At 41.1% G+C, this 223,664-nt stretch overlaps 1 protein-coding gene across 6 annotated transcripts; it reads right to left on the bottom strand.

Moving 5' to 3' along the window:
• Positions 1-71,637: 71,637 nt before the first annotated feature.
• NRIP1 (nuclear receptor interacting protein 1) lies at positions 71,638-195,878 on the bottom strand. Of its 6 annotated transcripts, XM_064726777.1 has the most exons (7): positions 195,833-195,878; positions 176,624-176,779; positions 176,208-176,308; positions 165,618-165,743; positions 137,933-138,017; positions 94,585-94,633; positions 71,638-80,420 (listed from the first exon to the last, which is right to left on the bottom strand). In XM_064726777.1, the coding sequence occupies exon 7, from the start codon at positions 80,058-80,060 to the stop codon at positions 76,572-76,574; it is 3,489 nt and encodes a 1,162-aa protein (XP_064582847.1). In that variant the 5' UTR covers positions 80,061-80,420; positions 94,585-94,633; positions 137,933-138,017; positions 165,618-165,743; positions 176,208-176,308; positions 176,624-176,779; positions 195,833-195,878; the 3' UTR covers positions 71,638-76,571. The 6 variants fall into 6 exon arrangements, with proteins under 6 accessions (XP_064582847.1, XP_064582839.1, XP_064582857.1 ...); XM_064726769.1 differs by lacking the exons at positions 165,618-165,743; positions 176,208-176,308; positions 176,624-176,779; positions 195,833-195,878 and adding an exon at positions 144,726-144,803; XM_064726787.1 differs by lacking the exons at positions 165,618-165,743; positions 176,208-176,308; positions 176,624-176,779; positions 195,833-195,878 and adding an exon at positions 144,454-144,500.
• Between the last annotated feature and the right edge of the window lie 27,786 nt (positions 195,879-223,664).

Genomic DNA, 223,664 nt, shown 5'->3' with positions numbered 1-223,664 from the left:
GAGCACAAGACCCTTGTGCCTTTGATTTTGACCCATGGAAAAATTACCAACCGTTTATGAGGATTTACAAGCCACTAAAGTTTAAGTAGAATGATAGTTAGCTTGTCACAGGGTGAAAAGTAGAAATTTGGAGTTTTTAGAACGGGGGCTCAGAGTCCAAAGATGGAGGGATTTGGGCGTGCCTTATCCTTCTTTCTCCTCCTTCTTGTCCTCCATCTTCTGCTGTGATGGTGGCACTTTTGGATTGGTTTAGAGATGGACTGTCTAACATAGGTGATAGGTATTGGAAAATAATTGTAAATAAAGTACATGTAGTTTTTAGTATAAAAAGACAAAACCGCCCTTAGGGTGGGCAGTGTGCCACTGACTGACCTGCTGGACAGACCTCAGCAAGCCAGGGAAAGAATGTTGTAGATAACAGAAAATAACCTTGAAAACCAGAACAGAAGAATCCTGACTCCTTCTTTCGTGGGAAAAGAGACTCTCTGGCACATCTCGGGGTCATCCTGACCACAGAGACCCCCGAGAGGCACCGGGCCAGGACAGCGGGACAGGGACGGGGCCCGCTCGGGGCCGCCCAGGGCCGGGCAGGGCCGGGAAGGAGCTGCTGCCCCCGACCCGCACCAGGACTCCTCCACGGCCCAGCAGAGCGGCTGAAATGCAATTTATGTATCTGATGCTGGCCGTGGTGTCCCGGAGAGCCCGAGCTGTGCCCCTGCTTTGAGCGCTGCCTCCCTCTGCTGTCCTGCCGCAGCTCTGCGCTGGGGACACGCCAGGCCGCCTCCGGGAACAGCCCAAGTACGAGACTGGACAAACGCCTCGAATAAAAATTTTTGCTTGACGCTATTTAGTTTCACAAGGAACATTTTAATGTCTGGAAGTGTCAGTCCCAAGCGCTGGAGTGTTCACAGTGGAAAATAAATAAAGAACAGCTGGGAAATGCATTTTCTCCTTACGGAGCTGCCCAAGCAGGTTTCCATTGCTAGTAAGAAGTAAACACCAGTAAGAGCTTCTTCTCTGAGAGAGAAGTAACGTGAATTTCTATGCAGCAGAGATTCTCTGAAAAGAATGGCATATGAAAATAGTTCACAGCTTTTATTTTTGACAGGAGTAAAACATGGACCTAACACCGGACTGAGGCAGTGGAAGTTCTTCCACATCCCTGTATCCACATGCAAGATATCAGGATTTAGAAGACCAGGATTCTGAAGACAGCCCATGAGGTGTGTGGGACTGGATAGCACCTCTGAGAAACCTGAAAATTTGAATAAAAGCACTCATTTTCATTGGCGTGGATGACTTGGGCTTGGTGATTTTTATCCCTTTCAGATAGAATATGATCAGCCTCTCAAACAGCCTCCGGGCTCCTCTTCATTTGCAGATCAGCAGAATTTCTAAGCCAGTCTCAGCTCTGAAAGGTAAAGTGCCAGTGCACTTAGGATTTTGGTTTAATTGGTATTCTTCCAATGTTTTCATAAGCAAATCCAAAAGTTCTTTTCCTTCTGTAAACTCTTAATAAGCATAATATTCTTGAAGCAGTAAGGTGAGCTCGCAGTATGTTTGCAGTGTCAAAGGCTATTTTTATGTTCTCCATGCATGAGCCATGACAATACTGTCCTGTGTGATAAAACATGTCTTAAATCATGGATTGCAAGTGTGATCCTACAGTCTTGACAGTTTGCTTTCCAAACACAAGATAATAATTTGCTACGTGAGCTGCTTTGGATTCTTGTAGGCACTGTATTGAGTTCTATTGGGATTTAACAGGGGCTAAAATTTGCTCTTATTTGGTTGTGAGTCTTTCAGCAGTCAGTGTATGCACATGAGGGCACATTCTGCCTCCCTCTATTTAATGTGCATGTTGCAGTTCAAATCCTTCTCTTAAATGTACTTAGTGGGAGACACACTGAATGATATTTTATTTACACTAGCAGTGGAGAGGTGTTGAAATTTTCATTATTCCAGTTTTTAATAGTGTTGAAAAAGGAATGTCATGTCTTCCTTTTTTTTTTTTTTCTGTGACCTCTAAGTAGAAGTAATTTGCTCCATACAAATTAGGACAGAGACTGGAGGAGAAGTTCAGCATCATTCTGTAGCTCTATGCAGTACCTTGTGCATCCAATTAACTAATGAAATCTAAATTAAGGCAGGGGGGGAAATAAAAATCCTTTTTTTCTTTGAAATATTCCCAGTTTGGAACACACAAGAGCCTGACACTGCCCTGCTGGAGTTATAGTGCAAGGTAATAAACCAGGGTGCAGAGTCAGACTAGAGAGAAACCTGACCCCCACACAATAATCTGGGTGTATGGGTCCAGGAGAACAAGGAGTTTTGAAAATCCTTTGTGTTGTTATGGATCCCCATGGCTCCTTGGCAGAAGTCCAGACCCATGCATTAGCCATTTCAGAACAGCTTCCTCAGGTTTCTAGTGCCCAAATAACCTGATAATATTGTGCTCTTTCTGGCACTAAAAAGCCTTCCCTAAAATTATATCTTTTAATTCAGGTATTGGTTGACTGGTTTAGCAATTCTACTTTTACCTCAGCACGTAATTCCAGAAAACTATAAACCAAGAACAGAAGGGCAACAATTACACTGTGTCCCTGATATACACAGACCCAACATCCACACGCTCCCAAATTAGTATACTAATGATGTTACTGCTTTAATTAACCATGCTACTGTGCCTGTACTGGACTCTTTCCCAAGAACTGTTCAGGTTACTGCGTAAGGCAAGGACACTGATTTTCCTTTAATGCTGTTTTTTTTTTTTTTTTTCCCCCTTTATTGACAAGACTGCCAAGTTCACAGAAGAATCAATAGCCAAGGATATTCACATAGGATAAGATTTACAAAGCATGTTTCACAGGCAGTAACAACTGGGACCTCGGAGCACTTACTGGAACCAACAAAATGACAACTGATATGTCCTCCAGTGAATCTATGTTAAGACATTCTGTCTGCAGTAATTAAAAACTAGGTAATGTCACCTGTGTGAAAAGCCCACCATAAAATCAGCTCCACTTAGGAGTGTAACTTGACATGTTGACTTTTTCCATCAGCAGCTCTGTCCTCTAAGCCAGCCTCTGGCCCTGCTATGCTGAGCAGCACCTTCCTCATATCAACCAAAGCAATACACCCTTGTGATCCCTCTTATTTTTTCTACCATCTCTTTCCTTCAGTATTATGTGTGGTATGGTCTGCTAACTCATTAATTACAACTGAGAAAATTCCCCCTCAGTGAACACACAAAATATTTTTTCACACAGTTCTTTGTGGCATACTTATAATTCAGAGTAATTACATCTCTCTTTCAATTATTTGAGCTTATTTAAGCAAAGTGATCTTGTCCCAGTAAAATACTCATGTTTTCTGTTGTGTACTTTGACCTGAGCAGGACCTAGATATCACTAAGCACAAGGGTTTCTTGAGTATTCATAATGTACAGTAGAATTAAATTGATTCTACTTCTTCCTGTACTCCAGAAACACCTAAACTTCTACCAAAATCAGAACACACACATGCACACACTGAACCTGAAACAAGTCTTTTTCATGCTTTTTCATACACACACTTGTACTGACTTCATGCAGAAACTTTTGTGCAGAGAAATAAGGAAGGAAAAAAAAAGGAACTAACCTTATCATAGGTTATTGCATGTAGGAAGTATTATAAATATTATTAATTGCTTGGCTCTCTTCCTTCTCTGTCATATTTCCCTCAGGTCTCTGTTCCATGCTCAAGGCCACTGTTTGATGGGGGAGGTATAAAGTCATAACAGGCTGATGTAAATTTCCTTTGAGGTGCCTTATATATCACAGATTCCACGAGGGAGATGAAACAGCAATTTTGTCCCTGCTCATAAGTAAGGGGTGGAAGAAATGCTTCTTGTGAAGAGAACTAGACTCATGCCTATTCTCTAATTGAGGCCAGTATAGTATATTATTCTTCAGGTAAATCTTTGATAACACTTATTGCCTTTTCCAACACCCCTTCTCTAAGGAGGGCTTGTAATTCTGAGGAGGAAATGAACAACTCCAAAACCGAGGGAGATAAAGAAAGTGTCAGTGTCAAGGGTCTTAGATGTGGCCTGTCAGCTGAATTTTATGTTTCTGCTAAATTAAAATCAGAAACTCATTACAGAAAATGAAACAAGAAGGTAGTTCAGGCAGTCAGTTTTTAAGATCACCATCAGCCTCTGACCAGTTGAGAAGCCTTTGTCTACCTACTGTAGATACCTGGGTTGCTGGCTTGAAAAGATGCAGATCTACTACTCTGACAGGGTTGCCATCAGGGCTTTCCTGAGCATGCCAAGAAAGCCACTTATTGACCTTAAAAAGCTTAATTAAGTTGGGCAAATGATGATAAAAACCTAGGGAGAATACTCATCTCAGAAATATTTTAATGGATCCACCCAGGGAAATAAGATAACACTTAGGTGTGCACGTTCCATGTCCAGTATCCCTTTCATCTCCACATACTGCCTTTAGAAATCACCTGTTATTTAAGATGCCAGATGACCTTTTAATAAAACAACAGTGAAGTGACATTTTAAAATATTTCCAGCTTAACTGCAGTCCCCAGCTCTTGCCCAGCAGCACATTTGTGCAGTTCAACTGGTAACTTGTTTTAATCCTCCCAAAAAATTCACCATCCACATGAGCAACAAAACAGAACGTGTGCAGATGCCAGTCTTTGCAAGTCTATTGTAGACTAGGGAGGCACAGTGGCTTTTTTTACACCACTTGAGGTCCTATTCCACAAAGGATTTAGGCTTTTATTCCCTTGCAATTGTCACAAGTATATTCTCAGGTGAGCCAGTTCAGTGAAATAAACTGGAAGGTGTAAATGACACTGCTTTTCCTACAGCTGTCTTCAGTACTGGGTGAAGAATGACACTTTTGCTACATTAATAAATGGCATTAAAATATAAAGCACAGCTCAAGAGGAAAAGAATTTGCTGAAATCCACCTCTTGATCACATGTGGACAAGAAGGTGCTTTTACACACAGGTTTTGAACACAGCAGTTTAATCAGTAAGGCAACAACATCTTTGCTGCACTGAAGCTATCTTACTTCTGATGGGAAAGATTGTTACCTATTCAACACATATCGAAATAATCACAGTATTTTGCCATCAAAATCAGTGGCAACATTTCATAAGCAGAATAAAACTAAGGATGAGATTGGGTGTCAAAATCTAAGTGGGTAGTATCAGCTGAAAAGTAGGAGGGAGAGGAGCTACACAGTCATTTAAAATAGAGAGCATCAAGGATTGATGAGGAATGAGTTGAAGAGCCAGGAAAGTGTCTCTAGCAGAAGTTGGCAAAGCTGATAATTGAAGTCAAGAAGATAAAATATAGATGTATATTTCCTGGAGAATGGGTTTCCCAGAATTTTGTGTGCAATTGATTTTTTGTTCGCTTACATGACATATTTGGTTTTCAAAACTGCTTTGACTGAGACTCTGTAGTGGTAAAACCAAAACTGGCTTAAAAAATAAAAGAGAAAGAGAGAAGAGAGAGAAGAGAGAGAAGAGAGAGAAGAGAGAGAAGAGAGAGAAGAGAGAGAAGAGAGAGAAAGATAGGGAGAGAGAAAGAGAGAAAGAGAGAGAGAATGAGAGAGAGAGAGAGAGAGAAAGAGAGAAAGAGAGAAAGAGAGATAAAGAAAGCAGTGATGCACTCAAATATGACAGTGAAATGGACCTGCACAGACAGAAACGGGTTAGGTTGTAGATATTCTTAAAATTTCAAGGGTCAGGTATGGCAACACATTTAATCCTATTAATTTCAGTGGAAGTCTTCACTGATAAAGATACTAATCAGTAAAACTATGGAGAACAGCATCCAACCCTTAAAGAGAATGGCATCACTGTAAGAGTTCTATCCTATCCTTCTGGGTCTGTTGCAGGGTCATTGTAACAGTTCTAACACATTTATCTTTCTCTGAATATAACATTTTTAAAATTACTTTACCTTCCATTATCGAGGTCTCAACCCTATATATTTGGAATCTCAAATTTTATCTTTCATGCTAAACATGTTTTGCTGCCTGGTGCTGAACTGTGGAGGACTATTGTATCTCTGTCGTCGAGACATACTTTCAAAATGCTGATAATACTGTATGATAAGACTGTCATATTTAATTACCAGGCTAGCAGTTATGAGGACATTGGTATCTGATTCCCTTAGGTCTACAAATATATGACCATAACTTTGCAAACAGCTGTCCATCAACAGCTCTGCTTATCAACACCAATGTGGAAGGGTTTAAATGTCTTCTCCCAGTGCTTCTGAGCTAATATTCTCTGCTGCATTTTCTGCAGCACACGAGGCTGGTCTATCTGCCAATCCATGCTCTAATCTCAGTGAGACCAGAGGGGAAAAAAGCCAACAAAACTTACTGCACTGTCTTCAGAAAGATAGTGAAGGTCAGACTAATCAATCTCAAATAAAAATGACACTACATGAAAATTCCCATTTTACCTGAGTCCATATTAATTCCTCCTATCAGAACACTGATGTCCTGCTTCACAAAGCAACTTCCATCACTGTTTGTAGGACAGTACTTGCAGCTCTTCTATAATCAGCTGCTGAAATTTCCCCCTAATTTATTCAGTGCCTGTACTCATTCATCCCATTCCATACAAAATGCTGCATTCCTTGCAGTGTCACACAGCATCATCTATTTCAGTCACATTGCTAACAACATTTTCTCCTGTTTTGGAATCTATGTAAGTACAAAGTCATGCAGGAATATGATCCTGTTGGTGTATAGCAGCCAGGCAGCCCACAGCTCCTCATACTTTTAGTAAAATAGTTACTCAGAACAGTAACAAGATCAATTCATTTAAACATGCACTTTAAAAACTGTTACATTTTTACAGCTAACTCTTAGCTGGTGTGAATTAGCGAGGATTGATTGACTTTGTGTTAATTCAACCCTCACTGCCCTTAATAGAATGATGCTAACTGGGGGCTGACCCTGAGCAGCTGATCCTCTGGAAGCTACAGAACCACACTAGAAAAAAGGATGGCTCTCAGAAAGACTTAAAGTTTAAAAAAAACCACAAAGGCACAGCAGCAGGCTGGAGAGAGGGCTGCTCAGTAGGATGGCTAAAACAGAATTTAGGGTGTTAGGGTGCAGCAGTGTTCCCATCAGAAACAGTAAAAGATGCACCCCAGAGCAAGGCTTTCATTAAAGACCTGCTTAGGTTCAAGTGAACCCAACCACCAGGAACCAAACCCATGAGAATCAAGTTCTGTGAGTTTTACCTCCTGCAGATTTGCCTCTTATGTTACCTTTTCATTATTTATCTTGATCAATAAAATGTAGCTCATGTTAGCTACCAAGAAAAACAGCCTTCCATTTGGGTTTTCCTTTGGGTTCTTTGAAACATTGTCCCTTCTGGGTGTAACACAACTTCTACCCGTTAGTGTTGCTTACAAAACTCTTTCCCATTTTCAGCATTTTTAGTGCGTTTTGAAATCTATTTCTGAAATAACACTGAAGACCTGGCTTGGCAATTTATGAAGCGCTTCCTTAAAATTCAGATAAATTATGAGCTGTCAGTGTCAATCTTGAGTGTAATCTTATCAAAAAACTTGAGGTTAATTAGGAGGGATCTCATCCTTCTAAATCCATATAAGCTTAACATAATAATTGAGAGTTGAGATCAATTACTCATGGTATGTCAAGGGTAGGAACTTATATGGTAATGATTGAGTGCTTGGCCTGAATGCTCAAAAGTCAAGGTCAGAAAGCACATCAAATGCACATTTAAAATTTTTTGAAGTCACAAGTGGGGAAAGGAAAGGATTGAAAATCTTATGTGTACATAAGTTAGGGTGCATGCTGATGTGAAACCATGAGGCCAAATTCAAAAAGCATTGAAATAGTAAATACAGAGAGAGGCTGGGAATGACTGCATCTGAAAATGGGATTCCCAATAGTTTTGGGGCACTTTCATGGAGCAATTCAGAACCTCCATTTCATGAACAAACACCAAGTTTTCTCAGTGGGCTAGCAAATTTAACTGAAGTAAAAATAAGGCCCTCTGTCCCATGCAGTGCATGAGACATTCATTGTGTCACAGACTCACCTTAATGTGACACTGACAGTCCCTTGCAAGCACAATCTTCATAACTTTCTCCAGTCCTCTGGAAACACACTGGCACTCCACCTTAATCACTTCAAGACAAGGAGAAAACAAGAGTCCTGGAGCTGTCCAGCTCACCCTGGGAGGCAACAATGAAAAATCCTCAAAGAAGATTAGCCTTGTTTCACTTTTTTTTCATTATTATTTTCTCTTTAAGAAAACCCAAAGCTGAAAAAATACTCTTGAAGGAGCTGCCTTCCAAGTGAACCACTGAAACAGAGAGTAGGCTGGATGTGCATGAGTCTATCTCTCTCATTGCACTAGAAGCCCAGAATGAAATCTTCAAGAAGAAGGTGAAAAATTACAGTAAATTACTTACAGCCTTGGATATGGCACTAGATTGCAGCTGCCTAAAGTAGGTTTACTCTGTATGTCAGAGGAGGTATGGAATTGCAGAGAGCTCATCCCAAACCTCTCAGACACTGTGGCATTCGTAGTTTGTGAATAAATCCCTCAGTGCTGAAAACAGGAGGGTCTCACAATGAGACTAAACACACTGAGAGGATCTCCCCACTGATAGAAGGCAGTGTAGTGTGAAAGATTAAAATCAGGCCTGAGCAAGCCAGGTCGGTTTCCAGGAGCAATATAAATGTGTCAGCGCAGCGTTCCACCGGGCCGGTTTGCACAGTCGGCAAATCCCCATTCTGCAGAGCACTGCCAGGCAGGGCTGAGCATTCCTGGCACCAGGCTGGCCCAGAGAGGAGCACCATCCCTCCAAGGTGGCTGTGCAATGCTGGCACAGGCCTTAAAGAGTGTGGAGCTCTGTTCTGCAGCATGTGGGTGCTGTATGGCAGCATGAGTGCACGTTAACATTTCAAACATTTCTGCAATCATACCCAACACTTCTGCCCAAGGAGCACTCCCTGGGAGATGGGGCTTCTCCCTTAGTATGCTTACAAAACCTGTGCCACTGAGGCCACCACCTTAGACAGTGTCATAGCTACAGCCAGTCCAGCACCTCCTATTGTGTGTGGGCTACAACAGCTACAGCTTTTTGTTGGCTAAGCTGACTTCCACACTGCAGTGTGTGAGCTAAGCCTGCCATACAGCAACCCAGGACTCCAGACTTTTGACTTCATTGCAGCTGTGCTGATGCCACTCCTGGTTCTGTGTTCCCACGTGTGGCAGAGGTTTACCTTTGTGTTTGCCATCAGCCAGGAAGGCACAGTGGTGGCACAGCTGGTGCCATGTAATTTGTCAAGCGCTGTAACTCCGTCATGTGTTTGCACTGTGGGGAGCGCGGAGAACAGAGGAAAACTGCAGTGGAAGGAAAGTGGTACAAGCTTGAGAACAGGAATCAGGGGTGAATGAGGAAAGGTAAGAAATGAAGAACACCATGTCAGATAAGTGATGGAGGTAAGAGATATAAACTACCTGGCAAGTGCACATGAGCCCACTCTGAAGCAATATCCAAGGAGTTCTCCATCACTAGAGATATGCTTTCTGTTTCTTTTTGTCCTACAAGTTTAATCACAGCATTCAATTCCTGTCTTCATTTCCAAATCCATCACTTCAAACCGTGTGAACACTTAAATTCTTCCAACAATGCAAACTCAAATGAGGCAAAGCTCTAAAATCCTTTTCGGAAATTCAGACAATAAATTTATCAGGCTGCTGTGTGAAGGCCTTTTTGAGAGTCTATATCCTGCTGGTATCATTACAAATCCTTAGTCTCTAGCTTGGCTTGCTGAAGATCTCAAGCAGGTATTTATTGATACACTACCCAGAGACCCAGATTACTCTGCAGAGTAACTGAATTTCCTGAGCAGTCAGCTACTGCATATAACATTGTTATGCATATCCTTTGCAATTAGGCTGAATCTTGAGTGATCACCTGTGGCTCAGTGTCCTTTTTGTCAGTTCCTCAAAGTCAGAAGGTGTATTTTTATCATGTACTAGCTCCACAGTTGCCAGCCTGCAGCTTGATAAGTTATTTAAAGCCTGCAAATGGTTTTTGAATGCTGTCCCATGCTAATGTTTGATAACTACAGTTGTCATGACTACTCAGCCCCTATGTGGGGGCTGTGTTGGGCAGCTATTGCAATGGCTCCCTGGCATTTTCCCTAAACATTAGTGTCCCCTTCTCAAAGGCACAGCACAAGGTCCCTGGGCCCCACAGCTGCTCCAGCCAGTCCCACCTGCCACGTGTGGCACACAGAAAAGGGGAACCAGAGGGGGGTCATGGCACATCTCTGCCAACTACATTCACACTAGAGGAATGTGCCACTATGTGCAAGTGAGTCAAGTTAGAAGCCTGCAGTGTGAGGGTTGCCCCTCTTATTTCTTGAAATAAGGTCAGTTACAAAATGGTCACAACCCTTCCCCATGTTCATTCCCCAGTTTTTATTCCCATCATTTCAGAAACTAAGCCATGTAACTCACCCCACAAATCCTTTCTGGCTCCCAGAGACAGAGCACAGTAAAAATAACCTAGAGCCTCAAGTTCAAGATGAATATTTTGATGCTAGAAGTAACAGAAGAACTGCGTTCCATTTTGTTGCCTCCAGAGAGGGTTTTGACACTAACTTAATAGTGGTTGACTCACAAATCAAAGACTGTCTTTGAGAAAACTTTCTGTGAGCTTGATAGACAGCTAGCATACTCTAAGGCATTTTCTTCTGCATTACTTGGCAGGAAGCCTGAGACAATTTGAACAACACTGTGCAGAACGTGCCCAGCTCAGCCAAAACTCATTAAGGGCCTTGTCTTCTCTTGTGCGCTTTGTGAAGCACATTACTGCACCCCTGATGGGCAGCAGTTATGCTAAGACTAAAGATCACCAAATACCTTTAATGTACCAGTCAAATTGCATTTCTCAGCTGTGTATACACTGGTAAATGTTCTGCTGCTTCACCAGATGAAGGATGAAGATGTAATGGCTGCTCCTCAGCTTGGTTAAGGAATTGCTCAGAAAGAGGTTCCGTGGGATGATAACCTCAGCAAAATGTGAGACAGTTACTGAAAGATGCTCAAGTTCATGACTGCATTAACTCTGGTTTCTATTGAAAGACTCCTCCCTGGTGAACAATGTAAGACACATGCATCTTTGATCACTTTGAAATATATTTTTAAAGAGTTGCTCTGGATTTTGCCCTGGGAGCCTTGCTGATTTGTGAGGCAATCACTTTATTTAAAACTCCATTCACAGTGAATGTGAGAGCACGGCTGACTCACAGCATTACAGATTGAAGGAAGAATGCACTGCTGCATTTCTGCTAAACTGGGTATTACAAATACCCTCTTTCCCTTTTCATGTGCTTTCCTTCCTCTCTTTTTCAGTTGGCAGGAGTGTTCAGCCAGTGTCATATTTGCTATCTGGTTTCCTTGGTTTAACATTGCCAAACAACCCCCACACCTCCCTACTTTCAGATGTTTACAGAAGTAAACTTCCCTATGGCAGCCAGTTCATGACAGAGGCCTTTAGCAGAAACAGCCTTCTTGATAAAGGGTAGATGCCAGATCTTGGCATGATAACTTGATCTCTTTCTAACTGCAAGACATAAAGGAAAAAACACTTTTTGAACTGAAAGTTTGTGCTACCTTCCTCCATTTGACTTATATTAATATAAAACCTAGGTAAAGGTAGTGAACACTCAGCTCAGCAGGTGTTAGTAGGGATAATAGGTCACAGTATGAATCAGATGAGTTTCAGAAACAGAAGTGGCTGGATTTGCCTCTTATAAACTCTGCGCATGCTAATACACAGGACAAAAGAGCAGATGAACTGGAGGAGTGCCGCAGAGGGAATACATTCTGCCAAAGGGATTTGCTTTATCATCCTTACTTTTCCTATTTTCACTACTGTGAATTCCCTTTTCTCCTGCCTCCCATCTACAGCTCAGCTGGGGTAAGCAGCACCTACAGGAACTTGACACAGTTGTCACCTTGACAACTCCAAATTCCCACTTTTTATTAGGAGAACAACATAGGCCTGGTCCTTCACTCAGTGAATCCATCCTGATTAACATTGATCATAACATTCCATAAGCACCATTCACATACAGTGGTAAATAAGGAGAATAATTCAATGAGTGCTCAAATACTATGAAAATGACACATGAAAGCAGCCTCTGCTTGAGGTAGCAAAGGAAATATTTTTGCCTTGACTGGCTAAATCATGAAACAGAGATACGAAAAACATCTACAAGACATCTAAAGCAAAACTTGCCAAGAGGTGGACAAGATTCAAGGCAAGTCAAGGGTATGTACAACACAAAAAGGATTTTGGCCAAATAAGGGTAGCTCAAGAAGAGCCAGAAATTATGACAGAGAGCTTTAAGAACAGATTTGACAAGGATCTTCAATGCACACTGCCTTCATCAGTGGCTGATAAGAGTCCTGCCAAAGCCAAGTAGTGACAGGATTTCCTCACCATGCAACCCAAAGGCACCTCTCTCCAACAGAAGTAGGCTGAGACAAAGTGCCTATAAGCTTATCAGGTTAATCAACCACTTCCAAAATGAGTCAGGTTTGAAGGAAAATCAGCTAGAGAATGTCCTATTCTAAAATTGTTCTAAATTAACCACACTAGGGAAGGAAAGGAGGGAAGGAAAGCATCATTGTTTAAATTGTATAAGCATTTAGCAGGGCTTTAGACTTAAGAGACTTTCCCTGCATTAGAGTAATCAATTAACAACAGAAGGTAAAAAGAATTAGTTGGGATTAGTATCTGCACTCACCAGTCATTTTGGAGCTGTGCACTAAAGCAACAACAGAGATGCAGTTTAAAAACTGCACACAAGATGGCATGAGGCTGCTCCACCAGAATTAACCGAGCCTTTGGTCCACCAACCCCAATGCCCTCACATGACTCTTCTCTTGGAAACACACGAGGACAGGAGCTTAAAGAATAAGCTGTTTACCCAGAGCTGTACCCTGGTTAACAAACACACATACAGCAACATCCTGAAGCTACCTTGACCTTTAGCCAAGATGCTCCCTTGTGTTTGAGAGCTCATCCAAGCTCATCTTTTGCAAGCACACCTGACCTCAGTTTGTGTTTTGGCTACAGGTTGTAAGAATGTCCTGCTGAACTCAAAACCATGAGCTACATTAAGCAAAATCTTGGATGTGAAAACCCTTAATTTTTACATTGCACAATTAATGGTCTCAGGAAATAATTTTGCAAATTAAGTAGAGCAAAGAGAACATAGAAATAATTGACTCCTACAATAGGATTAAACTTGGAAAATAAAACAATGAGCATCTGGAAGCACAAATAAGTTTGCTGGAACAAGGAAAAATGCATTAATAGAGTCAGCTTTGAGAACAGACAGAGCTTCTGCCCCCATGAATCCAGGTTATCATGAAGATGTGAAATGGTATTGGACCAGAACTGACCCATGGACTACACCACTAAGGACTGACCTGCAGCTGGACTTTGCACCACTGATTACATGAAAGAAGAATGCACCAGTAAACAAGGACAGGTATCATAGTCAGAATTGGAAAACTGCTGATACTTAGGAAGTAAATCTGAAAGACTCTTGGTTTTCCCAGTCATTATTTCTGCAAAAGACCTGAATGTAATGCCCTCAAATATCACTTAAATCAGGTGTGTTAAAGGTAAACAACAATGTCAGAATTTGTTAGGAAAAAAATAAAGGAAAAGACACAAATGAATTGTGTGAAAAATACTGAATACAAGCACATGGACATGTCTTTTTTATCTCAGCAAATGCTAAGCTTTCAACAGAAACCAGTATGTCCTCTGTAGTTTTAGGCAGTAATAAATTTCTTGGTTATTCACCAAGTAGCTTTTACCCAAAACCGATTATCGCCACAGTCAGATTAAATGGCAAGACTTGGAGACCTCAGGAAACATATGGATTTTATAATCAGAGCAAAAACATCAAGTGACTTACTCACATTTAATTCCCAGTAAGGGTTATAAATTTAATAGAAAAAAATAAGGTTATTAACTACAGCAACATAATTTTCCATGTGCATCAGTGAACTGTGTAAAACATCTGAAGGGAAACTTGCTACAGAGGAGATTGCAGGATAGATACATGGAGAAATTTTGTGCTGTCCTTGCCTACCTATCCTTCAATCAGCTCTGCCTCATATCACTAAAACATATAATAGAAGTATGGTGATTTAATTAATTTGGAAATATTTGTAATTGGAGATAGAGGAAAGGAAAATTTGTGGAAAGATATGTGCACCAGAAGAGTCAAGAAAGGAAATATGAAAATGAAACCATGAAGGAAAAACACCTTTATCCACACCAATTTTTTTTTAATTTTTATGTTACCCTGCACTTAAAAGTGTGGTTTTGTGAAATTTGGACACCCCTGACATTTGGACATGAGTATCAATGAGAGTTTATTGACCTGCCACTCTCTCCACCCTTTCCACCACCTCTGTTCTCATCTCCACTTTCTAGGCATTCCTTGGTTACCTAAATGTGCTGATACACAGGCATGTTTTGATCACCCTTCTGACCCAGGACAGAACAAGGCATTTCACATGGTCCTGAGGAAATTCAGCATTATTCCCAGCTGCACTGAGGGGTCAGTAATAAGGCAGAGCCAGGGAAAGGCAGGAACTTGTTGAGCTCAGACTGCATCTGTGAAGATACATCATAAGCATCAACAGGCCAATGTTGGTACAACAGCATGGAAAACAAAGGACTACCAGCTAACCGATGTCAGCTCAGATTTAAGACGCAACTAAAATAAGATTCAATCTAAAACCTGAACCTTGCAGATGTTGGCAGTAGGCTCTTAGGCACATTGAAGCAGGAAATATTCCTGAAAACATGCAGGGACACAAGCATCCTGCCCTGCTTCTTTTCAGGAACATTTCCACTCCTGCATGTTCTGCCAGGAAGAGCAGGAATTAATCCTTATTTCTCTTTCCTCAGTTAGTTTTACTGGAATACATCTCTGCAGTGTGGGAAAGCCCTGTTCAAATGTTGTCTTTGTCTGGAGCAGGGATTGTAACCTCAATGATCTCGATGACAATGACATCACCACTGACCTTCGCTTATTTTTAGACAGATTGTTGTCAGTCTCACTTGTCCATTTTGTACAGAATACTCAGAGATTTCCTGAGCCAAGGACAGGGCTAGGTTAACACAGTACTGGGTAGCTCTGGATACTGATCTCTGCCCAGTGTTTGGCTCAGACAGGAAAGTCCCTCTGTAAGTCAATCCTGACATGACACAGGCTATTACTTAACTGTTTCTGTAGCTCGAAGCATGTTTTGGTATCAACCACAAACTCCTACACTGGGAAGATTTCCTGGACTGAGATTATCATTGATTAATCTATTAATCTGTACTTTGATTTCATACTTAGGTGAAGATTAGATATTATTTCCCAATTATGATGTTGAGAAAGGTAGCAATCCAAAACTTATAGAAATTTCTGTATCATACCCTTACCAATCAAAACAGAATGACAAGAACTGGAACAAACTTATCTTCAGAGTCACACGTAAGATTTGAATAAAGCTGTACTTTAGCACTTACAAAAAAGTGATGTAGATAAGTGGGACCTGTTCCATTTTTGTTGGTAAAAAAGTTATCAATTGTAGTTGTTAGGAGCCCAAGAACACTTGTCTTGAATCAGAATTACCTACCTACAATTGCTCTTGAACTTGCTGTATCTCCAGAGAATATCAGCAAGAAGGAATGGGCTTCAGGGCCCTGACTTCAGTTCATAACACCTGACTACATATGTGAGCCCAGAAAAAGTACAATGCAACTGGTTAAAGATACAGGTAAACAGCACCACAGAAACAGGAGGGGAAAAAGTGACATGGAAAGAATCATACCTTAGAGCCAGCTCCCAGCAACCACTACTCTCCAACACTACTCCTGAGGAAGGATGATTTATGGAACTCAGGCTTCAGGACACAGGTACTATTTTAGGCTGTTTCCACTTCTGTAGCATAGCTTCAATTTTCTTCCAACTATCCAGGTAATTTCCAAACTTTCAGCTGAACCTGAATCAATTAGCCCTCCATCTCTAGCACAGAGTTCCCGTCTCTTCTCTCACACTTTGCAGCCACTTAAGCACAAACTCAAGAGTCTTCCATTCCTCCCTAATAAGAACAAAGAACACCGTGTATATACCTCATTTGCAAACTCTGTTCCAGTTCTTCCTCTCTAGCAGCTGTCAATACCCTGAAGTCAGTAGAATTTCAGAGGAAATCCCTACTTACTCCTCTTTATTCTTGCATACTCTTCTTTATGACTTCTCTGCCTGAGGAACTTGGTAAAACAGGAACAGTTTTCTGATTGTCTTTCCAGTAGTCTTTCCTAAACATCTGGCTTCTCTCCTGCTGTGTCCACCAAAGCTGTTTCTCAAGCCTTCCTTTATTCTGCTGTCCTTCCCTGAAGAGTCTTTGAAGGTCTCCCTTATTCATCTTTGCTTCTCTTGCTCCCTTTCTCTCTGGAAAGAGGCAGTACAATTGCCCTGTCCTGAACTGTGCTTCACCCATGGCAGACTTCCCCTTGGAGCCATGCCAGTGTCAGATCTTCCACTGCTGAGCACTGGAGCCACACAGCTCAACTCCCAGTGACTGCTCATCATCTTGTCAGTGCTTTCTTTTGAAGAGGCCACAACATGGACTTTCTGCCCTAGATAACAGAGGATCCAAATAAAATCCCATTAAGGGACATGGTTGGCAACTTAGGCAGAGTCTACTCATTTGAATTAGTCACCTAGACTCAGTTAAATTTAATGGAGTGGAAAAAAGTGGTTCAGCAGCAATTCATTTCATGCAGAAATAGATATCTAAACATGATTAGGTGATTTGAACTCTAAAAGCTCTTATTTACTACTCAGAAAGGCACTGTACACTGGCTAGCTTAGATGAATACCTCAATATTGCAGAGGAATGAAATTAATGGCAAAACAACCCAGAGAAGTTCTACCACTGTCATCAGTATTTTGTCTTCTAGATGAGTGATCTTATTTCATACTCTTTCCTCATTCAGCTCTGCAAGTTCTAGCATAGATGGCAGAAACATTTAAATTCTCTTAATTGCCCAAGGAGAATAGGGACACTTGTTTTTTGTGATTGTTTTTGGCCTTGTTTTCAAATAACTCTGTGTACTACCATATCTGCAGCACTTGGAAACACATTCCCAGATTTATTTTCTGTCCTTATAACAATCTTTATTCACCAGCAGATGTTATGTCACGTGTGTATTCCAGACACCCATCTGTCCCATGCACATTTCTGAAGCACCCAAGTCAAAGGCTGAGTGCTCCCACCAGTGTGGATGCACAAGGTCGTGGCTGAGATGTACCACTGCTTCTTTCAAGCAAACATATTTAGACTTGGACATGGATTACAAGGCATTTATGTAAAAATGACTGGTTTAAGTCTAGATGCTTTGCAAATACAAGGTTTTTACAGTGCAAACATAACTCAGTTCCCAAAGCCAGTGGAAGTTTCACTTCTTGAATAATCAGAATTCTGGCAAACATGACCCTTAGGAGAGTCCAGAAAGAACCAGGTTTGTTTATCCTAGAGGTGACATGATAACAGCTTCCCCTTATATCAAAAGTTGCTATGAAAAAAGAGGGAAATAAACTGTTCTTATCCATTTTGGAGAGGACAAAAATAATGGGCTTAAATTGCACCAAGTCAATTTTAGCTCACAGGGAAAGCTTTTTTCCCCAAGTATAAAGGCACATTCTCTGGATGGGCCACTAAGTCCTCATGCTGGCAGTTTTTAAGAACAGACCCGACAAAGCATTTCTCAGGGTGCTTTAAGCAGGACTGACCCAGGCTCAGGACAGAGGGAATGACCCTTCAAGGTCCTTTCCAGCTCTGTTTTTTATTAATTCATAAATCATTGAGAACTAACATTAAGTAAAATCTTCTTGGGAAATGTTACTATACTATTTATTAATCTACCAACACTGTTGTGTTTCATTAGTTAGCATGTTTCATCAGGCAAGTATAAACCTGACTGCAGTACAAAACAAAAATAGTGGCCACAAAGGAGTCACCTGCCTGATGAACTTGCAGCAATCCATGTCCATGGAGTTCAGCAGCTCTCAGTCCACTTTTCTCCTTGCTGGGGATGCTCAGAGAGCACAACCAGGCTGTTAGATAAGAGATGCTGTCCCCAAGAAGGTATACACTTCTCAAATACTATTACGAGATCCACTCCTATAAAATCCTCATGATGCTCCTCTTGCTTCTTTATGAACTCCAAGCATCCTTTTTAATTTCCATAGCAAATTTCCCTCAAACGGAAGGCCAATACAACACACAAACCAGACTATTTACACTCACATGAATATTAGTTTCTTGTGTTTGTTTCTTGGACATCCTTGGGTTTGCAACAAGGAATCTGAAGCACAGAATAAAAACTCCTAATGCCAGGCACAGCAAAGAGCTCTGAATTTAGATTTGAATTATTCAACTGTGTCTTTTCTTAAGAAATGGATCACATGGAATTCAGTGACAGAAATACTGTCTCTTAACCTAATTTTATAATGCAAGCAGACTGACCTCTCCTACACACAGTAATTGGGAAAAAAAGGAAGAGACTCCAACAGACTAAACAGAAGCTACCCTAGTTTTTAATCAATAGGCCTATTCCCACTGGCTATGTATTTCAGTTCAGAACATTGTAATTAAATATAGTGATGAGCTGCATTTCTTTATGAATGAAATAATTTGCTATCATTTATTTATATGTATGTAGATATATGTAAAACAGACTATAAAGTATTTACAGAAAAAAATCTAATAATGTTGAGTCTAAACAAAATAAAAAATGTGAGAAGTGTTAATTTTGAAGGAGAAAATCCCTTTAATTTACCCATGTCATGGGGTCATCAGAATACTGGAAGGATATTAGAAGTTTTGTTCAGACATAACCTTACATATTATAAAATAGTAATTTTAAAATGCCACTTAAAATTAGATTCAGGACCCTGAGGATAATTGATATCATCATATTCCACCTAGTGCTCCCACTGACTCCCTGTCATCTATTTACAAGATTAAGGTGAATGGGGTCCAGTCCTACATTGATATTTTGAACTTATTTTACTTTGAAACACAAAGGTTTAAAAGAATTTCCAATCCTAAAAGTAATACTGGAAAGTTCACATATAATCTACCATTTTGCCCATGGGCAGTTTATGATGCCATAATTGGAGCTACCATTGCTTAGCAATCACACACACAGAAGTACTAAAAGACTTAAGAAACAACTTCATTTCTAATGAAGTTTCACCACTTTATGCTGATAGATTAAACTATGATTTCTCCTCAGAAAAAGGAGAATCAAATCCTTGTAATTTTGCTATTAAAGATAAATAAAGCTGAAAAGCCATGTGAAGGTTCTCTGAAGGCAGGAATACCTTCATCCTAATCCTCAGTGATTAGTAGCACACCTACAGTGATTCTGCTTTGCATAAGAATATCCTTTTGCCCTTGACTTTATGGCAGGCTGAAGTTAATGGGCCAAATGCATCCATTGACTAAAATGGTCTTACTCCAAGAATAAGTTTGGCTTACCCCACAGAAACACGGTGCAGAGCAGACTAGAGAATGTCATATAAGAAACAAACCTACATCCTGCCACCTCCTCTTAAGAACGTTGCTTGACCTAGAGGCATATTCAAGGTCAAATGTGCAGATTAGAAGGAACAAATGCTGTTTTCAAACTATTACTCCTTGTTTTAGCTAGTGATTTACTTGGTTTTTCAGCTCTAGGCCACTTGGAGCCAAATATTTCATACCAAGAGATCAATTCTGTGAGGATGACATGCACAGAAGCATCCTGTGCACCTGCACTGACCAATTGCATTAAGGAAATTAAAGGGGTAGCTTTTCCTCAAATTAGCTATATTATGTGCTGTTTTCTGACACACCTAGTATGACTTTAATAACACTGTGAATTAGATTGCACCTTCTACCAGATATGTGTCCCATGAGACAATTCATTCAGCCAAATCTGTCTCAATCTGTGCTGCAGGTACCTCCACTGAAAACTTCAATTGTCTGTCATTGTGGAAAGTTAAAAATACTCAAAGTGATGCCAGCAACAGCCACTTTATAAAACAGAAGGAAGCGTAAAGAATGCATTTTTCTCCAGTCTAACACAGGAACCAATGGATATTGGACTATTTATTAAAGGATAAAGCAGCACTTAAATGGATACCTTAGTTAGAACACTGAAGCCTCTCCCCGTTACTTGTGAGTCAGCTTAAGATTTTGTGTGAAAGCTGGGATGTTCAGGAGTTATTTTCCTATTTAAAAGGAAAAGAAGAAGCTTCTGGAAAGAGTTTGCAGAAGAAAACATTCCAGGGTAAAAGCATCATCATGCAAAACTTTTAGTGCCATGGCTAAGGGCATTCCTTTGCTCAAAACACAAAGCACTGCTGGTTCAGCTGGAAAACAAAATGTGCTGCACATCTCAGAGGGCAAGCTGACACAGAGGATCACCTCATGGAAGAATCCACTTAGATGAGTGAACAACCAGCAGACACTTCTAGGGCTGGCTGAGATCTGCCAAATCAAACCACCAGAGTCTGTGCCGTGCCATAATAATAATAACAATAACAATAGTAATAATAATTCCATCTATAACTCTGAAAAAAATCAGGTTTACATCAAGCAACAGCAACCAAAGCTCTTAAAACATACCACATGGTCATTGTTTTTGATAAATATATATTTATAGTAGTTTTACTATAAAAAATAGGTTTCTTTAACCACTTTAACATTTTGTAGCAATTATTGAATTTCTTGAGTAAGAGGATCAAGAAATAAAAGTCACATATGGCTCCTAGAATTGCTACAACAGGGTTGTATCTCTGTTAAATATTTTCTATCACAGTGAAGAGCAGTTCAGCCTAATGTCCTGGGGGAAAATCCCCCACTTATTCCATTTTTGGACGCACCTAAGGTCAATCAGCAGGAGCAAGTCTGATGAATATACTCTGGTGATCAGATGGAGGAGATCTGTTCCAGGTTGCTATATAAAGACCTAATACTTACACTCTAAAGAACACACATACACACAAAAAAAAAAAAAAAGAAAAGAGAAGATGCCTTCCACTAAGAGACAATTTTATCTCTCTTTTGGACAAGATAAAGAGCAGATCTGAATACAGTTTAAACCACTTTACTGGAAAGAAGGTACTTGTAGCATAGGAGTTCACCAATTTAGCAAGGAAAGTTATAAAGAAAAATCCAAAAAACCAAAGGCTGAGATCTTAATACTATCTAATACCAGTTAGGAATAAAGAACATAGTGTTGAAAGTGAAACCAGTCAGTACTCTGAGCAGGTCTGTGGTAGATTCTCCTCCTTCTGATGCCTTTCAGAATGCGTTCATTGCCCACATGAAAGCTAGTCTTCATTTAATACAAACTACTGGGCTTGTACCAAAAAGTACTGTGTGGCCCAAGCTCGACAGCAGCATTGAGGTCAATGTGCCTAGACCAATTCAGGTACTCTAAAACCTAAAAGTTCTCAACTCCTCCAGATGTTATTAAAACAGAACCATTCACTTTTTAGATAGAAAATAATCTCATTTACCAAATTTGCCAAGTGCTCCCTCTTCTACCTGTGCCAACCTTAAAGGCAGGGCCGGCTTTCAGTCATGATTTCAGGTACTCAGTGATTTTTTTAGCACTGCAAATTCCTGCTCTTGCATGGAATAATTTTATTCCTCTGAAGAGAGCTTTGTGGATACTTCCTCTCCAGCCTCTCCCTGGGACTGTGCACCCCTGGGCAGACTCAGCTGCTCATACCACCTAAAACAAACATACCCTTTCTCCCAGGATTTCAGTCCAGGCAATTAAAGGAACATAAGTCACCTTTGAACAAAGTAAAATACATACAGATATGCTTCCACTCCCACACAGACACACATATATATGATATAAGACTACTTGTAGAGCTCATACACTACTTTGTATATGAGTGTATGTATGTAGACATACATGTCAGCATACACACCTCTGATCACCAACAGATAATCTCAAACATGTTATTCAAGCCCTCAAAACCTTGTGGAAATCATTGCAGCTTGAGTGAGGAAATAAATATTTTTTTCTATTACAAAGCTTAAAATTTAAAAAAGCCACTTGTGCAAACCTCTTTTCCTTAAACCAAGGACTGCAGTTGTGATAGCATATTGTTACATGAGACTGCCATGGCAGAACTACCAATATTTCAGTATATAGTTCCCATGTCACCAGACACTGCTCAAAGCATGAAGAGGCTTCGCCATGCCTTCTTACCATGGATTTTAAATACCAAAATAAACACAGAGAGTCTCTGGATCAGAAGTACCAGTTCCCAGAGGCAGATCATCTGAACACTGCTGCTTGTGGAGGGAATTGAGACCCCTCCATGAGCAAGCAGCAGGAGTGTGCAGTCATTCCTCAGTGGAACAACCACCAAAGGGAAGCACTGTGCTCACTTAGCAGGGCTGTTATCATAATAATATATCTGGACCTGTATACACCTAACTGCTGTGGAACCCTGAACTATTTTTGTTCCTTTGTCTGATCAGAGCACGCTGCCTGTTCTGCTTACTTCCCCATCGGAAGATGGCATTTCCACTGAACCATGAACCTGCTTTGGCACAACAAATTTTCCTGGATGTTTCTCAAAATGTGTCACAAAGTGAACATCCTTTGTCTACTCCAATTATATCAGCATTGTCCCCTTCTTCCAGCTGTCATTTGAATATCTTCTGTTTGCAACCTTTCTTCTGAGATTCTTCCTGCATCGCCACGTTTGTGTCTGATCACAGAAAAGAGTCACCACGCTGTGTGATGAAACAAGGGGAGGGTGCCACTTCCTCACCCTTTGTTATATCCTTTCCATGGAGAAGGATCTGATCCTGCATTACTAATGGATCAAAGGTCTCCCAGTGACTTCACTCAGATTTTCTAAGTCTAAGAATGAATTCAGACAGAGACCATAAATCTGCCTATTCATTTGAGCCAGCCAAGCAGAGTTAGATACTTGAGATATTTGTCAGAAGAATATTTTCCCCTAAGAGAAGAACTTGTACAAACAAGAATGGACTTGAAATAATGCAATATTTCTGTGCAACAATGGAGTCATATTTACACATCCATTTTAGTCTCATTTATACTGAATTAGTTCACTTAGCTCTATTGCAAGAAGAAAAATGTTTAAATCAAAGCTCAGGCCTTGTTGTCAGAGCGCTGCTCGGGAAAGGCTTTGCAACTGCATTGCCATGACTACTTCATAATATTGTGGACCCACCAAAATCATTGACCAAGGGCCAGGGAACAGAAAGAGGAGGTGGTCTGGACACCACAGCAATCCTGTGGAAGGGATATGGAGGCTAATAGCAATTTTTCTTTTCTCCCCCTCTACACACCTGCATTTGTACAACAGCTCTGAGAAAACTCAAGACTGCTATTATGTTTTTCATTGTGACATTTTGCTAGCACACACCACTTCAGTGAACTGACCCCAGCCCCTGGAATTCCCTGCTGTGGGAATAACCACAACCCTCCCAGCAGAATGCTGTACCCTACAGGCTCACAAAGCTCTGCAGAACCATATCACAAAGAAGTACAGGAGAAAGCAGGAATAACTCTTCCACACATTGCCATAAACCATATCCCTAAGATGAGGCAGGCTGAAGGGCACACAGAGTTCTGGGGTTGTCCTGCTCAGCTGAGTCCAGCAGCCCAGAACCTGCTGTTCCACACATTCCACTGTCCCCTGTACCCTCACACTCTGCAGTGAAAGATTTTCCTGCACCAGCCATGAGCAATGCCCCAGACCTCAGCATGTGGCAATCCGAGCTTCAGAGCATCTGCACAAATCTTCCAGAGCCCCTCAGTACAGAGAACAGCGCCCCCCACTCCTCCTCTGCCCTCTGAACCCACAAATCTTCCAGAGCCCCTCAGCACACCCAGAACAGGGCCCCCCATCCCTCCTCTGCCCCTGACCCCTCCAGCTGCAGGCTCAGGCCCTCGGCTTAGTCCCGGTGCACCTTGACACAAGACAGACCCATAGCAAAACAATAGGAAGGTTTATTTAACCTGGTCTCAAGCCAAGGTTCAGAGGTATTCATGAAAGGGTTGGGAAAAAAAAATAGGCTACAAGAAAGCCATAATAAAACTTTGCTCGCAATGCTTTCTACTTATTAAGGATATTTGCCCAAAATGTATTCTCTAGGCTGCTGATCACTAATTTCTCTATGCTTCCCATATTCTCATCTCATTGTCTAGATTATTTCCTCCAGTGCCTTTTCTGAGAGCTTTTCCTGGAGACTTACACTTCAGAGACCCCTTCACATCCTTTTCCTTTTTGCTTTTTTTCAGATTAAGTGCCCTCCCACAGGCTCTCATGACTAATATGCACCCATACAAACCTTTGAGCTCAAAAGCATCACACACCATAGTACCATAACGACTGTATGTGTTGTCCCTGCATTTTGTCAAACAATTCCAGACATAAAAATGAGACTCTTGATGAGACATACCTCAATAAGACAGCTCCCTGTGGCTCTAATTTCCTGTTAGACTTTGGAGATTTCTGGAGAAACCAGTTAGGTAATAGATGTTGCCTAAAAAATCAGTTGTTTCTTTTTGAAATAAAACTATCTGATTTATGCCATTATTTAATAATATTTCAAGCTTTAAATGCTTCAACTGTTAATTTATCTCATTTGCAATTCCTGTATTCAGCTTCCCTTCATAGCTATGGGTTTATTTCCTTGTTTTCTAGAACACCTGAAGCATATGTTATAATTAATTAAAACAGAATGAATATGTTAACAGCTCCTCTGTGTGACATATTTCTCTAACATCCTGCTTTCAAACCAAAGAGGAATGGCACACACATAACAAAAGATCCTTCATGACTGGGTTCTGTGCTGTAAACTCTATCAAACCTTTTTGCAAAAAAAACCAGGAGAAAGTGAAATTTCCAGAATGTTCAAGGCTTTCTAGAAAAGGAGTGATTTCCTGAAGCTGCAGGCTTGTAAAAAGGCCCTTCTCACCAAAAGGTTCAGACGTCAGCAGAGGCAGCCCTGCGTCACATTTCCTGTGCTGCAAAGATTGTGATAGGGCAGCTAGAATCAACACAGAGGCAAACTGCAAATTAGATTATAGAGCTGAAAATAATTAAGCAATAATGATAGAGGGACAGGGTATTTCCTGGGGCTTAATGACCTGCTGGGAGGAGCTGAGGTCTTTAATGTTACTAAACATCAGGAAGAAAAGTGCTATGGTATATTTTTTACTGGCCCTTGTGTGTGCAAAGGGCAATGCCAAGCTGTTGCTACTCCCAGAGAATTATTGTGCACAGCACCAGTCAATCAGATTTATTTATTTGCCACCAGACACAGTCTGGGGCACTGCAGGTCCCTGTCTATGGCAAAGTAATTGGAGCCAAGACAATGGGAAGATGACTATCTTGGCCAGTTTCTCTCATGCAGAGGCAGAGTGATTAAATCAGTTCTCCACTGAAAGTCTTCCTGCTGCACTGGATGGGTGGCTCCAGTCATCTCTTCTAATCTCTGTACAAAAGCAGTTCCACTGCCTCATCCTCAGGCACCTCAGACCTTTCTCTCAATCCCATAATCTCTAGAAAGTCTCTAATTCATATTTGTATTCCCAGTTAGCTCTACCCCTCTCCTTCCTGCCTTTCTCTACTACCCTCCCTCACTGAAAATCACCAGTTCCCTGCCTGTGTCCCACTATGGAAGGCAGAAAAAGCTTTCTGGTGCCCTCAGCCTCTCCCAGAGGCTGCTCAAAGCCACACCAGGGTCCCTTGGTGCCTCCTCTGTGGGGTGCTCAGGTGCGCATGTCCCTTCCCATTGCCAATCCTCACCCAGTGCTCCCAGCTCAGCTCACAAGGAGCAAGCCAAAGGAACCCAATTCCTTTCCCGTGTTTGTGGCAGAATTGTATTTGTCTTTTAAGCATGGAATGATATTACAGAGGAAGGCATTTTATCTTCTGATTTTGCTGTCATTTACGGTGTTGTGTTTACTGTACAATGCCTAGAAAGCAGATGAAATAGATTTTTTCCATTTTTTCACCTAAATTATGTCTATTCCAGCTCCAGTTAGTGTCAATGGGGAAAAAAACAAAAAAGGAAAAGGAAAAGAAGAAGAAGAAGAAGAAGAAGAAGAAAGAAGAAGAAGAAGAAGAAAGAAAAAGAAGAAGAAGAAAAAAGAAGAAAAAGAAGAAAAAGAAGAAGAAGAAAAAGAAGAAGAAGAAATAGAGGAAGAAGAAAAAGAGGAAGAAGAAAAAGAAGAAGAAAAATAAAGGAAGAAAAAGAAAAAGAAAAAGAAAAAGAAAAAGAAAAAGAAAAAGAGGCAAGATTAAGACTCCACCCAAATACTAACTTTTATCTCTAATCAAAATAGAGTTATTCTGCAGAATTATGAACTACAGTCATCTCTTGTGCAACCCTGCTGGAGTCAAAGGAGTCACCCTGGGAACAGTTTTGGCCCATTCTGTGGAAAACAACTCAAAGGGCAGGGTGACCTGTTTTGCAGCAAGAATGTAAATACAAGTAATAGAGTATATATTTTTTTATTTTAATGACTAAGCTGCAGAATAGGAATCTAATTTCTAGACCTGGAGTTTTGTTCAATGAGGCTCAGTAACATGAGCCTGAGATTTTCTTCATATTGTGTAAGAAATCAGTAACGAACTGCACATCAAAACATACATCATGATCTTTTTTTTATCAAACTGTTATTACTAAAATTGTAAGATAAATGCTCTTGAGTACTATTTTACACACCTGGATCTACAGAGTGCTGCACAAACTGGCTGAACAAACAGTACAGCAGAAATCTCACCGCCTATTCCTAAAATGCAGCCACTTGTGTAACAAAAACCAGCAGCTGCTAATACTACACAGCTGTACCAGACAAAACCTTGGGGCATAGAATGAACATGATGGCTCTACTTATCCAAAATTGCAAGTGAAGTGTAAGTAGGTAGAAAGCATGGTAATAATCCAAGTACAGAGAGTGATACACTGCCACTCTCTTGCCAGAAGCAGGAGATTGTACTTACAAGGACATCAGTCTTATCCAAAACCCCTGCAGATCTTCGCCCACTGCTGTCAAAGGCAGTAGTTTTCTTTTTCCTTTTCCAGCTGTAAACAGAAGGTCACAGTACCCAGCCTGCCAACTGCATCCTCCTTGCAGAGCATCTCCAGCTTTCCCCAACAGGGCTGCCTAAAACTGGTCCCTTTAAACCAGGAGTTCTCACAGGTGCTGCAGCAGGACACAAAAAACCAGATTTCTCATGAACAAAATGTGTTTCCCATTTCCCTCTTACAACAAGCCTCTCCCTTTGTTGGTTAATTTGGATTTTTAAAGGACATGGGGCTGATAAAGACTCCTTTTTATATTTTCCAAGCTCTTTCCCTCTGGAGGAAGAATTATTCACTCAAAAGAGTTGACAGCATAAGGGGCAGAATCTGCCATCTTTCCTCTTCATCGAATCACTTACCTTATAGTAATATAGCAAGAGATTGTGTGAAACATTGCCATGCATTTTTACATGTATGTACTCTAAATGCCCCATAAATACAGAGTGCTTCATCTTCCAGCCAGTCTGCAGGCCCTGCTTCTGATATCTGTTGTGTCACAACAGAAAAGAAGATTCTCCAGTAATTTCAATGCCTTTATACTATTTTTTTTTACTGAAAAAGTATTTTTCAGCCTCATTTGTAATAGCAGAGTGTTCTATAATCACCCAAAGTTCACATTAGCATGTGCCATCTCCATTTGCACATTACATAACATGGTATTTTTTTCTGGCTCTCTTCAGATTGTGGCTGTCATGAATAACTGTCAACTGGCTCACAAGAGGAGAAAAATACAAAAGCCCCATAATATTTTCATCATCAGAGACTCAAGCTTTCTAGATGTTCCTGTAACATACAATATTCCCCTAAATTCCCTCTTCTCTCCCCAGTGGCCTTGCAGCCTCTGGAGAGACCCTCTCTTCTCTCTGTCTCACTGATGGATATCCCCACAGTGGGGGACATATCACCATTAAGCAGACTATTAAAAATCTGCCTGCCATGATAACAACAAGAAGAAAGGGAAGATTTGCCTAAGATCCAAGCAACGGATGAAAATGTCCTTGGATTGTCAGGTTGCAGTGATGAAAATGCCTCACAGCCAGAAAGAGGAAAGGGAGAGGCAAGGATGCCACGCCAGCAGGTGAGAGCAAAGGCTTTTTACTTCATGTCTCCCAGGAACTGGAGAGAAAGATATACATTTCTCAACGGGTTTTGTTCCCTTCTCCCTTGTTTATGCACCTCCAGCTGACCTAATTATGTCAATGCCTCCTGAAACTCGTTATAACAAGTTCTCCCCACTGCAGTGACACTCGTGATGAAAGCAGCGCTGAGCTGACCCGGGAGTGGCAGCAGATTCCTGGAACTGGCTGCAGCTCCTGTGCCACCCTGAACTCCACAGATCAGGGCTCCCTACCCTAAAAGGAGAGGATGGCAGCACATCAGGGAGGGTGCAGGGCTGGGCCCATCACCCCTGGGAGAAAAGGCAGGCTTGGGGTGACCCTAACACAGTTTTCACACAGTGCTTTCTGTATTCTTCCTTTTCCCCTTTCTTCCTTGGGAAAGGCTGCTCTCATTAGGTGTATCAGTGCTTAGAAACAAAACATGAACTCCCTTATAACACTGAAATTACCATTCTTCAGTGGACAGGGTGCTTGTTTACAAAAACACCTTCTGGCCCAACAGGAATGCACTTTGTTAAATGCTAAATGTGGTGTGTATACGCCAGCAAAGCAAGCATGTCAAATTTACAACTGTGACCAGCAGAGATGAGAGGATTTTTTTGCTTAGGTGGTAATGTGCTTTAAAAGGAGAGTGAATCTGCATTTCTTGAGAGGGAAAGCTGGGATAGAGCCAGAATTCCAGCCAAATGATGACTCCGGATGTTCTTTCACTGGCTCAGACTCACAGCTCCTCTTTTTGGTTTTGTTGAACTTTCCCTTTTACTACCATTTACCTTAATTTCCTTAAATAGTGAGAACTTACAATACACCAATTATTTAATTTGTTTCTTCTCTGACTTTGACAAAGTGTGATGCTGGAAAAATATTAATTCATTATAAATATGTATTTCCAGAATATAATAAGAGTCCTTTAATAATAGGAAATTTCTTTAATAAGAGGAAATAAAGCAGGAAATATATAAAATATATATAAATAATATATATATAAATATATAAATAAAAATATAAAATATAATAATTTTTAAAATACACATATCTAAATATAATATATAAAAAATAAAGGAAATAAATATTTCTGAGTACTATCAGAAATTTTACAGCAGCATAGAATTGATACAATCTTTTCTGTACTACTTGTGGCCTTTAATTTTGTGGTATCTTCACCATGGTCACAGACAACTGTTTTGGGCTTTGATTTGACTCTTGTGGCAGGTCAAAAATGAAACCTTGGGAATAGTAATAAAAAGCAAAAATCCCACACATACAAACAAGTATTCCTTTAGTACAATATCCTGCAGTCCTGATGATCCTATGGCCAGTAAGGTAGATTTTAGGCTCAGATTTTAGCATTTTATCATATGAATTAGGCTATGCACTTATGCCTTAAAATGCTTTAAAAAAATTATGAGTTTGTGAAACAAATCCATTTTTTTATAAGAACAAAAATCTGATCAGTTGTGATTTGTTAATTTTCTACTCAAAATATCTTCCTTTGAAGCCTGAACATTTCTTTTGCTATTTGTTTTCCCGTTCACTAGCATCTCTGATTTAACCACTATATTCTAAAATAAAGCCACGTGTATTTTGGCCCCAGCTAAGGAACTTCACCAAAGAACACAGAAGTAATACATTTCATTATCTGGCTTTGGTTAGGCAAAAGGCATGATACAAAAGCATGCTTTCATCTTTATTCTGTGTAAGAAGTCCCACTGCTGTGAGAATAAAGAATAAGCAAATTATGAGAAATTTGGATATGAAGACAAAAAAGCCCATTAATGGGTCCCTCCTCTGGATGGTTCTATAGTTTATGCAGTGGAGTGTAATATGCTCTCCTTTCCTGGCAAGAAAATACCATTCAGGGGAGGGAGATTCCTCTGCCAGAAGGCAGCTTAGCCAACAAGGTCTGAAATGTAGTTGGTAACCTGACTGGAATGCTCTTCTGTTAAACTGCTGGGGACATAACCATGGCAGAGAAGAGAAGGAGAAACAGGAGAGAAATTTTTTTTAATGTGGTGTTGGCTTATGAGAAGTTCAGCTTTGTAGGATGACCTTCAATCTTAAATCTTAAAAATATCAAAGTTTCCTTTGATTTGTACACCACTATCTGCTTGGCTACTTCACAAACTTAAGGCACATCATTTTTAATGCCTGTAGCAATGGATCAACCCCACAGACCTACTTACATGGGAACAAACCCCAATCAAACAGAAACCTTTTTCCAACCCACCGTAAAGAAAAAAGGCTTTAATAAGCATGCAGTCTGTTTTTCTAATAAAACTCCTACTCAGCCTACATCTATTCACCAGTGTGTCCTGTCATCCTTCATGATCAATTCCCAAATTTGATTGCAAGCAGTTTTCATCAGGGATCATGTCTTCTTCATCCCTGTGGACATTCAGATGTCTTCTCTGCAGAGTCATAAACTAATAAAAACAGACACACACATCCATCAGCTAACCTGGCATAAGTAGTAGTCACTACAGACAAATCTTTGCATGTTATTGGACTTACATGTAATCTAAGACAGCAACAGCTGAGGAATAAAAATGAGCCAAGGTGAGATTTTCTAAGCTTTTCTTTCAGAAACACAATGAGGAGATGGAACGCACACCTTCAGAAGAGCCTGATTTCTGGGTGCCAAGGAATCACTTCCTCAATTTCCTGTAGGGCTCCTTTTTATTGCCAAAGCTTTCTCCTTTCAACTCCTTCTTGAAATCACTCCTCCTGTTGGGCACTGTAAACCAGGGTCTTCCCAAGGCAGCATGATCATTGGTGTGAGGGGTAAAGCAGGTACTACAGGCCACCAGTGAAAGAATCTTTAGGAGAAAGTTTTAATAGGATCAAATTCTATTACAGACTTGAGGTTTGGCCCTCAACTCATCAGCCAGCCCCTTTGAGCCGTGCTTGTGATGCCATGGGCTTTAGCTTTTTTTCGTTCAGAGTCTGTGCTGCTTTGGTGTGTGGGTCTGGGCCTCATATTAGGGGACAGTAAGCTCTCTCCACAGAGCAGGGAGACAAAATAATTCCTTCCCTAGCTGAGGACCCAAGCACAGATCCAGATCTCAGGCCCAAGAGTATAAACAACATGGACTAAAGAGAGCAAAACAAGAAGGATGGGACTTCATGGACTGGTGCTGTAATTGGACAATTAGCTCCAATATGCTAATGGACCAAAACTTATAAAAGTGTAAGATCTTGTGACCAAGCTCTCTTTTGCTAACATCTTGGAGCCATCCAGGCTGAGCCATGACTGTGGCTCCAGTACTGCCAGGGTGTGGCCTTTGAAGGCTCTTCAATAAAAATCCTCCTTATTCCCCTTAACTTTGTCTAGCCTCTGTTACAGCTCCTTAAGGCATCACTTGAAGCAGCCAAGGGCAGCTGCAGGTGGGCAGAGCTGTGCCAGGAAAGGACAGAAGTGGCACTGCCAGTTGTCACTGCTGTTTCTCTCACCCTGACTAACACGCCTAGGGCTAGGGGTGGCCTTGCCATTTGGCTCTAGTAAGTAGGGTGCTAATCCCCCCTGAATGCCTAACCAGGGTTTATAATTCAGTTACATCTCCTTTCTGTCCTTCACCTTGACCAGAATTAGGTTGTAAGAATCCCTTTGCAAGGTGGAGCAGGTTTTTTAATTCCTCTTCCTTCCTTCCACGCAATACATTTGAGCCTTGGACATTTGGCTTTGAAGGACTCAAGGGCAGAGTGTGTGGGATGTGACATTTGCCAGGATTCCTCTTTCATTCTTGTTTCAACGAGCAGGGCCAGGTGAGAATTTTGCTTTCCAATTTTTATAAACTCTGTCCATCACACACCCATGCAGAAAGCAGTGAAAAGAAAAGCTACATTCACCATGGGATAGAGGTACTGACCTATGGGTTGAGTGCAGGACTGACAACAACACGTCTGCTTTGAAAAGTTTATGCTAACATGGTTTCATACTGAAACCACCTAACTTCTGCTCTCCAATTAAATAAAGATGATAATAATTATTTGGCTTATATTTTATCTCTTTCCATAATATCTGTATTTCCATTCAGGAAAATAAAAACCTGTCACTATAGGACACGAAACAACATGAGCGCACACACCGCTGCTCTCAAGGTGAAGAAAAGGGAGGTTTAATTTATGACTCCAACATTTATAGTTTTCCAAAAGTGACAGTGAATTGGAGGGTGACAGTGCCACCTCTCCAATGACACTGGACAAACCAGCAGTCCATCAAATTTCTCCTCCTCCATAAAAGAATGCAAAACAATGAGTTATTTACAGAAAGTGTGTGAGAAAGTTCGTTACAAGAATGTAAACATCAGAAGGCTTAGAAAATCTTAAAAAATCAGGGAGACAAAACCAAAAAAAAACCCAGTGTAATTTTGTCCCAATGATATCTTCCTGTATCATACAATTACCTCATGAAGAGCTCTCTATGTGCAGTGCACACAAGCTCATGTGCACGTGGACACCTCCCATCCATCCCCACTCTCACATGCAAACACACTCACGCTGATTTTCCGTGTTCTGTCTCCATGTGGGAGCTGTGAGATTGCAGGAGGGGCTGCTAGCAAGGTTTCCCAATGTTTGCTGTGATGAACACCCTGCTATCAATTGCCTGTAACTTTGCCAAACTTCTCCTGTCTAGCTGCAGCTGAAATTTCCTGTGCCAGCCACATACTGCAAGCTGAATGCTTTTGGGAAAAACTGCACTGAAGCAGTTCAGTGATCTGGAGCAGGGAAAAACACACTGTTGTGTCTGTGCTGAAAAACAAATAAGATCTGGGCGACCTGCTAGAATACATGCTCTTACTAACCTCATAATTTTTAGCATGGATTTAAGCTTGTCTGGAGGACTTGAGACTTTGTTCCAAGAGTGATTTTTGCAATCCACATGAAAAAAATACCACTTTGACCAGACTTTGAAGCTTCCTACCTTGCAGCTGAAAGTCTGGAAAACCTTCAGAGATAAAAGTTGCAAAGGGAGCAGGGAAATACTGCACAGCCTGAGGATTGCTGATGCTGCTGGTGCAGCAGGGTATGGACCAGCCCAGCCAAGCACGAGACTTTGCCATGGTTTCCATGCTCTCCTCTGAGGCCAAGGCACAAGGAAAGGATTCACTCCACTCTGCAAGTGGAACAGAAGAAAACTGGATTTTATAAGCAGGTCCCTATCTCACTTCCACTGTGCCCTGAAGAGGTGGCCATGTCCCCATCCAGGACATGAGAAAATTTATGTTTAAATCTACATTAGAGAAAAAATAAATTAATTTTCTTATATGCAGTAACTCAAGTATTTTTCCCTTCACTATGGTTTTTGACTAATACAGCAAAAAACACTGGGTTCCAGCCCATTCACAGTTTCACTTCACATTCCTGTTTGAACTGTGGCACACTACCTGGTAATGTAGACAATATTTTTAAACAGTAAAAAAGCAATGCAAAAGAACAGAAAACCAGGCTAATTAGTGCCTTTCCAAGTAAAAACACATTTTTGCCAAAATTTTCAAGATATATTTTTCTCTGGGACATACAGGATGATCCCCTGAACAGTCTGATTTGTGTATTTTTTTTTTTCAGTGTTTGGCTGACTTTAAACAAGAGGTTTAAAACATCTTCCAAATTCAACACTTTCAAGGTGCATGCATCAATACTTGCCACAACATCTAGCCAGCCTCAAGATTTTTCTGCTAATCTAATATTCTTAATAAAGCAATTTCATGCTCTGGCACATCTGCTTCCACAAGACATTTTGCATTATTTTTCTGATTGTGTTTTTGCAGCTAAAGAAAACGGAAATGAATGCTACAATTTACACTGAACACTGTTGAGTTCCTAGTGGAGATGACAAAAAAAGGTTATGATTGGACACACCATAATATGCAACAAATGTTTAGGGAACCATAAGACATAAACTCACTTGTGTTCTTCCTTTCTCGTGGTTAAAAATTGAGAGGATATTGACATTTTGTTCCAGAAACTTACAGCTTTCTCTGTCAGGAAATATTTTCATCCAATATTCTTTGTAGTTTCTTTCAGCTAAGTTCTTTTACCTCTGACTACATGGATTCACAATAATTCTATTTTACACCCCAATAGCATTAATGCTAGGAATTTTAAGTGAAAATTTTACAACTTCCTACATTTCCCCCCAGACTAATTCATAGTAAATAGTATCTAGGACAAAAAACTGATCACAGATAATCTCCATCTTGATAAGACAAGAAGAAACTTTTTTTCTTTTATTTGTCTTGCAGCCACAAGGAAGAAAAATTTATGTTCTTAAATACAGAATTCACAATGCTACTTATTTGATTATTTCCTAGTCAATAAATCCATAATCTTCTGGGCTGCTGAGTATCACTGCTTTTAATGCTTGAGGAAGCAAAGCCCAGTTGGAGAGAGAGATGAAGCATCTTACAGAGTGTAAGGAGAATTTTGCTGAGGGGCAACACTGAAACACCAGCGTATGTCCTAAAGGTAAAACCCAGCAGAGTCTGAATTACAAACCCTGCTGCAGTGCCCGACAGATTCAGGGCTGCTTCTCCCTCTGCTTGTCCACTGTACTTGCCAGTTCCTGGAAAAGAGTTGTCTCTGTCACTTTTTGTATCCAAACAATATCCCCCCAGAGTTTTAACTGCTGCACAAATAGAAATATGACATAAAGGACAAAGGATAATTTTGGCCTGCTGACAGTTTTCGTGTCCGTGGGTTAAAGAAAGTTAATAAGAGAGTTTACTGTGTGTACCACTTGAACACTAAAAACGTTCCTCAAGAGGTTAAAAGTTCAAAGTTGAGTCAAAGTCTGCACTGCCTCCACTCTTCCCTTTTAATTATCTGAGGTCAGGAAGTTAATAATACCAGAAATCCCCAGTAGAGACCTCTTGCTCAGTGTATGAACTTTAAACTTGTTCAGCTTTTTTCAAAGGGTAAAAAGTTCAGTGGAAACACAGTGGATTTTCCCTCTGGTCTCCACCAATTCAACCTCAAGGGTTAAAAGTTTAACTGTAAAAGAGGAACCTTTGTTCTCTGAGCTACATTTACAGAGTTCACTTATTAAAAGGTAAAGATTTCAAACGGCAGCTAAAGTCCAAAGTGATTCTTTTCCATAATGATGAAAATATCGCAATAAAAGCAAGTCCTTTGATCTGTTATCACTTCCCTCAGAAGTGACTGTCAAAACTTATTTTCCTCTTTATTTTGAACTTTGGACGAGTAATGGAGCCACATGGGTCCCCAAGGCCACGTATATCTGTTAAACAGCAACATGCTGCATTTGTGAATTTGTTCTACATTTTTCAGCCAGGCAGGATCTTCTCCCTGCTGAAACATTTGTGGCAGATGTTTCTCCAGCAGGACTTTTTGCACAGTTTATTTCACACAAACTCAGGTTCACAGCTCTGACAATGGGGAATGTGTCAAGTATAGGTGTTCTCACTATCTTCTCTCTCTAAAGACAAAGATCCCCCTGCTGACCCTTTGGAAACTGTGCTGCTAGAAAATCTAAAAAACAGCTAATGAAATATATCTGGTTTTCTACAACACAGTTGAGATTTGAGTTATGGGATTTCCCTGGAGGGTATTCAATAGGTGCAAAGCATCTGATATTAATTGGTGTGGGTTGAAGTTTTCCGAAAAGAGGAAAAGCCAACAAAAAGGTTACTTTTGTTTTTAGTATTTGTCCCGTGTCTAATGGCCAGGATAAGTATTTATGCAACTGAAATAGGAAATGCCCTTGGCTTGGAAGATAATAGATTGCTATACATGGATTTGAAAATCTTGAAAAACAACACATTCTAATTTGGGCCTCCCTTAGGGAATCTCTTATAATGTGAGTTTTGGATTGCAATGGTGTGAGTGGCCTTTTTTATTAAAGATCAGCTTATTAAAGTTGAAATATTCCCAGAACAGCTCATTTCCCAGTCCTGCTTCGTTTATGAAGAAGTTGAAGCTCAGTATTTCAGCTGTACCCACAAGAAAAAGCCCTTGCTGTGTACCTGAAAGTGTTGCTCTGACCAATACCTGTGACTCTGTTCTTTGATACAAACCTCACCAAATCAATGCAAGCTCTCACTTTGGAAAGCTTTAGGTCTGCCAATCTCACTCACAACAGAACATTCAAGATTATTCTACTCCACCTGACCCATGCTTGCAAGGACTACTCAGTTCTGAAAAATTAGGTTTTAAAATTAGGTCCATTCTAAAATTTCTCTAACTGGGGCGTACCTCACACTTTGCATTCCCAGACCTTTCTCAGAGATCAGTATTCACCACTGTGTCCATAAAATGCACTTTGCAATGAACCTGCACGTTTCTCAACTACTCTTTCAATTTTTAATTTTCTACAGACTTTGCATGACCTGATATTCCATTTAACCTATCATTCATCAAGTGCTAATACAAGCATCTCTTTATCATTTTGCTCCCTTGTTTACCCAGTCAGATGAAGACTAGAGCAAAGATAAGCTTTTCTTGATTATTCTGATAAACATTTTCTCTCCCCTTTACGTGACCAACTCTTGAGCTCTCTCAAGTTCAGTTCAGCAGGAAATATTTGCTATTCTGGCAGAACTACTTTACTGGGTCCAAAGGTTCCAAAGTTCAGCTGAAGATGCTGACCTTAGGCCAGGGTCTAGTTGGGCCAGCCCTGCTGTGTTTTCACCAAGGTCTCTGAAGAGGGAGCTTGGCATTAACTCTGCATGACCCTCTCAGCAAGCTACACTCAGACCACAAACCCACAAATTAACAACAGATTCTGTAGGTTACAGGCCGTCCAGATAGAGGAAAGGATGACTGAATCTGATTATGGAGCCACTTATGAGAGTTGCAATAGGTAGCATTGCATAATTTTTTTATTGGAAGAGGTCCCTTTTGGACATAATTGCCATTTTACTCAACTAATTATAATTATGCTTAATACAAAAATAAAAAAAGCACAGACTGTTCAATAAAGCTGACACTGACAATATTTGTGCAAAGCATGACTGTTTCACAAATATAATCTGAGTTCAAGTGATTCCAGGACCAAATTGAATACCTGGCAATCAGACACCCATAAATTATCATTTTAAATGGAGCAGACACTTTCAAGCTCAGTGAGATATGAACTATTCCAGTTCACTTTTGCTTCTCTATCAGTCTCCACATATGCCCTGTTGTTTTAACTCTAGCTAATCCATGTTTCTATGGACTAACCTAAACAGGCTTTTTGCTGTGTCGTAACCTTCAGGCTAAAACATTGTTTTTCTTTACAGCAAAAGAAACTTCCCATGCAAAACTGCTAACACATCCTGTACTCTTTTGAAACTGTGTTGTTGGGGGTTTTTTTGATAGTGCATTTGCAGCCACAGAGTGCAAAAGCAGTACTTCAGAGTATTTCTTTACTTATTCCTGCCTACGTCACCCCGTTCACAGTCATGCATCTGTACAAAAGCAGATGGCAGATTGCAGGAGCCACTTGGTATTGTCAAACCAGTCTGAGATGGCACTGGTGCCAGCTTGGGTCTGGGAACCATCCTGTTTATCGTGGAATTTCAGGAGCCAGACGGTCACTCCAAGCCACGTGCTCCCGAACACAAACCTCGGCCCTTTTCCCTGGCAAACACAACTCAGAGTATTTCTTTACTTATTCCTGCCATCATGTCATCCCCTTCACAGTCATGCATCTGTACAAAAGCACTCCTGAATGCAAAATTCACCCTCTGACAACCAGGGTAGGAGAAGTGCTTCCTAGAATGAGAAGTTCTGACCTGAGAGTACCACCAAATTGCACTGGGAAGATTGGAGAATTACACTTCCCTCCTGGCTGGCAATCCAGCCCAGCGTTTCCACCTTCCTGCTCTCTCATTCTCCTGCTCTGTTTTAAATTAAAACAAACCAGCCACAATCTGTGGTAGCTTGTACACAGTCACACATTCAGATGTGTTGCCTTTGCAACAGGGTGGTGACCTCCCCACTGAGGAATGGGGAAAGGTGCTAACTTTGGAAGTTTCTCCAAAATGAGTCACTGGCACTGGTGAGAAGAGCCCTGAATGACACTCTGTACTCAGGGTGGGGCACGGGGCAGGGACTGGATGTTTTCATCATCTCTCCACTTTGTCATGACTCTACTATGGCTTGTTTCATTTGCATTTCCTCCTCTCCATTCTCTGCTAAGTCATTCTGCACCACTTGTGCCCTTTTACTGTAAGCCCAAGTGACAAAGCTCTGTCCCTTGCCCTGCAGGAACATACTGCAATGACAGATACCAGGAAAAATCAAAGTAATTTGAACATCTTTCCAGCAGAGAAAGCTCTTCTGGATTTGCTGCTCCTCATGACATATTCAGTATGAGAAGAGAAGGAGAGAACATAGATTCAATCACCATATGCTACAAGAAAGCCACCCACAGATAGCACATAATCTGATGCTATAGCCCCTAAGTTTAGACCTAATGGGTCCTTTAGAACAAATGGATCTTGCCTCATAATGCAGCTCCTGCTCATCTAAAATGGAAAGAGCCAAGAAAAATAGCTGGATGCCAGCTGCCCACAGTACATTTCACACAAAACTTGTGAAAAAACTCAGTCACAGTGAAGAGCAAACCATCTACAGACAGCTCTAACAAGCACTTTGGGCTCCTACTGTTCTTGTATTGTAGCATTGTCATGTCTATTATTTTACTGGAATGGACCCACTTAATAAAATGATGATGTGTCTTGTAAGGAGATGATCAGATTATCTCTCTGATAGCTGCAGACAAAGGTGATGTGAAAAAGGAAAGAGCCTTCTCTTCTGCACCCAAATCCTTCTGCAGGTGATTCATTTGCAATCCCTGCAGCCACAAACAACAAATCTCATGTGAATGGTAGGATTCATTTTAATTTGGTGATTTACTAATTCAGAGGAGAGAAAACCCCTTCTGCCCTTATGAGGACAGAACCACCTGAGCTCAGAATCTGGTGTGCTGGCCACCATTAGGCTCACAGTTCCATGCCAAAATTATGTCCTATGACACCAAGAGAAAAGAAAGGCCATAAAACTCACAGTTTTCAAGTAATCCATCAAGACCCAGGCCCCTGAAGTACTGAGCCTTTTTGTCCTTTCAAGAACAGCAACAAACAGAAATTCTTCAGTGTGTGAAAAAGTCTGGAGCAAGCTCTGCAAATGAAAACACACGGCAGGACTCTCATCCCTCATGCAGGGAGCACACATGGAGGGAACAACTTGGTCCAGCTTGGAATGTACTGGCCACTGAAACACAGCTTCTTCTAAAGACACATCTGACCTAAAGAGAAGAATGAGCACAGAGCAAGGGAAGGATGAGGACAGAACAACATAAAAATGGCTACATACTCTCATCAGAAACAACTGTGGGATGAGCAGTCCTAAAACTGGGGTCTTTCAAAACCTACCAAAAATTAACTTAACCCCCTAAAACTGGGGTCTTTCAAAACCCCCCACAAATTAACTTAAACATACTTCTTTTGAAACCAGTTTGTGTGCTATCCCTTCTCTTTCCTTTTACAAAGAACATTGAAGGTCATTATAGCAAAGAGCTCCAGGCAAATTTCTCCAAGTTTACAACACCTCATGAAGACAATTCACTTCCATAAATAAAGGGTGATAACTAATATGAATTCTGATAAGATTTGGGAGTGCCCAATGGAAAAAAAATTCTGCTTTGAATTACCCAAAAATATGAGTAAGCCATGTAGAAATAATTAATCATATACAACCCATTATAATTAAAAATGTATTCTTAAATAGCTTCTTGATTGAGAACAAATGCCTCATTAATCTGGGGCATACTGACTTAGGAACATAAGAAACGTCAAGCAGAGAATGATGACCAAAATGACACAGGACTCCACATGCTGCATGTGCCCCATCTCAGAGGCTCACAGGGAACACTCACTGCAAAGGTCAGTGAATGTGGTGACTTGCGAAAAACTCCACTGACATCCGATTTTTTTTTTTTTGGAGTCAAATTATTTCATTGTAGACCACTAAACTTTACAGGAATTCAAAGTGGCTGTGTTGCCATCCCATCTTCCATTCTTTGCAGTCATACCTTCTACTCCAGTGTTTCTCTGGGAACATTTCTAGTGCTACTACTTTTACTTAAACAAAAGTACATTGCTGCAGCTGCATCTCACTCTATGTCCACATTCCACTTTTTAGACAAAGATGAGGTTCCTCTGCCCATGATACAGGTGAATTAGGAGAGACACAAACCACAGTGGCATAACCCAAAACCTGATCCAATCTATCCTCCTTCACAGCAGGGTTTGCTGTCTTGGGCTTGGTACCCTGCTATTCAGCTATCCCAACACAAACCAAGCTCTTTGAAAGCTCCTTTCTGGACTGAAACTTGATTTTAAAAGGCTTTACCCTTCAATTTAGTAAAATTTCATTGCTGATTTTCAAAGACTATAGTCTCTAAAAAAAACCCTCTCATTGTTACAACATTCTAACTTAGAGAAGAAATTTCATTACATGAATATTTCACAGTAGAACCTCTGGTGCAAATATCATAAATGATTCTTTTACCTTAAAGAATTGATTTTGTTGGTAGATTTCACCCAGGGAGCCAGAACTGGCTCAAGTGGCAAAGCCAAGCTTTATAGATCTTTACACCATCAGCAGACTACTTTCAGCTGCAAATATGCTGAGACAATTAGGCCATTTGGGTTCAACACCAGTTTGAAATGAAGAAGGATTTTATAGAGCAGCTTTGAAAACCCAGTTAACACCTCTTTTTTTCCCTGTAGTCTATTAAGGAAGGCCCTGTCACCATGACCATGAAGGTCACCGTGACCATGACGCCAATTTCCTTCCATGGGAAGACATCACCTTTGATAAAAATGCAGATGCAAGCCACGCTGTTTTGAGTTTCTCAAAAGAAAGGAAACTTCTTGAAGAAAACAAAATTGTGTAGAGAAAATTTGGATTTTGCTGAAAAGTTGTTTGCTGGTTCAGAAATAGCTCCACTGCATTAACATTGACAACTGGCTGAACTGCAGCAATGGGTCACAGGAGTTATCCTGTGAGCTGTTTATGAGAGCTCATAATGATCTCTCTCATATCTTGCCTCTCCTCTGTGCCCCAGATTGTATTTCCTATTATACAGAGTGAAGTTTAGGAGATTGGTTGGTCAGGGGTTAAACCTGCAACTATTTTAATATTTTAAAAAAAAATTTCTTCCAATTTAATTTCTGTGAAGTGTAAACTGTACATATTAAATTTCCTTTAAATAGCCTGAAAAGCAGTCTTACAAATTAAAAAAAAAAATTATAATCACAGGGGAGTGCCTTTCCTGCAACAGCTGATCAGAGGATAATTGAATATAGCATAGTTTACCTTTCACATTTAAGCAACAGGACTTCAGAAAAAAGCATTAAAAAATCTCATTGAAAGCTTAATTTAAATGAGAAACACTGAAGTTATGCTTTGTCAAATAATTCTGAGCAAAGAATGCTTTAAATGACATCACAGATTTCACTGAGCTATTCCACAGACAGAGAAGATTTACATCCATTAAATAAAGTACCCATTGCATGTTAAGTTCTACTGTCTCTGGACATTCACCTTCATTTTCCAGTAACACAGTTAAAAATGTTTAAGTGCATGTTCCTAGAATAGGACTATAATTGGATCATGGTGTTTATTTTACTGCAGTTCATCCAGTTGCCCCTTATGCTTTCCCAGCCTGGCAGCTCCCTGTGGGGAGAGGCTTTGCTCCCAACACTCATCACAACAGAGGCTGCTAAGTTTTCACTGGTGATTAGAAAAATGGGAAAAATTCCAAGAACGGATGGTGTAGGTGAAGAGATTCCCAGAAAAAAATTTTGCAATTCCACACTGTCACACAAAATGTGGAACTCAAAAGGGTAGCTATGAGTTTATGGATCACAGATCCACACTCTGATCAATTTGAAGAGCCCAAATAACCACGCAGAGGATGGCAGGGAAAAAGTGGAGGATTGGGTCAGTGCCCAGGCAGGACATAACAGGGCTCAACCTATAGAATCTTTCCTTTAGCAGCAGATCCCATACGATCTTTCCTTTAGAAACAGATCCCATACGATCTTTCCTTTAGCAGCTGATCCCATAGGACTTGCTTTAGCGCATCTCCACATCTTTTACAAGATCCCAACAAACTGTCCTTAACACATCTCCATACCATCTTCTTAGCAGATCCCTAGGATCTTTCCCTTAGCACAATCCAGAATCTTCCTTTAGAGCAGATCCATTCATCTTCTTTAAGCAGATCCAGGATCTTTGCCTTTAGCAGCAGATCCCACAGAATCTTTCCCTTTAGGAGCAGATCCCATTCAATCTTTCCTTTAGCAGCAGATCCCATAGGATCTTTCCCTTAGCAGCACACCCCGTACATCTTGCCCGGGTGGCTGCAGAGCAAGCAGAGCAGCGTGGCAGTAAATAGAGGCTGGGGTCAGGGTGACCTGGGGATCAGCAGTGGCAGGATGCTCACTCTGAACTGGGATGAGATAGCAAATGCTGAGCCAAGCCTTGACTCTGAGCCAGCCTCCCTTCCCCCAGGGCTGGGTGCCACTGCAGAGGATGTGTTTGCAGATGCAGGGCAGGAAAAGGGACTCACATTCCGTGGCCTCTTCCATATCTCTGTACCTGTAACAATCCCCTCAGTGCGCTGGATCAAAACCTCCTGCATCCCTGCTCTTCTCTATTTGCAAATAACAAACATCCAAGCATCTCTTAGAGCACCACATGATGCCCAGTGGATGTGCCTGGTTTGTGGTAGCTCCACCAGTTCATTGTCACCATTGATCAACCAATCAATTATCTGCCACGTGACTCCACCAAATCCTAACAACATCTGTCAGGAATTTAAATATGCGATGGTATTTTCAAAACACACCTCATTTTCACACAAAAAAACTTTCCTAGGTTATGGTTTGAAACAAATCCTCAGATAATCTCTTATTCCAATTAAATTTAATCCTCTAAATAAACTGCAGCAAATTAGAGGCAAAGGTGAGAAGGCTATTGAGGTAAAAGGAAGTCTATGGGGGGATGATACACAAAGAAACTTGTAAGAAAAACTTTCTCATGTACTGCCCACACGTGCCATCTGCACAGTTATTGATTCAAGGTCTGGACTGGGTGGTTTTTTCTGTTATTTGAGTAATAAGGAAACCATATTTGGCAGAATTTAGAAATGCATTCCTTGTATATAACCATGCTGCCAGTGGTCCCTGGGTGGATCCAAATTTGGTCCTGCTGGATGCAGAGTCCAGCTCCCACCTCTGTCCATGCCAACTGCCCCTGGAACAGCAAAAACATGTGTTCCACTCTCACCATATTTTTTTTTTTAATCTGTAAGACTGCTTTTCAGGCTATTTAAATGAAATTTCATATGTATCTGTACACTCTTCTAGGAGCAGGCTGCAGCATATTTAAGAGAACAGTCTGGGCTTTTCAGTTTCAGTCATATCCTTCTAGTCTTTCTAATATGAATTTTAATCTGACACAGATTTTTTTCATACTGAAAATCATCTTTTTGTACTGAATTGTCATCTTTTTGCTGACACTCAGATTTGGTCTAAACTTTATTAATAATTTTGGTGTTCATCATATAGCATTAATAATGAAGGACTCATTTGGTATTAATCTAGATGCCATATACATGTTTGTAGAAATTCCATTGCAATCCAGCACTAGTTTGCTGTTCCTGCCAATCCTGATTGAATATTTCAGCACTACAGCACAAAAATAATTCTGAGAATTTTTGAAGACTTTGGTACACTCTGCATACTTGGTAAGAAGTTTAATGACGATTGTTATTGCTTTTATTGATTTGCTTAAAATGTGTTTCAGCTGTCTAATAAACATTAAACTGTCTCCCATGACTTGCATCACAGTAACATAAGCACAATTATCTAATGCCTTAGCTGCCTTTAACAGCAGTTTAAGCCAATCCAGCTAGCTTTATACCCAGGCCATTTAGGAGAATTCATCCCCCTTCTGAGGTAGTTCTGTTCTCCCATTCAGCTTGGGAGCAGTGGGCAGCAGCATCTCAAACATGCATGGTGATGTTTGCAGCCCCTGGCTAAGCACAGCCTCAGGCTCATTTCAAATCTAAAATCTTAAAAATCTGGTTTAAAAACTGAGACTTCAAGTAACATTACAGATGTCTTTCAGCAAATCAAGGTCTTAAGAGCTGAGTGGCCTAAAATGATATTGATAATTTCTCTTTTTCATCTCAAATCTACTTAATAGAATTCCTCAATACATCCAGGAATAAAATGTATTTTAAAAACTTAGGGTATAGGTGTTACAGTGCCTCTCACTACCTTTCATTTAAATTTCCAACAGGTTCAAAGGGAGGATTTCCATTTTCTAATTGGATTTCTTCCATAATAGCATTGTCTCAATAAGAAAGCCTACATGGCACATTATGACAGCATGACAGTGGAGTAAGGGAAGACATGGCCATGGAGTAGGAGTCAGGAAAAATAGATCTAAGTTAGAGACTTCCCATGGTCATGAGTCATTCAACCATGCAGCCCTTTCCTGTGCCACATATTTTGCCAACTAAAATGAAGAAGAAATTATGTGGAAAAACCTGTGGAGTTTCCATACAGCTGTCAGAGTGGATGATCAAGCTTCTGCACCCAACAGTCCATAAAATTCAAGTGTGAGCTCATGTGGCACCCTGAGAGAAGCACAGTCAGTGTTCTACCAATGCTTCAGAGGAGCCAGCCAGGCTTAAACAAGCCATGGTATTTCAGATATAGCCCCACTCAGGGTAATAAAACCCAGCACTGCATAGAGATCACATCCAGCTTTTGCCTTATGACATTAGAAATTAACCCTGATCCTAAACTGCACCACATTCTAGCCTAGAGACACCAACAAACAGAACACAGCTCACTTTTTGACCTTTTGCCACCTGATGCCCTTAAAATTAACTCACCACAACTCAAACTTAGAGCAAAAAAAGCTAAAATCTTAGAGCTAAAAGCTTTTACATCTCAGAAAATCCATCCAAACAAAACTACCCAGCATTCTCTCCAGGTCTGTGAATAAATGCCACTGAATTTTCAGTTGTTTGTAGCTATGAAGTGGGGCAGGAATAATTGTCTCTTGGCTAGCCATACTCTTGTTTCCAACAAAATGAAATCACAAAAACAAAGAATTCTATGCTCTAGCCCTCCCTTACAATACTACTTGTGATGAATTATTTCTACTACCTCTAAAACCACTTATGCTTTTTAATTACAGAAACTTGTACACACAGATTAAAAAAATATTAAAATCACAACCCTGCCATAGAAAGAAAACTCATTCTTGTTTCATATGTGAAAAACACAAATTATGTTAGATCACTGAAAGTGTTTCTATATCGGACTCAAAAAGCATAACTAGACTATGAGGAAGACTGACAGCTGATTTCAATACTCACAAGAAAACTTTTAGCCGCACAATTAAGTTTGACTGGACAGCAAATTTTTAGATAGCCAAATAAAAAGAAAATTAATTCCACCCTAACATTCTTCTCTTTTATTCCAGATTGTATCCACCTGAGCCTGCCAAGAAAAGCATGCTCAGAAAAAAATCCATTCTCTCTCCTTCGGTTCAGCAGTGGTGGAAAGTCCCCACCATAAAGACAGTTATGTCAGTAAAATCATACTGTGTTGTAAAAAAAATGAAAACACCCATATTTTAAGAGAGAAAAGGCTAATGAATGATTCAACGGAATAACAATAAGATTTTTTAGGAAGTCTTGCATGAAAACATACATTAAAAAGAACAGTGTTATCATACTAATAATGTATAATTATCCCTTCACATTTATCTCGCCTCAAATAGACTTACTAAAGAAGGCAAGAACTAATACTCTCATTTTACAGCTAGCATATCACAGAGCAAAATATCCCTCTCAAAGTTGTGTAGGAGAGCACATAGTGGATTCAGGCATCCTGCATAACTTTGCTTTGCTATATAACTCTATTTCAGTTAAAAAAACAAAAGCAAACAAACCACCAATCAAAACAAAACCCCACAAAAAACCTACCAAACAAACAAAACAAAAAACCCTAAACAAATAAATAAACAAACCTAAAAAATCCATATGAGATTCTTTGCAGAAGAAAATATAGTGTTTTATGGATCTCTGACTGCATGATGAATCAAAGCTTACTACACCATTCTGCAACCTAAAGTATTTGCTTGCCAGGCTTCAGAGTCCAAGGAAAAGTAACAATTTAAAAATTAAGAGATGAAAAAAGCATTTTATTAAATTTCTAAAGTTGTTTCAGTACTAAAAGAATTTATAAAACATCACCTATCTACCTCAGTACATGCACATGAACCTGGAGTTTACATGTACAGCTGTTCAGGGACCCCATTCTCAGTGCATCCTAAAATAATCCCATATATCAACCTGCTTGCTGTATTTCCAGAAACATTATACAAAGATTTATACTTCCCATATTTACTGAAAATGCTGAGAATTTCCCAGCTAGATAAACATGAACACATGCACAACTTTCCTGAGGAAAACAAGGTGAATAACCAGCTGCATTTTAGGGCTGGAGGACTGCAAAATGCAACTTGTTTTGCTTATTGTCTTGCAATTTTGGGGGCCAAAAATGAGGCACAGCCTTATTTTGAAGGTTGTATCCTAGCTGAGGGATTTGGTAATGTGCCATCCATGGCAGCTGAGGGCACATTCAGGTGCCTCCCAGCAACCTGCAGACTTGTGGGAAGTCCAGTAAGGACTCAGATCATCCTAAAAAAACAGGCCAAGGGGTTACAGGCCTGAGGCAGGGATTTGGGACATGTCACAGCTCACAAGGAAGGGCTTGAATTACAAGGAGCAAGAAAGTGCTAAGACTGAACTATATTTTAAGCATGTAATCTCCCATCATGTGGCATTATTGAGGAAGCTGCTTGAGCTTGGGGGTGGCAGGGCTTATTCTCTTAGTGAGAGCTGGTGTGTTAGCAGGAGATTATGGCAGGGCAGGAACAGAAAAGGAAAAGGATTGCAGTGCCTGTGACGTGGGAGGGAAAGGAGGTTACGCAGCGAGAGCCAGAGAGGGGAAAAGATCCACAAAGGGAGGGGGCATGTGGCTGATGATGAATGGGCTGACAGCCTCTCTGGAATAAAAATCAGCTGTTTAAAGTTAGAGCCTGAATCCCAAAGCAAGAAGTCACTGAACATCCATTTTGAAGGAGGGGAAAAATAAAAAAAAAATGTTAAGTGTGAAATATATATTAGATTAGCAGCCATGGGATTAAGCTAAGCATTGCTGTACAGTTTGCAGTACAGGAATTATTCATCCAGATATGCAAAACCTGCTCACTTGATAGATGGCTCAAGTCCTCAAAAGCAAGCTGGATAAGCTGACTCTGTTGCTTTCACTGGGGCTGAAGCTGTGCCAACCTTTTCCAGAATCAATACCTGGAGATGCTTCCAAGGCATCACAATAAAGCCTTGGCATTGTTACAAATGAGAAAGCACCCTCTCCAGATCTGCATGTGCCTGCTGCCTTTTGGACAGGTTTGAGCTCCTAAATCTTTCATCCCTCTTGCAGCAACACAAAAGAGCCACTGTGCACTTAAGGCAGCCAGTGGGGATAGGGAAGGTATTTAACAAGGTTCACTGCAGTTTCAACACCCAATTTAAACTTTTCCAAAAGAGATAAAAAGTAATAAGGCTGCAAATCCCTCTAGTTAAGATTATCACATCTCTGTATGCACATAAGAGTAAGCAGCTGCTAATTCAAGTCACTGATTTACATTTACCAGACACAGGAAAGGCTAGACATTTTTTTTCCCCTAAAAAAATCAATACATGAATTAGTAAGGGTTTGGGGCACACAGGCTCTTGTCACAGTCATTCCAAGTGCTCCTTTGTCATCTTGTCAGGTGGAAATCAAGTAAAAAATGGTTATTACTCTTTTTTATTGGAAAAGGCAGCAACAGAAGCAGTATGCCTGTTCCTTCTCTGGGGATTTTTTCCACATATTTTCTATCTTTGATTTTCAGTATTTCATTTTTGCACTGATCTTCCCTTGTAATTCTTCTTCATTCTCTGCTTTATGTTTTTTGGGGCAAAGTAATTATCATGGCACCCAGTCCCTCTTTTTTAAGGACCTGCAGAGTTTTTGGTATACAGGTGGGTCCCAAAACCTCATCAGTGCTTCCTGACCACACCAGGCTTGAAAACCCAGATCCCAGAAGCTACATGTAAATAAATCTATTGTCAAAAACTGTTTGAAAAAACAGTTAAAAAAAAAAAAAACCTTTGCAAAAACTGAGGCTGCTCTTGATAATTCCTCCCCACACCTTAGCTGTTATTGTTCTAGATATTAAATAGGACCATAATGGCCCTTATTGGGCTTTCTTGGGCACCATATCTAACCAGCCCACTCAGGTGCTGTTTTGGAGGGTGGAAAGATAAAGGCAGAAGTGCAGGACAGCACAAGCATAAGTAGGAGAAAGCACAGAAGAGATCCCTAACAGAGGGAACTTCAGCCACTATAATTACCAGAGACCAAATTTAACTGTGTTACACTGATTTTTGCAAGAAAGAGCTTCTTATCTATTAAAGATGAAGCTGAGAGCTTCAGTTTGATGGCCTAGTTCCTTTCTGAGGGTATCTCCAGAGAAGCAGCCTTCCTGGTGACTTTAACAGCACCATTCCATCAGTTTCTTTAAATCTTGGATATTTCACTTCACATTTCCTCCATTATCAAGTTGCTTTGTTCAGCAGCTTTGAAATATTATATAACACCAATCCTCCTTGTCCCCTTGAATACAAAATATTACTATTAATCCTTTTGTAACTGTGAATCTAGGTTATATAATTTCTTCTGAAGACTTTTTCTGAAGTTGACAGAAAATGCAGAAGAGGTCTTTTCCTGATTTAAATTTTAGAACTTGTCTCAAATAAAAAACTACTCTATTGGCCTTTAGGCAGAATATCAACAGAGACAGAAATATTTAAGCAAAACCTAGGATGCACTGAAAGACAGAAGGTGCTGATAAAGTCTTCTAGGCATTTTCAAATGTAGACTGAAATCATTATAAAAATTAGACATGTATCAAAAATATAAGGTTGAACTTCTTCATAACAAGGAACTTGGCTCTTTTATGCCATGGTATTTTACAGATCCTAACTTCAATGTTTATCACTTCTTACAAATTACTCAGGTAAAAAAAAATTAAAAATCAGTCTAGGTGACTCTGGCACATGGAATACATACTAAATTTTGTTAAATACTGTGAGAATGTTAACAACTAGACTCTCTACATTCACATTCAGAAGCATCGTAAGCTAAGTAATTTAACCAGTGATGATAAAATAAATCATGTTCTTTTTAAGGCTATGCACCTAAAAGCTGGTGAATGAAAAGTGACTTTTACCCAGTGGGCAAAGCTGCTAGATGAATTTCAAGTCCTGTAGATTGAAAAAAACAAAAAGTTATCTTTCTCTGTGCATTGAATTCAATTCAGATTCCCATTCAGATCTAAGTAAACTCAGTAGGCATTTTCCATTTATCTTCAGTGAGCCACAGATCAAGCTCAGGAATCATGTTACAGCCTGAGAGGAGATCCCATTGTACTGCCATTGTCTCTGCTGATGTAACAGACCTGCAGCTGAATGATCTTCAATTCTGAAATTTCATAGACTGAGAGATAAACCAATTATAATACTTTTAATTTAATAACTGAGAAAAATTAAAATCAGAAAAGTCCATTCTAGAAATGCAAAAAAAAGGGGGGGAAAGCTATATTTATTTTATTTGGGAAAACAACCCCAAATTTCCAAAATTTAACAATAAAAGGGCTGTAAACAGTAAGTCTGTCTAGAGCAATGCCTTCAAACTGAAGGAGGATGAATTTAGATTTAGATATTATGAAGAAATTTTTCCCCGTGAGGGTGGTGGGGCACAGGTTGCCCAGAGCAGCTGTGGATTCCCCATCCCTGGGATTATCCAAGGTCAGGGTTGGATGGGCCTCTGAACAACTTGGGATAGTGCAAGGTGTCCCTGCCCTTGGCAACCAGGTGATCCCTAAAGTCCTTTCCAACCTAAATAATTTAATGATTCATCAGAAGAACAAGAAACAATGAACAAAGTGTTCACTCATGATTGTGCAAATTACCCACTATGGCTCCACTGCCTCTTCCAATTAATCTGCTCCTTGACACACAGGTAACCCTGGGAAAAAAGGAACACCCTTCCAGGAAAAGCTTCATAATTTACTTTGTCTCATGCTGAATAGCCTTGAAAGCCCAACAAAAACCATGAGGCAGCATGAGAAAACATCAGCCACAGCTAAACTACACATTCTGCTGGAACAGAAAAACCTGAAGCTGTGGGTTTAGGAGCAGATTGGAGTGTGCTCACACTGCACAGCAAACAGGGAAGAGGGATTTGGGTATTTGCCCCTCTCACTAATCCACTGGCCTTTTGCTGATGACTCTATTAAAATCCTCCATTTTCTAAGCTTTTCACCTGTAATCTTGATAAATGAGATCTTACTGTGTATGTTCAATGAGTTCACTAAGATATATGGCTAATCAGAGCAGAAGTAACCTGTAAACACTAAAAATGTCATTTTTTAAGGAAAAAAATTTAAAGAGAGAATGCATTTTCCCCTGGTATACACCTAACCATTTCATGTTGCTGCTATGGTCTTACTTCTGACAGAATTTTTTAAATAAGGGCAAAATTTTTTTCCCTCCAAACCACCCTATTTTTTTGTTTGTTTTTTTGGGCTTTGTTTGTTTGTTTGTTTTTGGTGGTTTTGGTTTTGGTTTGATGTTGTTTGGATTTTTTTTGTCTAAAGAACCACAGCAAATGCCAATGCTTGTAGAGATCTAGAAGAAGCATATTTGTGATTAAATTATTAACCAGGACTTTCTATACCAGGAAGGTGTGACTGGAAGTATCAAGGCTGAGACAGACATTCCTCTGCTTAAAATTCAGTGTGAAACATATGGAAAGTGATACACCAGGATGAGTTCTGAAATCCTTATGCAGAAGAATGTGGGAGCCAACCAGCTGCTGTTTGATTTAGATTGTGCCGTGAATAAGCAGTGTCACCTGGCTACAAAAGGGAAATAAAAGGTTAATAAAACTACCTAGGTTAATAAAATACAGCCAGTATTACAAGAAGGAAACTTTCCTGCATTCCTCTGTCAATGTAAATATTGGTTATTTCAGCCCTTCTGCTTAATGGGAGATTTCAGTACTAGATACATCAAAATATGTAGGCTTGAACCAGTTCTAGAAATGAAATGCTAACACAATGTGAACTGAAATAAAGAGTATTCTGGTTCAAAAACAGTTACAGGAACTTGCCCACAATGGCAATGCATTTCAGGAGACTGCCTGAATACATAAAGGTAATTTCAACTTAAGCAGTTTTTCAGTTATGTGAAGATTTTGGAGAAATGTGTGAACACATGTTAGAATTCCTCACTGTTCATTGAATCACTGGGCTGCAATTAAAAGCCTGGACCCTGAAAAACAGCTATAAAACATGGTGTGCAATATTTTTTACATTAATTTTTGGAAAAAGTTATGTTTTTCAAGATCCCCACAGAAATTAATTTTCTGGCATGCACAACCATCAGACATCATATCTCTTTGCTTATGGGGCATTTTCACACCAAGCTTTCACATTTGCTGTGGTTGACTGCATTCCATCCAGAGCTTCCCATTGAATTCTAAGGGCTCTGGAGAATGCCATCAGCAACCTAATGTTTTCTACCTTTCAATTTAAGTTTCTTTGAAGCTAAAAATAGATTTTTTCAGTAGAACATCTTTCCTCCTTATACTTTAATTATATTATTCTAAGCCAATAATATTTTACATTGAAAATATGTACAGCTGTGATACTTCCAGAAGATGTGACACCTTCAATTTTATTAAAGACCTTATTAAAACTTATCCTGATTTCTCAATGTTAGATGCAAAGCTGTGGCTACAAGGCTGAGTTCTCAGTTTTAGCTCAGAAAATGTGCTTCTGTAAGTGGAATATGAGTGGTTATTTTGCAGATGTTCTGTAACTTAAAACACAGCACTACTAATTTTTGCAAAACAACAAACTCAACAAATTTGAGTACTTTTTTAAGGAGCCTGTGTGGCCCACAGCAGGATAACTAAGAAAAAGGTTTGGTGATCTCTGGTTTAAATGTCTACTGAATGACAACAAAGATCATGGCGTTGTGCTTGCAAACCACCGATAATCTGAGCTAAAGCAGACCAGCATTAGAGAGCACTTGACCAGTGAATTCATATGACACATGCCATGATGCTCCCTACATAAACTGAGCTGATATGCTCTGAGGATACAATTACACTTCTGATCCTAAAATACATAACCTTGGAGAGAGTTCCTAGGAAGGAAAACAAGAAAAATGAGTAATCAACATTTCCACTGGGAAAACAATCTCACTTTAGTCTGTGGTCTCTGCCAAATATTCCCACAACCAACTTTAGCCTGCTTTGGAGTTCACAAACAAGCCTATAATGTACTCTTAAAAAGCCCAAACAAATAAATAAACCATAACCAAACCAAAACCAAACAAAACAGATCACATATTTGTTTTACCACCTAATGACAAGCACTGGTACTATATTACTTGGCAAAACTAGAATGCATTTATGAATCTGTGAAGCACAAGTTTCTCTCTGAGATCTCAGGACTTGAATTTTATTTTTAACTGCTTCTGACTCCGTCTCAAGTTTGTATTCAGACTGGATGGAACTGGAGAATTAATTTTTACCTGGTATGTAAAGTTGTACTTTGAACCAGCCACAAGAAAAGAGACCATATGAATGGCCAGGACAAGTGGTATGAAATTATACCAAAATTACTGCCCCACACAGAATTATCACACAGGCAACAATTAATGGGAGATACCACTCAAGTCCAGTTTATGCTTCAGTAAGTTTTAGAGTTCAGAAAGTTTCCATCTCAGTTTCCAGCACATTTCTCTCTTAATATTTGCACAGCAATATTTTCTTTTCCATCCATGACCTGTCTTAGAATTTTTCTGCTTGTTCACACTTTTCTATTGAGAAGTACATCTAAAATACTTAATCCAGATTTGACCCTTCTCAAATTTAAATCTCAGCTTCCAACTGGCGACAAATTTTAAAATGCTGATTTTTTTTTCTTGTACTAAGAGCAAATAAATAATTCCTCTAGCATAGCTGTGCAGACCCAAAGTGCTTCTCAAAAACCTGAGGCAGTCTTTAGAAGGATTAAAAAACTATAATAGGATAGCCCCTCAGAAATCAATAAACAAACATCTAATAATGTAATGCACACCACTCAATTTTCTATATCAGGTGAAACATTTCTCAGTAATTGAATTTACCTCAGATCCTTTAGGAATGTTGATGATCCACAGAGCTGCCCGAAATTAAAAATTGGAATATGATTCTAAGTAATTTTATTTAACACACAATAGAAATTTATCACTGAAAGACTTGTGTCAAGGGTCCTACAGCATCTTCTCTAAAAGGATTGTGATGAGTTTTCACTTGATTCAGCAGCTGCCCATGTTTTTATTACTGAAGCCTCCAAACACCTGGCAAAAGCAGCACTGCCATGATGAAATATTTCAGTGTGAGTGGCGCTGCACACTCAGGGAAACTCAGACTGGGGTTTGTCTCCAGTGCAGAACTCTGGGGCAGAACTTCTGCTGACTGCCCCTGCTCTCTCTGCACTTCAGCATGGCACTGCAGACCCTGCCCTCTAATTCCTGGCCTTACAGCTGAATTGGAGGTGAAAAGAAAGTTAAATGTTGTATTTTGGTTTTTCCTACTTCAAAGAATTTTTTTTTTTTCCTATGGAGCTACTACTTGGAGATAGGAAAGCAAGGAATGACCTGGTAACATTGCACTATGAACTATTGGAATAAGTCTGCCTTTTTTCCACAGAAAATGCAGTTTTACAAAAGCTGTTGTTTTCCACAGCACTGGCTTTTTCTTGCTGCTGTACACAATGTATTTTCAGAAACAATATTTTAGAAAAAGGTGTGTTATTGTAATTACTCTGCTAATGAAAAGAGGGACACCAGAGGCATCAATCAGCTGATGTGAACCAAAGGAGAGATCCTGGTGCCAGCCTGTAAGCCAAGACCTCCATCCCAGTGATGTTCCATGCCCTGTGTACCTCTGGCACACACAGAACGAGCTGTTTGAAAGAGCTGCCCTGCGAAATTCGCAATGATTTTTGCTCAGGGCAAGAGGGATAACAGAGAGCCACCCCCTCAGCAGCCAGCAAAGGCAGGGTGGGCACTGCAAACCCTGATTTCTGGCAAGACACAGCCTCAGGCGCAGCCGCTTCCCCTGGATGGACGTGGCCACTGCACCTCAGCACAGGGGCTGAGCAAAACTAACAAGGAACAAACCCAATCTGATGCTTTCAGAAATGAAGTCATGGCCTACTTTTACTTCCTGACCCCAGGCAAATGATTGACATTGGAGCAGACTGTGACCTGTTTAGACTGGTTTAGTGTGTCAACTGCCACCTGGTTTTATGTCATTGAACATGTAATGAGGCTCACTAAATAAGGCAGACCTAACCTAGAAAACTGCATCAGTCCTCACTTATATTTTTAGGGTGATTTCTTCTCAAATAAATTTAAATACCAACCTGAGTCATTCACTGTGAAAGTCTGTACAAGCTTTCCTGTACTATCAAGAGACATTAAGGATTCTAGCCAGTTACTTGGTGTCACTTTGTTCTGGCTTGGGTGATTTTTCTGTCTTTTTTATTTATTTGTATTTATCTTTGTGTTTGTTTTTTTTAAATGAGCTCTCATATTATGTGTTGAAAACACTGTAGAGCAATGGCATGCCAGAACCAGAAACTCTCTGTTTTCAGGAGAGAGGAAATACCAACACAAAAAGTGAGAAGTCACGTGCCGGCCCCAATAACTGGCTGATGCTGCTGCTCTTCCCCAGTAACAAATTAACATTAACTATTTTAATTACTAACATTGGACCTGGGTGAGGAAACAGGAATCCTGCTGCACATTATCCTAAAGGTGACAACACAGTTGTTTCCGATGGGACTGTCCCAGCCTGCTGCATTTCTGGGTGCCCTGCTGAGAGAGCCATTTTCACCCTGGAGCTAAGCTACACTGCCCAGAGGATGCTCAACACTTGCTGCCCTCTCTTCTCCACACTCCAACAGGGAATCAGCCCTGACAAAGGGCAGGTTTGAGGTAGCTCTGCTGGTGGGCAGGACTGGGCTGGGAGAAGCCTTGTGGCCCCACACAAACCCCAGGATGGGCCATAACAGCATGGCCAAAACCAAGCTCCATGACTGGCTTGCTCTCACAGAGATTCATTCCTGCTGCTGCTCTCCTAGTAAGCTCACATGAGAAGTAGGGCATGTGTCAGCTGAAGCTTAACCCTTTTAAATTTTTTCCCCTGACTGAACACTTCTTAAAAACGGATGATGATTTAGTCTCATTTTCAATGTTATTGCAGCATTGGAAGGTCCTGGATTAGGCTTTTGGATGTTCAGTCGACTTCTGGATCTGCTGCAAAGCAATGGCTTTAGGCAGTGCCTCTGTTTTGAAAAATATGCAGATACTTTCTGTGAGTTGTTCAAACTGCAGTGCTGGGTCTAAACTCCCTGACCTACTTTAACTTGGTTTTTGAGTGGCTGAGTTTCAGACTTATCTTCAGTTTATCTGGATGCCAAATATTGCTCAGTTTTCAGAATTATTGTGCACAGCTCTGTCTGCAGTTGATCTCTTCTCTGGGTAGATGGTTTCCTGCCCTAAATTTCCATTGCTAATTGTAGTCATTCCTGATGCACACAAAAAACACTGTTCCAGGCTACAACATCACCAGTGCGTGCTCTCATCCCCAAGAGGCCTTCAGACATCTGGGGCATTATGCAGTTAAGTACTTTCACATCTGAACATACTGAAACGAGCACATGTAAAAAAAAAATAATTCTTGCAACGTGCTTGTTGCCTTAAAATCCAACAGCTGGCAGGCTCTCAGAGCACCCAGTCCATTTGCAGGGATGGAAAAACCAAGTGTTTGAGGAAGGATCAGCCACCAGGAGTCACACACGATTGCGCTGTCAAACTGCAGGAGCGAGATGAGCATCTTTGAAGGCTCCCCATTCGCAGAGGCAGCTGCCTAAACTGTGTCATTTGTTGGAAAGCACGACCCCAGCTCCTGGCGGGCAGATGCTGCTGCTCCTGGGTGTGCTCCCGTCCCCTTCCCAGGAGCCGTCTGTTATGACGGTGTTCACAGGGGTTCTTGGATGAGGGAAGAGATAAGGATCTGACTCCATGTTTCAGAAGGCTTGATCTATTATTTTATGACATATATTACATTAAAACTATACTATAAGAATAAAGAAAAGCTCTAATCAGAAGGTTAGCTAAGAATAGAATAAGAAAGAATGATAACAAAGGTTTGTGGCTTGGGTTCTCTGTCCCAGCCAGCTGACTGTGATTGGCCATTAATTACAAACATCCAACATGGGGACCAATCAAAGATCCACCTGTTGCATTCCACAGCAGCAGATAGCCATTGTTTAAATTTTGTTCCTGAGGCCTCTCAGCTTCTCAGGAGGAAAAATCCAAAGGAAAGGATTTTTCATAAAAGATGTCTGCGACAGTCTGTCGGCATCCCTGCTCCACGCCACACTCCAACTGTTACCATGAGTTTTCCTTACAAGGAATGTTTGTGCTTCTCTGCAGGCACAGTGGTGCAGACTGAGGTTTCACCAGTGTGAAAAAAGAGCAGCAGTTTCAGATGTTCAGAAAGCTCCTCTGCCCTCGCTGGGTGCATTTCAGTCTCTGTCGCGCGCTTGGTTTGTGGAGCGACTGAGATTCCCCCCAGAGGGTGACACTGATGGCTGTGCTGACATTTCTTCACATCTCAAAACCCAGGACATTGCTCTGACCACCCTGGAGGACTTGAGATCCTGGCAGGGGGCTCAGGGACCTTGGCACAGAGTCAAAGACACCTGTGCCTTCGATTCTAACCCATGGAGACAATTACTAACTTTGTGCAAGGAGTTACAAGCCACAAAGGTTTGAATAGAATGCTAGTGAATTTATCACTGGGTGAAAAAGTAGAATTTTGGGGTTTTTAGAATGGGGGTTCAAGAGGCAAGCTGGAGGAACTTGGGCATGTCTTGTCCTCCATCTTCTGCTGTGATGGTTGACACTTTTGGATTGGCTTAGGATAGAGATGGACTGTCTAACATAGGTGATAGGTATTGGAAAATTATTGTAAATAAAGTACACGTAGGTTTTAGTATAAAAAGATAACACTGCCCCAAGGGCAGTCAGTGTGCCACAAACTGACCTGCTGGACAGACCTCAGCAGGTCAGAGAAAGAATGTAATAGATAAGAGAAAATTAACAACCTTGAGAACCAGAGCCAAGGAATCCCAACTTCTTCGTGAGTGGGGCTGGGAAAAAGAGACTTTTTAACAACTCAGGAGCCATTTCAGCAACACAAACCCAACATCCACACATGGCATACATTGCTGAAAGGGCTGTGGAACCCTTAGCTAGAAGCCAGCATCAGTTTATGCACTGCCTCCTGTATTGTGCAAGCATCTTACTCCAAATTCCTCCACGACAGCTCCAGCAGGTTCACATTTCCTCAGACTACCTAGACTCCGAGTAGCTCGTAGATGTGGCACAGTGTAGATGCCACACCAGCTCACAGTATTTTTACTTTGTCCCAGCAACACCCCAAGACACTGTGTTGGTGGGGATCCAGCTGGCTGCCAGATTTTATTGAGTCACTGGCGGAGGAGAGCTGCCATCAGCAGAAGCGCTCTCCTCACACCCCATCTCCTCCTTCCTGAGCAAAGCCCAAGTGCCCCTGAGAGTCCTGGCTCCCAGAGCCCTCTCCTGTGACATGGCACAGCCCTTCTGCTCAGCCAGGACAAACAGGGGCTGCCCACACCCAGCACCTGTTTGGTTTTAGTGAGTGCATCATACCTGACCAGGTCAGGGCAGTGCGCACCCCAGCCAGAGCAGCACATCAGTGGCACCAGGGCAAGAGGGTGCAAAAGGCTTTGACATGATCCAGGCAGGCCCAAAATAACCCCAGCTCTTGGCAGAGCTGACACAATTTGTGTGAGGAGACTTCAGGGTAGTCAGAACTCATCAGGAGACACAGTAGATCTGTCACAGACATCTTTTATGAAAAATCCTTTCCTTAGCATTTTTTCCTCCTGAGAAGCTAAGAGGCCTCAGGAACAACATGTAAACAATGGTTATCTGCTGCTGTGGAATGCAACAGGTGGATCTGTGATTGGTTCATGTTGATTGTTTCTAATTAATGGCCAATCACAGCCCAGCTGGCTCGGACAGAGTCTGGGACAGCTGCCTTTGTTATCATTCTTTCTCTTTCTATTCTTAGCTTAGCTAGCCTTCTGAGATAAAACCTTTTCTTTATTCTTTTAGAATAGTTTTAATGTAATATATATCATAAAATAATAAATCAAGCCTTCTGAAATATGGAGTCAGATCCTCAGCTCTTCCTTCAACATAAGACCCCTGCAAACAGTGTCACGTAGATCTGCTTTTAAAAAACGCATTTGAAACATTTGGAAAGTTCCTCTTCTTCAGCTTGGGGTTGTTCCCCTCACTCCCCTCCATTTTTGGATTTACAGAGTTATTGTCAGTGGATAGTGCACATCTTGCATGAAAATTCCATATATTTTCCAGCTGTTTGGAATATACATGGCTCTCAGATGCCACCATCCAATGCCCTGCCTGGGCCCCTACCCTGTGCCCCTCCTGAACAAGGAGAATTGTCTCATCTGAGTGCACAGCAGACATTACTTTCCCTACTCCCATCAGGACATAGGAGCACCATAGCAGGGCATGGCAGGGCCTCAGGGCCAGTCCTGTCCCATCACCACATCCACGGGGCAGAGGAGGCCCTGGAGCAGCACCAGCTCTGCCATCAGGGAGGGAAGGGACAGTGACAGTCTGCCGTGGTGCCAGCGCCCTGACACACACTCCAACAGCCCTGGTTATAAGTATTTCTAAACAAACAACCTCACAGAAGGAAACACTGGATATTTAGCACCAGCAAGGACTCATCCTGACCCACAACCTGATGGTCAACACAAAAATGGTACAGAAACAGAGTCTGCTCCTCTGCTCCAAGCTACACCTGTGGGCTGGCAGTAGGAGTTAATGAGTTTACTTAAAATCCCCCTCCTGGTAAAATCCTTGCTCCCTACAATGCAGCTGTTCACCATGCCAGGTGCAAACCCTTGCTGCACAGAAATCCTCTTTTTTTACTTTTTTTTACTTTTTTTAAATAGGAGCATAAACAGAAGCTTCTTCAGCAAACCACAAAGCTTTGAAAATATCCATGCTAGGAATGCTTGCCCACTGCTCCTGCAGACACCTGGTTTCCCAAAAGGAGGAAACATTCCCTACATGAGGCATGGGGCTGGGCAGCCACAGGCTCTAGAGACAGACCATGGTGCTGTGCCTGCCGCTGGATCACTGTCTGCTGTCCTGGAACTAATTGTTTGTCCACAAAAACAGATGATGGCCTGATTAAAACAAAGAAGGAGAAGATAAATTACTCCTCCTTTTCAAAGCTTGCATGCTCTCTACGTACCACAGTGCAGGTGCTTCTAACTTGGCTCTAAAAAAAGATCTTCTCTCAAGTGGTAAATGATGCAGATTCATTGGGAATACACTGGATTTAGATTCAAAAGCCCACAGGTTATTTTGCAAGAGATCTCTGGTTTCCCTGGAACAGAGACACAGGCTCAGGCCCTGCTCTGGCAAAGCCACATGCAAGAACCAGGAGCTAACCACAGATTTCTCAGAAAAATTTCATGGGCTCCATACCAGCAGCATGGCCACATGCTGGACTTCTTTTAAGCAGATAAGGCTAAATCACAACACAGTTTATCAAATAATTTCTTGTTCACAGAGCCATAATTTACTTTGATATAAAAACATAAGCCCCAGAAGTGTTCACAAATTTAATGTTGTGTTCTCTTCTTTGTTTAAGCTGGGACAATAACAACTTGCATTAAAAATCTTAGGAACAGTTCAGAGTGACACTGTACCATTATAGAAAAAGCCCAAACAAACCACCAAGAAAGGCACCATGGGAATTATAAAAGATGGGGCTGGCACTGGAGATGAAATTCACAGGCACGGCTGAGTTTGAAGTTGTCATGGCACCACTGCTACTACGTGTGAATCACAGCACCATCAGACCACCCTCTGAAAAGCAGCAGCTTCTCCTGCATACAAAGCAAGCAAAACCTCAGAACAAACTGTTCTGTACCTCCCAGGAACTCAGGGTTCACTCTGATCTAGTTGTCTGGATCCAAAGTTGAAAAAATGGTGAGATTTTGGAAAAACTAGAAATTTTTTCCAAGCTAGGCTGGACTCCACCTTGCCATGACATTATGGAGCTGCAATTCTACAACCTGGGGATTAAGTCAAAAGCACCAGAAACAAGGAAAAAATGAAAATTAGCAGAATCCCTGGCAGTAATCAATGCTTTTATTGCTATTATCCCTTTTGTGCTCTGCTACACATTGTAGCGTGGATAATTCATCACTATCTTGTTAAACTTATTTTGCAAATTTTCCCTTGAATATGTGGGCTAAGGTTTGTTCCCTTTATTGCTGCGCTCCTAATAATAGTGTGCAGCCAAGTGTAAAAGATCTTCTGTCTTCTCAATTAACAGACTATTAAGCTTTCCCCTAAGAGTAATAAACTCCTGAAAACTGGCAGGGGCAGCAGTCCACAGATACATCTTTTTTCCCCAAACTGCAGGTTTCTCTTTCCAGATCTGTGTGGAATGTTCCAAACCAGAATTTGCTGAGGAGACACACAGAAGGTATATTCACAGTATTTACCATACTAAACAGGTGAAAGGTCAGCTGGCATACAAGTAAATATTTTAAAAAATTTCTTTCAACAAGTATTTGCTCATGGTACACAAATAATCTTTAGAGATTCTTTCTCAATAACATATTTTTTCAAGTAGGGCCACAGGGTCTCTGAGCATCCCTAGAAGAGACAGCTGGAAAAAGCAAATATGTTGTCAGGATGGTTGAATTCACTGGCTTGGAAGCATCTGCACTGATATGAAATAAATGTAGGAGGCTATAAATTCCAGAAGCCTTGCTCTGAACTGAGGAGTTGGGGAATGCAGAAACTGAAGACAATGGCAAACTCCCCCTCCCTGCTCCCAAGTAGCACATTCAGATATCTAGGAAAGGGTATGTAGTTTACCATTTGTAACTAAATGCCCTGTTTTTCAGCCCAAGCCTGGGTGTCCCCCACACAGGAGGTGAGCAGGGTCAGGCTGCAGAGGTGAGGAGTTTCCACATTTATTATGTTACACCACAGGAGAGCCAAAGGTCTCACCCAAAAGCAACAGGGCTGCTCTGTTTGCCCAGTGCCAGAGGTAGGGCTGGGCACCCACAGCTTAACAGGTCCAGGGGCAGGAGACGTTCTTGCATAATTCTTGAAAAGGATAAAGAATTCCTCCCTGAAATTTATGATCTGGGAATAAAAACTGTCTGCCCCTTCTCTCCCTAGTTAGAGAGTAGCCAGGATCATCTGCTACCCAAAACTTGGCTCCTCTGTGAGTGTGCAGCCCCACTGAGAAGACAATAATAATATGGGAAATGAGAAGGTGCATGGAGGTTCTTTTACAATTTATAGAGGGGGTAAGAGCTGTCTTATATATCAAGAGTTCTATTACCATTAAAGTGCAAGGATTCCATATCGCTAGAGTTTTATACCTGCTCAATGTTTCTTGTAGGCAGCTCCTCGGGCACTGACTGTTCCTTGTCCTCACAGCAGCCAACTGACTCCAGTTCCCACCAATCCACTCTTTTATAACACTCTGCTTATTGGCTACAGGTATGGCCTGTTAACATCAGGCCTGCTCCTGATCTTTAGTAATTGGCTCAGCTGCAACTCTTTAGGGGATAAGACTACATTCTATACCACCTTCATTTACCCATACTGTATCCCCCCTACAGGTAAGGTCTTCCACTTATCAGACTCTGTTTAAAATCATGGCTGGTTTGAAACCTGCCCAAGAGCCATGCTAAACCAGCCAAAATTTGTTATTTTCTTGTCCCTTGTAACCAGAAACCAGGAAGATTCCCGAAAATTCACTGCAAGGAAGTGCCATTGCATTCTTTTCCAGCTTGCTGTGATAAGATGGTACTGTCAGCACTAACCTTTAGCTAAGCAAAGCCTAGCCTTGGGTTCTGTGTGGGGACCACCCCCACAGCAGGATATACTTCTCTGTTAGTTAAAACCAGCTAAGTTTAAACAAACGGAGGCACCTGGCCACCCAGAGTCAGCTCCCTCCACATGGCTTTTCCTGCTTTTACCTCACTACTGCTCATTTTCCAAATCCAGATGACACTTTTTTTTTCTCTAGGCTATTTAATAAGCAACTTTTTTTTCATCCCACCTTTGATCTTTCCTTTTCTTCCTTCATATTTATTGGGTTCATAGATTTATTTTTTTAAGGTATCACTGGACAACCCCAGAGCAATGGGTCCCCTTCTGTTTTCTGATCACCTCCATGACATGGGCCATAGATAATAATTTTTGTTTTAAATTAAGAAACAACACACACCTGAAATAAGGATAGGCAGTGCCCAGGCAAGGAATTAATTAAATGCAGCTTTGCCCTCCTCTACTCTTGTTTTATTTACAATTTTTCTACATTTCCTATGGTATTGAATGCTCTGGATTGAATCAGCTCCCAAAAACCATCTCAGTACCATCTGTAAACAATGTTCCTTGACTAGCTCCAAATCAAGCTCAGTTGTCACTGTAGTTCCATACATCCAAATTATTTCCCCTTTCCTTCTTATCTTTCCCTCTTGATCTTCAAAAGCTCCCTCAATTCCCACCATAAAACCTTTCCTTCCAGTCCAACCTGCCTCACTTTTCTCCTGTTTCCCCCAACTCCCTCTCCAAGTGGGAAGTCATCTTCCCCCAGCATCAAGGATAAAATTCAGAGGAGAGCAGAGGAGCTGGTGTCAGGTCCACTTAAGTCTTCCAAAGAATTTCACCTCAGATGACTTTCCCCTCTCCTGCTCCTCCTCCTCCAGACTCATTCCTTTCACAATGCTTTTCAACAATGACCTCAGCCAGATTCCTTCACTACTGCTAACTTGTACCAGCACTTAATGTACTTTATGTGCCCGCAGTGGTTTTTTCTGAGTTTGTAATAGGCTGCAAATTCCTTGAAGCATGTCTCATTATATTTTTGTATAGCTCAACTCACTCTGCCTCTACTTAATAAATAATGGCTACTCTACAGGAATGCTCACTACACACCCCTCCTGCTTTAAATATCAGCCCTTGCATTGTCAGCTTTCTTAATTTTTTTTTGTCTGCATGAGTCATTGTACCATCTTCTGTGTGTGTGTGTGTGCTTACACATTCATGCTCATTGACATTTCTCTCCACAGAAAGAAATGCTAAAGTAACCCTCTGCACCAAAATTTCTGACTTTGCACATAAATCTAAACTGTTTGATTTAGCTGCAGAGTGTCAGCTTCAAAGATTTTCCACTTTTTTATTCTTTTATTTTATTCTACACTTATTTTTTATAAAAGTTCCCCCCCTCAAAAAAGCCTAACCAGAGAGTATAAAAGCACTGTGTTCTCCAAGAAAAGCTATTTTAGACATGAGACCCCATGTTTAACTTGCCCTGCTGTTGCTATAAGAAATATATGGCAGATGATAAACAAACAACATGCTAAAAATACACAGAAATCTTGACTACTGGAACTAAGCCTAAGTGAAAGAGCTTTATCTTGAGGGGCACACAGTGAAGTGGAGCCTGGCTGAGAAAAACACTGGCTCCCACAACCCCAGTCACAATCAGGCACTTTCACTGCTGCAAGGTCTTATTTACCTGTCCAAGCCTATTAGGGGTTAGACCTGCTCTGCAATTGCCAGCCTGGGGTCAGCTTTCACAGGTCTCAGGTACAAATTACAGCCAGTGTCCTGTTTCTGCTTTGGTTACTCACTGGCTTCAGAAACCTTTCTTTCATTTTCTTCACTCACACTGGCTTTTAAATTGCTCATTTAATGCACTGCAAGTGAGTTACATTTCCAAAATGTTTGTCTTCAAGTACATTTTAACCTAGTTTTACTCAAAGGTCTCAGGTGAGATAGCCCAAGCAGGGGCAGGGTTAGGGAGTGTGATTTAAATAACCAATGCAGGCAGGAAGCTGCATCAGGGTAGTGGAGTTCACTGTCTGCTCTGTGATCTGTCGCTTGTCCAAATGTTTCTGACCACATCATAGCAGTCCCATCACTCCCAGGGGTGTTGCCATCTGATGGGAATCCTCACATTCAGGTGCTTTAAACTCAAAGGCCAGTCCACATTCTATGCATTTTAACACACCCAAACTTGAAATACTGCAAATTACATTCTCTTGTCTATGTCACATTCATGTGCAGCTGATATTCCACTAGCACTGAAGTCTATCTAAAACAAGAACTCTTTTTTCAGCTATGTAGCAGAGAAATCCTGACATACCGTATGACCATAAGCCCCACCTGAAATTTCACCAAACTCCAGAGTCACCTGCAATGCAATCTGGGGTTCCTCAGTTATAATTTGCAGACCATCCCTATTCTCTGTGAGGATCATGGTAGGAAATCCAACCAGTCACAACAGGTTACAGACAACCCCTGAAAACAACACAGATTTGTTTCACATAAATGCTGTGGAAAGAGCCACCCTTGCTCATGGCAGGAAAACTGCAGCAATTGCTGCATAGCCCAAGTAAGCAGAGATGAGATAGCAGCTGGAACTTCTACTGTGGAAAAAGAAAATAGAGTAAACAGAATTCCTGCTGTCACAGGAGTCTTACCATTTTGGCTTCATGACCTGACCTTGTTTGCTCAGATGCTGAAGCAAGGCATCCTGGAACCACAGCACTCCTCTGGAGGTGCTTTTCTGCATCTCAGTGAACTCAACACAGCCTGGGGATGGAGCATCTGCCCAGCTGGCCACTGTGCATGCCCCAGCCCCACTGAGCACCAGCAGCAGCCCCTGTGGCCAGCAGGGCTCCCTTACACTTCCCCTTTTATAGCAGCACCTCTTTTAATCCCTGTCAGGTGTCAGGAATTTGAATATCAGATCAAAAAGAGCATCTCTCTGAGCACTCCTTTGACCAGTATAGTGCTGCAGCTGTGCCCTGGCCTTAAGGCATTTCTGAACAGAGGTTTCTGTGCTTCACCACCCTCAGATTTGATCCTGAGGGTGATGAAACACAGAATTTTGCCCCACAAAGGCTGCTCTCATCCATCTGCCCCTTCCCCTCCTGGTTCCCCCTCCAGAGTAACACTTGGATTGAGTAGAAGAGTGAGCCCTGAGCATCTGGAGTGAACCTGCAAAAACAAGAAGCTGTGTCCTACCCTACAGATGTTTCCACACTTGTCAAGAACTTGATCTCCTCTGCTTCTCTGAACTCTCTGCTTTCCCTGCAAGGCACAGCATTCCCTGCCACAGGCAGCCACGTTCCACATCAAAGGGGACAGCACCGTCCTGGCTCCTGTGGAACCGAGTTTGCTTCAGGCCAGCTGGGCACAGGCTCAAAGGGTGACACTGGCACAGCTGCACCATTGATGCAGGCTAACAGGAACACAGGAGATGACTGGAAACCAGCTGCTGCTCCTGCAGCCCATAATGTGCTGCCAAAAATCTCCATATCCCCTTGATCCCAACTCGGAGACAGAAAAACTGAATGAGGCAGGAATTTCTACAGGATCACACATGACCAAAATTACCATTTACTGCTCCAGGCACCCCAGGAGCAAGGCACAGCACTTAGCCTGGGTCAGAGGAGACTCCTGTTCCATGCAGGAGCTTCCTGGGACTGTCAGGAGACATTTTGCAGCAGCATTGTGCAGTGTTACAGGCATAATTTGATATTATAAACAAGTGATACCAAGCCATATTGTTCTACTAGAAGCACAACAAAAACGGTTAAAAGAAAAAGAGATAAAGATGGCAGGAAAACTGGAATATTACCTTTCTGACTAAAGAGAACTAAGCTTTCAAGTGCTAGGCAGATGTTGGAAGACAATGGAAAAATCTGTTAAAAAGACTGAATACATAAAATTTTGGGGTTTTTCTTATGCAACTAGTTTTATTCCCAGACCTTTTAAGTTTTAAAGAGTGAGATGTATTCAATAGGATAGCTACTGTCAGTTTCTAGACAATTATTCCTTCCACTTCTAAATTAACAACTGCAGATCTATGACATGCAAAAATGCAAGATGATTCTTTGGGCTGGGAACGTTTTCAGCAGGGGATTTCAGTGCTTTTCCTTCTTCTATCAGGAGCTGCCACAGTTTTGTCTGTGTTGAGACCAGTTCTTTGAATCAGATCTCATTCTAATGGCAAAATTTGGCCCCCCTGGGAAACAACCACTACTTGCACCACCATAGTGGGAAACAGGTGGTGGGAGCAGGCAACAGGCTGCCAGCTAGACCATGCTGAGGAGAACGCTTAAAAAAAAAAAATCAAATTCCCCTCTCATTTTCTTTTTCTGACCTTGAACCTGCAGATTTCATTCTGTGCCATTTTCAAAATTCGAATTTTTAGGGGGGGAAAAAAGCTTTGTGTCATACACTTTGCTTCTTTCTGCCACAGTAAGCAGCACTCTAAAATAAAGGGGGTGCTGGGGGTAGCTGCTGTTAGCTGCCATCACCTCTCTGCTCAGTGTGCAGGCACTATGCAATGCCTTGGGTGAATACTTTCAGAGGAGAGACCAAGACACAGAATTCAATGCAGAAAATGCATAACACACAGTACCTTAGGCAAACACTTATTCCAAAGGAGTTGTCTAAAAATACACACTTCTTTTGTCTCCTCTGCCCTTCATGGGTGATGACTGGGCTCCTGTGTAGTTTAAAGATGAGATGAAAGGATTCAAAATAATAGGTAAGAGGAAAGGGGAAAATAGCATGAGAGTTAACAGTTCCTTACACAAGAAACAGACATTGCTGTATGCAAGGATTACCTAAACCGTTCTTTTCTGATTTTAAACATATTTATGTGCTGACCAACCTGGTACTTGTTATCTCCTGGTACTTGTTCATAATGAAATTTAAACCTTTAGATTTTGGACCAGGAGTGGGCAAACCTGCATCAGTGATACTGCATGATTCAAGTGGTGGTACTGATCTCTGTTCACTCAGCCAAACTTTGGATGTGCTGGGCTCACCCACAGCCCCGTGGGCAGCAGGGCAGGGAGGAGATTCTGCCCCTCTGCTGAGACCCCACCTGCAGGGCTGCATCCAGCTGCCCCATCCTTGGAAGTGTCCAAGGCCAGGTTGGATGGTGCCCTGAACAACCTGGTCCAGTGGAAGGTGTCCATGCCCATGGGAGGGGGTTGGAATGAAATTATCTTTAAGCTCCTTCCCAAACCAAGCCAATCTACAATCTATGACATAAATAGCTACCCAAGATGTTTATTTCCTGAATCTATCAAATTCTTGCTGCAAATGCCAATGAGGATTTTTTCACTATGGCCATGTTAAATAGCACAAAATTAAGCAGGATTAGAAAGTAAAAGGCACTTGGGAATAACATCTTGTAGCTTGCCATCTTAAGATTCCCCTTCAGTTTGTTTCTTCCATCTCCACTTTAAATGACTGGGCACAAAAGCCAAGACCCCCAAGTCACTGCACACACAGAGGACAGCACACATCCCTTGAAGGGACACAGCTCCCTTGGCTGTCCAAAGGTGAACCACTGAGCCATTTGTGAGGCATGTGAGTCAATGAGGCTTCTTGAAAGAAACCCAACACCAGACCAAAGGATTCTTTCAGACTAAAATGTGAATTCAGGAAAAAAAAGAAATGTGCAATTTTATCAGCCACTGGAGGAACTTCCCACTTCCACAGAAACTCCAGCAAAGGATTTTCCAAGGCACAGCATACAAGAGACTGAGCACTGGGGCATCCAGCTCCAAATCATCCTTGAATTTCATCACTTATTCTCTCTCAGTACCTGAGATTTGGACATGGAATCTAGTGAGGCAGAACATGAAAAGATGTAACACTTTGCTGGAGTTCCAGAGGTGCAGACAGGCAAATGTAGAGAGGCAACCTCAGACTCCATGTACCTGTCTCAGTGCCCACCCACGCTCATCTGCACAAGTTACCTTTGTGCTGAAGTTTTGAAGGACTTTGAGCACACAAAAGGGTCTGTCTCTCCAAGTCAGCAGCAGCTTCAGTGAAGACTGGGGTCAAAGAGCCCCCACTAAAATAAGGAGTAGCCCACTTTACCACCTCCTTTTTAGTGAGAAATGTTCATCACCTTCCCAAACTAGCCTGAAGACAATCCAGATCATCTGTACTGAGGATGAGGACAGCTGTCTCTCCATCTCTCCCCAACCCATCACAATGCACTGAAGGCACAGGCTGACTTTAACTGTGGAAGCAGGCATCAGGTTTATCTAACTGGCATATTCACAAGTCAATTATGTTTGTTCTGCACTCAGCTAAGTTCTGAGTAATTTAACCAGAAAAGTTATCTGGAAACAGTGACAAATCTCTTTATTCATTAAGAGCAAGCATTCCTTAGAAAGCCAAATCAAAGAGGGCTGCTGTGAGCTCGGATCAGCATATGCTCCTTCATTAGCAGCACTGATAGCTACCAGCAGAGAGGATTTTTATGCCTCAAGTTTGTGCCATGGTCCCTTTGAGTCACTCTGACAATCAAAAGGAAATAAAAATATTATCAGCAATTACTGCCTGCACATCCTAGCCTCTGCTCCAGGCTCATATCAAGTCCCTACAGACATTCCCAGGGGTGTATTCCAGAGCCCTAATGTGCCAAGCTGTGCCATACAACAAAACATTGCCATTGTATTCTTTAGCTTAAAACCCACATTTTTTTCCTTGGCAAGTTTACAGTCAGTGAAGAATAATTTGCTTTACTTATTTAAAAAACATGTCTGTACTACTGCAGTAAGTTTCTCTATTCTTACGAAGGCTTCCACAGTGCATATTTCCTGCAAATGATCTATCAGAGTCCACAGCTCTCCTTGTGACCGTGTTCCCAGAGGTCTCAGGTTGAGGGAAGAGACGAGGATCTGACTCCATGTTTCAGAAGGCTTGATTTATTATTTTATGATATATATTATATTAAACTATACTAAAAGAATAGAAGAAAGGACTTAATCAGAAGACTAGCTAAGAATAGAATAGAATAGAATAGAATAGAATAGAATAGAATAGAATAGAATAGAATAGAATAGAATAGAATAGAATAGAATAGAATAGAATAGAATGATAAAAGTTTGTGGCTCAGGATCTGTGTCCGAGCCAGCTGACTGTGATTGGCCATTAATTACAAACATCCAACATGGGCCAATCAAAGATCCACCTGTTGCATTCCACAGCAGCAGATAACCATTGTTTCCATTTTGTTCCTGAGGCCTCTCAGCTTCTCAGGAGGAAAAATCCAAAGGAAAGGATTTTTCATAAAAGATGTCTGTGACAAAGTGCCATAAACACTACTGCTGTCCCCTACCTCCCTCCAGTTTGGAAATCTCTGAAGCAGAAATGAAAATTCCCTCATCCAGCAGCTGTTTTGTGAAAAAAATAAAAAAATCACCACCACATGCAATTTTCATTCTGTGAGGAACAAACTGGGGACCAAGACAATTCCATGTGATCACAGGTCTGTCTGTGAAGAGCTCACTGGCAGTGTGAAGCACTTCTGAGTGAGTTCATCCTGAATCACCAAGCAAATGCTGTTCACACTCCCTCAAAGGGGAATGGTTTTTGGGATATCACACCCATTCCACATCCTCATCACCCCACAGGCTGTCCAGCACACCACACACTCAGCTCCACAGCCCTGCCTGTTCTGGCAGGTGCTGTGCAAGTTTTACTTGGTGTTACAGCACAACTGAATAAATGCAGTGAGTTTACAAGTGCCTGAAACCCCCACCAAGTAAAAACAGCAAAGTCAGAGATACTCAGGTGCTCCATGGAACGGTCCTGGGGCATCACCACTGGAGAAACAGAGGCAGAGTGCTGGCTTTGCCTGGTGGGCAGACTCAAAACTGAAAGAAACACAGCACTGATGAAACCACGTATTTCAAGAAATTATTTCCAAGCTGCACTGCCATTAGAAGGTGAGACTGGCTCCTTAGGGATATTGCTTTTCCAGGTGATATTGCTTTTCCTTTTGGCTCAGCCCTTGATCCCTCACATCAAGGCTACTTACAGAGAGGAGTCTGGGCAGAGCTGGGTCAGGTCCTTTCCCTCTGAAGCACAGCTGGGCATCACTGGTGGCACCACATCCATACTGATGTACCCAAAGTGAGACAGCATCCCCATGCTGCTCCATTTTGGATACTGGACAATTAAAATGCTCAGTTATACACAGTTCAGGAAGCCCCAGCTGAGAACTATGGAGTTGGAATTACTGTTTTAAAACTACCTTCAAGTATTTTCTGCTTTCCAGAATGCTCCCAAAGAACCTCAGGCACACAATTTATTGCTGAGACCAGGAAGCAGAGGATGATTCATGAAAATAGGTGTTACTGTTACCCAAGACAGTCATGACCTGTCCTATGTGCTTGCTTGCAACTGTGCAGATCCAGACACTGTCTGGACACCCTGGAGCAAAAATTTTCTGGAGAAACAGCACTTGCACAAATGCTGCAATCCATCATTTGCACTATGCCATAAGCTGACTTTAATCCAAAATACGATGAAGTGCACTGCTAAATCTTTGTGTGGGCTTCATGGGCACGCTGCGTTCACTTATTATTCTATTTATGTTCTTAAGCAAACATGTGGAAACTGAGAAGTCTTCTTTGTGGTATGAACCAAAGTAGATTTTAGTGGGAAACACATCTTTCCACCCTGCACAAGGGACCTGAACAACGCTTTAACATTCAAAATTATTTTCACATGAGAATTCCCACTTAGAGGTTTCCAGTTTATGGTCACTGATTTCAAGTTAATAAGCAGAAGGGTATTTAAATAAAACATAATACAGAGCTTTGTGAAGTAAAGCTGCTAATCTCATTTAGATTGCTTCATTTCCAGCTCCACAACACTCAGCTTCCAATCAGTAGCCTTGCTGAAGGCTGTGTGTGCCTAAGTTTTTTGTTGTCAGAAATCTGCATCAACAGCACTGATGAAAAGAGCCCACTAACACTCCAAAAAGGCAAAGTACACATGAAATAAAGCAGATTTAAAAACCATCAAGACAATGCATTTTTCTCATTTATTCAAATCTTCTGCAGGAAGTAAACACTGAAAGATTTAAAAAAACTTCACACTGCAGTATGTACAGTTTTGTGACATCACATGAGGAAATTAATTTCTAATAAAAAAAATGAGACCAGTTAAATTACTGAAGACACATCACAATAAAACTGGTTGTGGTAAAATCCCAAATTCTTATGTATGGCAATGAAAACCAATACTCCTTTGTTTTACAGGGATGGAATAGTCCAGGTACAATATTTCAGTTATGCAAAATGGAGTCCTGAACTTACATGACTTGTTATAGTTGTATGAGCACTTCATGTTTTAAAAGTAGGTTTGCATTTTTTTTTCCCAGACCCTTTTGAATTGAAGCACATTCTTTCACAAAGCTAAAATACCACAGCAGAAGTCATGTCCAGAAGTGGAATACTGTTGTGTTTTGAACTGACCTGACTTGTTAAGACTTTTTTTTTTTTTTGCCAACGCACAGATGCACAGGGTCCCCCATGCACTTTTCATGCAGCAGTTAATCACAACTTTAAATAAAAGAATTTTTTCTATACATTCTTCCAGACTTGCAACTGTATACATACATGCAAAAGTTTTTAAACCTATGTGATCATATTTACACTTATACATGGAATATACATAACAAAAAAGATTAAAAGGTTTTTTTTTCCTTTGCATTAGAACAATACAAAATATGTATTTTTCATTAAGGAAACCACTATTTACATCACCTTTTAAAAACCAATTTCAACATATTATAGGCGTAACAAGTCAACATATTTACATTATATATAAATATATATATAATATATACTTACCAGTTTACTCCTCTGTAAGATGTGGCAGAGAACAAACTGGTAATATCATGTCACTGACGTCAATGAGAGCTGTAATACTTTCACCAACATTGAACAGGGAAAATTTAAACCAGTCGCTTCTTTCTTTTAAAAACATTTGTAAATTAAAAATTTAAAAACTTCACTAAGAGTAAATGGCTACGAAAAGTAAAAGTTATGGCTGAATTCCCTTTTGATCTCATATAAACTTCTCCAACTGAGCTGCCCAGCTCTGTGGTATCAGCAGAGAAGCCCTCCAGCTCTCCACTTTTGATTCTGTGGTCAAGCCTTACCCACCACCTTTCCCTCAAGCTTGGGCAGAGGAGACACTAGGACCTGGATATCTGAGTGCCAGACACTTCCCTCTGGAAAGAAAAGGCAAATCTGTGTGGCAGCTCCGAGTCCATCCCCAAATGCAGGCGCTGCTGACGCCCCTCCAGCAAGGCACCGGGGTCTCACAACTCCAGCTGCAGCCCCAGCCCTCCCCAGCTAGGGGGGCCAGAGTTAATTCAGGTTAAAGCTCCAAGGGGCTGCAGTGGCACTCTCAGTGTGGTACAGAGACAATTCCCTAACTCACTTCCTACTGCTCTGAGAGCTGGAGGCAGCTGTCCCCAGTCTGTGCTGGCTGTACCTGGGATGTGCCCTCCCTTCCCGCCCTGCTCCTTGGATGGGGAGATGCCACACCAACACCCCCCGATCCTGCACTGCACAGCTGCTGCTGCCAGCATCTGCCAAGACCCCATTTTGCTCCAAATCTGTACTCTAAACACCTAGAGGGAACAGGAGTTGCTGAGAGTACCGAGGGCTACTCAGGAGATGACCTTGGTTTGCAATTCATCTGCAGAGACTGCTGGAAATCAGGGATCTTGGAGCTGCTTGGGAAAACGTGGCCAGCCCTACCAACAAACCCAGCTCCCATACCACTAAAAGTCCCCAAGGAAAGAAATAGCAACTCCTTTTTACTCACCCATGCTATACAAGACAAAAAACAGTTAAAGAGCCTTTGGTCCTAAGGTGTCAATGCTGTAAGTGTGGATGGGGTAGATCCAAAGAAGACCTCTCTTCCCTAGGGAGGGGTAACACCAGGGATACTGCAGAATTCCACACAGGAGGAGATTGCTGCCCTCTCAGCAGCTGACTGAGCATTCCCTTGGCATGTCCTGCCCTCTCCCAAGGGCCCCATTCTTGTTACCTGCTGTTTGAGAGGCCAATGCCTACAGGAGATAAGATTCTTCCATGAACACCATGTCCCAAACTTAAATTCTTGTATATCAGGGTTTACTGACGTCTGTGAGGATGGCAATACCCTTTTGTTAACATCAACTCAAAAGAAAGCTAAATCCTTAACTGGTCAAACTGTTAACATTTTAACTGTTTTACAAAACTTTCAAAATTAAATGTTCAAAAGTATATATTATAACAATAGACTACCCTAGAATAAATACAAAGGTCAGCACATTGCTCAATTCCAGTATTATTTTTTGTTAGGGTCAGAATCTCTTCCCCACTCTTCATCTCAACTTAGCTTTGCACAAGTTTTTTCCACCAGGTAATTCCACATCCTCTCACGCTGCATTTTTCTGTGAAGTTCTTCAAGCAAATTATAGCCCTGTATTTAGTCTGGGGACCATCTATTATTCTATATTGTATATATTTCCTACCTATATACACATTGTTTCAAGAAAAATAATCAATTAAGACTTTAAAAGACATTTAATGGATGGAACAAATACCATCTTTTTAATATTTCTGCTGGGTTGACTCATATAAAAAGAATTCAGTTCCACTGTCAATCCAAAATATACTTTATCTCATTAATGATTATTCTATGAGACATCTGAATTGTCATTGGGCTACTTATAAATGCAATATTAAAGACAAACAAAATTTTATTTTTATATTATACTTCAGACAATGACATTTAAAATGATATTAGATTTGTGTGAAGGTTTTAAAATATAAATCTTCTTTGTACAGCCCATTAATATATTATGCTTCACCGAAGTAACATAAAAATATATCTTTAAATTGCTCTGTTATTTCTCATAAAAACCAGGGGGAATGTTTTATACCAGATACTGCCAAATATTTGTGTTCCCTAAAAGAAGGTATCCCCCAGAGGGGGGCAAAACAGAATAGTGGTGCATTTTCCAGCTGTCAGACAGAAGAAGTCCCTTTCAGTAGGAACTGCACTGGAAAGAGGAGGAACTGATCTCGGGCTGGGGACAGGGACAAGAGGGGGACAACAGCCTGCTCTGTCTCAGCAAGCCAGGAGTCTGGGAAAAGCATCTCAGAAACCAAACCAGATGGAAAAGAGCAAAATGCCCCGTCACTCATGTCTGCTATGCAGGCACGGGATGCACAGAAACAGCAGTTTTGTCATGTCACTGGCCTGCAAGGGTGAAAACAGACAAAATTAAACCAGAGAGCAGCTCTCATTATTTGTGCAAGCCAACTGCTTAGCTGCTTGCTGATGGCAGAGAGGATTATCTGTGAAATCGGGAAGCCACAGAGAACTTCTTTTTTTTTAAAGGGAGTAAAAAGTTCAGCAAAACTTCTGCTTGCCAATAATTCATATAATTCAGAGGAGCTGGATTTTGTCCTCTTCCTGCCCCCAGAGAAATAAGGGCTGCAAATGGAGTTAACACTGACAGTGCTAACGGGAAAGCAGAGCCACACGACTCTTCCCCAGCCAGCAATTCTTCTAAGATGTCTCAGCTCTGACTGCAATTTTCAGTTCCTCCCATCTCAGGCTGATACTGCCAGATGTTACAAATCACAGCACAGGTGGGGATTGAGGAAAAGGGCAGGGAAGGATTTCTCAGATATATCCCACTATCCATTACAGAACATGACAAAACCACAGTTTTATCCTCAGTGCTACCTGGGAAATTATTCTAAAGCTAGATTTTCTGCAGTGAAAGGGTAGTGCATTAAACCATGTATCAGCTGCTCAGAGAGTAATAAATATTGGCAGATTATAGATTCTTTTCCCTGGTTGTAGGAAGAGGCCAACACATTTTTCATTAAAATCCTATTCCATCTTAGAGTGGAAGTCTGATGTGCTGCTCTAGTGCAGTTGGTATTCTTCCGCAGGGAAGCAGGATGGTGCTGAACACACAATTCTTGTTCATCCCCTTCACAAGCTTTCCAGCATTTTCCTTACTGAATACATGTACTAAGCCTTCTCAATCACACTGCTCCAAGAGGCATTTTGGCTTTCCCCTTTTAGGCAGGAAAGTGACAGGAATGTGCCGACAAAAGGACTCATGCAGTACTTGCATGGCCTATGAAAATCTGCCTTTTTTTATAAAAACCTAGAAAAAACCCTTAATTCTAACTAGTAACTCATAACTATGGCTAAGAATTCTGAGGAAGGCATTTGTTGAGAGCAGGGCAAGGAAGAAAAATAGATTTTACACCACTATTCTGGCAGGACCACAAACAAGATTTAAAAATAACAATACAAATTTTGGAAGCACTAAAAAATACATTTCAGTGCACTTCAATTATTAACACTGACGCAGGTTTTCCAATATGACGAGCTAACACCTTGGACGGACTGCTCCACTTCTTAAAAGTTATTCTTAAAATTTCACAAAACATATTAAAACATTCAAAAAAAAAAAAAAAAGAAAAAAGTACACTGTCTCTATGCTCAGGCTTCAAAAAAATAAGGATTATTTTACAGGGAGGGAGGAAACGCAGCATTACCACCACCTAGGCTGTACGCTTACACTTTATGTTATACCAAAAGCTTGCAGATCCAAATAAGACTCTGATCAAAGAGTACTCATAACTTAATCTGATACATACAGAAACGTCTTGTACAAATTACAACCCTTCTAGTTTCCTTGTGACAATCTACTGTAAAGCAAATTTTATCTACATGTATTTTAAATAACACCACCAGAAAAATAAAAAGTTTATCAAATGAAAACATTTCAATTAGATCATGCTTTTGTTTTTTAAAATCATGCTCAATTTATACAGTAGTGAAGTTCATACTCATTTTTCTTTTTTCTTTTTTTTTTTTTTTTTTAACAAAGATTCAAAACCGCTGATTGTAAACTCACTGAGGAGGCTGCAGTTTATTCTGGCTCTTTTTTGATTGTTCGCACTTTTTCCAGAAGTCCATGCACTTCTCCATTCACACCACCGTGCTGATGAGAGGTGTTACTCCCCATATGGCTGTTGTAAGGGCTTCTTAAGTTACTAAAAGGAGTTTTGAGCTCTGGCTCAGATGTCAACTCCTCTTTGATTGTAACGCGAGTCGAGCTCTCGGTAAATGAAGGCTCATTCCAAATTTCTTTGTCGTGTGCTTCTTGGCTGCTGACGGAGCTGCCACCTTTCTGTAACATGTAGTACAATATCGGGTTGGTTTTGGTCAGTCTCGGGGAGTCTTTCTCGTAATCATTCTTGTCCATGCCCGTGATCACCCATCTGATGGGGCCCTTCTCACTGGGCACCGAGCACATGCTCAGCTGGTCGGGCTCCAGCCTGGACACCGCGCTCCCCAGGTGTTCAGGGAAGGGGGAGCTGGCCGGACTTTTGACTGCTACGGGGTACTGAAATGTTCTGTGATCCACACAATTGTTCTGCTGCACAGGGCTTCCCACCAACGATCTTACTGAAGAAATGGTGAATTCAGGTTTATTGACTGTTGCACTGGTTTTGCTTCCTTTTTTCTTGCCCTCTGTTAGTATGTTATTCCTATGTTGTGACAGATCTCTCTCACAGTTTTCTGAGAGAAGCAGCTGTTTCAACACATTAAAGCCTTTACTATCTCTAGACCAACTCCTATTTTCAGTTTCACTATTTGAACCATGACTTACACCGTATTTAAATTCAGCATCACTTCTGCTGAATTTCAGTTCTTGCTGGTTAAGCAAAGGCCCGTACAGCGCCTCGGTAGGAGAAGCGTGATTGTTTCCAGCATCAGACATATTACTTTTCATCTTTTTTAATGGGCTTTCCAAAGGCTCAGCATGAAGCTTCCTCTTCTTCGGTACTGTGCAAAGACTCTTGGATTCAAGGTGTGTCAGCTCGTTGTTTCGGTGACTCCTGTCAGGCTCATCTGCAGGGTAATTGTCTTGATTCTGTCTCAGCAACCTACTTAGCAGGCCATTTTTGGAAAAAGAGAAATCTTGAGGTGAAAGAGGCTCAGATTTCACCTCCTCGGATGCTGGAGAAGCAGCTGTGTTTCTCTGCAGTGAATGAGCAAACCCTTGGAATTTGTTACCCTTGCATTCTCTGACTTGTTGTGCATTTGAATTATAAGGAACATTTGATTCGTCAGATGGTTCAGTTTTTATTTTCACCGTCAATATTTGCTCATTCAATGCCTTGTCTGTCTGTTCTTGAGAACTTTCATCTCTTAAAAGCATCCTCTCTTTCTTTTCACTTTTACCTTTATTGGGAGTTCCCAGAAGCAGCTGAAGGACAGTGCGCCTTTCAAGGAGATTTTCTATTTCCGAACCTGGAAGTCCTTGTTCAGCGGGTGCAGGCTGACAACTGAATATTTTGTTATTTTCTTCATGCATACTCAATTTATTCGTAAGCAGAGGGCTGTTCAATCTATCAATCAAGCCCACAGGTTTGTCCATGTTCCCTGCCAGCAGCTGTTTGCTAGCTCTCTGTTCCTCACTCGACATGGAACTCTGCATGCCGCACTGAGCCAGGTTCTGCAGCAGCTTGCTGGCGCTGAACGCCGACGAGTTCTGGGGACTATCAGTCCTGCTCAGCTTAGCTCCTTGAATTTCCTTGCTTTTGGACAGGTCTATCAAGTGCTTAGATGCAGAATTCATCAGTCTGTCTGGCTGGATGCTGCAGGCATAGGGTGGCGAGCTGCGCTTGACAGCCATTGACTGGTGAGAGAGGTTTATAGGAGAGTCTGCTTTTGTGGAAGCCAGCAAGGGTGGAGTGCTTAACGGAGTCATGCGGTTGGCACTGGGACTGTCAGCAACAGGAGTCCTTTTCCCAGTCTGTACAGTGAATTTTGCCACATCAGCTGTACTGTGTGGTCCCTGAGGATCGTTACTCTTGTCTACCTGTTCTTCACTCTTATGCCCAAGTAACAGCTGCAATAGTGTTACTTTCTGGTGGGGATTCAGCTTAGAAGCTTTCGGAGTGTCTTTCTCTTCCTTGCTCTCAGGACAGGAAATTTTTGGATCCCAGTTACGAAGCAAGGACTGAGTCAGGTTATCCAGCGATGCAGGTGGACCTGCATCTGGCTTATCTGTCCTCTGTTTAAAGGATAGGTCTATAGGAAGACAGTTAGAATGGGAGCTTTCATCATCACTGCTGTCTTCTGTAAAACTGGGATTGTTGTCTGAGTACTCATCAACAGTTGTTGGTGTGCTGCTGTCTTCAAAAATGCTGGCTCTCTCGCTCTGCTCACGCCCTTTCACGTGCTTGGTGGTGTTCTGGCTTTTCAGCAGATGTAAGAGCAAGCTGTTGCTGGGAGAGGTTTTCAGGTTACTCCTTTCCACAGTACTTTTGTATCCCACAGTTTTGGGAGGCGAGTGCATGATTCCCACCGAACTCTGAAATGGTGCCACACTGCCTTTGCTAGGGACTGCTTTGGGGGACGATCCTGCCTGACCATTGAGATGGCTTGTCATTCCTTTGGCCAAACCAAACTGGCCCATGTCCTTCTGAGCGCTCTCCTGCAGCCTGGCCATGGCCGCAAGCCTCTCGCTTGCAATCTGGTTGGCATTTTGTGCTTTTAGAGCGTGTTCCCTGGAGTACTGCTGCAAGTGGGCTTCGCTGGAGAGCAGCAGGGCCAGCTGGCTGCACGCCACGCTGGGCTTGGGCGAGGCAGCAGGGCTGGACCGTTTCTCCACCATGCTTGCAACAGCTTGTAACCTCGCAGCACACGACAGGGGCTCGTTCACCACCTTGGGGCTGCTCTGCACCGCATGAGGAGATTCTATAAACCTCTCTTTGGGCAGGTTCTTGGTGATGTCAGGCAGGCTGTTGTCCAGCTTCTGATCTTTTGCTTTGCTCTTCTTCAGCAGAGTCTTCAGGTGGCTGGATGCAACACCATAGCACCTTAAATCTTTTTCCACTTGTAAAGAATCATGGCTAAGAGAATAGCCCTGCTCCTTAAGACTCTGTCTAATCTGCTGTGACAGAGCAACACTCTGCAGCCTAGAGCTGAATGACTGAAGCAAAGAGGCAAGTAATGTGCTATCCTGTTTGCCTTTAGGCACATTTTCAACCATGCCAGCCAACAAAGCTTCCTTTTTTCCATCTAAATCCACAATGGAATCAGACAACCGCCTTCTCTTTGCTGCATTCCAGTCTTCTGAAGACTGCAACAGTCTTGCTTTTTTGAGGTGCAGCATGCCAGATCCCCGATACGTACTCGTGTTGAGAACTGGACCATTACTCTGACAGCTGGGAAATATATTTCCTGAAATCTTAAAGTTTTGATCCTCCCCACTGTGCCCAGTGGACTTTTTGTCAACTGCAGTACCTGAGCCTCCTGCTGCTTGATGCATTAGTAATCCCTCTAGGTAAGTTAGAACAACAGAATCCTGGTGCATCTCAGAGCCAAGCTCTTCTCCATGAGTCATGTTCAATAAAAGTTTCCAAAAAGGCTCTGTTTCTGTTCACTTCAAAGGCTAGTTTTGCTCAATCAAGATGCAGGGTTAATAACAGGTAGATGTCTACAGTGTTTTCTTAGAGACCTTCAGAAACAACAGAAAATGTATTATCCTAGGCAGGCTTCTCCCAGTGTACACTGTTTGATGAGCCAGGTTTCCAATCATAGCAATCCTCAGCTGAGATCTAGGATATTTATGGACGATGTCTAGGAGAACACTCAAAACATGGTTTCACAGAAAAACAGTTCCATCAAATATTTGCTGCCTTCTTGCTTCTGGAGGCCAGTTTGCTTTTCTTCCTTTTCCATCTCCACCAAGCACATAAAATTCCTAAGTCAGAAACACAAAACAGAAAGAAAACATTTCGGATTAAGATATGATTGCATAAAACATTTTTTCCTTAAAAAAAAATCCAAACCCAACCCCCCATGCATTGTCTTAGGCAGAGATTGAGGATAAATAAACAACACATATTCAAGAAGAAACTAAAAATCAGATAAATGACAAAACACATGGTATCCAATAAAGAACATCATGAAAACAATTCTGCGTTGAAGTTTTACACAAAAATTAAGCTTACTTATCATCACCACAGCTACTACAAGCCTTCACTGAACTTCACTATTCTGCAGCTAAAAATAAGAAATGGCAAACCTGACAGGAAAATCTGAAGTCACTCTAAACACAGTTTGAAAAAAAAATCCATAGAATTTTACTTCACAGTTGCATGAAATTTTCTTCTGTAAATGTAAATACATAGGACATGCAGCCTTATCACTCTTAAACTGAACTAATAGGAAAAGGCAGGCCTAAAGTCAATGTTTAATTTCAGGTTGCATATGACCTGAAATAACAGACTAGACAGCACCATATATATGATACATTTCTGTTTGGCAGGTGATGGTATTGCTGAAAGTAGAAACAAAGTTGTTAGTGCTGCCCAAGACTGTGCACCAGTGCAAAATCCAGTATGGTAACACAACGGGGTGAAATCTGTTGTTCTTACAACACCCAAACACCACAAGTTATTAGAACAATCATGTGATAAGAGTGGGGAAGAGGTTGCTTATGGTCCTGATGCAACATAAATCCTGGCATCAAAATCCTCCCTTCCCTGGAGGATTTTCACCTTTGCATTCTTTCTCTACGTGAAACACACGGTGGCAAAACCAAACCAAACCAGCTCTTCCCTGAAGTCTTGTTATTCCTCCAGAGCATGTAATATCTCTGCTAAACACCTCCTTGGGTGGGTCAGTGTGGAATAAAAAGCCGTTTTACAATGCACAGCAATGCCACTTGTGCTGGATGCATCTCTGCAGTTTCACTTACAGGGCTGCTCAATGGCAGCAGGAACATTTCAGTCACCACACCTCAATAATGAGACCATTACACCACATGCATTTTTTTTTACATGCATTTCATTCATGCATTACATGCATCCCCCTTCACTCACTCACTACTAAACTGGCTAAATAAATATTCAACATGAGCAAAGGTAAGTGTCCTTCTGCATACTGAACTCTGTAATTTGCTTTCATGGGCTAAAACTCCATTGAAAATTTGTATTTACAAGTTTAAAAGTGATGTACACAGATGAAATCCTTGCCTCCTCAAAGTGAATGAATATTTTATGATTGATTTCCCAGAAGCAAGTTTTTAATTCAAAACCTACAGGCAACTAGAAGTCAGAAAATAATCAGATCTTAAAAATGTAAAGAATAAGAACTACTAAATAGCTGTAATATTAACTGTCCTTTATCTCCCTGGGCAAATATTCCCTTACTTGGTTTTAGGTCATCTAGAAAAACTCTAAAAATGGAGCTATCTTAAAAAAATAAGCCAAAACCAAACACAAACAAAAAATCTAACCAGTAATGCATTGTAAACGTGTGTATCTATGCATTTAAATATCAAATGCAAAGCTGTTAGCTATTATTGAGGTCTCAGTACTTCTCTCAGAAATACATGACCAGCATTTTCAGAATTACCTGTGGAAGACACAGTGCTCCTTCAAACATGAAACAACTTAAATGTGGATTCAGCTAACTGAAAATGACTGATCATCTTACTGCTCCTTCAAAAACCTGTGCACCTCTGAGTGGGCTTTAACACAGTTTCAACCCCCCAAAAAAAGAATAAAAATCACAAATAACAAATCCCTAAAAAAAAAAAAACCACACCAAAATAACCAAGATTTCCTAAGAAACTATTAAATATTCAGCAATGGTAACAGCAATACAAATAGACTAATTTCTTCAAATAGCTGGGAATACATTTTATCTAGAGAATATATTTTTCCAGCTTCACAAAGTATTGCATTGAAGACAATAAAATTGAAATTCTGTCAGGATTTCTGACAATCTGGTAAAAGCAAGGCTTACAGGACACCTTTAAGATACAAACAAATGCACCATTAGGCCAATGTTCAGTCCAACTTTACTCACTACACCTTTAGGTAACTCAAAAGAGACAATGCATTTATGCAAATCCCTCAGGTACTCCAAAAGCCTCTTGCAGGAGATGACACTTGTAGCCAGTACAGTTTATATACAACAACTATTCTAAGAAGTGTTCTGTAACCTTTTTCATTTTTTTTTATTTTAATTACCCAGAGCTAGGGAAATACTGATAAATTTAATGAAATTGGGTTGCTGCAAAGAAGCTTCTTTAAAGATAATGAAATCTGGAAAGCACTTAACACATTAGAACAGGACATCAGCAATCCTTTTAAAAAGCCTCTTTTGATTTAGTGCTGTAACAGATATTACAGTGCTAAAATCTCACATGGCAATGTCCATCTGAGGAGTAGTCATGACAAATCCAAAGCAGCTTTGGAAATTAATGCTCAGCAGGACACTAAGGCAACCATTCAGTTACCTTCTAAATACATACAAACTGTACAAAAGAACTTCCCAGGACCCACTGAAATGTTAATATTTTTTCTTTAAATTAAATATTTAAGAAACTACCAGAGCAGTGCTAAGGAAAAAGAAAAGAAAGTTAAAAGAAAAGACAGAAGAGAGAGAAAGGAGAAGTCACCCAGCAACAAATTTTGTATTTCCCAGCAAGGGCTGAAGCAACTGCTAAGATCTACAACTCTCTACACCTAAATATTATATTTAATTACTATGAAAAAATAAATTGCTAAGTTCATGTGCTTTCCTGACCACAACTACTTTAAATGCACTCATTTTTGTCACTTCTACTATTTCCTCCCAGACTTCTGTACAATAAACCAGATTGTTGTGCAGAACCTCCAGGAGCACCAACCCATTACAGCTCATTAAGCCTCATATTTACCTAGACAAAACTAAAGCAGCAGCAGAATCCAGAGCACAAATGCTGTAACCTGGTGAGACACTCCCCAAGTGAAGCACACCATGAGAAATCAGCTCTTCAGCCTTTTAAAGTGTGCCTAAGGAGAAGCTGTAGGCAGTATAGGAAAAATACGGGAATATTAAAATGTTCACTGAACTGCATACGTCCAGAAAATTCATTCCACTTTTGCAGTTGTTGAAGTTTTTCTTTGTTTATTTGCAAACTACAAATATATTTATCCACCACAAAGGATATTATTGATATATGTTGTTATTATTTTAAAGGAATAATAAAAACAAACTTTAAGATCCTTTGCTTACCATATATTACTGCTGCAAAAGATAATGAAATCTGAGAACACAGCTTCTAATATGCTAAAGCACAACAGAACCAATTGCTTTTTGCTCCTGAATATTTGTTTTTGATTTTTAACAAATTCTTTGAATGAATGAAAACCTCAACTGAAAACCTAACTGATACTCTACACAAACAGCAGACTTTTAGTTCACCCAATAGATATTTCCGGCTATTTTAGAAATTCTGGACAGTTCACCATTTAACTAGCAAAACCACATTCATGAGACATTTTTCCAATATCTCAAACTAGCATTTGCAGTTAAATCCTTTTGCTAAATGGAACAACACTAGACTAACATTATTTGAGTACGAGGGTTACATAATCTATTAGGTAATTCAAAAAACTTGGTATTATCAAGGTGTCTTCTTCTGCAGTTTCAAATCAAGATCATAGGAAAGAATCTTACAGAAACCATTAAGGTATTCATTTGGGAAACTGGCAATGGCTAGCAGATTGCCCACATGAACATTTATTAGAAGACACATTACCCAAACTCATGCACATTGTTACAATGATTAATAGAGGTGGAGATTACTATATGTTCACACAGATAAAACATTTTTATTAACTACATTTCAGAGTTCTTTCATGACTATTAAACTCCTGTAGCAATTTTATGTTCCATTTTTAAGTTGGGATGAATCAAAACATGCATTTGTAAAGCTAAAATCAAACTGGTCTGAGAAATAAAAATCTTCAGTTATTTAATAAATTTGGTGTTGGAATGCTTAGCTACTACTGGAAGAGCCAGAAAAAGCCTCTTACCAGCCTCACTGACTTCCTATTCTCATATTCCCAAGTGCAAAGGCTCCAGCCCACCACATCAGCCAATGGCCCAGACTGTCATTTTAATTATTACAGATTTGAGGAATGCAGTACAGTGATTACAGTGGCAGCTTGGGATCCAGGGGTCCAATTACTCACTGTGCTGCAGACAGGCTGTCTGACTTCTGGTTTTACTTTTCTGGACCCTGTTTTCCCAGATGGAGTAATAATAGATGGGAACTTCAGAAAGACAATTGAGGATAAATACATTAAAGGCTGTGCGTTACTCAGCAGCTCCAGTACCAGCACTGAGTAAGTACCTAAAACACAGGATTTTAAGTGATTCCTCATCCTTATGGCTGCCTGCAGTGAAATGTTGAAAAGCACAATGAAATTAGGATCTCAAAAAAAAAAAAATCCTGGATGCACTGGGAATTGCAGCAGCATCTTGCAGTGAACTAAGAATGAGTGGGGGTAATGAGACTTGCTGTCCCAGAATTATTTTGTTATTAAGCTCAATTTGCACACCTTTGATTCCAGCAGGAAGGATGCTTTCAGAGTGCTGGTAAAAAGCACTTCAGTCTTCAGTTGGCTCTTTTTGCAAAGGTTCTGAGCAGGGAAACAGCCCTGATCAACAACCCCGGCACCAAATGCACAGAGCTGCACAAGAGAAGGTACTTCAATGGCACTTGAGCACGTGCTCTAAGAGAATCAAGTGTTTAAGTGCTTTGCTTTCCAAAATCCACGCTTTATTTGTGTCAGAAATCTGTTCAGATGAATGGAGCAGCTGAGACCTCTTCACAGTTTTGATTCAGGCAGCCAAGACATTTTGAAGGTTCCCTTTGCAAATGTAATTTGGAAAAAGACAAAAAGAAAAAAAAAAAGAAAGAAAGAAAGAAAAAAAGAAAGAAAGGCAGAAATGATCAGATGGAGGAGCAAAACTCAGCAGTAAGTGGGTGAATTCTCCCACAGCTGCACTCCAAAGAACTTGGGAATCCAGAAGCTTTTTTTTTTTTACAACTAATTCATTTAAATGAAATGAATCAGGCTGCTCTCCTACAACTGCAGGGTATCGGTTTGAGAAAGCAAAAATAAGCTTCTTCCCAGGAGCCTGGCACATTATTCACTGCTCCTAGGCCTGCTGATTGACTCCAAAAGACATTTTAAACATGGGAAGGACAACCTATCCCTTTCAGACAGCTCAGGCAGGAGAGGGCACATGAGGAATCGTGTTGCTGGCAGGAGCTCCTGCTGCTGCCAGGAATTCTGAAGAGGCTCCCGAGACTGTGACCCCACCAGGGCTGGCATTCCCCATCCCTGGCTGGGGCTGTTCCCTCCAGGCTGGCACGGAGCACACGGCAGCGCCGCTCCCTCTGTCAAACACCCCTTGGATAAGGCAGGATTAGCAGCAGCCACGGCTTCACGGCCAAATTCTGCACGAGCAAGGCAGTGGAAAAGCCTTTCTCCTGTGTTTTGTTAAGCTGAGGGCTGCCAAACCCAGCCCCGACCTGAGTTTAGGGTTTAGACAGCAGAAAAGGTGTTTTCTTCACTATGGGGATGGGGCAGCAGCAGGAGGGGGTGTGTAGAAGGAATCAGACCCAAACCAGCCTGATCAAACCTTCTGATTATTTTAGCAGTTTCAGTTATGGCATTTTGCAAAACACTAGAGCAAACCAATCCCGTAACAGATGATGAAACAGTTCAAAAGGATGCAATATCTACCGTTTTACAAAAATTCTAAGTAAATGAATTGCAGTTTACCCACAAATCCTCAGTAACTGAATCTTTAAGTCACACAAAATCGACAGAAACACAGAACCAAGAGCACAGCAGGCACAAGACACAGTTTTTACTCTGAGAACAAGACCTGACAGTCCACTGGACTGAAATGTTAGAAAAATAACAACTGAGTTGGGAAGAAAATACCCCAACAGTTCTCGTGGTAGAGACCATTTAAATTTACTCGAGCTTTTAAGAAACCACTAAAATGTAAATGCTGATTATTCTTGTTAATAGCAGAGCCAGAGGCACAGAAGGAAAGGGAGGCTGCTCCTACACATTCCATTTGGGGTGTGGAAAGGGGGATTCAGCCACCTCATCTCAAGTGTCCCTCCACTCCTCAGATTTCACATGGGATTCTCCAGTGCGGGAATCTGTGACTCACTCCGACCATGGAACACCGCCCCATGACAACACCGAGGAGCTTTGGGATAGTATGTAATGTATATCAAGGGGGAACACGACATTTCCAGCGTGTGCTGGGAGGAGGTGTGGAAATGTCAGGGAGATTTCCATACCCACACAGAGGGGGCTGCCTGGGGAGGCAGGGCTGTGTACCCTGCCAGGACAGACACGCAAGGAGGAACACCTCAAACGCTGTGAAAAAGCTTTGCCTCGTGGAAAACAGGCAAAGCTTTTCTGAGCACTGCTGGCTACAGTTCAAAGTTCTGAGCACTGCTGGCTACACTGAGACTCATCCAATGCTGGCTCTCAAGCGTCTTCTAGATCGTGGTGCACAGCTTGGAGAAGGCCACAGGCAGACATTTCTCCCGAAGTTACACTGGTTTTATATCTTACTTCATAAAGCTACCAGTGAGGAGCAGGAAAGAAATTGATAATGAAAATAAAAAGCCCCAACAAAAAGCCAAACCAACCAACCAAAATCCTACCTGAGAAATAAAAAAATCCCCCATCCAACATCACCCCAAACCGAATGAACCCACAAAAAAAGTGTACATGGGAAGGAGGAAATGGGGGGCAGACAATTGCCATGAAAGCTGAGTTTGTGAAAGCCTTAGGTTCACCTCTCCAAGGTTTACAAGCACACTTAAGCACCATACACAGCTTAATCCAAATGTGGCCTGCTCGTCAAAGCCTCCTGCAAAGTTCAGAGACGAAACACGTGTGGCCATTTTTCATGCTGTGACACTCTTCCAACAATAGCTCAGCCTACCTTAAGTAATTCTTATTCTAACAAGTACAAGAACAGAGCATCACAGAAATGATCACTCCTAGATACAGAATACCCCACGCTGTTCATATAATTTGCTGTTCATCTGTTGTTTCACAAACATTTCAGTCAATTCCTTACTCAGACTCACGTATGTATATTTCTTCCTATAAGTACTACTGGAGGAATATTTCTATTTTGCTCTCTAATGGCACTGTAAAGGACATCTTCAAGCTCACCTGTTGATTATGGCCTGCTAACACTCTAGGCATGAACTCAGAAACACACTCTCTGCCAAGTCTTTGCTAATCGTAAGGAATGAAGAAGAACAGACATTCAACTTAGGGACACCACCTGTGAAGGAATCAAGTAATTGACACCTAAGCCTGCCCCATGAGTCAGTGCTCAATGGTCTTCTGCTGCTGAAAACAAAAAGGACAGAAACTAAAAGATAATGCAGAGAAGTTACACCCCCATCACACATCCATTAAGGACAGGGATCCAGAAATAGCACGTATCACTGAATCTCAACTAACGTGGGAAAGGGTGTTGATCCAAGCTCAGAAATAGTGAGCAGAAAGGCTACTGGCTAATTGAGTCTTCTAATTCAAGAGACCAAGAGCAAAAAACATACAAAAATCTACACAAAGACTTGTTTTCAGAACAGAGGAGGACAATATACAACATATACAACAATATATATGCCCCTTCCCGGGTTTGGTAAACCACTTGCCTATAAATAAGCAATTAAAAGCAAACTCAAACAGATTTCCATTCCCTCTGACACCTACAAAACCAAGTCACTGATTATGCATTTAACTCTACATCAACTCCCTAGGAATGAAGTGTGATTAATATACACTAAAGAAATCAATGTCCTCTCCCGGGTAAAGCTTTTGAGTTATGATCAATGCATGCAGATAATGCATTTCCACCCAACTCTGACCTCCTGCTTGTTGGAGGGATCTAAAGATACAGGCATTTACTGATAGCAGTGACCTAAAATGGTGTATTTCTTGGAACAACTATGTCAGGTGGTTTGGCATATGTTAAGTCACTTTATGTTATTTTAACCAAGAATAGGTTTCAGATGTCAGAGTGCAACAAAGGACTAAAAAGTAATGCACGGTATTTTATTGACAGTAATAGCTGTGTTTCACTTGGGACCAAGCATTTCATGGCTATGAATGAAAGCCACTTTGTAGAGTTCTCAACAGAATAGGTTTCAGCTAGCTGAACACAAATACACAGGAATTCCAGGCAAGGTGAAATACAGGATCACAGTCACATAGCATTCAACTATATGTAAAACCCCCATAAAGCCATGTTAGAGACCCAGATGATTTGTGGTTTGGGTTTGTTTTTAAAGTGAGTGGAGGGGACACGACAGCTTCTGTTTTAATAGGAGGTTTCAGCTAATTGTGGATGATGTTTACAATGGTTGTTGTGGACATAGAAAAGGTTCATATATCTACATTTAAGTGTGAACGTAAGAACCAGCTTTAGTGAAACCTTGGGAGAAGAGGCTCACAACATCCTGTAAAGACAAAAGGACAAAGAGTCCTTATCAGGATGCCAGAGTTAATCTAAAAACATTCACAGCATAAATCCCTAAATAAAATGTTAAAAGGACTTGGTCTTATAAATGTATAGACGATCATCTGACCCTCACACATGAAGAACAGGACCTCACCTCTAGCCATGAGTCAAATGAGAACAATTAAAATACCAACTTAACTCAAAACCAGTGAAAATAACATTTACTGCCACAAAGGCATAGCAAAAAAAAATGGATAGCTGGTAAGGGGAAGTGTTTAACTATCCCTCACTGTAAGGACATACACTTTGAAATAATTTCCCAAAGTTTACGCTGATAACGGTGCCATGCATTTTAAGAAGATAATATGCCATCATCACAAATTTGTGGAAAGGAAACATTTTATACCTGTTTTTAATGAGTTGTTCATGGAGAAAACAATTGCAATAGCAAAAAAATAAAGCTACTTATTATTATTGCTTGTTCCATTACTGTCAAGAGAGTTAAAACAGATACTTATGCCAAATAAAAAAGCATAAAACAAAGTAAAATAGATGTGTGACTGATTTTAGAAGAAAGCATGTGATTTTCTACATAAAATAACATTAGCCCAGAAATAAAAGACCTGTTAAAAATAAATCTATTACTCCATACTTGCACACAAGTATTAGCTAATTTGGGACCCTATTTCACAATGCCCCTGAAACCAACAACCTCACTAAGGCTCTATGAACCCGTATGCCCAAAGTGCCAGCGTTACACCAACCAACTCTGCTGCCCTGTTTGCTTGTGTTCGAAATAAGGGCTGTGCTCAGCAATCTGCTGAGTGCACGTGGCACAAAGCTCCTGCAAGGCTCCAGGCTGAGGAGCTCATCGCAGCCCAGAGAAACCCCACAGATCCTGCCAAGGCTCTGTTTTTGCAGTTCTCCCCGTGGGAACACGGGATTACAAGGGGCACGAGGCAGGACAAAGAGCAGGGACTGCTTTCAGCGCTGAACCTCACTCAATGCCAAACAAAAGCACAGCCACTGGTGAGATGCTTGAAGAAAAAAACCCACCTCCAGGCAGAAGGCCCATGCTGCATTTAGAAGAGTTTATTGGTGAGCTAAAGATGTCTTTGTAAGAATCATTTCCACAAGAACAACAAAGTCAATGTCTTCAAACCCACTGAAATTTTAAAAGATGACTGAAAATTTTACTGACCCAAATATTTTAATTTTTATATTTTACCAAGGTATCCTGTGAAGCTGGAGTTTAAATCCTATTAAAGTGAACTTAGGTTGTCCATCCCTAAAATAGATTTGACATACAAACACAAACACAAGGTCAAGGTCACAGATCAGCACGAAAGATTACAAAGAGGACTGATGTAAGAGCTGGCATTTGATCAAAGCTCCTGGATGCATCTTTTTTTTTAGTAGACTTACCAAAAATATCACTACACTTCGTTTTCTTCACATTGCTACATTGCATGTTTTAAGCATTCCTTACACTTAAGAGCAGCTGCTCTGTCCTTATTTATTTTGATAAGAGCTATTAGGCAGCACAGCAAATAAACTAAGGAAAAGCTCTTATGTTAAATGAAAAGGAAGTGAAAGATACTTTTTGCCATCCTTTTCCCTCTATTCAACCATTGCTAATACACATTACATTACAAATTTAATTGTAAAACCCACTCAAACACATAGCAAGACCAGTGCTAAAGAATCAGGACCTCAGGTTTTAACCTGCAGCAGTTCAAGACATTTATCATATATAACAATTGTATATTTGGGTGCGCACTTCCAAGCACAACGCTTGATTATTTATCCTAATTATCTGTGTGCACAGCATATATTTCTCAATTAACAAAAAAAACCTCAAGGTCTGTGCAGAACACAATCAAACTAACCTCTTCTGTAATCAGGACAACATTTACCTCCTAGAAAGCCTCTCTAATGCTGAAGGCTGAGTAAGTGAGCAGATTAAACACAGTAGCAACAGTTGAAAGACTCATTAAAACTCAGTTGCTGAAAATAGTCAGCAATGAAAGTCATTTACTGATCTATCCATCCATCCATCCACGCACTGATACATTCTCAAGCTTTAAACACATGCAGGAGATATTCAGCTTACAGGTCACGTCTGCCACACGCACCCTCCTGATGCCTGAGCAAGAGGTGCCTTGGGTGACACCATGGCATTCAAAACGCACTGCTGCCACAAAGTTTACATGCTCATTGTAATAGGCAGCAATTTAAAAAATAGTGAGGCTTGTACTCTTAATTCTTAACCCTCACTTTCAACACCAGCACTGCTCTGATGTTAGTCTAGACACGAGTGGGAGCAATTTATATTTAGACAGAGAGATGTCTATAACTACGACTGCCTGTGTTAATATTAAATCTTTTACTGGAACCCATTTGCAGTGACCTAGCTCACTAGTATGTGGGCATCTTGGACATTGCCAGTAAAACCTTCACACCATCACATACCCTTCTGCACCTTGTTTCAGCTATTGAACTTTTGTTTACTGATTTTCCTCCATTTTTGCAGAGCTAGTACATTTGCAGTTCTCTACCTGTATAACTGGGTTGTCTCAGCTACTAATGAAAAGGCCTCAAATGAAAAAAAGATAGAAAAAAAAGGTTTAAAAACTTGTCTCCTTTTTGAAAATATCCTTCACAAGAATTAGGTTGTCACCCTTTTAAGGTATAGCACTGCCTGAGCTACTAGGGCCAGATACAAATCACTCCTGGAGCCTGGGATGCCAGCTTCTCAGCACTGTGGTATAGGTGCTTTTAACTCTGATAGTGATTCATCAGACCCTAAAACAGTCACTGGCTTAAGATCAAATTGATTTAAGTTGTAGACCTCAGGGCAGTACAATTCTGCTCTTCCTTAGTCCCCCTTTTGCAAGCGCTTTCAGCAAAATGTGAGAAAAGGGGAAGTTGGTTATTTTCTTTTTCCAAGCAGAATTTCTATCCTTCCTAGTTTGTGAAAAGCTGATAAAGCTTCTCACTGCATTGAAGAGTTAGAAAGGGAAAAATAAAAGAAAGTAAATCAGACAATGATTACAACAAACCAGCAGAAGATCCTTCCACATCCACAAATCAGCAGCTTAGTCTGACAACCAAGCACACATGAAAATGTGTATAGAGGATATTTCACAACTAAGAACATTTCTAGGAAACACATCATTATTAGCAGTACAACTGCCCAAAATGTGAAACCCTACAGCAAGTTTATTTGGAGTCACATAGCTTTTTTTTTTTTAAGTTTACAAACACATGAAAAAGCCTTTGCTTTAACTGAGCTGCATTACAGTGAGTAACTGTTCATTCAGTGTCATGGCAAGTCTTCTCTCAAGCTTATACTATAAAAACCCTCTTTAATCTTCACAACCAAACCCTTGATAAAACAAGCCAGCAGCCATTGTGGGTTCGGGTTTTTTCCTTTTAAATACAAGCTCACACTCTTTACACACAAAACCTGCAGAAGCAAGAGGTTTCTGCTTGTTCTGAACTTTGGATCAAATCCCCCATTTATTGAGCAGCAGGGATGTGCAGGCTGCTGTTAGCAGCCAGTGGTGCTTTTGGCTGTGACACCATGTAGAAAATATCTGCAAGCCAGCTCTTATCCATTCCTCTTTGGAGAGCTGGAACAGGCATCTTTCCACACAGTGATCCAAATGGAAAGCACTTCAAGGGTGCTGTCTTTTAAAAGGGGGTAATGACAAACAGGAGCAAACAACCAGCCAATACAGCAACAACAATAAATACCACAGCTAGCAAAAGTACTTCTGGGCAATTTAGTAGACAACAAGAGTCCACAACAATAGATTATGCTGAAAGACTGCATGTCTATCAATCCTCAATTCTGTAAAGGTACGATTTTTACTAATTTTTTAGAAAAATTATTGTCCATAGTTATATTTACATGTGTGAAATGTCAAATAAGTTTCTAAAAATCTTAAAACACCCTATTGATGAAAGGTGTAGTAATAAGTTCTTCACCTTTGTACTTCCTTTTTACGTATTTTCCCTGATGTAAGTACACCTATGAATTTTAACGGGGCAATAAAATAATGGCAAGGTTATGCACACATGCAGATCTGTGCATGAGAGAGGCAGCTAAATGAATAAAAACATATTAAAAGCTACAGACATATGCATAGGACAGAGGGGTATCTACCATGCTAAAACCGAGTAACACATCACTAGTTTAAGCATCATGACTACTAAAAGCAAATTAGTTCACATTAAAATTTCAATATTCTTTTATCATTCAGGACACAGCATAGGATTTCCAAGATGTGCAACACCAGTTACCCCAGAGTTGCTATTCCTTCAAGTCGTTCAACACACAGCAACCATTGCTGGTGATTTGGTTTCTTACATGCTGGTATTGATTCATCATCAAATAAAATTTGTAACAATGAAAGGCAGTGGGAGGTAGGCGGTGAATTTCTCTCTGCAAATCTTGTCTCAGCCTTGGGGGAAATAGCTCAAAATTACAGTTTTAATTTATTCACTTGATGAGTACTGAAGGAATGCAGTGAGAGTGAGGGAAGTTGTCATAACAAAAGGCCTAAAAGTCAAGAATCTAGCAAATAAACAGGTGAAACTGCACCAAAGCAGCTGAAGCCATGTATGATGTAGTATAAAGGCATTATCTGATAGTTATTATCTATAACCACAACTCTATGGATTCAGCTGATCAGTTATCCATTATTTCCAGTGTACCCTGCCAGAACAGAGATTTGGACATGGCTGACAGGTCACAACCCATGTTCTCTGTGTTATATAAAGCCATCTTTCCTAGATGTAACTGGAAGAGTCATTTCCCAGCTCAATGTAACATCAATAACTCCAGTGTTTTCTAAATCAATATATAGTAAGGCCTGTCAATAACCTGAAGGCAAGTTTCACTGACTGCCTGCATTAGTACAAAAGCACATTTTTTGTTTCTTTTCATTTTCAGTCTATACATAATCTTGCTAAAGAAGGATAGTTTAGTTCAAATTCTGTTGCTCAATTTCATCAGTGAGACCAAAAGAACTCAAATGAACACGACTGTGATTTCATTCAGTAGCAGTTAAGACTTGTGAGTACCTGCAGAATCTCACAGAACCACAAACAACTCCCAAATACCAAATAAATGCTGAACAAAATCATATTGGAAAGGGAGGTACAAGCCAAAGAGGGCAACAAAGGAATACCAGAGGAGAAAAAGCCCCATAAAAAACCACAACCCCATACACTTTGTCAAAGGGACTTAATGCTATTAAAAGCATACAATTTAAAATCCTTTTGTTGAGAAAAAGCCAGAAGTTCTGGTAGGCAGGTGAGCATGTCTTCAGCCTCTCAGGAAACTCAGCAGATTGTTACCTTGGCACCCTAGTTAGCAACATCAGGAGAATGAGATCAGGACTATACAGGGATGTGAAATGAGCCATCTGACTGGGAACTCCTGAGAGGGATAAGGACCAAAGCAAGTGTGAATGAGATAAAGTTACCACTCCATGTCCAGGGTGAGAAAAAATACAGGTTAATAAACTTTTCAAGTTCAGGGACAAAACTCATACCTTTCAAATGTCAATGCAGGATCTTTGTCAATCTGGTTTTCACTCCTCCCTGCCAAAAATAAATACATTATAATCAGGATGTAGAAACTTATGGTGGAAAATAATTATATTTCTACAGTAACAGGAAAGTAATTTTGTTAATTCAGTATCAGCTCACAAAAGGGAGCCGGTCTTACTTCTTAACAGGGTATAAATAGATGAACATAAAGTTTTCCCCAAAAGCTGGTTATACTTGTGGTTGATTTGTGAGAGTATCAGAACTTGACCAATTAAACTGAGCTGAGCAAGCTGGTAAAGGTAACCTGCCAGGAGAGAGGGAACAGCCCTCCTTGCCTGGTTAATACTACCCACTTTGTAAAAAAAGCTGTCATCAGGGGATTATCTTTATTATAACACTATCCATTTACCCACCATGACAAAAAAGAGCCTCAAACAAACAACCAAAATGAAATCAGGAACACACAACACACCCTTGGTACTGCATTCACCTTCTCTAGAATCTTACTCATTGTCTCCTGCTCTCATCATTACCCTCACTCAATCTTCCCTCAGCTCCCCACTTCCACAATCCACACTTGTGTAGCATTAACAACATCCAAAGGCCATTCCACACTACAGAAAACACAGCTGTTATTGTAATCTTTCCCCTGAAGACACTCTGTTCATATAACCCTTTATTTTAACTTTTTCAATTGTTTTTCTCTTGCTCTAGATTAAGTTTAGAATTTCTCATCTGAATTCTACGAACATTAATAACTTTCATTTCTGTCCACATAACCGAACCACTTATTGTGTTCCTTTTCCTTACCCTTTTGTTTCCACAAACACTCATTTCTACTGTAATACCCAGGCACCTCTCACACAGGAAATTCCATTACAATTCTGCACTGCTCCCCAGGGGAAGATCATCTACACTCTGGAGGCTCTTTCTTCCTCTCTTTCAGCAGTAAATTACCAGAGCAAAAATTAATCCAAATCCACCAAAATACCTCCTGCAAGACCACAAGCCGAAACACAAATGATGTATGTTGCTTGCCCTTCCTCACAGACTTGTTTGTTCCCTTTTCCTCATCATAGTCTATACAAAGTTTAAAATAAATACATCTGCACCTGTGAGATGCTGACAAGTTCAGCTGGACAGCAATTAAATGAAGCCCTAGAGCAATACTAGCCTCCAAAATAAGTGTTTTCTCTTCCTCTTACAGAAGAAAAAATGCATTTATTGGTTTTGCAGTACAACAATACGTGCTACTGTAATAACAGTTTGCACCCAATACCTTTCTTTTACTACATATGATTGGAAGGGAAGTAAAGAATGATATACCCTAAAAGATCAACAGAACACAAAGACTAATGATAGGAAGAAAAGGGTACAAAAGGCCTAAAATATAATGTAGAAGGGCTAAAATATAGCATCAAAGGGCTCCCCTTCCCCTGAGCTGCTACTTTTAAAAAGTCTAGTGAGAGCTCTTTCACTTCTCCAGCTGGTACAATGACAATATCCCTACCCTGATGCAATCTGCTCTCACTTCAGAGGGCACAGAGGCAAGAAAGAGCAGAGTGAAAAAATACTGCTCCTGGGAAAGAAAGGAGATACTTCTTTTCAGAGAGACCAAAACTTACTTACTTTTAATCATGACAACAAACAATGATATGGATGAGGAAACTTTTGAGGAGCAAGGTGAAGGCTGAGGGAGCACCTAAGCATAAACCCAGACCTCCTCCACTGAAACCAAGGAAGCTTTCTGGGTCCCAGCTGCCTTCACCAAATAACCTCCCCAGCCCAAACAGCAGACTTAATGCTGCAAGTTTCCATTCTTTGGAACATAATTTCTTCACCTCAAACCAGAGTGGTTGGATTTACTGGGTCTACGTCTGAATTCTGTTTTACTGCAAATAAAACGTAACCCTTGCTTCCAAAGTCACCTCAGTATCTCTCTATTAAATCATGTACACCAGAGCTTGCTCATTGCACTTTGGAAGGTGAACAGTTTGACTGACCAAGAATAACCTACCAGGATGCAAAATCCACTTGCCTGCTTTATATGCTGCCAGGTTTCTGAGAGCAGGTCTGTCTGTGCTTGACATTTGGCATAATTACTATTGTAAAATCTTTTATATTCCTGTAAATTCAGACTACCACCCCAAAGTGCTTACAAACTGAGAGGAGATGCAGAGATAATGAAACAGAAAGGAAAGATGTAGGGGAAAAGTAGGTACAAAGAGGAAGAAAGCATCAATGCCAGGAAAGACTGTAAGACTGTTCAACCTGCCTGACCAGCATGGAGTTCTAAACTATAAAAAATGACAAGCAGAAACATGTTAAGGTAGGATACTGCACACTATAAAACATTATAATCAATTTGCCTCACTAGAGGTGAAATTCTAGGTAGCATGGTCCCTACAACACCAGCTGTATTTCTCTACCATGTTGTAGGAAGCATTTCCACTGAACTGCAGTAAACTTTGTCACAATGCATATGAATGGAAAGTCCAAAATTTTCAGCAGTTAACACAATTTTTACAGTGATTTTGACCAAAGGAACAAGAGGAAGGACTGGAAGCTCTAAAACATCTTGACTCTAATCTGTTGCTGAAAAACAGGTGGGAGGGTAAAAAGGAGAAAAAACAGTAAATAACTGCGTATCCATCACCACTCAAGACCAAAAAGCTCCACTTATATGGGGGCATGGGGGGTAAGATTGCAAAGCAAAAGATTAACAGACTTTAAACCATTCTTGCAATTCACTTCCACATGTAAGAGATAAAGTATGCAATGAATGCAACTTATTTTTGCCAGCTGCTCAGTAAAACCTGAATGATTCAAGAACATGGAGTAACAAGCAGCTCCTTTTTGCTAATATATCTGAAAAAAATCTTTCTAGTGTTTCCCGCAAATTCTTGTATTTCACTTCAGTGTCTTTACTTCAAGCAAGGGTATATTTTTCAAGAGCAAGCATGATCCACGTTCCTCACAAATAATAACCAAAGGAAAGACAACAGTATTTATGAAGTCTTTCTAATGCACGTCTAGAAAATCCAATTACTTGATAGGGATTTGTATGCACAATCTTTGCCACTTCAGGTACTAAAACCTCCCTTGTTTAACATTTCTTTTTTGTATAATTGGCAAATTTGATTATGAGCTTAATTTTTGCACAGTGAAGTTCATCCAGCCAGTTTTAATTTCAAACTGGCTTGAACTCCATCATGACTACAAAAACCTTTGACATCCCAACCTCATCAATCTTGGAGAACAGAAGAAATTTTTGTAGGAGTGGGAAACTGTTGGTAAGATACTTCTTCCACTGCCGACTGTACTCGGTCAGCTGTAACTATGTGCAAGTGTCCACACTTGCCAATTACAAAAAACATGCATCTGAACTACCCTTCCATGAAATTATATTCTCTGCTAAAATGACAGTCACAGGTAGAAAAGCTGAGAAGAAGAAAATGTTTGAAGTTGACCAAGCATCAGGGGCTTTTTTGATGAAATATACAACCACAATTTAAAAACTTAATAAGAATATCAATAAAAAAAATCATGTACTCCACCACCAAGCTGCAGAGCAAAAGCAACATCCTAAGTACAGAAAGGACTTCCATGGACTTATCCATCCACTACATGAATCTGGAATTAAAATCCCAAACTATTTTGGATTTGCATGAACTACAGAATTAAATTACATATTGCTTATACATAAACTGAGGTCATTAAAAAACCCCACTCACATTGGGGCAAGCCAGAGGCATTTCAGCTACCAAAGACCTGTTTCAATCTGACATCTAAATATCTGATGTTAGATGGCTGCTGCTATTTACAGACTGATCACAGTAATTTCACTCCTCCATTGTTCACCAGGACCTCTCATTACATGCACTGTGTGGGTCTAAACCATGTTGGAGGCTACTGGGAACTGTCAGAATTGCAAAAAAAGAGAGATTCCATCTTGGAACAAAACAGAACATTTTAGCAACATCCATGAACATATCACAGCAGTGCTTTGGAATATTGCTACTCTATGCAAGAGGAACAGCAAGAACAGGGGAAGATTAAGCAGCTTGCTCAGTAGCACATTAACTCCATATCCACAATAAATAAAGAAAGATTTTCTGAATTTCAGCTGAATTACAAGATATTCTCTCCACAGTTTATGGGTGGTTTGGTTTTTGGGGGTTTTTCCCCTACTAGTGAAACCAAACAACAGTTGGGTACCATAAACTTGAGGAAACAATGGTGCTTACTACTAAAGGAGTATGAATTGCACACTACAGTAAATGCCTTTCTCTTCCAAAATAAGACAAATTACTGGCATTCCCATCACCCTCAGGTGGGCATGTATGTCAGTCAAATGCAGTAATATGGGTTTTCCACTCTATGTGCTGAAACAACGTTCTCTCCAACAAAACACCACATCAGTACTGAACTAAAGTATCAGTACTGAAGAAAACACAAATGATGGCATTATGATCAAAAATATAATTCCACCAACTTTCCCTATTTCTCAGGGATCTAAAATGAGGAAGCAGTCCTAATAACGGGGCAAGAACTATTACATTGACTGGAGATGCAAACGCCACTGCACAGCAGCTCTTCTGATCCACTGACCACTTTCAGTCTCTCCTAACCAAGTACAATAAAGTCCTTTCTATCCTGAAGCAAGGGTCTCTCACAGCCAAGTATGTCTGTACACATATTTAAGCACTTCCTGCCCAAACAGGTCCATTTTTACTTTTTTGCTTTAGAAAGCTGTTAAAACCTGTCTTTTACCAGTGTAACTCAGCTGCAATACACTCACAGCTCAGATGGGCCAGAACACGGGGTGTGCATTCATCCCTGGTTCCCCCAGTGCAGAGGCAGAACTGCAGCAGCCTGTGCCAGCAGCAGTGAAGGAACTGATGCTGCAGCTGCAAGTGAATCCAGACACACAGATTTTTTTTGCATGTGCTGAACTGCTCAGTGGTGCCCAGCCTCTGGAATGCTGAATTACTCCAAGCCTGAACCTCCTCTGCAAGTCTCCTGAATAACAACAACTAAGCCTGCAAAAACAAGTGTGCCCCCCTCAGTAATCAATATTAGCGTTTTTCCTGATGAAGTTACACAAACTCAAATTCTAGCTTCAAAAGCTGGAAGATTCCAAATTGACCAAAGTCAGTCAGTACCTTGGCTCCTATATCTATTAATCTGTTGAACTCTCAGACACCTGCCACACTCTTCTCTTTGCCAGAGTGAGAGAAAATGGATCAAGCAGGGGCCAGTGGCTTAAACATCGAAGTCTGGGAGGAGGGGAGGCATCCCCACCTTCTAATTGCTAATAGTCAGTGCCACCTATGGTTGAGGTTGCAGAAACCGAGATCCAAAGAAGAAAAAAAAAAAGGTTTCTGGAACTTAGAACAAGGTTTTATAAATGGCTTCAGAAGAACAGAAAACAACAAATAATTTTCATCTATTCTAGATCATTTACCACTGTTGCGCTAAGTAAGATGCTAGTATCAAAACCAGGTCCAAATTCTTTATATGATTTCACAACAAAAATATCTTAAAAATACACTGAAAGTTTCAAGTGCAGCTTTCTATTTTCTTATCTTACCACACTTGCCTCCTCAAGTAAAACTCATCTCGTTTTTATTAACAACTCCATTTCAACCAGGCTCTGTTGCTGCAGATGCTTCGTCCAGTGGTCAGGAAAAAGATGCCAGGGAATATTTCATCACGCCTTACAAAATCCTCCCCCATCACCCCAACAAACTACCAGCAACAGACTGTATTTTCTGGGAAAGTTAACCAACACAATAGACACAACAATTCCCTCCAGAGGTTTCGCAGCAGTCTCAGCTCAGCACACAAGGCCATTAATTACACAACTGCCTTTAGCATTAGCAGGATTCTGGTCGTGACAGCACTGGTGGAGTTAAGGCTGCCTTCAGTATCTGCACCAAAAATCTATTTACTTCAAGTTATGCAACACCTCCACTTCCTCTCTTCTTTATTATGGTAGACCATGGTAACAGAAAGAAAAGGGGTGGAGATGGGGAACAAGCATTTTGTAATCTCAAGCAGGGCACAGCCACCCTTCAAAAACAGATCTAATCTGGAATTCACCTCTAAAATCTGCCTAAACTGATAGTAACACTCAAGCACCAACTCTTACTTAAAACTTAGATTAAGTATTTCCAGAGGAAAAGCTGTGTAATACAGGTAACCAATCCTGGAATCAACTGCATACTCCCATTATAAGCAAGAATCGGTTTTAAAATCTGATTTATTTGGTTGGGGTTGTGTTTAGTTTTGGGTTTTCTTCCTCATTTGGTGTCTTCTCCATTGCCCCACCCACAATAGAGCAGTCTACCCCAGGCCAAATTGTACTTCAAAATTCTCATCAAGACTCTAATGTCATCAGTCATACTCAATCAGTAAGGCTGGCAGCAAAAGTTTCAATTCAGCAAAAAAATCCTTCTACTTTCCATAAAAAACCACAAACAAACAAAATCCCACCAAAAACCTAGGAAAACCAAAGGCTACTCAAGCTGATATATTCCACGTTTCTAAGAAAATCAAGACAAAATTATAAAAAACACATCATCAGTCTCTCTTTTAACTATGATCTGAAGAGTCTAACTCATATCTCTAATGATAAGCTGAGAATTGACAATAAACAAAATGAAACAAAATCCCCACAACTCTAAGAACTGGCTCTTCTCAACAGAGGAATTACAAGTCCCAAAGCAGTCACGGCAATCTTGACTGGTAAAATGTTTTCAAGGACTTGGATTCAATCACATGTCATTTTATTTTCCTCTGATCATTTATTTAAAGTCATAGGTTGAATTATTTATGAACAAAAGTTAATTGCATTGAAATGCAGTACTGCCCAGTATTTATCTAACACCTTTTTCACAACTCAACCTCCTGTCACCAACTGGTTAATATCTACAGAAAATGAATACAGAATGTGAGATAAGAATTAACCATTTCTATAGCATTACTGAAATTCTCTTAAATATGGATAAATATGTTCAAGTCCCTGGATCCTCCCATCTGCTGTGTAAATTGTGCAACTGTTCTTACCAACTTTTCCTTACAACATGTGTTTATGTTAATAAAAAAAGAAGTAATTCAGGGAAAGAAGAGGTTATTCACAAAATATTTGGTTTGAATAAGCAAGTTTTGACTGATTAGTTGCAACTAAAGTTATCATATTTTGAGTCCAAACAGTCACATCACAGACCCTCCCAAATCGGGGTTCTTCAGAAATTTTCTCAGCCGTCAAGAGATCTCAAAGATCAACAATTTGCACGTATAAGGCTGTATTGACACTCTCTGCAAGGTGTAAAATGGAAGCTCAAGGGTACACTCATATAAACATACCCCACATCCATAAAGTGTTAATCTTAAGTCAGCAAGGCTGTATGACAGAAGTAACTACTACAGTGCATGACTGCTGCTCGGGACATGGAGCATTTTCCAAGTCCCTCATTTCCTTAAAGCGACTCATTTACTTGGCACCTGCCAGGACAAAGAGTAGACAGAGGATTTCACAAATACCTCTGTGGCTTGTGCGTGGTGATAACACACCAGGAAAGATAGATTTTCATTTTCTCATCAAGTTATTAGATTAGGTTTACACAGAGATTTAAATGCCCAGGAGGAGTCTGCCACCTGTCCTAAACTTAATTAGTCAGGAATGTCTGCATGACAAGAGCAGATACTTCAGATGTTTTGGAGTGACCACAAGCAAACATCCAAATAATCAGCAATAAAATTTCAGTGATGCCAAGAACGAGCCACTAAGCACAGCCCTCTGTGAAACAGCCTGAATTTTATTAATGGAGTGCTTCATACTTCCCACACAACTGACATCAGCTGAGCATCTGTAAAACCAGAGAATCAACTATGTAAAGTCTACAGCTGGGTCAAGGTAACAAAGAGCCCTAGATTTCCCATTAAAATAGGGGTGTATATTCACACATTACTAAAGGGGGGGGTGGTGTGTGTGTGAGATATGAAGACTCAAATCCTCTCAGACTTTTTCTCAGCTTTGTTCTTGTGCTGTTTATCATAGCAGCACATCTAAGATTTGCAGGTTTTTGTACCTCCCCTAACCCCCTCACATACGCCTCCCCCCCATATAGGACCATCACAGCAGATTAATAACTAGGAAAAAACAACACATTTTCATTTAAAGCGGCAAACACACCCATGTTCAAGTATACTTCACATTAATCATCTTGCAAAAACCTAAACCCAAACCCCCTTAAAACATTAATTAGAATTTTATCTGTGTAGGTACGTAGCAACTACTGACACTGTGAGGATGTGAGGAACTGAACAGAAGACAGAGAATTCAGTTAATCATCTCCTTACGTTGCCATTGGCACATAAATTTGTCTCATTAGCAAGGGCTACTTAGTTCTCTGTAGTAAACAAAGCTGCCGATACGACAGCCCCGCACACTTTTCATTCATTCACATATTTTCTTTTCCTCACACTTCTAGCATGTGCCACAGAAGAGCCGAATGTTAAACATTCCTGGAGTGTCACAATATGTAATACAATAAAACAGATTACAACCATACCTTTCTTTCACAGCTGTGGTGCCAAGCACAGGTACACTGTAGCAATCAATTTGTTCTGCAGACAGTAAGGCTTTCATAGAATACTAATGCAAAATCTCTTTTCTTTCTCCTTCGACTTGACTCCCCAATGCCTGGGTCCCGACCAATACAAGGAGGAGGGCAGAATGTCTTCTGCTGAGATAACCACAACTACTAATCAAGTATACGTGTACAAGGGCACAGGATTAAACCTCCACCGGGCTTGACTCGGGCACGGAGAGCAGCTCAACACATGCACAGCAAGGTCAGAATTAAACACACACACACACGCACGCACGCGCGTCTACTTGAGTGAACTAATTTATCACACTTTGCCACTGACGGCTTTTTACCTCGGGGGAGTAAAATTACATCCTGGTGAACTGACGAGGCTCAGACACAACAGTTTCCCACAACAAATCAGATCTCTTGGAGAAGGGAACGGGGCTCAGAGGTGAATGCTCCTCTCCTTTCCCAGCTTCTCACAAACTCCACGCCGAGTATTTGTGCATGTGTCCCTGTGTGTGTGTGAGTGCACACACAGGTGTGACACACACCGCCAGGCACTGGCTAAACCACAACCACAGCGGCAAAGTTCAAAAACAGGCACTAACTCCCTTCGAGAGAGTTCTCTTTCTGATTATATTTATCTTTACCTCTTAACATAATCAATCTATCAAGTCTAATTACTCCAGAAGAAAGCATTTTATTATTGTCTAACATAGCAAATGTCAAACAAGCTGTTCATTTACCTTGAAGTTTATTAGCATAGAAATGCAACATGAAGATGCTCTCAAAACATTGTCACTTGTATTCACAACATTTTCGAAAAACCACTTAGCAGGTTTTTATTGCCTGGCATAGTTGGATACTGTTCTAGTTCTTAAAATAGGAAGGGCATTATCTTAACTGTATCGCCCTTGAGCTGATATAAATAAGACTTTTCCTTTAAACACCAAATTTATATTTAACTTTTCTCTTTGGTTCTCTTTAAATAAAGACTTTTCCCACTTTCCAGTCAGCTGGAATATATATAATAAATATGTGGATACATGTGCTTTCATAGAGGTTCATATATGTACCTTTCAATGAGTAAAAAGTGAGACACTGAAATTTCAAAGCATGGGATTTTTTTTCTCCCTTAAGTTCTGCCCTGTCATGCATCCTTCCTGGCATTTTCCTCCCAGTACAACCAGATGTACATTTCACCAAAAACATCAAGATGAACCCTACAAATTATCATCGGCAGGGTTTTAACAACACTGCTTTTGCACACGACCTGAATTGAGAAAACACTGCACAAATGCTCCCCAAAAATAATGCCCGGCACTTTACCTAGGACAAATTAGCAAAATATTTTTGAAATATCAGTGGCTTTGCAGAAACACCGGCAAAAAAAAAAAAAAAAAAAAAAGCAAAGCGGCGTTAATCAATACTGATGAGTTTGTCCTTGACACGGTGACCGTGTCATCGGGCTATTGTCATGTGATATCATGTCATTTCCCCACCTGGCTCATGACCTTGTCCTTTAAATGACCCAAAGCTTCCCTCAAGTAGCAGGAGGCCCCTCCCCGCTGCCTCAGCAAGGTCGAACGGGTCAGCGTGTCCTCATCTATAATCCAGCACCATTTGTCAGCAGGGAGGCTGGAGGAGGCAGGCTCGCTACAAGGGGAGAATGCCCAATTAGGCAGCTGTCACACAAAGCATAGGCTGCAAAATTATCCCCTGTCAAAAGAAAGAGCAGCTGCGGGTGCCAATTACAGCAACCTTTCAACCCTTTAGGTACTGGAAACTACACAGAAGTAAATGAAGTACAATTAGTGATAACAAATCGATGAATTAGGACAGTAAATTAGAAATTACTAGCAGGTGAGCTTAGGTCTCCCATAATATTAAGGGCACAGCACACCCCAGGCAAGGGCAGGAATATACAGATTTCACAGAGCACATCAGTTTTGTCTTATCCGTGTGTGGAGCCTGTTTCCCTCTGTCCTTTTCTTCTCACAAGCCTCGCCTGAGCCAGATGGTGCAGGGAAAGGAAAAAAGAAGTTGTAGCACCCTATCTTCCCTCTTTATCCTGGCAAATGCAGTTTCCTCCTTTCTCAGGAGGTCCTCAGAGCCAGCACCATCTCTTTCTAGTAAGCTCACTCTGTCTGACATTTACTGCACTGCAAGTTCCAGCCGAACAAGGTTTACCCCGGAAAAATACTGAAAAAACCCCAACAAAACAGGAATGAAAACGACTAGAAAAAAACAAATCCCCTGGTAAATTTTATGTCAGTTACTCTTGAAACACTTAAATCTGAGTTAACTGCTAGACTTTTGATGACAGGAGAAGACTAATTTCTGCACATTTCAGTTCTCAGACAAATCACACAGTGACATCTCTAAGCATATACAGAGCCCAAACTCCGCAAGCAAAGTTTCTACTCCATGATTTTTTTTTGCCTTTTCCCCCTTAGTGAACAACTCACAAGTGGGTTTTTTTTTCTCACTGTTTTATTAAGCATACAAGCTGGAAAGTTACTGTGTGCTGGCACCAAAAGGCAGGTCCTACAGTAAATCCAGCTTCTCCTCTGGTGCATCAGGTCAATCCTTTTAACAGGGGAGTGCTACCCGTGGATACCTGGGGCTCTACGTGCCCAAGGCAACCACAGAAGGGTGGTCACCTTACCAGCCCCTGGCATTTACAGAATAAGAAGCTTAGAAAACATAATAAGGAAAAGAAAAATAGGAGGATAGGACTAAAGGTATGAATAATGAACATACAGCCACACAAAACCATGGTTGAGACAGTGGTACCAACACCTTTGTATTTAGGTGCTTTGACTCAAAGTGACAAGCAAATTCAAAGAACAAAATTCAAATGCATCTCCTCTTCCCAGCCAGCTCACAGTCTGTTCAAACTAAGTGAAATTGCTATTTCTTGTCAATTCTGTCTTTTCATTTCTCATTCCCTAATCCCAAAATCCACCTTTAATATGTTCTTATGCCTTGCAACCATGCTGAGCACTGAGGACAGGAGTCTAGATTCCTCCCAGAGGCAGCTCTGAATAATACCTGTATACTTGCACTATATTTCATACATGTACTCACACATGCATACATATATTAATGCTAATACATTCATCAAAATATGAGACAGAGCAGAAATTAAGCCACTGATCTCCAACAAGCAATTTCCTATAGTTATCTCTTGATTTCTAGCCAGTGAGTATTCCACTGTTTAATAAGAAAAAAAAAAAATCTTTCTGTCATAACTCTGATAAGAGACAGGATAATAAAACACTAACTATAGAGAATGTAAAAAATGCTCATTTAACAGCAGTTGCAATAATGGTCATCAAGTTTGACATTTCCTTTTGAGTAGCATATGGAAACCATAGAGTACTGAAAGAGTTAATGTGTTTAGAATTCAGTTTCCATCATACTTGGGTGACTATCTCTTTAAATAATTTAAATCCTCTCCATCAACTACAAAGCTGTTTTGAAGCCATTTAGCTTTGTTCTTTACATGTGTTCTAATTAAGAAATGACCTTGTCATCACACACACCAGAAATCCTGGATTATTTCCTGCAGCAAAAAAATCTACGAAGCCAAAAAAAAAAACGACAAAAAAAGAGAAAAAAAAATATACTTCTTCCTTTAGTGAGGAACTGAGGAAGTTGTTGGTTGGCTGAATGCTGAAGCAGTTTCACCGCATAATTTTTGTGTGTGTGTGTGTTGTTGAATGTCACAGGGCGGGTTAGTGTGACCTTGAGCTGCATCAGCAGCACAGCAAGGGTCGAGATGCCTGCAGGCGCCCTTGTACTGGATTTGCAAGACAAAAACCTTCAAACTGGCTGAAGGACATCTTAAATCTCTTCAAAGGTTTTCCCGAACTAATCTGGGCTGCTCTTAGCCGGATCTGTGCCAGTGTGAGAGGCAAAATTAAAAACAAGGTCTTTGACAGGATGTTGTCTCCTCTTAACCCTTCCCGCGCAGGCGGCAGCGGGAGGGACGCTCTGCAAGGCGCCGAGGGAGGCTCAACCCGCAGCAATTCTTTCATAACCAAATTATATAAGGCACCATTTACTGGGAGCGGGGCTCCTGCTCCCCCCCAGCCCCCAGAGGGCTCCCCCTCACCGCCAGCCCTCCCCTGCCGCTGGGAATGCCATTTCCCGGCTCTGCGGGGACAGACAGACACAGCCCGACGGATGCAGAGGGGAGCTCGGCGCCTCCGCTCCCTCCACAAACATCCCGGGAATATGATGGGTGGTAGCACCCATCATGGCATGTTGTGCATGCTAAAGCCAGGTAAGGAGGAGGAGCAAGGTCAGGAAGATGCTGTGGCAGGCATCAGACATGTTTTATGAGCAGGAATTAAAAAGTGACCACTTCTCGTCCTAACCTGTGATTTCCTTCCCAGTCATTCCCGAACCAAGCAGGAAGCGGAGCAGAGGGCATTACCATGCCATGGGCCTACCAAGGCTTGGAGAGCATGACTGTACACACAGGGGGAACAAAAACAAATAAAGCAACTGCCCAGCCTGCCTGGGACTGCTCATCGTCCCACAGAGTGACACAGAGGCAGAGATAACCTCTAGGAACACATGATTACTCCATGAAACCACAAGTTTACCCAGTGGATTTAGCAGTTTTATTCAAGTACAGCTATGGGCACACGGAAGGGATGGGGGCTTCCTTCAGAAGTGTATTTGCACACAGAATCGCCAACTCCACCTCCAGTAAAATTCTGCCAAGTTGGAGAATGAGCAGTTAGAAAGCAACATGGATCCCCAGATCTGAATGGGAAGAGAAAGGCATCACCACGTTCCCCCATCTGTTTGAGTGGTGTATGTTAATGGTCAGATTACACTGTCAATTTCTGCAAGGGAAAACAAAATAAATACAAATGGATTAAAATAACCTCAGTGTGAGCTAGCATCACACTTCAGAACTATCTTTTACTGTTTCTAGGATATCCACCAGGCAAGTCCTTGAGGAGAAAAGGAAGGAGTCACTCGCACCAGCAGAGGGTGTTGTGATTCTTCTCTGCTTGAGCACGGAAGGCTCTGTTTAGTCTGGTTTTGTACAGTCATTTTCCAGGCACTACAGTCTGTTACACGGTAACAAAACGCATCTAAGTTTACTGAAGAAGGACACAGCTTTGGCAGTTATGTCACAACTGCTATAACACCAGCCTTCACCCACCACTGAAATAGATTCACTGCCTCCCTCCCAAGAACCACAGCTCTCCTCACAAAACACCCTCCTCCTTAGAAGGCTTTAACCATTTTAAGCATTAGTTTTCAGCAGCATCAGTGACGGTGCCTTCTGCATCAGCAGAGGAGGAACCTGCACCATACAGATGCTTTTCCACAGGCCTAATACACCTGGACAGAATGCCACAGTGTTCCCACAGTGCCTGGTTGTCAGAAAAAACCCCATGACTACTCAGAGACCCTCTCATCTCTGCTCTGCAGCCCCAGGGAAGCAGGAGCCTGGGGCAGGCACACACCTCATGTGCCTTCTCCAACCCATCACAGACCCTGGAAATGGAGACCGACCAGACCCACAGATGATCTTCCTGCACAAAGGTGTTCTTTTTGCAGCCTTTCCATGATGGGATGCCATGCAGGCAGCCAACTGTGGTGGGTTTAAAAAAATTTAAAAAAAGAACATAAAGTTTAGCCACTTAGTCTACAAAACAATTACTGCAGTACTGCATTTTGTGCTGTGCTTCCTAGAAAAGTTCCCAGTTCACCCCAATTACCAGGAAGAGAGATTGAAGTAACTCCCATGTTACATGTTAGCCAAGTACAATACACTAAAATGAATTTTCATGGTATGGCCATGCAACATCCCTGATTTCTAAAGCTTCTCCAAGGTGTAACAAGACAAAAATATATTATGTTTTTTCCAAGCACCAAGTGTTGTGAAAATCCCCAAAACAAAAACAAAGAACTCCTATTGCAGTGTTCCAGCTGAGGAGGGTGACTGAAAGATGCAACAAAAGCTTTCAAGCCACACAGTCGCTGCTGCCAAGTATGGGACACATTGTGTGGCCCTGCCAAAACTAGAAGCCAAAAGCCAAAAATACAAATTAGCAGTTTTCTTCCAGGGCCACAACAGTTCAGTAGAAACTTCCAAATCAGGCTGTGCCTAGGAGGTTCAGACAGAAGCAGTGAGTGCAGTTACAGAGCACACCCACCCACCCAAACCACAGCCACCGTGACAATGCCACATCTGTGGAGCTGCAGTGTCACTCACTTCTACCCTTCCCTTCAAAGTGGGCTTTGTGGCTATTTCAAACAATTTCTCATGCATGGCAAGCTGCAGAGGATAAGGCTGCTCCCTGCCTGCTCCTGCCACAGGGATACTCACAGGAGTACACACAAGCTCTGTCTCTACAGGACAGGACGAGCATTTTACCGACCACCCAAATACAGGTTGCCCACTTAATCTTAATTCTGCCATTTTCTAGCTGTTGATTCTGAGTACACAACATTAATATTCTTTAAACCTAGGACTTCTTTTGTACACAGTCTACCTCAGGGCAGCAGAAAAAAAGAAGGGAATAAGGTGGCAGAAGTTAATATAATGTATTCTCTTTCCATTTGAACACCATTATTAAATAAAAAATATCTGCTAAGGATGCTACTGACAAAACCAATCTCTTGGAACCATACATCCCACAAGGATTTGCAGAAATGGTTGAAAAATCATTTTGTGACTTACCGCATCTCCCAATATTTCTGGCCTAACTTACAACCAGCACCCAAAGAAGCCCTTGGTCTACCAGGAAAATGAAAATTAATACTACTGTAAAACATTAGGTGTATCTACTTTGTAAGAAGCTTTATCAGTAGTGTATTATTTTAAATAAGATATAACATAAAGTATAAGAAGGCCAGCTATAAGTATATTTTTAAGTAAGATATAGCTGGCCTTCTTATGCTAGCATAAGTCAGTTATTGCATACTATACTAGTATATATATACTATACTAGTATGCAATAACTGACTTATGCTAGTATAAAATAAATTAATATTGTAATTAGTACCTGACAGTAACAGGTAAGGCCAAGAAGTACTGAATAATGTATATTAAAGTGATCAAATATTGTCATCCTTTCCGTATTCTCCATATGGAGAGCATCTACAGGACGGCCACAAGGATGGTAAAGGGCCTGGAGGGGATGCCATATGGGAATTGGTTGAGGACACTTGGTCTGTTCAGCCTGGAGAAGAAGAGACTGAGGGGAGACCTCATTTAGGTCCTCAACATCCACAAGGGGAAGTGGAGAGGCAGACATTGATCTTGTCCCTCTGGGGGACAAGACCCGAGGAAAAGGCCTGAAATTGTGACTGTGTCAGGGGAGTTTTAGGTTGGATGTTGGGAAAAGGTTTTTCACCCAGAGGGTGGTTGGGCACTGGAACAGGCTCCCCAGGGAAATGGTCACAGCATCAAACCTGACAGAGCTCAAGAAGCTTTTGGACAACACTCTCAGGAAATGGAGAGCTGCATCCAGCTCTGGGCTCCCAGCACAGCAAGGACAGGCACCTGCTGGAGCCAGCCCAGAGGAGGCACCAAGGGCATCAGAGGGATGGAGCAGCTCTGCTGGGAGGAAAGGCTGGGAGAGCTGGGATTGTTCAGCCTGGAACAGAGAAGGTTTTGGGGTGAGCTAACCATGGCCTTGCAGTGCCTGAGGGGAGCCCACAGGAGAGACGGAGAGAGACTATTTACAAGTGTCTGGAGTGACAGGACAAGGGGGAATGTATTCAAACTGACAGAAAACACGTTTACACAAAATATTTGGAATAATTTCTTTACTGTTGAGGATGGTGAGGCACTGGAACAGATTTCCCTGAAGAGTTCTGGATGCCCCATCCCTAGATTGTTCAAAGCCAGCTTGGATGGGGCTCTGGGCAACCTGGTCTAGTGGAAGGTATCCCTGACTCATGGCAAGGGGCTGGAATGAGATGATCTTTGGGGTCCCTTCCAGCCCAGGCCATTCCATGATCCTATGGTACAAATGAAATAAGCTTTTTCTGCTGAGATCTTAACAAACACCCAGGCAACTTCCACAACTTGCTAGTACAGCCCAGTGTTTAATTTCGGTCTCCCACTGGGTCTCAAGTTCTCACTGCAGCAACCTTCTCCAGATGTTTTGTCAAAACCAGTAACTCCCAAACGTGGCACACCTTTTCAAAAAGTCGATCTCAAAAAAATAAGGCTGATGACCCACCCAGATAGCACCATTCACTTTTGGGGGGGTTCATTTCCTGCTTCAATCATCTCAGATACTCACTTAGGGACATTATCAACACTTCATTCTACTACACTCACAAATACATTTTATTATAATATTTAACTTGTGTCCTGATTGTGAATTACATGAGCATTTGCAGAAGAATAAGGACTGTATCAATGTTTAAGACTGTATTTTGCTGAATCAGGACCCTGAACTTTAATGCAGGTTTTTCTCATTGCTGTGCCAGTTTATTTTATTCAGTACAAAGCCACCAACAACCTTTGAGTTCTTCTGCTCAAGGTCATTTTTAACATTCACAAGCACAGCTTTTTGGCTGTCTGCAGAGCACAGAATTTTTTTAAAGTGGTTTTCAGAGCAAAGTGATGTCTGGAAACATCTTTAAATAGTGGAAAAAACACCCTTTAAAGTTGCCTTAATCAGTTGCCTGTTAATAATTCTACTTGGCTACCTTTAATACCATAGGCTCTAATTTTGTCTCCATCTCTGCACCCACCCATATCTGGAAGGTATAAACATGATACAAAATCAGTTTCAACTCCTGCAATCTCAACGTCTAAGCTACACCTCCCACTCTTAGCCTTTGAAGGCATCCAGTACACAGTCAGGTCCTTGAGCTCCTTCCCCTGTTCTGCCAGACACAACATTTTCTAAATTTGCACTTAAAAGGGGGGCAAGGGTGGGGAGCTACCTACATTCAACAATAATTTGCAATATTAAAAAAAAAAAAATCCAGAAGTTTGTTTATATTATGTTTTATAAAGTTGAACATAATTTCTTATTCCTCAGTCATCTTTCATCACCCCAACTAACCTTCTTAAGCTTCTGTATCACTTCCTCCTGCTTATAATTAAGGATGTGGGATTGAAGGGGGTAATAAAAGGAAGCACTTATTTTATTTACACTTCTGATTGTGCTGTATTAAATATTATTAGTATTTTATCAGCACCTGACTGATAAAGAAACATCACAAGCCTATGAAATGAAGACAACAGTATGTTTTGGGGTTTTTTGCTGTTTTTAACATACAGATCAGTCTCTGCATCATCACTGAAACACTACATTGCCATTCACCTTCAAATACTCTTGTTTAAATACTCCTTGTTTTGTCTGTGCAAATCTCAGTACAAAGCAAAAAGCAGCATACTGATTACAGAAAATACAGCTAGCCATGAAAATTGGAAAGATGCAAGTGTCTGGCAGGCGGGCATGTTTTGTATACACTGTCCTTCCACATGTGTGCATCTAGGTTAGGCATGCACACTTCATGCTGGTACTCCAGGCCACTGAGAAGAGAAGCTGACAACCAGAGAAGCCCAACAGAAGAGTGAATTACACTTGTGGGGTTCCAGCAATGACCAAGCTGTAATACTGTTTCCATGTGTCCAGCAAAATAGAGGCAGCCAACAGCAGTCAGCAGCGATTCCTGGGTGAGTGTATTTATGTGCTCAGCTGCCAACAGCACTTCCCTCTCCAAAACAGGCTCCATTAATTCCTAGGTCGGGCAGTGGCTCACACTGCCTGGCTCTCCAGGGTGTCAGAAACCCACCCACCACAAGTGTTCTCTTGCTATTTTGTTATTTCACTTTACAACAGGCTCAATTTAGAATTACAGGTGTTTTGTATTGTACTCAAGCCAGAGATTCCCACTTTACTGCACACATCTAAATTTGCAATCTATTAGGCTCTTTTTTTTTAGCCTTAGAAATCCAAATGGTCGTGAATCTCTAATACTTTTGTAAGATTCAGACCTCTTGACTATTTCTTAACATAGAACACAAAAGCGCTATCAAATCTCACATTAAACTTAATAGAAACTTAAGCAGAGGAAAGTGAGATTTATCTTGTTCCTAGTCAAGCCATAAGCTTAAGTAAGGACCACTTCTTCATTTACTTAAGAACCAATAGTTTTAAAATACATTACAATAGAAATCACAAGAAAGGGAGGAGAGCAGTTTAGGATAATTGCCTAGAAACTTTCTCAGATGGATCCTTTTAGAAACAAAGTCCCTGATCTGTCTTGTAGCAAACACAACCCCTGGGCCCAAACACAATGCCTCTATAAAACAAATACACAACAGCTCCATACTCTCAGCAATTTTCCCAACTACAGCAGGTCTTGCCAAACTACAGGCTTAGGAAAGCAGAGAGACACTAAAATTGTTCTGTTTTTTCAGAAGGCACATTACAATTCCATTTAGTGCATACCACAAAAATTAAGTCCAGTTTCTCAAGGTGTGCAATGGTTCATTCAAGTTTGTCTAATTTTTAGTATTTTGCCAATAGTACAGTTGTTACCACCACCTCCCCCCAGGCTGGCTGATTTAAAGAATCAGAAATATGAAGCTTTCACAACTTTTTTAAATGCACCCAAAGATTTCAAAACATTTACAAAACCCCTGTCACTTTTCAATTATTTTCATTTACGGATGACTAACAGTATGTCTGTGCCAAACACAGACATAAAAAGCATTCTTCAAGAGACATGAATGTACATAAAAACACAGATTTGCCAAATTAAAATACTGGAAGAACAACTATTTACCTCAAACAAAAACAAAAAACAACTTTAAATTAATTTGTCAACTTTCCAAACTTTCATGAACATCACAAAAATGGCTTTGTATTAGCAAATTAAGCAAAACAGCTTAATATCAGCAATGTACATAATGTATATAATTATAAAAAAACAGGATTATTCCATTGTTTCATCTTTCCTGATGTACAAGTGAACCACTGTTGAGAAACCACAGATAAGCAGAAATGCAGCATTGGGAGAAGGCAAACTGAGTACTAATTTGAAAAAGATGAAGATAGAATGTTACTACTCTAAATATAACTCACATAATTTATAAAATAGTTGTATAGATAAATATCAAATTTATCTATGTCCTCCTAGAGGCTGTCTTAACTTTCTGTGGTTAATGGATCAGCCATAGTAGGGAGAGAATTGACAAAACTCTCAACCTTTTCTCCTTGCTATGTTTATGTGTTGGTACTAACAAACATCAAACAAAGCATCAACAACAAATTACTGCCCACAGAAAAATAAAAGGACCCAGTTCATTTGCTCACAAAAGCAAAACAAACATTATAGTACTCTCCAAAAGCATAAGATGACCAACAAAAACAACTGTACATACAGTTCACCTACACACATGGCTCTACACATCATCCAACTGATCTCCCATGCCCATGAGCCACCCTTTTCCTTTCATCTGTCACACTGACAACTGGCATCCAAAGAACAGAAAAGAAATGTATATGGGACAAAACCCATGGAAAATGTCCTTCCCTTAATTCTCTTATGTATGAATTCCACAGCAGGAACATTTTGGCTGTGGAATATTCATGCTCACTACCACCTGACATCAAGGTTCATTTCTCTGTGAAAGAGCCTCCAAAGGATAATAAAGTAAAAGCCTGAACACTTGCAAGAAGCATGTAATAATGCAGAGAAGCAGTAAAGATTACTCCTGCCCTAAGCAAAGGGAATAAATAGATAATCACGGAAAAGAAACTACTAAGATCTTTCAAAAGCCTGCTGCTTAAGAACACAGGAAGAGCCTGTGTTTTTCAACGTAACAACCATCAAGATCTAATGCATGTCTTTGAAGGCAAGCTGGAGTCATATAAATTCATATAAACTTTTTATTTTTTGCAATCCAAACCAGAATACCCAAGCTGCAGCCTGCTGGCCAGATCCAATCCACTGCAACAACTCATCTGGCCAGCTGCCCACTCCTTACTGTCCTCCTCCCCAATGGCTAATTAGATATAGGAAGGAAGCAGGCAAGGGCTTGGGGAATTACCCTCACATCTGATTTCCCACTGCTATGTTTTATAAGGGCCTGCAACCCCTGCTCTATCAAACAACAGGGCGGAAATGACCACGTATGGTGATGGTGCTCATGTAACTCCACATGCCTGTTAATAAATATGAATTTTGCTCCATGTCTGCTAGCACTGCCAGCCCTGTGTCAGCACAAATGTGTATTGCCCACACCTTTCTGTTACAGCACACCATGCCCACACCCTACCCCAGTTATCACACCATCACCTGCAGTCCTGACCCTCTGCCACCAATGCAGCTCCCTGGGAAAGCTGGACACTAGCACTCCAAACCAACAGGTTTTACACCAATCCAGGCAAAAAATGTCTTGAACTGGGGTGAGTTTCTTCCAAAACAGGCCCAGCTCATGGAGGAAGGCTCTCCATGCTCCCTGAGTAACATTTAGCTCTAAGTTGAGAGTGACTGCTAGCTGCCACAACTCCATCAGGGCATGCATACTAATGCTCTTGGCCTGCTGCCATATCATCCATATATGCTTTATTACAGCTCATCTCCTGAATGTGCAAGACATTTATCTTTGATTCTTTCAAAATGAGAAAGAAAAAAAAAAAACTGACACTGTAGAACCGGTTTTAGTGCTGCTCAGACCATTTAAACTGGGTCACTGCAAGCTCTTCAAGCAGATGTTTCTTTGTCACAACATACAAGTACAAGCACTAAGTTATTTCTGCCATATTAAAAAACTCTTCTGGATTATAAGGGCTAGAATTCTTAAACAATGATCAGGTAAGCCTCTAGCCACAGTTTTTGCATTTATCAGCAGAAAGTTTAAACACTAAAAATGCAGAAAGAGCAGGTTAATCACACAAATCAACCTACCAGCCTCAACACTAGTCAGTCATGGGCAGCGGGGATGACAGATGGGTGATGGGACAAACACAAAACTTGCAAATTTGAGTCTACAAATTCAAAGGCAGATCAATGGCCATGACTGACAGAATAAGTAGATTTCAGAGACACCAACCAACCATCCTCAGAAATATTAATCTCTTCCCATTCCTTAGGTACGCAGTGAGATCAAGGAATGCAACTGAGAAACACCATCATTTCAACAGCAATGCAAGTCCATTGGTATGTGCTCATTGGAATAAAGTTACTGGACTAGAATGCATTATTTTAAAGTAGTGAAGCCCTTGGCCAATGTGCTTTTTTTTTTTTAAATAAATTGCATGAAATGTCCTGCAAAAACACAACCTGTCCTAGAAACCTGAGAATTAGTGGTATGGAAGAAGAAGAAAACAAGTAAAACCACCAGAGTTGAAAGGCATACTTCAATTAACTTGACCAATTATTCATAAAAATTTACCAACCCACATAAAAACAGGATTTGCTAGTTTTTCATAATGATAAAGAATATTCTCTGTTCCTGCTCACTCCATGCCCAGTTTGTTGCCAAAAAATGTACAGCACAAAACATCCTCACAATCCCTTTTAAAAAATTTAGAGGTTTAACAAGCAATTATTAAAACTCAGTAATGTCCCTGTAAAAGATTTTACCCTTTGAGTCAGATGTAACACATCTTAACTCTACTTTTGTGGACGTAAACAAAAACACTCAGTAGACAGTCTTCTACCGTGAAAACAGGGTTCATTTAAGAAAGAAAGTGTTCTTGGCAGTTGTTCCCTTGAGAGGGAAGCAATGCCAGATGGTGAAGCTGCTTCCCATGGAGGCTGGCAGGTAAGAGGTGAGCCCTGGGATCTGCTGGTCCCCTTTGCAGAGCAGCCACTAGTGCAGCTCAGCACCTGGGCTACTCCTTTCTCTCTGAACAGCAGAAACCAAATTGCAGAGTTATTCAGTTTGCCATCAAGTTTTGCAATAGGCACACACAGTTGCAAAACCCCCAAAGAAACTCTGTCATGCCAAACTTGGCTTTTCATCACCGAATTTTTACTACTTTTTTCTTCCACAAGTTTATGGAAAAAAACTTACTCTAGGAAAAAGTAAGAGGGGGAGTATATTTTAAATAATCCACACTAAGTTTAAAAGAAAAGTGGATGGGTACAGCTGTTGAGAGCAAACAGGAAAAATTATTGGTTCTCCTTTAAGGTCTAAAGAAGGATGAAACGTCAACAAAACACAAAAAAGGTGTTAGTGACCACAGATGTTTGTAATGAAGAGGGTAAAAAATCCAGATTGATTTCTCATCAAAAAAGAAGACATTCTGAAATAACAGATTTTCAAAGCATTGATTGAAAACACACTAAATAGATCAGTTCTGCAGAAGTACCAAATGCTGAGGGTGGCAGAATGAATTACTGGAGGTGGTGGCTGAAACAGAGCACTTATACAAGCTCAAGGAAAACCAAAATTAGTTTCTAAGTTAATGATGGAGCAGCAGCTTCAAATACAGTCACTTTGCTTTTTGTTCACACAAGGTAAATCTTATTATTACATTCCATCATTTTAGTACACCTTCTAGGTCTTTAATGTTGTACACCATTTGCCTTTTTTAATAAAGTAGGTTGTACATCCATTTCATTAAGATGTAACAGTGATTAATCTCAAGTAGGAAACACTGACACCATACCAAATGTGCAGCACTCATACATGGATCAGACTGGCATTCCCAAAAATCGTATTTTACATGGATTCAGGCCCCCCCAGAGCTCAGATCTGAGTGAAAGGCATTCTGGAAAGGATGAGCCCCGGTAGTACAGCTCCCCAAGCTGAATCCCACATACCAGCCAAGGCTGAGGTCCTTCCCACCTCCTTTTCCCTCCCTGTGTTACACAAGAGGAATCATTACACAGTCCAAGGCTGTGCAACAATTTCAGCATTAATCTGTGCCTGCAAGACAACATGAGCACAGACATCCAGGGCTATGCTGAGCCTGGGCACTGTCAGAAGTTTGTCCTAAACTCTCAAAACATTTGATGTTGCTTCTATCATTTTCAAGACCTGACTGAAGAGTAAATCTCTTTGAATATGCCATGAAAGAGACACGGAAGATATACAGCAAAGTAAACACTGCTTAGGGATAAGGCATAAATAAAAAAAAATTTAAAAGAAACAAGAAACACATCAAAAAGTACCCAACCCAGATTTAAAAGGAAAAAAGGCAAGGATCCAGAAAAAAACCCCCAAAAAACCAACCCAGACAAAATACATTAAGAGAGCATATCATCCCAAACAAACAAAATAAGCGATAATACAATGAAAAGCAAAGAGATTAAGAACAAAAAAATGTGTATCAGATTTAAGCCAGATCCTTTTGGTCAGAGATGCCACATTATTTCCTACATTTCCGTCAGCATGCACGCACTCACCCAAACATCTGTATCTTAATCCACACCAGCTTGGTTGCGCTACTCAGCTCCAGATGACATCCTTGTCCTTCCCAGAACTGAGAGACTTTGCTGGGGTTTGGTTATACAGCCTGCCTCATCACCCAGGGCACTTTTTGGATCACCAGAGACACCTTCTCTGAGACCTCTCCAACCTCCCCAGCAGCATCTTCCTCAAGCCCTTCAGAGCCAGTGCCTGGGTCGCTCACAGCCCCAGCACAAGAGCAATTCCTCCATGGCCAAAGGTCAGAACACACACATGAGGACAGGGGGAGGACTTGTGGAGGGCTGGGGAGCACGAAACAGGGAAAAAATACTGGAAGAACAAAAGGAGGGGGAAAAAAGAAAGTAGTATTTCCAAATAAGAAGTGCCAATTAGAGGGAAAAAAGTGAGAACCATATCTTTAAAAACAAAACTTTAGGCTTTAAAATACATTAAAGGTGAAGAATCAGCCCTAGTAGTCAATTAGCTATAGCTTTGCTGGGTATGAATTCAGCTGCTACTATTGCCTGAGCTTTCTCCACCCCCCACCCTCCCCCCAATCACTGTTTCATTGTGAAAGAATTTAATTATTATTTTCATTACCAGATGCATACATTATAAAATGAGCCTGCACAGACACAATGAGCACTTTATGAAAATAGGTGTAATAATGAGAATGATATGTTTACATTTTTCTGCAATAAAAATGAAGACATTCTCAACTAGGCTACTTTTTAAAATATACTTGAATAAAATCATTTGTAATAGTCATAACACTAAATGTGACACTCCTCCTTTTCTTAAAAAAGGATTAGTCCCGCGCCTTAATTTTAATACAACTTGAAATCAAATTAAAATGGGGGTGTTATTAACTTCTCTATCAAAACCTTCCACAAAAATTTAACTTGAACACATTTCACAGTGATAGAATAGTAAAGCTTTTCTGTTTTGTTCTTAAAAAAAATTAAAAAAATAAAATAAAAGCTCTTCCAGAGACGTAAAGTATACTGCAAACCCAAGGAAAGAATACTGGAGCCAGCATATAAAATGCTAGTATTCCAAATAAACCACCAAAAAATTAAAGAGAAAAAAAAAACCCAGATTTTTTTTCAGATACATGTGCATATTTATTTGGGAGTTCTCCAGCATAAACAAAAATCTGAAAGCCATGAAGAAATAAAAACACATTTGTATGGATATAATAGAAACAGCACAATGGTAACTTCTTAGTTATAGTCCAAAACTACTGACTTAGTAACAACAAAACCAGAGTTCTAGTGCTTTATGGTACAGGGCAACACTGATTCCACCCAGGAGCCAGGTTCAATCCATCATGAGCTGCCCATGGCCCACCAGGCACGCCTGGGGTGATTTACAGGCAGCACCAGGGCTGTCACCAGCACAGCCCCTGCTCTCAGTGGCAGTGTCCCCGTGGAGCTCACCTGTCACCCCCGCACACGCTCACCTGTATATCACTCACTGCCATGGGGACACCTCACAGCCACTGCTCCCAGCTCTTGGAAGGTTCTTCCTGCTCCAGAGCTGGAGGAACTGCCCAGGTTCACTCCCATCTCACCAGGACTGTGCCTCCAGAGCTGGGATCCACCCCTGGTGTCCATGGGCGCCAACCCCACAGGAGCAAGGAGTCACCACAGGCTGGCTCCTGCTGCCCGTGCAGAGGTGGCACAAGGGCCATGCCCTCGCAATGCCTCACCATGAACTGCTGGCCCTACCTGGGCAGACCTCTGGAGGCCCTGGAATGCCAGCTTCCATTGTGGAGAGGTGTTGAGTCTTTACTCAAATAGGATGGAGGGCATTTGACACCTAACCACAAGCCATAATAACAGAGCAACCTTCTCTCCCCATTCTTAGATGTGGATGCCAAGCCAGGATTCACTCGACCAAATGAAGATGTTTACAGGGCAGGTGTCTGTATCTGAACAGGTCATGTTGGCCTCCCTGTACAGCCCACGGGAAGAACTCAGCTCTTGGACTGAACTCCTCCTACAGAACATGTTAAAAGGAGGTCAAATGAATCACATACTGCAAGCGCCTGCTCCTGCTCCCCACCTGACAGGAGTTCTCCAGGACTCCTGTTTCTCTTTGCTGGGTACATTCAGGGTTTTCCCTCCAAAAGTTAGACCTTAATAACACAGGTGAGACAAAACCCACACTGTATAACATCAGCTTATTCCTCTCAGTTTAAAAATGAGTAACAAAGCACTGTTTGTGTAAGTTCCCAGCATTTCCCACTCAATAAAGTGGGTGCCTGATCCCAGGTAACACCGTCCTTCATGTAACTGCTTTCAGTTACATGACACCTATTAGTGTGTTTATTTCAACATTATTTGTCAGCTTGCACTTAGTCCTTCAGTACTTTTCCTCTCAGATGTCACAAGAATTGCCTGACTCTGGATAGCAATTCTTCTCATCAGCACAGACTCTTTTTGTTGCCAGCCTTCAAAAAAGACTTACCAAAAGATCTCTCTCTTTAGGTGTGACCTATATATTTTCTTCTACCTTATTTCCTTAAGTTCTCAATTTCCTAAACCTTTTTCCTTTTGTCCTACACTTAAAAATACTACCCAGTATCTGCTGAAACCTGTGAATCTTCATTTGACTTCAAAACAAGCCACCTCCTCAGGTTTGTCACTCCTATTATCTACAAGCAAAAGTAAGAGTCCTCATTTTTACCAGACAGACAAGAAGTAAAGCAATGAATATTCTCAAGTTCCCTAATTCTACTTCTGTTTTATTTCCTCACCTTTCCCAGAAACAAGTAACTGTTTTTTACTTACTTCTAACATCCAATTCCTCTTCTTTCTCCTCCTAAACCATATTCCCAAAGCTCTCCAGAATCCAGACTGACAGGAAAAGGGTTAAAATGTGTTCAGGAAACGGAGGTAGGTGATTTTTTTTCTATCCTGTCCAAAGCAGACATGGCAAGCTGAACTCCCTCATCCTGTAGGGCCAGGCAGCGTATCACCTGAACAAAGAGAGATGTAATATTGATGTACTGCTAGAAATTGGTTCCACACTGAACTAACAAGTCTTAGCTGTCTGAGATGAAATTTATCTCCCCTCTTCCTTCCTCGTATCCTTCCATAACCAGAATCATCTCCGTTGGCTGTTGGGCATTTGCCAACAAACCCTCAGACATCTCCCAGCAGTTGTAGAACAGAGCTTTTCCAGGCCAAAGTTGTGACTGTATTTATATTCCAACAGTTATTCCAAAGCTCCAGCTTTGGCATGCAGCTGCCATGTAGCACTCCAGACAAAATCCCTCCTCCTCAAAACTGCTTTTGATGCTGAACATTTTGCTTCAACAACTGATCAACGAATGGCACAGCTAAGAAAAACTCACCAAACACCTTCCCCTGGGGCAAAGTGGGCCCTATTACAGCCTGCTCAGCTGTGAAACCTGGAGATGCTGCTTTAAGCTTAAAGCACTCGGTGATGGCTTTAGTGGTTTGACAAATCTCTCCCAGCAGGAAGGAAACTTTCCATGCCTGGCTGTAGAGTCTTTCACAAAGCTGAAAGAAAATAGCACTTATCTAAATTTAACTTGCCATACTTTTAAACTGGTCTGTGTGAGGAAACGTCTTTTGCTTTCACTTCATGCAAAACATTCAATTAAATTCTCTCAGGAAAAAAAATCCTTCCATACTAAGGCATGTATGCTATTTTTTCTTTCACATATATTTCACTTATCTTCCCACATGGCTCCAAATGGAAAAACCTTGGTGCAGTGATTATAAACCCACATTAACCTGCTTTCCTTCAGGGGCAAAGGAGATAGGAGAAGCACTGAGCCATTCCTCATCTCCATAGGCAAAGAAACAAGATAGGCCTGGCACGAAGCCCGCCCAGTGAGCCAACCCCAGCAGCCCAGGTTGGGAGCACATTCCACAGGCAGCAGTGCTTCTCGAAGAACTTCCTGCCAATGGCTGCTTGACATTAAAAACCAGCATGATCTAGGTCAAGTATCCCAGTTGACATTAATTGCTATGTTGGATAAAAAAAAAAAAAAAAAAAAGAGAGAGAAGCCGGAGCTCAAGTCACATTAGGCATAAAGTAACCGAGGCCAAAACCTTGAATTGTACCCAGAAGCCAAAAGGAAGGCAGGCAGCTGTTGAAGAACTGCCCCAGCGTGTTCTTGCTGCTCCTCCCCGGCCTGAGCAGGGGAGCACTGACCAAGGAACAGCAATTCATGGCCTCACAGAGTCACAGACAGCCCCTGGGACAGCCACCTCTGACAGCATTCCTCTGTGTCCTCATGGGGGCCTGCTGGCTGTGCCTACCTCAGAAAACCAGCAAGTTACAAAACACTCAGATAAAAAGACAGGTGAAATGCTCCAGAGGCTGGTAAACTATTGTAGCACCTGCCTTTACTGCTTTATCTCTGTTGGCTGCTTGTTTTATCTCTACACACTCTGAAGGTAAAGCATGTGCCATGTCCAGCTGGAAAGATTACCTGGAAAAGCAAGTCATCTTTAGCTTGACCAGAGCACAGGACCAGGTGACTCTCAGTTACCCAGAAAATCCAATGCCAAGGAGGTCAGATCCTGGAATAACTGCTACCATGTGAAGGGTATGTCCTTCCACATATTCTTCCAGTTGTTTCTGAAAATGTCTTACAGTAGATGAAGACCATTTTCAGGTACATAATGAATTCATTACAAGAAGAAACAACTCCATGAACTCTTAAAATTAACATAGCTGAAACAGAAAACAAACATGTCCTTCCACATAGTCTTCCAAATATTTCTGAAAATGTCTTGCAGTAGATGAAGACCATTTTCAGGTACATAATGAGTTCATGACAAGAAGGAACAACTGCATGAACCCTCACAATTCATACAGCTGAAACAGAAAACAACTATGGGCTCATCTTACTTACCCACACACCTTGAACACACAGCCTTTTATACAACGGGTATAAAAGGAACAAATTAATTTTTAAAGAGCAAAAGATGAAAATATATAGCTGTGCTCCATAACTCATAGCAGGTTTCCAAATTGTAATCAATATTTTCTTTTGCATTTAAGAACTGCTGAATCTTAATGCTTTTTAGATGTCCAAGTGCCAGAAATAATAATTTTAGTACAGATAACTGTATGTGATTAGAGTCTGACTGTAGTTTTTGAAGTTCTCTGCAAAGCCAATATGGGTTAAGTGCCCATTTGTATTGTTATAAAACTTCTTTACAGCACTGTAATACAATACTCAGGCAGCAGACTCTGAGCTAATATTTAGCACACGACCTGATAACCTCATATAGACCCAAACACAGCTGGAAAACCTAAAGTCTACAGAAAGTTCAACAGTATTTGTATTATTTTATTCAAAAGTTTAAAAATACAGGTGTCAAAATAACTCCTCAAAGCAGTAACAATATTTGAGAAAAGGAACTTATCAGTCAATGGAACTATTCAACAGTTCCAGCAGGTGCAGTACCATGGACCACTGACAGCTTATTTAGTCCAATGAAAACACAAAAAGGCTTTCTTTCCCCCACATACAAGCTCTGTAGCCAGTAAAAATAACTAGCACTTTGTCCAGAATTTTACAAATAACAGTCTGGGGCCAAGTACAAAGCTATGTCAAGGATAATTTTCTAAACACTTCGCCAGCGCCATTTAAAAATAAATAATCAAAATCAAATCAACAACAACACAACCGAAATACAAAACATACAACTAAAACATTTTTACTTAAGAAGCTGGGGTGGTTTTTCTACTTTACTGAAAAGATGCAGGTAAGGCATAAAATGTTCAAATATTATGACAATTAAAATTAACCCTAAAAGCACTTGTAGGAAGAAGTGCATAGCATTTCTCCATGTATGCCAAGAGGAAGCACCACAGTCTGCTTGTGTTACTGGGAGAAAGTCTGGTGATCCTCCCAGCAATTATGGACTGGAGAGATCTTTCCAATGCCCATTTCGACACTAGGAAAAGGTTGCTCACTGAGAGGACACTCACTGGAACAGGCTCCCCAGGGAAGGAAGGGGTCACAGCACCAAGGCTGCCAGAGTTCAAGGAGCCTCCGGATAACACTCTCATCATGTGGTTTAGGTAATCCTGTGATGAGCAGGGACTCACACTCAGCAAACTCTATGGATCCCTTCCAAATCAAGACATTCCGTGACTTTATACAAATATTTTCAGTCACCAAAACGTTGATAACCTATTAAGACTTTTCAAATGGTTTTTCTGATTTGGAAATATCCAATTGTGGATTTTCTACTCCTTCACTCACAGAAATGCATCAATACTTTGTGATAGGTCCCCTGCAGTCTTCAGAGCAAAGCTCTTGAACACCAGGGGTTGCCTACAGAAATTCCTAATGCAGACAGCTAATCAGTTGCACAGATTAAAGATAGAAATGAGTGGTCTTTGTAAATTCTTTTTTGTTTTTGTGAGTTGGTTTTGTTTGTTTGAATTAGTTTTGATTACCAGATGCATTCAAAAGTTACTGTAGCAATATCTGCCTTTTCATACAATAGTAAGCTAGAATAGTAATGTATTAACCATGGCAGAGTTCTATTTTATAATGAAAGAATGTAAAACTGATGAGTCAGGGCTTGTGTTTTAAAATTTCCTTCAGCAAAACTGGAGCAGAGTATCTCATAAACCTGATTCAGAAACATCCTCTACTTGTGTTTTCTTTATTTTGGAGAAGTGCTAAAAATAAATAAAACTGGAAAATGAAGACAAAATAAAGAGGGCTCAGAAAGCTTCAAACACTGACACAGTCTCTCAGAAGCAACAGTCACCTTTTGGTTCAGAGTATCACCTAACATATGTTACTCATTTAATTTATTAACTTTTACTTAACCCAACTCTTGCTGCTGTTCTTGATTACCTGCAAGGAGGCTCAGGTGAGCCTACTGACGAGGAAAGCAGCAATAAAATGTGTTAAATAATAATAATTTTCAGTCTCCCCACTTCCACTTATGTTCTCATGCAAAGCTTTCCTTAGATATTCTCCAGCTCTCCAACTCTGATCAGTAGCACCACTATTTTCTCATCCTGCAGTGGGCTCAGGAAATGAAGATGGCACAAACATTTATGCTTTTAATATGACAAATAACTGCATGTCTCTAAAACTGCTCCCATGAGGGCAATACCACAGCCCTGCCTGTACCAGTGAAGTGGCAGGACTGAAACTGAGCTTAGTATCAATATGAGTACTTTGTCTTTATCTGTAAGGAGTCACTCTTGCTATTCTCTTGTATTTCCATATCTAATTAAGTGAATATGCCCAAACTTTCCCTCACATGTGCAAGGCCAGCAAAATCTCTCGTTATTTGACAGTGGTATAAAATGAAAATTCTCTACTGAGTGCTAGACCAGTGCCACTGGTAACATTGAATTCTGACTGCACCATTCATTCACACAGGTACAGTTGCTTTCCCATGATGAATCAAGTAAGAGACGTACTTAATTTCTCAGGACTAAGCACAGGTGCCTCAATCTCCAAGTTAGCAAGAAGAGACACAATCAAAAAAAAATAATGGCTATTTGCTCTATTTTTTTCTAAATATAGAAAAAATATTTTTTTCCTGTCTGGTCAGAGGGTTACCTGCTGTCATACCCAGCTTTAGTGTTGTCTCTGTTTCCTCCACAGGCTAATCTCATACAATGCACTGCCATGAGTGCATTGCATTGTCCTGCTAGTCCTATGCAAGCATCTTTTTCCACTTTTACTGTTATATACTGTTAAATATTCTATTGTAAAACAAAATACTAAGTTACTATTAAGTTATAATATTAAGTTATATTAAGTAATGTTAAGTATTCTATTGTCTCCATGCAACTAAAACCAGGTGTTTGTCAGTGCTAAACTGAAGTAATGCTGGCATAAGCTTGAGGGACCCTGGGATGGCTCTCTTGTCACAGACTTCCCTTCTGGATGCTCTGGCCAACTGGATGCTCTGGCCAACCCCACACATTTTAGCCTGTCAAATTTTAACACTCCCATTCTTACCCTGTTTTAGTGGATGCATGTAGCTTTCTGCTCCAAAACACAACTGAGTGCTATTTCCTGCCACTATTTCTGTGCTCCTGTGTTACAAAACACTCATTAGCATAGGAAGTGAAAACCACAGCCAGAATTGGGGGTGGAATCACCAACCTTGTCCCCTAAGTCCTTCTAGCAAAAGGAAAGAACAATACCCAAACCACCAACTCACAGAAGACCCTACATTTTCACCAATTTTCATGTAAGCTCCCCCTGAAATCAGTGCCTGGTATGGGGTTAAGGGAGTGACGACTCCTTGGAAAAGGCACATTTACTGCAATGTAGCTACTAAAAGGAACAATTAAAACAAATGTTAGCATATTAGAAACAGTGTGAATTGGTCACAAGCTCAACCTTTACCTCTAAAAAAGAGCTCACTTTGTGCAGGCAGTAGGGCTATTTCCCCTAAATTTAGGTGTGCCCCATTTAAGCCTGATGCTCTCTCACACTCAGTGTCAAAGCTTATGAGAGCAGAAAGCACTGAAAGCAAACCAGGAGAGGCTTCCCTTAAAAACAAAATAAATATTTTTAAGGACCATAAACATGAAATTTGGTATGTTGAAAGAGATACAAACAGCTATCCCTTTAAAAAGCCTCTTTTAGGACCAAAATATTTCACGTTCCCTCTCTCACAGCTATATGTTCACATGCTCCAACCTATTTTTAGAATGTCCTTCCTAGATTAATTTTTAAACTGAGTCTGGACACTTCTCACCCTCTCTCTGCCCAGATATCCCTGTTGAGTCTGTTCCACCACTGAAGGCTGCAAGGACATGGAAGTCAGCCTGCCACAGGTTTGCATCCCACCCTTTCCCACTAAAAGCAGAAAAAAATACACAAAGATAGAGAGCCTGTAGAGAGGAACAGGGCACAGCACTTACAGGGCAAGAGCCATAACTTCCTACAGCAGGCATGCTATTACTGCACTTTCTGTCACAGTAGATGATGACTTAAAGCCATCTCATTAAATGCTGCAAGGCTTAAAAAGGAGGGAAAAAACAGCTGTCCCCCAACTTTCAAGGAAAAGAGTATAAATAAGCATACCTGCCTTCCTCCATAAAGTAACCAGCCCAGACTTAGGCTTGACAGTATCTCTCTAAGAAAATAAACCCACCAGAGACTTCACAGGATAAATACATAACTACACCTTCTGGCAGGTCTCTTCACCAGAAATAATTCTACAGCTTAAGCTATGTTAGCTCACAAATGTGACAATTTTAACCCAAGCCTGTTTATATGCTTTTATTTAGAAGGGTCTTGTACCTGCAAAGTCTGTATACATCACAAATCTTTGAAAGGAAACAGATTTCAGACAACCACTGATGTCAGTGTGAACTATTTAAGGAGTAGTAAGTTGCTTTAGACTAAGCCAGCTCTTCCCATTCCACTTCAAAACAGCTGGGGAAAAAAACCCAAAACAATGTAATGGTGATTAAAAGGTAGGGGGGGAGGGATTTAACCAGAAACTTTTCATAAGATGCTCAATGAGCAATTTCTGTGGACTAAAATTTAATCTGACGTTAGTTCAGACTTCTGTTATTTACGTGTGTAGTCCCAAGGAGTGGTAAACAGCACTTGTAAACTGAGAGGAAGCTGTGCCCACAGACCACAGCGTATCAAAATACCCAGTGCAGGTCAAATCCAGACAGGTCTCCCAGCCATAGCATGGCCTCTGAACTCCTCAAATAAACTTCTGCATTTCCAGACAAAAGCGTGATCTCCACATTACCCACGAGCAATCTGCAAAGACTGAAGAGCACACACGAGGTAGCCAAGGAGAGTTAATAAAAGCACAGATATTACACCTTCTTCTTCTCTCCTGTGACCTCACTTTGGTAATTACCAGCTATTCCTACCTATCTTAAGAGATTCACTTGTAAATAACAAATATAGAAACACACCAGCACATGTACAGGGAGTCAGAACTCAGGAAAGTGAGTTTACGAATTATGTTTACACATTTTTAATGTAGTCTAATGATTAAATCAAAAAGGAAACTAGGAAGGGTATTTGCCCTTATCTTAATTAGCAAGGCTGTTTATGCAGGCTGAAAGGTAAGCATGTGTTTGTTTCTCCATCTCATTTCTATGTACTACAACTGAAGAGCGTTGCATTATTTGAACTCTCAAAATCCTAAGTAGCTTCCAAACAATTTTTCCACAAATGATACTTAAAAAAATTCACATTTGATCCATACAAGCAAGACCTATTTTACTCAGAAAGAATGTCTCTCTTTTACCAGAAAGATTCAAAAGCATGCAAAATAAACACAATTCCCTTCCCAAACTTTTATCAATACATTCTTCTCCCTAAAATTTCTACAAGTAAATTGCATCACTACAAGTTCAATTATGCCATAAAGTGGCTTTTTGCCCTAATTCTTCCAAACAAGAATGTATGAGGTCATTTGATTGATATCTTAACTTCAGAATCTAAACTGGGATTGAAAACTAGCCAACAAAAGACAACCCCAAAACTGAAAACACCTAAAAAGCTGAGCACAGTAGGTGCTTCATCTCAGACAAATGGAAGTGGTTCAGGAACCCTAAAACTGGTTCCCATCCATTACTTCCCTCTCTCTTAGAAGTATTTGCTGTTCCCAGTATCACCAGCTCTACTATACCTTTTTTTATTATCTCCTTTCACATAGTCTTTCTCCTACCTATGTGATATCTGCAATATTCAGAAATACTGCAGTATCTTAAGTTATTTTCCTGAATTATTTAAACAACCACTGCTATTTCTACAATGCAGGACATCCTGCTAGAGTTTTCTGAATCCTGAAGACGATGTCCATGGGATATGGGGAAGTCTTTAGATTGAAAAAAATAAAAAATAAAAAATCACCCATGGGACAGCTGCACCTGCAAGCAACTCTCTCTGCTCAGCGAGGTCCAGAAGGGAGTGAGGAGATGACACACCCTGGTTTGTGCCATCCCCCTGCAGGGAAGGGACCTTCTGCTCAGGAATGGTGCAGGTCACCAGGGTCAGCAGCACCACCACGGATAAACCTGACAAAGTCCACCTGCCACAGCACCAAGCAATAAGCTAACAAAAATTAGATCAGATAGCAGACCTCCAAGTGTTTATAGCCCATGACTCAACTTTCCCTCCTGTACAGTGACCTTTACAGAGGACAGGAAAGGGAGGTGAGCATGCTTATATGTTAAATTCATACAATCCATTATCCAAAAGAGTAACTGGTATCAGAGGCTCCAAATCTACTTAAGAAGCAGAGCAGCAGTGGCCTATGATATCCCCAGAAGGCCAGAACAGAGGAAATTTGATTGTTTGTGTGCTCCTGGTATCTTGTGAAGCATGCACAATTTTTTCTCAAAAAGTAACAACAAAGTCATAAGGTAGAAGACACAGAAGTGGTGTGATCATCAGCACAAAGAGGATATTTTAAGACCTGCCTTAATGCTCAGGTTCAGTTCTGCAGAGACAGAATACAGCTGACATTTGCCTGGACAAGACAGAGTTAGAGGAACACAGCACTGCAACCCAAAATACTCAGCATTACCCCAGAAATAGTGTCCAAATACTGTTCACTTCCTCCATCAAGTGTTAGAATACTCTGAAAACAAAAGCAGAGCAGGGTAAGGCAAAAGTGAAATTGCCTGGAAAGCCTGAAGGGCACACTGAACAGATCGTTTTTTCCATGTAGGAAATTCACAGTAGAGTATCACTAATGGTAAAACTTGAGGTCCAGAAGATAAAGTTCAGCAAAGTGACCTTTTATGCATTTCAGATCAAAAACCAGTTGGGTCATATGCATGCTCAGACAGCCTTGGGCATATGACAAACAAGCTTTAAAAAAAAAGGTTTGTGAGCAAGCACTCCAGACAGCTGTGCTCAAGAGCTGTATCCACCAGACATGCTCAAACTTTCATGTTTGATATTGTAATCGAAAGACGAGCCAGAGTTCAGTAAACAGCAAATGTGATTCTGCACAACCTTGTTATCTTTTCATCTCAACAGTTAAATCTATGTGAGGGAGTGCAAAGAGGTTACAAAATACTATCAGCACAGTTTATTAAATGGTCTTTTTGCATTTATTTTGCAGCAGGATAAAATTTAAGTCAGCAGAGATCTAAACATCGGTAAGTCAGAGGACCAGGGCGGATTGCTGAAAAAATCCTTTGGAGTTCCAGAGGCAAGAGGAAATTTTTTCTCAAGAAATTCTGCATTCTTACACGGCCACTGTTTACCAGATTGGAGCAGTTTTGCTTTTAGTATGTTAGCTAAGCTAAAGTGAATGGCAAAGATGTATAGATTCTTCTCTTATTTTTCATAAACAGAATCCAAAGTAACAATTACAGGGATTTTTCTGCTGGTTTTGCCTTTCTTCCCCATAGCCATGTACCTCTAGAGAACCATTATTCTGGGAGTTCTAGGACTTTAACATATGACCTTGAAATTTGGTGAAATTTCAAGATCATATGGAGACGGACTTGGAGCACTCAACAGCACCACTCCTGATCTCAAAACTGAAGGATTTCGCACTTATCTGTGGTGTTCCACCTCCCAAACGCCCCCAATCCCTTTGGTTCATTATATTCTGGTTTTGAACTTTAGCTTATCTTTCTCACATCTCACCCAAAGAGATTTTGCTATCCACCTTCTGAAAGCACCTTCAGATCAGTTCAATTTATGGTTGTTAATATAAATTCAAGAGAAAACAAGCTACTGTCCTATCTTCACACTTTGGAAGAAGAGAACAGAACCCGAAACCTTCAGCTTTTGCAAAAACTAGGAGGGCAAGGGGTGCTTTTGAGTTTGAGTTAGAGTATCTCCACAATCTAGAAATAATCAAATAAGACTACCTATTGAATTAATGAGCATTTGAAGGATATTCTCATTTGCATAATTACTTTAGCATATAAAATTCAAGTAACCAGAAGAAAGTTAGCTACCTCAACAGTGAGGAGCCCACATGCTTCACTTGTTAGATGAGAGAAATGACAAAAACCAAGTGTTCTGCAAAATAAGGCAAACACAACCAGTAGTCCTTGTTGCCCAAATGGATCCAGAAATCTGAGCAGACAGTTGTGTCCACGTTTCACATAGGTTTGTCCACTGTAGGACTGGCAGAACACCCTTGGCTTGGACCCCCCCAACCCAGCAGGGATGTCTGCTTCTCCATCAGGAAGCCGCAATCCTAGGAAAACACCATGAGACAAAAAAGGTGTGGGAAAAAGCTTTTTGAGGTCTTTTTCTTCTGTTTAGTATGACACTGGTCACGTACTCATCTCTTTGCCAACTACAAAAACTCCTGAGTGGAGGGGGAAAAAAAACAACAACCCACTCAGGCAAGCAACTTTTTCCATAAATGATAAGCAAAACAACTACAGTCAAACAAAGTTGAAGGCTACTGGCAAGAAAATAGAGGCCTAGGCCCAGCTCTTCCTATTGCCTGAGCAATGAAGGCAGAAACCAGTATCTTGATGTTCTTCCCTGCTGTTTCATGCTGCTTTCTCACTGTGTTTCTGCAGCAGTGGGAATAAAGACAAAAGGAGCACCAAAGAACAAAGCCTGAATCTCATTCTGGCAAGAACAGGGAGGGGAACAAAAGACAGGGTGGAAGTGGATGGACTACTTATAGCAATTATTGTCAAACATTTTTGCACTTCCTTCCTTAATGTAGCTCCTTTTGTACACAAAGGCCTCCAAATAGTTCTGAGAGGTTCCCTTTGTAAAACAAGGAGAAAGGAAAACTGTAATAAGACTATGCAATGAAGATAAATCTTCCCAATAATGCAAGCTCCAGGAAACACATGGAGGTCAAATAAAACTATTATTTGCCTTTTCAAACACTATTTTCTTCAGCTGCTAAATAAAAACATTATGAAGCCATTTTACACAGTAAAATTTAACCTTCTATTAACCTTCCATATTAAGTAAACAAACCTTTCTAGCCAATAAGCATCATTGTGAACTCTCTGGGATGATAAGCAATACCTTAATTACATTCATTTACATGACTTTGAAATTGTTCCAGACCAAAGTCAACAACTACAAGGTCAAAGAGTATGGAAATCTAAAATAAGGAGAAATCCATAGTCGGCCAGTTCACAAGGATTGTGCAGCATCTTTCTAACCCACTTTGCAAAGGGTCAGGGATACCAATCAAGTACTCACGTTTCATCAATTAGATCAAAAAAGACAGAGTCCATCTCTTCTTTTTTCTTTTTGAGGACTATTCAAAGTTGAAAGCAATGGACACTTCAGAATTGTTTCTAATGCCTAATCCAGCTGTAGGAACACCTTATGCAAATGTTTTATAATATTCTAAATGAAAGTCACAACATAAAATATACTTTAAAAAATACATCCATATCACTGAGAACTATTGAATATTTGGTATAGTGCCTTCATACTAGAGAATGCTAAATTGACAAGTTTGCAACTTTTAGAATGCTGCATGAACACCTCCATTGCTTCATCCATGCTACACTTAGAGTGGGAAATGCCAACAATGCTCAAACAGCAATTAGAAAAAACTTTTTTAACCATGACTGGTGCAAGAAACTTCATTAAGTATGACATGCCCTGAAACAGCAGAAAAGTATAGACACAGTCCATCCATTCCTAAGATATTAGATAATGGCTCAGATATGATCAATAGCAATCAAATTAGCCAGAATGGAGCACACACACACGCTGCACTGATGGATCATTTCAGGACTACATTTTGTGTATTATAACCATGAAATTATTACAAATATACATATACAAAAATCTAAAGTATAGCTTTTGGATTTAGGCAGTCCAATATTGATACACTGCAGCTGACAACATTTTCTTAGTATTAAATTAGATAAATCTCCCTGCACCCTGCTTTACTAGCAAAGCACTTTTTATACAACTCTCAAGCCAGCAACCTTCTGCAATTTAAGTATGATTTAGTGCAAGAGAAGCAATGAGTACTATAAAATTTATGCTTGTTCACCTTCTCTCCCCACAGAGAAGGGCAAGACGTTTTTTCATGTAAATATGTATTAGATCCAAATCATTTAAATAGATATTATTCCATAGAGAACATGATGCTGCATATGCCCATTTCAGCTCCATGTTACTAAATAAACTGGAAGATAATGATGTTGCCTTGCTCATCCTAGAGGACACTGCAAATATTTCTAGGCATTTCAAACAGAAGTAAAAAGAAGAGACATTCACAAGAAAAAAAGAAAAACTAGGGTGGCTCTTACAGAGCTTCCTAAAGTGAAGACAAGTTAGTGGCAAATTAGGAAATCTCTTTAGGAACAGGTCACAGCTGCCACAGAAAAAATATAGCTCAGGTACATGGAATCTTTACAGTATGAATAGCATATCATTGCTACCATCCAATTTCATTTTCCTTTAAATGAAGAAGGCAAAGATAATCACATTTGCAAGGAGAAAACCAAGAAACTTTAGACAGGTGACTACTTCTAAAAATTAACATAGAAATGCTAAATGCAGGGTGCCAAATGCTAATTTGTCTCTAATACGTCTCAGTTATATTTAGCTACAAGTGTCGCTGCTTGAATGGAAAAGAGACAGAACAGGGAATCCTTAAACAGTGCCTTAAAAATGAGAGCTTTAGGCATGACTTTTAGGTCAATGCATATATCTCCCTGCTTTTCACAAAATGAAACTGAAGTTAATCAGCATCTTATATACAATGCAATATAAGTTAACAATTTATTTCTAAGCCATGTATATATATATATATATAAAGTGAGGAGGACTGTCATTTGACTTGAAGCCATCACATACCATTTGGGCCACAGTCAGTTATCTTACAATACAGTCTGACCTCTACTTGATTTTAAAATAGGATAATCACCTTCAACTGTGTATGAACCTTGAACATTATCAAAAACAGTTTTATTGCATCAACGATTTATTAATAGTCTTATATTAATAGTAATGTAGCTTTGACTTTACAAAGTCACAAAGATGACGAGAAACACAGTCAAGACTTATTGTGCTACCTATTTTATTTTAGGCTTCTAAGGCAACCTCATGACACAATCAGAAAAACTATCCTGAAAGCAAGAGCTACAAAGGAAAAAACAACAGAATACGCATGTATCATCCCAGTTCAACAGCAGAGCAGGAAGGATACAGACAGCATAATGAGTTCAGACAAATGCTGGAACCTTTCAAGTACCAAACTGTCCTGCAGCCAGCTGTGCTTGGACCTGCAGGAGTGCTCGTGCTGAGACAGGTGAGCTCTGGACAGCAGCAAGGGAAAGGTGTGGCAATGTGCTAAACCAGATTCCCCTTCCAAGGAAAGCGCTGCGGAACGCCCAAAGCCTCTCATTCAAAACAGCCCTGAGCAAGGAGGAACAAGGAGGAAACGTTCCTCCCCGAGTGTTTCTGGTTCCCAGCTCTCACCCTGCCGTGTGCACGGTCACTTGTGGAGCTGCTGGCCCCATTGCACCACAGTTCAAACAAAGAGCGGCAAAGAAAGTACAATATTCTATAACTGGCATTTACAGCATCGGCCTTGGACTCCTAATCTTTACCAGACGGGCACACAAATCAATCTATCAGCTCATAAAGGTATGCTTTTTAACCTCCAAAACAGATGGGATTGGCCAGAAACGTCTGGCATGTCAAACTGCTAATCGAGGCTGCCCTTTGCACAAAATAACCCACTTAAGTTGAGGCATGGTTGCACTGTAACAGACATTAGTCTGTGGGAAACCCATTTAACTGTCACATACTCCCGCCACTCTTGCTCTCCCTTAATTAAGCCTAATGCCTTATGCTTTGACCTTTTGTTCTAGCCTATTAACCCTATCTAGTACAAGTTCAAATATGTTAAACCTAAAAGTTTGCTTTTAATATTAAATGCCGAGCTGCAGAAAGAGTGAGGGATGCTTCTCTACCTTGCAAGTTACCAACCCCGGTGTTAGTCCCCAAAGACAAAATTTGTTCAAACACTGATCAGTTTCACAACAAAAAAAGTGGAGTTTCTTCCACTGGCATAGTGGAACATGCCAGATATTTTTCCTCTTCAGAGGAGGGTGAGGGAAAAAAAAAAAAAGTGAAACTTCTGCAAGCAACTTCATATCCTCAGGCTTTTGGGTTTTTATCCAACAAGAAAAGCACATGCTATCAGCCAAGATCATACTGCACTCATTTGCTATTCTCTGAAACCCATCATTAAAAATAAGACATAATTGGTTTACAGTGACCAATTTCTCCTCAATTAAAGGCTGCCTCTGCCAACCTTCCTCACACTGAGTCACCATCTTGTTCCTTTGACAAGACACTCACAGTTACTATTAGTATGTAATTCTCATATGTATCTCCAGGTGAGTTGCATCCTTTGAAGTTTCTCAGACTTGCACAGACTTAAACAAAGACATAATTTATTCATTCTAGCTACACACTTTTCCTCTTACGCAAGCTCAACTAAAGCATGGCTGCCTTCTGCTCCACTATCTCTTTATTCACAAAGGTTACACAGCACCAACAAGGCCAGCAGATATGTCTTTAAAGCAGTACTCTTTTGGAGAAAGTCTGCCCTAAGGGTCCAGAGCTCTGACTTAAACAAGAACTCTAATCCCAGTGACAATAACAAACCCCTGATCAAGACACTACTGGACTCCACAACAAAGCTATTTATGCATGCAAGTAAGCTTGGTATACCAACAGAGGTATTCCACAATTAATGCTCATAACTACTAAACAAACCTATTCCCCACCCCAAAAAAAACCAACAACGACTTCCCATAACTGCTTTATAATATAGGTTAGAAACAGAAAACAGAATGCCAGCTGTGTGAAGATTACCAGCCATGTGTACACTGACAAACGTTCTCAAATCTTTAACTTGACCACCTTACTGACAAGTTGAACATCCTTCTTTAGAGTTCATGCTTCTGGAACTCTGACTAAATAGAACTCCTTTTACAAACAGGAAACAATCTTGAACCAAAGCTCTGAATTACTCTGAAGATGTGAAAGATTTCAAAGGGCTTGTTCCCACAAAAGCCACTGTCTAATAAGTTCTATTAAAGCCGTATAAGAGACCATCTCCTGCTGATCACAACAATTCTCCAGTTTTAAATTGCTGATTAATTAATTATGTTTTAATTCCAAAGTGCCTGTCTTACTGATTCTGAGACCAGCAAGTAACAGAATTAACTTTTCTGTAAATACAATTGCTCAGACAACTATAAGATGCACTATAGCAACATTCAACTTTTTTGTAAAGGCAAATAGAAAAACCATTGTGGGGGAAAAAATTGATTTCTAATCTCAATTTCTGGTTATTTCCAAAGCATTGATTCTGGTTAAATCCAGATCCCTACAATTTAAAAAGTGCATTTATTTTTCTAGTTATTTCACTTGGCCATATTCTATTGTGTTGGAGATGCTCAAACAGCACTACACAGACCAATGTTGTATTTGAGTAAAGTCAGGCAATGCATGGAATTATTTAAAATAAGAGAAAAACACATCCTTGCATCTGCAATCTGTGTCATTACAACGGATATGGGAAAGCTCTGCAGGCTGGGATTTGGTATGACTGCCTCCAGCTTCTAGACCTTCCCTACTAATGCTCACAAAAGTTGCCACTGGAGGCAATGCAAATGAGTCCTAAGAGAGACAAGAAACAAAACAACAACTGCTTGTCAACCATTACATGCCCAAATTGTATTCTTTATGCTCATCAGCATTCTCAAGTTCTTAGGCACGCATGCAGGCCCACCGAGGACAGTGGGGCTACTCAAGTGAATAAAATGACTCACAAACCAAAGTGCATATACATAAGCAATCACTGGACAACACTCGGGGAATTATTCCCTGGTATCAAAGAGAAATAGGATTTAGGAAATGGGAACCAAGGGAGCAGATCTGAACCAAATGACAGCAATGTTAAATGTCTACAAGCCATTGTAATGTAATATCTAATAATGATTTTACTGTGACGGTCCCTTGCCACACAAGCTCAATTTGGATCTGTTTTATTTAAAAAATAAGAGAGATGGTAACACAGTGTTATTTAATCTTCTCTTTCACTCTGAAATTACATGTAAATCAAGTTCTTCACTATCTAGCTACTTCCCAAACAGGTGGGCTAAATCTTCAGAACTTAACAGCAAATTACACACAGAAAGTTCAGACATTACAAAAATACTTATTTTTCTTTCATCAGCACACATATTAAAAAGAAACGCAACTCTTACAGTAAAAGAGAGGGATTAACTTGAACATTTATCACTTCAAAACATATTATAATCCTAAAAGGCTTATACATGACACACAGCTGTCTGACAGCTTTGGCAAGACAAAGAACAAACCCCAAACCAAAGACACAAGGTAAACAACCCAAACAAATTATTTACCTTGAATGTGGTTCCATTAGGAAAGCTCTTCCTTCAGGAGTCCAAGGATGCAGTAATTGTCTTCCTCAAAAATTTCATGCTTGATCTGAAAAGAACAGCAGAAATTGCCCTATGAAATTCTGCAAATTATTCTTTCCTACCTAATATGCCTTGATCTACTTTCTTACTGTTGGTGTAACAGAGAGCAATGCTTTATTTTGTTTAATACAAACAGCAAATAACATTTTCATATCAGAAGAAAAACGTAGTTCCAAATTTCAGAAATCAAGATCTTCCAGACAGAACCATGAGTAAAACTAGTAGAAGCAACTCATGGTGTCTAGACTTGTACTAAGGGACATTATTCTGCAAGAACAAAATCCACATTCAACTCTAAGCCAGAATCCTCTTTTCCTTCCTTTCATTCAAAAAACAGCTGTGACATGAAAGCCCTCCTTCCTATGTAGTGGTTACTGCTTAACACTTCAAACTTGCACCTATGAACATCAAAATCAGTTTTTAAAGAGCCTCTTTTAATGTACATATACATAAGGAAAAGACAAGAGTATAGTATAACAGGTGAGCTAAATGCAACAAAATTTGTTCAAAAAGAAAATAAATGAGCAGAAATTGTAATATTTGCTTTTGAGAGATTTAAGAATAGTATATAACACTATTTTGGTTTAGTTAGAGAATGTTATTCATTACAATCCCAACCTTAAAAGCTCTTCTCAGCACTTGTCCATTATTCTTAAGTGAAATTTTGTTAAAGGTTGTAAACTTAGAGCTAGCCCAGATCATTCCTATTTCTACTATTTCAGCCTTGTTGTTGTGACAAGCCTCACTATTAAAGGTCTTTTTTTGGCTATCACCAAAGCAGCAAGCTTATTATGCATGGAGTCAACTTTAGATACAATAAAATACACTTTAAAAAATTAAAAAGCAGATACTTTCCCCACCACTAAGCTGAACTTTCCCCTCCCTCCTTCTGCTTGGCAATACAAAAGTTCCTCTCCTTATTTCAACACCTTTAGCCTCTGTTCCCACAAAAAAATGCTTACAGAAGCTTTTTAAACACAGAATTTCTCTAGCATGGAGGAACCTGCAGGTGGATCCAGGTGGGTAGGATAGAGGGGAAGAGTGGGAAGTGTGTGTGCTGGGGGCACATCTGAGCATTTTCCCCTCCAAAAAATCACTTGGGTCCAAGCCAGATTAGAGAAAACATCTAACTCTGACCACTGCAATGTGCTTGCTAACTAGAAAAAGAGATACAGGTGTTGATCAATGGGTCACCATCCAAAAAACACCTATTCAAAGCTTGCAGGGACATGAAATAACAGCAGCATGCTGGACTACGGCCAGCACCAAGACCCAACAAAAGATGCCCAACAATGGAGGCAATTAAGCTGAAAAATAAGTAAATACCCTGGAATACTACATGCAGACACTATTTTAAATCCTTCTTCCACATAGATAACAAAATGAAAAGGTAAGTTGCACCACAGAAGGGGCACAGTCCTCAAAATTTGTATTTAGTAAGGAGGGGAAGAAAGATCTACCATCACAGTAGAAATTAACAGAGAAATGACAGGTACGGTGACAAAGGTGCTAACAAAGAAACACAGTTCAAAGCCTTCTCAACTCCATTTTACTGAATGGGTAAATAAGCTGGGTCTGGAATCTTTTATAGACAATGAAAAACAGGACAAGAGGTCCCAAAAAGCAGAAGAAAGCAGCACTATTAAAATAACAAGCCACCTGAATTTGAGAAAAATAGTTAAAAATTTTCCAGTAACTGGCCTGGAAATAGTTAATAGAAAATCCCAGTATTACTGCTCTGTACTATAGATGTAGACAAAATGTTTTGAACTTAGTCATTCTTACTTCCAGGAGAAGAGAGATTGCTATGCAGTAGGGAAAAACACAGAACACAAAAACACACTCCATACAGTACTGCCATCAAGGTGAAATGTATAGATGGGATTTCCTTGAGGTCAGCATTCAACAGTCTTTTTTGTATTATTCGAAGTGACTACAAAAGGTTTATGAGAGTTCACTGAAAAGACAACAACAGAATTTGTTATTTCTGGGAAAAATTCCATATTCCTTCAGTATGCTTTAAAAATTGAGGAAGAAAAATGAAACTTTTCTAGAGTAATATTTTATTCCCAAACTCTCTGCATCTGAGCCACTCACTTTACACACCTTACAGTTTTTGGAATGTTGATCTGTGTTGTTTCATGGACTACCAAATGCAGGATATGTGATAACACAAACACCACCACCAAGGCCATCTCCTGGGGCAAGAACCATCATAATTTCTTTTTACATCTGAGGCAAGCTCTGCTTTTGACATCACTGAAAAGCCTTTTCAGTTCACCTTCCCTCTCTCTTTTCACAGTGATGGGGCACAGAGAAGAAGCAGAAAGCAGGTAGATATGAATCTTAAAAGTTTGCTGTGGAAAAATAATCAGAACAACAATACCAATTCTAGGACCAATGAGAACAAAAATATGGTTCATCTGTGAGCAAGACGTAAGATCTGTAAGCAAGACTTACTTGCTTGGATACATTTCAAAACAGAACTTCATGGACTACTTTTTGGGGCAAGTAAATACTCCCTTATTTGTTTTCAAATAATAGTTTCATCCAAGACTGGAACACATTTTACATCTAGCACCTGATCTCTCTGCAAGGACTCCCTCACAACTTCCTTTCTTGAGAGGAGAAAGATGATCCTCTCAGAAGTCTTTCCCAACACCCAGTTTCTCTCCTACATTAAACTCACAGTCTTAGAAACCAGTGACTAAAACAGAAGATCTGTAGCTTCTGCTTTTAATCTGATTTTGTCTACAAGCAACATTGGTTTTCCTCTGCTGAAGGCAATTTGGAAATAAGTGGTATGAAAACAAAATTTCACTCAAGACAGGCAATTAAACAAGAGCAATGAGCTCCAATAACAATTTAAGTATGAGAAGACTATGCCAGGAGGGGTTTGACCCAAGCTAAGATGTCTAGCAACTGCTTCTTCCCCTTTCTACACATGAATATTTATTTACATGAGTTTTAGTTTCTGTTCTCCTTCTTCAACCATCAAGCCAAGTGACCTGCAACAGACAGCCAAATAAATTACCAAATTAATTCTTTCAAGTGCTAAATAGGTCTGTGAGCATTTCCAAGTATTTGAAATAAATAATCCAGAAACCCTAAAGAGCAGGCATTTCTCTTTACCAAAAGTCTCTCTGCCCACTTTTCCCAAGGAATATCTTCCCACTGGGAAGCACATGAGTTTTCACATGATCCCAGATGTTCACCACAAGTACTGGGTGCCAACCCTTGTATGCTGCTCTCGAATTCTGTCTTTTCCAATGCAACTAGCGAATCTCTAACACCAAAACGTGGAAAAGCAATGCCACAACCCTGCTAAACACTTCCCCCCGTTTGCTGCAGGCAGGCCAGCACAGCTCAGAGTTACTGCTCTTATCATTTTGGGCTGCTGGCAGGAAGAAAGAGCAAACCACAAATGCTGTTACCATTAACCTTTTTGTCTTTAGTTCAAGGCTGTTTAGACAGACTGTCAAATTTATGCTTTCTATCTTTTTTGCACATTTATGCATATTCTTTCACACCTTCTCCTCTTGCTCAGGCTTCACTCCTTACCTACCTTTCTCCTTGTTTGTCATTGCCTGCCCTCCTGAGCAGAAATGATTTATACTTCAAACTTTGCACTTCTTGTCCCAAAAGGGTATTTAAGCTTTTTAATCCATAGGATAGCTATCCTATTAACCCTGCCTCCAGCTCATCACCCAGCCCATCACTCAGCAGGTGGGAGATGATGCAAGCACCATGCAAGGGAAGGGTAGCCACCAAAGCTCCCCATGGAAAAGGGGTTGTGCCCCCAAACCAGGCACCCAGCTGGGATCCCCACACTTTCCCCAGGCTGTCTTCTGGATCCCCTCCACTCCTTGTACATTCACATACAGGAAAAAGAAACACAACCAACAAGACTTGTGGGGTTGGAGGCACATGCAAGCTCTGAAGAACTATTCTAAAATAATTCAAAAGTCTTATGGTCTTCATGTCTCCTCTGACAGCTCTGCAAGGAGGTGTCAAGCACAGCCCCGGAGCAGGACAGCTGACTGGGGGAAATGCAACTCCCTGGCTTTGCCTTGGGCAAGTTTATACATGTGCTTGGCACGGTGCAGAACAGGGTTTATCTTTTACTGTAGCCATGGCCTGAACTGTCCCTGGTAAAGTTAACAGAGCTCTCACTGCTAGTGATAATAAAGCTGGCACTACAGAAACTTTTTGCCAATGCTCAAAGCCTGAAAAATAAAGTTTGCTCTGAAGAGACAAAATAAGCTTTAAGCAAGCAAGACTTTGTCAATTCTTTTAAGCAAAACCTGCAATAAGCAAAACCACAGGCAAATACAAGCACCATAAAGTTAATTCATGTTTGGATTAACTGAATCACTTTAGTTTTTCTTGATGCCTTTTACAGGACAAATTTACCCCAAACACTGCAGGTGATACAGCCAGTGATTAGATCACCCTTTTAAGTTTACAATATAAAAACATTATTTACTTTTACTTCTTTATCAACATAGTTTTTATGACTATAATAAATTTTGGTTAGCACATCTTTCACTTCAGAAGAAACAAGCATGGGAAGCAGAGAGGAAGAGCATGTTTTTATCTGCAATTTTCTGCCAAAAGACTAAAAGGGAAAAAACCCCAAAAACCTCAATCCAGCATGGTTTGGCATTTGACTGCATGCTGTGTTCTGTGCACGCATGGCCTACAAAACCTGAAAGCCATTGATAGCTCCTGCTCATTAGATAACCCAGAAGCACAGGCCAGTCTAGCAGCAGGTCAGATTTCACCCCTGCCCAAAACAAGCAGTCACTACTCCCTGCCTCCTCCATGGCACACTCAGAACACAAACACCCTTACATACACATTTCACTCATGACTAACTCGCTGCCTTGCTCTGGAGGCCATGTCAACTCTATCTCAGGAGACCACTGACAGAACAAGTCAAACTTCTCCACCACAAGTTTGGGAACACAGCAGCAAAAACCCCAAAGCTGCCTGAGCACCGTTCTCGATGAGAATTTCTGCCTTCCAAGATGTTAGCTACTCATGCCCATAGAGCAGAATTACTCAGATGCCATTAAATCTGATCCCAACCACAAGATATCCTCAGCTCAGAGAGCTTTTGTCATCTGGCATCTTAATGTGTCACTCTCTCATGTGTTCAGTCAGCCCTGGAAGCAGCAAATCGCATTTGTGTATTAAAGAAAACGTTCCCTGCTCGCTCAGGAATACACATCCCCCCTTCCACAAGTGACTGCTTCCTCCCCACAGCTCCTCGCAGATTGGATTCGCACTCTTTGTTAAATAAAGCTTTACGGTATCTCTGAACATTTATAGTGCCATGACTCAGTTAAATTCTAATCAGCCTGTGAGCTGTCTGACACTGCAGCAGGTCCCCTCAAAATAAAACGAGGAATAATATAGTCTCCAGATTCCAGAGAGATGAGGCAAAAGAGGACAACTTCCACTTCAGCCTGCTTAACAACAACATAACCCCAAAGCTGGGAATCCCACTGGCTTTTTCCAACACTTTCAACATGTGTCAAGCATTTTATCTGAATCCTTCTTTAAATTAAAAGCCCAGTAAATCAGCAGGATACACAAGACCGAAGAAGAAAGGTGCAGCACAGACACAAGGCTGTCTGCTCGCTACAACGCTGCCCCCGTTTTGCCTCTAGTACGTTTCCTTATGTTTCACTACCTTCCAACTTAATCACCCACTGACACTTCGAAAGAAGAGCCTCAAACAACACGTTCTTTAGGGAAAAACCAAGGGTGGAAGTGAGGGGAAGAAAAAATTTTAAAATTCACCTTTAGAGGGCTTCGGGGACACACCAAAAAAAAAAAAAAAAAAAAAAAAAAAAAAAAACAAACCACACCACGTCTGGAAAAGTAACCTTTAGTCTAGAAGGGAAACAGCGACGTCCCTAAGGAGCCCGGAGCGATGAGAAGGCATCTTTGGGGGGCGCAGGGAGCCGAGCCCGAGCCGCGGCCGAGCGGGGCCGGCGGCGGCAGCCCCGGGCTGGCTGCGGGCCCGCAGGTGGCGGCGGGCGGGCAGCGCCAGGGCCGGCAGGAGGCGGCGGGGGCGGCGTGGCCTTGCCCGCAGCCCCGGCAGCGAGGCCGCGCCGCCGCAGCCGCTGCGCACCGGGGAGCGCCCGGCCCCGGGGAGCGCTGGCACCAGCCCACCCAAAGGGGGGCCCGGCCGTGCGCTCGGCGCTCGGCGAAACACCGGCGGGTCCCGGGGGGACGGAGTAGTAACTTTTCCGTGCCGGCGGCTCCCCCAAACCCACCGCGGCCGGGCAAACTTTCCGCCCGCGCCGGGGGTGCCGCGGGGCGGCCGCCGGGCTCACCCCGGCATTGTTCCCCGGTGCCGCCGCCCGGCAGCGCGGCCCCGGCCCGGCCCGCCCCGCTCGGCCATTTCCCCGGCGGAACAGCGCCGCACTCACCCCGCAGCCGCCGCGGCTCCTCCCGGGCGGGCTGCCCGAGCCCCCCGCAGCCGCTCCGGCCGCACGCCGCCCCGCTGCCGCGGCCGGTCCCGGCGCTGAGCTCCGGGGGAGCGGCGGCCGGCGGAGCCGAAGCGGACGGACAGACGGACGGACGGACGGGTCCCCGCGGCTGGAGGACAGGACAGGGCTGGACAGGGCAGGACGCGCCGCCTCCCTCCCGCCACCGCCGAGCCCGCGCGTCCCCCCCGCCCCGCGCATCCCCGCGCACATACAGGGCGAGCCGAGCTCCGCTGCGCTGCTCTCCGCGGCTCGGGGCTCTGCTGCAATGCCTGCGAGGCTGACTTTCAAAGCCTAACCCGCAGCCGCGATCCTCCCTCTCCGCCTTCCACCTCGCCCGCCGCGGCGCAGCCCGGCCCCTCCCCGCGCCGCGCCATTCATCTCTCCAGCCAAGTTTCTTAACCCTTTGGTGCCCTCCCGGCAGGAGGCAGCGCGGGATGCGGGAAGCAGGGATGAGCCCCCCGCCCCGCCCCGCCCGGCCAGGGCAGGGCAGGGCGGCCGCGCCGCACGTACGCGCATCCCATCCCCTCCTGCCCTCTCCAATTAATCTCACTGAAGTCGCGGAGCCCCCGGGAAACAAACTTGAGAGCGACAGCACCGGAGGACCCGTATCTAATGAAAGCGGCAGTGGCTTAAAAATAACACTTTTTTTTTGGTTGTGGTTCTTTTTTTCCTTTTCCTTTCCCCCTTTGGCTGCTTTGGAATAATAGGGGGGGGGGGGGAAGATGGGTGCTGCTAGTGTTACTGGTACTTATCGGTTTAGAGCTTATGTTTTCAGCATTTCCTCCTAAAAACACTCGCTAGAAACTCCAGTGCTATTATTACTATTGTTATTGTTATTATTATTGTTATTGTTAGTACCGCTATTTTGAAGGAAAAGCCGGGATGCTCCCGGCACGGGAGGGCAGCGGCCCCGGCACCTGCGGCTGCTCCCGTGCGGCGCTGCCCCGGCCGCGGCCCTGCCGGCTCCCGGCACGGCTCCTTATCCCTGCCCCAGCCTCCCAGAGCACCGGGAGCAGGGAGCATCCCTGCCGGCTCCCGGCACGGCTCCTTATCCCTGCCCCAGCCTCCCAGGGCACCTGGAGCAGGGAGCATCCCTGCCGGCTCCCGGCACGGCTCCTCATCCCCTGCCCCAGCCTCCCAGGGCACCGGGAGCGGGGAGCATCCCTGCCCGCTCTGCCAGGGCGCCCGGCGCTCCCTGTGCCGCGGGGGAAGGAGGACAGGCGGGGGAAGCGCTTTCAGCATCGGGGCAGACCGATCAAAGTCATGCTGTCTGCCCACATCGCAAATAAATACAGTTTGGGAGGGGGAAAATAAAAATAAGACAGCGAGGAGTTGGGCTTCCCAAGAAGAGTCAGCCCTACGCTTTGGTAGGCGACGTCCCCAAACCTCTGCTGTCAGAAATTGCACTGAATGTCAAGTTGTTCTTTAGGCTTTGCTGCCACCAAAGAGAGTACGCAGCGATACAGGCTGAACTTGGCTGTATAACGAAGCTACAAAGTGCATGCGACCTTCATCGCACCTCCTGTGTGCCCGTGTTTAACAAACGTCTCGACGTGTCGCACACTGTCTGCCAAACCTCTGCAGAGTGCTCCATGATACTTCACTTCTGCGAGTCAAAGACTGACGGAAGAGAAACAAATTTGTTTGCAAGTCACATATAAACTGCATGGTAATTACTGCATTAACACACGCCAACCTTTTAGTTTTAAAGCTCAGGTAAAATAAATGATCTGCTCAAGCGTCTTTTTAGTAAGAGATTAATATTAAAGGAATGTCCACTTTAAAGAAATCAAAAGGGAGTTACGTTTATGAAAAGCTAAACATTTTAACTGAGTGATAACATGAATGAAAGTAGATGTAGGAATGTTAAGCAAAACCTCTTTCACTTTGGAATGTACGGATTGTGTACAGGCTTAGAGTGGAGCTAGTAATGTATTACTTGACCTATTTTTTTAAGCCAATGAAAGATTTAGGTTAACTTCATCATGTGTTTTTAACCACTTTCTTCCAGACATGCAGCAGCGTTTTCTAAAGCCATTGCATGTCACAGTGTTTATACAAGCCTCTTTTTGAGAACATGTCTCATAATATAGCCTGATCCTACTTCCATTAAAAGAATGGGTTTGCTCTTCATTTCCATTATAGGCTCATTAGCAAATTTTGATCGTAAAGAAATTATCCTTAATTTTTTTATTTCACAAAGAATCTTCATCTCAAATTTTTTTCAATGCTAAGCAGCTGAGTTATCTAGGGAAAAGGAAATTTTCTCATTACTGCAGCAATTTATCTGCTATTTCAATCAAGAGTGTCTGTAGTAGAGACGTCTTTCATTCTTAACCTTAGGGAATGTATTGCGTAGATGAGAGACCTACAAAATGAGGAATCTTGGACAAGCAACAGAAAAAAACGTGTGTGTGGAGTATTTGTTAAAATTATTGTTGTCAGGTAACACATAGTTGCTTGAGGACACAAGTTTAGAAGATACAATCAACTGAGACTGTATTAAATAATAAAACATAAAGATTTAGTAGGTTATTTCCACTACTTAATAGCTGTATCACAGTGAATGGTACCACTAGTCCACGTTTACTTAACTATGAGAAATCAAACAACCTACCGAATAAATATCCTGTGCAAGTAAAGGAAAAAATCCACCACACAGTAAAATCCACCTCTCAAGAGGTATGGAAGTACTGATGTGTATTTGTTGGTCCTTTCTGAACCTTCTTCAACCAAACCTAAACACAAACATAAAATGTGAGCATCCCTGGCTGTACCCACCTACCATCTGTGGGTGGTGTCTCTACCTTCACTTTCCTATTGATATCACAAAACAGGACACTTTGTTTGATTTTTTTTTTTTTAAGGGAATTCATCACTATAAGATGCTGTTAAATGGAAGGCCAATTGTGACAGGGAAGCATAAACTACCTTTGCATCAGTCTTGGAAGGGAAAAGCTTCCAAGTATTTTTAGAGCTTACATTAGAACTCACTCCCAGAACTGCAAGCACTTACTGGAGAGCTCTTGGTTTCATACTTTGGTGATATCAGCAAACCATTTATTTTTTACATTTATAAAAGTACATCATAATGCACCCCCTCCTTTACAAGACAGAGGGATATATTTTTGACCTGGGAAAACTTCTATCAAAACCAAAATATAACTATGATTGTGACATTCTTGAAGAACAAAATTAATCTGTCTGACCATTTAAAAAATGGTTAAATAAATAGTTGATGCACCTAAAACTTCTCTTTGATAATTTTGATGATAACGATACTGCATTTAAAAAGACAAGAAAAGATGCATCTTCAGTAGCAAACTTTGTCTTTAACTTGCTGAAGCAAAATACCCTGTGTTTTGGTCTGTGCCATATGGTTAAAAGACACATATTATTATCAAAAAATGTTGTTTTATTATTCCCAAACCTTTTTAAGCTAATGCTAGCTTATTTTTAAATCACATAAGGTGCTTTGAAGAGCTTGGGAGAACTACAGTTGCTTTTATTTTGATTTTTATTTAAGGTTATCTCAGCGTCTCAAAAAGCTAACCACTCTGAAACTACCTTTTTCAATCACAATAATTAAGGCTTTGCTTTATGGCATCCAATCATGATATGAGAGGCTTAGGATGTGGTCGAGAAGCTAGCTGGCTTTACAGAAATGTATTTCCAGACTAAATCTTCCTCTAAAATAGTTTGTCAGCCTTACATAGACAAATAATGAAATTCTGTCCTTGACTCAGCCTAGTTCAATTCACATAATATGTCAGATTAGCCACCATTTCAAAGGTGCCTTCACAGAGGATTAAATCACCTAGTTGTTACAGAATTTAGGGAGGCACACACACACATAAACCAAAAAATAGGACATAAAAATAAAAAAGGAATAATTATGAATCCTGTTTATTCAATATAGGACTTCAGAGGAGGTTTGCTTTAATTAATGATCATCATGTAATGGGGTTCATCCATAAATGTGAAGTAGCAAGGTGCAAAAGTCTGCTGTTCTTCAGGAGTACTGTCTGAGAATACCTGAAATCAGTGGGAACCTTACAAGGGTTATCAGAAGAAAAACTGGTCCAGGGAAGGGCTCCTGCAGGGGCATCTCCTGTTTTCCTCATGGCAGCAGCAACTCTGCAACTGCTGGTGGTGGAGTTGAATTACACAATAAAGTGTCAAAGGAACAGTAATACACTCTACCAGCTGAAAGTTATAAAAACTACACACCACTGCTTTTTCTTCTACCTGCATTTAAAATTATAAAAGTATTTGTATGCATAAGTCTGTCATTCCCTACTGGAGCTGTTTTCCACTTCCTTTTTTCTTTTTTTTTTTTTTTAATTACAGAGTCTACTTCCATTTTTACAAGTACTTCCAAGCAGGTCATCTGAGAGGAATGTACCCTTAGCAGCTCAAATTAATTTTTTTTCCCTGCATTATTTAAAAGTAGACTTCAGACCGTGACTATTTATTCTAAGAGTAATAAGCAAAGGACCAGATGCTAGATTCTTTTCAATTACAGAAACATTTAAAGACAGCTGTACCATATAAACTCTCATGGAGGAATCATATGCTTGCAGCATCTGGTGGGTTTTGGCCATGCCCCCAGCACGCCGTATCTGTTCTGAGGCACAAGCTAGGGCGAGGTTTACTTCACCATGTGGGTTTTTGGGGTAGGGGTGTGCCATTTTTTGACCCGAAACGAGGACTAATGTGACCCACAGGGGTCCAAGGATGAGGGAAGAGACGAGGATCTGACTCCATGTTTCAGAAGGCTTGATTTATTATTTTATGATATATATTATATTAAAACTATACTAAAAGAATAGAAGAAAGGATTTCATCAGAAGGCTAGCTAAGAATAGAATAGGAAGGAATGATAGCAAAGGCTCTGTCTCCAACTCTCTGTCCGAGCCAGCTGGACTGTGATTGGCCATTAATTAGTAACATCCAACATGGGCCAATCACAGATGCACCTGTTGCATTGCACAGCAGCAGATAATCAATGTTTACATTTTGTCCCTGAGGCCTCTCAGCTTCTCAGGAGGAAAAATCCTAAGGAAAGGATTTTTCATAAAAGATGTCTATGACAAACTAACACTTCAGGTCTTGCATTTAGTGGCAGGAAATAAACACTGCTTTACGCCTTTTATAGAAGAGTCAAAAGGGCTGGTGCTAAATTGACATGACTACCTGACATTAATTATTTTACAAGAATAAAACACCAGGATATTTTATCCAGAAGAGAGCATCCTGTACTCTTGAATTTCCTTCAATTTCATCCCACTTGCACAAACATGAAGATTGTATTTCTGAGAACAGTGTTCTGATGAGTCACGTTCCTGGTAGTGTGAAAACACATCCAGAAAATAACCAGGCTGGAGTCCCTGTTCCTAAACTGGCATGAGAAACTACCAGCAGAGCATTCCATTGTGTGTTGATGCCCATGCAAAGATAGCATTTGAGAAGGTTATGGGCATCTATCTGGAACAGTTCAGAACGTTCATTTCCCCTCCAGAATTTGTATTTTCCTCTTTTGTCTGACAAAGGAGTTCCCCATGTCAGCAGTAACAGATTGAGAGAGGACTGAGGAATCGTGCCCTCTCTCACACTCTGCTTTCAGAAGTCACTCTCAGTAACAATTTTGTTTCACAGCCCCATTTTTCTGGCTGGCTAGCATGAGCTCTGGGTAACCCTTTGTCTGGATCTCATGGTGACACAAGGCATGTTGTTGAAACAGCATGTTCTAAAATGAAATGAACAGTGCGTACGGATTATACACACACGGTCTGGCAGCCAATACCACACTGCAAATGAATAAAGTTCTGGAGAGGACCATTAAGAAGCACCTAAAAAAGCAAAGCTCAAGTGTCCTGTGTTTGCCCTTCAAAATAACACAGGTGCTGGACAAACATTTTAAGATAAATGAACATTTTAATTACGTATTAAAATTGCAATAACATTCTTCAGTACAAATGATACTAGGTGCTCTGACTCAAGTACAGGAAACTGCTGTGTTAAGCTAAACTGTGCATCTCATGTATTTTTATTAAATCTATTTCCCTCCCCATATATTATTTTATGTACAACTAAGAAATTCTGAGGAAAATCTGGCTTCTTTGTCCAGGGACCTAAAAGGAGACTGTTTTGAAAACATGCTTCCAGTACTGAGAATGAAATATTCTCCAAAAAATTGTTGCTTAACTACCTAACATCACAAATTTAGTCACAAGTGATTAATTAGTGTTTCTGTTTACATACAGATGCCTAATGAGAAAATCCATTTAAATTGTGTATCAAAAAACTTAAAGAACTCAAACCACCGGGCCATGTAAAGTTAGATAAGTTTCTGCTTGATTGTATTTTACTTCAAGAGTTTATCAGAATCACATTAGCTGTGCTTTTACAACTGATCCAACTATATATCTTTGCATATTTTTATTAGCATACAAATATCTGGGTTTTATTAGGCGATATTAGCTCCACTGAATGTTAGGTGTATAACAAATCCAGCTTTGATGCTGTTGATCATTACGCCAGCAGTTTACATCTGACATAAAACTGTCAGAGGCATAGGAGTGACTCAAGTCACCATAAACCACAACGCAACTGCTCTGTTCACATAAGTTGCACCCCCTTGCAGAGGTGGGGAACTTCCCTTGCCACTTTTTGCATATATTTTGGAGATCTGCCTGGCCAAGACTGCCCTGGCTTTAAAAGGAGTGGGAATGTGAGGATACTGCCATATATAAACAGCAGATACTATGCCCTGTTTCTATATATGTAATTCTAATTTTGGAATAATTGCATCTCTTTTTTCTTCTTTGATATATGGTTAAAAATAAAAAGGTGGAAGTATTTTCTGTGGAGAAGAAAATTCATTCTGGGTTTTGATGACTTAGCACAGAGAAATCTGGATTACGTTCTTAATTTGAACAACATCCATTTTGCTGCATTACAGTGGCCAAAACAACCACTCAAAAATAAAAGCTTGACTAAAGAAAATAATTGCATTTTGTTAATAATTTGAAAATTTTGTTTCATGTTTATTTGGTTTGGAAAAATAAAAAACTTTAAGTATAACTTGCTGAATTTTGTCTAACCTTCTGTTCTCAGTTTTTCCTTTGCTTTGTTATTTTAAATAGGCAGAATACTGTCATCTTATACAACATGCAAATGGATCCATGTTTTTCTGAAAAACTCCTTTCAAAATTATTCCATCCCCTAAAATAACTTATTTAATGTAAAGCATACTGAAACTCTTAGTACATCATACTATTATTAACTTTCTTAATGTAGGGGTAAGGACTCGCATTGCTTCTTACAGTAAGCCCCTAAAATATGTTTTATTCCACATCCCGAATAACTCTTAAATATTTCAATGGCCTGGCCCATTGTCCACCAGCAGAAACATACAAAAACAGTTGCTTGAAAAAATGGAAAAAACGTATTCGATAAAAAAAAGAGAATTGTCTGTGTGGCTTGTCTAAAGCAGATTTAAACTCTTGAAAAGGTGATCCCTAGTCCCAATTATTTAACAAATAATAATTAAGCAGTTAAATTGGCCAGGTTAAGTACATAAACATTTTTTCACCTCTCCCAAGCCACTTTATATACCAGTTATTTGTAATTTTCTACTCATGCTGTCTGATTAATATCGCTTATATGGATGCTTATATGGATGAAGAAAGTTAATAAATGACACAACAAATCAGATAAATTCTTGGATTTTTGAAAGAAATATTTTCATGTTCTTTCCAGAGTTATTACTTCAGTGGTAAATAGATTTTGTTCATGTCCTTTCTATAAAGAAAAAGAAAAGATACCAACAATTTACTCTGTTATGATTCTCACTGTTCTCTACTGAAATTCTTTCCCAGTATCAGAGATATACTGCAATTCCAGTAATAAGCTGTACTTGGATTTATGAGCAAAACACAGCGTAAATCATGACATGAAGACATGTAATTCTGTTTTCTGTGACTCATCAGCTTTTTTCCCAGTTCCCACCTTGATATCCAAAAAACCCAGCTTTTTGAAAAAAAAAAAAAAAATTAAAAATTGGGATAAATTGTATGGCCCAGACACTCCAAAGAAGAATACTTTTCCTCTGGTCGCACACTGTTCTCTTCTGAATTTTCATTCTTTCTTTTCACTATCTCTTCTCTGAGAGCTGAAATATCACTGAACATTTTCACTGATAATTCTGATCCTGCCAGAATGCTTCTGGTAGAAAGAAAATCTGTACCAGAAAATAAAAAGTAAACTACTGACTTTTTTCCTAAATTCTCAAAAAATTGGTTAAAAAAATCATGATTTGCAGAACCTGTCATCCTATAATTAGGTTAATTGTCTTTTTATTGCCCCTTCTGAGCTTAAAAGAAAAAAGAGTAGCAATAGCATTATTCAGTTGCTCAAATCTAGAAGAAAACAAGAAGTGCCACACCATGCAATAATTCTGTTTGTTATAAGTTGATACACAACATGAAGCATAAAATCCCTCCATGAATTTCTGTGTTAAAACAGAAAACAGCATCACCAAAAGACATAAAGGATTTGCTTTTGACTTCAGTGAGTATGGAAACAGATTCTATATTTTGGGTGGGGCTTCCACTACTTAAAATTTTCAGCAGGACAGCAGAGATGTAACCTTCTCCTAAAGGCAGGCTCTCATACACCAGCTACTCTCATTCTGCTAGATCTTAATGTTCTTCTTGAATGCCTGAAGAGCTTTATCTTCCTATTTGGCACCGTTCTAAATTGGCTTAAATCATATTTATCCAACATTTACCTACATTATATTTTCAAGGGTAATTTGTGTCCTTCTCCCAGAGCATTTTTTTTTTTTTTTTGTGCTCTGTAGGGTTCCACTCTGGCCCTGTTCTTACTCAGCAATCTGAAGCTGCCTGTGAGCAGTGCTGGTCATTGGCATCGCTCTGGATATCATTTCCATGCTGACAAGACACAGATATTGTCAACCAAACCAGCAATTTCAGATGATGCTATTACCATATTAACAAGCTGGTAAGCATAAAAGCCTCTACAAGCATCAATTTTCTTCAGTTAAAATCAGAGAAAAACCCTGAGCTGTTCATGGCTGGCTCTTGCCATCAACCCACACCCACTTGAACTTCTAACCCAGCTTGAAAATTCAATGTAGGTTCATTGGCTAAAAACCTTGTATGTTTTATGATTGCAAGCTCTTCTTTCAGTGTTGCAGTCAAAAGATTAAGGCTTCTTATGATTAGTTGAACTAAATGTGCTTGGTTATTGCTCACTCATGCTTTTATGTTCCCTGGGCTAGATTATTTTAATGCCCAGCTTGTTGATCTGTCAAGGAGGCCGATTATCAAATTTCATCTTGTGTAGCAAGTGCTGTTTCCAGAGCAAGTATTGTACACACTAATGCAGGTTTCATACCTGCTGTTCCCTCACAGCGGTCACTACTACTACACCACAAAATCTATTTAAGCTATTACTGCTCTTATACTACCAAGTGTTTTCATGAACTTTGGCTTATTATAAGAGATATTTGTCAGGGGGCTGATTCTACCAGGGTAAGGTAACAGAAGCTTTATCACTGACTTCAGACTAAAAAAAAACAACTAAATTTCTGACAGTTGCTGTAAAATGCTTAATAAGTGTTTAATATCTAATATCTAAGCTGTTTAATTTTCTTTTGATCTTTCCTGTGAAAAAGAAAATTTTAAGAGTTTTATTCCCAGGACTTGGCTTTTAAACAACCTGAAGTTAAACTTTCCAGAATAGTGTCAGTAGGACCTTTTTAGAGAACACAGAACTTCAAGAGTCAGTGGTGGGGAGTAAGAGGATTTAGAACCCTCTAGCACTAACAACAGAGGTAATTTCACAACACACTGCATAACTTACTTGCTTATAGGAAGTCCTCACAAGAGCAAGAATTTCTGCACAAAAAATTTCTGTCACCATTTAAAAGGAAAGGAGCAGTTGTAGAACCACTACAGTTGTAGCTAAGAATATGGGCCTACACAGATTGCACTGAAGATTAAAATATTTTGGCTCAAGTGTCTGCTGTAATGAGAATATGTATAAACTGACAGAGCTGAAAAGCATTTAATTTAGATGGCAGACTACAAAAATTAATGTGAAAATGAGAATTGCTTAGGGGTAATAGATTGAGGATACAAGACTCATTTTTTAAGTGTTAACCTTTTACATGACAGTGTGATACTGTAATTAAAAAGACAACATTCTTTGTTTGGGGAATTTATTTTACATTCTTAATTGTTTTGTAGTTCCTATGTTATGATTTTTTTTCCGGCAACTTCTGACTGACAGAAGTTGAGGATTTTTCATATCAATACAATGGAATGAGTGAGCTTCATTGTACTGAGCAAAAGATTAAACAGCAACTTGTTTTAATTGCTGTAAATTATTAAATTAAACTATTCCTGAATATTAATATTTGTTCTGGTCTATCGTGCATGTGAACATGGGAAATCAATTGATTTCTTTCTAGTAACTGGATCCTTAAGAACTTACCCCAAACTTTGAGCCACTTTGATGTTCAAAGGCTGAGATCAGAGATGAGAAGAAAAAGAATGGAGACCTCTTCACAATATTTTTACCTTTGAAGTCTCAGGTTAAAAGTACTATTTCTGTGTGCTTAAACAAGCAAGAGAATGAAGGATAAGATCATGAATTATGATAACAGACAAGTGACAAATGTTTTGCATGAAGTACTTTTCCTTGTCGGGAGAGAGAATGTTCTTCTAAGAGATTTCCAAAGAGATTGGCAATTTCTAGAGTCAATTATCGGGAAGGAAGAGATATATACTGTATTTGGGTTTAACTGTTTAAGTGGGAATAAAAGATTCATTTGGAGCTTTTCCCCTTGTTTCCCTCTACATTTCACACAAGTGGTAGCAAACATGCACATTATCCAACTGTCAACAAATCCCCTAGACTCAAGCCTGGAACAGCACATCCCACGTTTCCCCCATGAAAACCCTTCATGAAAGCTCCTCTGTCATTCAAGATCATACTATTCCCTCCTCTATTTATCTCTAAGTGTCACTCAGCTCCATTCCACCAGCTTGGAAAAACGTCAAGAACTTTTATCTTCAGAGTCAGTTGCCAGTTCTGTTTAGTGAACAAGCCAGCAGGGACCTCTGGTGCCATCAGTGCCCCTCTCTTCAGGGATGGAGTATATCATTATCCCGATGGCTGGACAGAAAAAAAAGCTGCAGTTTTAGAATAGTTCTCAGGGAGCAGTTACTGGAAATCTCCTCCCTTGAGACAGACTATTGGCAACAAGTTTTGCTGCTGTGACATGAGGTATTGCATCAAGGCCCAATCCTGCCACTAATAAAGTTAGTGGGAAACGTGCCATTCTTTTCAAGCGAAGTCAACAGGATTAGTGTAGCAAATCAGGGCTAAAAAATGTACCTTGCATCTACAAATGCAAATGGAGAGCCAGGTCCCAAGTGAGAATGTCATTTTATGTCTGGTTTCAGAATCTGGCGATGTGTCAAATCAGAATAAGTCCCTTCCCCAAATTTCAAACTGACTTTATAGAAAAGGGAAGTTTCATTTTCATGTTGCAACACTTCCATTTTTGGTTTTAGGGGTGTTTGTTTAAGTTTGCGTCTAAAATAAGCCAAGAACAGACTGTTTCAGTGTTGGATTTCTTTTTCCTCTTAAAAAAAATTGTTTCCTCTAATACACGGCACATGCATTGTACAGATTTTAATTCTTTACAAAACTATTTTCTGATAGAAAATGATTCACTTTATGCTTTTTCTTAACCAGCTCTAGCAGACTCTTTTAATTACCAACAGACACATTACACAGCTGTGCTAGGAAATACAACTTAACCTGCTCAGCCTGAATGGGGAATTTTTGTGGATGTCAGCTGTCAGACCCACAGGCTCTGGACTGCACTAACAGGTAACAGTCCCCTTCTCCTGGCAAGGGTCCCTTTCCTATAAAGAAATAACATGGTGCTGGGTTATTTTAATTTTTATATATGTATGTGTGTCTGTTGGTTCATTTTTTTTTCATAAGATATTCTCATACTTGGCTACACTGGCTTTAATTCTACTTAAAATGACAGAACTGGATTGTCATCATTTTTAATGGGTAAAATCTATGCAGTTCGTCAGAGGTGCTGTAAAAATCTAATCAGAAATTAGACTGTAAAATTAATAGGGCTATATTCCCTATAATGCTGTTTTATAAATCTGGAACTGCAGCAGATTTGGAGTTCCACACACGGTGCAATTCAGCAGTGGTGAAGTCTTCAATTTAAACAAACAACATGTGCAGTAACTGGTAGCTGCAGTAACTGGTACCCCATGCCAAAGAGCTGCTGGCTGTGTTTTAATTTGAGTATTTGGGTACCAAATCCTTTCATTCCATGCCTTTCATTTGAGTGTATTTCTACACCACAGCTCTAGGCCATGGGATAACTTCCCCCTGGTTTGTTTTTATGCAGCAAAGGGTAAGAATGGCTGTGAGACACTGATTTTGACAACCCAGTCCTTGAGCGCGAATATCCCAATAAATCTCCCATTAGTTGGAGAGGAACGACGGGGGGAAATGGACAGAAGAGACACGGGGCAAGCTGAGGGAGGTGAACAGGGCTGTGGAGAAGAGCCAGCATCCCCCAGCAGTACCCAGGAGCCGGGTGAGGATGGTGTGATGCTTCCAGCATCCCCATCCCTGTGCTTGGCAGCACGAAGCCGCAGAGCCTGGTCCCCAGGCTCCCATCCCCAGCAGCCCGATGGGAAAATCCCAAACGGGACCCCACAGGAAAATCCCAAGCGGGATCCGCAGGATTTTCCTCCCCGTGAGAGCAGCAGAGCCTCCCCTGCCCCCGGCAGACCGGGCAATCTGGCGGCACATATGTGACATATGTGACATTATGTAAGGAGCGGCTGCTGCCGACCGGGAGCCGTGGCAGGGCGGCAAGAAGAGAAGGCAAAGCCTCTTCCCCCGCGCTGGAATGAGTCACTTCCAATGGAGATTTGCACCATTTTAACACCGGGTACCTCCCTGTAATGATTGTGCAGAGTTACTATAAAACCTCAGGGTTCATCTGCAGAAACGTCCCTTATGCCGGAGCTCTCTGTGGAGACATACTTGTAAAAATTGGTGTGAGGGGAAGATTAAATAGATAAGAGCATAAAACAGATTGTAGAATAAATACAGTCTTTTATTTATTCTGATTCTCCGTCTGAATTCTGTAATGCTGGGCAGATTCCTTCACCACGTTTCCCACCTCAGTTTCCCAGATGTGAAAGGCCTATTTCAACTTTCTCTACCTTATCTAAATGCTGTAATACAACAGAAATACATTCACTGCTGTCTAGCCTATGGAACCTGTATCTCAGTTTAATCTTCAAATTTGCAACAAACAATTATCAACATATAAATATGCTTTCTTATGGTTTTGGATTGTGTTCCTTTTCTTGTAGGTCCTGCTATTCATGCCATTCCAAGAAAAAAAGTGTTTGCCAAAGGTAAAAGAGCAAAATATTTTTTAACAACCTGACAGAGAATACAACACAATGAAAAAAAAAGTTTTTAAAAATCCAGTTTAAAAAAATCTTTGAGTAATATTTCTTTATATTAGTAAAGCCATTGCCTGAAGTAATCATGCACCATTAGTGCACAGCAGCATAAAACAAGGTGAAAACTTTTGAGAAAGAACTTAGAGGAATGAATTTGTAACAAGGAATACACTTTCTCTCTGCCATAATTGCACATTTAAGAGGCCTCTGCTTTACCAGCGGCAACTCAAAGTGACAATGCCTGGCTTAGTGCTGTTGTCTTTTAGCTACTATTATAGAAATTGTAGCTGCAGAATTTTCAAAGTGAACAATTTTATGCAGTTAATTGTGTAACATTGTTTACGAATTTAAACCCCACAATGAATGCATTATTCACAGACACACATAATGGACTCTTTGTATTGAATGATGGTTTAAGAAAAAATGTAACTGATTTTGGAGCTACAATGATTGATTTATGAGGTAAAATTAAAAGTTCTAAGTATGTATTATTTGTCTACTCACCAGCTAAGTGGATGGGGGTGGTATGAAAAATATCTATATATAACTAATTGCAACACATGGATATCAAGGAATCAGAGGAATTATTTCAAGCAAAGCAAAAGGATTACCCTAGAAGTAAATGGTGAAGATTTAAGAAAGGCAATTGGCTATCAAGGGAAACCAGACAAGAATTAGATGTTCTTGCCTATAAAAATCTTGTCTAATATGTAATGGAAGCTTTATTCTTAGAAATTTTAAAACAGCAGGATCGAACAATATCAAATTAAAAGACAGCACTCCAGTAACATCTCTCATTAATATCTTGCTTTTAAAGTAATGGTGGGACTTTAAATTGAATGGTACCAAATATGAATAATGGAAACTACCTGCCTTTAATGAAGAAAGGACTTCTGTGGTACCAAGGGATGTGACTTCTTGGTACTTACCAAGAAGTACTGGAAGTACTTTCCATTTTTAATTCATTTGGAAGGAAAAAAAATTATCATTATACATGGTGAATATCATAGGGATTCACAAGCAGTTCCATTAAAGAGCCTTAAACCAAGTAAAAAGCTTAGTTAGTTTAGATAAGAACTATGCCCTGCTGCTCTGCTGTAGCTTTTTACAGTAACAGATTTTAACTGAAAAACAAATTTAAGGAGGTACTTGTTTGATTTCATTTTCTCAACTGATACTTTAACAAAAGGATATAAAATCATATTAATGCATGGGGCCAATTTGGAAGAAACACACCAAAGCAATGCACTAAACTTGCTGCATCCACCATCCACTTCTACTAAGAAAAACGCTTAAATTCACTGTTAGCTAAATCCCATGAACATCTTGCTATCCCTTATTCGAGCTAGCCTGCTTCAGGGTAAAAATTCCATCTACAGGAAAACTGCTTTAGTAAAGGATAGATCCTCTTGTCAAAGGGCTGAAGGAGATGGGTTTAGTAGGGCAGTTTTTATAATTTAATAAAAAAGTTAATCCAAGTGTTTCCATATTGATTTGTCTTGATTTAAGTTCTAAAATAAGGGAAGGTTCACATTTCTATGAAACAGCCATGAACAGCACAATATATTATAATTTACCTTTAAGCTGGAGCAAAATAGCCCATTTTTCCTAGATTGGCAACTGTCACACATTTTCACATAGAAACAGGACAGATTACTCATTACTTTGATTTTAGATACCTAATTCCATCAAAATATTACAAAGCAAAACCATTGCATCAGCATGGAATATTTTATCCCTGAATTTTTGATGGGCAAAATAAAATAAAATTTTTCCAGATCTATCTGTAAATTCCTATATTACAGCATTTTGTGTATAAACAATGTAACATGTCTAGCATATATAAAAGCAGTTTTCACTCAGATTCACATTATTATCTATACCATATGACTTGTAACTTGTTAAGTATCAACTTCAGTTCATTATACCACTCAGCTTTGCACTCCTTATCCATTTATTCTCCTGCCAAAGCAACCTGACCCTTCTTCCACCCGAACATTAACACACATTATAAGTTTCAATTCTTCCTCTTTCTGGAAATTTATCTTCATACTTTGTGAACTTTGTAACTCATATTTTCATCAAGTTTCAGTCAGGACACTCTTATGGGTCTGAGTGACCACATTTTGAGTGTGTTTACACTCTTATGTCATGTGTGCTAGAATGACATTTTGAACTCCCACCAAAAAAAAGCAGAACATGCATTCAGTACATCAATAATGTTTATAACATGTCCCATAGAAATTAAATGGAAGTTCTGACACTGTTGCCTTTTCTAGTGTAATTTATTGAACTTGTGGCCACCAATTTGAAATGTTTATACATGCTAACATGTATAAACCCCCTCCACTGGCAATATTCTCCGTAAGAAAGAATGGCCATTAGGCACAATAAGATAACTTATGGAAAGTAGAAGCTCACATTTCACAATCTAGCAAAATACTAGTAGAAGACTAGCAAAAGACAAGTAGAAGTTTACAAATAAATAGCTGCAGTTATCATAAATTAAAAAAAAAAAAAAAACAAAACACCCAAATTTATCTGCTAGATTTCATTTGTTATTGAGTAAATGATAGTACTCTCTACTACAGATGACCTGGTGGCTGTCTAGGATTACAGATTGGAGCAGGGGTGATCCAGCCCAAAGGTTAGGGCCTGTGTCCAGAACTGGAAACGAGGCAAACGTTCATGGCCAAAAACCAGGAACCAGAAAGTCAAACCAAGGGTCAGCAGCCAGAGATAGGAATAAGCATCTGCCCAGGAATCACGACCTGAAATCAGAAACCCACAAGGAGAAACTGCAACCACAGGACACAGTGCAGAGGTGGTTCTGAAATATACACTGTGATGTGTGAGAGGATGCACCAGGGCTCCACCTTGGACCTGCTCCTGAGCCATGGCTGATGGGTCCAAACTGCAGAGACCCTGATTTACTACTCCAGGAGAAGATCTTACCACAGATTAGCAAATTTTACCTGAAAACATGGCAAATAAACCAGCCTTCTACCCTCCAAAACTCTCTGGATGTTGAGAAAGGTGAAAATTCTTTTCTCAGTATCACACTTGTTTAGGTAGATCCGTAGAAGGCTTACAGCTCTGCTGCAGACAATCCAGCAAGGTCCAGAGGAATTACATCCACTTAACCTTTCTGTATTTTTTTCTAAGATGCAACTTTCAAATCCATTACAAGCAGGCATGAATTAAAACAAAGATACAGAGTTTGGCTCCTTAGAATTCTGATAATCTTGTTGTATTCCTAAGCGTTTTTTGTACTATCTTTGGAGAGAGGGGTGCCAAGTGGTCAGACTAGATTTCTACCTGTAATTGTGTATGCATGAAGCAGCAGTGGAGGGAGGTTGTGTGCAACAGGGCCTGGTGTGACAAATCAACTCAAATGAAAAGTAGAATGGTTTGGGTTGGAGGTCATCTGGTCCAACTCCCTGCAGTGAGCAGGGACATCTTCAGCTAGACCAGGTTGCTCAGAGCTCCATCCAATCTGACCTGGATCAGCTTCCAGGACTGGGGCATCTACCACCTCTCTGGGCAATCTGTATCAGTGTTTCACCACCCTCATCATACAGAATTTCTCTTATCTCTAGTTTCAATTTACCGTCTTTCAGTTTAAAACCATTACATCTTGTCCAATCACAACAAACCCTGCTAAAAAGTCCCCATCTTCCTCAGAAGTCACCTTTTTGTGCTCAAAGGCCACTAAAAGGTCTCCCCAGATTCCTCTCTTCTCCAGAGACCCCAATTCTCTCAGCCCATCTTCACCACCTTGCTCAGGGATACCTTAGGCACATTAAGAATTTAAATATGCAAATATAGTTAAGTGGGTCAGAGCTCCCACATATTTCTTAGAAAAAAAATCATGTTGAGGATTTTGCTATGACCTCACCCTATTTTTCTGTGGGAAAGAAAAATATTGTCTGACTTCCCTCACAGCATATTCTACATCTTATTGACAAATCACTTATGACACTAATTTATTAGCATAGAAATATTACTACACTCAAGACAGCCTGCTTTGATTTACTACATCAGGGTTTTTCATATGCCAAGGTCCTATCATCTCTGCTGGATCATTAAAAGTCCCTTGGCTTTTTCTTTTTTTTTTTTTTTTATTTTGTGCAATGTAAGAGTTTTGCCCTGTGGCCCTGGCTAAAATCCTGAGTATTGGAATGGATTTGCTGCTCAAAGGAAGATTCACTGACCTGCTGCTTAAGATATACAGGATTTGGTTATCAAAACCATCTTTACATTAGCTCCTTGCTGAAAAAGTCAATGGCAAAGAAGGGGAAAAGGGGGCATAAACACAGAAATGTAAAATCCAACCATTAGAGACAAGCTGCTTAAATTGCAACACTGTCTTATCCTCCTTGTTTGAAAACTACATTTATGACATTCAAAGAGAAGGAATGCAACTAAACCCATCTATCCCTTTTCAAGCAGTTAGTGCTCCAGGGCTTGATATCTGCTTAGTTTTGTGAGAACATCAACACCACAGTAAAGAAGCTAGGTGTAATGACTGCATCCAGAAGCACCTCCTGAATTCCACAGAGATGTGAAGCACTGTAAGAGTCAAGAGTCTTTTTGCCATCACCATTATATTAAAAGGAAGCTGGGTGGCCAATTTCATAAGCTATTGTTCCAAGTATTTTTTCTCTCTTGCATGGCTTCATTTCACTTTGTGCACAAGCAGTGACTGACTACTGGTCCTAATCAAAGTAAGCAAGCCCTGCATCACCAATATTCCAGACTACAGAGGCCCATTCAGAAAACACATTCAGAAAAATAGAAAACTTGACACTGAAATAAAAACTTAAGCTCTGTCCCTCACATAAATTGATTTGGTATTTTGAAAAAGAAATCAAATCAATTGACCTAAAGCTCGTGGCTCAGATGAAATCCGTAGAAAATCAACCAGCTTATTTTTAATTTAAGGATCTTTCCTGGACAAACTAAAAAGTACATCTCAACATCTAACAGAAGATAACCAATTATTTTATCTTGTCTCCACTTCTTCTGAAACTAAATAAGCCCAAACAATTTCACTGTTACTTAAAAATGAGCTGTTGAAATGGGACGTGAATAAAAAAAGTGGACACATTTTCAAGTCCTTCTTGCATTCTCTGGGTTCTTAATGTATATTTCAGCAAATGCTATTTTAGCTGTAGCAATAAATTTGAGCACCTGTTGTTTGTGTACCTACCGGTCTCTCAAATAACATGAACTGGTTTATAATACAATTTCAAAGAGTATGTTCGTGTTTTGTCTGAAAAGTAAACAATTCATCTCCTCACAAGGAAACAAGTCTGCTTGTCAGCACAGAAAATGAATGCATGGTGATGCTATATATCCAGCATGAAAAAAAAAAAAAACCAGCACAGAGTTTTGAAATAAAAATAAATATATCCAAACAGCCTATGTGTATAAGTTCAATTAGTGTAAACAAACAAAAGCTAATTAGTGAGCATTCCAGCAGCATTATGGAAAATGGGCGGCACGCTCAGGCACACACACCTTGGGGTCTGTGAGGAGCACACCTGCTCCTCTTTGGAGGAGCTCAGCAGCCAGCAGCAGGGCTGGTAAGGCACTGCAATGCCCCGCAGTGCTCCCCTCCCTCTCGCTCCCCAGCAGACACGGCAGCACCCTGAGATACCCGGCTGCGTCAAGCCGCGGCTGGGGAGGCGAAAACTTCAGCAGGAACTTTGCACCCGCATATATCTAAAAGTCAACACGGCTCATTGTCGCATTAGGGAGCTGCTGCTGTCCCAGGATTGCTGAGATACTTGGCAAGACAGACAGGCAGCCTCTCTGTCTCCCCGATGGCGTCTGCCCTGCTGCGGATTTGTCACGCGATTCATCGAGTTGAACCGAGCACATAAATTTTCAGTTATGACTGGAAAGTTAGAAAATTCTCCACGGATGAAAACTACGTATCTGTGCTGATAGTCAGGCAGGGAGCACCTTGGGGAACAAGAGCAGGAACAAAGGATCACTCCCAGAGTGTCACAGTCACTTAGAGAGAGGAAGAACAAGCTAAAAGTAACACTGGTGAGAAATTAATTCAATGTTAACTCTAGAAGTCCTTCTACATTCATTCATTTTCCAGTCAAAACATCATTAAATATTTAAATCACTCCCACCATAGGTGATATTTTATTGAGATTTATTTTTAAGAACTGAGAGTTCAGCAAATCAAAAGCTTCTACCACAATCTCAAGTCTGAATTTAAAACCAGCATCTTCACAATAAACCACCCATCTCCACCCATAACTGTGGCAAACCAGCAGCCAGACACACAACGGGAAAATCATGCAGAACCCTCCACTTAACACAGAAGCAATATAGATCTGAATTTTTATATAAAATCTCATGTCAGACTGGAGGGCCATAAAAAACAAGGTCCTTTCATAAAGGCTCAAACCTTTCTCATATGTTAGATGACATCTATCATAATTCATATGGTGTAAGCAAATTTGGTTATTTTACTCTTTTTTCCTTTCTTAGAAAAGCTTATTTTCAATCAATACTTTCCACAGCACAGGCCATGCTCTAAAACTGAATGCAAAAACCTGAGCTTCTTGCCAGGGAAAGACTTAAACCTGAATATGAGGAAATAAACATTACTTTTTGAGCAACTCTTTTGAAGAAGTTTGTGAAAGTCCTTACACAGCAAATCTATGTAGACCTATAAAAATGACTTCATTTTAGTCCACTCTTTCCTTCTAATTTTGTAATAATGTGTGTAACTCACCTAATGTTCCCTTGTTTCCTTATTACCAACATGTAAAGTAGTGAGCTACTCAGAATTCTCTTCTAATTTTAACATTTACCCAGGGTATTTAATATTTTATTTCAAATTTGATTTTTTTAAAAAAATTGGCAAAGTCCTAGTGCACAGTTTTACTGAGTATGACACCAAATGATCAATGTCAATTTGGTTTAGAGAGCACTCTAAGTATCTCTACAAGCACCTTCTCGCTGATGTAAGACAATCTACATTAGGAATAAGAAATGGGAGGTGGAAAGTTTGGCTTAACTACCCCACGCAAATAAAGCAGTAAAGCAGTAGCTGCAGACAAACCTCTTACTCTACCCAGCCAGTGTGGTCAAGACTAAATAAAGAAAGCACTTGGAAAAGAAAGTTCTGAAGAGGAGTGCAAAACCAAAGCAATAATGAGAAACAAATAACTTTTGGACTATTCTGGTTTGGCATTTTTCAATATTCCTGCCAAAGGAAATCCCCCTGCATTTTCTTAAGACACCTGTATTTGCATGAGAAGGAGGAAGCTAGAGGGGAGGGCTTTTTTGATAGTCTTATCTTAGGAGGGGTTTGAAACAAGGAGTGTGTAAACCGAGAATAAAACATTTCACAGGCACAGATTCTTAGTGGGAAGATATTCATTCCCATATTATAAAATATCCTGGAGGTCATATTTACATGCATACACCATTTTCTGGCCACTTTTTTTTCAGAAGAGCAGTAACAGTTTCCTCTTTTAAGAGTCTTGGTACCTTGAATAAATTCCAGTTTTTACTTACCTGTTAGATCTCTCCCAATGTAAGGATCCTAGTAGATCTGTAACCAACTGGTATGGCACAGTCCTTCTCTGGGATCTGGTTCTTGGTCCAGGCAGGCAACAGGTGGGATGGTTCTCAAACTCTCCGCTGAGAAAGAAAGCAGGCAGCTTTAAACAAAAGCAGGTACACCCAGGCAAAAATTTAAAATAAAACAAAAAGGGGTGGAAAAAGAGAAAAAAAGTGAAGAAGCAGAAAACTGAAAATAAGAATTGACCTGCAAGTAATTTTCCTGTTTATTCTTGTATTTCTAACTGAAGCCAGGTGACGCAGGAACACACAACTGATGAAAATGGTTTGAGGGGAAGGCAAGAGGGAGATGCAAACACTCACCTATCTACTTCAGTGGAGCCAACAACCAGCACAGTTGCTACCTGGCAAACCCAGTCCTAGCTCCTGTTTTGCTTGATTTGGACTATGCACCTGAACTTCAGCCTGCTGCCCTGGCCCATGAAACCTCACCAACCATGGGGCTATAGGCACTCTCCTCCTTCCTCCCATTATACCTTCCCCTGCAAATATATTATTATTAATAAGTGGTCAATGCCAACAGAAAGGAATGAAGGAATTCCATTCTGTACAGTAGTAATGGCCTGACAGGGTTCATCTTTTCAGATGAGGCAAGCCAAGGCTCAGATCTGTAGCCACCACCCAGAAGAGCTCTATCACCTGAAGGACTTTTATCAGTGCAGCAAGCAATGTACACATTTTATAGCTGTTAACTTCATCATCTTCTCCCCACCTTCTGTGTATTTTCAGTTGCCAGAAGTGCTGGGGAGGGTAATAACAGCCAGAGTTTCACAGGAAACAAAGATTCCAAGGCCAGGGATAATCAGCCTAGCAAAGAGAGGCCAGAGACTCGGGTGGAACTTCAGCAGTGGAAGCCACATAAAATGTTACTCACCATTGCTGCTGTGTCAGGGATTTGCATCAGTGCAGATCCTTGACACCCACAGACCAAATGAACTGATTTTAGATCTGCTCTGCCACAGTCACCACTTCCAACAATGGCTCAATGACTTGGCCTGCTCACAGCAGTGGTTGCATGCAGACAACAAAGAGTAGCAGGAAAAAAAATTCCCTAATATTCCTGAGTTTCCATAGTCCAGGACAGAAATAGAACATCACAGGTGCAGTTCCTCTTATTTCTATTTCTCAGCATTCTCCCAGGAAGGGCTCAGCTATTATAACACATTATTTTGGATCTGTGGACCTCAGCTGACCTTTTTTTCCCCCCACTTCTTTTTAAGCACTGAGTACCTCATGCTCTCTTCCAAGTCCTCACAGCTGTGGCCTGGAGTGTTCGCTGTAGGGTCCTTGTTAGTTTCTTAAATATATTGCTTAGAAGGGGAAGGTCAGACCTGAAGTAATAAGAAAAGCACAGAACTAATCCACCGGAGGAAAGCTCCTCTGCTTTTTGGTGGGCTCACGAATGTTTGCAGGAAGGAAAAAACCATAACTTCTAAGCACACAAACCTTTTGGTCCAGAACTCACGTTTTTGGCTACTACAGTCCTTCCATGAATGCTGGTTTTAATTGTGGCTCTCTATAATTAAATTCATTCAACCCAGATATAGAGCAGCCATGATACAACAGGGGCAGACTTCTGATGTCTGAGAAAGCTTTCTGAACATGCATGTTCCTTTCAGTGAGGTGAGATGACAGCAGCCTGCTCAGACCTGCAGCATGCTGTGGGCACTGAGCACTGATGACTTGGTTTACCACCCATGGTTTATCATCCTTTCCATGATAAAGGATGTGGCAACAGATAGAAAACTTTTCCTCTATCTGTGATACAGCTAGAGCACTGCCTGAAATATAAATTCCTCCAAGGGTGTTTGTACCAGCCTTTGCTCTCAGCTGTCAGTCTCCGTTCTCACTCAGGGTCTGTGCTTGGGTACAGCAGCCTTTGATATGACCACAGCTAATCAAAAAAGCTGCACAGGTGGGTTTTCAGCCCTTATGAATAAGAAAGTTGGGGTTAGCTTCGAAAAAGCCTCTGAAGGAGGTGAAAAAGGAGGATTTGAAAGCAGGATATCCAGACGCATTAAGTTCTCCTCACCCCTGTGGTGTGGAACACCGTTACTGTGGCACAAAGGGAACACAGGGACTGGCTTTTTTTTCTTTCTTGTTTCCTTTTTTAAAAGAGCTGTTTCATCTCTCTGGATATATGGCATTAGCTGTTCATTTTCCCTCATTTAAATACATCTCAGGAGGAAGGAGAGCGCACACGGGCACCACTTCCCACACGCATCATTTTCCAGTCCTGCTCCTTTGCAGGGGTTTGGTGAGGTCACCCCATTATGCAGCACATTATTTTTAAACACTCCAGCGACTCCTTCCAAAAAGTTCCCTCTTTAATGAAATCTGACACGACAGAGAAGGCAAGGGGAAGTTTTTGCTGGTTGTAGTTATAATCTTAAATTGCTTATCCTGAGTGTGTCAGACAGCAGGGCCACGGGGCCAGCAAGGCTGCAGCCACTGACCTCTGCACCTCGGCTGGACCTTGCCCCGGTCAGCTCCATGGCAGGAGAGCTGGCAGACTTTGAGCCCAGCTCTGGGGCTGTGAGCAGGGCAACAGCTGCACTTTGCAACACGAACTTTGTACTTCGACACATGGACATTTCATCTCCATAAAAGAGCCTTTGTTTCATTACTTATTAACGTCTCCTCCTTGAGTAAAGTTCTTTGTTAATGAGGTTTTAGAGCGTGGTGTGAGGGTTTTTTCCCCACTTTCCTGTGCTCAGAAAATAAAACTCACCACCCACCTTGAGAGGATTACATGAAATGTTAAAGAGTTTAAAAAAAATCAATTTCAGACTTTATACACCTTCTGAATACTGTGGATATTTGCTGCGTGCTCTGTTCTGAGTGATCAGTTCTAATAACCAGAGCTAAATACAGAAATCAGGCAATGTTCTGAGGCCTGTCTTTGCAGAGATCACTTTCTGAGATTATTCCTACAGTAATTCAGCCCACAGCGACATTCAACCTTACTTAATAAATCAGTTAAAAAGATGAAATAGTAGAAAAGTGTCAGCCCATCCGCACTAAAAAGCCATACTTTATGACAGTGTCATGAGTTTTATAGTTGCACAGCTTTTTGCTACCAGTTTTACTTTGGAGCGGTGTCAGTGCTTGGGCTTCTGTGTATTTCATCATAAAATATGTTAACACACACAGCCCAGCAAATTTGAAGAGAAGACATTTGTGCCCTGTCCTTCACTAAAATAAATCTTTGATCAGAAACAGAAGCCTACCTAAACATCAAATGGAAACCTCGAGAAGGAGGCCTCCTAAGATGCTTCTATCATTTCTGTACCAACAGTAAAAGCTCAAGATGCCTGTATGCATTTACTGTAACAAAACTAAGTGACAGAAAAGTACTGAAAGATCCTGGTAATGTTCCATTATATCTGTGTTGTCATAAAAATATGGAGCAGCAGCAGCAGAAGAATAAGAAAGTAAAGGTGTACTGAACAATTCTTCATCTGCAACTAGAATAAAACAAATAGTTGGAAGTATAATATTTGTTACATCTTGTTAGACATAAATTATCCACACTTTTTTTTTTCATTACTACCATCTTTTTAACATGAATTTCCTTCCATGCCTCTTTGGTGAGCTTTTTTCTCTTCCTTTTTTGTTTCTCTTCCATGTGATGGGGGAGACACCCTCACACACACCTGACCCAGTTTTCTTTCATTTTCATTAACAGTATGATAAAAATGAAAAGGAAATTTCCAACTAGTCTAGCAAGTCAGGTGGGTAAGGAATAAAGGATGTGAAATGATATCAAAGCACTCCCTTGCATGAGCTGGGCTAGCTGGACTCAGAAGGGATTGGATGAGGATGGTCAGCTCCTGCTGTTCCATAAGACAGTCTCATGACTTTTCTCATTTGGATGTATTTTTTACCCCCCATACACACACCTTCAGGGCACTTCTTTGTTAGCATAATCATTCATCCAATCCCAGAATTTGACTTGGATACTTTGCAGAGAGCAGGCTGACAGAAAACGACACCATTACTTTTATTCTGTCACTACATTTTGGGTAAGACTGCTTTTGCCCACCTATGACCTGCAGAGCAGCTGGCACAGCTACAACTGCATTACACCTTATTATCTCCCTCTGTGTACCCAGCAAGCTGTGGCTCTCTCCTCCTTGAGGAGCCCCCCCAAGATGAGGCAGGCATTATGCATTCCTCCTCACCTCCGCCCTGGAACTCGGCCCTCTAGTCACACGGGCCCACCATCATGATCATAAGATTGAGCTGCTGCTAAGAATAGGCACAATCTTTGGAAGAGATCCTGCTTTATTCCTGGGTGCAGCCTCTGAATGGTGTTAGACAATAAAACCCTTTAGGCTGGATCCTGGATGGCACCTGCCTGCCCTTTCCATCAGCCCAGGGGTGTCAGAGCTCTCCCCACAAGGGCAGGCACGGAGGTCTGTGCCATTTGCTTAGCTAGGGACAGCTGCAGACGTGCACAGGAAACTATAATGTCCCTGGGAATAAAGCAGGAAAGCCTCTGGGAAGCTACAATACCTTTAATTTAAATAAATAAATAAAAATAAATAAGCTTGGAAAGAAAGCTGAGAAGAGCGACAAGAATGATTTTGTTCCAGGAAAGAAAAAAAAAAAAAAAAAGACTCCTTCCAGTGAGACACTGAACTGAATGTATTTTGCTTCAAAGAGAAGATTATAATCTTTAAGGGACTAGACAAGAAGAAGATATTTCATAAGACTCTAAATTAGTGGGCAGACACACAACAGAATCCAATATTTGCAAATTCAATCTGAAGATAAAAAGCACGTTTTAAGTATAATTAGCTACTGAGATGAATTGTCAAAAGATGCAGTAAATTCTCCATCACTAAGAAGCTATTTTAATTATTATATGCTTAGTTTCCACTAGAGCCCAGAAGTCTCAGACAACACAAACCCAGTAATCTCTAACTTTATCTAGCATCTAGCACAAGCCACCCCCTCCGTCTGAAAATTGTTCCTGTTGCTAATTCCAATGAGATTATTCTTTTCCCAAGAAATTCAAGGTGGTACAATTATGACAAGTGGATAATTAGGGCATACAACATCAGGTCACGTAGACATTATTTATATAATAGAAGCATTCCTCAGTCCAGTGCTCCCAGAGAAAAAAATAAAAGGCATTCCCTAATGTCCCTAATTCAGGTTAGAAAACCAAAACAACAACAAACCCCCAACCAAACAAAAAAGGACTATTGCATTATATATAAACTTTAAAATATACAATATTTTGTATAGCAGTGTTATGTGATTTTATCAGTTCCAGAATTCACCACAGAATGACCTAAGTTGGAAGGGACCTTAAAGATCATCTCATTCCAGCCCCCATGCCATGGGCAGGGACACCTTCCACTATCCCAGGTTGCTCAGAGCTCCATCCAACCTGGCCTTGGACATTTCCAGGGATGGGGAATCCTGACCTTCTCTGGGAAATCTGTTCCAGGACCTCAGCACCTTCACAGAAAAGATTTTTCCCTAATATCTAATTTATTCTAAACCTTCTCTTTCAATTTGAACCCGTTCCCCCTTGTTCTGTCCCTAAATGCTCCTGTATTTAGGAATATTTACAGTATTTATGTAAAGAGAGGAAAGGTTTCATACTGGCACTATCAGGCACTCTACCAATTCCCTCCTGGAACATTTTAGCTTTGTTCTATACCCTAAACAAAAAAACACAGCTAGCAGAACATTATTTCTCTTTTGGTCCTCTAGGAGTTTACATGGGTAGGTCCCATTAACACTAATCAGAGTTAAGGGCAGGAATCCCCCGTGGACAGCCATGTTGTCTGGGGATATGTCCATAATTAATATCTTCTGAGAGTCTAATTTTGAAACAAAAGTAATCAGGCTTAAGATGAGTTATATTAAGAGCAATAAACCTGTGACTGCATATTTGCCTATATATATATGAATATACTGTATCCAATGTCAGACCAGGGTAGTCTGACAAATAGCTCACAAGACAACTTCCAAAAAACAAATTCTATCTTAGCTCAGTTTGGGAGCATGATATCCAAGAAGAGAAAAACACAGTGGGATTTGTCTTCTTTCTGTTTCTTACTCTTTGCAGCACATTGTTATTATAAATGTTAGTGCTCATCATTGTTCCTCTTCACATCACAGTGGCCAGGCTCAGCAAAGCCAACATAATCCTAGCACTTCTGATGTTACAAATTAAAATTAACCATGCAACACCATGGGAATATCTATAATACCAAAAATGTGGAACGGGGACTGTGTGACAAGTACATGGAGGAGGGAAGAGGAATCTAGATGGCTTGAACATGAGTGGTTTTGCAAGCAAGAGATGCTGTAATGGGACAAGGAATACAAAATAGAATCATGCCAACAGAACTTGGTTTCAGTATTATTTAGGATTTCTGTCACAGAAAGAGACATTTTCAAGTCTGTGGCTGCTGATGCTCCAGCACAATTGATGCCCAAGTCATACATAATGTATTATATACAACACAGTATATTAACTCAGCTTCAAAGTGTTAATATGTCATGAAACTTAATTCAGATATCACAGATTATGCAAAGGAGGTGGAGATGTGGAGACATACTCTCGTTTCTCAAAGGTGTCAGGCAGACAGCTTTGTGTCCCCAGTCCAGGGGAACATGGCAGCAGCTTGCTCTAAAGCTCTTGCACAAGGTGAGGGTTGTGTGGCTCCTCACCCCAGTATTTTTGACAAAGAAATCCTATACTGAGGGTAAACCTATGCATTAAACAGAAAAAAGGCAGAAGAAAACAGCCCAGGTTTTGCAGTGTCACAGCTGCTGATGTATTTTACACTACAGATGCAAAAACTGTATAATATAAGCACAGAAGAATTTATAATTTTCTTTATCTACAACAACTCCAAGTCCTAACTAGTTCAGTATGGGTAAAAAATCCCACTGTACCCTCTGAATGTCCATGAATAAACAGCAGCAATGGAGACAAACTGTTTTCCTGCTCAGATGCTAGGAAAAAAAGACCACAAACTGAGATGGGAATGGAATAGCATGGAGAATTACCTAGTGCCTCTGTCAGCTGGGAATGGAGCTTACAACAACCCACAGAACTTAAAATGGAGGGAGAGATCTTCCTTTTCCACACACACTGTTTTTGTGGGTCTCTCACTAACTGCTCTCTCCCTGAGGAATTCCATGCTTCACATGCTACTAAAGGAGACCATGAAACAGCACCGACCAAAATTACATTGGAACAGCAGAGGGAAAGCATCCACAAGAAGCTTTTGCTCATGGCATGAAGCTTTCAAAATCCCCTTTGGAGTCACTGCAGCTGAAGGAAGAGGAATGTGATCTAAGACTAAATGTGAAGTTTAGCTCCTGGCACTGCCGTATTATTTTTGCATGAACTTGGGCCCTAACACTTTTAAAAACAATTGGGAAGAGATATATTAATTGTCTATGTGTGTCACTTCATCTGTGGAAAAGGGAAAACAGATGAAAATTTTCTGCCTACAGAGATAATATAGGTAGATAACATTAAGCATTGAAATATTAAGATATTCTGGACACAAATTAAGTCTTTAATACAGACTGTCCATCTATCAACTTTCTGGGTGTTTAACTTCAGGTTACAGAATGCAATTAGAAAATACTCTAATGCAAAATACTTAAAGATTTTATTCAGAAATTCTATAGGACTCCTATTATTTGAAGCAAGAATTCAAAATATAAACCAAAGGTGGATAAATAAGTATATTTTTCTTTGTTAGGAAAACAAATCCACCTATTTTTAATTTAAAGGCAACTCTGTCTCAGAAGCCACACATGCACACAAGAACCCAAATCAAAAAATCCCCTAACTCTTAAAACTTTGAGGAATCTACTTTAAGCAAATGAATTGGGGGAGTTTAAGCCTCCATGATTATCTAGGTTATGGCTTTTTTGCATTGTCTGTACTAAGCCAAGAGGAAAAAGAGATGCTTTCATTATTCAGAGTTAATGAACACACTCAATTTAGACCAGCTAGACAATCCAGTGTGTTTGGAAACAAAGAAAACTAAACTAGGAAAACACACGAAGTGCAGGATTCCCTGGAAGAGAAGCCAGCTTGCAGGGCTGCCCATAGCCCTGTACAGACACTGAAGCAGGGCATATCCCTCCTCAGGGACCACTCTGGGGAGGAGGGGGAGAAATTAAACAAAGCAAGTCTGCAGGAGAGGGTTCACACACATAATAGAGAAACCTTGCTGAGAGGTTCGACTTTCATTAAATAATGAGAGGCCAAGGAGCTGCATTCTGTGTACTTCCACAATTTACTAAATATGCTCCTTCTACCAGCTCAACAACTGGTACTAGCAATCCCCCAAAATAACAAGTCCTTGAACATTTGCTCAAGAAAACATCATTCATGGTGGCTGATAGACAATTTGGAGTCTGTTAAGCCATCCTGTGACAAATCACACCACCAGTGTAGAGCTAAACACTTTTTGTAAATGACAAAACAATAAAATAGATGACCAGGTCATATTTGACCATCACCTTCTCCCTTAACTACTTCAGGGGCATCCAGCCTGCACTCACCAACTTAATTCTGTCCCATTCCGTGGTGGCAGAAGCTCTTCTCATCTCCTCTTGGCCAAGTTGGAGCATCCTGATGTCTCTCAGGTGCTCCTCATGAGGGCTCACTTCCTACTTTCTCCTCTAATGGCAAATCTTACTCAGGAGGTCCTGCCAAATATGGCTGTGAAGGTTTAGTTTTCCCATCCCCTGTTTTCTGCAATTAAACTTAGGATGTAATGGAAGACTTAGGATGTGTAATTAAGGCTTAGGTTGTAATAAAAGGGACGCTCGCGCTTTTGTTTAAATTCTCTGCCTTACTGTGGCTGCTTTAAATTTGTATTTCTATCATTCTCTAATTAGTATCTCTCTTCAGTCTTTAGGCTGGCTTTTCCTGTTTATAAGACTGTGGTAAAACATCATAAATCATTTAACCTAGAAAAAAAGTGATCATACCAACAGCTTACCAGAGCTACAATTATCAGTTTGCTCTCAATACTACCTGGAAAATACAGACAACAACAATTCCAACAGAAAATGAATGTGAGAAAGGGGTTACATTAATGATTTAAACTCTTCTTCCTACACAGACAGCACAACTTCTGGGGACTTCCTCCCAGTAAATAAAAATATCTCTGTGAAGATAATTGGTTCAGGTGTGGCAGCAGTCTGGAAGGCGGTTCACCTGGAATCACTTGAGGTATTCACCCACCACCAAACAACATGAACATATTTTTCCCATCTCTCATCCTTGTTTCAGCAAGCATCCTACCATGCAGGCAAAGGCAAAAACACCAACACAGCAGGCTCACCAGGACTAAGAGCAACCCATTAAAATAGGTATAAAAGTCACTAGAGTGGTAATGAGGAACTCATAGGAGTCATTTCCCTTCAATTCCTCTGCCCATCCATTTTCACACATCCCTCTCCTCATTCCCCTGGGATAACTCTTCAGGTTCTGTTCTAGTTTACCCTATGGAGAGCCTAGGTCAGTTCCCCCAGGATCAACAAGGAAAAAAAGCTGCAAAGCAAGTCAGTCATCAGCTCCACAACAGCACCCTGCGAAACACTAATTCTTCCTCCACCCTTTGTTTTAGTCCCACAACACTCATATTCTGCACTTGCATGCGCTCCTTATGTGAAAACCACAACACATAAAACCTCTTTTTTCCATTTAAAATCCACACATTTTCAAATTCTGTCCTCTTCTACAACAAGGAAAGTGTGTGAAGCTAGCTACATCCTAAAATGGGGTTTTGGTTCAAAATAACCCAAACATAGCATGTATGCTTTCAATGTTAGGATAAGTCAGGCACCCAGGCATTAAGCACTGCTCAATGAAACCAGGCACAGCAGAGCTCTGACAGGTGTTCACAATAGACTACAAAAAAGATCAAAAAATCACCATTGACTTCTGCACTGTGAGATGAGACCCAGTTCTCTGAGGCTGGGCCATGCAGTAAAAAAATCCATTCTGCAGCTTTGATCCTGCATTCCAGCCCCTGCCAACAAATCCACTTCGAAGGTACTCCTAATGTTCCAAGTCCTGAGAAGCTTTAGTCTGTATTAATTAATTAAAAAGGAAAAAAATTAAACAGATATCCATGTGCCTTAGGGCGATACTCAGCCTGATCCCTCTGACAGCTTTCCTGATGGCTTTGAAATTTATTATCTTCTGCAAGAACAGGAGCTTTGTGACAACTTTCAAAAGGAAGCTTCTGCCTTCAACACAGGAACTGTATTTGCTTCAGTGGCAGATCAAGGTCTCCATGTGGTACAGAACAGCAATTACCCCTGAACATAACAAATAGGCCAGAAAGCACATAGGAAAAAAAGGATATGCAAAGTCAGAAGCTAGTCAAAACTCATCCCAGAAAGCCTTTTCTGAGCAAAAGTTCATGGGAGAGGGGAAGAGAGAATTAAAACAAGTCTGGCTGCACATCTTGAACTTGAAGAAATCCAAAGATGTTTGAACCAAACACAGTAACTTACCTACAGAGGCTGAGTTCTTGTTTGTACAATGACTGGATGGGGAGGAACAGAAAACTCCGGCTAAAAATTTCTTTTCCTGGGTCAACTGGACCTAAAAGGATCTAAAAGAAACAGGATGCCTGCTCTAAGGAAAGCCATTACTGCAAAAGCTCTACCAGCCTGTAGACTTAGGAGAGCTGTGACTCCAGTTACAGGTGCTAGACCAGAACACTGGGCATGGACTCCTTTGTAAACCTGCTTCAAGAAGAATTGCCCCTTGAGCAAGGCACAGGCTCTAGGCCCCACACAGACAACAAAACAGACACCAAAACCATGGCAAAAACTTCCCAGAAGTCTTCATTTTCCAGTGGAGGAGGTGAATTAGATGAAGTCAAACCTGAGCATGTCTCCCATTCACCCTATATGAACCTGCTTACCTGCCTGCCTTCCTTCTACCTAAGCTGCAGCACCAGTTGAGGGCTTTGTACCTCCCAGTGTGTGTCTGTCAGTGAGGATGGGTGGATCACTGAGGCAGCCTTCTCCCTCTGCCCATCATCCTTTCCAAAACCCAGGAAACAGCTGTCAGGTCAGTCCTGAAAGTTGGTTAATAATTACACAGACTAATTATCAGCCTTTCATCTTAAGAATTAGCATTTCAAAACTGTTTTATTAATCAGTCTTGTTACAGGTACAGACCATTGTAAGGTTTGGATTTTTATTTTTTTTTAATGCTTTTAGAGTCTTTTTCATTATTAAATCACCATTGAGGTTTCCAGAGGTGCTATTACAGAGCTTGTAATAGCTTGACACCCTCCACCCCTCTTTCAATTCCAATTCACTATCTAGGTGAATGACTACCTAAAATTATCAGCATACTCTCCAGATATCACTATCTAGAATAATCTGGCTCCTAATGCTTAGAAGATACAGTAATAATATACCTAATTTTTAGCTTTCATGATAGGGCTCCCCTGGGATAGAGTAGAAGGAAGACTGATTTATTATTAATATTATAAATAATTAAAATTAATGAAATGCATGAAAAGTGGAAAGTGTGAACCAAAGGAAGAACTAGCACACAAGCCTTAATGTAAATTAGTGGCTCTGTGTCTGTACAGTACCAGTCTGTGCTCCTTTACATCCCTGCAAAGCATGCATAAAATCTTACTAGAACCAAGTGAGATAATTTCCCACTCATTTTCCACACATAGAAGTATCCACAGAAGGTGCAAGGCAGGGGAGAGAGTGGTCAGTCAATCGTGTTTTAATTTACAGCTATTTTTGTCTGAGCCCTGAATGGCCTGCCAATTATGAACAGTACCAGCTGGGCTGTCAGGAGAGCAGGCTAAGAAGGACACACAGAAAAGGAAAACAATCATAATGTAAAAATGAAGAGCAGGAGGAAAGTTTGGAGTGGGAAAGACCCAATGGGAAGCCCAGCTCTGTTTTTTCAATGCTTCACTACAGTCCTGTCTTCAACAACCCTCCAAATAAAACCATGAGAATGATCATCACCCTTACCTGGACATAAACCCTTAACACAGCTAGGACTATATTTTTGACCTCTTGGGGCATAATCCAGCTACCCTCTAGTTATAAAAAATTGTGACTTTTCTGGGCTTAAATAAGCAGCAAAAATAAGAATTTCAAATTATGAGAAAGATAATCCTTCAATGGATCTTCCTTCCATTTTCGAAATAAGTAACAAAAACTCACTACCTTATTTTTCAGTTTTTTTCTTGTTTTTGTTTTTTTCCTAAACACAATAATTTTGCAGGAGTTTTAAATCAAATCACTAAAAAAAAAAAAAGTTGACATTTTCAGCAAAATGGAAACCCTACTGTTTCAAGAACCTCTTTGCCCAGGCTCTCTTGCAGGGACAACATAGAAAATTTTTCTAAACAAAAACTTATGAATGCTTATCAGCAGGGTCATGTCTGAGCAGCTAGTGAGGGAATGAGGAATAAGCATGGGCATTAAAATACGATTTTATTCCACTGCTATTAGGATGTCAGTGCTGGACCACACTTGTGTATATATATATATAAATATTGCATTTGGCCAGGGAGCAGTTTTGGAAGCTGATCTGCTTTTCATGACTGCTCTTCTCTGTGGAAAAAAAAATTAAGATATTTACCCCATGCTTTATTGTAATCTGCTTATTTGTGGATGCAGATCAGTTCAAAAAGGAGAAATATATTTACGCTCATGCACTTCACTGTACATCAGCATCACGCTGACAAATTCTCCAGTACCCTCCCCTCCACTCCTTTCCACAGCCTTGTAGGAGAGGCAAGGCAGACAAGGCAGTCTGAAAAGCCAGCAGGCCATAACTCCTCTCCTCCAGACAAGTGACAATTAATCACATTTGCCAGCAAGGCAGGTAGCTCTTGTCCTTTAATACTGAAGGAAATATAAAGCTCCTTTCTCTGAGCACTGATTGTCCAGCTGATACTGGAGCTCTCAGGAGCAGCTACTGATGCTGAAAAACAAGCTAACCCAAACCCTAAATACGCCACTCTCCTGCTGTTTTCTCCATTCTTATTTTTCAAGGAAGCAATGAAAGAACAACCAGCAGTTGGGGTACAATGCTTATCTCCATTTTTCCCCACAAGGCCATGAAGTTGCTCCTCCCTTGACAGCGGTTCAAGGCCCTGGGGGTCAATGCAGGATCTGACCAGCCCTGCTCAAAGAGAGCCAGCCCCACTCATGTCTGAAGGAAAAAGCCACAACATTATCAAATATGTCTCCTCTGTGGGACTAAGAAAAGGATTATTGCTCTTTTTTTGGTTTTGCTCTCAAGCAACTAACCTTTCTGTTTTAGTTTTCTCCATATAAGCGTAACTCATTGATTAATTCTGAAAATTACATAATGCTTTTGAAGTGCAAAGAGAGACCAAAGAGCATATCCAAAATCTGGGACAGCCATAGCTCATCTGCTTCTTATGCTTTCCTAGCATAGGTTTTATTTCCAAGTGAATCAGTCACATTTCAGTGAGTGTAAGAGATATTTTTGTAACCCTTCCAAAAACGCTTCTCCACTAAGATGAAATGATGTCCCTCTCGGAGGGGGAAGGGAAGACAGATAAAATTTCAGGATACTATGCAAAAAAATTAAGATTATCTGTGGAATCCCTCCTTCAGTTGCTCAGCAGCATCCAAGAACTTAGAAATCCACCTCCCTGGAAAAAAAGACAAGAGTTATTTTAGTCGCTGAAGATTATTTAACCCAGAATTGCTGAATTTCAAAAAAAACCCAAAACTTTTACATGGCAACTTGATCCCCAGGCTGATGGAGCCCTGTGATGGTGTTCACAGGGGTCCGAGGATGAGGGAAGAGACGAGGATCTGACTCCATGTTTCAGAAGGCTTGATTTATTATTTTATGATATATATTATATTAAAAGTACACGAATAGAACAAAGGATTTCATCAGAAGGCTAGCTAAGAATAGAAAAAGAAAGAATGAATAACAAAGGCTTGTGTCTTGGACAGAGAGTCTGAGCCAGCTGACTGTGATTTGCCATTAATTAGAAACAAGCACATGAGACCAATCACAGATGCACCTGTTGCATTCCACAGCAGCAGATATCAATGTTTACATTTTGTTCCTGAGGTCTCTCAGCTTCTCAGGAGAAAAAATCCTAAGGAAAGGATTTTTCATAAAAGATGTCTCTGACAGCCCCTTGTTGGCTTTGCTAACTCGAGTGTAATCCCAGTGAAAGAAGAGAACTGCAGCAAGGACACGTGAAACGAGGAGCCCTGTTTGTTCTAGAGGTACCCTCATCTCACTTTCACACAGGCCCCAGCCTCCTGTGGACCCAAAAGCTGATGAAAGGAACACTTCAAGCTTGTAAGCCAGAAGTGTAGGCAGAAATGGGTGATGACTGGGGCATGTCAATAATGTCACACTGCTGGAAGGCTGCCCAGTACGTGGTGAACAGTTGCTCTGCCAATGACTAATCACACAGGAGGAGGGAGATCAGAAAATTCTCCATTTTCAGAGAGGAGGGTACTGCTCCTCCTGATGTCACCTCTTGTAACGAGCTTCTCTTTGTCCTTCCAGGTCCATATTGTAATAGCCCAGCCACAACATTTACAGCAACTACGTCTCATGCACCTAAGTGTGAACAGCAAGTGTGACAGTGTTTTGCCTTCAAAAAGTTGTTTGTCAACAGTGCTGAACTCCAGGTGTAGAAGGATCAGTGATCAGTGAATTAATTTCAGAAATTTCTGAAAACAAAAGCAATTCATAAGAGCAGTTTACAAGTATTTTTCCTACAGTTACAGAGAAGAATACAATGATGTTGCCAAGTTCTAACAAACCCAACTCAAAGTTCAGTGCTTTGTCTATTGAAATGATCACTTCAGTAGAGGAATCACAAAAGCCTAGAGCCAAAGAGGCCCCAAGGTAATAGAAACCAAGACACAAGGTACATCAATTTGGATGTACCTCACATGTGCAACCACAAATTCTGAGAGAAAATAAAAAATTCAAAAATTCAGAATAAAATGCATGAAATTATTTTTCTTTTATTTAGAAATCTTGAGTTAGTCCATCTAAATGCAAAGCTATTTCCCAGATGCTTAAAGATGATAGCAGGCAGGGTAACATCCATAAAGAAAGACAGAATACAGCTTTCATCATCTCAAGTGTTTGAAAGCCCAGCCCTTGCCAGGACAAAATGTCTGGTGTTTGCCTCTAACCATGCCAGTCATCCTGTTTGTGAGGATTGCAGTGATAAACAATTCCCTGGAGTATACTGTGATTCTGCAGCACTGATGAGCCCAATATCAATGCCTGTGTTAAGGGCAAGTTCAAAGACTCTTCAGTGTTTGCTTGATAAGCTTCTCACAGAGGTCATTAACTAGGACAGCTCGAGTTCTGTACTCTTCATGCAAATTTTCTGCATTTCTTTCTTGGTTTTGTTTTAAATATTTTTATCATCAAGATCCCATTTCAGGGAACCTTCCCCTGCTGCCTAGGATAACCTAAAGGGAAAGGCACACATGTAGCTGGAGTTGACACACACATACTATAGCCTGTGAGTCTAAAGCATGGTTTTGGTTAAAAACTCTTACCATACATGAGACCCGGAAAGGTTTTAACTGGGTGAAGCATAAAGCTCTTACAGGACTGAAGACAAGACAGGAATGTAGTGGAAAACATTTGCAAGGCTTAGATCCAGTAAGGAAGTTATTACAGGAGATGCTTAGGGTAGCTCCTAGTGATTCTCATCTCTAGTACTTAAACATTAGAAGTAAACAAAACCAACCAGATGAGAGCCTTGGTGGTACCTCATCCTCCAGAGCTCACTGCTGCTGCTTAAACCTCTCAAATCACCAGTGGTGGGGTGGTGTCCTCCTGGCCCTGCACATGGCAGACCATGGGGGTGACCAGGCTCAGCCCCACGGACGCAGTGCTGCACAGAGCATCCATCAGGACAGCTCTAGCTGTCACAGTCAGCTTGGGACAACCCCTCCTCAGCCAGCTCCTCCCAGCAAGCCGTCTACAGAGTCTGAAACAGCTCCACAAGAGCTCCTCACTGACACAGGAGCTGTGCTGTCCTACCACACCAGCAGTTTTCACTCGATGGAACAACAAGACAGAAGCAGCTGCCACTATCAATGGACCATTCCCAAAAAGCTGCTCCAGTAAAAGTCTCAACTGCATCCATGCAAGGTGTCTGCTGGTCAGACACCACCAATTCCCCTAGCCTAGAGCAGGACAGGCCTAAGTCTGTCATAGCTCCACAGATCTGAATAAATGGCAGCTTTGTAGGGGATGAAATGCTGTCTAACACAGGGCCCAGAGGCTCCAGCAAAGATCTTTAAGCAGCTCTAAGACCCAGAAGCAACCAGAGTTGCCTGAGGCCATCAGAGGCATCAGACACAGATTATTCATCATGAGAAGTCTCAGAGAGTCCCTGTCTGTCTCTGAAGGGCTCCTGTTGGCTGTTCCCCAGCCCTGTGGAGCAGAGACAGGAGCAGGATCCAGAGGTGCCGTGAGTCAGAACCACCAGGAGAAAGAGCTACCAGAGAGGCTGCTCTAAACAGGAAAAACAAAAGCCAGACCCTGAAAGACTTCACAGCCAGCTTTTCAGTTTTATAGCAGAAATTCATTCAAGCAGGGGGACAATTCAGCTGACCAAACCAGCAGGATATTAATTCATTAATCAGCAGAGAGATTAAGAAACTCAGCTGGGTGGGCATCTCCCTCCTCCACAGCAGTGGAGGGGTGGTGGCAGTGGGAGTACCCAGGAAGGCTTTGAAGGGCCTCATCAGCATCCATGTATTGCCAAAAATATTTCAGCTTTAGGAGTCCTGTCAGGACACACACAGAGCTCTGGTCCCAGAGGAAAGACCAAGTATAAATCTCTTTTCTTTTGCCCATCAACAGTTTCATTTAGACTGCGCACTCCTTCCCCAAGTCTAACTGCTGAATAACCAGCCAGAGAAAATGGATCAGGCCTCACACACAAATGCTTTTCCTCTCAGAACATCCCACTTGGGCAATGTCATCAAGTACCAAGGTTTTGACATGAAACTTTACCTTCCGAGTATCACTTGTATCACAGCCAGGGTGATATTCAGGGAGAAGAAATATACATTGTACAGATATGTACATGTGGGGGATGAAATTACTAACTGTGAAGCTGGTGTTGTTTGCTCTTTGTTTTTAATTTAAGCTGATTTTTGCAGTGCCAACTCCACTTAAAAAAAAACTTGCTTGAGTGTATAAATGATGGACAAAAACCTCTTTCAAACACCTACTCTGGGCAATGTTTAGCTTGACTGATTGTTAAGTACTCTGGAAGTTTAGGTTTATGTAGATAGTATAAAATTTAGTGATGTCAGCCTTGTTCATTTAGTGAAATATCCCCAGTCCTGTGAGCCTCAGATGTTACCTTAGAGGAAGAAGAATGAAAACAAAGGGGAAAAGGAGAGGAAGGGAAAACCATCCTGATACACACTTCTCTCTAGACTTCCCAACAGATGCTCCTCAGAGAGGGGCTGGCCAAGCCAGAATACTGGAACAGGCATATATATTTACATATATTTATGCATTTATTTATAATTAGGATTACAGAACATTCTGACTGGAAGGGACTCAAAAGGATCATCAAACCCAACTCTTAAGTGAATGAACACACAGGGATCAAACCCATCACCTTGGCATTATCAGCACCAGGCTCTGACCAAATCAGCTATAGAACCTTAGCAGACATCAGAAAATATGGATCCAAAGGAACAACACATCCACCCTGAAAAGCAGCATTTTGACCACCCTTAAAGCTGTGGAATATTTTTAGATTCACAAAATTTTCCACTGTGTGCATATTTTGAGGTCTCAAAATGTAATACTCTGTTTCCCATTTCTAAAGAAATATAAACAACAACGAAAGCTTAACAATTTGGGAAAAAAATACATTGCCAAAATTGAAGCACAGCAAATCAGCTTCCCTGGATTTTACTGGTGGGTGGATGAAAAGGATTGAGAGGAGACATGCTGTTGATTTTTATTTTTCTCCCCTGCCCTTTCAGCTAATGCTGTAAAAGAAACCTTTTTTTAAAAAAAAATCTCCACAACTCTTACACAATAGGGAAGAAAAAGAGCACAACCAAATCAATCACCCTCCAGCTGATACCAGTGCAGAAAGAAATCCATTCAGAGATCTGCTAGAAGCTGAACAACCCTTCTGAGCTGCAGCAAATCAAGTGTGGTGATAAAGGGGCTGCTCTCCCTTCCTCCCTCCGTGACAAACAGAGGCACAGGTTATCAGCTCCAGCATAGGCAGAGCAGCTGGAATTAAGCAAGTCAGGTTTTATTATCAGTCCTCCTTCCCAAGCACGTCACTTCATACAACTGCCTGCACAGGTGCCTCTATCCATTTGTCTGCCTTGCAAAATAACTTCCAGTTTCCCAGGGCAGTTTCAATGAGGTTTTGACAGAACCTCATCGTGCAGTTATAAAAATACTGTCTGATCAAGTTCTGTACATGTATGGATGGTAGGGCAGAGGAAATATAATGCTCCTCCCTTTCCTGCAGAGGGAAATTTTTTGTGTTAATTTATTGAACACAAAGATTCAGACATTTAACAAAGCTACAGGAAATCAATTTCATCACTTCTGCTCATTATGGCACTACTCTTTTTTCCTACAGTTGTGAGATCCCAAAAATAACAGAATCTCAAGCAAACAGAAAGATGCATTTTGCACAGTATCAGCACTGCTTTTTCATATAAAATACCAACTTTGGAATATAAAAGTAACTGGGGTGACACAGTAATTTAACAAATCTGCAATGAAAACACACACACCTGATGAAATTAGAGAAGGGTCCAACAAAATCTCTACTTGGATTTTATGCCTCCAACTGTCTATATGTGTGTTTTTATCAGGGATTTGGTGTAGAACAATCTTTGTTGTACATATAGGATAGAGGGAATGATTGTGGAATATACATCAAAATGGTGACAGTCACATCTCTGGCAGGTGCCACTTTTCACTTGCCAACATGTTTCCCTGACCTTCGCAAATTTTTATTGAGTCAAGATTTTGGTGTGTAAAATGGAAACCATTATTAGGTGTTCAGCCTCTAAGTTGATAGTTTTACTGGGTCTCTGAAGATATTGTAAGTAGGAATAAACAAGGAGAAATATATGCTTCTAAAAATTTTAGTTTGCAGTTCAATAAAAGAATCACATTTCTCAACAAAACTGTGAATATTGGGCTACAAATTATCACAGAAATGCACATTTCTTTTTATTCTCTCTGCAGGTTACTGGGTGAAAAACTATTTGATTTTTGTTTTCTAACAATAATTGTATTTTGTCTGTTGAAAAAACCCAAGCTTTTTTAGCTAAACACGAGGTTATCTAACCATCCTTTATTTGGGGCAATCAGCCATCACAAAACAATTCCTGGGAGTAAACACCATAGTTAGAGACATGCAAACAAAAACTAGCATTATAAATGATAGCAGCACACATGAAAGAGAAAAAAAAAATCAAAGGCATTACTACATGAAGCAAATCTGTATTATGCCTCCCACTGTGCTGTAATATTTTCCCTGTACTCTGCTTTGGGGGGGCTGATGTTTGCATGTTTTTCTTGTTTGGGTTAGGTTTTTTGGGTTTGTTTTTTAAGCAAAACCATGTGTATCAACAGGGTAAATCAAGTAAAACCATTATTTTATTTTAAGTTTTGGAAATGACAGTTTTGTTTCTGCCTCTCTTCCAGCATGTCACTGTAATAAGTCTCTCAACAGAGATATCAAGAAGATTTAATAGAATTTCATATAAAAAATCTCCACACAACAAAAAACCAGTGCCACAGACACATTTTAAGATTTTGTCAAGTGGTTTAAATTCTAGAAAACAACCAACCAAACAACCAACCAGTGCCATAAAATCAACTGTAACTTTGCTATGAATTTGTTGCCTTTCTGTGTACAGTCAGTTAAAGCCTTGGGCTGTGGGAATGGCATTAATCTGCTACAGGCAATGAAGCAATGCTGATCTGCACCAGTATTTGATTTGGCCAAATATCTGAAAGAGACAATTGCTACCTCCAAACAGGAGGTCTCTTTGCTGAAAGGAAGGGATCCTGTTGAAAAGTTACTAGCTGGGCAGCATGTCATTTCAAGTTTTATGCATGAATCAGCCTCAGGGAAGTTCACAAATATACCCTTAATTAAATGCTTTTCCATTATTCCACCAGCCTAAAAAACAAAGAGAGGAATTAATTACATAGGGACAGCCCTTGAATCCATTAGTTGTTAGGAATGTCCTGTATTATCAAAGACTAGATACAATATGTAAAATAGGATTAATATCATTAAAGCTCAGAGTAATTTCAGCTACTGGTAAAAGTTAAGCAAAATAATAAAAGACTACACTCCCTGAGAAATGTAAATTGATTTGCTTTCTGAAAGACTGGTGTGAGCCTACATGTAATCAATCAGCTCAGTGCTAGAGCTGCACTGCCAGGAGAGTAGGGGCAGATTTACTGCAGAAAGGCACTGACAAGGAGCCGTGACAATGACACCAAGGTGCTCCAGGAGCTCCTTTCCCCACGTATGGCCTCCATCAATTAAAACCACAATTAACCAAAAGCATCAATAACAAAGTAGCACTCCTGAAAATGCAGCAGGGAAGTGGAACATGAAGTGGATGCAGTAAAACAGAATCCCTCTGCAGCCAGGCATAGCAGCCCCATAAAAGCTACAGAGTACCAGGGACTGCACTGCTGTAATTCACCTGTCCCTCCCTTTCTCTTTACACTGTCTTTATGTATTGGTGTAAGCTATATATCCATCATATAGGAGAGAAATGTGGGTTTCTGGGCATGGGATAATCTATTTTATTGTATGCTCTTATGTTCTCCAGTTTCTTCTTCCCACATGTGTTTTTCTTGGCTCTGTGTGCACAACAGCTGCATATTTGGGGACACCAATTTAAAACAAGGGAGAAGTATTCCATACTTTTCTCATAAATCACTCTTCAGATTCCAGAAATTCAGATAATTAAGCCACAATATCAGGGTTTTGTTTATAACAAAACAAATCAGCATTATTTCCCTAGTGGTTATTCCTCCCTCTACCTAGAAAACCAACCAGATAAGTGCACTTAGAAATCCAATTGTTTATATCTACTTCTGCCCCATGAATTAGTGTCCAGCCTTTTATACAGCTCATTTCATGCCCTATTCATTACCACTTTCAGGACTGGAAAGAACATGAACAAACAACAGGAATTACAGTTTAAAAAAAAAGGAATGGAAATACTTTGTGGTCCATAGAGAGGATGGCAGGATCCATGTTCCTTCCCCGAAGAAGGATAAAGATATTGACCCCAGAGCAATTTCAGCCAGCATGATGCTGTTGCTTCCCAAAAGGCAATTCTCAAGCCCAGAGAGTGAACATGACAGGAGCACATCATCATCAACACAGAAGAGCTGACAGAGCATCAGCTCCTCTGAATCCCAAGCCTGTGCATTCCTCATTTGCTAAACCCCAAAGTCTTCATTCAAGCCATGTTACTGCTCAGCTTAAAAGGAGATGCACAGCAAGGTTTTAATGACAAAGTAGAATATGCAAACACTACATCTGCTATATCAGTAATAATTCTGTAATAGAAACAAAATTATATAGTTAACATTTTCGTGTTTAACCGTATCGTATTTATACAACAAAGTGAAGATACTGTGAAAATGCTACACAGAAGGTTTCTTTTGTTCATTAGATGTCCATGAGACAGTAAAGAACTTATGAAGAATGTGAAATTAAAACCAGTAAAGTGAAATTAAAATCAGTAAACCCTGTGCCAAATGTGATGGATTCCATTAGTTTAACGCCCTTCCCAAAATCTTTCATAAAAATCACAATGCAGCTTCACACCCCATTCATTAATTGCCCCTCTTTTGTTAAACACCAGGCAGCCTGCAGGCCTTCTGTTTGTTTGTTCTTAATTCAGAGACTGATAGGGCATCTGAGGTGGTTTAACAACAGCCCTGTGCACAATCTAATTTTCCCAGTCTTTACAGTTTGACTGCTTATTTTTTTGAAGGGATGAGTGGTGATCTTTGAGTTTATGTGCAAAAAACCATGGCCAGTGCCCATGAGATGAACACAGCCAAATACCTGGTTTTTAAAAGACAGTACTGACCCAGCTATTTCCTACATGAAGTGACCCCTGCACATGGCAGGAGCACACAGTAGCAGCAGTACAGCATGGCTGCACATGCCTGACATGCAGATTTTCAAACTAGGTGCATCCATTAGAAAGGCATGTACAATGAGCATCAGGTGAAACCTCACAATCTGTCTGAAGAAGAAAATTATAGGCAGCCCCATGTGTGTGTGCTCAGCCCAGTGCTTTTCTAATCCTGCTGTTACTTAGGGGAGAGAGTATTTTACCACAGACCTGTAAGAGGCACCATGGGTGGTCTGTAACTTCCCAAGATGCTGAAAGCTGCTTGCAAGCAGGTCTGCTGGCTCCGTTCAAACAAAACAAACAAACAAATAAACAAACAAGCCCCTAGCAGTCCATATCTTCTGGTACCATCAAGACAGACCTATAGAAGGTCTTAACTAATGCCAAATACCATTGGCCTTTGCACTGCATAGATCCTCAAAGGCACCCACAAAAGCAACCCAATCACACTAAAACAAAAACAAAACAAAACAACCAAAAACAAGAGAGAGAGAGAAAGAGAAGCCAACCCTAAAACTTTTTTCTGCAAGGGCACCACAGATGGGCTGGAAAGGAGAAAAGGTGCAAGATTTCTGCTCTGCCATTTGCCCAACCCTCATTCCCTCCTGCCAGCTGATGGCTTTGCCTTCCAGCATGCACACTACCAGCATTTTGTAACTGCTCAAAGAGAAACTTGCCCCCTCAAACAGTGCACAGCAGCAGTAGCTGGGGAGTCCTGGGAAGCAGCAGCCGGGGGATCAGCACTGGCAGGCTGAGCTGAAATGCTGAGGCATCTCTCATCACAGCTGCACAGAGCCAGGTCCCAGGGCTGGCAATCAAGCACAAGTCAACGGGAGCTTTGCCCAATTCAGTAACAGAGTTTGGCTCATTCCAGCAAAGGATTACACCACAACAGCAGAGGCCCTTCAGTAACCAAGACTGAGATCAACACCCCTCTTTCCTTTACTGGTTAACTCCCTGCCTTGATCTTATTCTCTACTAGTCCTGAATAAGAGGATTGAAAGACAAACTGTGAAGTGATGCTGAGAAAAGCAGAGATGCAGTCCAGAGGAACATAGGACATTTGGTTTTCAGCTCTCTCAGTTTTACCATCCACCCCACTTGCACTATGGAGATCCTTATTGTCCTCCTCTCCCTAAATAATTAGAAAACAACATTATCTATGTCTCCACTGAAGCCTAACCCTAGCATCCTCAAGTATACTCCAAACCCCTGTGTAACCTTCCATTCAGATACGGCTTGGATCTGTTTGTGCTTCCTCTCCTGAGATCTCTTTCCCTCCAAGGAGGCTCTCACCAAGGTTGGCTGACCTGCTGAAGCCTGATGTGTCTGCTCTTTGCTAAAATCCAGTCTCTGGCTCTCTGCAAAATACAGAAACTTACTTAAGGGAGGGAAAAAATTCTCATCCAATAAACGAAAATATTAACACACACACACACAAAAAAAAAATCAATGTCACTTATTAAGTGACTGAAGTGTTCAGACAGCATCCCAAACTGCAGAGGACATCATGACAAAGTATCCTAGTCAGGGAAGAACATCCTGCAGAAAGAAGTGCCATGCCATATTTGCTCTAATCCCACATTACCCTCTTGGATCTTTGATTACTGGAAATATTACTTTCTTGAAAGAATCTGAAGATCTGATCTTCCATGACAAGATACAAGGGCACAGTAAAACTAGAACAGGTTCAGTAAGGAAGTCAGTAGTTCTCGCACAAAATATTTTTTTTGTTGAGTGTCTACCACTAGCCACTGAGAAGATAAGACCTACAAACTTTTATGATCAAGTTTACTTTACAGCAAAATTTGTTTAAAACCAGCTTCCAATACCAGTTTTGAAATAATGCCTGACTGCAGGATTTTCAAGCTCTGTTGTGACCATGTTCACAGGGGTCTCAGGTTGAGGGAAGAGACAAGGAATTGAATCCATGTTTCAGAAGGCTTGATTTATTATTCCATGATATATATAACATTAAAACTATACTAAAAGAATAGAAGAAAGCTAGCCTTCTGAAGAAATCCTAAGAATAGAAAAAGAAGGAATGATAAAGGTTTGTGGCTCCCTGTCTGAGCTGCTGGGCTGTGATTGGCCATTAATTACAAACATCCAACATGGGCCAATCAAAGATCCACCTGTTGCATTCCACAGCAGCAGATATCAATGTTTACATTTTGTTCCTGAGGCCTCTCAGCTTCTCAGGAGGAAAAATCCTAAGGAAAGGATTTTTCATAAAATATGTCTGCGACACTCCATTACCAAGAGAAAATTCTTATTGTCCCTTCTCCCCTTAAAAGATAAGGCTGAATAACTAGATACACATTTAAATCTATTTTCTATTTACACTGATTTTCAGAGATGAGTGCCATGATGATTTACACACATACACTGCCTGTGGTCCCACTGAAACCAGTGAGATTAGGCTCAGGGTAGAGAATCAAGCATGTGCACAAATCTTTGCAGGTGCTCAGCCAAAGAGGCTTTTTTATTGGGAACAATAAAGGGATGCAGCCTTGTGGCAACTCTGTGAGCCAAGCCCCGTGCTCAGAAACACACAGATTTCTCTTTGGGGCTGTGGGGTTCCACCACCCAGCCATGGGAAGTGAGGCAGAGGCAGGCACGAGCCCTGTGCCCCTCCACCTGCAGAGAGCAGAGCTACAGCCCATGAGGGAGCTCCTCACTGTGAGCACACAGAGGCACGCTGGTGTGATTTTGGCTGAACACTCCAGGAAAACACAATCCTCTGTGGTCTCCTTGGTGTTCCACAGCTCTCATTACCATGGGGGTCACATAACAGGGATGTATCCAGGTAGGCTGGAGAAGCACGTGCAACTTTTTGCAAAGGATAATGGATGGCCTACATTATTCATAACATCACTGATTTCAATTGCATTATGCTTTACTTTCCAGATTTTCAAACAAGGACATCCTAATAGGACTGTACAGGTACATTTCTTCTAAAATTCATGCTCTACACTGGAATTAGATGTCTTTCACCAAAATTGTTATTAAAATTAGGACTACACATCCTTAGATTGGGGCCTAAAATGTCATGATTAAAATGTTGTCTACAACATTTATATCTTCTACTTCTGAGGGAAACACAGAATAATGCAAAATTTTATATTAATGACAAGGACAAAAATATTTCTCAGGAAAACAGGAAGCAATAGAGATCTAAAAGCTCTTGTACTGTAATGTTTGATGGTTGCCACATGAAATAAAATAAATAAAAATATGCTTCTGAATTACCCCAAACCATCTGTGAAACAGTAAAATGGAAGGGAAAACACCCAAGTAAACCAACAACAATTGCCAGGGCAATGGAGAATAGCTTGGAGAGGATAAGAATTTAATTCTCTCCCTTCCAATTCATAACCATGTTTTTCTTCCCCAGAGATATTTATGTGCAGTGCCTTCACAACATTTCCTTTGGAAAAATAAAACCTTGCATTCAAACATTAGAATTTGTCACTGTCTACACTGGGACATGGCTAATTCAGTAAATCTGTTCTAGAGGCTATCACTGGTAATCCACAAAGAAGAAAACACTGATTTTCATCTCAAACCAAAACCTGACATGACCTTTTGTCCCTTCTATTGGAACAAACTTCACCACAACACTCCCCAAACCCCAAATCAAACTTCAGACTCCCACACAGAGAGAAAGCAGAGCTGAACTAGATTCTTCATTCTGGACTACCAAAAAAACCTCTTCTCTTCTCAGTATTAAGGTGAAGTTTTCCTTGACAAAGAAAGCAGAAGGAAGTGTTCTTACTAGGTATTATCACTTGTTTGCACTTTATTTCAAGAATTGCTGTTTTAAGACAAACAAGTTTTTTTTTTTCTTTCTTTCCTTACATTCACAAGACAATATTAGATGTTGATTAAAATCCGTTCAATGCACTGGAAAGGGCCCATCAATGTCAGCATAACAAAAGATGCCCTGAGACTCTGTTCTGGAGTGCTGGGGAAGGAAAAGAGGCTCCTTTAAAATTCAAGGAAAAAAAAAAGGGCAAAAATAAGGTATTCATGAAATGTTATTGTCCAAGATAGAATAGTAGAGGCTGAGGAGAACAAACAATATAAATAGAGAACACATTTTTCCTTGCCTGCTTCACAATAGCCAAGATTCTTTAAAAAAAGAATAGGTAGAAAGATAAGACATGCATGCCTGATACTGAAGAAAAGACTGTTTGTACCCAGCATGCTGGATAAATTGTTCTAGAACACTTCAGCCATGTCAAGAAATGACCCTTTCATGCTGCCAAGGTCAATTAGACCCATAGCCTGTGTTAGTCAAAAAGGTCATCGCCGCTCACATATTTAAAATAAATTCACCTATTTTCTCCTAGAACTTCACAAACTCAGCAGAGACCAGTCAGGTAGGAGATTTTAGGTTTGATATGCTGTGGTTGGCATGTGTTTTATTGATGGATCAAGATCTGCAGGCAATATTTGGCCCACTCTTAAGGCTATCACAAAGGCTGTATTCTGCTCCCCAGTTATAGGTAGAAGCAGGAGGGTGACAGATATACCAACAAAAGGAGAGGCATGACCCCTAAACCACTAATTCTTGGCTAAAATGTCACTTCACTCCTGCTGTTCAAGACAACATTTGTTTTAATCTTCACCTGATCTCTGGAAGACCCCCTAAACATAGCAAGAAAAAATTCATATAAGGCTATTCCCATGGAAATTCATTATACAGGTGCATCCTAAAAAGTAGTTTACTTGAACAGGAAAAACAACAACAATGCATTAAGATGTAAATTAAATGCATGATTGTAGTTAGTCTTCCACTCAAGCAATTCCCATTGTTATTTTGACTTACTGATCAACAGAGAACTGCTGGAAAGCAAAAACCTTTTAACATCTGCTAATATTATTCTCTAATTCCATAGTTTTGTTTAAAAATACTGATTGCAGGGAAAATTTATAGCTAAAATTAACTGATGCTGGCACTGAAATGGGGATGGGCAAAAATTAAATAGTTTTGTGGTCCTCACCTTTTTGCATAAAGAGTTAATAAATAAATAGAAACAGTTGAAACATCCAGTGGGAGTTGCTTCACAGATTTTCCTTCTTTCCAAACGTACAAGCTGCTCTTTTGAGATAGTTGCCTTGCAGAGAACATAGACAAGGCTCAGCAGGAATGCCTCTCACACAACGTGAAAGAAATAACATTCAGCCATACCATGATCCCCAATGTTATCTCACAACAGCTCTGGCAAAGAGTCCCAATACTTATACAATTGTTGCCTGAAGACAGTGAGGTTTCTGTTCCTGAGGTTGCCTTGTTTTTCTAAGGGAGACCTAAGTGTAATTTTACCACACTTCCATTGCACACACTAGCCAGGCAGGATCTCTGTCCAGAGGAGAGGAAAACTCAGGACAGGCAGTGGAATTATATAATTTTAAACAAGCTGTAGCTTTGTCCCATGATATCTAGTCAACAGACATGCACCATTGCTAATTGGCTGTCTGGTTTCATCTGTCCACAGCTGAAAGATAAAAGTGTGAAACAAACTCTTCTAGAGTTGAAGGCCAGAAGACACTAAAGGTCAATTCATTTTCATGTGTTCTTTTTCCAATGTGAGTAGATTTCTCCTGAACCCTTTTAAGAAACTTCCTGTAGAAGCTTCCTCCCCCAATGAACTCATTGAAAACCCCTACCCACTTAGAAAAACCAAAAGAATAAATAAAACATCTCGAAAATCACAGATTTGTTGTGTTCCACAGTCTGCCAGCAGTTAATGACATTGCAATGGCTTAGGTGAGAGGGCAACAGCATATCCAGTACTCAATAGAGAAACAAAGAGAATGGAGAGGGAGGGGAAAGAGCTTTTTCTTCAGTGAACAAATATGATGACAGAAATCAAAGTGAAACTGAATCAAAAAGTGCTGGGAACCTGCAATATTTACCAAAATTGAAAAACCCAGGTACTCCTGTGCTGAAGCCAGGCCATATGATTTTCGTGATTTTCTATTAACTGCACCTGCCAATGATTACTCATTGAGAAAATTTTGTATTCATACTGGAACTAAAGTGGTTGTACTGAGCACTTACTGTCCTGCCTCAAGAGTGCTCTGGTGGAGTTGAAGCCTTGAACAAGCAGTGCTGAGACTCACGCTACCTTTTTCCCAGACACAGGCTGGAAGCACCTTCCCATGCTGCTGGAGCACAAGGATGCAGAGGGTGCTGAACATCCCGCACTCGTGTTCCTCTGCTGCATGCACACAGCTCCTGTTACTTTGAGTGATGGCTTCTGGCTTAAAGCTTGAGAGCCAGCCCAGGCCTCTTTCTGCTCCCAAGCCAGGACACCCAGTTGTCTGTACCACCATTTCAGAGGCCCTGTCAGTGCCACCCTTCCCTCCTCCTTTCCTCCCAACATCTGTGGTCACACAGCTGTGAGAAACCCTCACAGTGCAGCCACTAAGGCAGGAAAAGCAAAAGAGGTCTTTTTTAGCCTATGAATATCTGGAGGAACTGAGAGGAGGCCGAGGAGCTGTGTGCAGCTGTATGGACAGGGGAGTGACAGAGGAGATGGAGCTGTACTCTCCCATCAGTGTCTGGCAGGATGAGATACTACAGCTGAAAACTGAAATGAGAACTTTATATACCCAGTCTTTATATCAGAATGGCTATAAAGAACAATTTCTTGTCCATGAGAGCAGGCAGGCAGTGGAAGAAACCATCAGGCAGGCTGTGTAGGATCTGTTGCTGGAGGCTTTCAAGAGCTGCCTGGTCCAAGGCTTGAGTAGCATGGTCCGGTGTCACAGGTGACCCTGCTTTGAGCTGGAGCTTGGATGACAGACCTCTCTATATCTATCCCAACCTAAATGCCTGTATGGCCCTTCTGAAAGAAGTAAACTCAAGGCTTTGGTTTACATAAAGAGCTGCCTTCTCTCTGGTGCATCAGAGATGGGATTTCAGGACAAAGCAGGTATTTTCTCCTTCAAAGTGCTCCCACTCTGTAAAGGTGAAGGCATGGGTGCCCCAGACCTCTCTGTGTGAGAGCAGATGAGGAGCTTTGGGAAGGCCAGGTCACGGCATTTTGGAGCATGGGCAAGCTCTGGCTGCTGTCACATGCACGGGGACCTGGTTGTAGCTCAATGCAAGATCTTGGCATTGCCAGGCAGTCATGCCATTTGTTGCTGACAAACCTAGACCAGTTACAGGCAAAAGTCTTGCAGCCTTAATTGTTTAATGGCAAGATTCTCAGCAAATGCTTTCCTCAAAACCCAATAAAAATGCATTTTTAAGGCACCTTTGATATAGAATTTTTAAAAATGGCCTCCACACAAAAATTACTTGCAGACGCCTACACACCAAGTCAATTAAAATGTAAACAGACATAAGCAGAAAATGCAAAGTATTTTTGAACAGCTCATAATTTAAGATCAAAAAACTGAGAACAAACAAAGCTCTCATACCTTCTTGGTGATTCCTCACTAGCAGCTCCTCACAGCACAACCAACAAACTCCAGCTCTCTCCTCACCCAGCTAAGCCACTCTTTTGTGGCACTCTTCTTATTGGACACAGCTGTGGCCTGTTAAGGGCAGGCCTAATCTTTGGTGATTAGTACAGCTGCAACTCCTCAGGGGTGAGATTGCCTTCTGCATGATTCTCTTACATTCTGTCCCTCCACAGGTTGGGCACTGGAACAGGCTCCCCAGACCTGAACAAGTTTAAGAACATTTAGACAATGCTCTCAGGCACAGGGTGGGATTCCTGGGGATGGCCCTGTGCAGGGCCCAGAGTTGGACTCAACAATCCTGATGGGTCCCTTCCAGCTCAGCGTACCCTGTGATTACATGAAGACAACGTGCTCTGAAAGGGTGAGAAGGAAGCTATCCCTTACCGTTATCGTCTTATCGCAGGCCTGTTCCCTACTGTTGTCTCCTTATCACAAAAGTTCCATACCTTTTTGGTGCTCTTCATGGGCATCTCCTCAAAGCACTGAGTCTTTCTCCTTCACAAAGCAACCACAGACTCCAACTCCCTTCTCACCCAGCCATCCCACTCTTTTATAGCACTCTGCTTCTCATTGCTCACAGTTGTGGCCTGTTAAAGTCAGGCCTGTTCCTAATCTTTGATAATTGGCCCAGCTGCAGCTCCTTAGGGGTAAGATTACTTTCTACACTATCTTTATTTTCTTACATTCTATCCCCCTACACCTTACAAGCACATAACATGATCACCAGGTATCTTTAGGGGAGGCTGTGGGGCTCTGTGCCAGCTCCATAAAACTCCAACAGACAAACCCCAAGCATGCACCTGGGGATCCCACAGAGTAGCACAATCATGTAACAGAGCTGGGCATAACATGTGAGGGAGCCCAATACCTTTGAGGCTGAGAAAATTACCACTCATTATGATAAGTAATGCCTTATATCAGCATGTAAATAACTTTTCTTTATAAGCAATCACCAAAGCATTCTCAACAGAAAATTAATATATCTGATTTGTTTATGTATTCACCTAATTTAGGGCAGAAAGGTTTTTTAACTGAAACTAGATATGGAAGTGTGTCACCAAAATTTTTCTGAGCCATGTGTACAGATCCATTTATATTTATACTTATACAGAAACACACACACAATTACATGTTCTGTCTCTGTGATAGGCTGAATCAGATAAGATGTTAAATATACAATCCTGTACTGTATATTACAAGAGATTTCACACATCTTCCTATTTCTGACAGCCATAGTTTTGGTAGGAAATTAAAAGTTAATTTTCATTTTTTTTTGTCCTTTTGCCTTTTTTCTTATCAGCAGTGCCTCCAAGGCATGCTAAAGTATTCTGAGAGTGACCTTCATTTTACTCATATCATCCTGACACAAGTGATTTAGCCTCCATACTTGTAGGAGTAAACACAAGAAATACCCACTGACTGACAAATATTTCATCAGAATTCAGCCACGTGTTTGTTCCTGGGTACCGGAGGAGGGTGTGTGAGATGGTGACCTCAGTTAGTGAGGCCCCATCATTTAAGTTCACCACCAGGAGATGGATGCCACCACCCCCTTTTGCCTCTCTACCTGGCTCTTCTTGCCTTCCTTTAAGATTTGCTCTATTTTGTGGCCCATTCCAATGATGCTGCTGTGATTTCCCAGATGGACACAGATCCTTCAATCAAACATGACTCAGACAAGGATTTTCCCATTTTAAAACCTACTCCCAGATCAAGCAGGCAAGGAAATTTTGAATGCTTAAACATATAGAAGCTAGACAAATAATGTAGGGAAAAACACAGCCATGCATCCAGCTCTGCTGGGGATAGTTTTTTCCAGGACAGTAGTGGCACCACTGCTCACAATTGCCAAAATCCCTGGGCCATTAAATCCACTGGGGAAATCTGTGCTACTCTCATATAGAAGTCCTTTGTTGGACTGGGGTCTGGAGGGCAGTTGGAACAGCTTTCAATGCATTAATTACTTGTGACTTGCAATTGTGAGGTAGTGGTGGTAGCTTAATAGATACAGTACGAATGTGAAAAGCAACAGAGATGGAAAAAAAGTGATTGAGATAAGGGCTTTAGTTATTGACTGGGGAAAAAAAAAAAGCAAAGATCTGGCATGTAGCAATAAACTGAGTCAAACAGGCTCTTGAAGACACAGGACAACTTTTTTCTCAAAGAATTTAATACTTGAAGCATCAGAGAATATATTCTGGGTTTTACAAAACAGATGTCACAGGATTATCAAGAAAGGTGATTTCAGCAGTACCATATCCCACAGACCTGGGCTAGAAAACTATGTGAAAAAGTGAAAGACTATTGTGGCAGACACAGTAAAGGCCATGAGGTGACAGATACAGAAGGAAGAACATATGCACTGGAGATGCTTTATGAGTGCTTTTGGTACAGTCTCGAAAAAATAGAGTATATATAAAAAATAATGAAAAAACCACCTCAGAGACACCACATTCATGAGCAGCTCAAACAGCAGCCAAATGAAAACTCAGCTTTGGCTGCAGATGACACCACAAGCAATTTGTCTGTGTAAGGGGAGGGCACACACATCCCCTCACTCCTGGGCTGAGAGCTGCTATAGCACCATCTGCACAGCATGAAGATTACTGGATTTTTGAAAGAACTTCATCATGCCCACAGGAGAATGGGCAATAGCTAGTTCTTCCATTTGACTTGTTGATTTACTGTGCTGCTCACAGCTGCCCATGATGTTGTGCCACATCTTCATGCATTACCTCCTCTGCTGAGGCCACAGCAGACAAGAACTGACCCAACTGGAAGTGCCTGTTCCCTCCTGGCTCAGCAAGGGTGCCCCAGATGACTCCCTGGACACTGAGTCAAAGCACAGAGCTTAAAGAATTGACCCACTGCTCGTTTAAAGTCTGCCTCCTCTTTGCTAAAAGGGTCTCCCATCTTCTGCTGAAAGCTTTGATAGAGGGTGCAGGGTTCATGTCTCTCAAAAATACCTCGTCATGCAGCACCTTTCTGTCACATACAATGGAAAGGAAAAATCATGTAGGTTCATGAGAACCTCTCTTTCTGACTCACATTTACCCACTGCCAGGCCTCTGCATGCTGCGGATCTTGACAAGCTATTCTCATTTTCACTTCAGATCTATGTTTTTGACTCAACACCAGCAGAAAAATAGGTCACAGAAAAATGACCTGGATACTCAACCACTTAAAGGAGATTTCTCACTGAATTTTAGGGGAGAAAAAAAAAATTAGATACTGGCCATTTAAAATAAAATAAAAATGAAAGAAATCCTCCAAACAGCAGGAGCTATCAGGGACCCATTACAACAAAACTGATACAAGAAGAATCAGATGACTTGGATTTACATTTAGTTTAGCACACTATGAATGCAGATCTACCAAACAAGGGAAACATGTTCATTGCAAAATGCAATGACAATTTTATCATTCAACAATATTACATGTGGGTTTTTATCAAGGAAAAAAGACCACCTTGTGAAAAACATTTTGAAGAGGTTGACCTACCAGTGCCATCTCACCAGTATGGTGAGAACAGGATGCAAGGCCTGGCCACACAGATACAGCAGCTAGGAACATGAGTCAACTTCATGAACTCAAATGAGATTGCACAACAGCTTAAAGTATTTGACAGACATGAGGTTAGATCAGTTGATCCCCAGAAAACCCGAATTTTTTGGTTGCAAAGCCTCTTGTTGCTATTTGGACATATTTAGAAAGAAACAAGAAGTCCTAGCAATGAACCCATCAGGTATGTAGGTGCCATGTCATGTTCAATCCTGCTGCAAGGACACCAGCAAATCTGAAAACAAGGAAGTGGAAGTGATTTTCCAAATCAGGGCACAGAGTGTGCACACAGAGGCACTTGGTGCTCCAACACCTCTGTGCCTGCGTGTGCTCTCCCCATCAACACACACAGGTCTCCTGCAGCAACAGGAACTGTCAGGAGATGGAATCAAGTTGGAGTTTGGGGATTGTTTGTTTGTTTTTAAAACTCAAACCTAGTCTTGGCTTTGTGTACTTGAACCAGAATCCAATTTCTATTAATCCAGTGAGGGATCAAAACCAGAGCCTGTAACTAATCTGTGTAATTTAACTTGTAGCTTTAGTTTGGAATATTATATTCCTCCAACAAATACTTGTTTGCAGAAATTGTTTAGCAAATCCTTCTATGTAGCACATAAATCAAACTGAAGTGGAAGCAAAACTAATGAAGGACTAATAGGCAACAAATTAGTCACTGAGCTCTATCCAATGCCCTCTCCCCAACACAACCAAGTACTGCATATGAATAATGCTGATACTCCTTTCTGCTCTCCTTGTTTTGTCTTCTTTTCAGGGAGAGGTTTGGTTGATATGCCATCATCTCATTAGTTAAAAAAAATCTTTAATTGCATTATATCTATACTTTATGCCTCTTAAATATAAGAACATACAAATTACAGAGTCTGTATTTTCACCTCCATTTTGAAGACTTCATCTAAGAATTCTTATTTTTCAAGCACTTGAATTTCTGAATGGTTTCTTTTCCTTTCTCTGACACCTGACACATTTCTGAAAGGTTTATGCTTTGTAAAGGGCCAACACAACTGCAAAAGCTATAATTTCAAATATTTTGACATATATGTAGCACTCAAATCCAACTCAATTGGATCCAAAAATTTCATATCGACTCCTTTAGGAATTACTTTAAAAAATTAGATTTATATATGAAAGAGCAGAATAAATTATATTTAAGAGCTCATCTAACACATTAAAAAATAATTGCTAACTTTATTGAAAAAATCATATTTACAGCCCATGTAATAGATTTAAAATTCCAACCACCTTATTAAAGCTTATAGTCATTCTACCCAGTTTTTCCTCTTTCTTCCATAATCCTTCCACTCGCTTTACTCTTTGCATCTGTGCTGCTTTTCCCTCTTGTTGAACTAATTCTGCATACCTCCATACATTAAAATTTCCCTTCTTTAAAAGCCTTCTCTTCTTTCTTCCCCCTATCTTTTGAACTATTTTCAGCCTTTTCTCTTTGTCTTCTGTGGTCTCTCCCAGGTTAGGGACCAGCCTGCACGGGATGGTCTTGCACAGGATGGACTCCCCTTGCAGCCCTGTGGCACCACAGGGCAGGTGGCGGCTGCAGGGTGCCCTGGCCATGCTGATGGTGGTCCCTGCTGTGTCCTGGCCACCCCTCCAGGCTGGCTTTGGGTCAGGAGCACCAGCTGCACACACTGGTTTCCTTTGCACGTGGGCAGAGAAGGAGCCCTTCTGCTTAATCCAAGCAAGAAGAGAAATGTTGTCAAGGATGATGCTGTGGACTACGCCAGCCCTGCAGACACAAGAGTTGAGTCTCAGGTTCCAATTTCAAGATTTATTCTTTCAGTCCTTGCCTTGCTTTAGCTCTGGTTTAATTTTCTCTTCACAGACCTGTTCTGCACCTCACGTAATGTCTCACAAAAAGGCACAAGCTTTAGCAGCAGCTTTAAGCTGCAAGCCCTCTGCTATTTCATGACCTGCAGGAACACAGGGAGCATCCTCCTCTGGCCTCTTGTCTGCCCCACAGTCTGGCACCCATTTCACACATGAGGAGGATTTCAGAAACTCCTGGTGGCTGTGCCCACTTCAGCTGTGAGACCACAAACACCACCAGCTCCATGACACCGTCTCTGCTTTGAAGGGACACAGAGGCACCAACAGTGGCACTTCCCTACTGAGCTGAATCCTTGTGGAGATGTGCCAGTTTTGCAAAATGTTGCCTGGGACTGGGCTGAGGAGGCAAATCCCTCAGCTTCAGGCTGCCCAGAATCCAGTATGCTGTTCCTTGTCCCCAGCCCTCCCAGTAAAAGCTCTCATACATTTGCAGGTGGTGTTTGCCACATTGGCTTGGTAGGCAGGAGCCTCCAGTGGCATTTTCCACACACATAAGCAAAAACTGGGGAGCACTAAGCCAGAGGACTGTCCTCATGCTCAGCCCCAATGGAAGCCCTGCTAGTTTGTCTATTTATGGCATGTCCAAGTCACCCATCACCATGGCAGCTAAGCACAGGGGAAAACGCTGCAGGCTGGAGCACATCAGACAGCAGCACCTGCAAGACACAACCACAAGACTCCATGTCACATCCTCCCCTGCCTGCTGCCATGACCCAGTTATGATTTCTGCCTGAAAGCTGTGCACTATGGAAAAGTTTTATTAACATACCCAAATTATGCTCTTCAAAGGTCTTACACTAGCAGTACAGGAAGCCAGAACATGAAAGCAGGCCAGAAAAAGGCAAAGCAATATTCAAACTAAAATAGAAAACAAATCTCATTGAAATTAACATCACAAAATACACTGCAGTGAGCCAAGCAAAGAAGAACGCATTCAGCTTACACCGTGCCTCAAGCAACTTCAAAGGGGAAAATACAACACATTTAAAGTATATACAGAAGCACCTCAGGTTTGTCATCAGCACAGAAAACTGAGGAGTGTGAATTTGGTCCAAAATCAAAACCACAGGTCAGAAGGCAGGTGCTCTCTCTCATGAGTGTGAATTTGGTCCAAAATCAAAACCACAGGTCAGAAGGCAGGTGCTCTCAAATACCCTGAGAGTTTTCAGCCTCCTTCCAGCTAATTGACTTACTTTACATTTCTTCCTCCTTTTATATGCATTGGCATTACATCAACAAAAATTAAACATGTTACTAATACTTAATATTTTCTTTGGCCACTTCCATGATCTGACATCCAGACACTATTGAGTGCAGAACTGTAGTGACCCATTTCTGTAAGAATCAGCCCCTGTGGCCAAAGAGGGAAACCCCGCCGTATGTGAACAAACAAGTCAGAAGTGTCTTCTTGAAGGTTTCCTGAAAATGACCAAAGTCTAAAATTAAAATGAGACTTTCCTTTTTTGGCAGGACTGACCTTTTCCCCATGCAGTAGATAGAGACTGATCTCTGTTCATCACACATTCTTATAAAATTTGGGAAAGACACAGCATATGAAACCTGAGGTGCCAAAAGTTCAGGGTGGTTCCTACAGTCTGTGACACTCCAAGCAAATCTGTCAGACTGGCACTCCCTGCCCAAAGTAGCTCCAGGTCTTGGGACAGCAGCAAAAGATATCCTAACCCCGATCAACCCCTCTTTCTGCCTCTCTTACTAGGAAAAGGGATTAACTGGTGGGATAATCAGACATTGTTTACTCCCCTGAAGCTATGCAGAAAAGATTAAGGCCAAACCCCCATGGCAGGGGGGGTTGGAACTAGATGAACTTCAAGGTCCCATTCCGTGATTCTGTGAAGGCTTTAGTAAGTGGGAACCTAAAGTTAGTAAGCTCATACTGAGGAACTTTAATGATCTGATTTTTTTTTTCTTTTTTTATACCACTGATCTCCCTGTAACTCTGTGAATGAATACCCTCTGATAATCCAACCTTTATATGTCTTGAGCCAAGATTAAGAGTGTTATTTGAGTAAGAAAATTATCCTCTGGAAAAATTAAGTTTGGAAAAAGTTAAGAATAGACAATAGCACTCCTATAATACCAACTGAGTCAAAACTCCAAGCAAAGCAAAGGAGCAAGGAGAAGGAACAGTGAAATATTAAATGCAGTTGCTTCTTCTATTTGCAGATTAATAATTCAAGACCTATATTTATTTATTCATACTAATTGACCAAAGAAGTTATGCTGTGGAATAGCTGAAGAGAAACTAATTGCTGTCTCATTTTATTTTAATAGTATATTAAAACACAGGCTAGACTGGAGACCTCTTCTCGACTTGTGCTGATGTTATCTGCCCTGAGACACTGGCAACTGGCCAGGGACTTGCCTACACTGATATTTAGGGCTAACCTTAGGAGTCAGATTAGGTGATGGTCCTTTTGGCTATAATGGACCACAAATGTGAAGCTCATTTCTTTTTGAGATCAATCTTTCCTACATTCTTTTTTTTTTTTTTTCCCACTTAAGTTGTGTTATCATTTGTTCAGCCTGTGCAAAGAGCCCTTAAAGTAGATGTAAATGAATTTTGCAAAACCCACACAGGACCCCTTAATACCATTGGAATAATTGGGGTTTAACTGCAGTGAATCCTGCAGCACACTAAATACAGGCATTCCCAAGCCTTTCTACAGGCTCACTCCCACAAGAAAAGTGAGACAAAAGAAGTGCAATATGCATTCTGCCATTGAGCCCTCTGCCAGTGCCTGATCCTTCAGTGTTTTCCCCACACAATTTCTATGCTCTCCTGATAACTATATTCATGGTACTCACTTCAGTGAGTACCCTCTTCTTTCTTCTCCCTCCTTGCCCTCAGGTCTAGGGATGTCGGAGTTCAGGACATCCCTCTGGCTGCCCTGGATGGCCAGAACGCCTGCCAAGGGGCTCAGAGACCCTGGCACAGAGCCCAAGACACCTGTGACTTTCATTATGACCCATGGAAAAAGTTACCAACCTTATATGAGGATCTGCAGGCCACAAAAGTCTAAGTAGAATACTAATTAGTTTTTTACGGGGTGAAAAATAGATTTTTTGGGGTTTTTAGAACAGAGGTTTAGGGGGCAAGATGGAGAGATCTGGGCATGTCCAGCCTTTCTCGTTCTTCTTCTTGTCCTCCATCTTCTGCTGTGATGTTGGCACTTTTGGATTGGTTTAGACTCACTGTCTAACATAGGTGATAGGTATTGGAAAGTTATGGTAAATATTGTACACTTAGTTTTTAGTATAAAAAGATAACACCACCCTGGAGATGGACAGAGTGCCTCTGACTGGATGTCAGCTGGACAGGAGAAAAAATTTTATAGATAAGATACAATAAACAACCTTGAGAATGAGAATTGAAGAGCTCTGATTCCTTCTTCGATTGCCAGGCTGGGAAATGAGACTTTCTAATGCATCTCGGGGTCACTCTGACCAGCTAAAGCCCTGAGATAGGACCCCTCAACCCACCCTTCCCATCTCCCACCCCTGCCCAAATCCTGCAGTTCCCAGCCCCTTTCATTGGCAGGAAGGCTGGTACCACAGCTCACGCTGGAGACCTCATGCACAGCAGCCCTTCTGCTCAGCTGCCCTGCCCAGGGGCATCACCCCTGCTCCCCAGCATGAGGGGGAGCAGCACGGGAGGCAGAAGGACAGAGCCACAGTCCCTGCACCACGGGCCCAGGCACAGGAGCCACCAAGCCACACCAGAAACCTGACAGTGTTCCAGTATCTCATCTAACGCATGTTTGTGTTTGTGCTGTTATGTTGTGTGTACAGCACACAAAACCCCCTTGCCAGGACAGCACACACAGGGCTCCATCAGCAGTACATGGTGGGACAGGAAAGTCCCCTGGCACTCAGAGCACAGCATTTAGGCTGGTTCACCCCACACAGCCAAACAACAAACCACTGAGCTGGAGCCCTGGCAATTTACATACCCTTTGCATAGATACAAATAAGCTCAGAAGGTGAAAGGCAACATAGGAGCAGTTCCTTTGAGTGCAGATGCTTTCATCTTGGAGTTTGCTAAAGGACAGATGTAAAGCCCGCTTACAATCCCAGTTGTGCACATTCCTCCTTTGAAGCTCTGCCCCTCTCCGAGCCCAAACTTTGCCATTTAGCACTCTCATTACCTTGTAAGGTCTGCTCCTCCCTTCAGCATTTCGTCCCTCTGCAGAGCAGCAAGCTGTTTCCCTCCCTTCCCAGGAATCTTAATTAACACACTTTTTTTCCTCTGTGTCTGTTTCCCCCGCACACTCCTTCAGACATACCAATAGCTTCACTCAGGTTTGTTTCAATGCTTTCAAAGTTATCTTTAATTGCATTTTTGTTTTGTATAGGTCACAAGCTGACCTTCACACAAAACATAGCACACATCAGAATTTGAGGGTCTGTTTTGTCTGCACTGGGTAACATGCAGAGCTGCACCTGAACTGCTAATTTGGACAGAGATGGCACTGGCTCTTTTAAATGATGATGATTCCATACTTACAATAATCTAGCAGCAGCTTTCATTCCTCTGGACTATTCACATGATGCCAAATCTTCCTATCATCATTCTAGACCTAATACTTTGTTGGTATGACCCAAAAAGGGTCACTTTGCTAACTGACCCAAAAAGGCTTTCCTGATTCTTTATCATTTGATTTCCTCTTAGGCAGCTGACTCACATCAATTCAAAAGATCACTCCACTAGGAGTGCATATAATAATTTAAAGATGGAGGAGCCTCTTCACATCTGAGGTCTGGACGGGACCTGAGCATGGATGGATGGATGGATGGATGGATGGATGGATGGATGGATGGACGGACACAGACTGAGCATGCTCCATGCTCCAAATTTGAGCTTGCTAGCTCAGCAAGAAGGCAGAACAAGTGCAGGACAGCTTGTACAGCCACATAAACTTGATTTCACACATATCTTATCTCCCTCTTTTTTTAACGCATGTCTTGTTGCTTTTCTCTTTTGACCTCCAGGAGCTTTAGCAACCTTCCCTGGGAATTGCTCTAGTGGGAGCAGAGAGCTGCCACCTCTGCCTCTAGAGCCCTGTGTTATCTCCCTTCTGATACCAGCAATGGGGTGAAAAATCTGGAAATTCATCCAGGAGGCAAATAAATAACCTAATATCCCTCTGATTTACAAATTCTGCTCAAAACTGTGGCAAGAGCTCTCCCCCAGGACCCAAAATGAGCACTGAGCGGGGCCAAGGAGGGGCTGGGGAGCAGCTCTGGATTGTGCCCAGCTGACAAATGTAGACCTTGACTCCCAAGTCCCTGTAAAATCAGCCAACAAAAACAAGTTATTAGGGGTGTATTCGGTCACAGAAAGCAGATTACAAATTACCCACATGCAGCACTTGGAAACAAGATTATTTGTGACATAACAGATTGTCACCGTTGTAATCCAGAGCCTGTAAACACTTGTTAGTCGTCCACAGGCAAATGCAAATCTGTGCCAGTGGAGCTGTTTTTAGGTAGAGGTGATCTCAAAATACCAGATGCTAACATATGAACCCTTTTCTGTGCCACTAATACTGTGCTCTGCTGACCTTAAGCCAAATGTTGCCCACACCTTCAATGGCCCTAAGAGTGCATCTTTGGGGAATCTTTTATAAATCAAAATTAGGCACTATATTAGTCAATGGAATTTTAGAAGGGAAAAATTATTTCTGAAATCATATTAAGTACACTTGATTAACCTTAGTTCCAAAACCTGTTGACTATATTGTTAAATGGTTTAAAAAATTAGTAATTAAAGTCAGAAATCAATATTTCATAATTGGCACATGAGGTATCTTCAAACAGTTGCTCCACCACCTCATTCCCAAATGAATACATTTCAAGGGCTGACTGATGGCAGGGTGGCATCCCAGGATTGTGACAAATTGCAGAATCACACATCAACAGCAAACCCCTGCAGAGCACCCAAGTTTCCAAGGCATCCTGCAAAGCTGGACGTGAAGCCAGAATGGATACACGGACACTGTGCCACGGGGATCTGAGCAGCAGTTTCACTGCAAGGATTTTGCACTGCCAGCTGTGCAAACACAGACATTTTCCCTTAAAGAAGGCTCACCAGAGCCAAGGCAACAAGGGGCTCTGCAGGGCAACACAGCCATGGAGGGGAAAATGGTATCTGTTCAGTGAAAAAGATATTACTAGGTTATGAAAGTGGTGAGGTGGGAATCAAAGGCTGCTAACCAATGCTTTGGTACTCATTTTGAAAACAGGACAGCAGCAACACTGTTGAAGGCATTTTCCAGCAATCACTCTGAGCCCTCACCCACACATTGCTCAGGTATCTCTTGGGAGCAGAAGATTCCAGCAAGCTGATAAATGAAGAGCTGGTTCCAGCTCAACTCACAGCACCACACTTGGGCCCAGCACCCTGAGAATGGCAGCACTTGCTCGTGTTTTCATTATTCAGGCTTTATGGAAAATTCTGCATGACACCAAAGAGGATGTAGGGACATAAGAATTATGTTTTTAATCCATGATTAACTCACAGTGAAACATTCACATGGCATATGCATTTGCAGAAGTAATGGGCCATGAGAAAAGGTCTCCTGTACAAGTCCCTTAAAAGGCTGGATAAATTCCTTCTGTCTCAGAGATTCTGGCACTGAGTTATCCTCAAAAGTAGCGTAAGCAGAGTGGAGGGTCATAGGAGGTAACTCCAAAACAAGAGTACGTGTGTTCTGCTGTACCAACTGCTGCCTTGAGAGACAAGGCACTACACCTGTGTTCTTACAAGGAATTTCTCATTTACTTGCTTGACACTAGTTTAGTACATTTGTAAACCATGAAGAAGCAGTAGGGAACAATAAAATACTTAAATTGCATGCCAAATTTTTGGATAATGCACCTATATGTCACTTTGGATCTCACATCACCCCCAGCTCAAGAAAAGTTCAGAGTTTGTAAATGAGTACATATTATTGTTCAGAGCACACAACACAGCTGATGCCACCAGAAAGCAGACCAGCAAGGAATAAATTTTTCAGCTACCTGAAAGTTTTCCTCCTGAGCTGATTGTTTCTTGGCCTGGCCGCTGGTAGCAGATGCCAGGAGCCTCATGGGGCCAGCGTGGTGTCCGAGGGGCGCCGTGACACACGCCCAGCCCTCTCTGCAGGGGCAGCTGGGTGGCTCTTCCTGCAGCTGAGCCAGGGCAGGACCTTTCTGCTGCTGCCCAAGGATTCCCCTCCTCTGGGAGGTTTCTCCCAGGGCCGGGTTGGCTGGCAGCATCAGGAAACAGTCCCAACGTGCTGTGAAACCAGGGCCGTAATATGTTAATGTGAAGACTTTTTCCCAGTAATCTTTACCATCTGTTGTCTCACACTGATGTTAGTATTAATAATTTATAGACCTTCTCCTAAGGCTGAGGAGGAAGCAGAATGCTAAGCTCTGAGACAGAGACAGTATCCATTTTTATTTTTTTTAATGAGATTGATGTTGCTCCGTACGGTTGCCTTTCCCAGGGAATATATGGTGCTCTTCAGCTTTCTGCTGCTGTTGCTTTTGTAAACCTTTTACTGAAAATAGCAGTGGTGAGATATTTATTTTAGTCCATTCCTCTGTTGCTTCTTTCCTTCTGAAATAAGGCATGCATCCTATCTGGTACATAAGCAAAGTGCACGAAAAGGTCAGAGGCAAAGCATAAGCTGACAATATAAGTCGCATTATAGGATGCAGCCACTGCCAGGCAGGAGCAGGCAGGGTTCCTTCTCGTGCTATCCGAGGCACTGCTAGGCTGAAGGAGCACAGTTGTGCTACCAGTTTAAGCCAGCAGAATCTCCTTGCTATATTTAACCTTGATTTCCTCAGAGACCAAATATGCAAATGACAAAATGCGATGCACAGCAAACACTGCCTTCATAAGGGAGAGCTAAGTTCTAGTCCCAAACAATCAAATCAGCCTTTCCTACTCACAGGGCTTCACTTTAATCCCTTATTAACAGGATTAATAGCAGACTTACAGTTCATACCATCTTACTCCCCTTTTACACAAACCAATCTAGCTGCTTTCACAGAGGGACAGGTGGATTAATAGTCTTAGTCAAAAACTATGGTGATAATGCAGAAAATCAGCCGAAGGGAGGGATTCCAGGGTGAAAAGGGACAGCTGGAAGATTGCTATCACAGCCGTGCAGTGACTTCACCCGCAGATAGAAATGTGAAATGCGTGGGAGACCCTTCTGCTTCTAAATTGAAAAGCAAAACAAACCCCCTGAAAGATAAACAAGTACAGTAAAGGAATAAGTCTCTCTATTAATAAATGCTTACCAGAGGATAAACAAGTAAAGGGATAAAGAACCTGTGAAGCTCAGAAATGTGGAGGCATTCGCCGAAACATAACTCCGCTAAGAAACGCAAAGCTCTGACAGACTGTTATACAATCTTTGACTTCTTTTAATAACACTTGAAGGTCAGATGCCACAGCTCTTCCTGGAAATCCTAAAAAGACTGGGTGGCTCCCCCAAGTTAGAAAGGAACTGCCACATCGTATGTTGTGCAACACAGAGCTATTGACTGAGGTATATTACATTACCTCCAGCAGCTGACTCAGCCCCAGTTGTTATAAAAGGCTTTGGTACCCGGGCGAGCAGCACGTAGCAGTCACACGCCCAGGGCCGGCCGGACCCCGGGATGGGGCTGGGCAAGGTCGGGGGGGTCACTGAGGCTGATTTACCCCCCCAGCCCCGGGCTCAGCTGGGTTACCCGGGTTCACACCGAGCTATTGACGGGCAGCGGCTCTGCTTACTCATTACCGGATCAGCAGGGGACTGTCTGGGGCGGAAAAGTTAACCCTTCCCCATCCCGTGTGGCGGGGAAAAGGTCCTTAAAAAACAGCACTGAGGTATATTACATTACCTGGGAAGGTACATTACATTACCTGGGAAGCCCAGGCAGGTGGAGCCTCCGGAGATGGGCAGCTGTGCTGCTTGGAAAGGGAGTGGTGGAGATGCGGGGGAAAAAGAGAGGCTATTCCCGAGGTGGGAATTCTAAAAAGGCAGGAGAAATGACACCTGCAGCCAGTTTTCACGACTCCTGTGTTAAGGTAATCACGGATAAGGTAGGGATGCACACTGTGGGGTAAAGCACATTTCTCACCATGACCCAACCCAGGTGTCAGTCCATTAAGATTTCTGTGACTGTGTTTTCACTCTGAGTGTTCATGAAATTATTGCAATCTTGTAACAGCACTTTTTTTCCTAATAATTCAGACCTTCACTGCCCAGACCCAGCTGGAGTCTTGTGTCCAGGTCTGAGCAGGACAGGGACCTGCAGGAGTGAGTCCTGAAGAGGCACAGGGCTGGTCAGAGGGCTGGCACATCCCTCCTGTGGACAGGCTGAGAGAGGTTGCCTTGTTCAGCCTGGAGAGGAGAAGGTGTCAAGGAGAACTTAGAGCCCCTTCCAGCACATAACAGGTGCTGAGGCCCTGGCACAGGATGACCCATCCCTGGGAGTGCCCAAGGCCAGCTTGGATGGGGCTCTGAGCACCCTGGTCTAGTGGAAGCTGTGGAGGTTACAATGAGATGATCTTTAAGATCCCTTCAAACCCAAAGCCATTCTGCGATTCTATGTGAAAACATAACAAATATTTTTAGGATAACTTCCAGTGCTTGTGGCTTCACCTTTTAGAGCCCATAATCAAGATTAAGCGTAAAAAGACTCCAAAAGGTGAGGGAGGGGAATTATTGTTGGTGCCTCACAGCCCTGTTAGGCAGTACTGTGATTTCCTGGTAATGGCATCTTAATTTATGGCTTCTGAAGTTAGAAGTCATCTAATATATCATCACAGCCCACTAAGAGATATTAAGTTTGTTTTATTTGGTACTTAAAAACAAAATAAAAATATTTCTGCAGTATAATAAAAAGTGCATTTCTCCCTTTTCCATTAAGTCAAAATCCTCTGTAAAGAAAATAGTATCATTCTATCACAGAGAACAGATGGTGAATAGCAGGTATGCAAACTGTTCATACTATTCTTCTTTATTTCACCTTCCACTGTAATTACATTTCATGCCAGATTCCAAATGAAGTATTGAATTCATACATCAGAATTTGGTAGAGATTAATATTGCAAAGCTTTAAACATTAGTTCAATTTTGTGACATTTTGAGTGTAATTCATACACATCTCAAAGTGTGCCAGATACTTAGAGGTACATCAAAAAATGCAAAGGTCTTATCACATTTTATAATCACAAATTAAATTCTCAAATAAACAATGAAATATAAGTAAAAAAGCAGTGAAGTTTGCTTGCATCTGGCTAATGCCTCCATTAATCTTCATCAGTAATTTTTAATATTAAGAGCAGGGAAGGTAGGATTTATAGCTCTTTTCAAAGAAGAGCCAACAGAAATTAGTTGGATTGGGCCAGTGGATCAGTACCAAGAATAGAGGAAGAAAAGATAGGACAGAGCCTTTAAAAGTGGCAAATGAAGGATTTCTGCAGATGAGGTGTACTAGAAGGAGATACAGAAAGACATTAAGGTGTGCATGTCCATGAAGGCAAGAGACAAAAATATCAAATTTTGTAGGAAGGTCAACAAAAAAGAACTTGAAGAAGAATGGGATTTGATCCAAGTGAAAGGTAAGATAGAAATCAGCTTAGGAAAAATATCAGGAGCCAAAAGAGAATGTGTTGCTTATCTATAACTTTGGAAGTGCTGGTATATATTTGTTTGTTGGAGATTGTAGAGAAAATACAATTGTGTGAATTTTAAGACTGAATGGCAGTGGGACAAGTTGGACAAGAAACAGTAAGTCAGAAAAAAGAGGATATACTTACAAGCTTAACGAGCATCAAGGAAGAGGAGGAGGAACTTTAAAGTGCTTGAGTTTCACAGTTTGCTGGCATGTGGTTTTCCTTCTGCAGGGGGATATTGAGGAAGTTCAGCTGGCGAGGGAAAGGCAAGCTGTGAGCAAAGCAGAGTGGAAATGAAGAAGTTAAATGGCTGAGTTTGTAACGGGTGGTTGGAGATGTGGAAGTGTGTCATGACATGGGAATGGAGGAAAACAAGAAGCGTATGGCATTTGTGAAAGCTGCAGAACAGGTGGTTTTCAGGAAGGGAGGGTGGGCAGTCACCCTGCAACGGAAGGGAGGATGAGCCTGCTGGTGACTTTCCTGGCAGTGCTGTAAGCCATTGCTATGGACAAGGGGGAAAAGAAAACAGATTTTACAGGGGGAGAGAGAATTGACTGAGTAGGGCCGCAGCAAATGAGATTGTGGTTTTCTCTAACTTTTTTTTTTTTTTTTTAACATGTTTAAGACATATGGAGGCAAAGAAAGGAAGCATATGGAGAGGCACTTGAAAATGGGGCTGGGGTCAAGAGAGATGGTAGGGGAAACAATAACATGTTTCAGAAGCAGAGAAGGATGGTTGAAGATGTCTCATTGTTTCTTCATGTTCCTCCATCTGCCAATATCCATCTGTTGGTTTTTTGTTGTATGCTCAAATGTCAACTCCAGTAACTGTTTAATGTCAAATGGATAATCGTGTCTGTCTCCCTTTCTCAATGATTTTTGGAGGGATATAAAAATTAAATCTTCCACACAGCATGGAAGGGTGGGCAGGAAGGATCCATGCGCTTGTTCTCTGCAGCCTAGAGGTTGTTGATTAAAAGATGCTGTTCTGGGAAGCAGAAAAGGTCAGATGTGAATCCATAAACCTGAGAAGGCCCATGAACTTGTGAAGGGGGCACCCTGAAGCCCATTGAAGTGCTTAACCCCGTTCTATAAAAGGCACTGATATCATCACCAAATCCTAAAGGAAAAGCGTAATAGGAGAATCTGCCCTGGGGAAGATATTCCCTGTGGGCTGGAGCTTGGTGCCAAGGTCATCCAGGAGGTGAGATGCTGAAGACACCACTTCTTGGTGTCTCTCCACATCTGCTTCTCTCTGGGTGCCCTGGCTGCTTTTGAAGGCACCAAAGTGATTTTGTGGACAGCGGTTTGTGAACGCACGTGGAGAAAAGCATCACCCCTGGCTGTCCATCTCCTGCCTTGGCTGCAGGTCACCTCTTGCACTGCAGAGGTGGCTCCTGAAGGTGAGTGCTGGCTAGTTGAGAAGAAGGGACACCTTTTTGTGAGACAGGTAGGGGACCAGAGCAGGCTGATGATGAAGAAGTGCAGTGCAACCCCACTGTGATCCACTGACACCACTTGCCTCTCCCACAAGTTGCGGGAGCAAGAAAGGCACCCTGTTGCTGGTTCCTTGGCTTTTCTCTGTCAGAAAGGCACTTGCCCAGCTTCAGAGGTCACTACACTGTGAGTAGTGCAGTGATTTAGAGATGTAGAATTAAGAGATGAGCCCATGCATCACCATCCTCTGGCAGTGACCCACTGGGAATACCCACCCCAGCAGTCATTTTCCCTCCTGGCAAAACTAAGTGTCCAGAGCAGCACAGAGCTGAGTCAGTCTTTCCCAGGTCACCGGGAATCAGTCCCTGCCTGCTGCATCCCTGATCCACAGTGACATATCTGTAATTATGATTTTCACTGCTATGTTCATGATATTAGTATTTTTCTCGCTCCAGCCAAGACTCCCACTCTTCGTTCATGCATGAGCCTGTCATGCTATACAATTACAGTGGAGTCAGGGCCTGATCTGTACTATAATTATAACTGAGTCAGTTACAACAGGCTTGTCTCCTGACCTGCTTCCAAAATAGCCCCATATTTTTTAAAGCAAATGGGATTTTAGGTGTATTTTTCAACCACGTTAATGCACTACTCTCGTCTTGGATTAAAATCGAGCTCATTTCTGATAAAGCAACCCTTTTTTAGCATAAGCAGGAAATGGTCCAAACTGGCTGTTCATTTGCATTCACTGTCAGCTCCAAGCACCCTCTCTGAATGTCAGATATTTCCCGTTTGCATTCCCTCCCCACTTTGTGTGTTTGCTACTTCCTGGCATCCTTATCATATAGTAATGAATCATGCTGGAGTGAAGATGTCAAATTGAGATACAGAGCAGGACTAGTTTGGTCAGTCCTTGGTAATCAGGCCTTTTAACAGGGAAATTCATTTAAATAGGTCAATGAATCTTACATGTCTGTGCATCAGGAATTATCAGCACCGCAGACCTTGCAGTCAGGAGAAATTCTCTTTCAAGCAAAAGTTCATTGAGCAGCAAACATTTCATTTACATTTACATTTAAAATGATGGTTTACCTTCCTGGGTTGTTTGGGGCCTTTCAAATTCTAATAAAAATTCCTTATTTTTACTTTTTTCCCTTAATATACAAAACAATATATTTCAAATTAACTATGCAATCCTGTTAGAGCTACAAAGATGCTTATATAATCTCCCATCTCCCAAAATGCAGTTGTAATTCCTGGGCTTTATTTTCCTAATGTCATTTTGGTGATGGCAATGTGAAATGTTGCATTACAAAAGTAATGAAATTGCTATTGGAGGAAAGCTTGTCCCTTGCTCCATTCTTTTAGGGTTTCTGTAGGTTATGTCTGATAAGGCTCTTTCTGGAAGTCCCCCCAAAAAATGGGGCTGGTGGCAGCCACAAGGATCTATTTCTGACTTCAAGCTCAGTTCCCCAGCTCGTATTCCAGGATGGCAGTATATGAAATTATATATGAAATTTAAAACATTATGGTCTGGTTTGAATTGCTAGGCATTTAAGTGTCATGATGAATGCACAGGTGTGGTGCACTTACATCAGCTGAAGATTTTGTAGACTCCACTTTGTCTTCTATATTTCATTTTGGGCAAGAGCTCTGAAATTAACAAAACTTTAAGCATAAAATCAGACTTTAACAGTTCTTATTTTGCATTTAGCTCAATACAACTCTTGCAAAGTTGAATAAGCCTGCAGACTAAGTCTACCAAAACTCCAGTCCTATATTCAAGTTCTAAAGGTCAAGTTTGCTGTAAAGCATGTGCCACTTTAGATACCTCTCTGACATTACTTAAATATACCTGTCTTGCATAGCATTTGTCTGAGGCTGTGTATATCTTAAAAAAAAAAAAATCTTTTCCTGGAATAAATGTTTAAAAATTGGACTAAGGTAAGACTATTATTATGAGCTCACCAGTAAAAGCAGAAGAACTGTAATCTGCCCATGACATTAGGTATGCATATATTCAAATGTTTATAATATACAAGTTATGAGAATTCAGGCTGTACTTCCCATGGTGCTGTATTCCATTCTTTAACATGCAGAAATGTATAAACCAGTAGTTTTTAACAGGTGCTTCATTAGCTGCTTTTAAATGGTGTGTGAAAATGAACTCAAAAGCAAACCTATTGTCATTAGGCTCAAGTCTGTTATATGTTGTTTGCCCTTCTCACAGAAAATGTTTAAACTGAAAATCAGAAAGGACTGAAAACAGACAGAACAGTACTAATGCTGAACCAGAAAGGAGGTGATGGACACTGATCTCAGCAAGATTATTGCTGTCTGCTGGCCAGTCCCACCATCTTTCATTTACAGGATGCTCTGCTTCCAAACAAGCGAGGCACAGGTTTGTACCCTGGGATCCCTCAGACCTGCTGCCCCAGTATGCAGCTGCAATCCTCTCCTCCAGTCCATCTCCAGGGAAAGCTGGCAGTGGGTGCACAGGGGAGTCTGCTCATCCTCCTGATCTGAAATCCTGTTTTCTTGTAGTCCCCCCTTCTACCTGCCCAGTCTTCTCATGTCTTGGCTGGATAATTGGATAGCACTCACTTGTCCTTCCTGTGTATGTAACATTTTGCATAATGGGATCTTGATCCATAAAAGGAGCTGCAGTAAAGCAAACATCACCACAGGAAAAAAAAATACAATCCTTTAATGGTGAATAGGCTTGTTGGAGTCGATGTACAAGGGAAACACGTGTTGGTGCCCACAGAACTCCTGGCATTGAGTGGAGCTTTATGGAGCCATGGGGTGACTCCAGGAGCTTGTTCATCTCCACAAAGGAGATTTCTTCATGTGCAGCTTTGATCTGGTGCATTTTGAAACAGCACAGCCCCAAAACCATGCTGGATAAATACTTTACTCTCCCTGAGTGCTGTGGCTCACACAAAGGGCCTCCTGCAGCAAGCCCTGTTGCTGCTGCTGACGTGGTGCTCCCCCAGCCAGTCGTGTCAGTAATGTTTCTGAGGCTCACCCAGGGTACCTATTTAAATTATAGATCTGGACTACTGCTGGCTCCCCTCCAAATCTCTGATCTAGTAGCTGTTTTTAATGATAAATTACATATGTTTAATAGCTCAGCTATTTTGTTTGGTTCCTTCAGAACTTTGAGATGAATAGGCTCCAGTCTCAGTGATTTATTGCAATTTAATTTGTCAAGTTGTTTCAGCACTTTTTCTTATGCTCCTCTGACAGCAGTTCACCTTCACAAACCAAAGATAGGTATTTCCCTTTTCTCCTCAGAGTGAAGACCCATACAGAAACTACTTGGCAACCTCTGTGAGTTCTTTCTCCTCTTTGACCTCTTTTTCTCTTGCTCAGCTGATTAAATTTAGGGATTTTCCTGTGAGCATCCAATATTTGAACCCTATATCACTGCAATTGTTTTGTCCAATCCCTTTCATAGGCTGATTGATCACCAGTTTAATGGTAGGTACAATTTTTGCCTGGATTTTTTCTGGAAATTCTCTGCTCTACATTTACTTTTGATCTCATATTTACTTGTTCTCTTTCCTCAATCATTGCCCATATCTGCTTCATCTGAAATAGCCTTTCCTGGACATGGGTGGTCAGATATCCAGAATTCCAAGGGAGGCTGCCCAGTCCCATCTAAGATTGGTTGCATTTCTCTCTTTCATGGTTGTGTTTTACAAGGGCTTTGTATTTTTGCAGAAAGAAGAGCTGTAACAAAGTCTGTAGGGTACTCAGCTGGTTTCCACTTGAAAGTTCCCAATTTATGAGAATTCTGCTACTTGTCCCTGAGCATGTCACCTTGCAGTTACTATAATTGAATTTAATCCAATTTATATTGCTCCATTTGTCATTTATTTCTTTCCATGTGATATCCTAATAGTCCTCTGTATTAACAGTACCTCAACATTAACATTGTGATCAGCAAATTTCATTTGTGCATTCCTGTGTGCCAAGAACCTTAGGGAATGATTGGTAGGTTTCACGACATTTCCTTGCACCATTCTCCTGCATCCTCATGCTTTCCATTTTGGCGCTCCTTAGAAAGATCTTTATCTACAACATGGCTACTAAGATGGCCCTTCTTTAGCTTAATTTCTGTGGAAACATATGGAATTCCTTGTTAAAATTTAGAATTGTATTCTCCCTTATATATGTGTATTTTTACTCTTATGCCCCTTTATTACCTGACCAAACACTCCTTAAAAATTAATGAGGCAACAGCAATACGTCTATTACTTCAGTACCATCAGCAACTCTTTAAATTTATTTTAAGAAGTCTTAAATGATGTTTTGCTCCCTGTGCTTGTTTTGTCTTTAGTGTGTGGGTTTTTTCAGAGCTGTATGTGGTGTTAAGGTAGTGTCTCAGTCTCTACTGAGTTGTGATCACTGTGAGAGCTTTGTGTTGGTGTGCAAAGGGAAAATGTGTACCCTGTTGGTTCAGGCTGTAGCTGTTTTCTCCTCCATTTCCTAATTCTTCTGTTTTATTGGTCTGGCATATGCTGACTTTGGTGTGACTGTAACAGAGCTTTCTTAAGAATATTCCAGGTTTAATTCCATTGCACGTTGATTCCTGCATTTCCATGAAGAAAAGGCTCATGGTTGAATCTCCCTCAAGTGGATCGTAATTTTTGGGGGTATTTTCTCTGGAAGGACATCAGGGTTGCAGATCACTGTCACAGGGAAGCCTCTGGGGCCCAGCAGGAGAACTTGCACCTACACCACAAACAAGAAACACTCCCAACCCTCTGCAAGGCTGGCAGACTTTTAATTGCAGCACGGTAAGATGAATCAGTTGGGTGTCAATAGCCTTGGGAGCCTTCTGAGTGACTAAATCCATGTCAGATGAGGTCACAGCAAGGGAATAGGTGTGAAATGCCCTGGCAGCAGGGAGACTATCCCTAAAGGAGAAGATGCACAGCTAAAAGGGTCACTGAAGGAAGGGTGGTGGGCTGAAGGGGAAGCAGAGGGCAAGGGATGGTCTGCAGACCTTTTCTTGAGAGTGAGAGATGACCCATGGCCACTTCACTGGTGCCTTCAAGTGTGGTGCTCACTTCCTGAACAAGCTTCCTGTATAACTTGTTTGTTTTTGACTGGTGACTGCAGAGATTTCTTGGTAAATGGTCCTCAAAGAACTTTCTCAGTTATTACTAAATATTCTATTCTTTGCAACCTTTTTGGAAATACGTCTCTAAATCTCATTGTACATTCAAAGACTGTGGATCGGCTTGTGCCTTTATTTTTTTTTTTTTCAATTGAATAGAACCACAAGCTGGGTAATAGGAATTGGGAAACTTGAAGAGAAATGCAAAAATTTGGCCATTTTTTAAAAAGCATTAATTGAAACAGTATAGAAAACTAGCAACTGGGTCAATTTTGAACACTCTTGTGTTCAAATAACTCTCTGAGGTCAAGGTATTTTGCAAAATCATTCCCCTCCCTTCATATAATGATCATGGTCACAGTGCAAATGCCTTTCTTAGGTCTAGAAAACCATCATTCTTTGAGACAAGCATCACTGCATGTCCTGCCTGTGTGATGTGGGACTCGAAGTATGTTTTAATATTCACACACCTGAAGCTTTGAGGGAAACTCCAGAAGGTTACAAAGGTGCCTTCTGAGGAGAGGAGGTGCACGCTCTGTTTTTCCCATCTATCGGGATGAAGATCAGAAGATCAAACCTGGAATCTGTGGCAAGGCAGGAGGTCCTTGTTCTTTCTTTCCCAGTTCTCTCTCATTTGTGGCACCTGAGAGTAGCCTGTCAACGTCCAGACTCCTTGATTTCTTTCCCATGTTGTGGCCTGAGACGTGGATTTTTCCTGTTGCCGTGCTGGATGTTGAACTGAAACTGCACTGAGTGAGAAACTCATGGGAAAGCATTTTGTTTGTCTGCCCATAATGGGTACCACAATATAGCAGAGATGCCACAGAATGTCACCTTTCTGGGCACTTCATAACCTCTGTCCATCCCTAGCTCATAAACAGATCTGGTGAGGAACTCTAAAATCTGCAGAACAGCCCCTGGCTCAGGAGGAGCTGTAGCAATAAGGGTACTGTGGGGATGTGCCATGAGAACCCTTCAAACACCCCTGACTCAGAGGAGGCTGGAGGCAGCCTGAGAGTCCTGTTTGAAGCCCAGGATGGGGGAGAGGATGTTCTGCTCCAGGGGCTGGTGTGCAGGTGCCTTGGCTGCTCTGTAATGGGCAGAGGGGATCACTGCTCCTCATTTTCTCTCCTCAGGGCACGGAGCTGGCCAGGAAAGGCAGAGGCAGAGTGTTGTGTGTGCTCTACAGTGTGGGAGCCACTTCCCTGGCTCCTGCTAGGGAATGTGTCTTTATTTTGTGCATGGCAGGGTGTGTGCTCTCTCTGACCTCCCAACAGGGGATGTCTTACTTCAAATGGAGAGCTGCTATTGCTTGCATCCAGGCAGAATTTGGGAAGGGAAAAGCTCTTTGTCATGTAGGTTGTTATCCAAACACCACAGGTAAGTTCTCCTAACTGGGAAAAAGGAGACAGAATAAACGACCCACCAGCAGCACCACTGAACAGACACCCATGGCCACCTCTTACATAAACCTGTCCAAGACAAACCCTTTCTTTTTCAGGTAGTGTTTATTGCCAGCCTTGGCAAATAAATCTTGTGTCATTAAATAGGAAATAGTTTAACACTTTACCAATGCTATCATAATGAATTAATTTGATATTCATGGGAATACCACATGTGCTTTCCTAGGTGTCCTACTACCATTTCACTTTCACTAATGGGCACTTGAGTCATACTTATTTTTCCCCAAAGCCACATAATGATCTATAATATTCCTGAATAATTGCGCTTTAAGTGGGAGCTAACAGGGTTGACTACTCCCAGAAATATGTCAAAATATTTTAACTATTACAAGTTGGAATGTGAATACTAACTGGACCTGCCCCAATGCATTTAAATATGTGGCAAAGTTTTACAAAAGAAAGTTCTAGAATGTTTTTTGAAGGTTAAAAAGTCCTCAAATGTTGGGTTTTTTCCATGAATAATTTTTATAGCCATCTGCAGAAGAGCAAAACTGCTAAATTGTGTTAAAGAGAAAAAAAAAAGGGAAAAGAAAGGCAAGCATAAGCTCATGTGGTAACAAAATGTAGTTATGTCATAGTAGCTGAAATAACTTCACAGCCTCATTTATGCCATTGATTGAAAATAAATGTTAGTTGCAGGTATTCTAATACCAGGCTTATATATGAAATTTGTGGGTGGAGAGAAGCCTTAAAAACCAGTCTCCTTCTTGAAAGCATGAACTTTGCTGCTTTTCTCATGGATGGGCATTCTGGAGAAGGATTAGCATCTACAGGGTGGTTCTCTTTTGAGGCTTGGCTGAGTTTGCCCTGTGTTTGCCCCACAGAACCTGTGGGAAGCACCTTGATCCATGTTGGGATGCTGGAGCAGTTGGGGCTGGACCCCAGAGCATCCAGAGGGGGCTTCAGCCTCACCTCAGGACCACCACAAAGTGCCAGCTGTGCAAACATCCTCTGCATCATCTCTGTCAGGATCTGATCACAACCCCAACTGTTTGTTGTACCTTTGGCTTGTCCACACGGGAAAGTGGGAATACCTGGCCAACACCAGGTGCTCTCCACAGGGAATGTCTGCTGTGTCCCACCTGCTCCTGGGTGCAGCAAAAGCCACGGATGAAGGGAAGAGGTGGATGGAAATTATTTGTAGTGAGGCAAATCACAGCAGGCACACGGAGCCCTCAGGGGTGGGAGCTCTGCCTCATCTGTGCAGCTTTTGCATCCTGGCCACCATGGAGTTGCCAGGAAGAGCACAGAGAAGTTGCTGCAGCTCTGTCCTTGAGTGACCCCCAGTTGTCAGGTCAGACCTTGAATGAGAATGGGCCGAGAGCCACCCTGTCATGCTCACGTTAATGAAAAGGAGGAAGTCCAGGAATAGGACTGGGTAGGAGAAGTGGAGCAGGCCATCTGTGTCCTCAGGAGGACCCTGTGGTTCCAGAAGGAGCCACTGAAGTACGTAAGACTTCTTTAATTAAAGGATTTACCTGTGGTCTCAGCATGGAAATGACGTGCTTTGTTGTGCCTAATTGGGAGGCTGCTCTCTCTCCAGGGCCTCGGCACCGAGTCCCGAGCTGTGCGCGGAGAAATTTCTGTGCGCAAACCTCGCCGCGGCAGCCCCGTGCACGGCAGCACTTCAGGAACATCTAATTTTTATCTGATTAAGGACTGGGAAAAAATGAGGGCAGGAGCCTCGCTCATGCATTATTGAAACGTCTGCAGTGACGCTGGCGGGATGGCAGAGCGTGCCTGCTGGTACTGGAGGAATGGAGGCTCTGCCTGGCGGGATGCAGGGAGCCCTGGAGAGCCCTGAGGAGGCCCTGAGCATCCCTGAGCTCCCTGCAGGTGGAGGATGTGGGGCAAACAGCATCAGAGAGCTGCATCCCAGGGGGCTCAGCCTGATCCAAAAGGAAACGCTGCAGGAGACAGCTCTGGGTGTGTTTTCCTTTGGGTTAGTGTTGGATTTGGGCTGGCAGCAGCTCTCCTCAGCTACAAGACTTAAAACATCGCCTCCCTTCTGAATCACAGCACAAAGATGTGCATCCAATCCACCCCATCTGACAAATTCACATCTGTTGTCATCATAGTGCAAGAGTTCTATTGTCATTATATTGCAAGGGTTCCATATTGCCAGTCTCCTACCTCCTTGACGTTTCTTGTAGGCATCTCCTCTAGACATTGACTCTTCCTTGCCCTCACAGCAGCCAACTAACTCCTCAACCAACCAATCCACTCTTTTATAACACTCTTCTTATTGGCTACAGGTATGGCCTGTTAACATCAGGCCTGCTCCTAATCTTCAATAATGAACCCAGCTGCAACTCTTAGGGGGTAAGTTTACATTCTATACCAACTTCATTTACCCATACTGTATCCCCCTACACACATCTTCCTTTCCTCCAGCCTTCTCCACCTCAAAATACACTTACTCTTCATATGGCTAATTAGCCCTTTCCTGCTTATATCTCTTTTTTAGAGCAATCCCCAAATTTGAGGCAGCAGTATTTATCAGTGAAAACTATTTTCAGGCAGAAATTCCCTACCAGCTCTAATTAAAAGTCAAGGCAGGTGACAAACCTTTGTGGATGAATTTAGAGAGAATCCCATAAATGATGTGTGTAATGGTACAGTGTAACATATGTGGGCCTGAAAAATCAGAAATATAAGACTCCAAGTTGGAATCTGTGCTGGATTTTGCCAGGGTCTTTGCTGTGTGCCCCCTTCTCCCATACAAGGCTGTGGGGTGGGCTGGATCCACTGGGGATCCTGCTGTGCAAATTACAGTCTGGCAAATTAAAATGACAGAAGTGGCAATTTAAGTTAATATGCAGGATTGTGAACTCTGCTGGCAGAGGATGCCTGTTCTCCTGTGCTGACTTGTGATGGTGGCATTGGCCTCTGGGACAGGGACAGGGCAGGCAACTGGCAGTGATAACCTCTTCTGTCAGCCCTGCTCCATCTGATGGGAACTGGGAGTCCCAATCAGTTTTGCATCATTTGGTGAGATAAAGCAAAATTGTTAATAAAACAAGCTCCCTTTTGCAGTATCTCTACAAAACATCCTTGAGTGATGGAGGACCTTGAATGGAAGTTCTGTTAAACCAAACAAGTGAAATTCAACTTGGGGCAAATAAGGAGTCTGTTCTTGCATTTATAAGCTTTCAGAATGTTTTTCAATGCATCTAGGCTGGTAAATTCTGTTCTTCCCCAGACTCCTTGCATCTCTGAACCAAAGTACCACTGAAGGGTCTGTCACAGAAATAAAGGCACAAAATAAATTTTGTCTTTACAGACTTACTATATGAAATACTGCTGTATTTATGCAGCATTTTAAAGCCTTGTTTTCTCCCTCATTTAACTTTGGCACTGCAGTTCTATGCCTGGACAAACTACTTTTGAACTGTAAGCTGGGGCCTTTTTGTTCTTTGGAGTAGTGCTCAGTCTTCAGTGAAGCTGTTTTGGTGAGGAGTTGCTCTTCTTTTCCCGTCTTATGTTTTGCTGTTGTAACATAATCATAGTGGTTTGGAGTAGAGGACTGAATGTATGATCCTGAATGGTTAAGAGCAGAGCTGAGGAGCCTGGCAGCAATTCCCAGTGCATCCAGTTGCACGTTCAGCTTAGGGAACCCACTCCCTGGTGTCCATGGAAAAGAAACCCAGCTCAGTAGCTGCTCTGCCACACAGTCTGGGCAGCTAGGGGATGGAAATCCTTCATGGAAACCAGAGTGCCCCTGTGACCTGGTGCCTTCCATCCCAGATCTATTTCTTCATTGTAAATCCCTCAAAATGTCCTGAACTCCAGAGCAATGCACTGTAGATCTATATTCCCCTACTCCTGCTTGCATCAGTTTAAATACTGAGTTTAAGCTGAAGGCATTAATGCTGTATAATCAGGATTCTTAAAACCAAAAGAACTCAAGGCACATTGCAAATTTCAATTTTCCACCTAATCAGTGCACTTCTTTCAATTTTACAAACAAGCATATTTCAACTCCACTACTTTAAATGACCCCCCTGATATTATTAGTTTATCAGTCAACTCTGATAGGCCAAAATGCATTAAATTATATATAAAGAATATTAGGCAAATTTAAATGCAAGTCCGAGTAGAACATATGTAATTTCAGTTTTAAATTAATAATAATGTTACATATT

This window comes from Zonotrichia leucophrys, chromosome 1 (genome assembly GCF_028769735.1).
Source record: "Zonotrichia leucophrys gambelii isolate GWCS_2022_RI chromosome 1, RI_Zleu_2.0, whole genome shotgun sequence".
Lineage (NCBI taxonomy): Eukaryota > Metazoa > Chordata > Aves > Passeriformes > Passerellidae > Zonotrichia > Zonotrichia leucophrys.
This window is presented reverse-complemented; position numbering and strand designations above follow the sequence as displayed.

Excerpts from the sequence above, each read along its gene's own strand:
- NRIP1 (XM_064726777.1), bottom strand. The coding sequence starts at position 80,060 with ATGACTCATGGAGAAGAGCTTGGCTCTGAGATGCACCAGGATTCTGTT.